The sequence below is a fragment of the Aquarana catesbeiana genome, linkage group LG06 (genome assembly GCF_042186555.1).
Source record: "Aquarana catesbeiana isolate 2022-GZ linkage group LG06, ASM4218655v1, whole genome shotgun sequence".
Classification (NCBI taxonomy): Eukaryota; Metazoa; Chordata; class Amphibia; order Anura; family Ranidae; genus Aquarana; species Aquarana catesbeiana.
Window position 1 is genome coordinate 70,271,165 of NC_133329.1, and position 234,059 is coordinate 70,505,223.

Genomic DNA, 234,059 nt, shown 5'->3' on the forward strand with positions numbered 1-234,059 from the left:
TATTTGTGGTGAAGGTTTGAACACGCACTACAGACACAGATTTAGCCGTTGTGATATAAAACGTCTTTATAAATAAAACCAAGTTTCATAAACAAACAAAAATATTGATTTTTGACAAACAGAAGTGCAACTTTAAAATACAAAAAACAAAAAAAACTGTGAACTCTATTGGCTGTAATGTCATTGCACATATTACCTGTATATATTACCAACATTAAATATTAACAAAAATATAAGAAAAGCCTTTTTCTTAATTATTTCTCTTTCATCAGCTTAGTAGATGCTCCTCAGTTATCCTTATGTGGTAGTGGAATACATGTTTAAAAATGTGGTATTATTATAGGCTCTGGATGGAATTGTGTTGCCAATTTAGAAATGGCCAGCAGGGTAATGTTCATTTTTATGTCAATTTTTGATTACGTTTTAGTCATGGTCTTATGACAAAAATGCCATTTTAGTTTTAGTCTTATTTTAGTCATCTAATTTGTTTGAGTTTTAGTCATATTTTAGTCGACAAAATTAACATTGCCTAGCGCGCTATTGGATGATTTAACAAAGCTTTACTTGCATTTTTCCAAGTTAAAATTATTTAAAAAAAAACTATTATTTAGTTAATGAACACCAATATCTGTGTTAATAAAGAGTTGGTCCACTCATACAGTAGCTGATATTTGAGTGTTTGGCATTTACTGGAGAGTTAAAGTGGTTCTAAAGCATCAAGGTTTTTTACCTTAAAGTGTTACTAAACTCAGTATTATTGAAAATAGTTCACCCCCCCCCCCACACACACACACACACACAGTGCCCACAGCCTAAAAAAGATTCACTTTCCCAATGGACACACACACAGGGAATTCTTCAGAATTCCAAAGGATAGGAATCTTCAACAAAATGTGTTAACATCCTTGCAATGCACATAGATCACTCGGGGGGGGGGGGGGGGGATGTTTTTCTCTCAACAAAAGTGGAGTTACCATTTAAGAGAATCTCCTTCTCCATTATCCCCAATAGTAATGTAAATTGTGTTGAATTTTCTTGTCTGCTCTCAGAAAAAGACCATCTGTCCAACAAACCTCAAAATTGCAATAAAAATCCTAAGAGTGCTACAGAAAGAAGTAACAAGCAAGATAAATCTCATTATGAATCCTCATTATCCACACAAGGTAAGATTATATTTAGTCAAAGCATTAAACATTTATAAAGGGTAAAGAGAACTTTTCACAGCTGTCTCCACCCAGAAAAATGTACAGTCTAATGTCACCATTTAACAGAGTCCTATCATTACTGTGTATGTCCAACAAAATAAAAAAACACCTTTACAGTACATCTCAGAAATGAATGCACATTTCCCCATGTTTATCTGTTTATAAATGCTGCAAGTACAAAAAATATCCGGTGATCGGCTAGAAATGAACTCATTTCCTATGTCCTGTTGTGAACGGACACTGCTTTTTTGGTGGACTGAATGGTGTCAGCCCTGCCCAGTTGTCTTTTACTACACAACTCAATTACTTCCACTCTCCCCATCTATACAGCATACAGACTAATTATTCTAATTATTCTTATAGTCCAAGAAAAGGTCTAGGAGGGCTAATTGTTCTTGAGATAACACAGGAAATATGCACAAGACACAGAACATCTCTGAATTTCTTTTTTTTAAATAAGAAAAAAGTTTTTATTTTGTCTTTCACAAGAGAGGGTATATGTCATTCAGTATACAGTAGGAAAAAGGAGTAAAACATTTGTCATTCCATAAATAAGAAAATTCGGAGTAAGAGGAAAATTCAGAAGCACCACATCCCAAATAATAACTTTAAATATTGGAGAAGGGCATTGAGGCCATTATGTAGGCCTCAGGGACTTTTAACGGTGCTTAAGTCAATGATATACCGAACGGATCATAAAATAATATTTTATTAGACACTCTCATTAAAAGGAAACAGACATTTAATAAAAGACAATATACAAAACAGAAAAAAGGGGAGGATAACCCTTTGATACAGAAGTTAATACCACTTTCTCAACATGTTTCGCTTTCATAAGCTTCTTCAGGAGATATATTTGTGATATTAGAGTCAACTATGGAAGAATAGAGAAAATATATCTGTAAACAATACGTGTACATGTCTGCTTATACATCATACAATCATGATATTTAAATATGAGCAATGTGCAAAAATGAAAAAAAATGAAAAAAATATATATATATATAATAGATAGATCTACATATGTGTAAACATCATATATTCAAATGGAAATATGCAATAGGAAGAAAAAACAAAAAAAACAAAAAACACACAACCACATTTCATGTGTATGATCATCATTAAGCTTGAAAGAGCTTACCTGTAGAGAGAAATATATAATTAAAAGGGAGACTTGTGTAATGGCAAATGCTTCCTCCTCAGTTCCCACCTCACTATAAAGGCATGCAGAGAGGGATAAAATCCCTAAAGCATGAGAATTCTTTAAAGAGAGAAAAATTGAGAACAGTAAGTCTGAATGAATAAGGTAAATTTAATTGAAGTGCACTTATCAGTAGCATTGTGTATGAAGATAAAAAAATCAAAAAATCAATCGAAAAGTACCTCTAATAGAATCAATCAAAAATAACAAGAGGCTACATCCAAAAGATGGTAGATTGCAAAATTGCTGAAAAAATGTAAAAGACGGTTCTTGTATTGCAGTGGAGTAGCAGTCAAAGAAGGGGGCAATATACGTCCATACACAGCTGATGGATAAGCTGGACCTGGAGGTATTGCTGCAAACTCTCACAGAGAACCTGAAGGATATAAACATAATAAGAGGATGTCTCTGAGTATCATCTATACTGGAATGCATAATTGTCACAAAAAGCAAACAAACGTAGATGCAAGGACTTACTGTGATGATCAAGATTTCTATTAAGCAAAATTGCCCGTCAGGAGGATCCCTCTGCCCCACGTATCAAGCAGGAAATGACAGAAGTTGGCGGGGAAACAAAAGCCCCGCTTTTAAACCTCTCCAGCGTGACGACGTCTGACTCATCGTCACGCTGCGGACCGAAGAAGACACCTGCGCATGCGCACGTATCCGATTTTCATTCAGAGAGCCGCGTAAGTGACGTTGGGTACTGCAGGCGGACCTGTGGCCATCTTGGAAAATCCTATGCCCTGAGTTTGATAATAAGAAGACTCACAGGGCTCAAAAAGGAAAAAATTGAGTTGTGCTTGGTATATACAATGACGCAATCAAAGTCAATGGTCTCTGATATGGCGTGGCTGTCACACGGCCCTGTTTGGGGATTTTATTGCCCTGATAATTTACATTAAAGGAGCCCAAAAATACTAACAGAGATTATATAATATAATGAATGCCATGTGTATGAATAAATCGAAAACAAAAAGAGCAGCACTAGGTGTCCAAAAACGGGCAGCGAAGCAATCAAAACATTGATTAGGAAATGATTAGCTAAGTGCCCGGGGTGTCCGTACATGCCAAAGAATATAGAGGAAAGGAGACCAAGGACGAAGCATAAGCTCATACCACATTCAATAACAGAAATTATGATAATCAAACAAATTAATCCATCAATCAATACATAAATAATTTATAATTTATATGAGTGAAAAAAAAAAAAAAGAGAGATATTATAAAAAAGGTTTGTAACTCAAGGTATCATTTAAGCCTGGATGTTTCAAAGCATTGAGGGTGACAATCCACTTGGTTTCGCGTTGTAACAAGATTTTATCGTAATTACCCCCTCTTTCATTTGGGGGCAGGGGCGGACTGACCATTCGGTCGATCGGACGCCGACCGAGGGCCCGCAGCCAGTAGGGGGCCCGGGAGACATGCTCGGGGTATGCTGCTGGGCGTGCTGCGGTGGAGCCGTTCTGCCGACTGCCGCGGGGGGGGGGGGGTGCGGGGTGATGAGGCGGGCATCTCCTCTTTCAGTTTGGGATGCAGTGAGGGGAGTGGGAGGCGGCGATCAGCAGCTTTATGGTGCTTGCAGCATCTCCCGGGGACTTGTATTTCTCCTCCAGATTGTAGAGTGGAAAGGGGAGGGGCCTCTGACCCGGGCAGCTACAAGTTTCACTCTCTGCTTGTACGCTGTTGCCGACTGCTGCCCGGGTCAGAGGCCCCTCCCCTATCTACTGTTCAGAATCAGAAGGAGGACTACAAGCCCCAGTGAGATCCACAGGCACCATAGAACTGCCGATCGCCACCTCCCACCTCCCCCTTGGGTTGGAGGTGCACAGCCAGGTACAGGGGAACCTCTGGGGGGGTTAAGTCTGGGGACCCTGATGTATGGGGGGTTCTCTGGGGACCCTGATGTATGGGGGGGGCTCTCTGGGGACCCTGATGTATGGGGGGGGGCTCTCTGGGGACCCTGATCTATGGGGAGGGCTCTATGGGGACCCTGATGTATGGGGGGGCTCTCTGGGGACCCTGATGTATGGGGGGGGCTCTCTGGGGACCCTGATGTATGGGGGGGGGGCTCTCTGGGGACCCTGATGTATGGGGGGGCTCTCTGGGGACCCTGATGTATGGGGGGGCTCTCTGGGGACCCTGATGTATGGGGGGGCTCTCTGGAGACCCTGATGTATGGGGGGGGCTCTCTGGGGACCCTGATGTATGGGGGGGCTCTCTGGGGACCCTGATGTATGGGGGGGCTCTCTGGGGACCCTGATGTATGGGGGGGGCTCTCTGGGGACCCTGATGTATGGGGGGGGGGCTCTCTGGGGACCCTGATGTATGGGGGGGGCTCTCTGGGGACCCTGATTTATGGGGGGGCTCTCTGGGGACCCTGATTTATGGGGGGGCTCTCTGGGGACCCTGATGTATGGGGGGGCTCTCTGGGGACCCTGATGTATGGGGGGGCTCTCTGGGGACCCTGATGTATGGGGGGAGGCTCTCTGGGGACCCTGATGTAAGGAGGAGGCTCTCTGGGGACCCTAATGTAAGGACGAGGCTCTCTGGGGACCCTGATGTATGGGGGAAGGCTCTCTGGGGACCCTGATGTATGGGGGGAGGCTCTCTGGGGACCCTGATGTATGGGGGGAGGCTCTCTGGGGACCCTGATGTATGGGGGGGCTCTCTGGGGACCCTGATGTATGGGGGGGCTCTCTGGGGACCCTGATGTATGGGGGGCTCTCTGGGGACCCTGATGTATGGGGGGGCTCTCTGGGGACCCAGATCTTTGGGGGGCTTTCTGGGGACCCAGATCTATGGGGGGCTCTCTGGGACCCTGATGTATAGGGGGGCTCTCTGGGGAGTTGACCCTGATGTATGTGGGGCTCTCTGGTGACCTTGATGTATGGGGGGGCTCTCTGGGGACCTTGATGTATGGGGGGGCTCTCTGGGGACCTTGATGTATGGGGGGGCTCTCTGGGGACCCTGATGTAAGGAGGGGGCTCTCTGGGGACCTTGATGTAAGGAGGGGGCTCTCTGGGGACCCTGATGTAAGGAGGGGGCTCTCTGGGGACCCTGATGTAAGGAGGAGGCTCTCTGGGGACCCTGATGTAAGGAGGAGGCTCTCTGGGGACCCTGATGTTTGGGGGGGCTCTCTGGAGACCCAGATGTATGGGGGGCTCTCTGGGGACCCTGATGTAAGGAGGGGGCTCTCTGGGGACCCTGATGTAAGGAGGGGGCTCTCTGGGGACCCTGATGTAAGGAGGGGGCTCTCTGGGGACCCTGATGTAAGGAGGGGGCTCTCTGGGGACCCTGATGTAAGGAGGAGGCTCTCTGGGGACCCTGATGTTTGGGGGGGCTCTCTGGAGACCCAGATGTATGGGGGGCTCTCTGGGGACCCTGATGTATGGGGGGGGCTCTCTGGGGACCCAGATCTATGGGGGGCGCTCTGGGGACCCAGATCTATGGGGGGCTCTCTGGGGACCCAGATCTATGGGGGGCTCTCTGGGGACCCAGATCTATGGGGGGCTCTCTGGGGACCCAGATCTATGGGGGGCTCTCTGGGACCCTGATGCATGGGGGGGCTCTCTGGGGAGTGGACCCTGATGTATGTGGGGCTCTCTGGAGACCTTGATGTATGGGGGGGCTCTCTGGGGACCTTGATGTAAGGGGGGCTCTCTGAAGACCTTGATGTAAGGGGGGGCTCTCTGAAGACCTTGATGTAAGGGGGGCTCTCTGGGGACCCTGATGTATGGGGGGTTTCTCTGGGGACCCTGATGTAAGGAGGGGGCTCTCTGGGGACCTTGATGTAAGGAGGGGGCTCTCTGGGGACCCTGATGTAAGGAGGGGGCTCTCTGGGGACCTGATGTAAGGAGGAGGCTCTCTGGGGACCCTGATGTAAGGAGGAGGCTCTCTGGGGACCCTGATGTAAGGAGGAGGCTCTCTGGGGACCCTGATGTAAGGGGAGGTTCTCTGGGGACCCTGATGTAAGGGGAGGCTCTCTGGGGACCCTGATGTAAGGAGGAGGCTCTCTGGGGACCCTGATGTAAGGAGGAGGCTCTCTGGGGACCCTGATGTTTGGGGGGGCTTTCTGGAGACCCTGATGTATGGGGGGCTCTCTGAGGACCCTGATGTATGGGGGGCTCTCTGGGGACCCTGATGTATGGGGGGGCTCTCTGGGGACCCAGATCTATGGGGGGGCTCTCTGGGGACCCAGATCTATGGGGGGCTCTCTGGGGACCCAGATCTATGGGGGGCTCTCTGGGGACCCAGATCTATGGGGGGCTCTCTGGGACCCTGATGCATGGGGGGGCTCTCTGGGGAGTGGACCCTGATGTATGTGGGGCTCTCTGGAGACCTTGATGTATGGGGGGGCTCTCTGGGGACCTTGATGTAAGGGGGGCTCTCTGAAGACCTTGATGTAAGGGGGGCTCTCTGGGGACCCTGATGTATGGGGGGTTTCTCTGGGTTCCCTGATGTAAGGAGGGGGCTCTCTGGGGACCTTGATGTAAGGAGGGGGCTCTCTGGGGACCCTGATGTAAGGAGGGGGCTCTCTGGGGACCCTGATGTAAGGAGGAGGCTCTCTGGGGACCCTGATGTAAGGAGGAGGCTCTCTGGGGACCCTGATGTAAGGAGGAGGCTCTCTGGGGACCCTGATGTAAGGAGGAGGCTCTCTGGGGACCCTGATGTAAGGGGAGGCTCTCTGGGGACCCTGATGTAAGGGGAGGCTCTCTGGGGACCCTGATGTAAGGGGAGGCTCTCTGGGGACCCTGATGTAAGGGGAGGCTCTCTGGGGACTTGTTTACATAGGCAGACCACAGTTCTGCCTCTGTTGGAAACGATCGTCGGGGCCTGGCGGACATGGGGTCCTCCGGACCCGCTGGTTAGCTCTCGGTGTGTCCAATCACAGCGGCAGCAGGTCAAACAGCATGCAGACCCGCAAGTGCAGAATCAAGTACCTGTACATGATTCTGCTCACAGGAGACGCAGCCCTGCAGTAAATGTATGTGGTTAAAGTGAGTTTATTTTTCTTTAATCTTTAAACATTTATTTTGAACATGAAGTAGAGAAATTCTGTGACCAATGCATGTAATGTAGCAGTGCAATATATACGTGGGGCTTTGTGAGGGTGTGGCTTGTGTGTGGGTGGGTGGGGACTAAGGGGGCCCCATGAGCCCCTATTGCCCGGGGGCCCCATGAGTTGTCAGTCCGCCCCTGTTTGGGGGGACATGTTCCAAGACATAAAAGTGCATCATCCGATCATCAAATTGGTGATGGAGGCCCATATGTTGACTTATAGGGGTCTCCATCTTTTTTTTACAAACTAAAGAGACATGGTCTCTAATCCGATGGAAAAAGGGGCGTTTGGTTTTACCCACATAATATGCATTGCATATAAACATTGTTTATATAATGATATGCGAGTGCAATGCATATTATGTGGGTAAAACCAAACGCCCCTTTTTCCATCGGATTAGAGACCATGTCTCTTTAGTTTGTAAAAAAAAGATGGAGACCCCTATAAGTCGACATATGGGCCTCCATCACCAATTTGATGATCGGATGATGCACTTTTATGTCTTGGAACATGTCCCCCCAAATGAAAGAGGGGGTAATTACGATAAAATCTTGTTACAACGCGAAACCAAGTGGATTGTCACCCTCAATGCTTTGAAACATCCAGGCTTAAATGATACCTTTAGTTACAAACCTTTTTTATAATATCTCTCTTTTTTTTTTTTTTTCCACTCATATAAATTATAAATTATTTATGTATTGATTGATGGATTAATTTGTTTGATTATCATAATTTCTGTTATTGAATGTGGTATGAGCTTATGCTTCGTCCTTGGTCTCCTTTCCTCTATATTCTTTGGCATGTACGGACACCCCGGGCACTTAGCTAATCATTTCCTAATCAATGTTTTGATTGCTTCGCTGCCCGTTTTTGGACACCTAGTGCTGCTCTTTTTGTTTTCGATTTATTCATACACACGGCATTCATTATATTATATAATCTCTGTTAGTATTTTTGGGCTCCTTTAATGTAAATTATCAGGGCAATAAAATCCCCAAACAGGGCCGTGTGACAGCCACGCCATATCAGAGACCATTGACTTTGATTGCGTCATTGTATATACCAAGCACAACTCAATTTTTTCCTTTTTGAGCCCTGTGAGTCTTCTTATTATCAAACTCAGGGCATAGGATTTTCCAAGATGGCCGCGGGTCCGCCTGCAGTACCCGACGTCACTTACGCGGCTCTCTGAATGAAAATCGGATACGTGCGCATGCGCAGGTGTCTTCTTCGGTCCGCAGCGTGACGATGAGTCAGACGTCGTCACGCTGGAGAGGTTTAAAAGCGGGGCTTTTGTTTCCCCGCCAACTTCTGTCATTTCCTGCTTGATACGTGGGGCAGAGGGATCCTCCTGACGGGCAATTTTGCTTAATAGAAATCTTGATCATCACAGTAAGTCCTTGCATCTACGTTCGTTTGCTTTTTGTGACAATTATGCATTCCAGTATAGATGATACTCAGAGACATCCTCTTATTATGTTTATATCCTTCAGGTTCTCTGTGAGAGTTTGCAGCAATACCTCCAGGTCCAGCTTATCCATCAGCTGTGTATGGACGTATATTGCCCCCTTCTTTGACTGCTACTCCACTGCAATACAAGAACCGTCTTTTACATTTTTTCAGCAATTTTGCAATCTACCATCTTTTGGATGTAGCCTCTTGTTATTTTTGATTGATTCTATTAGAGGTACTTTTCGATTGATTTTTTGATTTTTTATCTTCATACACAAATGCTACTGATAAGTGCACTTCAATTAAATTTACCTTATTCATTCAGACTTACTGTTCTCAATTTTTCTCTCTTTAAAGAATTCTCATGCTTTAGGGATTTTATCCCTCTCTGCATGCCTTTATAGTGAGGTGGGAACTGAGGAGGAAGCATTTGCCATTACACAAGTCTCCCTTTTAATTATATATTTCTCTCTACAGGTAAGCTCTTTCAAGCTTAATGATGATCATACACATGAAATGTGGTTGTGTGTTTTTTTTTTTTTTTTTCTTCCTATTGCATATTTCCATTTGAATATATGATGTTTACACATATGTAAATCTATCTATTATATATATATATTTTTTTCATTTTTTTTCATTTTTGCACATTGCTCATATTTAAATATCATGATTGTATGATGCATAAGCAGACATGTACACGTATTGTTTACAGATATATTTTCTCTATTCTTCCATAGTTGACTCTAATATCACAAATATATCTCCTGAAGAAGCTTATGAAAGCGAAACATGTTGAGAAAGTGGTATTAACTTCTGTATCAAAGGGTTATCCTCCCCTTTTTTCTGTTTTGTATATTGTCTTTTATTAAATGTCTGTTTCCTTTTAATGAGAGTGTCTAATAAAATATTATTTTATGATACGTTCGGTATATCATTGACTTAAGCACCGTTAAAAGTCCCTGAGGCCTACATAATGGCCTCAATGCCCTTCTCCAATATTTAAATTTGTCATTCCATAATATGCTGTCAGTCAGTACAATGTATACAGAGCCATGCAAATTTCAGTTACTAAGATTGATGCATATATAAAGATATAGAAAAGGGAGAGAAAAGAACAAACCGTTTCACCTTTGTAAACCCTCTGGGCCCTGAGGTTCTATCAAACAGGAACAAGCAAACTACCTCGACCCACCAAGGTCACCAACACCACATGGGATTGTATGTGACACAAGGCCCAGTCAGCCACTAGTCTGGGGTTCCCGTGTCATCTACCCTTGTAGGAGCCTGTCTTTAATCAGCTGATGTGATGCCAATCCCGGGACATCTAACCAAGCCTGTCACATTGAGTAAAATTTCCGTGGGACATTTCTGTGTTGTATGTTCATTTGGATCGTCCCAAGGACACCCTTGGGACGATCCAAAATTGCACAGCAGTCGCAGAACCACTGTATGAGGCGATGGAATTAGGGCCTCCTCGTCCAGGGCGCCCAGCAGACGCACAACTGGGTTCCGTGGAATAGTAACCATATAAACCTGAGATATCACGTCAAGAACCTCCTTCCAGGAGGAGAAGAGTTTGGGAAATTTCCAATGCATGTAAATGAGGTCGCCGTGATCCCTCTCACACTTCGGACAGAGGGGGGTATTACAATTCCCCCATTTATAAAGTTGTACAGGGGTTCTGTATGCTCTATACAACAGATACAGATGGGACAGTTTTTGAGAGGCAGATACCGACACCAAAGAAGCGGAAGTGAGGCAAAGATCCCTCGTCTCCCCGTCTATGGCCCCTATATCCCCCTCCCAGCCACATCTACAAGGCAGACTGGAGGGATCTTGTATAGCATTGAAGATAATATTCTAACATCTAGAGATCATTCCCTTATTATCGCCTTCCATAAGGATCCCCTGTATCAGTGTATGGTCAGTTAACTGACGTGGAGCATATTTTGGAGCAGTGGAGCATATTTTGATTGTGTTTGTAATGTCACAGCTGCAAGTATTTAAAGAAGTTGGTACGTGGTAAAAAACTCTGTTTGTACTTCCATAAAGGATTTGAGATTTGGCCCGTCATATAGTTGTGAGATATAGCGCATTCCCGCTAGTTCCCAGTTCCCAAACTACTTGAGTTTAGGTATTTCTCTTTAGTTCAGATTCCGCCATAATGGAGTGTGGGTTAGATAGCCCTGTATCCCCAGCATCCTTTTAATATATGACCATAAAGTCTTCAACAGCATCACAGTGGGGGCCCTAGGGTCTAGGTGCATGTATCCCGCATCTAAACACACAAGTGCAGAGATATTCTCGTCTGGCGTGATCAGGAGTCTGCAGATAGGATCCATTAAGTCTACCATTCCCCAGCCCCCCAGCTGTTTTAGCTGGGAAGCGAGGTAATAGGCTCTAGAATGAGGGACCGCCAGCCCCCCCCTCATCTTTACTATATTGTAGTGTCGATAGACTAATCCTAGCTATCTTTTCGCACCATATCAGTTCCCTAAATTGGGAATCTATCCTGTCAAACCACCGTCATGGAATCCAGACTGGAGAATTGTTAAATACATACAGTAATTGTGGTGCCCATACCATTTTAATGAGGTTAATTCTCCCTACTACTGACAATGGTCGTTTGCACCAGGTAGTACATTCTTCGCGGAATTTGAGTAGGGGAGTTAGATTAAGAGCGATATATTGGGACGGGTCTGGGGTAACCTGAATGCCCAGATAGCGAAAAGAGGATACCACTTGTACCATTTCTGCACAATCAGGTAGGGGGGCTGTTATGGGATCTACAGGCAGCAGCAATGACTTATTGCAGTTAATGGAAAAGCCTGATAGCTCGCCAAAGGCCTTGATAAGGGTCATGACAGTTTGCAAGGTACCCTGAGAATCGCCCAGGTAGAGTAGGGTGTCATCGGCATACATTCATCTCTGAATTTCTGACATGATCAACAGGAATTTTTTTCTTTTTTTGCACGTATCAATCAGGTATTATAAAATGTTTCCAATAATTTATTCAACATGGAGAAAGAGAGCAAATAAGAGAAGTTCAATGTTAAGGTTGACATACACTTTAACCCTGCCAGGTCCATGCATTGTATACTGTATATGTGACAGCAGGTGGGTTTACACATGTGGTGGCTATACCCCCATTGTGTGAGCCCGCCATGTATCCCTGGCTCTGTGTGCCCATCGGCACACCTGGGAACGGCGTTGCCGGTTTCCACTGGGAAGAGGGGAAGGAGCTAAGCAGATGTAAAATCTGTCTACTCCCTTACTTTTTGTTGCCCAGGAAGCAACATATAAAATATCACTTGCAGGCCCCCTTTCTCTTCCCCCAGCCTGTATAGCTAGGGCAAAAGCTGATGGAAGGTGATCTGCATTTCATCAGCTTCAATGGAGGGCAGGTGCACACAATTTTAACCACTTTCCTCGGGTTGACGTCATATGACATCGGGGACTTGACTTGAATATAAAGTGGAAGTGCAGTGCTGAAGAATACAAAGGAGTGGATAATATATACAACAGACAATATATATCATATAACAACAGTGCCAAATGTGAAGATAAACAAAGATGGTTGCAAAGTCCATAAAACAACTAAAAAAGACCAAAGGTGAAGAAATAGGGATTCCGGTGTAATCACAGTGTTCTGAAGTAGCAGTACTATCATCCGTGCATTAATCACCAATACGTGACAATCCACCACCAAAGGGGATAATGTGCTTACTGGAGCACGTGGACTTGGATACCAGAGCACTGAGTCAGCGGCGCTTAAAGCGGAGTTCCGCTTAAAAAAAAAAATTAAAAGTCAGCAGCTACAAATACTGTAGCTGCTGACTTTTAATAATCGGACACTTACCTGTCCCAGGGTCCAGCGATGCGGGGGATCGAAGCCCCGCTCATTTCCCCCTCAGCTCTGCGGTGCCGGCATTGCAACTGTGGGCGCCTGGCTGTGACTTCACAGCCGGGCACCCACTGAGCATGCGCGAGCCGTGCGCCGTGACTGGCCGCGCAATCATCTGGGACCTGTGACATGTCCCAGATGATTGCCAAGAGGGAGGGGGAAGAGGTGATCTTCCTTCCGGCGCCGAGGGTGCGCCAAAAGAAAGGACCCTCTGAAAAAAGGTATCTGCTCCCCCCCCCAAAAATGACATGCCAAATGTAGCATGTCAGGGGGTCACCTTCTCTTAGCGGAAGTTCCATCTTTGAGTGGAACTCCGCTTTAAGTGAAACCAGAGTATGAAGTTCAGAAGGCAGCTTTAAGGTTCACCAATCGGAGCCTCACGACCGGACCATCGTTCACAATGTTGAATCATGCATTGCGCTGGACCATAAAAACAAAAAAGCCTCCACATAGTTTAAAACTGTATTTGTAGGTTTTATTTAAAAGGTAGAACTCTTACATCATATCCAAGATAAAAACACCTATAACCAAAATCCAGCAAGAAACAGTGTATGGAATGCAATGGCCTATATAGCGTGCAAACCCAACGCGGTTCGTCCTCAAAGACATCATCTGTAAAGAGGGCCTGTCATGTCTTATTCCTATTACCAGGGATGTTTACATTCCTGGTAATAGGAATAAAAATTATTAAAAAATAGGGGGAAAGTGAAAAAAATAAAATGAATACACAATTTTTTTAAATGCACCCCTGTCTCCCCGTGCTCGCACGCAGAAGCCAGCGCATACGTAGGTTGCGCTCTCATATGTAAATGGCATTCAAACCACAAATGTGAAATATTGCTGCGATCGTTAGAGTGAGAGCAAAAATTCTAGCACTAGCCCTCCTCTGTAACTCTAAACTGGTGACCTGTAAAAATGTTTAAAGCATAACCTATGGAGATTTTTAAGTACCAAAGTTTGGCACCATTCCACGTGTGTGCGCAATTTTAAAGTGTGACATGTTGGGTATCTATTTACTCGGAATAACATCATCTTTCACATTATACAAAAGAATTGGGGTAAATATTGTGTTTTTTTCTTTTTAATTCATGATTTTTTTTTTCAAATTGCACAAATACCGCGTGACATAAAAAATTGCAACAACCGCCATTTTATTCCCTAGGGTCTCTGCTATATATATATATATATATATATATATATATATATATATATATATATATATATACACACACACAGTATCTCACAAAAGTGAGTACACCCCTCACATTTTTGTGAATATTTTATTATATCTTTTCATGTGAAAACACTGAAGAAATGACACTTTGCTACAATGTAAAGTAGTGAGTGTACAGCTTGTATAACAGTGTAAGTTTGCTGTTGCCTCAAAATAACTCAACACACAGACATTAATGTCTAAACTGCTGGCAACAAAAGTGAGTACACCCCTAAGTGAAAATGTCCAAATTGGGCCCAATTAGCCATTTTCCCCTTCCCAGTGTTTATGTGACTCATTAGTGTTACAAGGTCTCAGTTGTGAATGGGGAGTAGGTGTGTTAAATTTGGTGTTATCGCTCTCACTCTCTCATACTGGTCACTGGAAGTTCAACATGGCACCTCATGCAAAAGAACTCTCTGGGGATCTGAAAAAAAAAGAATTGTTGCTCTACATAAAGATGGCCTAGGCTATAAGAAGATTGCCAATACCCTGAAACTGAGCTGCAGCACAGTGGCCAACCAAGACCATACAGCGGTTTAACAGGACAGGTTCTACACAGAACAGGCCTCACCATGGTCGACCAAAGAAGTTGAGTGCACGTGCTCAGCATCATATCCAGAGGTTGTCTTTGGGAAATGAGTGCTGCCAGCATTGCTGCAGAGGTTGAAGGGGTGGGGGGTCAGCCTGTCAGTGCTCAGACCATACGCTGCACACTGCATCAAATTGGTCTGCATGGCTGTCATCCCAGAAGGAAGCCTCTTCTAAAGATGATGCACAAGAAAGCCTGCAAACATTTTGCTGAAGACAAGCAGACTAAGGACATGGATTACTGGAACCATGTCCTGTGGTCTGATGAGACCAAGATAAACTTATTTGGTTCAGATTGTGTCAAGCGGGTGTGGCGGCAACCAGGTGAGGAGTACAAAGACAAGTGTGTCTTGTCTACAGTCAAGCATGGTGGTGGGAGTGTCATGGTCCGGGGCTGTATGAGTGCTGCCGGGGTGCATAGAATGCATTAAGATAAAAAACCTTCTGCCTTTACAATTCCTTTAACACCTACACCAGGAAAAAAAAAGATTGATTTCTTTGTACCCTCCAGTGTTCAACACAATCAATAAATATAATAGATGAGACAGCGCTAATAAATCCATATAGAATTACCTTTTTCGTGCAAATTCAAAAATAAAGTGCTATAGTGCCAAACACCTATTCATTCCCATCAATAAAGTGCTCAAAGTCCATAAGGTGCGTTAATAATAAAGTGTAACCACAACTATGTGCAAAAGTGTCCATTAGGAAAAATCCAAGCACAAGTTTCCGATGTGAGTATGAAGAGCCGGCAACTCATCCTCCTAAAAAAAGTACTTTATTGATAAAGGGTACATTGTGCAAGTTACAGCAGCTTACGCGTTTCGGTAAAAAACCTTATTTATTTGTGTAACTTTCAGATGTGCTCCACCGAGTCCACTCAGTGAGTCCACAAAGTTTTCAATGAATGCTCCATCCACTGTTGCAAATAGATTTGTATAATTACACTGACTTTGGTGATGTGAAAAATCAATTGTGCTCCACCTGAAACTGAACATTCAGTTGTGTTCCATCCACACTCCACATACACTTATACTAATCTGTTTGCAACAGTGGATGGAACATTAATTGAAAACCTTTGTTTTGAGTGGAGCACATCTGAAACTTACGCTTTGAATTTTCCCAATGGACACTTTGGCACAGGAAGTTGTGACTGCACTTTATTATTAATGCACCTTATGGACTTGGAGCGCTCTATTGATGGGAATAGAAATATTATTGATTTTTGTGTAATGTATTAAAGAAACATTAAAGTTTCAGTTTTTTAAAAAAACAAACAAAAAAAAAATGTTATACTTACCTCCTCTGTGCAGGTGGTTTTGCAGAGTGGCCCCGATCCTCCTCTTCTCAGATCCCTCTGAGGCACTCCTGGCTCCTCCTCTTCTCGAGTGCCCGGTCAGGGAAGCGCTCTCCCTCGGGGGAACTCGTGCAGGCGCACTCCTGTGTCCTGTTTCTGCCTCTATTGACACAGACAGCAGGACTGGGCCCCGCCCCTGGCTGCCGTGTCATTGGATTTGATTGACAGCAACAGGAGCCAATGGTTGTGCTGCTATCAATCTATCCAATCAGGACCCGAGACACTGGCCGGAGCTGGTGTGCTCCTTCCCATCGAGGGAATTATGGGGCTCAGGTAAGTAAAAGGGGGGCTGCTACATGACAGGAGGTTTTACAACCCCTTTAATACATAGACACCTTGATTAGGTGTTTGGCACTATAGCCCTTTATTTTTGAGTTTGCACAAAAAGGAATGTTTTATATACTCTATCATTCCAAAAGTATTGGGACGCCTGCCTTTACACACACATGAACTTGAATGACATCCCAGTCTTAGTCCGTAGGGTTCAATATTGAGTTGGCCCACCCTTTGCAGCTATAACAGCTTCAACTCTTCTGGGAAGGCTGTCCACAAGGTTTAGGAGTGTGTCTATGGGAATGTTTGACCATTCTTCTAGAAGCGCATTTGTGAGGTCAGACACTGATGTTGAACGAGAAGGCCTGGCTCACAGTCTCCACTCTAATTCATCCCAAAGGTGTTCTATCGGGTTTAGGTCAGGACTCTGTGCAGGCCAGTTAAGTTCCTCCACCCCAAACTCGCTCGCTCGCACGTACGACGAGACTAGAAAAGGCCGGTTCAGAACCAAGCGCAGCACCCTTTGGGCTCCTTTTGCTAATCTCGTGTTAGTAAAAGTTTGGTGAGAGACGATTCGCGCTTTTTCAGACTCGTGGCTTTCAGATCGTTTTCTGCCATTCAGTTTGTGCTTGTGGGTTTGTATCTGCTCTTCAGTGCGTGCAAGCAAGTTCCGCGTGACTTTAGTCACTGTATTATTGTTCGTTCGTTACTGGTTTTCAGGTCGCTCTTCACAGGCCTTGCTGTTCTTCAGTGCGTTCTGTTACTTCGTTCTGAGCAGCCGACCGTTTTCTAGCCATGTTTCGTATGCGTACTCCTCGTAGAGTTCGTGCTGTGCGGGGGCTTGGTGTTGGGGTCCTGACCTTGACACAAGTCCAGTCCATGAACAGGGTGGGGAGGAGTTCATGGACCAAGAATTGGTTGCTTCAGCGTGACCAGTTCTGTCATATGCCTTTGCTCCGAGAAGCCTGCAGGACCTCAAGTTCTCGACAGGCATCTCCCCCCAGGCTCTGGGGATCATTATCCCAGAGACCTGTTCTGCCATCATCCAGGTCCTACAGAAGGAGTATATGAAGGTAAGATTTTTATCCTTTTATATCACATTTTATTGTATTGAATGTTTGATAATATATTGTATTTCTTTCCTCATTCCCTAATTACCATGATTGTATTATGCTGTGAATGTCCCCTTTGTCCTCATGCATGCTGGATTTTTATGTAATTATTATTTTATGTCCTTCATACATATTTGCCCTTCAATAACCTCCCCAGCATGGTGTCTCCTGCCCTATATTCACCTCATGTAGTCACTTAATGTATTTTATCAGCTCCATAGTAGTGCTTTACCCCAAACACCCCCTAAAATGTTTTGAAATGTTATTTTTGATTTAAATTCAGGCAGAGGGCCAGAGGCTTTTTTTTGTGGTGTCCCCAAATTTTTGGTAACCCTCCCTCCCCCAACTGCTAAGTCAGCTGATCCCAATTCTCTATCCTCAATCATCTATCTGCTGACTTTGCCAAACCCATACACACTATACCCACCTCTTTACTGGTCAGATTTATGGATGAATTCCCCAAAGCATGTAGTGCAAGGGCCTGCCTGTATACTTTCCAATGGTACTGTTTAAATTTTTGGGATCCTATTATTATCTTGATAGGTAATAGCAGAATGTCCAAATGTGCTCAAATGTGTACAATGTGTATTTATATCTTTGTATTATGACACTTCTTACCTGTCCAGTGGGCTGCCAATAGTGTAACTAAGGAGGGGCTGTTCCAAGTAATACCCTGTATTTTGGCATTCATCTCTCAATGAAGTGAAGAGGGTTACCTGTCCAAGAGTTCCCCCCCCTATAATGTTAGAAATGGCCCATGAGAGGGGGGGGGGGATATGATAGATGTACCTTATACTTTGTTGTTGTTAAATTCCCCTTAATAAATGCTATCTGGAGGTTGACCCATAATGTTTGTGTCTAATCTGCTTGCCAGGTTTCTGTGAAAAAATAGTAATGTTTATTGTTTTTTCCTCAACAGTTTCCTTCCACGCCACAGGAATGGCAGACTGTGGCCTCCCACTTTGCCCAGCGGTGGGACTTTCCTAACTGCGGAGGGGCAATTGATGGGAAACACGTCCACATCGTCCCACCACCCAACTCGGGGTCGTACTATTATAATTACAAGGGGTTTAATAGTATAGTGATGTTGGCGGTGGTGTCGGCTAATTACGACTTCTTGTATGTGGACGTGGGGAAGAATGGCCGGATGTCCGATGGTGGAGTGATCGCCCAGACGGAGTTCTACAGGCGTCTCCAGAATGGCAGCTTGGACTTGCCACCTCCAGAGGACAATGTTGAAGGTCTCCCATTTGTGTTCGTTGCTGATGAAGCATTTGCGCTGGGGGACCACCTGATGCGGCCATTCCCGATGAGGACCCTCACCCCAGAACAGAGGGTTTTTAATTACCGGCTGGCCAGAGCCCGAAGAGTGGTGGAGAACACATTTGGAATCCTGGCCTTCCGATTATTTATGACACCCATCCATATGGCGGAGTATAAACTGAACCATATAATACTTGCCTGCTGTGTTCTCCATATATTTCTACGAAAACATTCAGCCAACTATGCTGGCTCAGTTGGGCCTGAGGCCGGAATCCCAAATACTTCAACAATGACGGCACTTGAAAGCGGCCGTCCTGGCTTGCCCTCCCTGAATGCCCGTGATGTCCGGTTACGATACCTGGAGTTCTTTGCGGGTAGGGGGGCTATCAATATGCCAGACAATCTGTGACACCTTTTTCAAATAAAAAACAACCAAAAGAAATTCTTGGTGGACATTTACTGCTTGTGTTTATTTTAGCTGACCCTGACAGAAATGTGTGGAGTGCAGAAAATGTCGTGATTGGGTAACCTTATAAAAAACAGTGTTGGCTGGTACTTCCTAAATGCAAAAACACATTTCACTACAAGTGCACTTGCAACTGCACTGAACCTGCACTTGTAGTGCAAAGAGGATTTGCCCTTAGGAAATAACCCCCATTTGTGCATAAAACAACAATTACATCACCCCAAAAGTGTTGTAGTGTTGAGACAATAATCCACACATTCTTGAGTAAGGCACTTTTTTATACCTGCACAATCACATGCGCATTTACCAAAGGTTTTTAAAACAAACCAACATGTTTGTTGTATAAAATGTTTGCAGTAGCATTATGAAAAATCTAAATATCCATTTCAGATAAAACAGGCCTGTGTAAAACCAACAAGAAAGCCAAAAAACTAGAACTTACAAAGTTCACATATGGTAAAACCTGAAGGCTATATCAGACATCAGTATTTAGGAACTGGGTTTGATATAGCGTTCAGATGGGGGGAAATCACCCCTGGAAAAGCCAAATTTGGAAGATGCACACCAATTTACGAATGTCAACATGTGCTATCTGCCATCATGGGGGATCAAGGGACGTGTTTTGGGGGAGCAAGCCCTTCCTCAACGCTACTTTATAATTGAAGAAGGGGTTGCACCCCCAAAACGCGTCCATTGATCTCCCGTGATGGCAGATAGCACATGTTGGCACACTGTGTGCATCCTCCAAATTTGGCTTTTATAAACATTGGAAAAATTGGAGTAACCTAAAACAGGTGATTTTGTGGGGTTTAAATTCGCCCCAAAACATCAATGATGTTATTATTTTTTTTAATAACATCAGTGATTTGTTGCTGGATATTTTGCAATTGGAGATTACATCCCATGATCTCCCCTATCAGTATCTGGGCACTTTTAGATGTGAAACGTTCTGGATCCCGATCACCTAAAAAGAGATAAAGAACAAAAAAAAAAAAGGTCTCAAAAATCTGCCAACATCCATCTTTTACCTGAGCCTGTGGTTGCAGACACTCACCTGTTGTGGTGCCAATCTCCACCACATCTTCTTCTTCCTCTTGCTCGGCTTCTTGGGTTGGTGGTATTTCCCCTTCTTCCAGAGGGGGGGGGGGGGGCTCTGGTCTCCTGGGATGAGGAGTGACCTCCGAGTCTTTTCTCCCCTATGTAAAACAAAAATGGTATACTTAGCACACAGATATTTGATGGCAGAACTATAGAAATAGGAATCATTGCTTGGAAGTGGGGTACAATTTTCTATGTTAGCCGAGTTCAAAGATGTATATTTTTTATTGCCCTTTGTCAAGCTGCAATACTTTACCTGTTTGGTACAAGCTTCACAGATGGAGATCCCCCTATAGTATACACTGGAGCACCTGTGTGGCCCCCTAATAAAAATGGTGTTCTTGTGTCCCACACTAGTGCTCCAGTGTCCAGATGTGAAAACAGCTGCTCAGTGTCCTCTCCTTACACACAATCTAGTTGGCATTTCATTCTAGTAACAAACCCATCTACACAAACCAATATTTTGCATCCAAGTAGGCCCAAAAAAAATGTGGGAAAATGCATATGGCCTAAACAATGGTGTTCTAGAGGCCGAAAGAAAAAATGTTTGATACGAACGAATAATGGGCCCATGAACATTAAAGTTGCCCTTTTAAACGTTACAATTACTAAAAGCATATGGAGCAGAACGAACGGAATAAAGACAGAAAGAATATGAACACAGCACAACTACTTACTTTTTTGCAGCACTCTCCGGATCTTTCGGTACTGCTCCGGCTCTCTCAACTTCAGGTCCGACCACCGCTTCCTGAGCTGATCTTTAGATCTTCGTACCCCGAAATTCTGCTCAAGACTCCTGACCACTTTACCAATGATTTTGGCCTTTCTGATGTTGGGGTTGGGGTAAGGCCCATATTTTCCGTCATAGTCGGACTTCTTCATGATGTCGACCATCTCCAACATCTCCCCAAACGACATATTTGTGGCCTTAAAACGTCTCCTTCTGGATCGGGACGTGCCTGGATCCGGGCTTTCCTCCTCCTCCTCCTCGTTGTTCGAATTATCACGCACCTGTTGTAACTCCGCCATCATGCTCTTCCCCCACTGCGCCGAACGAAAAGGGGCGGGGAATAGAATAGAAAGAACGTCAGGGGCGGGCGGAGTTACACACATGCGCAGTGTGTATAAAGCGTAACACGCGTGCGTATTACGTACGATCTGTGAGCGGAGGAAGGAGCATTGGACGCGCCGATCGTAAGAACGAAGGTAAGAGACAAACTTGGGCCTATACTGCTTCTAGATTGAGGCCTATATTGTAACAAGATTAGGAGAGTTTGGTGTGACATTAGGCTTTGTCTTGTGTTGTGTTTTGCAGTGAACATGGATATCTTAATGAGAGATACTGACTTCATGTCACTATTCATTGATATGCTAAGGGAGCTGCCCTGTCTGTGGGAGATTACCCACCCCCATTTCAAGAACCAAGCAAAGAGGAAGGCAGCACTGGAGCAATTGTGTGAAATTGTGAAGCAGGTGATCCCCACGGCAGACATCACTTATTTAAAGATATTAATTGGTTGCCTGAGGAGCACATATCTGAGGGAGCGCAATAAAGTCCTGGATTCACAGAGATCCGGAGCAGCAGGTGACATCTATGTCCCCAGGATGTTGTACTACGACAGGCTGCACTTTCTGGCAGGCCAGACTGAACCCAGGCCATCCCTCTCAAGTCTTCCTTCCACGCTTCCTTCCCCCCCGGCTGAGGCTTCTGACGCCCAACCTGGGCCTTCCAGGCCATATGTGGAGGAGCCCAGATTGAGCCAGGTATAGCATTCCTCTAAATATTTCTGCTTGTCCAATCAATGATGGGAGTACTAATTTATGATTGTGATTGATGATGCAAAAACTAAAACCATGTCCCTTTTTCATGCACAGGGAAGTCTCAGCCAGGAGGTGGCCGGGCCAAACCGGCTGGCTGATCTGCAGGTCCCTCCACCACACCTGAAAACAGAAAGTGGCAGCAGGAGGAGTGCCCTAGAGGAGGCGGCTATCAGATTTTTTTGGAGGGCTACAGAGGTCCTGGGAGCACCACACACCAGGCAGGAGAACCTTGCGGCATTCATTGCCTATAAAATGCAGAGGATGGAGGAGGGCCAACAAGCCATGTGTCAGGCCCTCATATCAGAGGCTCTGGCGAAAGGTGTGAGGGGCCAACTTACACCTCACACACAGCTTTGGGATGGTCCTCCTCCTCCTCCTGCAGGTCCTCCTCCTCCTCCTCCCTCTCCTCCAGGGCCTCCCAGTCCTCCTCCAGGTCCTCCCAGTCCTCCTCCTCCTCCAGGTCCTACTCCTCCTCCTGCCACATCTCCTACTGCACAGCCACAGCCCGGAAGGAAGTGTGAAAGGAAGACCAGAGAGTGAGGACCCTGGATCCAGTCTGGTCGGCCAAAAGATGCAGCCTCTTGTGGTACCACAGCCTGGGGACACAGATGTCATCTGCTGCTATCCAAGTCTCTGTGAATCCCGGACCAGACTGCCCTCCCTTACATATGGACTCCTCAGGCCACCAATTGTGAGGTTTAAGAATTGATGTCTGCCGTGGGGGTCCCAGGCTTCACTAATTTCTCCTGTTGATCCAGTGTTGCCTTCCTCTTTGTTTGGTTCTGATACCTTAATAAAGGATTTTTGTTTTGAATTATACTCTCCTATGTGTTTTACTTCTTCAAAAATGATGGTTGGTTTGTGAGGATTCAGGTACATTTCTAATATACAATGTGAAATGAACAAGGGACACCAACAACAAACAATCTCCTGGAGATTAAATAATAAAAGATATCAATGGTGTTGGGGTAACTTGCCACACAAAACACACACAAAAATATTCTGGAGTAAAAATAAAAATAACATTGAACAAAGATCAGCCTTGGAAAAAATCCAAACATTAAAGAAAAAAAAAGGCTTACAAACCAAAAAAAAAAAACAAAAAAAATATAAAACTGTCATATGTGACAACTAATAACAATATATTGAGGGAATCCCACTAAAAAAACACAAATAAAACTTTGTGAGAAGTGTGTGTGAATATGAGCAGCAAAACGACTTAATTCTTGTCACATTATAAAGAAGAAGAGAGTGCGCTGTATTAAACCATTTTGAACATTGCAGCGTGACGAAAGTGCTGTATCCATTGCGAACGCTAAGTTTACCAGAACGAGCTGTCCCGTGTCGGAATTTCTTCTGAGCATGCGTGGCACTTTGTGCGTCGGAACAGGCCACACACGGTCGGAATTGACGCGATCGGATTTTGTTGTCGGAAAATTTTATCTCCTGCTGTCCAACTTTGTGTGTCGGAAAATCCGATGGAAAATGTCCGATGGAGCCCACACACGGTCGGAATTTCCGACAACACGCTCCGATCGGACATTTTCCATCGGAAAATCCGACCGTGTGTACGGGGCATAAGACTGGGATGTCATTAAAGTTCATGAGTGTGTAAAGGCAGGCGTCCCAATACTTTTGACAATATAGTGTATATATTTTAGCTCTGCATATCTACTATATTTATTATCTGGAAAAGGGTGAACTTAACCTACAAAGCTTTCATAAGTAAATGTACAGCGTGTAACAATTGAATAATGAACATCTAGATCTTGCTAAGCATTGTCATGACTATTTTTATCAGATTAAATCATCATAGCTAAAAACTCATATTAAAAATAAACTGAATGAGCTGCCTGGCAGTATTAGTGATGCCTGGAAAACATTAGCAGTTCACTGAGTTGCTCATTAATATATTTATTTGCATGCTTTTAATTGTGCTATTTTTGATCTCTACTATCTTATCGTTGTTTCCATTATCTGCAGGAAATGAAGGCGGTGTGAAGTCAGCTAAAAGTCCAGCTGAAGATCGGACCAGAGAATCTATAAGGAGTCCTGATGATCAAAAGACCACATCGTCTGGAGGTTTCATTTCCCCGACCTTGGCCGTCTCCCCGAAACCCGAAGAAACGAAACCAATCATAAATAAAGAGAAAGGACCTTCTAATCAAGAAAACTCTGATGATAAATCGGTTTGGGTACGCGAACGAGTAAAACAAATAGAAGAAAACCAAAAAAAAAATGAAACCTTAAATTTTGCTTTCATGTCACCCAAAAAGAAATGAGAAAATCTGCCCGGGTTTGATCCACTGGAAAATGTGAAATTCTGTGAACCCGATCCTAGCAGGAAATCCCACTGATGTCTATGGGGGGGACAAAACCTGTTTGAAAATTCTGACTGGTTTTAGGCCTAATAGTCAAGCTGTTGTCAAACACAGACTCGGAAGCCATGCGCTACTATGGGGCACAGGTACCAATGCAAAACTCTTAACTCTTTACTGCCACCCAGTGGTGTATTTAGGTTTTGTGCTGCCCTAGGCCTGACTAAACTTGTGTACCCCCTAATTTAAATATGACCCACCCCTTCCTGTCAAGGCCACACCCCTTGCTGTTTAAGACCCGCCCTGACATTTTCGAGTGGGGACACTAATTCTGAGGGCCTGGGGGGGGGCAATGGATTCCTTTAATTTGCATAGATTTCTTCTCACTTCCTGTTTGGCTATGGGGCAGGAAGTGTAGGGAAATCTCTGCAATGGGACAGGGATGGTAAAAAATAAACTGACAGGGGCCCTAACCCTCCCTTATTCTATCCAAAATGAAAAAAAAAAGTGTTGCCTATAGTTCTACTTTAAGCACAAATTTCTGATCATTTTATGGAGAGGACTAAGAAGATATAACCATGCCCATGGTGCAGCAGAAAACATATAGCACAGTGATGAAGGTTTATGGTCCAGGATGATAGGACAGTCAAAATTAGAAGCGGCGCCCCCCCACAGTTGCGGAATGCCAGCTGTATACCGGAAGCAGTGCGGCCGCTTTATGGGGGCGCTAGACTAATTTGCCTCTCAGCCCAGTCCATCCCATAAGACTGACGCTACACTAACAGTGTAGCACAGGCCGGCGGGGACTCTTTCCGTGCTGCCCCCCTGCAAAGTCCTGCCCTAGGCCTGGGCCTTGTCAGCCTAGTCCAGGATACAGCCTTGCTGCCACCGCTATACATATTAGGGCAGTGGTAGGATGTATCAGGAGGTAATCAGGCTCGATAACCAGCAGCTGCAGCTTGATTACATGTTGTAGAGTCAGTTTCTGGCTCTACATTAGAAATAAAGTCATTCCAGGAAAATTTGGAGATGTTATTATGTTTTTTTTGCACTAAATTAGTTTGAGAGTATGTTTGATGAACATAGAGATTTGATAAGCAGTTAATGCTTTCATATGAGACGTAATCATTTTATTCAATGGGTGCTCTGCTTTCAGAAAATACATCATGTTTAGAATTTTTAAGTGCGTTTTTAAGTAAAAAAAAAAAAAAAAGTGCATTTTAGCATGTGTGCAAATAGTGTAAAAAAAGTCACCGGCAGCAAAAGGGTTCAATGACATGCTTGCACACGGTCTTAAAGCCTCAGGAACAGTATACACGGGTAGAACATATTTGATTCATTGGATTACAAAATAAAAGAGTTTTTTGTAGGTAGTTTTAGCAACAACACATCTTTTTTATCAAACAACAAAAGGCCTGCTTTGTCTGGCAGATCGAAAATCATCCAGTAATTCACCAAGGCTGTCCATGTTAATGAGAGAGTATTAACCGTAATGTACTAGAGATAGAGTACAGGCAGGTGTTTTACTACATGTATTAAACTGTACTTTAACCTTAACAATGATCTTCTCTTATTTGCTTCCTCTTAATCTGCTAAGTATACAATTAAAATCATTTTTAATTATATCTGTATATCAGAGCTGTACTGTGCACAAGTCCTGTGTTAAATCAAGCAGTACCCCCAGTCCTTATTCTATTGGTATTTATATAGCACTGACAATTTACATACAGTCCCTGCCCTCAAGCCTCGTACACACGATCGGATTTTCGTCAGACAAAGGGTCAGACTTTTGTTTGAAGGGCGTGTGCCAGGAACTTGTCATGCATACTAACGGCACACAATTGTCGGCCAACAAACACGAACGTAGTGATGTACTACGAGGAATTTCAGCTCTTGAGCGCCACCCTTTGGGCACCTTCTGCTGATTCCGAGCATGCGTGTTTGTACTTTCAACTTTTGTGTGACGGACTTGTGTACAGACAATAGGAAAATCTGACAACAGACCGTTGTCCGCTGAAAATTTACTAGCCTGCCATCCAACACAAGTTGCACAACAATTGTCTGATGGAGCGTACTAACGGTCGGATTTTAGGCCAACAGTCATCACACAATTCCCTGCTGAAAATCCGATCGAGTGTATGAGGCTTAAAGTGGAGTTCCACCCACTTTTACAACTCTTCAGCATCCCTCACTAAACTGTGCACTGTAAACGAATTGGATATTTTTAAAAAAAAATTCTTAGCACCTACTGTATATCTGCTGTATTCATTTTTCACTTCCTCCTCCCTGGCCACGGCCCATCGCATCATTTCCTGTTTGCAATGCCTTCTGGGAAGGGGCAGCAACTTCCTCTGACACTGCCGTTGCTATGGAAACCTGACCTGAAACCTATTACACTGCTTGTGCTGCACTGAGCATGTGCGAGATCTGCAAGGAGGAGATCCAGGAAGAAACACAGTCTGGCTTCAGATGCCCACACTTAAGATGGCCACGGCCTGCTGTAAGTTTATAAAATAACAAACTACTGCTATAAACTAACAAAACAGACCTTAGTTTACAGACTAACTTTACTAGAATACATTAAGCATGTGTATTATAGGGGTATTTTATTTAAAAAGTATCATTTCGGCCGGAACACCACTTTAAGGGCTCTAAAGTCTAGTACACAGGGGCCGTATGTTGGGCAACAACAGCCGGTTCAATAAAAAACGGCGGGCATTCGGCCCGTGTGTATGGCAGCCATTTGGCCGGCTTCTGCCAGTTGAGTATACTGGAAAAAACAAGCAGCCGACTTGCTCCTGATCAGCGCTCCCAATCAATGACCCGAGTGTTCTGGCGTGGGAGCCGTCCCCCTGTCAGGACACAAAAGAACAGCAGGGGAGATCATTAGTACAGCAGATCCAAACGGAGCTGCAACCTGCTGGGTTGAACAAAAAAAAAAACGAATGGTCTGTACCAGGCTTGAAGCAGGGTTCTGCTTTAAAAAAAAAAAAAGAAAAGTCAGCAGCTACAAATACTGTAGCTGCTGACTTTTAATAATCGGACACTTACCTGTCCCAGCGTCCAGCAATGTGGGGGAACGAAGCCCCGCTTGTCTCCCCCTTCTCTCTGCCGCGTCGGCAATGTCACTGCGGGTGCCTGGCTGTGGCTTCACAGCCGGGCACGCACTGCGCATGTGCAAGCCGCGTGGCGCACTGTGACTGGCCAGGCAGGCAATCATCTGGGACCTGTGACGTGTCCCAGATGATTGCCAAGAGTGAGGGGCGAGAGGTTAATTTGCTTCCGGCGCCGGGAGGTAGGGGGAGCTGGAACCCTCTTCGCCAACCCCCCCCCCCAAAAAAAAAATGACATGCCAAATGTGGCATGTCAGGGGGTATCCTTCCCTTAAAACAGAAGTTCCATTTTTGGGTGGAACTCTACTTTAACTCACATTTATGCATATACTAGTCTATTAACTTACCAGCATGTCTTTGGCATGTGAGAGGAACATAACACAAGTAAAGGAGAGCATGCAAACTCCAGGGAGGTAGTGTCATGGTTGGGATTTAAACCAACCTTAGTGCTGCTAGAAGTGCTAGTGTACTCATCTTGGAACTTCAGAATTATTAACCTTTTTGTCATGGAAATGGGAGAGTTGGTGGGTCTAAGTAGTTTGGCAAAAGAAAACTGGGCAAGGCTAATGGCACTCAGTCCACAAAGATGCTGTGTATCATCAGCCCACAACAGACCTTAGGAGCTGAGTGCATTTGGGGCACAAGAACAGGTTTGTTTCTGTACTTGCAGTCTTTAAATAGATAAAGGATGGAAAAATGTGCATGCATTGCAGAGATGAACCACATATGTTTTATTTATTTTACCTTACAAACACTTTAAGATACCTCAGTTAATAAAGCACTGTAAGTTTGGCCAGCGGCAGGACCATTTTAATCATAGACAATAATCCTAATCGGTGTATGCCTAGATTTATTTTTCCTATAGGCATAGGGGGCTATGGTGAATTCTTCCTTTTGGTCAGCAGCAACTTGTGGGCAGGTTGTATTTAGGTAGGTATTGCGCCATGCTGGACAGGAGGGTAGGGGTTAATGTTCTCATGGCTCTTTGGTGGGATTTGTGGGTCCGATCCACTGCACCTGTGGGTGTAAATTGGGTCAGTGGGCTGGGTCCGAGAGGGCCATAGCATGGTAATAAATTGGTTAAAGACTTGGGGTTTGCCCTGAAGAGACCAGCTTCTGGAACTTGCCTCTGTCAGATGTCGCAACTACAGGTATGCTGGGATAGCACATAGCCTGGTTAGGATTAGGGATTTGGGACTTGGGAGAATAGACTGTTTTGTCGAAGTTCTGTTGGACTGTTTTGTCTGCTTTTGTAATTTTGCACTGTATTCAATAAAGTGTTGAAACATTGCCTTTTGCCTGGTCTGAAGTTACTCAAAGGCGTGTAATGCAAGTAACCGCCACCATTACACACTAAGTCTACAGCCCTGGGTCACTAGCACATGGGATATGAAGAATTAACATACTAAAGTCAATTTTTTTATTCATTTTCACACAGGGGTTGCCTGTCCATTAGGGGGCGCGAGCACCGACCTCCCTATCAATCGCCGCCTCCCCTTATTCATGCATCCAGCCCCTGGCAGGAGCCCGGATGCATGAATTACAATGGCGGGGGTGTTTTTTTGAAGCACCTGATTAGAGCCAGAGGTTCTAATAAGCTGCAAAATAGGGTGAGCTTGGGGCGCAGAGAATGCGAACAGAGCCCACCCAGGTGTGTTACAACAGCAAATGAACTATGCTATTGTAACACTGATCCTCCTCCCAGCCAATCAGGAAGCGGGTCCCGTCACTGGATTGGCTGAAAGGACAGACGATCCTATTGCATACCTAGGAGGAGCCGCACGCTGGAAGCGGCTGATGGAGGAGAGGACACGGAGCTGTTGCCTGCTACCTGCCTAGATGGGGTAAGTGCCTGACTGGCCGGCAGACAGAGAGGGGGAAGGAGGTGCCACCGGCCGCTCGAGTGGGGGGGGGGGGTGATTGTTTGCCTGCCCCCCCACAAAAAAAAGCACCAGCCACTAGTTACACATGTGGTTGCCACAAGCAAAAAAGGTACAGTCACCGAGCAGCTGTTATAGGTGAAACTGCTTCTAGCCACGAGGGAGATGATGTTGACACTCCCTACTCCGCATTCCATCTCCTTTAGCAACCTGAACGGAACTGCATTACAGAGGTCTCCATCCTGTTTAGAGGTACGGAAGTTCATGAGTTAAACTCAAGTGCATGTTGGAGCCTGCGCTATGTGCACTGCAGGGTTCCATGCGGCTACTTTGACTGGTAGTGAGGAACACTGGACAGGTGTATGTGGTGTTCGGCACGGCCCACCTAATTGCAAGCTACAATGGGAAGATGTACATTTACACCTGGACCCGAGAGTAACTGGGGAACAGTTGCTGTGCAAGTGTACATGGTGTACGCTCATCTCTAATACCGTGTACACACGAGCGGACTTCTCGTCGGACTGAACTCCGAAGGACTTTTCAACAGGGTTCCGACGAAGTTCCAATGAAACGGACTTGCCTACACACGAACACACCAAAGTCCGATCGTTTCCAGTGTGATGACGTACGACCGGACTAGAATAAGGAAGTTCAATAGCCAGTAGCCAATAGCTGCCCTATCGTCGTTTTTGGTCCGTCGGACTAGCATACAGACGAACGGTTTGTTAGATAGGAATTGAGTCAGTCGGAAAGATTTGAAACTTGTTTTATTTCTAAGGTTCGTCAGATATTTGGACAGAAAAGGTCAGATGAAGCCCACACACGATCTAATTGTACGACGGATTGGTTCCGTCGGACCTTTGATGCCGAAAAGTCCGGTCGTGTGTACGCGGCATAAGAGTAGAGGCTCGCCTTAAGGTCAAGTATTTCCCGACAGCAACCTCAGCCTTGTCCCAGGGCATTGATTGTATTTGTTTGGATTGTATTTGTTTTCGAGTGGCCCCGATCCTCCTCTTCTCGGGCCCCTCCGAGGCACTCCTGGCTCCTCCTCTTCTCGAGTGCCCTGTCAGAGAAGCGCTCTCCCTCAGGGGAACTCGTGCAGGCGCGCTCTTGTGTCTTGTTGCTGCCTCTATTGACACAGACAGCAGGACTGGGCCCCGCCCCTGGCTGCCGTGTCATTGGATTTGATTGACAGCAGCAGGATCCAATGGCTGTGCTGCTATCAATCTATCCAATCAGGACCCAAGACACTGGCCAGAGCTGGTGTGCTCATTCCCATCGAGGGAATTACGGGGCTCAGGAAAGTAAAAGGGGGGCTGCTGCATGACAGGAGGTTTTACAACCCCTTTAATACATAGACACCTTGATTAGGTGTTTGGCACTATAACCCTTTATTTTTGAGTTTGCACAAAAAAGAATGTTTTATATACTCTATCATTCCAAAAGTATTGGGACGCCTGCCTTTACACACACATGAACTTGAATGGCATCCCAGTCTTAGTCTGTAGGGTTCAGTATTGAGTTGGCCCACCCTTTTCAGCTATAACACCTTCAACTCTTCTGGGAAGGCTGTCCACAAGGTTTAGGAGTGTGTCTATGGGAATGTTTGACCATTCTTCCAGAAGAGCATTTGTGAGGTCAGGCACTGATGTTGGACGAGAAGGTCTGGCTCCCAGTCTCCTCTTTAATTCATCCCAAAGGTGTTCTATCGGGTTTAGGTCAGGACTCTGTGCAGGCCAGTTAAGTTCCTCCACCCCAAACTCGCTCCTCCATGTGTTTATGGACCTTGTTTTGTGCACTGGTTGAAATCATTTGGTGAAGGAGGGATTATCATATGGGTTTTTATTTAAGGGGTTGGGCTTGGCCCCTTAGTTCCAGTGAAGGGAACTCTTAAGGCGTCAGCATACAAAGACATTTTGGACAATTTCATGCTCCCAACTTTGTGGGAACAGTTTGAGGATGGCCCCTTCCTGTTCCAACATGACTGCACCAGTGCACAAAGCAAGGTCCATAAAGACATGGAGGAGCGAGTTTGGGGTGCAGGAACTTGACTAGCCTGCACAGAGTCCTGATCTTAACCCGATAGAACACCTTTGGGATTAGAGCGGAAACTGCGAACCAGGCCTTCTTGTGCCTGGTATCACAAATGCGCTTCTGGAAGAATGGTCAAACATTCCCATAGACACACTCCTAAACCTTGTGGACAGCCTTCCCAGAAGAGTTGAAGCTGTTATAGCTGCAAAGGGTGGGCCAACTCAATATTGAACCCTACGGACTAAGACTGGGATGCCATTAAAGTTCATGAGCGTGTAAAGGCAGGTGTCCCAATACTTTTGACAATATAGTGTATATATTTTAGCTCTGCTTATCTACTATATTTATTATTTGGAAAAGGGTGAACTTAGCCTACAAAGCTTTCATAAGTAAATGTACAACGTGTAACAATTGAATAATGAACATCTAGATCTTGCTAAGCATTGTCATGACCATTTTTTATCAGGTTAAATCATCACAGCTAAAAACTCATATTAAAAATAAACTGAATGACCTGCCTGGGAGTATTACTGATGCTTGGAAAACATTAGCAGTTCACTGAGTTGCTCATTAATATATTTATTTGCATGATTTTAATTGTGCTATTTTTGATCTCTACTATCTTATCGTTGTTTCCATTATCTTCAGGAAATCAAGGCCGTATGAATTCAGCTAAAAGTCCAGCTGAAGATCGGACCAGAGATTCTATAAGGAGTCCTGGTGATCAAAAGACCACATCGTCTGGAGGTTTCATTTCCCCGACCTTGGCCGTCTCCCCGGAACCCCGAGCACCAAAACAATTCATAAATAAAAAGAAAGGACCTTCTAATCAAGAAAACTCTGATAAAAGGTTTAGGGTCGCCGACCGAGTAAAACAAATAGAAGAAAACCAAAAAAAAAAATGAAACCTTAAATTTTGCTTTCATGTCACCCAAATAGAAATGAGAAAATCTGCCCGGGTTTGATCCACTGGAAAATGTGAAATTCTGTGAACCCGATCCTAGCAGCAAATCCCACTGAAGTCTATGGGGGGGACAAAACCTGTTTGAAAATTCTGACTGGTTTTAGGCCTAATAGGCAAGCTGTTGTCAAAAACAGACTCGGAAACCATGCCCTAGTATGGGGCACAGGTACCAATGCAAAACTCTTAACTCTTTACTGACACCCAGTGGTGTATTTAGGTTTTGTGCTGCCCTAGGCCTGACTAAACTCGTGCACCCCCTAATTTAAATATGACCCACCCCTTCCTGTCAAGGCCACACCCCTTGCTGTTTAAGACCTGCCCTGAAATTTTCGAGTGGGGACACTAATTCTGAGGGCCTGGGGGGGGGGGGGGGGCAATGGATTCCCTTAATTTACATAGATTTCTTCTCACTTCCTGTTTGGCTATGGGGCAGGAAGTGAAGGGAAATCTCTAGAATGGGACAGGGATGGTAAAAAATAAACTGACAGGGGTTATAACCCTCCCTTATTCTATCCAAAATGAAAAAAAAAAAAGTGTTGCCTTTAGTTCTACTTTAAGCACAAATTTCTGATCATTTTATGGAGAGGACTAAGAAGATATAACCATGCCAATGGTGCAGCAGAAAACATATAGCACAGTGAGGAAGGTTTATGGTCCAGGATGATAGGACAGTCAAAATTAGAAGCGGCGCCCCCCACAGTTGCGGGATGCCAGCCGTATACCGGAAGCAGTGAGGCCGCTTTATGGGGGCGCTAGACTAATTTGCTTCTCAGCCCAGTCCACCCCATAAGAATGGCTCTACACTAACAGTGTAGCACAAGCCGGTGGGGACTCTTTCCGTGCTGCCCCCCTGCAAAGTGCTGCCCTAGGCCTGGGCCTTGTTGGCTTCGGCCAGGATACAGCCTTGCTGCCACCACTATACATATTAGGGCAGTGGAAGGATGTATCAGGAGGTAATCAGGCTCGATAACCAGCAGCTGCAGCTTGATTACATGTTGTAGAGTCAGTTTCTGGCTCTACATTAGAAATAAAGTCATTCCAGGAAAATTTGGAGATGTTATTATGTTTTTTTGCACTAAATTAGTTTGAGAGTATGTTTGATGAACATAGAGATTTGATAAGCAGTTAATGCTTTCATATGAGACATAATCATTTTATTCAATGGGTGCTCTGCTTTCAGAAAATACATCATGTTTAGAATATTTAAGTGCGTTTTTAAGTAAAAAAAAATAAAGTGCACTTTAGCATGTGTGCAAATAGTGTAAAAAAAGTCACCGGCAGCAAAAGGGTTCAATGACATGCTTGCACACGGTTTTAAAGCCTCAGGAACAGTATACACTGGTAGATAGAACATATTTGATTCATTGGATTACAAAATAAAAGAGTTTTTTGTAGGTAGTTTTAGCAACAACACATCTTTTTTATCAAACAACAAAAGGCCTGCTTTGTCTGGCAGATCGAAAATCATCCAGTAATTCACCAAGGTTGTCCATGTTAATGAGAGAGTATTAACCGTAATGTACTAGAGATAAAGTACAGGCAGGTGTTTTACTACATGTATTAAACTGTACTTTAACCTTAACAATGATCTTCTCTTATTTGCTTCCTCTTAATCTGCTAAGTATACAATTAAAATCATTTTTAATTATATCTGTATATCAGAGCTGTACTGTGCACAAGTCCTGTGTTAAATCAAGCAGTGCCCCCAGTCCTTATTCTATTGGTATTTATATAGCACTGACAATTTACATACAGTCCCTGCCCTCAAGCCTCGTACACACGATTGGATTTTCGTCAGACAAAGGGTCAGACAGGAACTTGTCATGCATACAACGGCACACAATTGTCGGCCAATTGTACTACGAGGAATTTCAGCTCTTGAGCGCCACCCTTTGGGCACCTTCTGCTGATTCCGAGCATGCGTGTTTGTACTTTCAACTTTTGTGTGATGGACTTGTGTACAGACAATAGGAAAATCTGACAACAGACCGTTGTCCGCTGAAAATTTACTAGCCTGCCATCCAACACAAGTTGCACAACAAGTGTCTGATGGAGCGTACTAAACGGTCAGTTTTTAGGCCAACAGTCATCACACAATTCCCTGCTGAAAATCCAATCTTGTGTACGAGGCTTAAAGTGGAGTTCCACCCACTTTTACAACTCTTCAGCATCCCTCACTAAACTGTGCACTGTAAACAAATTGGATATTTTTAAATGTTTTTTCTCAGCACCTACTGTATATCTGCTGTATTCATTTTTTACTTCCTGCTCCCTGGCCACGGCCCATGGCATCATTTCCTGTTTGCAATGCCTTTTGGGAAGGGGCGGCAACTTCCTCTGACACTGCCGTTGCTATGGAAACCTGACCTGAAACCTATTACACTGCTTGTGCTGCACTGAGCATGTGCGAGATCTGCAAGGAGGAGATCCAGGAATAAACAAACACAGTCTGGCTTCAGATGCCCACACTTAAGATGGCCACGGCCTGCTGCAAGTTTATAAAATAACAAACTACTGCTATAAACTAACAAAACAGACCTTAGTTTACAGACTAACTTTACTAGAATACATTAAGCGTGTGTATTATAGGGGTATTTTATTTAAAAAGTATCATTTCGGCCGGAACACCACTTTAAGGGCTCTAAAGTCTAGTACACAGGGGCCGTATGTTGGGCAACAACAGCCGGTTCAATAAAAAACGGCGGGCATTCGGCCCGTGTGTATGGCAGCCGTTTGGCCGGCTTCTGCCAGTTGAGTATACTGGAAAAAACAAGCAGCCGACTTGCTCCTGATCAACGCTCCCAGCCAATGACCCGAGTGTTCTGGCGTGGGAGCCGTCCCCCTGTCAGGACACAAAAGAACAGCAGGGGAGATCATTAGTACAGCAGATCCAAACGGAGCTGCAACCTGCTGGGTTGAACAAAAAAAAAAAAAACGAATGGTCTGTACCAGGCTTGAAGCAGGGTTCTGCTTTAAAAAAAAAAAGAAAAGTCAGCAGCTACAAATACTGTAGCTGCTGACTTTTAATAATCGGACACTTACCTGTCCCAGCGTCCAGCAATGCGGGGGAACAAAGTCCCGCTTGTCTCCCCCTTCTCTCTGCCGCGTCGGCAATGTCACTGCGGGCGCCTAGCTGTGGCTTCACAGCCGGGCACGCACTGCGCATGTGCAAGCCGCGTGGCGCACTGTGACTGGCCAGGCAATCATCTGGGACCTGTGACGTGTCCCAGATGATTGCCAAGAGTGAGGGGCGAGAGGGTAATTTGCTTACGGCGCCGGGAGGTAGGGGGAGCTGGAACCCTCTTCGCCAACCCCCCCTCCCCCAAAAAAAATGACATGCCAAATGTGGCATGTCAGGGGGTATCCTTCCCTTAAAACAGAAGTTCCATTTTTGGGTGGAACTCTACTTTAACTCACATTTATGCATATACTAGTCTATTAACCTACCAGCATGTCTTTGGCATGGGAGAGGAACCTCACACAAGTAAAGGAGAGCATGCAAACTCCAGGGAGGTAGTATCATGGTTGGGATTTAAACCAACCTTAGTGCTGCTAGAAGTGCTAACCACTACACCAGTGTACTCATCTTGGGACTTCTGAATTATTAACCTTTTTGTCATGGAAATGGGAGAGTTGGTGGGTCTAAGTAGTTTGGCAAAAGAAAACTGGGCAAGGCTAATGGCACTCAGTCCACAAAGATGCTGTGTATCATCAGCCCACAACAGACCTTAGGAGCTGAGTGCATTTGGTGCACGAGAACAGGTTTGTTTCTGTACTTGCAGTCTTTAAATGGATAAAAGATGGAAAAATGTGCATGCAATGCAGAGATGTAAAACATATGCTTTATTTATTTTACCTGACAAACACTTTAAGATACCTCAGTTAATAAAGCACTGTAAGTTTGGCCAGCGGCAGGACCATTTTAATCATAGACAATAATCCTAATCGGTGTATGCCTAGATTTATTTTTCCTATAGCTATAGGGGGCTATGGTGAATTCTTCCTTTTGGTCAGCAGCAACTTGTGGGCTGGTTGTATTTAGGTAGGTATTGCGCCATGCTGGACAGGAGGGTAGGGGTTAATGTTCTCATGGCTCTTTGGTGGGATTCGTGGGTCAGATTCACTGCACCTGTGGGTGTAAATTGGGTTAGTGGGCTGGGTCCAAGAGGGCTATAGCATGGTAATACATTGGTTAAAGATTTGGGGTTTGCCCTGAAGAGACCAGCTTTTGGAACTTGCCTCTGTTAGATGTCGCAACTACAGGTATGCTGGGATAGCACATAGCCTGGTTAGGATTAGGGATTTGGGACTTGGGAGAATAGACTGTTTTGTCGAAGTTCTGTTGGACTGTTTTGTCTGCTTTTGTCATTTTGCACTGTATTCAATAAAGCGTTGGAACATTGCCTTTTGCCTGGTCTGAAGTTACTCAAAGGCGTGTAATGCAAGTAACCGCCACCATTACACACTAAGTCTACAGCCCTGGGTCACTAGCACATGGGATATGAAGAATTAACATACTAAAGTAAATTTTTTTATTCATTTACACACAGGGGTTGCCTGTCCATTAGAGGGTGCGAGCACCGACCTCCCTATCAATCGCCGCCTCCCCTTATTCATGCGTCCAGCCCCTGGCAGGAGGCCGAAAGCATGAATTACAATGGCGGGGGTGTTTTTTTGAAGCACCTGATTAGAGCCAGAGGTTCTAATAAGCTTCAAAATAGGGTGAGCTTGGGGCGCAGAGAATGCGAACAGAGCCCACCCAGGTGTGTTACAACAGCAAATGAACTATGCTATTGTAACACTGATCCTCCTCCCAGCCAATCAGGAAGCGGGTTCCGTCACTGGATTGGCTGAAAGGACAGACGATCCTATTGCACACCTAGGAGGAGCCGCACGCTGGAAGCGGCTGATGGAGGAGAGGACACGGAGCTGCTGCCTGCTACCTGCCTTGATGGGGTAAGTGCCTGACTGGCCGGCAGACAGAGAGGGGGAAGGAGGTGCCACCGGCCGCTCGGGTGGGGGGGGGGGGTGATTGTTTGCCTGCCCCCCCCACAAAAAAAGCACCAGCCACTAGTTACACATGTGGTTGCCACAAGCAAAAAAGGTACAGTCATCGAGCAGCTGTTATAAGTGAAACTGCTTCTAGCCACGAGGGAGATGATGTTGACACTCCCTACTCCGCATTCCATCTCCTTTAGCAACCTGAACAGAACTGCATTACAGAGGTCTCCATCCTGTTTAGAGGTACGGAAGTCCAAGAGTTAAAGTCAAATGCATGTTGGAGCTTGCGCTATGTGCACTGCAGGGTTCCATGCGGCTACTTTGACTGGTAGTGAGGAACACTGGACAGGTGTATGTGGTGTTCGGCACGGCCCACCTAATTGCAAGCTACAATGGGAAGATGTACATTTACACCTGGACCCGAGATTAACTGGGGAACAGTTGCTGTGCAAGTGTACATGGTGTACGCTTATCTCTAATACCGTGTACACACGAGCGGACTTCTCGTCAGACTGAACTCCGAAGGACTTTTCAATGGGGTTCCGACGAAGTTCCAAAGAAACGGACTTACCTACACACGATCACACCAAAGTCAGATTGTTTCCAGTGTGATGACGTACGACCGGACTAGAAAAAGGAAGTTCAATAGCCAGTAGCCAATAGCTGCCCTTGCGTCGTTTTTGGTCCGTCGGACTAGCATACAGACGAACGGTTTGTTAGATAGGAATTGAGTCAGTCGGAAAGATTTGAAACTTGTTTTATTTCTAAGGTTCGTCAGATATTTGGATAGAAAAGGTCAGATGAAGCCCACACACGATCTAATTGTACGACGGATTGGTTCCGTCGGACCTTTGATGCCGAAAAGTCCGGTCGTGTGTACGCGGCATAAGAGTAGAGTCTCGCCTTAAGGTCAAGTATTTCCCGACAGCAACCTCAGCCTTGTCCCAGGGCATTGATGAAAACAGCACAGAGTAAAAGCACCCCATGTGTGAAGTAGAGAGACCCTGTACAAGGTGCCTAGTGTAGCCCCAAAGAACCCAATCCGGGGATAGACCTCTCATGTTTCCCAGACTTTGCATCCAAGGAGTTAATTGGAAAACATGGAGGATGTGACAAACAACCACCCCACTGCCCTCCCCCCTTACAAACTTACAGTAGAATTGATCATTGAGCAAGCACCTCAGACCTACACAAAGGCCCTATCAACATTAAATAAAAAACAGTATAGCCCTAAAGTAATGGAAACCCCAAAATACAACCCCCTGAAACAAATACAATTTTTTTTAAAGAAAACCGTGCAGCAAAAAAAAAAAAATGCTATGGCTAAGACAGTAGCCAAAAGTGACTGTAGTCCTTAAAGAGGAGTTCCAGTCAAAAAAAAGTAAAAGTCAGCAGCTACAAATACTGCAGCTGCTGACTTTTAATTGGACACTTACCTGTCCCAGGGTCCAGCGATGCGGGGGATCGAAGCCCCGCTTGTCTCCCCCTCCGTGCGGCGGCACCGGCATTGCAACTGTGGGCGCCGGGCTGTGGCTTCACAGCCTGGCACCCACTGCGCATGTGCGAGCTGCGCCGAGCGATGTGATTGGCCGCTCAGTCACCTGGGACCTGTAATGGGTCCCAGATGATTGACAGGAGAGAGGGAGCAGAGCTGAGCCCTTCCTGTGCCGAGACGGAAGTGATGTCACCAGCCCAGGCACTGGAAGAGGCAGACTACGAGGGACCCCCTAGCAACAGGCATTTAGAGGTAAGTTAAAAAAAAAAAAAACATCCAAATGTTTTTTGGGGGTTTTTTTAGGATTTTTTATGTAGTTTTTTTTTTCTGGGTGGAACCCCACTTTAACCACAAACTAAAATGAAAACCAAAAACACATAGTAAAACTAAAACAGAGCTAGCAATCAGAATCAAAGCAGTTTGCTATCTGACCCTATTCTCTCCAATGCAGTTTGTCAGCTTTTCCTATCTGTTTCCTACACAGGCTTTGACACAGTGTCACTGTGGCTGCTTTGAGCCCCTCCATCATTTTATAGTGTGGGGGCTGTCTTATCTAAAAGCCTACCTATTGGCCACGCTAAGGGTGCTGGCCATGGTTTAAAGACTATATCTTTTATGATGTAAAAAAAAAAAATGCACCTAATGCATTTGCACATAAATTTACCAGAATCGTGAGTCTCAAACCCACAAGATTGGCTGAGATGAATGATGAACTACTAAACTTTGCCAAACACTCTTTGTGTAAATTGTTAAAGGAGTTACCTAACTGTGAATGAAATCCTAAAGGATCCCAAAATGTTATCAACATTAACTAAGTCCTATCGGTTGATTCAGTGGATCCATATGGAGTTATCCCCAGGGTTCATTTCCTTTAGTAGTGCCCTAGTGAAACCTCTAGGGCAGTGATGGTGAACCTTGGCACCCTAGATGTTTTGGAACTACATTTCCCATGATGCTCATGCACTCTACTGTTCTAAGGGCTCTGAGGAATACCTGTACCTGTTCAGTTTGGGTTATATTGGGATGCATTTTTAGTTATTCAATTTTCTACATTAATTTTGTAGGATGCTATCAGTAAACATAATTGACTGCAAAGTTTTGGGCAAAAGGATTGAGAAGGGTGCTCAATCATTGGACCTCCCCATTTGTCCCCTTGCCAGCCCTAATGTTATATACATACTATATGTAGTAAACCGGTCACTTTTTATATGAATCACACATAATCATGTTGTTTAATGGCCTTACTTCATCAGGACTGGAGTGTAATTGGAGGTCAAATCAGGTGCAGATACTGTAAATATCTCCCCATACATGGCTGACAAAAGGGCGCTCACAGACTTAGAGGGGACATCCCCCAGGCAATAAAGATGAGGAGACCTACTACCATGTTTTGAAGCACGCTAGTATGTCTGCTCACAGCTCTGCCAAGGAGACCACTGGAACCTTCATACCTCAGAATCACTACTAGGGTAGGCTTGGTGCAAGTCCACATTTACTCCTGGTCAGCAGATTATATCATCCTAAAATCGTATGACAGTTCACTATGAAAAGAATCCTGATTCTTGTCCAGATCCTTCCCTGTGCCTTCCTGTAATTATTTGGTTCCCAAATAATTTATGTATTTTACAAAATGATGTTTAGAAGAGCATAACACCACTATTAGGCTTATATGTAATGGCAAGTCTCAAAACATGCCAAGAAAGCTAAAAGAAAAGCAGTGGTTTTAACTTACCGGCACGCACAAAAAATTAAAATAGGAGCTTTGAGATGGCTCGAGTAGAGTGCATACCATAGATTGAACAGGGTAATCTAATTTTACGGGTTGTTTTCTTCATAAATCTGCAGTGCCTATTAAAATATGACCAGCAGATCTTGCCATGAATTTCCCAGTTCCTGTTATGGGGGTACAACTGTCAACTGCATTGTCATTCTGTCACAAGTGCCACTCCGAGACTACAAGTGGCTGTGCTTATACATATTGCACAGAAATGGTCCACCGTTGTCACTATCAATAGGAAGGCCTAAAGCAGCAATTCTCAGCCAAGGTTCTGTGGAACCCAAAGTCTCTCCAGAGGTTGCTATTGGTTCCTTATGATATGACTGGTTGACCTCCCATTTGAGGTGCCTGCATAGTTCTGGGGCCAATGACACTTGAAATAGCCAGCAGCATGTCACCAATGATCTGATTATCTGTCTGTAAGGGTGGCATTCAGACCACCACTGTAAGAGGGTGTTCATCCCACTGACCACCAATGTAAGGGGATTTTCATCCCACTGACCACTGATGTAAGGTGTATTTTCCCCACTGATCCTTGATAAATTGATTTTAGCAGGGGTTCCCCTAGACTTGAAAATTATTTCAAGGTTTACTTGGGGGTAACAAGGTTGAAAAGGTGTTCCACTTAGGTTTAGATCTTCTCTAATGTAGCAGTCTTCCTGACTTCCAGGGCCTGATGGTGACCCCCAGAGCCAGGGAGAACAGACATTTACTAGGCATAGTGGGTATGGTGCATGGTGAAAAGATTGGGTGCCAGTCATTTTTTGTAAAAATGAACAAAGAGAGTTTTATTTCTCTTAACAGGAACATTAGGGAGTGAGGGTTTAGGGCACAGGACACCCTTAGGCAAATGCAATAGCAATTAAGGCAAACACCACAGACAAAAATAGAGCTAGGCAGACAGCAATACAAAACGAGGACCTTTAAACTGAATGCAACAATCTGTATCTTGTAGCAACCGCTGTCTCCCATGGCAACACATTCTCTCACAGTATCCTACTGTAGATCTTCCACCTTAACTCACAGTATCCCACTGTAGATCCTTAAGGTCAGCTCGCCATCTTTCACTAGACTTCTTTCAAATCTATCCGCCGGACTCGAGTCCGGTCGAAAAGTCCGCTCGTCTGTATGCTAGTTCGATGGACAAAAAGCCACGCTAGGGCAGCTATTGGCTACTGGCTATGAACTTCCTTGTTTTAGTCCGGTCGTACGTCATCACGTACGAATTTGATGGACTTTGGTTGATTGTGTGTAGGCAAGTCCGTTCATTCAGAAAGTCCGTTGTAAAGTCTGTCGAAAAGTCCGCCGGGCAAAGTCTGCCGTAAAGTCCGCTCGTGTGTACGCGGCATTAGACTCTCAGCCACCCGCTGGTTTCCTGAGCTTTACCCATAGCTAACTGCTGTACTTTATCTTCAAGCTTTACTTACAGCTACCTTCCTGGATGAATCTCTACTGAAGCTTTCCCACTACTTCACTGTTCCTGGCCAGTGCTCTGAACTCAGAACTTCATCCCTTCCAATTTTTAAACCACCAACACCCTGAGTGCAAAAGCCTGTCCCTGCCAGTATGGCATGCTATGCCTGAAAGAAAACACAAACAGCAGTCTACATGGTATGTAGACCCCCTTCTCCACCCTCTAAACACCAATACCCTCCACTGGGCTTTACCCACCAGTCTCCCCTCTCCTTTCACAGAGCACAACTGCCCTTCTCCCTCCACAAGTGCCCCCTGCCCATAGAATACTGGGTCTCCCCTTTCCCCAAGAGCACCAATGACCCCCTTTTCCCTCCAATAAACTTAAATAACACCCCTCATCAGTGCCCCCTACCCCTCCACAGAGTATCAGTGCCCCCTATCCCTCAACAAAGTATCAGTGCCCCCTACCCCTCCACAGAGTATCAGTGCCCCCTACCCCTCCACAGATAATCAGTGCCCCCTATCCCTCCACAGAGTATCAGTGCTCCCTATCCCTCTACAGATCATCAGTGCCCCCTACCCCTCCACAGATCATCAGTGCCCCCTATCTCTCCACAGAGTATCAGTGCCCCCTACCCCTCCACAGATCATCAGTGCCCCCTATCTCTCCACAGAGTATCAGTGCCCCCTATCCATCCACAGATCATCAATGCCCCCTACCCCTCCACAGAGTATCAGTACACCCCTGCTCCTGCTCACAGAGTACTGGGCCCCCACCTTCCCCTCAAAGAGCACCAATGTCACCCTACTCCCCCATTGAACACCAATCACTCCTCTCTCCTCCCACTGGGCATTAGCGCACCCACAATGGATCTTTTTTTCCACCCTCTGACCACTGACAGAGCATTTTACTCCTCCCACTGTCCACCAATGCTGGCTATATTTTTCCTCCAGCTGACCATTAATGCCAGGTATTTTTCCTCTCCTTGTTCACCACCATTGACCAATTTATCCTTCCTCTGACACCAGAGATTTTTCTCCCCCTGATTATCACTTCTAGGGATTTCTTTCTACTGCTGACCAGTGACCACCTATACTAGCCTTTTTTTCCTCCTATTGACCACAGACACTGGCCATCTATCCCTTCTGATGACCGGCAGCAATGAACAATTTTTTTTGCTATTTTCATATTTTTCTTTCTTTAATTTACTACTTTATTGCACTTCTTTGTTAAAGCGGAGTTCCACCCAAAAGTGGAACTTCCGCTCATCGGATACCTCCCCCCTCCCATGTCACAGTTGGCACCTTTCAGGGGGGAGGGGGATGCAGATACCTGTCTAAGACAGGTATCTGCACCCACTTCCGGGAATAGACTCCCATGGGAGTCTACGCCCCCTCCCGCACTCCCCCGCTGTCTCCTGGGAAAGACACAGGTCCCAGGAGATAGCGGGGACCATTGAGAAAGCGCATCGCGACTCGCGCATGCGCAGTAGGGAATCGGGAAGTGAAGCCGCAACGCTTCACTTCCTAATTCCCTCACTCAGAATGGCGGCGGCAGCACCCGAGGATTGAGGGACGGTTCGGTCTCGGGTGCCGACATCGCTGGACCCCGGGACAGGTGAATGACCTTATTTTAAAAGTCAGCAGCTGCAGTATTTGCAGCTGCTGACATCTAAAAAAAAAATTTTTGCGGGACTCCCGCTTTAAGAGGAAGGGGGTGGCTGCCAAATTTAAACAGTAGTACTGTTTACCTTACTGTGTTTTTTGTGATTGGCCATCACAGTGATCACAAGGCACAGAGCCACTTCAATCCACTGTGCCTTTAGCCTATGATCTCCTCTGTCTAATAACAGAGCAGAGGCATTGTGCATGCCATTTATAAATGTCTGTTCAGAATAACAGCTTCCCATAGCTGTCATTTTACTACAATGGCTGGTAGGGGGTGATTAAGGTAGGCTCAGAAAAATGGTTAAAGCGGGGTTCCACCCAAATTTTGAACAATATCTCTATGTATTCTCTTCCTTGCCTAGATGCTGACATGCTGTTTAAAAAAATTTAAATCGCCGTAATTACCTTTTATTTTTCTATTCTTCTTTGCACTTCCTGGTTCTCCTCCCGTGGGAATAGGCGTGTTTCTAGCCTCTCCCAGACTCCTGGGATCTAGTCTCAGGCTTCCCAGGATGCCACTGAGCATGTGCGGGAACGAGCGGTGAATGCTGGGAGCACAGCATTCACCACATCCAGGAAATAAATGCTTGTGGGCTTCAAATGCCAACAATGAAGATGGAAACCGCCTGCAGTGAATAATATAAGTTATTCTTTCCGACGAAATCTGACACAGGCGGACATATTACACACAATATGTGAGTATGTAATGCTGAGAAGAAAAGTTTGTGAATGAACTCAAAAAAAAAAAAACGATAGATAGGTGGACCCCCGCTTTAAATATTTATTTATTTTTTGGATAGAGTGGAGAGGGATAAGAACACCTGTCGGGTTTTTTAATGTCTGTGTCTCAGTTAGGAAGATTCACCATCTCTATTTGTCCTGTTGACCACCATCACCGAGAGTGAAAGTTTAAGCAAATCTCAAATTATAGGTTGTCCCCAGAACAGTAATAGAGGTGAAATCTTCCAATGGGGACACTAGTTCTAGTGACAATTAGGGATTCCTTCACTTTGGAGGCATTTACTCTACTTCCTTTTAGCTATGAGACAATGGGACCCAGATGGAAAAAAAACTGACAGGGGTTATAACCCTCCCTTACTCTATCCAAAGAGGAACAAAATAAGTTTTGCCTATAGTTCTACTTTAAAGATGAAGCTTTAGGATTGTTATTTTTTTTAACTCTCAATTGTGGTAAAAGTAAAAGGTCTGCTCATCCTCCTTTTTCCCCACTCCTCAGCCATCATTGGAACCTCTTTTTCTAACAGGTACCTGATACCGCTTCTGCCTTTCTTGCCAATATGAGAATTGCAGAAATTCAGCCCCCCCCCCCCCCACCTACAAATTCCCCGGACACGTCACAGGTCCCAGGAGGCTGCAGGGACCAGTCTGCAAGTTCAGCGTATCTCATGCATGCACATCGGGAAGTCGGCAACCCACAGCCAAGATGTTTGCAACTGTGAGACCCAAAGCCCAACGAAGAATCGGCCCAGGTGCAGACAGCGCTGGACTCCTGGACTAGTAGTGTCTGTTTCTTAACACCCTGGTCACATCGATCGCAACTGTGTGAATTCATGCACAGATGTCTATGCAAGTCGCACTTGAAAGTAGCGCAGGACCTACTTTCAAAATCGGTGCGACTCCAACTCCAACTTGATCGCTTCCAATGTGGACAATAGAGTGTGAGTTGCCATGCGATTTGAAACTGTCAAATCGCATGACAAGTATTGTAGCTGCTGACTTTTAATATTTTTTTTCCTCTTTAATGTTCACCTTTACAGAAAATCTGTAAGGTAAACTTATGCCGCGTACACACGACCGGACTTTACGGCATACTTGGTCCGGCGAACCAGAGTGCATCGGACAATTAGATCGTGTGTGGGCTCCAGCTGACTTTTTATCCCCAAAAGTTTGACGGACCTAGAAATGAAACATGTTTCAAATCTTTTTGACGGACTCGAGTCCGGTAGAAAAGTCTGCTCGTCTGTATGCTAGTCCGACTGACAAACACAGACACTAGGGCAGCTATTGGCTACTGGCTATGAACTTCCTTGTTTTAGTCCCTTCGTACGTCATCACATACGAATCCGTCGGACGTTGGTTGATCGTGTGTAGGCAAGTCCGTTCATTCGAAAAGTCCGTCGTAAAGTCCGTCGAAAAGTCCGGTCGTGTGTACGCGGCATAACATTGGACCCTCTTAAACATCTTCCCCCAGTCTCACTGTACCTGAGTGCAGCGATCACCCGCTGTGAGACATCAGGTCACCGCTTTACCGGTCTGGGGATTTGAAATCCAGCGGCGTTCTATCCTCTTCTCCAGCTCTGACAGGATGGGCTAGGTGGGTTCTGATTGGTCGGCGCCATCCATGTGACCAATTAGAATGTCTTCTATACGTACCTTTACGAGGTACGTTTAGGAGATTAAGCCGCAGGGATTTCGAATCCCTGGACTAGTGACGCTGCGACCGAATGTGTCACAGCGGGTGATAGCGGGACTTCTGTATATGCGATGGGGAAGGGGTCCAGTGTAAGTTCACCTTACAGATTTTCTGTAAAGGTGAACTTACCCTTTAAGGAGTATTTTGTGGGTACAAGGACTACATCATGTATGCTTACATGCCTTAGGCCCAGGGCCGGTGCTACCAGTAGGCAAACTAGGCAACCGCCTAGGGCGCCCGGCCACTGGTTGTCCTACTCTCTTCCCTCTGAAGCAAGCAACTAATGCCGCGTACACACGGTCGAACTATTCGACCGGACTGGTCCGACGGACAATCCGATCGTGTGTGGGCTCCACCGGACCTTTAGCTGACTTTTCCAGTCGCAAATCTGACGGACTTTAGATTTGGAACTTGCTTCAAATCTTTACGTCGTAACTCCGCCGGACCCAGAAATCTGCTCGTCTGTATGCTAGTCCGACGGACAAAAACCGACGCTAGGGCAGCTATTGGCTACTGGCTATCAACTTCCTTATTTTAGTCCGGTGTACGTCATCACATACGAATCCGTCGGACTTTGGTGTGATCATAAGTAGTTAAGTCCGTTCGTTAGAAAGTCTGCCGCAAGTCTGCCAAAAGTCAGTCGAAAGTCTGTCAGATGGGCTGTCGGACTTTTGTAGCCGAAAAGTCCGACCGTGTGTACGCGGCATAAGTCTCAGCATCAGCAGGCAGCCGCCACTCCGTTCGCACATAGTTCCAGAGGCACAGCATTGGCAGAGGACTGTGTCTGTGTCCTCGACTCCCAAATGAATGGAAGCAAGCAAACATTCATTGATGGGGGTGGGTAGGCTGCATTGATGGGTGAGGCTGGGCGATTCATTAAAAAGGTGGGTTATACATGGGCAGGCAAAGGGGGTGGAGACAGGGGTGGAGCCGGGGGGCGGCAAAATGAGGTTTCGCCTAGGGCAGTGATGGTGAACCTTGGCACCCCAGATGTTTTGGAACTACATTTCCCATGATGCTCATGCGCTCTGCAGTGTAGTTGAGCATCATGGGAAATGTAATTCCAAAACACCTGGGGTGCCAAGGTTCGCCATCACTGGCCTAGGATGTCAAAAATCCTTGCACCAGCCCTGCTTAGGCCCCTTTCACATGGGCGCCTCCGCTAAGCTGAATCCACTTGCTCAGTGGGGATCTCTCCACTGATCTTTACTGAGCAGGCAGTTGACAGGTCTGTGTCTGCTCCGCTATGCAGAGCAGACACGGACACAGTCCCGCTCTCCTTTTTGGGGCAATTCGATGGAAACGGACCGACTGTCCATTTCTATCCGATGCCATCCGATCTGCTGGACAGATAGAAAATAGAACCACCATCCATCTGCTTTTGGTGGACAGGATCGGATCGGATGGTGGCGGGTGTCAGTAGACATGTGTCCGCTGCTCCTTAGAGGACAATGCAGGGTCAGATCTGAACTGGCAGGCGGATCTGATCGGACAGCCCATGTGAAAGGGGCCTTACACTACATTTAACCGTTTCTTTAGGCCACTCCCAACATCAGTGCAATTTAACCACACCCAACTTTTGCTGCAGCTTCTCCTTTCTGGGTTGACCTTCTTTCTCATCTTCTAATGTCAGAATATAGGATCACAGATGACAATGCTGGGTGCCACCGAGATTTTGTTAAAAACAGATAGAACATTTAGATTTCAACTCTTGATAAATACGCCCTAAAACTTTCCTTCCAACTTTCTGAAATGATAAAGAAGGACACCTTTCTTTTAGCACATAGTATGTAGGCAAAGGACAGGTTCCTGCCACAGGCTCAGTTACACGGATCACAAAGGTATAGTACATAGGCACACCTCCCACCATTTTGAGATGGGAATGAGGGACTCCTACTAGCAAATGTAGGTATAGGACACGCCCCCTGCCACACCCTCTTAAAGGAGAATTAACCAAAAAAAAGGGTAATTAAATCCACAAGAGCTTTTTTTTTTACCACTACTATTCCTTTATGATGGCTTTTAAAAGTTACAAATGCAGCAATTTAGAATTTGGATGAAAGGTTTAGCACTGGAAAACACTTTTTGAAAGATAAAAAGTGCATTTTATATACAATTAAATGGATCAGACCAAAAAGAGGGACAAATGAGGAGGAATGAGGAACAGAGGGACATTGTTCCAAATCAAGGACAGTCCCTCGAAATCGGGGAACGTAGGGAGGTATGCATAGGTATGTGCACCCCAAAGCTCAAACACACATGGCTTTCTCTGCAGCCTCAGCTGCACTGGACAAGTAATGAATTGGAAGTGCTCTGTGCTGAGCGGTTTTCTGTTCATTCACAAACAGAAGCATTACAGACACAGTTTACTATGCTTCAGTTATGAATGAACAAAGTGAGTGAGTGTGTTCATTTAGAAAAGAAAGGGGCCAGTAAATTATATATTAACTAGCCCTTTCCTCCACTCTCCATCCTGAAGTTTGCAGCACTGCGGGGGGGGGGGCAACATTTTGGGAAGCCTGAGCAATAGGGGCAGTCGGCACCACCCACAGTGATTAGGGTGTGCCCAGGCATACCTGGCACACCCCCTGCACACGCCTATGGTCTAGTATGCATAAAATTATTGGTGAAGCCACACAAGTTGTTTGTTTTTTTATCTCAGTTGCTCCTTTATTTTGGGCTTTCAAAGTAACAAATGGCATTAATATAGAGGTCGGACAAAAAGTTTAGTGCAGTGTAACACATATGGTAGTAAAATGCATTTTGTCTAGAGATGTACCCATCAGACTGAAAAGAGGGACAACTGAGGCTGTACGAGGGACAGAGGGATCTGGTATCAAAAGAAGGACAATTCCCCCCCACAAGAGGGACAGTTGGGAGCCACGTCTAAGGGTGATTTCACACTGTCCCTCTGTGGATTGGCCACAGGACGGGTGTAGCATAGTGTTCGTGCGATTTTCATGCGGGTTACCTGCACCTTTTTCACTTTCCAGTAGACTTCTATTAGATCGGGTATTTTTGGTGAGTTTTCTGAAAGTGTACCAAAGATACAGCATGCAGGACTTTCGGTGCGCTTTTAGAGAATGCACCAAAAATGCCTGATCTAATAGAAGTCTATTGGTTTTCCTAGCGACCCGCACGAAAACTGCAGGTACACTGCTCTGCGGCCAAACCGCAGCAGGGTAGTGTGAAACCTCCATAAAATTCTCTTTTCTTTGAGTGGGGAGGTGGGGGTGGGGTGTTTTCTGTATGGTGGTTTTTGCTTTAAGCTTCCTTACGGGAAAAGAAGAGGACAAAAAAAAGGAAAAATGAAAGTGAAAGTTTGTGTTTCCAGGGATTGCAGGAAGAGACAATGTTTGTATCATTTCTGCTCCTTCTTTTCCTACAACAAAAAGGTAATTATCTTAAAAATATTGAGATTATTTGACGATATAAAGACAAACAGGAGATGACGGAATGAGTAGACGCAATGGAAAATCTGAGAATATCGTTTTCTTTGCTGCTAAAGCGTTTCTTTCAGTGCTAGAGCTGGGAAGAGAAAAGATAAGGGAGGAGGTTACTTCCGTTAACTCCCTTTCTATAATACACTCAGCAAGAGGCAACACATCACAACATAGAAGGCTGACAAAGGATTTTTATTAACTCTAATTTAAATGTATTTCATGTCATAAAAATCATCATCAGGATAAGACTATGGTTGTACAAATGATTGTAATATAAGAGAATGATATTTATATTTTATGCAATAACATAATAGTCAGTGAGGTGATGCTGCGAGGGATGAGTGTATTTGAATTTGCTGGACAATTACCTATTTTACAAAAGCAAAATGTCACCAAAGTAGAAAATGTCAATTTCGCATCTTGACCAATTTATTCAAAATGTACTTGATTTTATTTCAAAGGGTGTGATTTATTTAAAAGGGTGTTTTTGTATGTACTGAGGGTAGATTTCGCTATGTTAGTGTTGTTTGTATTTGTGTTTGTATTTGTGTTTATTTTGTGTTTATTTTTTTCTTTTGCGTGTTTGCATGTTTTGGCATGCTTTTTTTATTTTACTTTTTTAACCACTTCAGCCCTGGAAGAATTTACCCCCTTCCTGACCAGAGCACTTTTTGCGATTGGGCACTGCGTCGCTTTAACTGACAATTGCGCGGCCGTGCGACGTTGTACCCAAACAAAATTGACGTCCTTTTTTCCCCACAAATAGAGCTTTCTTTTGGTGGTATTTGATCACCTCTGCAGTTTTTATTTTTTGCGCTATAAACAAAAGAATAGCAACAATTTTGAAAAAAAACGCATTATTTTTTACTTTTTGCTATAATAAATATCCCTCAAAAATATATAAAAAAAACATTTTTTTCTCCTCAGTTTGGGCCGATATGTATTCTTCTACATATTTTTGGTAAAAATAAAATCGCAATAAACGTATATTGATTGGTTTGCGCAAAATTTATAGTGTCTACAAAATAGGGGGTAGATTTATAGCATTTTTATTATATTTTTTTTTATTAGTAATGGCGGCGATCTGTGTTTTTTTATCATGACTGCAACATTATGGCGGACACATCGGACAATTTTGGAACCATTGGCATTATAACAGCGATCAGTGCAATTAAAAATGCATTGATTACTGTAAAAATGTCACTGGCAGTGAAGGGGTTAACACTAGGGGGCGGTGAAGGGGTTAACTGTGTTCCCTGGGAGGTGATTCTAACTGAAGGGGGGGAGGGGACTGACTGGAGGAAGTGACGGATCGTGGTTCCTAGCTAATAGGAACACACGATCTGTCACTCCTGTCAGAACAGAACAGGGAAGTGTGTGTTTACACACACTCATCCCTGTTCTGTCTCTCTTGCTCATGATCGCTAGTGGCCGGCGGTCATCGCGACCGTCGGCCATGAGCATCAGTACTCCCGCTGTGCAGCGGGCGCGCGCCTGCTATCCGGACCCCGCGAGCCAACCTATAGTTACATGGAGGAGCCAACGTGCCGCAGTTTAACTGCGGTGGCTGGTCCGGAAGCGGTTAATTGTCTTTTTTTCTTTCAGTTAAAAAAGTTATATAATGAGTGTAATAAAAGTGGTAGTAAACTTAGTTTTTGACTTGTAAGTACAGGAAAGCCTATAATAGGGCTTACCTGTAGGTCCAGTGTACAGTGAATATCTCCTAAACTTACACTGTTTAGGAGATATTCACACTGCATGCAGCCGGTGATGTCACCCGCATATGTGCTCTGAAATCCCGGCATATCGTGCTGGACCTTCAGAGCTCATGCCATAAATGAGGGCTCCCGGAGTCCACGAGCCTGGAAGGAAGACGGGTGAAGATGGAAGACCTGTCAGCGGTGAAAGCGCACCACTGGAGGGCTTTGTTCTAATGTAAGTATTTCATAATGTGATAGTATGCGATGCTTACCTTCATGCTGGACCTTCAGAGCTGATGCCGCAAATTAGGGCTCCCGGGTGCATGCGTAGGAGTGACTTCATTATGGCCCCGGTCACTCATGTAGCTGGAGGCCATGAACCCTGAAGGAAGACTGGGTGAAGATGGAAGCCCTGTCAGCGGTACTGGAGGGCTTCGTTTTAAGGTAAGTCTCAAATATTGTGCTAGTATGTGGTACATACTAGCACATTATATATTTGTCTTACAGGGGGACAGCAGCAGTAGTAGCACTTTACTACCGCTTTAAGGAAGCATTTTGTGGAGCAAGAACAGGTTCTCACAACATTCAGAAAACCAACATTACATTTTTAGACATGCAGTGGTGCAATTAATTTCTAATGGCACCCCAACATACTGTGCCGAAACACAGGTAACAAAAATTAAACACGGTAACAAAAGTTTATAGAATGGACATCTGTACTTCTTTTTTTGTGAAATTCCCACATAGCGAAGCCCACTGAAATGAACAGACTGTCCTAAACGCTACACACAAAAATGTGCGTGCACCATTGCACCTGCATTGTTAAGCACAGAGCCTTGAAATGGACCTGAACTCAAAAAGTGAAGATGTGCTTTGTTATACAAAACATTTAGAAATGTTAATTGTGCCTAAGCAGTACCTGAAAAAACTGCCTTTTGTCTGGAATTCCTCCTGAAAATAGCAATGTACTTCCTGGAGTGTGAGAGTGCCTACTCACTCTTGTGCCTACAACCCCATATCTGTATATATACAGTTTGAGATCCAAGCCACTGCTGTCTCTGACTGCTAGTCTCAGGAGATTTGCAATGAGAGAAACCAGAGACTGTGCTACGTACTGTAAGACATGAGGAAGCAAAGCCATGCCTCTTTCAAGATGACCACCTTAACATAGAGGCACAGTGCAGAACAAGTCATGGTAGGTCGATAATGGGGAAAGGTCAACTGCAGGGACAGCACAGACAATACTGGTGATTAGACGTTTGGCAGGACGGAGAAGGGCCAGGACGGAGCACGGAGCCTTTCACTCCACTGAGATGCGATGCACAGCTTATCCTTCCTGACAGGCAAACTTTGAGGCAAACTTTGGAGGCTGTTATCAGATTGGTGCACTCACGCACCTTGCAAATGTGAGTACCCTAATGTAGGGAGCTTTTATCCCAATAAATATTTATAAACGATATCACACTATCCAGTTTTTATTTTCCTTTATTCCTAACTGTGGAGTTGCTGCTGAAAACTGTGTATCTGGATTCAATCACTGAGCCGTGGAATGGTTCATAAGCGTGTTTAGACTCAGTCTCACAGCTGAGTCGCACGCTCTGAGGTGAGTGGCTGTCCCCGGGGGGTCACTGGATGGCACTTGAGCATGGAATTCTGAGCACTAAGCACTAAGATTATTGCACGCACGTTGGATTTTTTATGAACTTTATGTGCATTTCTTTCATATATTGGACTTTAATAATCACGTACCACATCTTGGATTTGATATTCACACTCATTGTGTGGCACTTTGTTGTATTTTGCACTTATCACTGTGATATATTTATTTATATATATATATATATATATATATTTTTTTTTTTTTTTACACGGTAAATTTCAGACTATATAAATGATTTTTTCATCCATTTATATATATATATATATATATACACACACACACCCACGTAGTAGTTCAGTAATCGCTACTCTCATTCTAATGGTATACATCTAGTATATTATTTACACATTGCACTTTAAAATCACTTGTTAGAGATCTATCTATCTATCTATCTATCTATCTATCTATCTATCTATCTATCTATCTATCTATCTATCTATCTATCTATCTATCTATCTATCTACAGTATATATCCTTTGTGCCTTGCTGTGGCTGGATAAGCCGCTTATGCAGTATTTTCAGTATACCTCATATGCAATAATAATCTCCAGATTGATATTTTCACCTTAGCGCAGCGTATCTTTTGTATACATAGTTTAGTTCCAATTGTACTCTTTATAACCAACGTAAAGCACCTTCTTTTCAACATCTTTTGGAAATTAATGTATAGACACCACTAGTCCAAAAATCTACACTAGACTCTGGGTCCCATGCTAAACAGCTGGCCTTGCTGCATTGTGAACACAGAACAGGTGCCATTCAGAAATTAATTTGTATTTTCTCAATGAAAGCAAAGCTATTTCTGACTGATGAAGTGGAGGGCAGGGTTGTGACATCACATTCTCCACCTCATTCATTCAATCAGAGGATGCTTTGCATTCATTTAGAAAATGCAAAGCATTCTCTAACCACTTCAGCCCCGGAAGGATTTACCCCCTTCCTGACCAGAGCACTTTTTGCGATTCGGCACTGCGTCGCTTTAACTGACAATTGCGCGGTCGTGCGACGTGGCTCCCAAACAAAATTGACGTCCTTTTTTTCCCACAAATAGAGCTTTCTTTTGGTGGTATTTGATCACCTCTGCGATTTTTATTTTTTGCGCTATAAACAAAATAAGAGCGACAATTTTGAAAAAAACGCATTATTTTTCACATTTTGCTATAATAAATATCCCCCAAAAATATATAAAAAAACATTTTTTTTCCTCAGTTTAGGCCGATATGTATTCTTCTACATATTTTTGGTAAAAAAAAATCGCAATAAGCGTTTAATAATTGGTTTGCGCAAACGTTATAGCGTTTACTAAATAGGGGATAGTTTTATGGCATTTTTATTAATAATTTTTTTTTTACTAGTAATGGCGGCGATCAGCGATTTTTATTGTGACTGCGACGTTATGGCGGACATGTCAGACATTTTTGACACATTTTTGGGACCATTGTCATTTATACAGCGATCAGTGCAATTAAAAATGCACTGATTACTGTGTAAATGGCACTGGCAGTGAAGGGGTTAACCACTAGGGGGCGGGGAGGGGTTAAGTGTGTCCTAGGGAGTGATTACTAACTGTAGGGGGATGGGCTGTGTGGGTGACGTCACTGATCTCTGCTCCGATGACAGGGAGCAGAGATCGAGTGACACTTGTCACTAGGCAGAACGGGGAGATGCTGTTTACAATGGCATCTCCCCGTTCATCCGCTCCGTGAGGCGATCGCGGGTATCCCCGCGGCGATCGAGTCCGCGGGACCCGCGACCCGACTCACGGAGCTCCCGGCCGGCGCACACGCGCGCCGCCGGCGGCGCGCACGCAATGGCACGGCAGGGAATTCAAATGGACGTACAGGTACGCCCATTTGCCCAGCCGTGCCATTCTGCCGACGTACATCGGTGTGCGACGGTCGGGAATCGGCTAAATGGTGCCCTTGCTGAGCATCCAACCTCCTGTATTCAATCAAAATTCAGCAGGTTAGCACCTCGGCATGAGACCCAGAAGCTAAGAGAGAAAACTGGAGTAGTGGTGTATACAGAGATTTGCAGCTTCCAGGGGCATCAGCTAGGTATGGTATAGACATAGTTACATTGTCAAAGCTGGTCCAATGTAACAATGTAAAAATACACATACCCCGGGAATTGCTCTTTGAAGGAAATCTAAATCCAAAAACAAAAATTTAACATATAGCAGCTTACCAATTTTTAGGTGTGGTGGAGGCATTTGTATTTTGATTTCAAGCCAAGGACATTTTTTGCAATTACAGAAAATCAGTTCTTGCCAGAAATACCATGTCCTTGTAACTTCCGGTGCACTGGACCGACATATCAAAATATGATATCCAACTACCAAAAAAAGAGAGAGGAGGAGAAGGGGTTAAGTAGTCCAAAATCAGGAGGACAGTCTAGACTGACAACCATGGCTCCCTTCATAGATACAATATGAAGAGTATCCCATGACTGTTGGATAACAGATGTTGTCCACCCTTATCAACACCCCTCTTACTTCTCTACTCCCAATAAAACAGACCACACCGAACCTTGGGGTAAAAGGCCGTAGCAGCCTACTTTATTTAAACAATATATATTATAAATCTCTTATAAAACTCTGTTATCAAACAATAAACAAGAAAACATCTGTTATTCCATGAAATAACTTTGAACTAAAGAGCGTTGGTCTGCGCTATCACTTAAACTCATTTGATGGTCATCACCCATGTAGCACTGCGGTACTTCTCAAAATATCTCAACTAGGCCTCAAGCCGACAAGCTGGCTCAGAGACTAACAATTCCCGCAGTGCCCCATTAACACTTCCCGGCTAACCTCCGTTAACCGGGAACCAAAAAACCTCCGGATCCATACCAACGTTAGATCCCCCACTTACTTATCCATCTTCCTTCTCTTGCACAGACCAACGCCCGCCACTGCCACGACGATTCATCCTTCAGCACCTGTGAAAAAACACACCAAAAAAAAAAAAAAAAACAAAAAAAAAAACAAAACAAAACAAACGAACTTCCCCAAACCTACCATTAACCTAGCCAAACAAAAAAGGGGGGGGGTGGGCGGGAACTTTCCACCAGTTTTCTGTTAACCCCTCCCCACAGGTTAACCTTTTTATATAACCCCTCCCTTCCTGTCCCTCCCCCTCGGCTCCATTTTAGACCATCCCTTCCCCACACTGCTACCACTGTCATGCACGCCCTGCACTTAACGCATTGCATGCTGCATTTCCGGGCTTTACTTGACTGTTGGATAACAGATGTTGTCCACCCTTATCAACACCCCTCTTACTTCTCTACTCCCAATAAAACAGACCACACCGAACCTTGGGGTAAAAGGCCGTAGCAGCCTACTTTATTTAAACAATATATATTATAAATCTCTTATAAAACTCTGTTATCAAACAATAAACAAGAAAACATCTGTTATTCCATGAAATAACTTTGAACTAAAGAGCGTTGGTCTGCGCTATCACTTAAACTCATTTGATGGTCATCACCCATGTAGCACTGCGGTACTTCTCAAAATATCTCAACTAGGCCTCAAGCCGACAAGCTGGCTCAGAGACTAACAATTCCCGCAGTGCCCCATTAACACTTCCCGGCTAACCTCCGTTAACCGGGAACCAAAAAACCTCCGGATCCATACCAACGTTAGATCCCCCACTTACTTATCCATCTTCCTTCTCTTGCACAGACCAACGCCCGCCACCGCATCCCACGAGTAACACCTTACTCTTGGATGCCCCTCCACACCCGAATAGCTCGCTGTATTCCCTCCTGTAATCCTAAATTCCACAAGTCTATCCCCACATCATTAAGGTGGACCCCATCAGGTCTCAGATACCTCCACGTTTCGAATTCTAATTCAGGATGTCTAATAGCTAAGGCTCCATTGCGTACCATGAATTTGCTCACCTCCCTATTAATCTTTTTTCTGGCCCGATTTACACCTTCCACCGACCTGGCCATTCTCCAAGATGTCCTAGCCACCATATCTGACCATATAAAAATAGTCTTGGGGAATAATTCTATCAAGTGCCACAAATCACCCTTAATATCCCGCGTGATGTCTACCATGGATCTGATACCTAGGTCATTACCGCCAACGTGTAAAACTAGCACGTCAGGTGGTCCTTCCCTCAGGGCATACTTCTGTACTTCAGGAAGCAATCTACCCCACAACATTCCCGGTATCCCCAACCACTTAATATAAACCTCCCTTTTGTCAAAACCTAACTGTCTGCCCTCCCAACGAGCATCCCCCCTTCTAGCCCCCCAACACACATATGAATGGCCCATAATCCAGACCATGCCAGGCGATGATCCTGTAATTAGAAGAAAACTTCCCTCAAAACTCTCCTCAAAGACGAACCGGTGTTAACTAAACAATCACTGTACTACTCCCCTAGCATACCCCCGACCCCACCACTAGATGTGGTCTTACGTAGGACTGGAACCTCTTCGATTCCCACCTTCCAATTCGTTTCACCTCCTCTACACCTAGCCCATTCCTGACTGCTTCAGTAGCCGCTCCTATCCGAAAGGAGTGAGACGCGAAATCCTTGTCCCGTAAACCCACACTCCGCAGGCATCTCCTAAAAACTGTTATGAACTGAAACCTAGATAAAAAACTCCCATCCAAGTGCATTAAAAAGGGGCCTTGTAACGCTGGGCGAACTTGCAAGAATTTCTCGACCACGCCCACCGTGCACAGGCAGGATCCCTGAATGGGGTAAACTCTCACTACCCTGCCTCTCCCTGCTTGATCCGTTTTTGACCTGTTTATAACCAACGTTAAACCTGCCCGCTCCAGCTGAACTTCCTGCCATCCCAATCCTCCTGGAACTGTTTTTGCCGGGCTAACCAGCTCGCTTATCCTGAATGCTCCAAAAAATGCCAGTACAAACGCCACCTTGAACAATGTGATTTCATACTCGGAAGAGCATACCTCCCCCAACTTTTCTATAATACTACCTAAGACCTCAAAAGTCACCGGCCTTCTGGAATCACGCTTGATTCCCCGCTTCCTATACCCCTTTAGCGCTTGGCGCACCCAAAAATCTTTCGTGACATCCTGCTGACCCTGTAACTTAAAAAGAAAAGCCAACCCCGCTAATTGCGTATTCAAAACAGCTACCGACGCACCCTCCTCCATTTTCCTTGCCACGTAGTATAGCAACAACAAGTGCAAAGACCTCCCGGACGGCTCCTCGCCAATTCCTTGTACAAAACCCATCCACTCCATCCATACCTTGGAGTACGCCGCCCACGTGGCCCCACTTACCGACTGCTGAATCCATCCCGCGATGACACCAAAGGTATTTCCCACATCCACTCGGGACAAGGCACCCCCTGTTGCTCCGCTTCCGGCGCCAACTGTCGGAACCTGTCCCACTGGAAGCGAGATAACGCATCAGCTACCATATTCTCCACCCCTGGTAAGTGAACTGCATGAATATAGACGTTCAATTGCAAACATCTTAATACTAAATGCTGCAACAACTTGATCACTGGCGGGGACGATGCTGTCACCCTGTTTATCACTTGCACCACCCCTAAATTGTCCCCGTGAAAACGCACCTTCAGATCCCTGAAAGATGCGCCCCACAGTTCCACCGCCAACACTACTGGAAACAGTTCCAGTAAAACCAAGTTTTGTACGAAACCCTCATCTATCCACGACTGAGGCCAAGGACCTGCACTCCACCGACCTTGAAAAAACGCCCCAAAACCTGTAGACCCTGCCGCATCCGTGAAGAGTTCCAGGTCGAAATTACTGACCGGTCCTGACATCCACATCGCCCTTCCATTGAAGGATTCCAAAAAGGTATGCCATACCTGTAAATCCTCCCTGTGCGATTTGACTAAACGCACAAAATGCCTTGGTGATTGTATACCACTCGTGCTAGCCGCCAGCCGGCGGCTGAACACTCTACCCATCGGCAGTATGCGGCAAGCAAAATTCAGCTTGCCCAAAACCGATTGAAGCGTTCTCAGTTGTACCTTCCTCAAACCTATTAGCCCTGCAATCTCTTTTTTCAAATCTCCCAATTTGTCTTCCGGCAACCTGCATTCCATGGCCTCTGAATCCAGTACAATGCCTAGGAACGTGATGACCGTGCAAGGTCCCTCCGTCTTTCCAGCAGCCAACGGAATGCCGAATCTGTCAGCGACATGCTGTAATGTCGCCAATAACACCGCGCAGATTCTAGAAGAAGCCGGACCTATGCATAAGAAATCATCCAGGTAGTGAATTATAGAATTCACTCCGGACCCGTCCCTCACTACCCATTCCAAAAAAGAGCTGAATTGCTCAAACATCGCACACGATATCGAGCAGCCCATCGGTAGGCATTTGTCCACATAAAACTCCCCTTTCCAGTGGCACCCCAGGAACCTAAAACTCTCCGGGTGTACTGGCAGCAGCCGAAAAGCTGATTCGACATCCGCCTTGGCCATCAAAGCTCCTTTACCGTAACGGCGCACCCACCCCACGGCGGCATCAAATGACGTATAAGTCACTGAGCACGCCTCCTGGTCAATGGCATCATTCACCGATCCCCCTTTCGGGAAGGATAAGTGGTGAATGAGCCTGAATTTGTTGTGCTCCTTTTTGGGCACAACGCCTAGCGGTGACACCACCAAATCTGCCAATGGTGCCGCCTGAAAAGGACCACCCATTCTCCCCATTGCAACTTCCTTTGCCAGCTTCGCGGAAACCACTTCCGGATGTTGCAATGCGGATCGTAAATTTTTGGGCACCTGGGGAACAACCTTCAACTCGCAGGGTATCCTAAAACCCACCGAGAAACCCTCCTCCAGTAACCTTGCAGCTTGTCTGTCAGGATACTTACCGAGAAACGACCGCATCCTTTCCACTTTCACCGGAGTCCTCCCTCTTGTTCCCAACGTCACCGGTTCTGCCTTTTCCCTGCTTGTAGCATCTAGATCCAGGATGCGTCCCTCCACAGCCGGAGCACTCGTGCTTGTACTTACATGACGCACCAAACTTACAGGCTCCGGTGTTGTACTGCCAACAAAACCCTTTTTTGTTTCCGGCCGAATGTCCCGGGGCTGAAGGTCCACCGGCTCCCCCCTGAAAAAACTGGTTCGGGGCCCTCGTCGTCGTCATCAAACGCATCCACAGGCTAATGTCCTTGTGGTCCCAACGCAGCTCTGGACGTACCGCTCTCCGCTGTCTGAACTGCTCGTCGTATCTCAGCCAACCCGTGCCGCCATACACTCTATAAGCTTCTCCTATCGCATCCTGATAGCAGAACAATGCCGAACATTGCTCCGGGTGCCTTTCCCCTATCACACTAGCCAGAATTGCAAACGCTTGCAACCAATTGGTAAATGTCCTAGGGATCAGCCGATATCTCCTCTTCTCTTCATCCTCCTTCTTGGAGCTGTCTGGTTTAACTCTGTCCAAATTAAACTTCTCCAATGGTAGTAGTGAAAATATTTCCACATACTCACCTTTCCACAACTTCTCCCGTACCTCCTGTTTCAAGTGCGCTCCCAAAGGTCCTTCGTAGCACACATAAACCTCGCACCGTGCCGCATCCGCCAGCCTGGTTATATCCTGCCTCTCTACTGTCTCTGCAGCTTTTTCCTTCCCCTGCGGAACATCACTAACCGAGGTCTCCAGGACGGGTACCGCCACCGCAGCCGCTACTGTAGGCGCCCCCACCCCTGCAACATGTCCGCCGCCCCCCGCTGGTGGGACCCATGCAGCTGCCGGGCCCCCCGCAGCACGCTCTCCTGCTTCAAATCTCTGCACCAATTCCTTAATGCCTTCCAAAAAACCCAGTAAACCAGAGCCCCCCACCGCTGAGACAACCCCCCTTACACTGTCCTCAGGCCTACTTAATTCCTGTCTTACCCTGTTCCCCCCTTCCAACCCCAATTGCTGGGACTTACCGGGCTGCACAGGTGGTACCCCGTCAGCCGACCTTCCGACCTCATTCTCGTCCGTGCTCCTGGAAAAGGGGGGCGCCTCCTCATCCGATCCGGACGTCTCCTCCAGCTCCCTTGGGACTGTCTCTCCGTCTTCCATCTCCGAAAGCCCGCCTGGCCTGGTGGCCTTGGCTGCCGCCGCCATCTCCATCCTTTCCTTTCTCCTGGCTGCGTAACCTCCCGCCGACTCTAGGACAGCCTTTGCAGGGCCGGTGTTGGATACCGCAGCCCTGAAGGCCTCCGCTCCTCCTGCTTGCTGCCCGCTTCTTCCTCTCACCCCTGCCGCAGAATTAGAAAGCCTGGGGACAGCTGCAGCCTTCCTGGCCGCAATAGTGTTGAGAACCTCCGCCGTCATCCTGGGGGCGGGGCTCGCGCTCCCCGCTCGTCTTCCTCCGCTAGGCCTGACCTGCGTACCCGCTCTCTCCCCGCTTGGTGCCGCCGAGGCCGTGAAGTCACCTCCGCTCGCTGTCTTCCTCTTGGCCGGTGGACATCCCCGCACCTCTTCCCTGTTCCTCCCCGCCATCCTTTGTGCCGCCCTAGAGCGTTCTGGAGAGAAACGCTCAGGCGGCCTCGATCTCCGCGCCCTGCCGCTGCTCCTCTCACCCATACTCGGCTGCTGTCCTGCCTGCTCCATGGCCGCACCGATCCCGTCTTGTAGCCAAGCCGTTCCTCTCACCGCCGCCTCCGCACGCAGTTGGGCCATGAGACGCTCCACTTCAGCCATGCTTCCCAGAACTTTCCACCAGTTTTCTGTTAACCCCTCCCCACAGGTTAACCTTTTTATATAACCCCTCCCTTCCTGTCCCTCCCCCTCGGCTCCATTTTAGACCATCCCTTCCCCACACTGCTACCACTGTCATGCACGCCCTGCACTTAACGCATTGCATGCTGCATTTCCGGGCTTTACTTGAAGCCACACTATATTACTTTTTGGTTTTTGGTTTAGCTGTAGGTTTTTTGGTTCAGTTTTTGGTCTTCTGGACCAAAAATATAATAATATTTGTGTTATTTTTACAAAATGAATGTATGGCATTGTATGAACATTCTTTTGGAAAGAACGCTGCTTTATTTTATGGGGTATATGGGAATTTGTATGGGGATGGGGGCAAGCACTCACATTTTCTTGTCCTATGAATGATGGTTGGTGGAGCAAGGAGGGAGGGTACCCTCTTCAGTGGGGCACAGACAAAATCAAAGGCCTAACCCTTCTCTACGTCATCCAAAACTAAAAAAAGAAAAGTTTGGGCTGGTCTTCCACTCTCAGACAATTTCTGTCCACTGAATGTGTATAATTATAAAAAATCTTTTTCTGTCTACAGGTCACGCTCTGCAGCTGACTGCTCCTTCATCTCATCGAGCTATGATGGGGGAAGATGTGAACATTTCCTGCTCATTCACAGTCAGTAACCGTCCTATCAATTGGAAATTTCTTGCCATAACCTGGTACTTTCAGGGAAAAGAAATATTAAGTGTTCAGAATGCGAAAGTGATAACAAGAGATCCTCGTGTGTCATATACAGGCCGGGCAGAGGATGGAATCGCTGATCTGTCTATATCAAACATCACTATAATGGATGGAGGGATCTATAAGTGCTCCATACTGTACACCCCAAAGAGGGAGGAGAAGGAGATCAGATTGGACATACAAGGTACACAGGTCAAAGTATTAATCACCTGTTATATAGGTTTATTCGATTAATATATTATCATAACTGGATCACTCACAATGTGACTTAAGTGGGTGGTTGGGGCCTAATGGGTGTCCAGGGATTTACTGTGCTAGAACAATATGGAGAGCAGGTGGAGCTTAAAGTAGTATTAAATTAGAACAATTTTTTTAGCTTAAAAGGGAAGTATGGCTTTTCTTTTTATTTCAGAATTATACTTACCTAGGTGGATGCTGCATTTGTTCCCCGGAACCTTTAAGACTGAGAACCGAGCGATCTAACACCGCAGATCACTCAGTTCTCACAGCTCCCAGAGCAGAGAGTTGGTGACTGTCAGTCACACGCTTTCTGCTCTGCCCCCTCCTCACTCACTGGAGCACCGGGCTGTGGTGGGGGCAGGAGCGGCCGGCTCAGGCTCTCAGAGGCTCGCTGAAAGGCTGAACTGGGTGCCAATCCAGGCATGTGGGCGGATCCCAACTCCATTGTCGCAATCTTGCCCAAGCCTGGACCGGCTCTGTGACATCAGCAGACAGCGGATTGCAGCCCGCTGTCTGCTGAAAACGGGTCACAGGAGTGCAGAAGGAGCTTTGGCTGTACTTCTCATTTAACACATTGAGCAAAATAAAATAAACATTTACCAGTAAACTATTTGTCAAAGTTCTTAGCTCAGCACTTGCAGTGTACACCTTTCCATGTTGCTGGCTCCTGCTTTCTCAGAAAGGAAGAAATGGCTGCACTCCAAGATGATGAATATGAGTCCTTTATTGATCCATCCAAGTGACACACCACAGGAAAAACGACAATCAAGGCAGACATGTTTTACACAGTATCATCTGTTTAATCATGATTAAGCACATGATACTGTGTGAAACATGTCTGCCTTGATGCCCGATTGTCATTCTTCCTGTGGTGTGTCACTTGGATGGATCAATAAAGGACTCATATTCATCATCTTGGAGTGCAGCCGTTTCTTCTTTTTTGCAGTTTGTATGGCGGGGGCGAGCAGTGGCTAGCACCCTTGAGAGGAGTACTTCAATTCACTTCACTCATTCATTTATCTGGATTCACCCACCTGAGTGGTGTTCTTTGTTTCTTCCTGCTTTCTCAGTGCTGCTTCTTTGAACTTCACAGGGAAGAGTAATGCCCCGTACACACGGTCTGATTTTTCGACGTAAAATGTGTGATAGGACCTTTTTGTCGGAAATTCCGACCGTGTGTAGGCTCCATCACACATTTTCCATCGGATTTTCCGACACACAAAGTTTGAGAGCAGGATATAAAATTTTCTGACAACAAAATCCGTTGTCGGAAATTCCGATCGTGTGTACACAAATCCGACGGACAAAGTGCCACGCATGCTCAGAATAAATAAAGAGATGAAAGCTATTGGCCACTGCCCCGTTTATAGTCCCGACGTACGTGTTTTACGTCACCGCGTTCAGAACGATTGGATTTTCCGACAACTTTGTGTGACCGTGTGTATGCAAGACAAGTTTGAGCCAACATCCGTCGGAAAAAATCCTAGGATTTTGTTGTCGGAATGTCCGAACAAAGTCTGACCATGTGTACGGGGAATAAGAGTGAACAGTGCAGTCTCCAGCCAGTCTGTTAGCTTGGATAAGGGAAGAGGAGGAGGGGGGAGCAGGGGAGCACCTTGCCATCCTAGGCTTTGGGGCTATGTGCAACTTTAGTACCTGCATGCAAGGTTGACCTCATACGACTCTGCAATAGAAAGGAGCCGCCCTGGAACAGGAAACCTTAGCCAGCAGTCAGGGCATCAGCTAAAACTGAAACAAAGGCAATGTTTTACAAATAAAGAGGTTGCATACTCAACAAGTGATTACATCAGCTGCTGAAAGTGCTTTAAAAAATGTAAGGGTTAAATATAATTTTAACCACTTTAGCCCCGGAAGGATTTACCCCCTTCCTGACCAGAGCATTTTTTGCGATTCGGCACTGCGTCGCTTTAACTGACAATTGCGCGGTCGTGCGACGTGGCTCCCAAACAAAATTGACGTACTTTTTTTCCCACAAATAGAGCTTTCTTTTGGTGGTATTTGATCGCCTCTGCGATTTTTATTTTTTGCGCTATAAACAAAATAAGAGTGACAATTTTGAAAAAAACGCATTATTTTTTACATTTTGCTATAATAAATATCCCCCAAAAATATATAAAAAAAAAATTTTTTTTCTTCAGTTTAGGCCGATCGTATTCTTCTACATATTTTTGGTAAAAAAAATCGCAATAAGCGTTTATTAATTGGTTTGCGCAAACGTTATAGTGTTTACTAAATAGGGGATAGTTTTATGGTATTTTTATTAATAATTTTTTTTTTACTAGTAATGGCGACGATCAGCGATTTTTATTGTGACTGCGACGTTATGGCGGACATGTCGGACATTTTTGACACATTTTTGGGACCATTGTCATTTATACAGCGATCAGTGCGATTAAAAATGCACGGATTACTGTGTAAATGACACTGGCAGTGAAGGGGTTAACCACTAGGGGGCGGGGAGGGGTTAAGTGTGTCTTAGGGAGTGATTACTAACTGTAGGGGGATGGGCTGTGTGGGTGACATCACTGATCTCTGCTCCGATGACAGGGAGCAGAGATCGAGCGACACTTGTCACTAGGCAGAACAGGGAGATGCTGTTTACAACGGCATCTCCCTGTTCATCCACTCGGTGAGGCGATCGCGGGTATCCCCGCGGCGATCGAGTCCGCGGGACCCGCGACCCGACTCACGGAGCTCCCGGCCGGCGCACGCGCGCGCCGCCGCCGGCGCGCACGCAATGGCACGGCGGGAAATTCAAATGGACGTACAGGTACGCCCATTTGCCCAGCCGTGCCGCTCTGCCGACGTACATCGGTGTGTGCCGGTCGGGAAGCGGTTAAGAAACTAAGGTCACCGATCTGCTCTGCATAGTGTAGACTAGGAAGTGTTCAACTGAGCACTTCCAAGTTCAGAGCCGAAGAATCCTAGCACTACTAGTCATGCATGCTTCAAGTCGAGGTCTCTGTATCCTGGATCAGCATAAAGTACAGGCAGAGGAAACATCAGGGACCTAAGAAACTCCGGATATCTCAATGATGTCTCACCTTTATACTGTAATCTCCTTCCTCCACACCAGTTGTTAGAAGGGACATATACTGCTAACTGCACCAAGTGTAGGTGGGTTCAGCATGGTGCGGCAACAGAGAACACTAATGCCCCGTACACACGGTCAGATTTTCCGATGGAAAATGTCTGATCGGAGCGTGTTGTCGGACATTCCGACCGTGTGTGGGCTCCATTGGACATTTTCCATCGGATTTTCCGACACACACAGTTTGAGAGCAGGAGATAAAATTTTCCGACAACAAAATCCGATCGCGTCAATTCCGACCGTGTGTGGCCAGTTCCGACGCACAAAGTGCCACGCATGCTCAGAAGAAATTCCGACACGGGACAGCTCGGTCTGGTAAAATTAGCGTTCGCAATTGATACAGCACTTTCGTCACGGTGCAATGTAAAAAATTATTTAATACAGCGCACTCTCTTCTTCTTTATAATGTGCGAAGAATGAAGTAGTTTTGCTGCTGATATTCACACAGACTTCTCACAAACTTCTTTCTTTATTATTTATCGGGATTCCCTCAATATATTTTGATTTGTCACATCTGACAAAATTATTTTTGGGTTGTTTTCTTTTTTTTTTTTTTTAAAGGCTGTTTTTTTTTTTTTTTTTTTTAGGTTTGTATTTTTTTCAAGGCTGATCTTTGTTTTATTTTATTTTTAGTTTTACTCCATAATATTTTTGTGTGTGTTTTGTATGTCAAGTTACCACAACACCATTGATATCTTATATTATTTAATCTCAAGAAGGTTGCTTGGTGTTGGTGTCCCTTGTTAATTTCACATTGTATTTTTGAAATGTACCTGAATCCTCACAAACAAACTGTCCTTTTTGAAGGAAAACACACATAGGCAAGTATAATTGAAACAAAAAATACTTTATTAAGGGCTCAGAACCAAACAAAGAGGGAGGCAACACTGGATAAACAGCAGAAATTGGCGAAGCCTTGGACCCCCAGGGCACACATCAATTATTTAACATCAAAATTGGTGGCCTAAGGAATCCATATCTAAGGGAGTGCAGTCTGGTCCAGAAGTCCCAGAGATCATTAAAGCAGCAGATGACATCTGTGTCCCCAGGCTGTGGTCATACAAGAGACTGCATCTTTTGTCAGACCAGACTGAACCCAGGGTCATCACTTTCTGGTCTTCTTTCCACGCTTCCTTCCCGGCTGTGGCTCTGGTGTTGGAGATGTGGCAGGAGGAGGAGTAGGACCTGGAACAGGAGGAGGAGGATTAGTATTAGGACCTGGAGGAGGAGGAGGAGTAGTAGGACCTGGAGGAGGAGGAGGAACATGTGTGAGGTCACAAATGTGGGTAGCAGATGTTATTTAGCCCCTCAACCCCTTATTGAGAGCTTCCAAAATAAAGGACTCACACAGGAGTCGTTGGCCCTCCTCCATCTGCAACATTTTGTAGGCAGTTATGCAAGCAAAGTCCTCCTCCAAAGTGTGGGGGGTTCTCAGGGCCTCTGTAGCCTTCCAAAAGAGGCCTATGGCAGCCTCCTCCAGGGTACTCCTCTTCCTGCCACTTTGTCTTTGCGGGTGTGGGGGAGGGACCTGGGGGAGGGACCTGGATATCAGGCAGCTAGCTTGGCCCCTTTTTTGTGTATGAAAAAGGGACATGGTTTTAGTTTTTGCTTCATCAATCACAATCATAAATTAGTACTCCAAACTAACATCTAGTTAACATCATAGATTGGACAAGCAGAAATAGTTAGAGAAATGCTATACCTGGCTCAAGCTGGGCTCCTCCACATGCGGCCTGGAAGGCCCAGGTTGGACATCAGAAGCCTCTGCTGGGGGGGAAGGAAGCATGGAAGGAAGAGTGGAGAGTGCTGGCCTGGGTTCAGTCTGACCTGCCGGAAAATGCAGCCTGTCATAATACCACAGCCTGGGGACATAAATGTCATCTGCAGCTCCAGATCTCTGGGAATCCTGGACCTTCTTGTGCTCCCTTAGATAAGTGCTCCTCAGGCCACCAATTAGGATCTTCAAATAGGTGATGTCTGCCGTGGGGATCACCGTCTTCACAAATTCCAGCAATTGATCCAGTGCTGCCTTCCTCTTTGTTTGGTTCTTATATTCCGGGTGGTTTATCTCCCATAGACAGGGCAGCTCCCTGAACATATCAATGAAGATTGCCATAAAGTCGTTATCTTTCAAGATATCCATTTTCACTGCAAGACACAACACAAGACAAACCCTAATGTCAGGCAAAACTCTCCTAATCTTGTTACAATATAGGCCTCAATCTAGAAGCAGTATAGGCCCAAGTTTGGCTCTTACCTTCGTTATCATGATCGGCGCCTCCGATACTCCTTCCTCCGCTCACAGATCGTACGTACTACACGTACTACGTGTTACGCTTTATACACACTGCGCATGCGTGTAACTCTTCTTTCTAGTCTATTCCCCGCCCCTTTTCGTTCGGCGCAGTGGGGGAAGAGCACATGGCGGAGACATAGCAGGTGCGTGCTAATTATAGCAACAAGGAGGAAGGGGAGGAAAGCCCGGAGCCGGAAACGTCCCGATCCAGAAGGAGAAGATTTAAGGCATCAAATATGTCCTTTGGGGAGATGTTGGAGATGGTGGACATCCTGAAGAGGGACGACTATGATGGAAAGTATGGACCTTACCCCAACCCCAATGTCAGAAAGGCCAAGATCATGGCGAAAGTAGTCAAAAGTCTGCACCAGAATTTCGGGGTACGACGATCGAAAGATCAGCTCAGCAAGCGGTGGTCGGACCTCAAATTAAGAGAGCATGAGCAGTACCGAAAGATCCGGAGAGTGCTGCAAAAAAGTAAGTAGTTGTGCTGTGTTCCTATTCTTTTTGTGTTTATTACATTCGTGCTGATCCATGTGCTTTTCTGAACTGTTGTACAGTTTAAAATGGCAACTTTCATGTTCATGGGCACATTATTAGTTCGTATCAAACATTTTTATTTCGGCCTATGAAACACCATTGTTTTGGCCATATGCATTTGACCACATTTTTTATGGCCTACTTGTATGAAAATAATTTGGTTGTGTAGATGGGTTTGTTACTAGAATGAAATGCAAACTAGATTCTGTGTAAGGAGAGGACACTCAGCAGCTGTTTACACATCTGGATGCTGGAGCACTAGTGTGGGACACAAGAACACCCTTTTTATTAGGGGGCCCACACAGGTGCTCCAGTGTATACTATAGGGGGGTCTCCATCTGTGAAGCTTGTACAAAACAGGTAAAGTATTGAAGTTTGACAAAGGACCCAAACAATTCTACATCTTGGAACTCAGCCAAAATTGACAATTGTACCCCACTTCCAAGCAATGTTTCATATTTAAAGTTCTGCCATCAAATATCTGCGTGCTAAGTATACCATTTTTTTTTACATAGGGGATAAAAGACTCGGAGGGCACCCCTCATCCGAGGAGACCAGAGACCCCCCACTTCTGGAAGAAGGGGAAATCCCACAAAGACAAGCAGAGCAGGAGGAGGAAGGAGATGTGGTGGAAATAGTCACCACAACAGGTGAGTGTCTGCGACCACAGGCTCAGGTAAGAGATGGATGCCGGCATATTTATAATACATGTTTTTTTTTGGTTTCTATCTTTTTAGGTGATCGTGATGTTGTGGATCCAGGGCATTTCACCTCGGAAAGTGCACAGATCCTAATTGGGGAGATCATGGGGTGCAGGGGTGTTGCTAGGTGGCAAAAATACCAGGGGCTTCAGCCAAAAGTCCAAGGCCGGCACGGGGGCTCTAGTGGCGCTGAGTTTTTTGGTTGGGTGGAGGGGTTGTGTGGCAGGGGGTAAGCTCACTTGCTGGTTGCTGCCTGGTTTACCAGTGCCCATCAATGCTGACCACTAAACTGACCTACCTACCTGACACACACTGACCTACATACACTGACCTACCTGACACACACTGACCTACACTGACCTACATACACTGACCTACCTGACACACACTGACCTACATACACTGACCAACCTGACACACACTGACCTACCTGACCTACATACACTGACCTACACTGACCTACATACACTGACCTACCTGACACACACTGACCTACATACACTGACCTACCTGACACACACAGACCTACATACACTGACCTACCAACACACACTGACCTACCTGACACACTGACCTAAACTGACCTACCTGACCAGGCACACACTGACCTACCTGACCTGCACTGCCTACATACACTGACCTACCTGACACACACTGACCTACATACACTGACCTACCTGACACACACTGACCTACATACACTGACCTACCTGACACACATTGACCTACACTGACCTACCTGACACACTGACCTACCTGACCAGGCACACACTGACCTACCTGACATACACTGACCTGACACACACTGACCTACATACACTGACCTACACTGACCTACCTGACACACTGACCTACCTGACCAGGCACACACTGACCTACCTGACATACACTGACCTGACACACACTGACCTACCTGACCTACATACACTGACCTACCTGACATACACTGACCTGACGCACAATGACCTACCTGACCTACATTGACCTGACACACACTGACCTACCTGACCTACATACACTGACCTACACGACACACACTGACCTACATACACTGACACACCTGACCTACATACACTGACCTACCTGACACACACTGACCTACATACACTGACCTACCTGACACACACTAACCTACCTGACCCACACTGACCTACCTGACTCATACTGACCTACCTGACTCACATTGACCTTCCTGACTCACACTGACCTACACTGACCTGACACACACTGACCTACATACACTGACCTACACTGACCTGACACACACTGACCTACACTGACCTACATACACTGACCTACCTGACACACACTGACCTATCTGACACACACTGACCTACACACACTGACCTACCTGACACACACTGAGCTACCTGACACACACTGACCTACCTGACACACACTGACCTACCCTGACCGACACACACTGACCTACCTGACACACTGACCTACACTGACCTGACACACTGACCTACCTGACCTACACTGACCTACCTGACCTACACTGACCTACCTGACACACACTGACCTACCTGACACACACTGACCTACATGCACTGACCTACCTGACACACACTGACCTACATGCACTGACCTACCTGACACACACTGACCTACATGCACTGACCTACCTGACACACTGACCTACACGACACACTGACCTACACTGACCTACCTGACCTGACACACACTGACCTTCCTGACCTACACTGACACACACTGACCTACCTGACACACACTGACCTACACACACTGACCTACCTGACCCACACTGACCTGACACACACTGACCTACATTGACAATACACACATTGACCTACCTGACCCACACTGACCTACCTGACCCACACTGACCTGACATACACTTACCTACATTGACCTGACCTACATTGACCTACCTGACCCACACTGACCTGACATACACTTACCTACATTGACCTGACCTACATTGACCTACCTGACCCACACTGACCTACATACACTGAAGTGCAATCCTCCTCCGCTTTGAATGCTGGGCAGTGACGTCACTGGTTGCTAGCCGCTAGGCGGCTGTAGCAACCAGTGACCAAGAATAGAGTCAGGTGGAGGCGGGGGTGGAGCTGGAGCTGGGGCCAGCGCTACCATGGCTCAGTCCGCCCCTGTCCCCTGCATTCTGGACCGGGAAAAGAGACTCGGGGCTATTGGCTACAGACTCGGGCTGTAGCCTCAATAGCCACCCCCTGATGACGCCTCTGATGGGGTGTAATGTTGCATTGGAAAACATCACGAAAAACATTAATGATGTTATTAAAAAAAATAAGAACATCATTGATGTTTTGGGAAGAGTTTAAAACCCCTCCAAAGCCCTTTCTTTTATGGTGTGCTACAATTTTTAAATTTTTTGTCGAATTGTAGAAAAGCCAAATTTTGAAGAGGCACACAGTGTGTCAACATGTGCTATCTGCCATCACGGGAGATCAATGGACGTGTTTTGGGGGTGCAACCCCTTCCTTAATAATAAAGTAGCTGAGAGGAAGGGGTTGCTCCCCCAAAACACGTCCCTTGATCCCCCGTGATGGCAGCTAGCACATGTTGACATTCGTAAATTGGTGTGCATCTTCAAAATTTGGCTTTTCCTGGGGTGACTTCACCCCATCTGAACGCAATATCAAACACAGTTCCTAAATACTCATGTCTGATATTGCCTTCAAGTTCTACCTAATGTGAACTTTGTAAGTTCAAGATTTGTGTCTTTCTTGTTGGTTTGAAACATGCCTGTTTTATCTTAAATGGACATTTCTACTTTTTCTAATGCCACCCCAAAAATTGTTATACAACAAACATGTTGGTCTTGTTTTAAAAACCTTGTCAAAATGCACATGTGATTGTGCAGGTATTAAAAAGATTGTTAATCAAGAATGTGTGGATAATTGTCTCAACGCTACAACACCTTTGTGGTGCTCTAATTGCTGCTTTCTGTGACAATGGGTGTTATTTCATAAGGGCAAATCCACTTTGCACAACAAGTGCAGTTTCAAGTGCACTTGTAGTGCAAATTGTCTTTGCCTTTAGTAAATAACACCCAACAGTGCTTTGTATAAGGTTACACAATCACGCCATTTTCAGGACTCACCACATTTCTGTCAGGGTCAGCTAAAACAAACACAAGCAGTAAATGTCACCAAAGATTTGCTTAATTTTTTTTTTTTTATTTGATAAGGGTTTCACACATTGTCTGGCATATTGATAGCCCCCCTACCCGCAAAGAACTCAAGGTATCTTAGCCGGACATGACGGGCACTCAGGGGGGGCAAGCCAGGACGGCCACTTTCAAGTGCCGTCAGGGTTGGTTCATATTGAATTCCGGCTTCAGGCCCGACTGAGCCAGCATAGTTGGCAGAATGTTTCCGTAAAAAGTTGTGTAGAACACAGCACGCCAGGAAAATGTGATTCAGTTTGTACTCTGCCATATGTATGGGTGTAAGAAATAGGCGGAACCGGCTGGCCATGATTCCAAACGTGTTCTCCACCACTCTTCTGGCTCTGGCTAGCCGGTAATTAAAAACCCTCTGGTCCGGGGTGAGGGTCCTCATAGGGAATGGCCGCATAAGATGGTCTCTCAGCGCAAAAGCTTCATCCGCAATGAAGACGAATGGGAGTCCTTCCACATTGTCTTCTTGAGGTGGCAAGTCCAAGCTGCCATTCTGGAGACGCCTGTAGAACTCCGTCTGGGCGATGACTCCACCATCGGACATCCGGCCATTCTTCCCCACGTCCACATACAGGAACTCATAATTAGCCGACACCACCGCCAACATCACAATACTATTGAACCCCTTATAATTATAACAGTACGACCCCGAGTTGGGTGGTGGGACGATGTGGACACGTTTCCCATCAATTGCCCCTCCGCAGTTAGGAAAGTCCCACTGCTGGGCAAAGTGGGAGGCCACAATCTGCCATCCCTGTGGCGTGGAAGGACTGTTGAGGAAAACAAAAAAAAATTAGTCTTTTTGCACATTAAAACATGGAAAGCAGATTAGACACAAACATTCTTGGCCAACATCAAGATAACATTTATTAATGGGAATTTTTAAACACCAAAGTATAAGGTACACCTATCATATTCCTCCCCCCTCTCCTGGGCCCTTTCTAACATTATGGGGGGGGGAGTTCTTGGACAGGTAACCCTCTCCACTTCATTGAGAGATGAATGCCTAAATAATGTGTATTACTTGGAACAGCCCCTCCTTAGTTACACTATTGGCAGCCCACTGGACAGGTAAGAAGTGTCATAATTCAAAGATATAAATACACACTGTGCACATTTGAGCGCATTTGGACATTCTGCTATTACCTATCAAGATAATAGTAGGATACACAAACTTTAAACAGTGCCATTTGAAAGTATACAGGCAGGCCCTTGCACTACATGCTTTGGGGAATTCATCCATAAATCTGAGCACAAAAGAGATGGGTATAGTGTGTATGGGTTTGGCAAAGTCAGCAGATAGATGATTGAGGATAGATAGAGAATCGGTATCAGCTGACTTAGCAGTTGGGGGTAGGGAGGGTTCCAAATGATTTGGGGACCCCCCAAAAAAGTCTCTGGCACTCTGCCTGAATTTAAATTACAAATCACATTTAAAAACATTTTAGGGGTGTTTGGGGTAAAGCACTACTATGGAGCTGATAATATACATTGTAAACTGACTACATGAGGTGAATATAGGGCCAGGAGAGCATGCTGGGGAGGTAAGTGAAGGCAAATATGTATGAAGGACAACAAAAATAATTACATAAAAATCCAGCATGCATGAGGACAAAGGGGACATTCACAGCATATTCCAATCATGGTAATTAGGGAATGAGGAAAGAAATACAATATATTATCAAACATTAAATACAATAAAATGTGATATAAAAGGATAAAAATCTTACCTTAATATACTCCTTCTGCAGGACCTGGATGATGGCAGAACAGGTCTCCGGGATAATGATCCCCAGAGCCTGGGGGGAGATGCCTGTCGAGAACTTCAAGTCCTGCAGGCTTCTCCCCGTCGCCAAGTACCGCAGGATAGCGTCGAGCCTCTGCTCCGGAGTAATGGCTTGCCTCATGCAGGTATCCTGCCTGCTAATATAGGGGGTCAGCGAAGCCAACAAACGGTGAAATACGGAGTCCGTCATCCGTAGAAAGTTCCTGAAATCATCAGGATTATTCTCACGGATCTCACGGAGCAAAGGCATATGACAGAACTGGTCACGCTGAAGCAACCAATTCTTGGTCCATGAACTCCTCCCCACCCTGTTCATGGACTGGACTTGTGTCAAGGTCAGGACCCCAACACCAAGCCCCCGCACAGCACGAACTCTACGAGGAGTACGTATACGCAACATGCCTAGAAAACGGTCGGCTGCTCAGAACGAAGTAACAGAACGCACTGAAGAACAGCAAGGCCTGTAAAGAGCGACCTGAAAAACAGTAACGAACGAACAAGAACACAATGACTAAAATAAGTCACGCGGAGCTTGCTTGCACGCACTGAAGACCAAATACAAACCCACAAGCACAAACTGAACAGCAGAAAACGATCTGAAAACCACGAGTCTGAAAAAGCGTGAATCGTCTCTCACCAAACTTTTACTAACACGAGATTAGCAAAAGGAGCCCAAAGGGTGCCGCGCTTGGTTCTGAACTGGCCATTTCTAGTCTCGTCGTACGTGGTTTACGTCACCGCGTTCTTGGCGATTGGAAATTCTGACAACTTTGTGCGACCGTGTGTACGCAAAACAAGTTTGAGCCAACATCCGTCGGAAAAAATCCTAGGATTTTGTTGTCGGAATGTCTGATCAATGTCCGACCGTGTGTACGGGGCATAAGAGTCCAGATGCAGAAAACAGAACTGTATTGAAGTTGAAGTTTAGCAATACACAAGAAGCTCTGCGGGTAGGCAACCCGACCAAAAACACTCGCAGGATGTATCAGCGAAGAAGCGAAGAGTAGTAGCAGTAGGTCTCAGGTGTGCCAACTGCACCTGTCTCAAGAGATGGAATGCAGCCTTGACGGTCTGTACCCAAGTGGGGAGGCTTCCAGGAAGGAGGGCATGTCCCTGCACTTTCCTTACTTATCTGGAACCTCTCCTTGATGCCAAGCACTGTCCCTGACAGACATGTGACCTGTCTCTACTCTAGCCACGCGCGAAATGTGAAATGGCCTCCAGAGTCACATGGGGCACCAGCATCCAATAGGATAGCTGCCCACTGTGACCCAAGAGGAACGAAGTCCCTCTTGACTTCCTCTGAAATGCTACTGCAGTTGAGAGCCACCTGTAGTGGAGAAAGCAGACTGCACCTGCCTACAAGTTTTAGGTTAACATGTATTTTTGTTTTAGCTACTCCACAGATCAATATCACAGACAGAGTTGTTGTTCCAAATAAAGAGAGTTTCCTACACAGTCTCATCTCTGGATTCTACCCGGTGGACATCGATATTAAATGGCTCTGTGATGGAGAGATATTGGAGAATGTAGATATGGAGAAACCTCAGAGAGACCTGGATGGGACGTACAGTGTGAGGAGCTCAGTAACAATAACACCCACTAAGGAGGACAGAGAGCGGATCTTCTCCTGTAGAGTCCAACATGAGTCTCTTACTGCACCTCTCCAGGAAGACTTCCAGCTGGTGTATGGAGGTAATATTATCATTATTCAGTACAATGCTCTAAAATTACATTAAACAGAACAAAACTATCTACTCTAACCTATCCTTCCTTTCTATGCTATACCCTCTCGTATATACAGCAATAGTAAAACGAATTAAGGTTTACACATAGGGGTTCTGCCTCCAATCAATTGAGATTCCACCTGCAGCACTCCTATTCTCTCCTATACTCTTTCCCCTTTGTTCTGCCCGAGCGTATACAACTCACTTCCCAGTGTCCATGGCAGCAGTGAGATGGCCCCTCCAATATACAGAGCTTTCATTGCTATACCCCTCTTATATTTCTTACTGTATAAAAACAGGAGAGCACTAGAGGTATCTTGCGCCAGTTCAGCTTTACACTCTCAGTGAGTATACTCCCATCTCCCTGTCATGCTCGTGTTCACGCCCATGTCTAAGCTCTTATTTTTTACAAGAACACCTCCTGTTTCTGTCAGCAGTACTATAGGTTTCTTGCAGACAGAATGCTTTATAATCTCATTCCTCATGCAGCATCTGTCTGCTTGTCTCCAGTGGGGGCTGATGCTCAATTTTCTTGGGGGATGGGGTGGCCCGCCAGCCAACCCACCACCCCCCTCTCTCTGATCGATCGCAGCTCCCCCTGTCGCTCGATCGCCCCGTCGCTCACCCATACTGCTTGTTGACATTCTCTTTCCACTGAACTTCCTGTTGTCACATCATCCACACTTCTAAACTGCACATATTGCCCACTGCCATACCGTCCAAACTCTGCTTTTGCACATACAGCTAGCTGTCATAGGTGTGGGCATAGGGTGTGCCAGATGTGCCTGGGCACACCCTAATCACCACATGTGGTGCAGATTCCCTATGCTGTCCATACCCCTTACCAACGAAGCACTTCCTGTTCATTCACTGTTCCAGGACAGATGAAGCTACAATGGACTAGGGAATGTCTGTCCTCAGTCCCTTTTTCTGTTTCAAAAGTGAGACATCAAGGATCTGTTCAGACCCATGATATTTCACCAAAGCCCCCAATGGGACTCCTAACACAATAAAAAAAATAGTAAAAGAAAAAAAAAATATACTGGCACCATTCACATCCTTACTGACACCGTCCACTGCTTTACTGACACTGTCGTGTGCCCTACTTACAAAGTCCACTGCCCTACTGACTGATGCCATCCTGTGCCCTACTGACACATCCACTGCTCTACTGACACTGTCTACTGCCCATGTGTGTTTGAGCTTTGGGGTGCACACCCTAATGCAGTAAGCTGTGCACATCTATGCCAGCGGTCACCCCCTTCACATTGCTCTCCTGCACATATTGCTTGCTGTTATCCCCTCCGCACTCCTCCTTTGCATATACTTCTTGCTGCCGCACCTTCCATACTCCTCTCCTGCACATAATGCCCACTGTCATACCCTCCACATTCTCCTGCTGCACACAGTGCCTGGTGTCACCCCCTCCACAATCATCTCCTGAACATACTGCCCAGTGCCCAATGTCATACACTCTACACTCATCTGCTTCACATACTGCCTGCTAAGACACTACTTTAGCATCATTATTGTTATCAATATTGCCGTTTCTGAAATGGTCACACATTTACTAGTATGAATAAAAATGTAAAGATAATAATCAAAAAGTAGGTTTGCAGTAGTGTACACAAACATACATTTAGTCATACCGTATGTAAAACTGTTTTAAAAAAATACACTTATCACTTGTATTGCAGATATTCCGTCTGTTCACATCACTTCCCAAGCATTTAAGTTGAATGTGGTGCAGGAATTGGTGTGCAGTGTTTCTAGGTTTTACCCAGAATCCATCACTGTGTACTGGTTCTTGAATGATACCCTGTTGGAGAATGCAAAGACAAGGAGGATCAATAGCTCAGCTATGGAATCTGTCTACCTCTTCACCCCAACAGAACAAAACTGGGGCATGGAGCTGAGATGTTTGGTTGATCATGCAACCCTCACCATTCCACATGTAGAGAGACTACTGGTACAAGTCACAGGTGAGTGACTTTCCTATTTAGTGGCATAACTATAGCTGCGGCCATGATCCTGGTATAACCATTTGTTGAGAGAACGTTTTAATATTTACGCTGGTCTGCAAGTGGTAAAGGGGGCATTCTTTCCTCAACTAGTGCAAAGGTGTCCTTTTTCCCACTTATCACCAATGTAAAGGAGTCCTTCTCCCACGGACCACCAATTTAAGGGGGTCCTTCCTCCACTGACCAATGTAAGAGGTTCCTTTTACTGCGAACCAATATAAAAATGTTCTTCTCCCACTGACCACCAATGTAAGAGGTTCCTTTTACCACTGCTCACCAATTTAAGGGGGCACTTCTCCATGACCACCAATGTAAGAGATGGACTTCCACAGAAAATACCAGGCACAAGTATAGAATAAAATAATGTGATTTATTAAAGAAATGATAAATAGGCACCAGTATAAACGCACCTGCAATATACCGAAACCTCATAAACCAAAACCAGTAAATCTAATGAGGGTAAGTGCTAACAATGAACAACTACCTAAACCAACTAAATGACTATATACAAACAGTTGGATATGGCTGGAAAGCGTAGTCAATATCAGACCTGGAGTCATGCATAGGAGATCATACAGAGGGAGCAGGGAGCAAGCCAGGACAGGCAAAGGGTACACGGGAGCAGGATCAAGCCAGCAGACGAGGATTAGGAACAGAGTATGGGTGCCAGGTTCACAGATCAGGGCACATGAGCAGAACACCAAGGCAAGGGGGTGTAGCAAAGGAAGAGCTAAATATCCTCCCAGCAATCAGCATCAGGTGATGACTAATTAGTAAGAGCTTCTTGTGGACACCAGAACTACAACCTACAGGTCTGGGAGCAACAGTGCCACCAGCAGGTAAACACATTCCTGACAAGTTCCTTCTCCCACTGCCCACCAATGTAAGGGGGTCCTTGTCCCACTGACCACCAATGTAAGGGGGTCCTTCTTCCACTGACCACCAATATCAGAGGTTCCTACTCCCACTGCTCACCAATTTATGGGGTCCTTCTCCCACTAACCATCAATGTAAGAGATTCCTTCTTTCATTGACCACCAATGTAAGGGGTTCATTTTACCACTGCTCATTAATGTAAAGCGGGCACTTCTCCACTGACCATCAATATGAGGGAACAATACAGATTTTACTGTCTGGCCATTATTATCATTTAATTTCCATATTATTATTGAAACTATTACTGACACACATTTCTAGGTCAATAGTATGGCTTTGTAGTATAACAAATTTGAAGTCTCATTAGGTTCTTAGAATGTAAGGTAATTTGGAGGTCTTCTACCAAACATAAAAAGCACACCTTAGGAAATTGTAAATTCGGCAACTCATGCTAATTTAATAAACCCATTGACCTGTGACCAGAATAAACGCACACGTGGCCAGAGCAATAGTGCATTGCAGAAGTTAGCGTCCTTAACTCAGGCACAAAAATAAAGTGGGGAGTGCTTGCGTTTCAACTTATATAATCGTAAAGGATTATAATATATCTGATGATAATGTTTAAGTTTGATAAGCCTATCTTTTGAAGATATAACCTAAGACATATAGGACTCCTCAAAATTCTCTCAATCCTCTGTTGACAGTTGTGGCCGTATATTGCTATTTAGGATGCAGGTCTGTTTCAGTTGATAGCGATGCAGAATAATACTTAGATATCAATTTAGTATCATGCCGCGTACACACGGTCGGACTTTACGGCAGACTTTGCCCGGCGGACTTTTCAACGTACTTTACGACGGACTTTCTGAATGAACGGACTTGCCTACACACAATTCACCAAAGTCTGTCGAATTCATACGTGATGACGTACGACCGGACTAAAATAAGGAAGTTCATAACCAGTAGCCAATAGCTGCCCTAGCGTGGCTTTTTGTCCGTCGAACTAGCATACAGACGAGCGGACTTTTCGACCGGACTCGAGTTTGACGGATAGATTTAAAACATGTTTCAAATCTAAGTCCGTCCAACTTTGAGCAAACAAAGTCCGCTGGAGCCCACACACGATCGAATTGTCCGACAAAATCCCATCCTCCGGGCAAAGTCTGCCATAAAGTCCACTCGTGTGTACGCGGCATCAGAGTTTTCTTAAGAGGTGTTTGTATAAATGGTACCATATTGTGTCGAAGCTGGTAATAGCATAGGAGTTTAGTATGAGGGATCACATATTCTAACTGTAGTCTGAGTCTTAAAATCTTTCAGTGTTCTCTTAAGAAAAAGCTAACGTACAAATTTGAGACCCAATAAGGACCAGAACCCTGCACAGGGAACTGACGGAAACTCAAGCAAACATGGGTAACCACAACTTGGAGTCAACAAAATCTAGAGCAGCCATTCAAATCCTCTAGGTTCCTCCAGAGGTTTGTAGGGGTTCCTTGGGTAGTGGCAGATTGACTTTCCAGCTGATATTTCTGGAGCCTTTCTATAGCAGCCATTCCCAACCAGGGTTCTGTAGAACCCTAATGTCGCGTACACACGATCGGACTTTCTGGCATACTTGGTCTGGCACACTTTCTGACGGACTTTGTCCGCCAGGTGCGCCGGACTTTAAAATGAACGGACTCGCCCACACACGACCGGACTTTCTGGCGGGCTAAGTCCGCCCGTCTTTCCGATGGACTTTCGCCAGAGTTACGGCGGACTTTCAGAATGAACGGACTTGCCCACACACGGACAAGTCCGTTCATTTTGAAAGTGACTCAGGTGCGACGGGACTAGAAAAGGAAGTCAATCTTGCCGCTTTTATCGGCGAGATTGACACCTTGCGAGCCCCGTCGCGGTGCATACCAGGCCCTTAGGTCTGGTATGGATTATAAAGGGGAGCCCCTACGCCGAAAAACCGGCGTGGGGTCCCCCCTAAAATCCATACCAGACCCCGATCCGAGCATGCAGCCTAGCCGGTCAGGAAAGGGGGTGGGGACGAGCGAGCGCCCCCCCCCTCCTGAACCGTACCAGGCCGCATGCCCTCAACATGGGGGGTGGGTGCTTTGGGGGAGGGGGGGCGCCCTGCGGGCCCCCCCCACCCCAAAGCACCTTGTCCCCATGTTTATGAGGACAAGGGCCTCTTCCCAACAACCCTGGCCGTTGGTTGTCGGGGTCTGCGGGCGGGGGGCTTATCGGAATCCGGGAGCCCCCTATAAGAGGGCCCCCAGATCCCAGCCCCCCACCCTATGTGAATGAGTATGGGGTACATGGTACCCCTACCCATTCACCTAGGGAAAAAGTGTCAATAATAAAACACACTACACAGGTTTTTAAAATAATTTATTAAACAGCTCCGGGGGGGATCTTCCTCCGGCTTCGGGGGTCTTCTTCCGGCTTCGGGGGTCCCTCCGGTTCATCTGCTCCCGGCTTCCGTTGGTTCTTCCCCGCTCTCTCCGGCCTCTTCTCCCGGTGTTCCAGTTCTTCGGCCGGCCCCTCCGCTGTCTTCAGTTAGCTCTCTTGCCAGTGGAGGTCCGGACTTCTGGGCTTCTTGTCTTCTCTTCTCTTCTCCAGATGTTGACACGACGCTCTCTCTGGCTGGACTGCTCCCTGAGGGCTCCGTTGTGACTTATATAGGTGGAGACCCCGCCCCCATATGATGTCACAGTCCCTGGGCATGCTGGGACTGTGACGTTTTAGGGGGCATGGTCGCCCCCGCCCGCAGACCCCGACAACCAACGGCCAGGGTTGTCGGGAAGAGGCCATCAACATGGGGACAAGGTGCTTTGGGGTGGGGGGGGCCCGCAGGGCGCCCCCCTCCCCCAAAGCACCCACCCCCCATGTTGAGGGCATGCGGCCTGGTACGGTTCAGGAGGGGAGGGGCGCTCGCTCGTCCCCACCCCCTTTCCTGACCGGCCAGGCTGCGTGCTCGGATCGGGGTCTGGTATGGATTTTAGGGGGGACCCCACGCCGGTTTTTCGGCGTAGGGGCTTCCCTTTATAATCCATACCAGACCTAAGTTCCTGGTATGCCCAGCGCTCGCCGCAATAGGAAAATTTGTTTTTCCCATTGCAGCGAGCGTGAGATGCAATACCCTGCCCTCGCGTCGTATCTGGTCCGTTGGACCAGCATACACACGAGCGGGCTTTCCGTCGGACCAGCGCACAGAGGAGCGGACTTTCCGCCCGAAACTGAGTCCGACGGAAAGATTTAAAACATGTTTCAAATCTAGGTCCGGCGGGCTTTTGGGAAAAAGACCGCCGGCGCCTACACACGGGCGGATTGTCCGGCACACTCTGGTCCGCCGGACCAAGTATGCCGGAAAGTCCGACCGTGTGTACGCAGCATAAGGTTCCTCCAGAGGTTTGCATGGGTTTCTTGGGCAGTGCCAAATTGACTTTCCAATTGATAGTTCCAGAGCCATCCCCTGGCAAAGCCAATGGCCTGGCACTAACAATCTGTTAGCATTCATCCCGCTAACCACATATGTAAGGATGCTCTTCTCCCAATCACCCCTAATGAAATGGTGTATTCTTTCCACAGTCCATCAATGTGATGGACATTCCTGCTCTCAATGAGCACATACAACTTCTTGATTCTACTATTGTAAACTGTGGGCTGTACTTAAAATTTGTGGAATATGTTCCTTGAGGCCTTAAATCATTTCAAGGGTTCTTCAGGGCTAAAAGGTTGAGGAAAGCTGATCTGGAGACTGTCCCTGATATGTGCAGAAACCCAAAAGCCAATCTTGGGGAAAGAATCAATCATTTGAAGGATAAAGCCAGTATAAGTGTGTCTGTATAAGGGACAGAAATGCATGCTCAGCCAGTGTCTCTGTGCATATTTGACTAAATTGTGTACTACAACCAAATGGCAGTCAGATATCTAACAATCTCTTCTCACTGAAATGTATGGCTACTCATGGCATGCAGTAATACATATAGTATATCTGATATGTTAAACGTGGAGTAAATGTTACATTATTAGGTTTAAAAAGTCAATCTAGTTCAACCAATAGAAAATAAATAATCTGAATACATGAATAGAAAAAAATAAATAGACAGTCTCAGTATATATAATCCTTTACCCATATTTGATCCAGAGGAAGGCAAAAAAACCCCACATAATGTATGATCAAATATGCTTGAGCAGGGAAAAAATAAAGTCCTTCCTGATCTCCCAGGAAGTAATCGCATACTCCCTAGATTAACAACCTCTGGTGTTTTTACCTAGAAATGTTAATATCCAGTTATATGTTGTGTATTTAGGAATGCATCCAGCTATTTTTTAGAACAATTTACAAAGCAGGTCATAACTAGTTCTTGAGGAAGCCTATTCCACATTTTCACTGCTCTTACAGTAAAGAAGCCTTTCTGTATATGGAGGTTAAATATCTTTACCTTCCAATGTAAAGAGCGCACCCTTGTCCTATTCAATGACCTGAAGGTGATTAACTCTATACCAAATTCTCTGTATGGGCCACAGATGACAGTGACCATATCCCAAAATAAAAGTGGAAGTGTCCTTCGCGCTACTATGATTAAATGTCTAAAAAGTGAAAATGTGTGAAAATATCTATAAAGACAGCAGCAAAACCTAAAAGTGTTCACACTACACAAATAAACAATAAAAAAATAATAAAAGTGATCTTGCGCAGTCATATAGAATCACACACAACGATATGAATAACAAACAGTTCTTAAAACATGTATAAAGTGCATATAAGTAAAGTGTGCTGGGAAAAACAGTATCAAAAAATGATGTGTGAAATAAGTACTCTGCAAAGTTCTCTCTATCTGTGAAGTGAAAATAAGAATCCTAGATCGTGATTCCAGGAGAGCAAAGATCAAAAGGTGGATAAATATATATAAGGTGGCTAAGTGTAACTGAAAAAGCTGAAGAAAGTTCATGGACAACTCAACAGATGGTCTCCTGGTGATAATAGGCTCTCAGAACTCTCACCTCATATGTATGTAGAAACAAGCATCGCTAAGTGACACCAGGTATGTTGATCTTTATACAGCATCGAAATGGGGCCCAAATTAGTTCTCATCCAATAACCATGGCTCTAGCGGTTTCTTCTCAGTTCCTATTACCATTCATATGGCTATCCCAATGTACTCAAATGAAGTGTGAATGATATATTGATAAAGAGAAGAAAAAACAAGCCTCCAATGGTGTAGTATATTAGGGTGAACTAAAATGTATTTATTAAAGTGCTACAGATTGGACTCTTACATAAAAAACGTTAAAAACAGGCAAAAAACTGATGGAACAGCGTTCAGAGAGCCTTCTCACGTGACTTCCGGTTTGCGTCTGCTCACGGCCACTCCCTACGCATTACGTCACGCCTCGTGACTTCAGATGAAGTACATTGGGATAGCCATATGAATGGTAATAGGAACTGAGAAGAAACCACATTTCATTCATCAACACTTCTTTTTTGATACTGTTTTTCCCAGCACACAGTGCACTTTACTTATATGCACTTTATACATGTTTTAAGAACTGTTTGTTATTTATATTGTTGTGTGTGATTATATATGACTGTGCGAGATCACTTTTATTATTTTTTAGTGACCATATTCCCCCTTATGTATTATACATGGTGATCATATCCCCCTTATGTATTATACATGGTGATCATATCCCCCCTTATGTATTTATATATGGTGATCATATCCCCATTATGTATTTATATATGGTGATCATATCCCCCTTATGACAATCTTATCCCTCTTCTATATTTGTTCATGTTGATCATATCCCCCCTTAAACTCCTCCTCTCAAGAGGTTATAGATTCAGTCCCTCTAATCTTTCCTCATAGCTGAGCTCCCCCATGCCTCATCAGTTTGGTTGCCCTTCTCTTCACTTTCTCCAGTTCCCCCATATCCTTTTTGAGAACTGGTGCCCAAAACTGAACTGCATATTCCAGATTCCAAATGTAAAACAGGAATTCCCCCAACAGAAACCAGCCTGTACAGTATTTTATAACACATGCAAAAAATAAGGAGAGCTAGAAACCTGTCGTTTGGCAAATCAAAGAGTTTCATTTAATCTCAATATTTGATATATCAGCCCCAGTAACTCCTAAACATGACATATACAATGTTTTATATCCCTGGTAATGTACTGTGTACTGAGTATACTACATATCATCATTATACATATGTTTTCCTGTATTTTCAGATCTGAAGGCACAATATAAACACACCATTGTAATTTCCAGTGTTATGTTGGTCGGTTTATCTGGAGCTCTACCTATCGTTCTGTTTCTCATTAAACAAAGAAAAAAACGTAAGTAAGATTGGGAAATGTCACACTGTGTCATAAAGAGGATTTATGTTCTGTTTATAAAGTTATGCCAAGATGAAGAGGATATTTTTTATTGAAATAAATTCTAAAATAAATCTTATCCGAGGATGGTTACGGATTCCATCTATTTATTCCATATATGTATTACTTTGTCTATTCCTATAGATAGCTAGTCTATTAAAACTCTGATAATGTTACTGTTGATAAGCACAATAGTATAAGGTTAGCTATAAAAACAAACACACTGCTTAGTAAAACAACGTCTTATTTATTTCCCAAGAGAATAAGAAAATGCATATATACATATATGTGTATATATATATATATATATATATATATATATATATATACTTTTTTTATTTTTTAAACTATTATATATTATAATGCTATCTTCCTTCTGTAAACTATTAATCACCACACCCCACCTTCCATGTTAAACTCCTCATACACGTTACAATCTGATTATACAATAAACATTAGACCCACCAAAATTATGTAATATGAGGACCTACTTAAACTATCCAATCAATTTCTATCCAATCAGACAGGCCCTAGCACTGTATAGTTGTTGGAAGTTCTAAAGAAAATTGTACAATCTAATTGTAATGTGTAGTGAGCAATGCATTATGAGGATGAGCAAAGACATAAATGTTTGAAGTCCAGCCTGTGCAACAACCATGATTGCCTCCATAGATTCAGTGGAAAAATAAGGGTAGCCATCCAGGGACAGGAAAGCAAACTTAGCCACCACATCTGAGGACCAATAAGCTATGATTATTTAACATTTTTGTTTTTGGGTTTAGATGTACTTTATTTGTTTATGAATTTACATAAACAAATTAGGCCCCTTTAACACTACCGTGACTTCAAAGTCGCACAATTTTACAGTGATTTTGCCGTGATTTGCGGACTTGATTTCAGGGAATGCCTGTGTAACTAACATCAAAGTCGGACGAAAGTAGTGCAGGGACTACTTTGAAGTCGGAACGACTTGAAGTCGTACTAATATGAATGGTTATCATTGGAAATCATGGGGAACGACTTGTCATGCTACTTTGCAGTCCCAAATCGTGGGACAAGTTGTACAAAAGTGAAAGGGGCCTAAAGCCGCGTACACACGAGCGGAATGTCTGACAGAAAAGGTCCGACGGAAGCTTTTCATCATCTATTCCGATCGTGTGTATGCCTCATCGGACTTTTTTTTCCCGAAAATTCTGACGGACCTAGAAATGGAACATGTTCTAAATATTTCCGACGGAACCAATTCCTATCGGGAAAACCAATCGTCTGTATGCTGTTCTGACGGACCAAAAACAATGCATGCTCTGAAGCAAGTACGAGACGGAAGCTATTGGCTACTGGCTATTGAACTTCCTTTTTCTAGTCCCGTCGTACGTGTTGTACGTCACCTCGTTCTGGACGGTCGGACTTTGGTGTGACCGTGTGTATGCAAGACTGCCTGAGCGGAATTCCGTCGGAAAAACCTTCGGAGTTTATTCCGACAGCAAAACCGGTCGTGTGTACGCGACATTAAAGAGGACTGCACTTGTGTATCACATATAAATACTCATAACATGGATACATTCACACCTTTTGCTCTGTACTTTTTTGAGCAACAGGCGTTTTGCTTTAGGTGACAGAAGGCTCAGATGTGAACAAGGGCAATTGAAATGAATGGGATTTGTCTTGTTGGGCGATTTTAGAGCTGAGGCTTAGAACAGAAAAATGCCCAAAAATGCCTAGATGTGAACGGAGCCTAAAACATCCCCCTGTGTGCCAGCAACAGCTCCCGGGGGGGGGGGGGGCACATAGTGGGGGCCCAGACAGCAGGGGGCAGGCATGCTAGAACCTAAGAACCTATCTGATCCCTCTGCAGTGCAGCCAGAGGGAGCGGAGGAGAAGCTGGCAGCACTTAAGGGGGAAGCACAAGATGTTCAATGTCTGTAGTAAGGCAGTACAGCCATCCTTCCTGCTGGGCAAGTGCCCATTCACCCCCCTCCTTTTGAACTAATAAGGCACGGGCCCGGTACAGGAGGGCCGGCTGTACTGCCTTATCAGTGGCACTGCAGACACTGCAGCTTTTCTCATCAGAATTAAGAGAGTGCACCAGGTGATTGTAATGAACCAAACCCTCCCATTCAGAAGTCAGCAAAGAATATGGTGAAACAAACAGCTGTTTCTTCGGAGCAGAAAAAGGTAGGAATCTGCTACAAAGTTTGTTAAAATCCCTGCAATGTACACTGATAACCAAGAGGGAATTGTTTTTTCTTTCTCAACAAAAGTGGAAATTTCATTTTTAGGCCTCATTCACATATACCATGAATAGTATGTTATGTTCAGTGCCTCTAAACTCCAGGTGCTGCATGCAGGCAGCCGATTCAAGTATATTATAACACAGTGGCTGCACAGATACAGCAGCTTGACCTAATGTGACAGGCATGCAGGTGTAGGTGAGAAGCCCCAGATGCAGGCAGTGTGTGTCTTGTTGGATAATGGAAGTAGGAAGCAGTGCTGGATCAGTATGCTTTATATAAGATGATAACATGTGTTAAATAGTGGAAGAGATAAGTGGACTAAAGTTTTCATGTGCTGATGAATACTGAGCAGTATGAGGAAATTAATTCATGAAAAAGGGGGACAGATCACATAAAGTCCTGAATACAGGAATATGAAGAGGTGACGAGAGTGGAGGATTAAAGCTTAGTTCCTAACCAACTGTTTAGATATACCATCAAGTAGTAGAAAAGTTTGGAATAATTCTTCTTTTATTACAGGTCTCCCAAAGGTGAGAGCGATCACCCGCTCCTCAGGTGGCATTTTTAGTTTAGATGTAGATCATTTCTTCCCAGAAGATATTACAGTATCCTGGAAGGTGATCCAGCCACCAACAAGCACACAGCCCCATCCCATAGACTCTACCATTCTAAGGCAACAGAACCAAGATGGAACCTTCAATGCCACCAGCACTTGTGAAAGTCTCAGAGGGGAGGTCCGGGAGGATGAGCCTTATATTGTGCGAGCCGTGGTGGAACACAACAAACTGAAACACCCGAAACAGAGAGAATGGAGAAGCGATGAGAAAGATAATAAAGGTTTGGGAAATATTCTGGTAATGTTTCTAGATGCACAAAGCTTGTAAATATGTTCACTTCTGTACACTATTCCACATATGTGGTGGTTGATTATGATGATCCATATAATAAACAGCCCATTGTTGTTATCTTTTTTCAGATTTTCTTGCACGGCCAGAAGTAGAGATGATACAAATACCAAAATTGTTTGCCAACCAACAGACACAACTACAATGTAGAATATCACACTTTTACCCTGATGAGCTGACTGTGAATTGGATTATGAAAGATCATGGAAGTGGGCAATTAAATCAAATAAATGATGGTGGGAGATATGGGATTCCAAACAACACATCTCAGCTCCAACCAGATAAAACATTTACCCATACAGCACTTCTGGATTTTACCCCATCGATAGCGGATCATGGGTCAGAGGTCATCTGCAGAGTGAACCATCCCAGTCTGAAGAAACCATTAGAGAGGACAACTGGGGCCTTACAGGTGTTGGGTAAGTACCATTAGATATACAGTGGATTTGCTTGCATTGCAATTTAACCTGCAGCAAATCAAGGGAAAAAAATTACAGGCCAATTTTCCGACCAATTTGGTCATAAGTTTGACAGTTTGTAATAATAATATTGCAACACTTTAAATTAATGCTAATAGATTCACAGGGAGGGCTACAAACCACAAATAATTAAAAGAGACTTGTGATTGCCTTGCATAGGTACACTTTTTGCAAGTGAGGATCACTAGTTGTTAGAAAGAAAGATAACAAAGAATGCAAAGTCAGTTTGTGAAGACTCAAAGGATGATTCAATATTAGGCTGTTCTGTAGTGGTGTCTAAGGAGTCATATCTTGACAAGTTATAACCAGGGAAAAATTGGGAAGGTTTGCACATTCGTTGCTATACCACCTCATTTTGCTGATGATTTAGCCTGTTCTTTAGCCCTGGAACACACTGTTCTCTACCAGAATTGTTGTTACTGTGCATGCCCTAGGTGGACAATCATGTATTGCAAAGTGAAGCAGGCACCGTCATCCATCCAAATCCATTCCTTCACTGTAGACAATGGCAGAGAAGAACCTTTTTTGAAGCAGGCTTATTCCTCCAATTTGGAAATAGGCAGAGCAGAACCATAAATACATTAATGTACATGCACCAGACTAGGTTGCATAGTCCTTCATCATAAGTGGGGCATTTGAAATACAGTACCAATACCATTGCACTGGTATTGGTTGCTTGGCCACAGTATTGGCATACAGGGAAGAAATGTATTCTAATGCTATGTCAATGTGCATGTGTCCGAGACTTGGTTCTATAATTGATGGACAGTGTACAGGTCTAGTAAAAAAGAAGATATTTAACTAATTGTTTGATTTTTTTTTATAACCCGTATCCAACTATTTTATATAGTACATTCTTGTGTCTTGCAGCTAAGCCCAAAGTCCAGCAGCCCATACAACTCCCTATTCAAGATGCAGGAGATATGGTGGCAACCTTCAGCCTTCTCGGCTTTTACCCAGAAGATATAACAGTCAATTGGTCCTATGGGCCATCCCTGGAGAAGAAGTCATCGGAGAAGGCAATCATTGAGAATCCTGATGGCACATTTACTGTTACCAGTCAGTGTAAAGTTCCTGGAGATCTCTTTGAAAACACACAGTTCAGAGTCAGAGTGACATGGGAGCATCCATCGATGGAGAATGAGGAATATAAAGAGATATCTGTACGAGATCCAGGTTAGAGAAAATATAAATATTACTCAAGACACTGTGAAGTTGATTTACCTCTGAGGCATCTGAAACACGGACTGTCAGTGTTGGGCAATCAGATACTTAGTTTTAGGGATGGGCTGTTCGAACATCGGCTGTTCGATCGTTCGGCGAAGATCGAACATTATGGGCTGTTTGCGCCAAATTCGAGCTGCGCGTCACGGCCCATAATGCACTGCGTCATCGCAGTGCATTGCTGGCTGATGATTGGCCAAGCATGCACTATGACCCGCATGCTTTGGCCAATCACAGCGCCATCAGCGAAGAAAGCCATAATTGGCCAAAGGCAGAGTGCCTTTGGCTAATTATGGCTCATGGGGTTAAGTCCACGCTCCACACTATATAGGGCTGCCTGCACGTCGGCCGTGTGTAGTGTGTTGGTGGCATTGTTAAGAGAGAGACAGAGAGAGTGTCATTTCATTTAGTTTGAGCAGGCAGGCGATTCAGTTAGCAGCAGTGTATTTCATATATATTTATATATATACAGTCAGTCTAGTATATATATATATATATATATATATATATATATATATATATTATATATATATATATCCACTGCATACAGTTTAGCTAGATCTCACTGCAGACCGTTCCTGCTGTGCTGTTTCTAATATACTTTAGGCAGGCAGTTGATTCAGTTAGCTGCAGTGTATTTCATATATATATATACAGTCTAGTATAAATATACACTGTATACAGTTTAGCTAGATCTCACTGCAGGCCATTCCTGGTGTACTGTTGCTAAAATATTTCAGGCAGGCAGGTGATTCAGTTAGCTACAGTGTATTTCATATATATATACAGTCAGTCTAGTATAAATATACACTGTATACAGTTTAGCTAGATCTCACTGCAGACCGTTCCTGGTGTACTGTTGCTAATATACTTCAGGCAGGCAGGCGATACAGTTAGCTGCAGTGTATTTAGTATATATATATATATATATATATATATATATACATCCCGGCTTTTTATATATATATATATATATATATATATACACTAAAAACAGTTTAGCTTCATCTCACTGCGGACTGTTCCTGTGTACTGTTTCTAATATACTTCAGGCAGGCAGTTCAGCTAGCTGCAGTGCATTTAATATATATATACAGGCTTGTATATATAGTCTAGCCAAGCCTATACCTGACTGTGGGCCATTCCTGGAGTACGTGTTCAAAGACACTTTCAGGCAGGTGACTCAGTGAGCTGCAGTTCATTTATTAAATATATATACAGGCTTGTATATATATAGTCTAGCCAAGCCTATACCTGACTGTAGGCCATTCCTGGAGTGCGTGTTCAAAGACACTTTCAGGCAGGCAGGCAGGTGACTCAGTGAGCGTGAGCTGCAGTTCATAAAATATATATCCACTGCATTGAAGTTCAGCCAAGCCCATACCTGACTGTAGGCCATTCCTGGAGTACGTGTTCAAAGACACTTTCAGGCAGGTGACTCAGTGAGCTGCAGTTCTTTAATATGTATATATACAGGCTTGTATATATATATATATATATATATATATATATATATATATATATATATATATATATATATATATATATATATATATAGTCTAGCCAAGCCAAGCCTATACCTGACTGTAGGCCATTCCTGGAGTGCGTGTTCAAAGACACTTTCAGGCAGGCAGGCAGGTGACACAGTGAGCTGCAGTTCATAAAATATATATCCACTGCATTGTAGTCCAGCCAAGCCTGTACAAAGACACTTTCAGGCAGGCAGGCAGGTGACTCAGTGAGCTGCAGTTAATAAAATATATATCCACTGCATTGTAGTCCAGCCAAGCCTATACCTGACTGTAGGCCATTCCTGGAGTGTACTGTTTTTAGTAAACTTCAGGCGTTGTTTTGCTAATCCAATTGTACAATATGTCTGGAAGGCCACCAAGGAGAGGCAGATGCTCACAGGCCACTAAAAGAGGGCAGGCAGGCTCTGTGTCTACAGCCAACAGTGCTGGTCATGGACACGGTGCATCCTCAGCACGTGGCCGTGGGGCACGCTTGTCCTTTTTTTCGGCAGCTGGCCATGTTGAGCCACAACATGCAGAAGAGTTGGTAGAGTGGATGACCAAGCTGTCCTCATCCTCCTCATCCTCTGTCAGGCTCAGGGTACTTTGTCTGCCAATGCAGCTGCCAAAGCGGCCTCTTCCATCGGCTCAAGGTCATCAGTCACTCCTTCCCTAGCCCCACCATCATGCCCTGAGAAGTCTCCCGAACTGTTCGATCACAGTGTAGGGTACATGCTGCAGGAGTATGCGCAGCGTTTTGAAGGCTCTGATGATGATACTCATTTATTCAAGGAAGCCTATCCCACACCCACATAACTGTCCCTGAGCCACCCCCATCAAATCATTCTTTGCAGCTATTACCTTTTGTACCACCACCCCCTCCCTTTAGAATGTAAGCTCTACGAGCAGGGCCCTCCTGTACCTTTTGTATTGAACTGTACTGTAATTGTGTTGTCCCCCTTATACATTGTAAAGCGCTACGTAAACTGTTGGCGCTATATAAATCTCGTATAATAATAATAATAATAATGATATCCAGGTTGAGGATGAAGGCACTAAAGTGAGCCCAAAGAGAGGGGGTGCTCGATAAGGACAAGAAACTGGCAGTCACATTCCCCCAGCTGCAGTATACTGCCAGGTTTGCTCCAGTGGTGAGGAGGAAGTGGATGATGAGGTCACTGACTCTACGTGGGTGCAAGATAGAAGAGGGGAGGAGGAGGCACAGCTCCAATGAGGCAGGATGCCCTCCAGGGGCCAGCTTAAGGGTAGGCAACTGGCTAGGGCGCTGCTGACGTTTTTCCAAAAGTTCTTTGGTATGGGCCTTTTTTGAGACAGGTGCAGCAGATCGCACCGTTGCTGTTTGCAACATATGTCTGAAGTGTATCAAGCATGGCCAAAACAGCAGCCGCTTGGACACCACATGCTTGACCAGACATATGTCCAGCTCCCATGCAGTTCATTGGCAACAGTACTTAAAAGACCCACACCAAAGAACAAGACGGACTTCTCCTTGCTCCTCATCAGCTGGGATTTCCAACCCCACTGTAACTTCAGTCCTCTCAGAGACCTGCACTGAGAGGAATGAAGGGGTAGAATTAGGTGTCCCAAGCACTTCCGGGCAATCTGCTAGCGGTACACCAACATCCGATTGTAGCAGGCATATTTCCCTACGCCAGTTGCTAAACCAGCGAAAGAAATTCAGTACCAGCCATCCACATGCTCAGCAGCTGAATGCTAGTTTGGCTAAATTGCTAGCACTCCAACTGCTGCCTTTTCAGCTGGTAGACTCTGCCCCCTTTCGAGAATTTGTGGAATGTGCGGTACCTCAGTGGCAGGTTCCCAAATGCCAATTTTTTTCTCGGAAAGCCATTCCGGCTCTCTACCGACATGTGGAAGGCAATGTCTTGGCCTCGTTGGACAGGGCGGTCAGCGGTAAGATGCATTTTACCGCTGACTCATGGTCCAGCAGGCATGGACAGGGACGTTACCTTTCTTTCACGGCGCACTGGGTAACCCTGCTGGCAGCTGGGAAGGATGCAGGACAGGGTGCAGTGTTGTTGCTGCTCCGCCACTACGCCTCCAAAATGCTGGTAGTGGTGATTCTGCCACACTTCTCTCCTCCACCCTCTCCTCTTCTTCTTCCTCTATGGCCTCTTCCTGTGCAGATTTGTCCTCGGAACCAGCGGTGCTCCGTAGGCATTCTAGGGGCTACGCAAGCACTCAGGCAAAAAGATGCCATGCTGTGCTTGAGTTGGTCTGCTTAGGGGACAGGAGCCACACTGGGGCAGAGATTCTGTCAGCTCTGCAGGGGTGGCTCAGAGGTGGTTGACGCCACGCCAGCTTCGGCCAGGAATGGTGGTTTGCGACAATGGCACCAACCTCCTCTGCGCCCTCCGACAGGGACACTTCACCCATGTTCCCTGTTTGGCTCACGTCCTTAATTTGGTGGTGCAGCGGTTCTTGTGCAGGTACCCGGGCTTACAGGATCTCCTGAGGAAGGCCAGGAAAGTCTGTGGGCATTTCTGCCAGTCATATAATGCCAGTGCTCGGCTGGCTGACCTCCAAAAGGAATGCAACCTGCCCAAGAACCGCCTAATCTGTGACATGCCCACCAGGTGGAACTCAACGTTGGCAATGCTGCAAAGGCTGCACATGCAGCAGAGGGCCATCAATGACTACCTGTACAAGTATGGCACCAGGATAGGGTCAGGGGAGCTTGGCTTTTTTTCGCCACGCCAGTGGCTCATAATCAAGGATGCATGCACTGTCCTGTCACCATTTGTGGAGGCCACGAGGATGGTGAACAGTGACTGTGCATGCATCAGTGATACTGTCCCTCTTGTCCACCTGTTGAAGCACACGCTGCGTGGAATAATGGACAGGGCACTTGAGGCAGAACAGAGGGAGGAAGAAGAGGACTTCCTTACCTGTTAAGGCCCCCTTTATCCAGACAGTATTTCTGCGGGCCCACCTATCACACAGGTAGAGGAGGAGGAGGATTGTGTCAGCATGGAGGTGGAGCCTGGCACTCAGCATCAGCAGCAATTTTCAAGTGATTGTTTCCAATCCCCAGAAACCCATGGACTTGTACGTGGCTGGTAGGAGGTGGCTGCGGATCAGGTCGTCCTTAGTGACCGAGAGGACACCGGACCGAATGCCTCAGCAAACCTACGCTGCATGGCCTCCCTGGTCCTGCAAAGCCTGCAAAAGGACCCTCGGATTCGTGTAAAGGAGAGGGATCAGTACTGGCTGGCAACCCTTCTTGATCCACGTTACAAGGGTAAGGTGGCGGAACTTATCCAGCCATCGCAGAGGGAGCAGAGGATGAAGCATCTTCAGGAGGCCTTACAGAAAGGTTTGTGCAATGCGTTTCCAGAGCCTGGCAGGTTACAATTTCCTGTTCCTCCTGGACAACGTGTTGCTGAGGCTTCAGTCAGTCGCAGAAGGAGCGGTGGAGAAGGTGGCTGTCTGACCGATGCGTTCAGACAATTTTTTAGTCCACAGCCCCAAGGTCTGATCGGTTCCAGCAACCATTGCCAGCGTCTGTTGTACATGGTGCAGGAATACCTAGGGGCAAGATCAGACTTGGAGACCTTTCCGACCGAAAATCCACTGGGTTACTGGGTCTTGAAGATGGATCACTGGCCAGAGCTTGCACAGTATGCAATTGAGCTACTAGCCTGTCCTACATCCATCGCTCTTTCAGAACGCACATTCAGTGCTGCTGGAATCTTTGTAACCGATCACAGAGTGAGCCTGTCCACCGACTCGGTTGATCGGCTCACCTTTATAAAAATGAATCAGTCTTGGATCACCAGCTACCAAGCACCTAATGCTGATGTAACCGATTAATTATTTTATGAATGTGAGATCCCTTCAAGCCTATGCTGATGCTGAGTGACTATCCTGTTATGCCTAGTGACTATCCTATTCCTCCTCAATGTTCATGTTGATAGCTTCTAAGAACATTTTTGGTTCTGGGCACCACCACCAGTGGCTAAGGCCCAATTTTTCTGCCCCTGTTTAACAGGGGCGTGTACTTAGAATTTTTGATTAAATATTTAACAGCAGGGCTCATTCCTGTGCTTAACAAGAGTATCTGTGAGGGGTTGCAGTGTTGTGGCACCACCACCACTGCCTAAGGCCCAATTTTTATGCCCCTGTTTAAGAGGGGCGTGTAATTAATTACAATTTTTGATCTAATATTTCACAGCAGGGCCTGTTCCTGCGCTCAACAAAAGTATCTGTGAGGCTTTACAGTGTTGTGCCACCACCACCACCACAACCACCGCCTAAGGCCCAATTTTTCTGCCCCTGTTTAACAGGGGTATCTAATTACAATTATTGATATAATATTTCACAGCAGGGCCCATTCCAGCACCCACCAAGAGTAACTGTGAGGGCTTACAGTGTTCTGGTACCACCAACACCTAAGGCCCAATTTTCCACAGAGTGTAAAGGGCAGGCCGTATAGTATATACAGGCGGTCCCCTATTTTCAAAAATCCAACTTACAAACAACTCCTACTTACAAACGGTGGGAGACAACAGGAAGTGAGAGGAAATCTACCCCTAGGAAGGGAAATTCTCTCCTGTAAGAATTAATATAGGAAAAAGGTGTCTCCACTGATTTATCACAATCCTTGTTTCCCTTAAAAACCCCAAATTTTCAAAATCCAATTGTCATTGGGACAGAAAGTGAGGTGAAATCTTCTGAAAAGGGGCACAGACAGCAAAACAAATGTTACAGGGATGATAACCCTTCCCTATGTTTTCCAAAAAGCTTTAAAATAGATTTTTTGGCTGGAGCTACACTTACAAAATGTTCCTGTTCCAAATTACAAACAGATTCTACATAAGAACAAACCTACAGTCCCTGTCTTGTTTGCACCGCCTATACACTGCTGTTTAGAGTATATAGGGCCTGGGTGCGAAACGCCTTTTCTTTTTTTAATTTGGGTGCGGGGTTCCCCTTAATATCCATACAAGACCCAAAGGGCCTGGTAATAGACTGAGGGGGGGGTACCCATGCCGTTTGTCTCACTGATTTTCATCCATATTGCCGGGACCCGACATTACATTAAAGCTTCAAGCTGTTTTAAATGGCTTTTATTCCTTTAGAAATGTCATTTTGTGCAGGGACTGTTCTAAGCATGGGAAACACGCGCCACTTTACAGGCATACTATTGACACCCCCCCAGGTACGATATTTAAAGGAATATTTCACTTTTATTTTTCACTTTCAGCATCATTAAAATCACTGCTCCCGAAAACCGTCCGTTTTTAAAACTTTTTTTTCCATTGATACATGTCCCCTGGGGCAGGACCCAGGTCCTCAAACCCTTTTTAGGACAATAACTTGCATATTAGCCTTTAAAATTCGAACTTTTGATTTCTCACGTTCGAGTCCCATAGACTTTAACGGTGTTTGAATGTTCGCGCAAACTTTCAGTCCGTTCGCATGTTCTGGATGCGAACCAAACTGGGGGGTGTTCGGCCAATTCCTACTTGGTTTTATATTCCACCTACCATGACATTGTGTAAGATAGATGGTGAGCAATTACTATAGACAACACAGACATTTTCATATCAGACACTTTTATATGGTACGTGAGACCCAGAAGCTGAATATGTACAAGTACTTCACCAGTAGGGATGAGCCGAACACACCCCGGTTCGGTTAGCACCAGAACCTGCGAACGGACCAAAAGTTTGCGCGAACTTTAGAACCCCGTTAAAGTCTATGGGACTCGAACGTTTAAAATCAAAAATGCTAATTTTAAAGGCTAATATGCAAGTTATTGTCCTAAAAAGGGTTTGGGGACCCGGGTCCTGCCCCAGGGGACATGTATCAATGCAAAAAAAGTTTTAAAAACGTCCGTTTTTTTCAGGAGCAGTGATTTTAATGATGCTTAAAGTGAAAAAAAAATCAAAATATTCCTTTTAAATGTCGTACCTGGGGGGTGTCTATAGTATGCCTGTAAAGTGGCGCGTGTTTCCCGTGCTTAGAACAGCCCCTGCACAAAATGACGTTTGTAAAGGAATAAAAGTCATTTAAGACTGCTTGCGGCTTTAATGTAATGTTGGGTCCCGGCAATATGGATGAAAATCAGTGAGACAAATGGCATGGGTACCCCCCCGAGTCCATTACCAGGCCCTTTGGGTCTTGTATAGATATTAAGTCGAACCCCGCACCCAAATTAATAAAAGGAAAGGCGTGGGGCCCCCAGGCCCTGTATACTCTGAACAGCAGTATACAGGTGGCGCAAACAAGGCAGGGACTGTAGGTTTGTTGTTAAGTAGAATCTGTTTGTAATTTTGAACTGGTACATTTTTAAAATGTAGCTCCAGCCAAAAAATCTATTTTTTAAGCTTTTTGGAAAACATAGGGAAGGGTTATCACCCCTGTAACATTTGTTTTGCTGTCTGTGCCCTCTTCAGAAGATTTCACCTCACTTTCTGTCCCAATGACAAATGTTTTTTGAAAATTTGGGTTTTTTAGTGAAACAAGGATTGGTGATAATGCATCAGTGGAGAGGAGACACGTTTTTCCCATATTAACTCTTACAGGAGAGAATTTCCCTTCCTAGGGGTAGATTTCATCTCACTTCCTGTTGTCTCCTTCTGTTTGCAAGTAGGAGTCATTTGTAAATTGGATGTTTAAAAGTAAGGGCCTGCCCTATATACTCTGCAGAAATTGAGGCCTTAGGTGTTGGTGTTGCCACAACACTGTAAGCCCTTACAGTTACTCTTGGTGGGCGCAGGAACGGGTCCTGCTGTAAATTATTAGATCTAGAATTATAATTACATGCAACTGTTGAACAGTGGTAGAAAAATTGGGTCTTCGGTAGTGGTGGTGGTGCTGGTGCCACAACAATGTAAGTCCTCACAGTTACTCTTGGTGGGCGCTGTAACGGGCCCTGCTGTGAATTATTATATCAAGAATTGTAATTACATGCACCTGTTGAACAGGGGCAGAAAAATTGGGCCTTTGGTGGTGGTGGTGTTGCCACAACACTGTAAGCACTCACAGTTACTCTTGGTGGGCGCAGGAATGGGCCCTGCTGTGAAATATTAGATCAAGAATTGTAAATACATGTCCCTGTTGAACATGGGCAGAAAAATTGGGCCTTAGGCACTGGTGTCACAACACTGCAACCCCTCACAGATGCTATAGTTGGAGCTCAGGAATGAGCCCTGCTGCAAAGTATTGCATCAAAAATTGTAATTATACGCCCCTGTTAAACAGGGGCTGAAAAATTGGGCCTTGGGCACTGGTGCTGGTGCCACAACACTGCAACCCCTCACAAATACTCTAGTTGGAGCGCAGGAATGAGCCCTGCTGCAAAGTATTGCATCAAAAATTTTAATTACACGCCCCTGTTAAACAGGGGCAGAAAAATTGGGCCTTAGCCACTGCTGTCACAACACTGCAACCCCTCACAGATACTATAGTTGGAGCACAGGAATGAGCCCTGCTGCAAAGTATTGAATCAAAATTGTAATTACACGCCCCTGGTAAACAGGGGCAGAAAAATTGGGCATTAGCCACTGGTGATGCCCAGAACCAAAAATGTACTTACAAGCTATCAGCATGAAAATTGAGGAGGAAGAGGATTGTCACTCAGCATAACAGGATAGTCACTCAGCATCATCATAGGCAGTGTTGAAGGGATCTCACATAAAAAAAAAAAAAATTATTCAGTTACATCAGCATCAGGTGCTTGGTAGCTGGTGATCCAAGACTGATTCATTTTTATAAAGGTCAGCCGATCGACCGATTCGGTGGACAGGAGCACCCTGTGATCGGTTACAAAGCCTCAGCAGCACTGAATGTGCGTTTCTTAACCACTTCCCGCCCGGTCAATTGCATATTGACGTCCGGGAAGTGGTTGAGTTATCCTGACTGGACGTCATATGACGTCCAGCAGGATAACATGCCGGCGCGTGCCCGCGGGAGCGCGCAGCGCGGCGATCGGCGGCACGTGTCCCTCGGACACAGCGCTTCCTCGATCTAGGTAATTCTATTGGCTGTTTACCCCGTGATCGGCTGTGTCAAAGTCACAGCCGATCACCTGTCACAATAAACTCGGCGGCGCGCGAAGGCATCCAGAGTAGTGATCGAGGAAGGCGAGTGTCCCTTGGACACAGCGCTTCCCCGATCGGTAAACAGCCAATGAAATTGGCTGTTTACCAGGTGACCGGCTGTGTCCAATCACAGCCTGTCACAAATGTAAACAAAAAAGTTGCTGTTACTATCTGATCCCTGCTCTCTCCTCACACACCGATCGAGCAGGGATCAGTGAGTTATTCAGTGTCTGTCTGACAATACTGTTTGTACAGTACTGTGCAAAACACGCCCCCCCAATAAAGAGGACCTGTCACACAGCCCAGCCAATCAGCCCAACTGTCAATCAGCCAATCTGTCAATTAGCCCATCTGTCAATCAGCCCATCTGTCAATCAGCCCATCTGTCAATCAGCCCATCTGTGATTCAGCCCATCTGTCAACCAGCCCATCTGTCACAGGCTCACCGCCATCGGTACCGCCACACAGGCTACCAGTACCGCCATCAGTACCGCCACACAGGCTACCAGTACCGCCATCGGTACCACCACCAGTAACGCCACTAGTACCTCCATCAGGCCCACCATCTATACTCCCACACAGGCCGCTACCAGTATCGCCACTAGTGCCGCCATCGGTACCACCACCACCCGTACCACCGTTAGTACCGCCATCGGTACCACCACCACCCATACCGCCACCTGTACCGCCATCACCACCTGTACCGCCACCACCACCTGTACCGCCACCGGTACCGCCACCACCACCTGTACCGCCACCACCACCTGTACCGCCACCACCACCTGTACCGCCATCGGTACCACCACCACCCGTACCGCCACCGGTACTGCCACCACCACCTGTACCGCCACCGGTACCACAATCACCACCTGTACCGCCACCACCACCTGTACCGCCATCGGTACCACCACCACCCGTACCACCACCGGTACCGCCACCACCACCACCCGTACCTCCATCAGTACCACCACCCATACCGCCATCTGTACCACGACACAGGCCCGCCAATAAGAATTGCCATAATGTCCCAAAGGGTTTACACACCTGAGGAGGCATATGCGATTCTTACCATGTTGGATGATGGGAGCAGCGGGGAGCTCACATCATCTGGTTTGGAATACGAGCCAGTGGAGGATAGTGGATCAGAGTCCGAGTCCGCGGAGGAAACCGTCCCTCCCAAAAGATTGAGATCAGGACCAAGATCAGGACCAAGATCAGGAGATCTGCCCACCACCAGCAGCGCTAGACCCCAGGAAGAGGAAGAGGAGCCCAGTACAAGCACTGGAATTACCACCAGCAGCGCCAGACCCCAGGAAGAGGAAGAGGAGCCCAGTACAAGCACTGGAATTACCCGCCCAACCCGAAGAACCCCACCCCAGTCCTACATTCCGATGCCCTGGCAAACCCCTTATGGTTGCCTGCCAACTCAGGACTTGCTATCATCCCCCCTTTCACCGCACAGCCAGGTGTGCAGCCCGACACTACGAATTTTTCTGAATTTGATTATTTTTCTTTATTTTTCCCCCAAGATTTTCTGCAGAATATGGTGGATCAAACTAATTTATATGCATCCCAATTTATTGCTGCCAACCCCAATTCTTCCTACGCCCGCATGTTCCAGTGGCGATGTGTCACACTGGATGAATTTAAAATGTTTTTGGGCCTAACTTTTAATATGGGGCTTACAAAAAAGAATGAAGCCCATGCATATTGGTCCACCCACCCCATCCAACACATGCCCATATATTCCGCTGTCATGTCCAGTACAAGATACGACATGATTATGCGTTTTCTCCACTTCAGTGACAATTCCCAGTGCCCGCCCCGAGATCATCCCAACCATGACAAATTGTTCAAGATACGCCCCCTAATCAATTCCTTTTCCCAGCGATTCAAAGAAGTTTTCATCCCAGACCAAAAAATTTGTGTGGACGAGTCCCTCATACATTTCACTGGCCGACTGCACTTCAAGCAGTATATACCAAGCAAGAGATCCAGGTATGGGGTGAAGTTAAATAAATTATGCGATCGAGCCACTGGATATGTCTTCACATTCCGGAACTACGAAGGCAAAGATTCCCAGCTCCAGCCCCATGATTGCCCCACATATATTGGAACCAGTGGGAAAATTGTCTGGGAGCTGGCATACCCCCTATTCGACAAAGGATACCATTTATATGTCGACAACTACTATACCAGCCTGCCCCTTTTTCGTCACCTTTATAATAAAAAACCCCGGCCTGTGGTACCTTAAAAAAAAAAACGTAAGGGATTCCCACGAAATCTGTTGGCAAAAAAATTAAGAAAGAGAGAATCGGCATTCATGAGGAACGAGGAGGTGTTGGCCATGAAGTGGAGGGACAAGAAAGATGTCCACATGCTCTCTACCATCCACAATGACACCGCGGTGGAGATCCAAAGAAGACGCGGCCCCATTGTAAAGCCCGAATGTGTCCACGACTACAATATGTATATGGGGGGGGTGGATTTAAACGATCAGATGCTACAGCCCTACTTATCAAACAGAAAGTCCCGTTACTGGTACAAGAAAGTTGCCTTTCACCTTTTTCACATGGCCCTTTTTAATTCGTTTTTCTGCTACCAAAAAGCAACTCAAAACCAACAAGTCACCTACCTCAAGTATTTTGAATCGATCGTCACTGCCCTCATTTACCAACAAGGTCCCCCCCCAGGAAGCATTCGCTCGGATGCTGTGAGTAGACTTCACGAGCAACACCTTCCCTATAGCATTCCCCCCACAGAATCTGGAAGAAGACGCCAAAAGAAATGCCGTGTATGCAGCAGAGGAGGAGTAAGAAGAGATTCCAGCTATTATTGTCCTCAATGTCCCTCCCAACCTGGCCTGTGCATCTGAGATTGCTTCAGAAATTATCATGCATTCATCCAATATTAGTTCCCTGTATTATTACCAGACTGACATTTCCCCATTTGCCTGCTACCATGTTAATTAACTGACCCTGGCCTGTTTACCGACGATGTCTTTGCTTGCCGTTTCTGCACGTTTCTGACTTGCATGTGTACCAACCTCAGCCTGTTTACCGACGATGCCTCTGCCTGCCGATTTAAACCACGTTTCTGACTTGCACGTGTACCAACCTCAGCCTGTTTACCGACGATGCCTCTGCCTGCCGATTTAAACCACGTTTCTGACTTCCACGTGTACCGACCTTGGCCTGTTAATCGACCATGTTTTTGCCTGCCACTTGGACTGATCTTTTGGCCATCTACTTTAGTACACAGGGGTCTCACATATGTGAGGGGCTTCAGAATAGCGTTCTGAGTAGAGAAAACCAGTTTTTCGTTTTCTGTGCTCCCAGAACAGGGTCTGGTTGCCTGGAGGCTTCAAAGCGATTTGGGTGGGAGAAGCCTCTACCCCTGTCCCCCTGGCCCTAAGCTTGATGGTCCTTTCTGCTGCCTGGACCAATACTTTGGCTGTGCTGACCATATTGCTGCCTGTAAAGACCCATGACATTATGGACCATGTTTCTTCCTGCTGTTTGGACCAATACTTTGGCTGTGTTGACCATATATCTGCCTGCTGCCTCTACTGACTTTGGACAGTATTTCTGCCGGGACACCTCTGCCTGCTACCTTGACCTGTGCTTTGGCTGTGCTCTGGCTGTGCTTTGGCTGTGCTCTGGCTGTGCTCTGGCTGTGCTCTGGCTGTGCTGACAGTATCTCTGCCTGTATGAACTATGGACAGTATTCCTGCCTGCTGCCTGGATGATTGCTTTTGCTGTCGCTGACCTCATTCCTGCCTGCTGCCTGGACCGATGCTCTCCTCTGTGGGCCACTGCACTTCTAAAACCACAGGTAATCTTTTGTTATTTGGTATGTACCTGCTATGTGTTAGAAATATGAAGGGCCTGCAAAAATGTGATCGGTAGTCAGAAAATGATATGTGTAATTAATGCTGCTAGAATGCCTGGAGGTGCTACTTGGATTTTGGGCCTCTGTATGTGGCCAGGCTGTGTAAAAGTCTCAAACATGTGGTATTGCCATACTCAGGAGGAGTAGCAGAATGTATTTTGGGGTGTCATTTTTGCTATGTACATGCTATGCATTATAAATATCTTATAAATGGACAACTTTGTGTAAAAAAAATGCATTTTCATTTTTTTTCCACATTTTCCAAAAACTTCTGGAAAAAAATGAACCGTTCAAAAGACTCATTATGCCTCATAGATTATACGTTGGGGTGTGTGCTTTCCAAAATGGGGTCATTTTGTGGACAATTCAATTGTCCTGGTGCTCCAGCACCTTCAAAAGTGTAATAGGTGGTTGAGAAAGGATATGTGCAATTTATGCTTGTAGAACGCCTGAAAGTGCTACTTCAGTGTTGGCCCTTTGTATGTGGCCAGGCTGTGTAAAAGTCTCACACATGTGGTATCGCTATACTCAGGAGGAGTAGAGGAATTCATTTTGGGGTGTCATTTTTGCTATGTACATGCTATGTGTTAGAAATATCTTATAAATGGACAAGTTTGTGTAAAAAAAATGCATTTTCATTTTTTTTCCACATTTTCCAAAAACTTCTGGAAAAAAATGAACCGTTCAAAAGACTCATTATGCCTCATAAATTATACGTTGGGGTGTGTGCTTTCCAAAATGGGGTAATTTTGTGGACAATTCAATTGTCCTGGTGCTCCAGCGCCTTCAAAAGTGTAATAGGTGGTTGAGAAAGGATATGTGCAATTTATGCTTGTAGAACGCCTGAAAGTGCTACTTCAGTGTTGGCCCTTTGTATGTGGCCAGGCTGTGTAAAAGTCTCACACATGTGGTATCGCTATACTCAGGAGGAGTAGAGAAATGCATTTTGGGGTGTCATTTTTGCTATGTACATGCTATGTGTTAGAAATATCTTATAAATGGACAACTTTGTGTAAAAAAAATGCATTTTCATTTTTTTTTCACTTTTTCAAAACCTTCTGGAAAAAATGAACCGTTCAAAAGACTCATTATGCCTCACAAATTATACATTGGGTGTGTGCTTTCCAAAATAGGGTCATTTTGTGGACAATTCAATTGTCCTGGTGCTCCAGCGCCTTCAAAAGTGTAATAGGTGGTTGAGAAAGGATATGTGCAATTTATGCTTGTAGAATGCCTGAAAGTGCTACTTCAGTGTTGGCCCTTTGTATGTGGCCAGGCTGTGTAAAAGTCTCACACATGTGGTATCGCTATACTCAGGAGGAGTAGCAGAATGTATTTTGGGGTGTAGTTGCAATTATGCATATGCTGTGTGAGAGAAATAACCTGTTAATATGACCAGTTTGTGTAAAAAAAAAAAAAAAAAAAAATCTTAATTTTCCCAAGAATTGTGGGAAAAAATTACAGCTTCAAAAAACTCACCATGCCTCTTAGTAAATACATTGGACTGTCTACTTTCCAAAAGGGGTCATTTGGGGGGTATTTGTACTTTCCTGGCTTGTTAGTGTCTCAAGAAATGAGATAGGCCTTCAGGTGAGATAGTACATCAGTTGTGATCAATTTTCAGTGATTGGCACCATAGTTTGTAGACTCTATAACTTTCACAAAGACCAAATAATATACATTAATTTGGGTTATTTTTACCAAAGATATGTAGCAGTATACATTTTGGCACAAATTTATGAAGAAAAATGACTTCTTTGCAAAATTTTACAATAGAAACTAAAAAAAAGTAAGTTTTTTTCAAAATTTTCGCAGTTTTTTTGCTTATATCGCAAAAAATGAAAAACCCAGTGGTGATTAAATACCACCAAAAGAAAGCTCTATTTGTGAGAAGAAAATGATAAACATTTTGTTTGGATACAGTGTAGCATGACTGAGTAATTGTCATTCAAAGTGTGAAAGCTGAAAATTGGTCTGGGCGGGAAGGTGCATAAGTGCCTGGTATTGAAGTGGTTAAAGAACGCTGGATGCAGGACAGGCCAGTAGCTCAATTGCATACTGTGCAAGCTCTGGCCAATGATCCATCCTCAAGACCCAGTAACCCAGAGGATTTTCGGTGGCAAAGGTGTCCAAGTCTGATCTTGCCCCTAGGTATTCCTGCACCATGTGAATCAGACGCTGGCGATGGTTGCTGGAACCGATCATACCTTGGGGCTGCGGACTAAAAACATTGTCTGAACGCATCGGTCAGACGGCCACCTTCTCCACCGCTCCTTCTGTGACTGACCGAAGCCTCAGCAACACGTTGTCCAGGAGGACCAGGAAATTGTAACCTCCCAGGCTCTGGAAACGCATTACACAAACCTTTCTGCAAGGCCGCCCGAAGATGTTTCATCCTCTGCTCCCTCTGCGATGGCAAGATAAGGTCCGCAACCTTACCCTTGTAACGTGGATCAAGGAGGGTTGCCAGCCAGTAATGATCCCTCCCCTTGATACCACAAATACGAGGATCCTTCCGCAGGCTTTGCGGGATCAGGGAGGCCATGCAGCGTAGGTTTGCTGAGGCATTCGGTCCAGGGTCCCCTGGGTCACTAAGGACGACATGATCCGCAGCCACCTCCTCCCAGCCACGTACAAGTCCATGGGTTTCTTCGGACTGTAAATGTTCCCTTGAACACTGCTGCTGATGCTGAGTGCCAGGCTCCACCTCCATGCTGACACAATCCTCCTCCTCCTCGTCCTCTTCCTGTGTGATCTGCGGGCACGCAGGAACACTGTCTGGATAAAGGGGGCCATGAGAGGTAAGGAAGTCCTCCTCTTCCTCCCCCTTTTCTGCCTCAAGTGCCCTGTCCATTATTCCACGCAGCGTGTGCTCCAACAGGTCGACAAGAGGGACAGTGTCACTGATGCATGCACTGTCACTGCTCACCATTCTCGTGGCCTCCTCAAATGGTGACAGAACAGTGCATGCATCCTTGATCATAGCCCACTGGCGTGGGGAAAAAAGCCAAGCTCCCCTGACCCTGTCCTGGTGCCATAGTTGCATAGGTACTCATTGATGGCCCTCTGTTGTGTGTGCAGCCGCTGCAACATGGCTAACGTTGAGTTCCACCTGGTGTCACAGATTAGGCGGTTCTTGAGCTAGTTAAATTTGTTTTGGAGGTCACCCAGCCGAGCACTGGCGTTATATGACTTCTTCATTATATGACGTCTTGATTAGATGAGCTGAGTGTCCATCATTGCGGTATCAGGTGACCTTTTTCTGACCGTTTGGATTGGCGGAAGGGTCACCTAGGAGTATTACGCGTTATTTTTTCTGCCAATGGGCAAGTCGGAATACTCGGTTGACACTCTATAGGAGGGCCAGATTGAGGCGTGGTTTCCTACCCTTTCCCTATTGGCCTGAGATCTTTTGTAGACAACACCCTAGACACCATTTTCCATGAACCCGGAAGTGATGCTTCACATGGCGAAAACAGGTGATTTGGATGTTTGTCTTCATATTTCATATATAAGGATGTCAGTGGCTAGCAGGCATACACCCCAGTTGAAGTCCACGAGGACGAAACGCGTCGGATCCGATATGCCTGCTGAGCCACATATTTTCTAAGCGCTTTTTATACTGTCAATTTTTATCTGGGCTCTGTTTGTGTTAGTACCAGAATACCATTTGATTTCATTAAACTTTTTATGCAGCGGATTTACACTATGTGGAGGATTTTTTTTATTTTTTTCATTTTTTCCCCTTGAGGGACATACACCCTATGGATCAACCTGTATTTGGAGTGTATGTATCAGCGTTTGCCTGCTTGCACTGGAGAGATTCCAAGAGTGTATGATTACGATCGGGACGATTGGTGAGTAATTGTTACCACACTTCACCGTGTCGGGATCTGGTTCTGCACCTATCTCCTCTGGGATAACTACTCCTCGGATGGTTTTGATACAAGCCTGTCTGACTCGCAGCCCTTGGCTAGTAAGTCCACCTATTCTGGTAAGGGTATTTTATCCGTTATATACATCCACCAGATGTTCCAGTGCCAGGCCACCCTAAGGTCCATTCCAGCTATTATAGATCAAGGAAATCCAATCCATTTGGAAGCATTGGAGCTGGTTCCTTTTCAACACTTTCAACACTTGATTTATGCACTATATAATATTTTGGTGAACACTGACTAATTAACTTTGATGTGTTGAGCACACGCAATATTCACCTCTTTTGATTTTACACTTGTTTAATTTTACCATTATTAGTGGTTATATATAAGTGTATCACCTTTTTGCTGTTACACTTGTTTTACGTTTTCAGATGTGTGCACATTTATGTTTATTGTTATTTTCCGTGTATACTTCCTTTGGGGAGTACACATGTCTTACTAGTTCATGATTTTAGAAAGTTATCACTCCCATATGTATGATTTAAATAAGGAAGAGCACTAGTCACATGCGTCAAGCACCAACGTTTGAATTACTGTGTACACACCTTTAGGCTCCTTCAATTGAGTCTTGTTCTAGTAACACTTTATTGTGCAAGTCAATCTCCAGACGAACATTCTGGGGGATTTTTGCCCGATAACGGACAATATATTTTTTTAGCGCCACATTGTTATATACATTATATGACTGGCGGAAATGCACACAGACTTTCCTGGCCTGCCTCAGGACATCCTGTAAGCCCGGGTACCTGCCCAAGAACCGCTGCACCACCAAGTTAAGGACGTGAGACAAACAGGGCACATGAGTCAGTTGTCTCTGTCGGAGGGCGGAGAGACGGTTGGTGCCATTGTCGCAAATCACCATTCCTGGCTTAAGTTAGCGTGGCGCTAACCACCTCTGAACCTGCCACTGCAGAGCTGACAGAATCTCTGCCCCAGTGTGGCTCCTGTCCCCCAAGCACAGCGGCTCAAGCACCGCATGGCATCTTTTTGCCGGCGTGCTTGCGTAGCCCCTTGGATGCCTACGGAGCACCGCTAGTTCCGAGGACGTATTAGCACAGGAAGAGGCCATGGAGGAAGAAGAAGAGGAGGGGGTGGAGGAGGGAGGTGTGGCAGAATCACCACTAGTAGAATTTTGGAGGTGTGGTGGCAGAACAACCTCCAACACTACTGCACCCTGTCCTGCATCCTTCCCAGCTGCCAGAAGAGTCACCCAGTGCGTGGTAAAAGATAGGTAATGTCCCTGTCCATGCCTGCTGGACCATAAGTCAGCGGTAATATGCACCTTACCACTGACCGCCCTGTCCAGCGAGCCCAAGACATTGCCTTTCACATGCCGGTTGAGAGCCGGAATCACCTTCCGTGAGAAAAAATGGCGTTTGGGAACCTGCCACTGAGGAACCGCACATTCCACAAACTCACGGAAGGGGACAGAGTCTACCAACTGAAAAGGCAGCAGTTGAAGTGCTAGCAATTTAGCCAAGCTAGCATTCAACCGCTGGGCATGTGGATGGCTGGGAGCGAACTTCTTTTGGCGGTGCAGCAGCTGGGGCAGGGAAATTTGTCTGGTACAATCTGACGTCGGTGTACCGATAGCAGATTGCCCGAAAGTACTTGGCTCTGACACACCTAATTCTACACCTTAAATAAATAAAATAAAAAAGATTGAAGCGCTTCACTGCGTGGTCAGTGGAAAATAAATAAGTAATATAACCCACATACAAAATCACATAAAAAATCCAACTAGTGTGCACTGAGAATGCAGCTAAAATAAGTGACCACATGTGTTAAAACTAATAAATACCTAGTGTCACAGTGTAAATTGTTAAAAATAAATATATAGTGAAGTGATAAACCAGATGATTGGCCATAAATAAATAATGATTATTTATCCAATGATAAAAAATAGCCACACTGATGATATAATATGTGAAAGGACAAGATAGCCAATTTAAATGGAAAATAAAATGTAGTCCCAGTTTTAAAAGTTCTGAAATTGCTTAATTGGAGTACTTGCTTGTTAATCCTGAACGATGGTGTCATTCAGCTCCAACCTCATAAGATGTGGTTTTCAGCTTTTCATATGTAAAGCAAATAAAAAGAGAAATGTCATTGCGCAATGCTCTGTAGATATAGTACACCAGCAAACATGCTATGAGATCCACTCATGTGCGCCCCATATTAGGAAAGGCATATGCAGGTGTGAATAGCAGTCAGCCGCCAAGGACGAGAGCAGGATCGCTGCAGTACACAGCCAACACAGACAGACTGCACAGTGCGTCCTAGGCTCCTCCCACGCGTTGCGCCACCGTCACGTGACTTTCTCAAGCTGCAGCTAGGACTAGGGAAGGAGTGACTGATGCCATTGAGCCAAGGTAAGAGGCCGCTTTGGCAGCTGCTTTGCCAGACAAAGTACCCTGAGCCTGGGTGAGAGAGAATGAGGAGGATGAGGACAGCTTGGTCATCCACTCTACCATGTCTTCAGCATGTTGCGGCTCAACACGGCCAGCTGCCAAAAAAAAGGACAAGCGCATCCCACAGCCACGTGCTGATGAGGATGCACCGTGTCCATGACCAGCACTGTTGTCTCTAGACACAGAGCCTGCTTGCCCTCTTTTATTGGCTTGTGACTGTCTGCCTCTCCTTGTTGGCCTTCCAGACATACTAATGGCCTGCAGTGAGATGTAGCTGCACAAAGCTGGGATGTATATATATATATATATACTGATTATACTGCAACTAGCAGAATCAACCGCCTGCCTGTAGTATTATTAGTATGAGAATACCAGCAATTGTCTTCAGGTAGCTTTAGGTGCACACTGTGCAGAGGACACAGTACACCAACTGTAAATACTGCAGCTGCCTGCCTGTGGTATTAATAGAATCAGAAAAACACCAGCAATTGTCTTCAGGCAGCTTTAGGTGCACACTGTGCGGAGGACACACTACACTAACTGTAAATACTGCAGCTGCCTGCTTGTGGTACTAATAGGAGCAGAACAACACCAGCAATTGTCTTCAGGTAGCTTTAGGTGCACACTGTGCAGAGGACACAGTACACTAACTGTGAATACTGTAGCTGCCTGCCTGTGGTATTAATAGAAGCAAAACAACAGCAATTTTCTTCAGGTAGCTTTAGGTGCACACTGTACAGAGGACACAGTACACTAACTGTAAATACTGTAGCTGCCTGCTTGTGGTATTAATAGGAGCAGAACAACAGCAATTGTCTTCAGGTAGCTTTAGGTTCACACTGTGCAGAGGACACAGTACACTAACTATAAAAAACTGCAGCTACCTGCCTGTGGTATTAATAGGATCAGAAGAACACCAGCAATTGTCTTCAGGTAGCTTTAGGTGCACACTGTGCAGAGGACACAGTACACTAACTGTAAATACTGCAGCTGCCTGCCTGTGGTATTAATAGGATCAGAAGAACATCAGCAATTGTCTTCAGGTAGCTTTAGGTGCACACTGTGCAAAGGGCACAGTACACTAACTGTAAATACTGTAAAAACACCTGCCTGCCTGTCAGTATATTAGGAAGAGAATAACAGGAACGGATCTAGCTAAACTGAATACAGTGTATGTATATATATATATATACAACACCTAGGATGCAAAAAAAATATATATACACAATACACTGTTAGTGCAGCTAACTGACTCGCCTGCCTACCTAACTTAAATCAAGTGACACTGTCTCATTGTCTATCTCTCTCCGCCACTGCAACACACTACACAAGGCCACCACGCAGGCAGCCTTATATAGTGTGGGGCGTGTACTAAACCCCCTGAGCCATAATTGGCCAAAGCCACCCTGGCGTTGGCCAATTACGGCTCTCTGTACAGACGGCGCTGTGATTGGCCAAGCATGCGGGTCATAGTGCATGCTTGGCCAAACATCAGCCAGCAATGCACTGCGATGCCGCAGTGAATTATGGGCCGTGACGCGCCACTTGAATTTGGCGTGAACCGCCCATAGCGTTCGCAATTCGACGAACAATTGAACAGGCGCTATTCGAGTCAAACATGGGTTCGACTGGAACTCGAAGCTCATCCCTAGTCACCAGATACTCCCAGTATGCACATAATCATGGTGCACTCCTCCTAGTATGGTACTGTATAATATATGCTGTAAGAAGCAATGTAACAGACATATGTAACCAATTTACATTTTCTTTCGGATGTCAGCAAGAAAAATGCCCCTTACATTAGTGGTCAGTGAGAAGAATGCTCCTTACATTAGTAGTCAGTGGGAAGAATGCTCCTTATATTGTTGGTCAGTGGGAAGAATGCTCCTTACAGTGGTCTTCAGTGAGAAGAATGCTCTGTAAATTGGTGGTAAATGGGAAGAATGCTCCTTACATTGGTGGTTCGTGGGAAGAATGCCTCTGCTGCTAGCTCTGACAAGTAGCGTTGGCTCCAGAACTATGCAAGTACCACTAAATGGAAGGTCAATCAGCCACAGCTCAAGTAACCTCTAGCAACCTCCGGGGGGAGTCCAAGCATTCCATGGAACACTGGTTGAGAATTGTTGTTTGATGGAAAAAATTAAAGAGAAAAACTACTAACACTCAGCGATACACTTGTTTCAATCAAGGGCTGATCTTAAGCAATCAGATTGAATGGTGTATGAGGGACAATATGGACATCAGATGAGAGTGGATACACCTCAAATAATGCTGATAAGTTATGATATAAAATTACAACGATATATGCATGTATATATAGACATATATAATCCCAAAGGTCCTAGCTATAATCAATTGGGGTATAATCGAAGGGTAGAAAGAGGCTCCCTGCCACCAATGGTGTAGCAGGATTTATTCAACAGTGTATCTAATCTAAATTGCACTCACAAATTCTGTAGCCAATCAGGAACGCGTTTCAGAGGCCAAACTACGCCTTCTTCATTAGTCACTGAATCTGCACCATCGGCTCCACATGGAACTTGTTATATGCCTGCTACACCATTGGCGGCTTGGCACCTCTTTCTCCCCTTCCCATTCTTTTGATGCAAAAAATTGCCCAATTCGACTGTGCTTTCAAAAATACCTCTAGTAAACCTCTTCAGCCTGTAGATGCTATTGCAGTCTGAAGATGGCCATGTTAATGTGTTTAATACTGTTAGATACATTTAGAGCATTAAAAAGTAGCAGGCTATTTTTATCTGATCATGGTATTTATTAAAACAGTCTAACAGGAAAAAGATGTATAGAGTTACTTTGGTGTTAGCGAACAAATAATAACGTTGATCAATTTGGCTACTAGTTTTCAGTGACCTTTGATTCAAGATGTGGTTAAGGTGCAACTGTATGAACCAACTTAATTAAATATTCCGCATTTTTACTTTTAGATTTTCCTTGGCATCCAAGAATTGAAGAAATCACCCCAATCCTTTTGCAAGTACAGAAACAATCTACGGTGAAGTGTAAAGTGTCTGGCTATTTCTCCAGAGACACGAGAGTGACTTGGTTAGAGAAGAAGGGAGGATCTATAATGGACTGTACTCAGAATACAGACTACACCATCTCTGAAATAAAACATGAGAGAATGGCTAATAATTCCTATCATTGCTCCCCTTCTCTATACTTCATACCAAAATCAGTCACTGAAGATCTGGAGATTATCTGCAGAGTGGAACATCCCAGCCTGGAACACCCAATAGAACGAAGCACAGGACTGGCTAGGACAAATGGTGAGTCTGTTACAGAAATTTTATAGGAACACACTAAAAATACCCAAGACCAAACAGCCATTGCAGCAACAAAACTAATGCTGGGAAATAATGTGAATCAGTGACAGTGAAAATATATCACCTCATTGATGCCAATATAAAGTGAAGTTAAAGGGGTGCTCTTAGTGCCATTACTACTAATATTATTGAAGACTTAGTAGTGTGTAACTAGTATTTCCCTTGACTCGACTGTTATATTTTTGGAGTCTTTTACATTTATTAGGAAACAGATGAATCTTTGAAAAATTGTGCAACGTGAGAGGCATCACATGATTTAGAAGATTATCATTTAATGCTTATGGGTACTTTAGGATGTTATTAGAAGGGTCTTTATCATAGAACTGTGTCCCGGATATGAACAATTAAATATTTACATATTCTTAACAAGCAGAAAATGAGCTTAAAACACGTCCCCACTAACCTCTGAGGGTGCAGGCACTGTTCAGCAATCTATCCTCAAAGTTTACAGCAGAGACACATGCACAGCTACCCTGCTCAAACACCCAGAATCTCATCTTTTCCAAATACCCCTTCTTAGCTCAGCTTGCCATGTTTTCCCCTCCGGCAGTGTCTTAGTAGCTCAGCTCTTCCTGCCTCCCTTCTCAGCAAAGATCTTCAGCTCAGCTCATTTTTAGCTCCCCCTCCCTTTTTCCAGCAGTTACTCATGAACTTAGCTCACCCATCTCTACCTCCCAGCAGTGACTCGGTAGCTCAGCTCCCACTGTTGCTCTTACCAGCAGTAACTTGGCAACACAGCTAACCATGATCCTACTCCTAGCAATGACTCAGCTGCTCAATTCTCCCCTACTACCTTTGCCAGCATTAAGCCCCTTGCAAACGGGATGGACTACGCCAAGCGCAACTGCCTGCTCAGCGAAGGATTGTGCACTGATCCCCACTGAGCAGGAGGATGACAGGTTTGTGCTGCTCTGCTATGCAGAGTGGATACGATCACAGACCGATATTCTCTATGGGGCGGTCGGATGGAAACGGACTGCCTGTCTGTTTTCATCCAGCTGTCATCTGATCTGATCTGCCAGGCAGATGGGGAACAGATCTCCATCCTTCTGTTTTTAGCGGACGGGATCGGATGCAGGTGCATGTCAGCGGATACATGTCTGCTGACATCTGTCACTCCATAGAGAGCAGTGAATGGTCCGATTCGGTCTGCCAGAAAAACTGACAATCAGAGCCGATCGGTCCGTCAGTGTGAAAGGGGCCTTCAGTTGATAGCCTTCCCACCATCTGATGTTTAAGGTAAACAAAGATCAGGTGCACAGGAAGAGGGGGAAGAGAAATGTGCCAATGCCCAACTTGAACGACTTCACTGATTCTCTTTGAAATTTGAGAACAAATTTCTCCATAACGGCACCTTCAGAGGTCAGTGAGAATTTGTTTTAAAGCTTATTTAGGTGTCATTAAGACATGCTGATGTCCATAACCTGTCCACAGTTCTACCTAAAGAAAAATTATCATCAACATACTTGTGTGATATCATGTTGGTAGACTGTACTATGTAACAGTTAGGAAAAGATGGCAGTGACACTAAACGTACCCATCTGACATCATTCTAATTGAGTCTGTTTTTAGCCTGGTTTTGTCTGGGACTTACTGTTTGTAGCAATAACCCCCCCAAGGAGCTGCTGAGTTAAATCGGGCTGTTACCGTCACCTTTTTACCTTTAGTTTCACCAATACCAGAACTTAGAGTCCATGTTGAGCTTTGTCTCCGACAATGTAGGCACCAGTCACTTTAGTACTTTTTCAATGCTTTAATAGGAAGTAACTTGAAGAAGTAGCAGGAAAGAGGTAGAAGAAGAGTTGCAGGGAGGTTCAAATACCTTTTCTTTAGCACACTAAGGAATTTGAGATCTTGGGGAATGATTATACCTTCACTCCAGGATTAAATCTTTGCCCACCTGGATAGGTCTCTCTCACTGACCTAGCAGCTGGAGCGTAGCACGAACAAAAAGTCTTTCCCACAGACTTTAGAAGAGCGATCTAACTGTACGATCCTCTGCCACAGGACGTAGTAGTTTTAGATGAACAGTAACACAGTACCAGAACCTTTAAGCCGACCCGGCAGTTGTGTGATAGATTAGATTAAGATGCGTCCTCCAATCGAGTCACCAGGCCCCTCTTGAGACACCAGCATTCCGCTCGGTCCTCTCCGAAGACGGGTCCTCCCCTGGGTCTTCTCAATTGTCTGGCTTCTTCCCCCAGGACAGACAGCAGCAGTAGGCCCCAGACAGGCTTCTGGGCCTACCTGCACGGCTGCAGCATCGCAGCCCTCCGGCGTGGAGGGCCACGAAGTAAAACTCCCCGTCACATACCTTTAGGCCAGGAGGGCCAGCAGGTGAAAGAGAAAGAAAAATGGCGTCTGCCCCTTAAGTAACTTCTCCCAGAATGCACAGCAGCGGACCACCTCTGCTGAGTTGCCTCCGAGAAAGAAGAGCACTCAATATACTTCAGCTTGTTGCTTTCCATTCCAACACTGACATATGGTGACAACGACACCTACAGGCAACAGTGCGGAACTGCACGCAATACAGCCAATGCTGGAACAGAGGCTAATTTAGCCCTAGATTAAATTTGAACTATGTACAGCACAGATAACCCACTAAATTTACATATAAGCGGTAGATTAGAAATCTACCAGAGCTACATGTATATACAGTATATACTGGTGATTTTATATTCAAACCAACTTGTCAAAGAATTGGTGAATGTTACCATTTGGGCACAGGTGAAGAGCTGTTTTTGGACAATTAAACTACATACTATACAGTTGTGCCCAAAAGTTTGCATTACCTGTCAGAAATCGTGAACTTTTGGCATTGATATTGAAAATATGTAACATAAATCGGTGCTGCGCAAATAAACCAACTGCTGAATAACAATGAAACAAGTCCATGAAACAATGAATCTTAAAAAACTCAAGATATCAGCAACTGTGTGAAGTGTCAAGTAATAGGCATGCAAGTGTTCAGAGTGAGTCCAGCCCATTCACCACAGACAATACCAGCCTCTCACCTCCCTAATGCGACCAGAACAACCTAGTGCTCTCCGTATGCAGATCACTTTATTAAAAAGATTAAAACATTACTTACAAACAGAGCACTTGAACCAAGTGCATTTATACAGACATATCCGTGTACCACCAACCAAGAAGATGGCCGCGGGTGACGTCATACGTAGCTCCCCCCCTTCCGGTGCCACATTTAGCACCTTTGGGGGGGGAGCGGGTATCTGTTTTTTACAGGTACCCTGTCCCCACTCCCAGGAGACCAGGCCGCTGCGAAGTACATCAGCAGCTCAGCTCCTCTCCTCCTCCCTTCTGATGGGCCAGTGAGAGAGCGCAGCGCTCTTTGCGCATGTGCAGTAGGGACCCGGCCGTAAAGCTGAAAGGCTAAACTGCCGGGCTCCGGTGCAGACATCGCTGGACTCCAGGACAGGTAAGTGTTCCAATGTTAAAAGTTAGCAGCTACAGTATGTGTAGCTGCTGACTTTTAATATTTAAAGGGGGGCGGGCGGAACTCCTCTTTAAAGATAGTGATCATACGAAGACATTTATGATCAAATAATTGTTTGGCTCCTTTTTAAATCATAATAAAAACAGAAATCACCCAAATGGCCCTGATGAAAATTTGCCATCCCCTGGAACCTTTGGCTTTGGTAAAGACACACAAGTTGACACACACAAGTTAAAATGACAATTAAAGGTTAATTTTCCACATCGGTGGCTTTTTAAATTGCAATTAGTGTCTGTGTATAAATAGTCAATGAGTTTGTTAGTTCTCACATGGATGCACTGAGCAGGCTAGATACTGAACCATGGGGAACAGAATGGAACCTTTAAAAGACCTGCGTAAAAAGGTATGAAACTTTATAAAGATAGAAAATAAAATAAAAAGATATCCAAAGCCTTGAATATGCCAATCAGTACTGTTCAATCACTTATTACGAAGTGGAAAATTCAGGGATCTCTTGATAGAAAGATTGTAACCACAACTGCCAAAAGAACTGTTCTGGATACAAAGAAAAACTGGTGGACAGAACATGGAAGTGTGTGTGTAAATACAAGTCCCTGTTCTGTTCTGAGAGGAGTGACAGATTGTGTGTTCCTATTAGCTAGGAACCAAGATCCGTCACTTCCTCTAGTCAGTCCCCTCCCCCTTCAGTTAGAATCACCTCCCAGGGAACACAGTTAACCCCTTGATCGCCCCCTAGTGTTAACCCCTTCACTGCCAGTGACATTTTTACAGTAATCAATGCATTTTAAAAGCACTGATTGCTGTATAAATGCCAATGGTCCCAAAAATGTGTCAGAATTGTCCGATGTGTCCGCCATAATTTCGCAGTCATGATAAAAATCGCAGATCGCCGCCATTACTAGTAAAAAAAAACAATAATAATAAAAATGCCATAAATCTATCCCCTATTTTGTAAGCGCTATAAATTTTGCGCAAACCAATCAATATACGCTTATTGTGATATTTTTTACCAAAAATATGTAGAAGAATACACATTGGCTTAAACTGAGAAAAAATGTGCTTTTTTTAAAAAAAATGGGGATATTTATTATAGCAAAAAGTACAAAATATTGTTTTTTTTTCAAAATTGTCGCTATTTTTTGTTTAGAGCACAAAAAACAAAAACCGCAGAGGCGATCAAATATCACCAAAAGAAAGCTCTATTTCTGGGAACAAAAGGACATCAATTTTGGTAAAGCGTCGTACGACCGCGCAATTGTCAGTTAAATCGACGCAGTGCCGAATCGCAAAAAAGCTCTGGTCATTCAGCAGCCTGAAGTGGTTAAATAAAATATTTTTTTTTGTCATGATCAGTCATATTTTTAATGTCAATTCCAAAATTTCATAATTTCTGCCAGGGTGTGTAAAATTTGAGCACTTTATACATAGACAGATATTATTATTATTATTGTTGGCATTTTTATAAAGTATCATCATATTAAACAGCCGTTGGATATAAAGATGTATTATTTGCTATCTTTAAACTCTCTCATCTTCTTCTAGTTGCCCCCCAGGAGAATAATGTGAAGTTTACCATCTCTGGATCAGACCATGTGGTGTGTTCTCTGAGTTTAATGAGGTTTTACCCCCAAACTATTTCCATTACATGGACCCAAGGAGAAGGAAAAAAAGAAACTATGAGCTCAACCAAGAAAATAATTCAGACCAATGATGAGAAAACCTTTGATGCTATAAGTGAGTGTGTCGTTCCCCTGCAATATTTCAAGTCCTCGGTGCGTGTGACCTGGACACATGAGTCCCTGAAGGAGCCTGGAACTCGAGACCTCCATATGACAGGTAATACAACCTAAAGAGCGGTCATAATAGAATTGTTCTACAAAATATCACAAAATTTACACCTTTAATCACCTCCCGCTCATATATATTGTCAAATGACAGATGGGCAGCGGCTCTTTCGTTCTGGGACGATGTCATATGATGACGTCCCACTCGCACCGCAGTGCGGAAATCAGTTTTGCACTCTGTCCCTGGGACACGGTGCATCACTGATCTCGGTAAAGAGCCGAGGACGAGGCTCTTTACCCATGTGATCAGCTGTGTCCAATCACAGCTGATCCCATATAAACAAGAAAATGGTTGTTATCGGCATTCCTCTCCTTACACTGACAACGCGTCAGGAGAGGAGAACCAATTAGCGACATTTTCTCACAGGGGAGACAGTACAGATAATCAGGGCAGCCCCAACAGTGCCCAGCAGTGATGCCAATCAGTGCTGCCAGTCAGTGCCCATCAGTGAACAAGAAAAAACTGAAAAAGAAGGCGCTTGGTATATTGTATATACGATACCCAATATAGAAGCACTCCACCCCCCAGGGGGGGGATTGCAATAAAACCTCCTGAAAATCGTACTTGATAGACTTAGCAATACTTTCACATGAGTAGTTCCATCAGTGCTGCTCATAAGTGCCACCTATCAGTGCCCATCAGTTCACATCAGTGCTGCATATTAGTGCCTCCTCATCAGTGCCAACTCATCGGTGCCCTACAGCGCCATCTCATCAGTGCCCATCAGAGCAGCCTCATCAGTGCAGATCAGTGAAGGAGAAAAATTACTTATTTACAAAAGTTTATAACAGAAACTAAGAAAAACTTATTTTTCAAAATTTTCGGTCTTTTTTATTATTTTTGTTAGCAAAAAAACCAAAACCCAGTATTGATTAAATACCACCAAAAGAAAGCTTTATCTGTCTCCAAATAATTGTAAAAATGTAGTTTGGGTACAGTGTTGCTGAAAGCTGAAAATTGGCCTGGGCAAGAAGGGGGGTAAAAGTGCCCAGTATGCAAGTAGTTAAAATGGGGTTTTCTCCCTCAAGAACCCAAATTGTAGAACATTTGTTCACTAAGCAATGTGTATCAGAAAAGAAATGCATTTTTTTCATAAAATACACATGTTCCTCATTGTTTATCCATTTCCCCACCCCAGGGCTGCTAATGCACTTACTCCAGCATTGGTTTGCGCAAAAGTTATATCGTCTACAAACGTGCTATATTTATGGAATTTTTTATTTATTTATTTATTATATTTTATTATAAGTCAGCGACTTATAGCAGGACTGCAATATAGCAGCAAGTAAATCGGACTTGCTGACACTTTTGAAACTTTTTTTGGAAACAGTGACACTAATACAGGGATCAGTGCTAAAAAAAGATGCACTGTCACTGTACTAATGACACTGGCAGAGAAGGGGTTAAAATCTAGGGCAATTAAAGTGTTAAATATGTTCCTAGGAAATGCTTTCTAACTGTGTGGGGGGAGGTGCTTGTACTGTGGGAAGGCAGAGATCTGTGTTTCTGCTTAGCAGAAACACAAGATCACTGTCTTCCCTTGTCGCAGAACAGCGATCTGCCTTGTTTACATAGGCAGACCGTCGTTCTGCCTGTGCCTCCAAAGATTGCCGGGTCCTGGGGGACATCGAGTCAATCACAGCGAGAGGCAATCAGCGGGTCCGGCGGCGCTACCTAGACACGGAAGTGTAGAATCACATACCTGTGCGTGATTCTGCGCACAGGAGCCACCGCTGCCTTGCAATAAATGTACGTGGGGCGGTTGGCAAGAGGTTAAAGAAGAATTTCACCTTTTGCAAAAAAAGGAATAAATGCACCCATATTGCAAGAATCAAATATGTGCATTTATTTTTTTTTTGCATTTGAAGGTGCGATGCTCTGGCTTCTGCAGACTGTTGCTCCAGCTCAGGTCCCTACTGAGGTATGGACCTTCAGTTACATAGTTGGGAGAAGTATCAATGTACTACAAGTGCAGAAACGTAACCTCACTTCTGGTCCAGAACTACAGTCTTTCTGCCGCAGTGGCGAATGGGACCCATAGTTTTTTAATTCAATACTCTCTGTGAATTAATGATCCACCAAATTTGACAGGAACCAGCAGAGGGGGCTATGCATGCTGACCATTTTTTTTTTTTTAAAGGTTAACTTTTTATTATTTTTATAAAAAGATCAATATTGGTTACACAGATGTACAATCATAGCAAGCATTGCTTTAGTCATATTGCAATACGTTGAAAAGGTATATAGGTTTACATTACACATTAGTATAAAACGTCTTACAGCACATTTTATTGTAGTCAAGGGTAATTTCAAACATTTGCTACACCATAGTATTTCTACACATCGCTATAGCCTACTAAGCAGGTGGTATAGTGATCTCTGAGCTTACCCATGAGTTCCACATTTTAAAGAACTTTCTGGGGCATCCTCTAGCTTCATATGTTAGCTTATATAGTGGTATCAGGAGCGTAACTACCACCATAGCAACCCATGCCGGCGCTATGGGGCCCACAGCCGAGTGGGGCCCAGTGAGGATAAGAGCACCGCCGGCACAGTCTCCCAGAGAGAGGAAGAGAGAGGAAAGGAAGAGGCGAGCTGTCCGTATCAGTAGAGAGCTGAATTGCCCGATGTAAGAGCTTTCATTAGAACTTCCAGTGTTCCCGGGGCTCATGTCACATAGCTCCACCTTTTGGCCCAGTTCCTTTGATAGACAGAACGCCGATCCAATGCGGGACATGTGACGTCATCAAAGGCGTCGGGCCAAGAGGTGGGGCTATGTGACAATGAGCCCCGGGAAGACAGGAAATTCAAATGAAAGCTATTACGGCGGGCAATCCCGCTCTCTGCTGATCCGGGTGGCTTGCCTCTTCCTCTGCATAGGTGGGGCTGTATGGGGCACAGGCAGACCAGGCTGTATTGGGCACAGGTCATGCTGTATTGGGCACAGGTCACGCTGCATTGGGCACAGGTCACGCTGTATGTGGCACAGGTCACGCTGCATTGACACTAGGGCAGCTGTGGGGGGGGGGGGGGCTGTTTGCAGGGGGGCCCCATACAACATTTTGCTATGGGGCCCTGCTATTTCTAGTTACGCCCCTGAGTGGTATGGCTTGATTGATAATGGTGAGCCAGAACTTTATAGTCGGAGTGGAGTGGGATTTCCAGTGCATAGTTATTGTTTTTTTAGCATAAAACAATACTATCCGTATAAAAGACTGTGCATTTTTGGATAAGCCCTCATCATCAATGTAGCCTAGTAGGCATCTAAGAGGATTACAAATGTTCGGTATTTTAGCTACAGAGCTGATGAAGACCGTAACTTCTGACCAGAACCGCCGTATCGGGGCACATTCCCACATTACATGGAAGAACGTGCCATCAGCCTCACCGCATCTTAGGCATAGAGGATTAGACAATTTCTTTAGTTTAAATAATAATTTTGGTGTGAAGTATGCTCTATATAGTAGCTTGGTCTGGACCACTTTGTCCCTCGAAGAGATGACAGAGGGGACCTGCAAGGGAAGAATCTCCCCCCATATCTCCTCCGTCAGCTCAGGTATATCTGAACGCCATTTGTGTTCAATAGTAACAAGCCTAGTAGTTGTGGAGTGGAGCAGAGTTTTATAGTAAGAGGAAATTAATTTAGCGTGAGAGGGATCAGTCAGCAAGAGTTCAAACTGGGAAGATTTCATCTCTATATTTCGCAGCCCAAATTGTGCAGTTGCTGTGTGTCTTATCTGCAGGTATTGAAAGTAGGCCGTACGTGGGAGCCCAAAGTCTCTCTGGAATTCTACAAAGGATCTAAACATATTACCTGTAAATAAGTGCAAAATTGTTTTCACCCCTTTCCTGGACCAGTATCCTCCGTCAGTTCTCTGGTTAAATTCTGGTAGAGAAGGGTTTCCCCATAGTGGGGCATTGGGAGAATAAACAGCTTGGGTACTGGGTGGTATTAGTTTGGAAATTTTAAAGATCTGCAGGGTCATGGCATTTACGCCTTCCCTCCCTCTAAGTGACATGCGATGTATTAGATTTTGGAGGGATTCGTATGAGGTGAGGATAGCCGCCTCTACTGCAGTAGCTGCATTGTTGGCCTCAGGAAAGAACCACCAATGGGCATGCGCCATTTGTGAGGCAATATAATATGTTTGGAGACATGGAAGTGCCAGACTCCCCTCCAAGATAGGTAATTGTAGAGTATGTTTCGCAATCTTCACCACACCTCCTCTCTATAGAAAATTGATGATTATGGAGTCTATTTCTTTAAATTTTAAATTTGGCTTTGGTGTTATAAATTGGTGAGTTACTTAGAACATAAAGGAATCTCGGAAGGTAGATCATCTTGAAAACATTTATTCTCCGTAATAACGAGATTATTCCATGTTTTCAGGGTGGTTTTTAATCTATTAATAAGAGGGTCTAGATTAATCCTAGCATATGAGGAGATAGGGTGTTCTATCAGAACCCCTAAGTATCGACAGGTATTCACTATTTGTAATGGGCATTTCGGGGGTAGTATTATTTGTGTCTCTCGGTCAATCTGAAACAGAAGGGATTTGTCCCAATTGACCTGAAACCCTGAAAAGTGGCCAAATCGTTGGATAATCTCCAGCAGGGCTGGGAGGGACGACTGAGGGTCCTCCAAATATATCAACATATTGTCTGCATATGCATGCTGACCATGGTATACCCTAAATATAGGTGTAACATGAAACATAGTCTGAAAGGTAGAGTTTGCTTTAAGTTTTTTCAATTACATGACCACAATACATTTTGTATGAGATTTTAATGATTGGGGTTAGATTTCATTTAACCACTTGCCACCAAAAGATATACTGGTACATCGCGGCAGTTTGAGTGGTTATACCGGGGCCATGGCTGCAGCTACAGTCATGACCCCAGTATTTTTTTTAGAGCCGAAGATGCTCTACAATGTAAAAGTGATCCTAGTGGCTAATTAGCTGCTAAATCGCTTTTACAGGTGGTGGAAGGGGTCCTCTGGTGCCTCTCCGGGCTATCCTGTCCCACTGGGGACCCGAGACAGAATCCAGTGGTTCTGCTGGCTATTTATAGAGCTGACCGGGGACCAGAACGTCCCCAATCATCTCTATGGTGTAAGAGACCAGAAGCGATGAATATTTTGTCACTTCTAGTTTGGGAAGAATGTAAATAATCCATTTGTAGCACGACCCCCTTGGGGACTGCTTGGATTTACCTGCTCATCTGCACCACCATGACCTTGTGAACATTCCAACCCACCTGACACTCTGGGTTCAGACATCTTTGCACACCTTAAAGTAAAAACTCAAACAACTCAGTGTGTTTACTGGAACAATTCAAAGAGGATATTGTTACACAGAGGAGGCAATAGATCTACTGAGCTTTGGGTAACAGTCTTAACTCAGCAGAGGAATTACTCTACAATAACACAAGTCAAGATAGTTTGCAGATAACAGTATATAATATACACACATGTACAGTAGAATACTACTTGAACCTGACCTCAAAGGATAAGCAAAGGTTAAGTATTTATACTGGCAAACGTCTAAAGGAGGAACCCAGGCTGGCCTAATAACCTTTAATCCTAATGAAAAATCTGGCTTAATAGAAATGGTATGAGTGCCCTTTAAGGAGAAATGAGAGCAATGTCCCCGTTGCAGGCCTGATGGTCTTCACCAGCAGTCAGAGCTCATTAACTATATCCAATAAGATGCAGCAACATGCAATGGGATTTCTTGAAATGGAAGAAGCTAAAATATGTCTATGTACAGTGTTCAAAGATAGGTGCAGTAAAGTATTCCCAAGGTAAAGCTGTCTGTACACAGTGTCCCAGTGAAGTAATAAGGAAAAGTTTGCAAAGGTGGGCAATTACCCTTTCACCAACGACCAGGCTGATTTAATGCCTTCTGAATGGCAGCTCCCAGAGCGATGCTCATGCAGCGGATCCGCTGTGATGATCTCCCGATGCGAAGCTCGAAGCACAGGTTGTCGGATGACCGAGGTGGTGCTGGATGGATGTCTGATGAGCAGCAAGCAGTGCTAGGCCCTTTTTATCCGGTTTGGAATGTTGTACCCCACATGGTAGGCTGTGACCTCACTCTTCATGCACGGAGAGGTCCATCATGCATCAGGCCCAGGAGGAAGAGAGCATGGGACGAGTCTCTGGCTTCTTTTATAGCTCCTCCGAGCAATCTCCCTGATGGTAGCAAAGATCCCTGGGATATGTAGTCCAGGTGTATAGTCATGCGGAGCAATTGCCATTTTGAGGAACTACTAACCCCACAATCTCTTTAGTTTGGCTCACAAATATGATATCAGTTAGTAACGCTGGGCACTAGAGGGACATGTGATATATAGAAATACTGGAGGATCACTGTACTTTGCAATTGTAGTCCACATCGCTACATCTTTTTGGATTGGGAAAGCATCTGTTCAAACCAACCTTGGTTTGATCAGAATTTTTAATGACAGATGAGAGATCTGGGGTCTAATAGACCTGTCTCAGTAAAGAGGACCTGTCATGCTTTATTACAATCACAAGGCACGTTTACATTCCTTGCGATAGCAATAAAAGTGATAAAAAAAATTAAATCTAAACTGGTAACCTGTAAAGGCTTTCAAAGCATCACCTATAAATAATATAATGTACAGTGCCTTGAAAAAATATTCATACCCCTTGAAATTTTACACATTTTGTCATGTTACAACCAAAACGCAAATGTATTGTATTGGGATTTTATGTGATAGCCCAACACAAAGTGGCACATAATTGTGAAGTGGAAGGAAAATGATAAATGGTTTTCAACATTTTTTACAAATAAATATGTGAAAAGTATAGCGTGCATTTGTATTCAACCCCCCTGAGTTAATACTTTGTAGAACTACCTTTTGCTGCAATTACAGCTGCAAGTCTTTTTGGGGATGTCTCTACCAGTTTTGCACATCTAGAGATTGACATTTTTGCCCATTCTTCTTTGCAAAATAGCTCAAGCTTTGTCGGATTGGATGGAGAGCATCTGTGAATAGCAATTTTCAAGTGTTGCCACAGGTTCTCAATTGGATTTTGGTCTGGACTTTGACTGGGTCATTCTAACACATGAATATGTTTTGATCTAAACCATTCCATTGTAGCTCTGGCTGTATGCTTAGGGTTGTTGTCCTGCTGGAAGGTAAACCTCCGCCCCAGTCTCAAGTCTTTTGCAGACTCTAACAGGGTTTCTTCTAAGATTGCCCTGTATTTGGCTCCATCCATCTTCCCATCAACTCTGACCAGCTTCCCTGTCCCTGCTGAAGAAAAGCATCCCCACAACATGATGCTGCCACTACCATGTTTCACGGGGGGAATGGTGTGTTCAGGGTGATGTGCAGTGTTAGTTTTCCGCCACACATAGCGTTTTGCTTTTAGGCCAGAAACTTCAGGTTTGGTCTCATCTGACCAGAGCACCTTCTTGTAAGGGGTTAAATCTGCTTAGACCTGGACAATCAGTGAGAATTCTTTCAGAGCTCTGGAAGCACCCAATGCACACAAGAGAGTCGTTCAATGAATGCTTGCTTTTAATGGTAAGGGTCGTACCTTTATACAAATTATGGACAAAGAATATTGCACAAAGAAAAGGAGGGAGGGAGGGAGGACAGAGTTCATCACATGAGGCATAATTCCTATATAAACATATAGCATCTCAGACATAGTCTAAACTAGTATTTTAGCTGATAGTTGATATTTTCTAAAAACATAATTTAATCTATTTAATGCTGACGTTTTGACTTTGTCTGAGGACATCATTTCAAAACCAGTTCTTACCAGACCTTATCTATCCTGTGGTCATTGTGACAAACAAGACCCTAAAATAAAGATATTCCTCTGTCAGCTATTTTAACGTTTTAGTCATGTTAACTCTGTCTCATCCTTCACTTCTTCCACATGCTTGCTGTGTCCCCCACATGGCTTCTCGCAAACCGCAAATGGGACTTTTTATGGCTTCTCGCAAACTGCAAACGGGACTTCTTATGGCTTTCTTTCAACAATGGCTTTCTTCTTGCCACTCTTCCATAACGGCCAGATTTTGTGGGCCTCTTGGCTGCTTCTCTGAATAATGCTCTCCTTGTTCTGCCTGCCAGTTTAGGTGGACGGCCATGTCTTGGTAGGTTTGCAGTTGTGCTATACTCTTTCCATTTTTTCGGATGATGAATTGAACAGTGCTCTGTGAGATGTTCAAAGCTTGGAATATTTTTTTTATAACCTAACTGTGCTTTATTCTTCACAACTTTATCCCTGACCTGTCTGGTGTGTTCCTTTGCCTTCATGATGCTGTTTGCTCACTAAGGTTCTCTAACAAACCTCTGAGGGCTTCTGAAGTAGAATAATGATGAATTGAACCAGGCAGGACTTCAGTGATGCAGGTTTATTAAAAACATCTGGGAACATACAGGTTTATGTTCAAAGTATTACAAGACGCAGGTCTAATTTATACAGTTTCTTACAATGCAAGCATATTAGGTACAACATGATTGTTGCTAAGATCTATGTCAATGTACCTAACCATCTGACACTTGTCATACAACCAGACAAACGTATTCATTACCAGAATTCCGACATGTTTATTAACCCCTTCCCACCGAGGGTACACAGATGTGCGTACTCGGCTTTCCAGGGTTATACGTACCCTCCCGCTCCTCCCGTATAACAGCCGAGGCAGCTGGGGACGGACTGGAACGAAGCCGTGAATGGCTTTGTCCCAGCCTCCTAATAGTAAACACGGAATCGACGTCATGACGTCACTTCCCGTTTACCCGGCTGCCAATGGCGCCGGTTTAAAAAAAATACACAGTATTCAGAATCGCCGTTTTCGGCGATCTGAATACTTTGAAGTGAAAAGGAGGGTTTGGGGGGTCTTTTAGACCCCCGATCCCTCCATAAAGAGTACCTGTCACCACCTATTACTGTCACAAGGGATATTTACATTCCTTGTGACAGCAATAAAAGTGATCAAATTTTTTTTTTTTAAACACAATTAATAAATATAAAATTAAATAAAATAAATAAGAAATACATTTTTTTTTTTAAAGCACCCCCGTCCCATTGAGCTCGCGCAGCAAAGAAAACGCATACGGAAGTCGCGCCCGCATATGTAAACGGTGTTCAAATCACACATGTGAGGTATCGCCGCGATCGTCAGAGCAAGAGCAATAATTCTAGCACTAGACCTCCTCTGTAACTCTAACCTGGTAACCGTAAAAAAAATTTAAAGCGTCGCCTATGGAGATTTTTAGGTACTGTAGTTTGTCGCCATTCCACGAGTGCCTGCAATTATAAAGCGTGACATGTTTGGTATCTATTTACTCGGCGTAACATCATCTTTCACATTATACAAAAAAATTGGGGTAACTTTACTGTTTGTTTTTTTTTTAATTCATGAAAGTGTCCCTTTTCCCAAAAAGTTGCGTTTAAAACACCGCTGCACAAATACCGTGTGACATAAAATATTGCAACGATCGTCATTTTATTCTCTAGATTCTCTGCTAAAAAAATATATATAATGTTTGGGGCTCTAAGTAATTTTCTATAAAAAAATACAGTTTTTAACTTGTAAACACCAAATTTCAAAAATAGGCTTAGTCATGAAAGGGTTAAAATGATTTATAACTGTTTTTGTCTGTGGCTTTACTCATTAAAATACGTATATAGAGAAAATATGGCACCCAGTCATATTAAATCAAACCCTCCTTGTCCTGATAATACTTCACCAACTCAAGGATAACAGATTTACGACTTTGGGAAAATTAACTTGCAATAACCCCACCTTATGTGTTATATGTCCTACAGTTTTTAACTATACAATCATATATGTATGTATTCATATATTGGTTTCACAAAAAGGTACTATATTATTTACAAATTATATTACATATATATATTTATATACATACTACACATACAAAGCTAACTGCTTTATTCAATATTGTCTAATTATTAATATATACATACATACACATCAGTGTTCTCTTATTCAATGTATTTTACCAGTTTTAATGAGGACACAAGCAGACCTTTTTGACCCTGTCAAACTAAATTAATATACATAACTTTCCCATATTCCACATAATTCCTTTTTAAACCACCAGTATAAGAAGTTTTATCACTTATTCTTGGCAATGTTTATTTATTACCTTTAAGGAATGTTATCTTATCAGACTATAGTTCAACTGCTGTCAAAGTGTTTCTCTTCTAAGCAGTTGACTTAAAAACTTACAATTAACTATTCTGTATTATAAATATTATTGTATTAACTCCTATAAATTAATAACTTTTCTTAATATTGAACTAATATTAATATTGATGATATTTCCACTACTACTACACTAATAATAATATGAATAATAATTATATGAATAATAATAATATGAATAATAATTATATTATCAATAAAACATATGTACATTAATATTATTAATATGAAATACATTGGCTAATATGAAATTCTGCTGCATATTTCCCCCCATTGAGGCTTTACACAAGCCTCACAGCAATTACAATACAGATAACCCACCATGCCCTTGAGAGACCCCCATGTACCCGACACTTATCATATAAATTGTCCAAAAAAATCAGTCCAATAAAAAACATATTGCATCTTCTTCTGTAGCTGCAAAGTCTTCTCCATGTGTGGCACCGGCACGGAAGACATAGTTGTCAGTCTCAGTGGCATCGTGATCATCCTTGCCACAAATTTCTTGCAACAGACAACAGTTACTAAGCAATAGGAATGAGCCGAACACCCCCCAGTTCGGTTTCCACCAGAACATTCGAACATGCCAAAAAGTTTGTTAGAATATGCGAACACCTTTAAAGTCTATGGGACACGAATGTGAAAAATCAAAAGTGCTAATTTTAACCGACCGCCTCATGACGATATACGTCCGCAGAATGGCGGTAAACAGCGGCAGAGGAAGTGATGTCATCTCTCCTCGGCTCGGTATTTTCCGTTCCGGCGCCGAGGAGAGAAGACATCGATGTGAGTGCACAACACACACACAGTAGAACACGCCAGGCATACTGTACACCCCCCATCACCCCGATCACCTCCCCCCGTCACAATGACACCAAGCAGTTTTTTTTCCTGATTATTGCATTGGTGTCAGTTTGTGACAGTTAGTGTGGTAGGGCAGTTAGGGTTAGCCCCCTTTAGGTCTAGGGTACCCCCCTAACCCCCCTAATAAAGTTTTAACCCCTTGATCACCACCCCGTCGCCAGTGTCACTAAGCAATCGTTTTCTGATATCTGTATTAGTGTTACTGGTGACGCTAGTTAGGGAGGTAAATATATAGGTTCGCCGTCAGCGTTTTATAGCATCAGGGACCCCAATATACTACCTAATAAAGGTTTTAACCCCTTGATTGCCCCTAGTTAACCCTTTCACCAGTGATCACCCTTTAAGTGTTACGGGTGACGCTGGTTAGTTAGTTTATTTTTTATAGTGTCAAGGCACCTGCCGTTTATTACCTAATAAAGGTTTAGCCCCCTGATTGCCCGGCGGTGATATAAGTTAGGTTTTAGGGTCAGATAGGGTCTGCGTCGCCCCAGGCAGCGTCAGGTTAGCGACAGTACCGCTAACACCCACGCACGCACCATACACCTCCCTTAGTGGTATAGTATCTGAACGGATCAATATCTGATCTGATCAGATCTATACTAGCGTCCCCAGCAGTTTAGGGTTCCCAAAAACGCAGTGTTTGCGGGATCAGCCCAGATACCTGCTAGCACCTGCGTTTTGCCCCTCCGCCTGGCCCAGCCCAGCCCACCCAAGTGCAGTATCGATCGATTGATCACTGTCACTTACAAAACACTAAACGCATAACTGCAGCGTTCGCAGAGTCAGGCGTGATCCCTGCGATCGCTAATAGTTTTTTTGGTAGCCTTTTGGTGAACTGGCAAGCACCAGCGGCCTAGTACACCCCGGTCATAGTCAAACAAGCACTGCAGTAACACTTAGTGACGTGGCGAGTCCCATAAGTGCAGTCCAAGCTGGTGAGGTGGCAAGCACAAGTAGTGTCCCGCTGCCACCAAGAAGACAAACACAGGCCCGTCGTGCCCATAATGCCCTTCCTGCTGCATTCGCCAATCCTAATTGGGAACCCACCACTTCTGCAGCACCCGTACGTCCCCCATTCACACCCCCAACCAAATGCAGTCGGCTGCATGAGAGGCATTTTCTTTATGTCCTCCCGAGTACCCCTATCCAACGAACCCCCCCAAAAAAGATGTTGTGTCTGCAGCAAGCGCGGATATAGGCGTGACACCCGCTATTATTGTCCCTCCTGTCCTGACAATCCTGGTCTTTGCATTGGTGAATGTTTTGAACGCTACCATACACTAGTTGAGTATTAGCGTAGGGTACAGCATTGCACAGACTAGGCACACTTTCACAGGGTCTCCCAAGATGCCATCGCATTTTCAAAGACCCGAACCTGGAACCGGTTACAGTTACAAAAGTTACAGTTACAAAAAAAAGTGTAAAAAAAAAAAAAAATATATATATAAAATAAAAAAAAATAGTTGTCGTTTTATTGATCTCTCTCTCTATTCTCTCTCTATTGTTCTGCTCTTTTTTACTGTATTCTATTCTATTCAATGTTTAATTGTTATTATGTTTTATCATGTTTGCTTTTCAGGTATGCAATTTTTTATACTTTACTGTTTACTGTTGTAGCACTAACTCACGGTGGAGCTGCTAGTTTAAGGTTTAAGTGGGTCTGTTACCTTCACTCTGCTTCCCTCTGTTTCACCGGCACCGAGTCAAGGGTTCCGTTGAGTTTACTCCTGAACGACACACGCACCAACACTGGAGTACGTTTTCAATGCTTTATTAAAACAAACGACTTAGGAAGTAGCAGGGAAGAGGTAGAAAGGAAACTTGCAGAAGAAACTCAAATATTCTCTGGTAGGGTTCTCTTGACAAAATGTCCTGATAGAATTCAAGTACTATTTGAAATGCTCTCCCCTCTTGGGACACACTCCTTGCTCGTCTGGATAGGCCTCTCTCACCGGTCTAGCAGCCAGCACGCAGCACAAATCAAAGTCTCTGCCACAGACTTGTTTGGGAACAAAATCCGTACGATCCTCTGCCACAGAATGTATTGATTTTCTGCAGTGAAAGTCAGTCACAGTGCTTGAACCCTTTAAGCCGAGCTGGCAACACTATGCTGTAAGTTACTTTTGGATACGTCCTCCAACCGTGTCAGCAGGTCCCTCTATAGACCAGCACGCTGCGTGATCCCTTCAAGACGGGTCCTCCCCTGGGATCTCCTCGGTTGTCCAGCTTCGTCACACAGGACCGACAGCTCAGGACCATTCCTCGGCCGCGGTGGCAGGCCCCAGACAAGCCTCTGGACCCACCCCTGTGCCGCTGTATCGTGGGCCTCCCGAACGGAGGACCACAAGGTAGCTCCTTAACACATACCTGTAGGCAAGGAGGGCCAGCAGGTGGCTGTAAAAACGAACCCCAAAATATGGTGTCTGTCCCATAAATACCCTCGCCCAGAATGCAACTTGGAGGACCACCTCCACCGAGCGTGCCTCCGGGACAGAAGAGCATCCATACGCTTCAACACATTGCCTTTCCAACCCTGACCAGTGGCAACAGCGACACCCACCGGTCAGCACGGAAACACACACAACGTCAGCCAAGCTAGAACAAAGGCAAACTTTAATCTTCCTAACGCACAATTTACTAAATTTACCTAACATGCGGTAGATTGTAAATCTACCAGCGCTACACTGTGTTTTATTGTTAACCATTTTTTTGTCTTCAGGTACGCCATTCAGCTGCAGCGCGGATTTATTTATCTTGACAGCAACAGCGTTTGCTCCCACGATATATAAAGCCGTGACTCCAGCGGAGGTGATATATGCCGAAGCATGGGGGCAGCAGGGGCGGAGGAGCGATTTGCTCCTACCTTTTGCGGGAGGATGCCCCCATGCTTCGGCATATATAAATGGTGCATGTATGCCCATCATTAGAAGTGGGTGGATGAAGGGAGGTATTCTAATGGTGGGCATACCCACCGATCAATCTCTTTTTTTGTTCAGCCCACAGGCTGCATGAAAAAAAAAGATTACAATATATGCCCAACAAGGACCAGCAACGTACTGGTATGTTGCTGGACTTTGAGTGGTTATACCAGAATAATGCCTGCAGGTTTAGGTATCATCTTGGTATCATTCTTTTCAGCCAGCGGTCGGCTTTCATGTAAAAGCAATCCTAGCGGCTAATTAGCCTCTAGACTGCTTTTACAAGCAGTGGGAGGGAATGCCCCCCCCCCACCGTCTTCCATGTTTTTCCCTGGCTCTCCTGTCCCAACAGGGAACCTGAGAATGCAGCCGGTGATTCAGCCAGCTGACCATAGAGCTGATCAGAGACCAGAGTGGCTCCAAACATCTCTATGGCCTAAGAAACCGGAAGCTACAAGCATTTCATGACTTAGATTTCGCCGGATGTAAACAGGGCCATTGGGAAATTGGGAAAGCATTTTATCACACCGATCTTGGTGTGGTCAGATGCTTTGAGGGCAGAGGAGAGATCTAGACCCCAATTTTTTCAAAAAAGAGTACCTGTCACTACCTATTGCTATTCCCTGAGATAACAATAAAAATGATTAAAAAAAATGAGAGGAACTGTTTAAAAATAAGATAAAAAAGCAAAAAAATAATAAAGAAAAAAAAAAAGCACCCCTGTCCCCGCCTGCTCTCGCGCAAAGGCGAACGCAAGCGTCGTTCTGGCGTCAAATGTAAACAGCAATTGCACCATGCATGTGAGGTATCACTGCGAAGGTCAGATCGAGGGCAGTAATTTTAGCAGTAGACCTCCTCTGTAAATCTAAAGTGGTAACCTGTAAAGGCTTTTAAATGCTTTTAAAAATGTATTTAGTTTGTCGCCACTGCACGTTTGTGCGCAATTTTAAAGCATGTCATGTTTGGTATCCATGTACTCAGCCTAAGATCATCTTTTTTATTTCATCAAACATTTGGGCAATATAGTGTGTTTTAGTGCATTAATATTTAAAAAATGTGTATTTTCCCAAAAAAAATGCGTTTGAAAAATCGCTGCGCAAATACTGTGTGAAAAAAAAGAATGAAACACCCACCATGTTAATCTGTAGGGCATTTGCTTTAAAAAATATATAATGTTTGGGGGTTCAAAGTAATTTTCTTGCAAAAAAAAATAATTTTTTCATGTAAACAAAAAGTGTCAGAAAGGGCTTTGTCTTCAAGTGGTTAGAAGAGTGGGTGATGTGTGACATAAGCTTCTAAATGTTGTGCATAAAATGCCAGGACAGTTCAAAACCCCCCCGAAATGACCCCATTTTGGAAAGTAGACACCCCAAGCTATTTGCTGAGAGGCACGTCGAGTCCATGGAATATTTTATATTGTGACACAAGTTGCGGGAAAAAGACAAATTTTTTTTTATTGCACAAAGTTGTCACTAAATGATATGTTGCTCAAACATGCCATGGGAATATGTGAAATTACACCCCAAAATACATTCTGTTGCTTCTCCTGAGTATGGGGATACCACATGTGTGAGACTTTTTGGGAGCCTAGCCACGTACGGGACCCCGAAAACCAAGCATGCTTTCTAAGGGCGTAATTTTTGATTTCACTCTTCACTGCCTATCACAGTTTTGGAGGACATGGAATGCCCAGGTGGCACAACCCCCCCCCCAAATGACCCTATTTTGGAAAGTAGACAACCCAAGCTATTTTCTGAGAGGTATAGTGAGTATTTTGCAGACCTAACTTTTTGTCACAAAGTTTTGAAAATTGAAAAAAGAAAAAAAAAATGTTTTCTTGTCTTTCTTCATTTTCAAAAAAAATGAGAGCTGCAAAATACTCACCATGCCTCTCAGCAAATAGCTTGGGGTGTCTACTTTCCAAAATGGGGTCATTTGGGGGGGGTTTGTGTCACCTGGGCATTCAATGGCCTCCGAAACTGTGATAGGCAGTGAAGAGTGAAATCAAAATTTATGCCCTTAGAAATCCTGAAGGCGCTGATTGGTTTTCGGAGCCCCGTACGCGGCTAGGCTCCCAAAAAGTCCCACACATGTGGTATCCCCGTACTCAAGAGAAGCAGCTAAATGTATTTTGGGGTGCAATTCCACATATGCCCATGGCCTGTGTGAGCAATATATCATTTAGTGACAACTTTGTGCAAAAAAAAAAAAAAAAATTGTCACTTTCCCGCAACTTGTGTCAAAATATAAAATATTCCATGGACTCAACATGCCTCTCAGCAAATAGCTTGGGGTGTCTACTTTCCAAAATGGGGTCATTTGGGGGGGTTTTGTGCCATCTGGGCATTTTATGGCCTTCAAAACTGTGATAGGTAGTGAGGAGTGAACTCAAAAATTTACGCCCTTAGAAATCCTGAAGGCGGTAATTGGTTTTCGGGGCCCCGTACGCGGCTAGGCTCCCAAAAAGTACCACACATGTGGTATCCCCGTACTCAGGAGAAACAGCTGAATGTATTTTGGGGTGCAATTCCACATATGCCCATGGCCTGTGTGAGCAATATATCATTTAGTGACAACTTTTTGTAAATTTTTCTTTGTCATTATTCAATCACTTGGGACAAAAAAAATTAATATTCAATGGGCTCAACATGCCTCTCAGCAATTTCCTTGGGGTGTCTACTTTCCAAAATGGGGTAATTTGGGGGTTTTGTACTGCCCTGCCATTTTAGCACCTCAAGAAATGACATAGGCAGTCATAAACTAAAAGCTGTTCCATTCCAGAAAATGTACCCTAGTTTGTAGACGCTATAACTTTTGCGCAAACCAATAAATATACGCTTATTGGCATTTTTTTTACCAAAGACATGTGGCCGAATACATTTTGGCCTAAATGTATGACTAAAATTGAGTTTATTGGATTTTTTTTATAACAAAAAGTAGAAAATATCATTTTTTTTCAAAATTTTCGGTCTTTTTCTGTTTATAGCGCAAAAAATAAAAATGGCAGAGGTGATCAAATACCATTAAAGAAAAGCTCTATTTGTGGGAAGAAAAGGACGCAAATTTCGTTTGGGTACAGAATTGCATGACCGCGCAACTAACAGTTAAAGTGATGCAGTGCCAAATTGTAAAAAGTGCTCTGGTCAGGAAGGGGGTAAATCCTTCCGGGGCTGAAGTGGTTAAAGGCTTATATGCAAGTTTTTTCCCTAAAAAGTGTTTGGGGACCCGGGTCCTGCCCCAGGGGACATGTATCAATGCAAAAAAAGTTTTTAAAATGGCCGTTTTTTCGGGAGCAGTGTTTTTAAGAATGCTTAAAGTGAAACAATAAAAATGAAATAATCCTTTAAATTTCGTGCCTAGGGGTGTCTATAGCATGCCTCTAAAGTGGAGCAGTTTTCCCGTGTTTAGAACAATACCACAGCAAAATGACATTTCTAAAGGAAAAAAAGTCATTTAAAACTGCTTGCGGCTGTAATGTATTGTCAGGTATAATATACATGAAAATCATTGAGAAAAACGGCATGGGTCCCCCCCAGCCCATTACAAGGATCTTTGGGTCTGGTATAGATATTAAGGGTAACTCCGCACCCAAATTTAAAAAAAAATGGCGTGGGGGGGCCCCCAGGCACTATATACTCTGAACAGAAGTATATATACTATACAGCTTGCCCTAAATACTCTGCAGAAAATTGGGCCTTAGGTGTTGGTGGTGCCAGAACACTGTAACCCTTCACAGTTACGCTTGTTGGGTGCAGGAACGGGCCCTACTATGAAATATTATATCAAGAATTGTAATTACATCCCCCTGTCAAACAGGGGCAGAAAAATTGGGCCTTAGGCAGTGGTGGTGGTGTCACAACACAGTAACCCCTGACAGTTACGCTTGTTGGGTGCAGGAACGGGCCCTGCTGTGAAATATTTGATCAAAAATTGTGATTACATGCCCCTGTTAAACAGGGGCAGAAAAATTGGGCCTTAGGCAATAGTGGTGGTGCCCTAAACCAAAAATGTTGTTGGTCAGCTAGATTGAGGAGGAATAGGATAGTCACTCAGCATAGGCAGTCTTCAAGGGATCCCACATCCATAGAAAAGTCAATCAGTTACATGAGCATCAGGTGCTTGATAGCTGCTGCTGATCCAAGTTTGATGCATTTTAATGAATGTGAGCCTATCAACAGAGTCTGTGAACAGGCGCACGCTATGATTGGTTACGAACCCTCCAGCAGCACTGAATGTGCATTCAGAAAGAACGCTGGATGCAGGACAGGCCAGTAGCTCAAGTTCTGGCCAGTGGTCCATCCTCAAGACCCAGTAACCCAGATGGTCTGTTGGAAAAGTCTCCAAGTCTGCTCTTGCCCCAAGATATTCCTGCACCATGTAATGCAGATGTTGGCAATGGTTGCTTGAACCTATCAGACCTTGAGGACTAAAAAATTATCTAAAGGCATCAGTCAGCCAGCCACCTTTTTCACCGCTCTTCCTCTGACTGACCGAAGCCTCAGCAACATGTTGTCCAGTACCAGGAAATTGTAAACTCCTAGGGTCTGCAAATGCATTGCACAAACCTTTCTTCATGGCCTCCTGAAGATGTTTCATCCCCTGCTCCCTCTGCGAAGGCAGGATGAATTCTGCAACCTTACCCTTGTAACATGGATCAGGAAGGGTTGCCAGCCAGTAATGATCCCTCTCCTTGATACCATGAATCCTAGGGTCCTTTTGCAGGCTTTGCAGAATCAGGGAGGCCATGCAGCATGAGTTTGCAGATACATTCGATTGTGAGTTCTCTGGGTCACTGAGGATGACGTTGTCATAAACTACTTCCTCCCAACCACGTACAACTCCTTGGGTTTCTGGGGACTGAAAACCATCCCTTGAAGACTGCTGCTGAGTGTTATCCTCTACATCCATGCTGACACAATCCTCCTCCTCCTCCTCCTCTTCCTGTGTGTTTGGCGAGCCCACAGGAATGCTATCTGGATAAAGGTAAGGAAGTCCTCCTCTTCCTCCTGCTGTTCTGCCTCAAGTGCCCTGTCCATTATTCCACGAAGCGTGTGCTCCAACAGGAAGACAAGAGGGACAGTATCACTGATGCATGCATTGTTGCTGCTCACCATCCTCATGGCCTCCTCAAATAGTGACATGATAGTGCATGCATCCTTGATCAGTAGGCACTGGCGTGGCGAAAAAAAGCCAAGCTCCCCTGACCCTGTCCTGGTGCCAAACTCACGCAGGTACTCATTGATGACCCTCTGCTGCGAGTGCAGCTGCTGCAGCATTGCCAACGTTGAGTTCCACCTCGTGGGCATGTCACAAATGAGGCGGTTGGTGGGCAGGTTGCATTTCCTTTGAATGTCAGCCAGCCGAGCAGTGGCATTGTATGACCGACTGAAATGACCACAGACTTTTCTGGCCTGCCTCAAGAGATCCTGTAAGTCTCGGTACCCGATCAAGAACCGCTGCCCCACCAAATTCAGGACGTGTGCCAAACATGGGACATGGGTCAAGTGTCCCTGTCGGAGGGAGGAGAGAAGGTTGGTGCCATTGTCGCATACAACCATTCCTGGCTGAAGCTGGTGTGGCGTCAACCACCTCTGAGCCTGCCCCTGCAGACCTGACAGAATCTCTGCTCCAGTGTGGCTCCTGTCCTCTAAGCAGACCAACTCAAGCACCGCATGGCATCTTTTTGCCTGAGTGCTTGCGTAGGCCCTTGACCACTTACAGAGCACTGCTGGTTCAGAGGAGAAATGAGAAGAAGAGGCCATAGAGGAAGAAGAAGAGGAGAGAGTGGAGGAGAGAGCTGTGGCATTTTGGAGGCGTGGTGGCGGAACAAGCTCCAGCAATACTGAACCCTGTCCTGCATCCTTCCCAGCTACCAGCATAGTTTCCCAGTGTGCCGTGAAGGAATGCCTGCTGGACCATGAGTCAGCGGTAATATGCACCTTACTGCTGACCGCCCTGTCCAACGAGGCCAAAACACTGTCTTCCACATGCCGGTAGAGAGCCGGAATGGCCTTCCGTGAAAAGAAATGGCGTTTTGGAACCTGCCACTGAGGTACAGCACATTCCACAAATTCACGGAAGGGGGCAGAGTCTACCAGCTGAAAAGGCAGCAATTGCAGTGCTAGCAATTTGGCCAAGCTAGCATTCAGACGCTGAGCATGTGGATGGCTGGGACCCAATTTCTTTTTCCGGTTTAGCAACTAGGGTAGGGAAATTTGCCTGCTAAAATCAGATGGAGGTGTACTGATAGCAGATTGTCTGCAAGTACTTGGGACACCTATTGCTATACCTTCATTCCTCTCAGTGCAGGTTTTTGAGAGGACTGGAGGTATAGTGGGGTTGGAGATCCCAGATGTGGAGCAAGGAGAAGTCCACCTTTTTCTTTGATATGGGTCTTTCAAGTGCTGTTGCCAATGGACTGCATGGGAGGTCATCATATGTCTGGTCAAGCATGTGGTGCCCAACCGGCTGCTGTTCTGGCCACTCTTTATCCGCTTCAGACATAGGTTGCAAACAGCGATCTGCTGCACATGTGTCAAAAAAGACCCACACCAAGGAACTTTTTAAAATCAGCAGAGAGTCAGCAGCTCCCTGCACCTGCGGAGCTCTGCGGTGTGATGCAGTAGGGTGACTGCCCTTAAGCTGCCCGGAAGAGGACATCCTACCTCGTTGGAGTTGTGCTTCCTCCTCCTCTCTTTTATCCCAAGTTGTCAGGGAAATGGCCGTAGGAGAACTGGCACCAACAGCAGGAGAAGGGCTCTAGGACCCAGCATCTTTACCAGCACTTATAGCAAGAGAAGGACTTTAGGACCCAGCATCTCTGGCAGGAGAAGGGCTCTAGGACCCAGTATCTCCACCAGCAGGTCACATGGGCCTATATAAGGAAGTCTGATAGTGTCTGCAGTTGCTGGTTTGTCAGTCTTCCTGTGTTCCTGAGCCTTTGTGCAAATTACTGTTTGGATTCCTGTTGTGACCCGGCTTGTTCCTGACCTGTCCGATCTGCTCTCCTGGTTTGACCCCCTGGCTTGCTTTACCGACTTGTCATCTTCTGTACCTGATCCCGGCTTGTATAACGGACTTTGGTACAGTTACCTGTTCCTGCCTGCTTCCTGATACCAGACCTTTGGCTTGTCCCTGTTTCTGCAACCCGCCTCCTCCTCTTGCCGGATCTACTGTGTTTGACCCCTGGCCTGGCTTTCACTACTCTTCCATGTGCACACCTTGCCAAGTATTACCGAGGATTCTGATAGACTTTAGCCCATCTGTTTCCTGTACTACCCAGTGTCCTTCAGGTGCCCATCAGCTCTAATCTCCGGAATCCATCTGGCAACCTGTGCTTCTCTGGGCACTACACCCTCTGTACCCAACTTCAGGGGTGTACTGCACTCAGCCGCAAGGGGACCCCTCTCGGCATTTCGGCCTCCAACCAGGTACGTGACACAAGTAGAGTCAGTGACCTCATCATCCCCTCCTCCTCATCACTGGAGCAAACTTGACAGTATGCTGCGGCTGGGGGAACATGACTGCCAGTTTCTAGTCCTTCTTGGGCACCCCCTCTCTCTAGGCTCACGTTACTCCCTTCGTCAACCTGGGAACCAACATCTGAGCCTTCTAATTGCTGGGCATCCTCCATCAGCATGTACCCAACACTGTGGTCAAATAGTTCGGGGGACTCCTCCATGCATGATGGTGGGGCTATGGAATGAGTGACTGTGGATAAGGAGCCAGTGGAATAGGCGGCTTTGGCAGGTGCATTGGAAGGCAAGCTACTCTGAGCCTGGGTGACAGAGGATGAGGAGGATGAGGACAGCTTTGTTTATCCACTCCACCAACTCTTCTGCATGTTCTGGTTCAATAACACGGCCAGCAGCAGGAAAAAAGGACAAGGGTCCCCCACGGCAACCTGCAGAAGATGCACCATGTCCCCGACCAGCACTGTTGACTGTAGACACAGAGCCTGCTTGCCCTTTTTTGGTGACCTGTGAGCATCTGCTTCTCCTTAGTGGCCTTCTGGACATGATGTATATTTTGTTTGGCAACACCACACTGCACTGTATTGTGTGCTGTGTACACCACCAGAAAAGTTAGAGCAAATGCACTCCGGTTGCACTGTTTTGTGTGCTGTGTACACCACCAGAAAAGTAGGAGCAACTGCACTACAGTTGCACTGTTTTGCGTGCTGTGTACACCACCAGAAAAGTAGGAGCAACTGCACTATGTCTCCGTCCACGCCAACAACACTACACAGGGCCGCCGTGCAGGCAGCCTTATATAGTGTGGGGCATGGACTTAGTCCCCCTGAGCCATGATTGGTCAAAGGCACCCTGCCTTTGGCCAATTATGGCTCTCTTAGCAGAGGGCGCTGGGATTGGCCAAAGCATGCAGGTCAGGTGTTTGCTTTGGCCAATCATCATACAGCAATGCACTGCGATCTCCAATTTCCAGTGAACGCCCCATATTGTTCGATATTAGGCGAACGGGCGAACACCCGATGTTAGAGTCGAACTCATGTTTGACCTGAACATCAAGCTCATCCCTACTCAGCAACATCACATCAAGGATAACAGGGAAGAGGAACAATCCATTTTGCTAGTGAATGAAAGCCAAATATGTGGTTCCAGCGACCATTTGGCAGATTCAGTCCCATAAGGCTCTGCCTTTCCTGCATAGGTCTTTTCAACTTAGCCAAGTGCTTGATGTTTTTGGAGAGATCTCCTTCTTCATCATTATTTGCTGGTCCAGTATCATAGCACAAGCTGCTGTGGATGCTGTAAGACACAAGTTCAGTGCATACCTGTTCTGCAAAGATACAAGTCTCTATTTTTCCAGTTTCTCCTTTATTGCAAGAAATCCTTCCTTTGTAGCAATTAACATTTGTAACAAGTTGCATCATGTCTTCTGCAATCACCCGATATTTGTCTGGATATAAAATACACTTCAAAATTATAGTTGTAAAAAATAAAAAATAGTCAGTGTCAGGATATAATAGGCCTCTAGCAAGCATTTCAGAGCAACCTACAGAGCAATGGCTCCTACACTATCATTTTATCTAAACACTTAACTTAGTGCATTCCTTTTACTTCTACAACATCTGCTAAAATAATATACATGTATCTATATAGTTTTATCATAATACAATACTCTGAAATGAAACAAACAAGATGTGCTTTAACTGCACACTTTCAGCTTTAATTTGAGGGTATTTACACCCAAATCAGTTGAACGGTGTAGGAATTACAACAATTTGTATATGTGCCTCCCACTTTTTAAGGGACCAAAAGTAATGGGACAGATTAACAATCATCCATCAAACTTTCACTTTTTAATACTTGGTTGCAAATCCTTTGCAGTCAATTACAGCCCGAAGTCTGGAACGCATAGACATCACCAGACACTGGGTTTCATCCCTGGTGCTTGTTCTTGGGGCATTTTCCCTTCAGTTTTGTCTTCAGCAAGTGAAATGAATGCTCAATCGGATTCAGGTCAGGTGATTGACTTGGCCATTGCATAACATTCCACTTCTTTCCCTTAAAAAACTCTTTGGTTGCTTTCGCAGTATGCTTCGGGTCATTGTCCATCTGCACTGTGAAGCGCCGTCCAATGAGTTCTGAAGCATTTTGCTGAATATAAGCAGATAATATTGCCCAAAACACTTCAGAATTCATCCTGCTGCTTTTGTCAGCAGTCACATCATCAATAAATACAAGAGAACCAGTTCCATTGGCAGCCATACATGCCCACGCCATGACACTATCACCACCATGCTTCACTGATGAGGTGGTATGCTTTGGATCATGAGCAATTCCTTTCCTTCTCCATACTCTTCTCTTCCTATCACTCTTGTAAAAGTTGATCTTGGTCTCATCTGTCCATAGGATGTTGTTCCAGAACTGTGAAGGCTTTTTTAGATGTTGTTTGGCAAACTCTAATCTGGCCTTCCTGTTTTGAGGCTCACCAATGGTTTACATCTTGTGGTGAACCCTCTGTATTCACTCTGGTGAAGTCTTCTCTTGATTGTTGACTTTGACACACATACACCTACTTCCTGGAGAGTGTTCTTGATCTGGCCAACTGTTGTGAATGGTGTTTTCTTCACCAGGGAAAGAATTCTTCGGTCATCCACCACAGTTGTTTTCCGTGGTCTTCCAGGTCTTTTGGTGTTGCTGAGCTCACCGATGCATTCTTTCTTTTTAAGGATGTTCCAAACAGTTGATTTGGCCACACCTAATGTTTTTGCTATCTCTCTGATGGGTTTGTTTTGTTTTTTCAGCCTAATGATGGCTTGCTTCACTGATAGTGACAGCTCTTTGTATCTCATATTGAGAGTTGACAGCAACAGATTCCAAATGCAAATAGCACACTTGAAATGAACTCTGGACCTTTTATCTGCTCCTTGTAAATGGGATAATGAGGGAATAACACACACCTAGCCATGGAACAGCTGAGCAACCAATTGTCCCATTACTTTTGGTCCTTTAACTTTTGGTCCCATTACTTTTGGTCCTTTAAAAAGTGGGAGACACATATATAAACTGTTGTAATTCTTACACCGTTAACCTGATTTGGATGTAAATACCCTCAAATTAAAGCTGAAAGTCTGCAGTTAAAGCACATCTTGTTCGTTTCATTTCAAATCCATTGTGGTGGTGTACAGAGCCAAAAAGATTAGAATTGTGTTGATGTCCCAATATTTATGGACCTGACTGTATATAACAATCAAAACAACCGTAATTCTCTACATACAGAGTATCACATATAATTAGTGGGAATGCTTTAGCAGTCCCACTATTGTTATTCGATTTTATTAGTGGGAATTAGGGATGAGCTTCGTGTTCGAGTCGAACCCATGTTCGACTCGAACATCGGCTGTTCGGTCGTTCGCCGAATTGCGAACGATATGGGCCGTTCGCGCCAAATTCGTGTGGCGCGTCACGGCCCATAATTCACTGCGGCATCGGAGTGCATTGCTGGCTGATGATTGGCCAAGCATGCACTATGACCCGCATGCTTGGCCAATCACAGCGCCGCCTGAACAGAGAGCCATAATTGGCCAAAGCCAAGGAGGCTTTGGCCAATTATGGCTCAGGTGATTTAGTACACGCCCCACACTATATAAGGCCGCCTGCACGGCGGCCCTGTGTAGTGTGTGTTCCGGCGTTCATTGAGAGAGAGAGACAGACAGACAGTGACATTGAGTTAGATAGATTAGGCAGAACAGTCAGTCAGTTAGCTGCACTTACAGTGTATTGTGTATATATATATGCATCCCAGGTGTTGCATATATATATATATATATATATATATATATATATACACTGTATTCAGTTCAGCTAGATCCGTTCCTGTTATCTTCCTACTGACAGGCAGGCTTGTCTTGTTACAGTATTTACAGCTACCTGAAGAAAATTACTGGTGTTCTTTTGATCCTATTAGTACCACAGTCAGGCAGCTAGACTATTTACAGTTAGTGCAGTGCGTCCTGCTCACAGTGTTCAGCTAGATCCGTTCCTGTTATCTTCTTACTGACAGGCAGGCTTGTCTTGTTACAGTATATACAGCTACCTGAAGAAAATTGCTGGTGTTCTTTTGATCCTATTAGTACCACAGTCAGGCAGCTAGACTATTTACAGTTAGTGCAGTGCGTCCTGCTCAGTGTTCAGCTAGATCCGTTCCTGTTATCTTCCTACTGACAGGCAGGCTTGTCTTGTTACAGTATGTACAGCTACCTGAAGAAAATTGCTGGTGTTCTTTTGATCCTATTAGTACTACAGTCAGGCAGCTAGACTATTTACAGTTAGTGCAGTGCGTCCTGCTCACAGTGTTCAGCTAGATCCGTTCCTGTTATCTTCTTACTGACAGGCAGACTTGTCTTGTTACAGTATATACAGCTACCTGAAGAAAATTACTGGTGTTCTTTTGATCCTATTAGTACCACAGTCAGGCAGATAGACTATTTACAGTTAGTGCAGTGCGTCCTGCTCACAGTGTTCAGCTAGATCCGTTCCTGTGATCTTCTTACTGACAGGCAGGCTTGTCTTGTTACAGTATATACAGCTACCTGAAGACAATTACTGGTGTTCTTTTGATCCTATTAGTACCACAGTCAGGCAGCTAGACTATTTACAGTTAGTGCAGTGCGTCCTGCTCACAGTGTTCAGCTAGATCTGTTCCTGTGATCTTCTTACTGACAGGCAGGCTTGTCTTGTTACAGTATATACAGCTACCTGAAGACAATTACTGGTGTTCTTTTGATCCTATTAGTACCACAGTCAGGCAGCTAGACTATTTACAGTTAGTGCAGTGCGTCCTGCTCACAGTGTTCAGCTAAACCTACAAGTTAGTGGGGTGCGTCCTGCTCACAGTGTTCAGCTAAACCTACAAGTTAGTGGGGTGCGTCCTGCTCACAGTGTTCAGCTAAACCTACAAGTTAGTGTGGTGCGTCCACCTCACAGTGTTCAGCTAAACCTACAAGTTAGTGGGGTGCGTCCTGCTCACAGTGTTCAGCTAGATCCATTCCTGTTATCTTCTTACTGACAGGCAGGCTTGTCTTGTTACAGTATATACAGCTACCTGAAGAAAATTGCTGGTGTTCTTTTGATCCTATTAGTACCACAGTCAGGCAGCTAGACTATTTACAGTTAGTGCAGTGCGTCCTGCTCACAGTGTTCAGCTAGATCCGTTCCTGTTATCTTCTTACTGACAGGCAGGCTTGTCTTGTTACAGTATATACAGCTACCTGAAGAAAATTGCTGGTGTTCTTTTGATCCTATTAGTACCACAGTCAGGCAGCTAGACTATTTACAGTTAGTGCAGTGCGTCCTGCTCACAGTGTTCAGCTAAACCTACAAGTTAGTGGGGTGCGTCCACCTCACAGTGTTCAGCTAAAGCTACCTGTAGAAGGTTGGTGGTGTTCTCATACTACAGGCAGGCAGTTGATTTTGCTAGCTGCAGTATCAGTACATATATATATATCTATATATCTATAGATATATAGATATATAGATAGATATCTATATATCTATCTATATATCTATATATCTATATATCCCAGCTTAGTGCAGCTACAGGACATTAGTATGTCTGGAAGGCCAAGAAGGAGAGGCAGACAGTCACAAGCCAATAAGAGAGGGCAAGCAGGCTCTGTGTCTAGTGCTGGTCGTGGAGACGGTGCATCCTCATCAGCACGTGGCCGTGGGACACGCTTGGCCTTTTTTTCGGCAGCTGGCCGTGTTGAGCCCCAACATGCGGAAGACTTGGTCGAGTGGATGACCAAGCCGTCCTCATCCTCCTCATCCTCTCTCACCCATGCCCAGGGTACTTTGTCTGGCAAAGCAGCGGCCTCTTCCCTCGGCTCAATGTCATCAGTAACTCCTTCCCTAGCCCCACCATGTCCTCCTGAGGAGTCCCTCGAACTGTTTGACCACAGTGTTGGGTACATGCTCCAGGAGGATGCCCAGCGTTTGGAAGGCTCTGATGATGATACTGAGCTCGATGAAGGCAGTAACATGAGCACGGACAGAGGGGGTGCCCAAGAAGGACAGCAATCTGGCAGTCATGCTCCCCCTGCTGCAGCATACTGCCAGGTTTGCTCCAGTGATGAGGAGGGAGGGGATGATGAGGTCACTGACTCAACATGGGTGCCTGATAGGAGAGAGGAGGAGGAGGCAACGAGGCAGGATGCCCTCCAGGGGCCAGCCTAAGGGCAGCACATTGACTGCATCACACCCCAAAGCTCCACATGTACAGGGCGCTGCAGTCTCTGCGCGTTATTCAAAAAGTTCTTTGGTGTGGGCCTTTTTTGAGACGAGTGCATCAGATTGCACCGCTGCTATTTGCAACATATGTCTCAAGCGTATCTCGCGTGGCCAAAACATCTCCCGCTTGGGTACCACATGCTTGACCAGACATATGTTGACCTGCCATGCAGTTCGTTGGCAAGCGTATCTAAAAGACCCACACCAAAGAACAAAGAGGACCTCTCCTTGCTCCTCATCAGCTGAGATTTCCAACCCCACTATACCTTCAGTCCTCTCTGAGACCTGCACTGAGAGGAATGAAGGTGTAGAATTAGGTGTGTCACAGCCAAGTACTTGTGGGCAATCTGCTTTTGGTACACCGACGTCAGATTGTACCAGGCACATTTCCCTGCCCCAGCTGCTGCACCGCCGAAAGAAGTTTGCTCCCAGGCATCCACATGCCCAGCGGTTGAATGCTAGCTTGGCAAAATTGCTAGCACTTCAACTACTGCCTTTTCAGTTGGTAGACTCTGCCCCCTTCCGTGAGTTTGTGGAATGTGCGGTTCCTCAGTGGCAGGTACCCAAACGCCACTTTTTCTCACGGAAGGCGATTCCGGCTCTCTACCGGCATGTGGAAGGCAATGTCCATGCCTCGCTGGACAGGGCGGTCAGCGGTAAGGTGCATATTACCGCTGACTCATGGTCCAGCAGGCATGGACAGGGACGTTACCTAAGTTTCACGGCGCATTGGGTGACTCTGCTGGCAGCTGGGAAGGATGCAGGACAAGGTGCAGTAGTGTTGGAGGTTGTTCCGCCACCACGCCTCCAAAATGCTAATGATTGTGACACACCTCTCTCCTCCACCCCCTCTTCTTCTTCCTCCATGGCCTCTTCCTGTGATTTGTCCTCGGAACCAGCGGTGCTCCGTAGCCGTTCAAGGGGCTACGCAAGTACACAGGCCAAAAGATGCCATGCGGTGCTTCAGCTGGTGTGCTTGGGGGACAGGAGCCACACTGGGGCAGAGGTTCTGTCAGCTCTGCAGGGGCAGGTTCAGAGGTGGTTGACACCACGCCAACTTAAGGCAAGAATGGTGGTTTGCGACAATGGCACCAACCTCCTCTCTGCCCTCCGACAGGGACAAATGACCCATGTGCCCTGTTTGGCTCACGTCCTTAACTTGGTGGTGCAGCGGTTCTTGGGCAGGTACCCGGGCTTACAGGATGTCCTGAGGCAGGCCAGGAAAGTCTTGTGCATTTCCGCCGGTCATATAATGCCAGTGCTCGGCTGACGGACCTCCAAAAGGAGTTTAACCTGCCCAAGAACAGCCTAATCTGTGACATGCCCACCAGGTGGAACTCAATGTTGGCCATGCTCCAGCGGCTGCACACGCAGCAGAGGGCCATCAATGAGTACCTGTGCGACTATGGCACCAGGACAGGGTCAGGGGAGCTTGTTTTTTTTTCCCCACGCCAGTGGGCCATGATCAGGGATGCATGCACTGTCCTGTCACCATTTGAGGAGGCCACGAGGATGGTGAGCAGTGACAGTGCATGCATCAGTGACACTGTCTCCCTTGTCCACCTGTTGGAGCAGACGTTGCATGGAATAATGGACAGGGCACTTGAGGCAGAACAGAGGCAGGAAGAGGAGGACTTCCTTAGCTCTCAAGGCCCCCTTTATCCAGACAGTGTTCCTGCGTGCCCGCCGATCACACAGGAAGAGGACGAGGAGGAGGAGGAGGAAGATTGTGTCAGTATGGAGGTGGAGCCTGGCACTCAGCATCAGCAGCAGTCTTTAAGGGATCAGTCCCAAGAAACACATGGACTTGTATGTGGCTGGCAGGAGGTGGCTGCGGACCATGTCGTCCTTAGTGACCCAGAGGACTCTGGACCGAATGCCTCAGCAAACCTATGCTGCATGGCCTCCCTGATCCTGCAAAGCCTGCGTAAGAATCCTCGTATTCGTGGTATCAAGGAGAAGGACCAATACTGGCTGGCAACCCTCCTTGATCCACGTTACAAGGGTAAGGTTGCGGACCTTATCTTGCCATCGCAGAGGGAGCAGAGGATGAAACATCTTCAGGAGACCTTGCAGAAAGGTCTGTGCAATGCGTTCCCAGAGACTGGGAGGATACAAACTCCTGTTTCTGGACAACGTGTTGCTGAGGCTTCGGTCGGTCATAGAAGGAGCGGTGGAGAAGGTGGCCGTCTGACCGATGCGTTCAGACAATTTTTTGGTCCGCAGCCCCAAGGTATGATCGGTTCCAGCAACCATCGCCAGCGTCTGTTTTACATGGTGCAGGAATACCTAGGGGCAGGATCAGATTTGGACACCTTTCCCACCGAAAATCCTCTGGGTTACTGGGTCTTGAGGATGGATCACTGGCCAGAGCTTGCACAGTATGCAATTGAGCTAGTGGCCTGTCCTGCATCCAGCGTTCTTTCGGAACGCACATTCAGTGCTGCTGGAGGCGTGGTAACCGATCACAGGGTGCGTCTGTCCACCGACTTGGTCGATCGACTGACCTTCATAAAAATTAATCAGTCTTGGATCACCACCAGCTACCAAGCACCTGATGCTGATGTAACCGAATAATTTTTTTTGAAATCTCAGATCCCTTCAAAGACTGCCTATGCTGATGCTGAGTGACTATCCCTGAGTAATTATCCTCTTCCTCCTCAATGATCACGCTGATAGCTTGTAAGAACATTTTTGGTTCTGGGCGTAACCACCAGTGGCTAAGGCACAATTTTTCAGCCCCTGTTTAACAGGGGCGTGTAATTACAATTTTTCATGCAATACTTTGCAGCAGGGCTCGTTCCTGCGTTCCAACTAGAGTGTCTGTGAGGGGTTGCAGTGTTGTGGCACCAGCACCAGTGCCTAAGGCCCAATTTTTCTGCCCCTGTTTAACAGGGGCGTGTAATTACAATTTTTGATGCAATACTTTGCAGCAGGGCTCGTTCCTGCGTTCCAACTAGAGTGTCTGTGAGGGGTTGCAGTGTTGTGGCACCAGCACCAGTGCCTAAGGCCCAATTTTTCTGCCCCTGTTTAACAGGGGCGTGTAATTACAATTTTTGATGCAATACTTTGCAGCAGGGCTCGTTCCTGCGTTCCAACTAGAGTGTCTGTGAGGGGTTGCAGTGTTGTGGCACCAGCACCAGTGCCTAAGGCCCAATTTTTCTGCCCCTGTTTAACAGGGGCGTATAATTACAATTTTTGATGCAATACTTTGCAGCAGGGCTCGTTCCTGCGTTCCAACTAGAGTGTCTGTGAGGGGTTGCAGTGTTGTGGCACCAGCACCAGTGCCCAAGGCCCAATTTTTCAGCCCTTGTTTAACAGGGGCATGTAATTACAATTTTTGATGCAATACTTTGCAGCAGGGCTCGTTCCTGCGTTCCAACTAGAGTGTCTGTGAGGGGTTACAGTGTTGTGGCACCCGCACCAGTGCCTAAGGCCTAATTTTCAGCTCCTGTTCAACAGGGGCATGTAATTACAATTCTTGATCTAATATTTCACAGCAGGGCCCTGTGAGGGCTTACAGTGTTGTGGCCACAACAACACCTAAGGCCCAAATTTCTGCTGAGTATATAGGGCAGGCCCCTACTTTCAGACATCTAACTTACAAATGACTCCTACTTTCAAACGGAAGGAGACAACAGGAAGTGAGATGAAATCTACCCCTAGGAAGGGAAATTCTCTCCTGTAAGTGTTAATATGGGAAAAACATTTCTCCTTTCCACTGATGCTTTCCAATCCTTGTTCCACAAAAAAACCCAAATTTTCAAAAAACATTTGTCATTGGGACAAAAAGTGAGGTGAAATCTTCTGAAGAGGAGGAAAGACAGCAAAACAAATGTCACAGGGGTGATAACCCTTCCCTATGTTTTCCAAAAAGCTTAAAAAAGATTTTTTGGCTGGAGCTAAACACGTTAAAAATGTACCCGTTCAAAATTACAAACAGATTCTACTTAACAACAAACCTACAGTCCCTGTCTTGTTTGCACCGCCTGTATACTGCTGTTCAAAGTATATAGGGCCTGGTGACCCCACACCTTTCCTTATTTTAATTTGGGTGCGGGGTTCCCCTTAATATCCATACAAGACCCAAAGGGCCTGGTAATGGACTGGGGGGTACCCAAGCCGTTTGTCTCACTGATTTTCATCCATATTGCCAGGACCCGACATTACATTAAACCCGCAAGCAGTTTTAAATGAGATTTTTTCCTTTAAAAATCACATTTGGTGCAGGGACTGTTCTAAACACGGGAAACACGCGTCACTTTACAGGCATACTTTAGACACACTCCAGGTACGATATTTAAAGGAATATTTCACTTTTTTTTTTTTTTTTTTTACTTTAAGCATCATTAAAATCACTGCTCCCGAAAAAACGGCCGTTTTTAAAAGTTTTTTTTGCATTGATACATGTCCCCTGGGGTAGGACCCGGGTCCCCAAACCCTTTTTAGGACAATACCATGCAAATTAGCCTTTAAAATGAGCACTTTTGATTTTGAACGTTCGAGTCCCATAGACATCAATGGGGTTCTAATGTTCGTGCGAATTTTCGGTCCGTTCGCAGGTTCTGGTGCGAACCGAACCGGGGGGTGTTCGGCTCATCCCTAGTGGGAATGCTTTAGCAGTCCCACTATTGTTATTAGTGGGAATGCTTTAGCAGTCCCACTATTGTTATTCGATTTTATTTAGTGGGAATGCTTTAGCAGTCCCACTATTGTTATTCGATTTTATTTATTTTTATTCCGTACGTTTTTTGGCTCTGCGTAACTTCTGCATACTTTCAGCTATTAAAACCATTCAACTATTAAAATGTTCGTCTCTTTTAGCTGATGTGTGCTCTTTTTCAACTTTTTTTCTACCATTTATACTTTTTAAAATATTAAGCTTTTTATCACTTTTTTTTAACATTGAAGTCAATGGGAGCATGCTTGAAATCCTTAAATTCTTCTTCCGCTCCCAAAAGTTTCAGCTCCTTCATACTTTCACCTAGAGACACCAAACTTTAAAATGTTCACAAAATATTCAGCTATCTGGCTATATCTTTTCAGTTTGATATCTTTTACAGTTTTTGAGAAAAAGCTTTTTGTTTAGAGGTCATTTCAGGAAATTTTAGCCATTAATCAGAGTGTACTGTGTTTGTTTTGTTGCCATGGTTACCAAAGCGTCTGTTATACACAGGGGGGGAGGTGGCTGGGCAATCTCAGCTCTGATTACAGAGCCCGGGGCAGGGGACAGACACACCATGTACTGATTTATAATAGAGGAATATGATGGGGCAGTTTTGATGGGGTAATTCTGATGGGGCAGTTTTGATGGTGGCAATATGATGGGGCAGTTTTGATGGTGGCAATATGATGGGGCAGTTTTGATAGGGCAATTCTGATGGGGCAGTTTTGATGGTGGCAATACGATGGGGCAGTTTTGATGGGGCAATTATGATGGGGCAGTTTTGATGGTGGCAATATGATGGGGCTGTTTGATAGGGCAATTCTGATGGGGCAGTTTTGATGGTGGCAATATGATGGGGCAATTCTGATGGGGCAGTTTTGATGGGGCAATTCTGATGGGACAGTTTTGATGGTGGCAATATGATGGGGCAGTTTTGATGGTGGCAATATGATGGGGCAGTTTTGATGGGACAATTCTGATGGGGCAGTTTTGATGGGGCAATTCTGATGGGGCAATTCTGATGGGGCAGTTTTGATGGTGGCAATATGATGGGGCAGTTTTGATGGGGCAATTCTGATGGGGCAGTTTTGATGGTGGCAATATGATGGGGCAGTTTTGATGGGGACAATTTTGATGGGGCAATTCTAATGGGGCAGTTTTGATGGCAATATGATGGGGGCAGTTTTGATGGTGGCAATATGATGGGGCAGTTTTCATGGTGACAATATGATGGGGCAGTTTTGATGGGGCAATTCTGATGGGGCAGTTTTGATGGTGGCAATATGATGGGGCAGTTTTCATGGGGACAATTTTAATGGAGCAGTTTTAAAGGTGGCAATATTATGGGGCAGTTTTGATGGGGGCAGTTTTGATGGTGGCAATATGATGGGGCAGTTTTATTGGTGGCAATTATGATGCGTCAGTTTTGATGGGGCAATTCTGATGGGGCAGTTTTGATGGGACAATTCTGATGGGGCAGTTTTGATGGTGGCAATATGATGGGGCAGTTTTGATAGGGCAATTCTGATGGGGCAGTTTTGATGGGGCAATTATGATGGGGCAGTTTTGATGGGGGCAGTTTTGATGGTGGCAATATGATGGGGCAGTTTTGATGGGGCAATTCTGATGGGGCAGTTTTGATGGTGGCAATATGATGGGGCAGTTTTGATGGGGACAATTTTGATGGGGCAATTCTAATGGGGCAGTTTTGATGGCAATATGATGGGGCAGTTTTGATGGCAATATGATGGGGGCAGTTTTGATGGTGTCAATATGATGGGGCAGTTTTGATGGTGGTAATATGATGGGGCAGTTTTGATGGGGACAATTCTGATGGGGCAGTTTTGATGGCAATATGATGGTGGCAGTTTTGATGGTGGCAATATGATGGGGCAGTTTTGATGGTGGTAATATGATGGGGCAATTCTGATGGGGCAGTTTTGATGGTGGCAATATGATGGGGCAATTCTGATGGTGGCAATATGATGGGACAATTTTGATGGAGCAATTCTGATGGGGCAGTTTTGATGGTGGCAATATGATGGGGCAGTTTTAATGGTGACAATTTTGATGGGGCAATTCTGATGGGGCAGTTTTGATGGCAGTATGATGGGGCAGTTTTGATGGCGGCCGTTTTAGCAATTTAGCTATTTTCTAGTTTTAATTTTAATTTTATTCCGTACGTTATTTGGCTCTGCGTAACTTCTGCATACTTTCAGCTATTAAAACCATTCAACTATTAAAATGTTCATCTCTTTTAGCTGATGTGTGCTCTTTTTCAACTTTTTTTCTACCATTTATACTTTTTAAAATATTAAGCTTTTTATCACTTTTTTTAACATTGAAGTCAATGGGAGCATGCTTGAAATCCTTAAATTCTTCCTCCGCTCCCAAAAGTTTCAGCTCCTTCATACTTTCACCTAGAGACACCAAACAAACTTTAAAATGTTCTCAAAATATTCAGCTATCTGGCTATATCTTTTCAGTTTGATATCTTTTACAGTTTTTGAGAAAAAGCTTTTTGTTTAGAGGTCATTTCAGGAAATTTTAGCCATTAATCAGAGTGTACTGTGTTTGTTTTGTTGCCATGGTTACCAAAACTTCTGTTATACACAGGGGGGAGGTGGCTGGAGCATCTCAGCTCTGAATACAGAGCCCGGGGGAGGGGACAGACACACGATGTACTGATTTATAATAGAGGAATATGATGGGGCAGTTTTGATAGGGCAATTCTGATGGGGCAGTTTTGATGGGGCAATTATGATGGGGCAGTTTTATTGGTGGCAATTATGATGCGTCAGTTTTGATGGTGGCAATATGATGGGGCAGTTTTGATGGGACAATTCTGATGGGGCAGTTTTGATGGTGGCAATATGATGGGCAGTTTTGATAGGGCAATTCTGATGGGGCAGTTTTCATGGTGGCAATATGATGGGGCAGTTTTGATGGGGCAATTCTGATGGGGCAGTTTTGATGGTGGCAATATGATGGGGCAGTTTTCATGGGGACAATTTTAATGGAGCAGTTTTAAAGGTGGCAATATTATGGGGCAGTTTTGATGGGGGCAGTTTTGATGGTGGCAATATGATGGGGCAGTTTTGATGGGGCAGTTTTGATGGGGGCAGTTTTGATGGTGGCAATATGATGGGGCTGTTTTGATGGGGCAATTCTGATGGGGCAGTTTTGATGGTGGCAATATGATGGGGCAGTTTTGATGGCAGTATGATGGGGCAGTTTTGATGGCGGCCATTTTAGCAATTTAGCTATTCCGCATTCCCACGCATTTTCCCCAGGAAATGCATTTTCTAGTTAGTGGGACTGCTTTAGCAGTCCCACTATTGTTATTCGTTTTTTTTATTTATTCTTATTAGTGGGACTGCTTTAGCAGTCCCACTATTGTTATTAGTGGGACTGCTTTAGCAGTCCCACTATTGTTATTCGATTTTATTTATTTTTCTTTTTCTTCTTATTATTCTGTGCGTTTTTTGGTTCTGCGTAACTTCTGCATACTTTCAGCTATTAAAACCATTCAGCTATTAAAATGTTCGCCTCTTTTAGCTGATGTGTGCTCTTTTTCAACTTTTTTTCTACCATTTATACTTTTTAAAATATTAAGCTTTTTAACACTTTTTTTAACATTGAAGTCAATGGGAGCATGCTTGAAATCCTTAAATTCTTCTTCCGTTCCCAAAAGTTTCAGCTCCTTCATACTTTCACCTAGAAACACCAAACAAACTTTAAAATGTTCACAAAATATTCAGCTATCTGGCTATATCTTTTCAGTTTGATATCTTTTACAGTTTTTGAGAAAAAGCTTTTTGTTTAGAGGTCATTTCAGGAAATTTTAGCCATTAATCAGAGTGTACTGTGTTTGTTTTGTTGCCATGGTTACCAAAGTTTCTGTTATACACAGGGGGGGAGGTGGCTGGAGCATCTCAGCTCTGATTACAGAGCCCAGGGGAGGGGACAGACACACCATGTACTGATTTATAATAGAGGAATATGATGGGGCAATTCTGATGGGGCAGTTTTGATGGTGGCAATATGATGGGGCAGTTTTGATGGGGACAATTTTTATGGAGCAGTTTTAAAGGTGGCAATATGATGGGGCAGTTTTGATGGGGGCAGTTTTGATGGTGGCAATATGATGGGGGCAGTTGTGATGGGGCAGTTTTGATGGTGGCAATATGACGGGGCAGTTTTGATGGGGCAATTCTGATGGGGCAGTTCTGATGGGGCAGTTTTGATGGTGGCAATATGATGGGGCAGTTTTGATAGGGCAATTCTGATGGGGCAGTTTTGATGGGGCAGTTTTGATGGGGCAATTATGATGGGGCAGTTTTGATGGGGCAGTTTTGATGGTGGCAATTCTGATGGGGCAGTTTTGATGGTGGCAATATGATGGGGCAGTTTTGATGGGGACAATTTTGATGGGGCAATTCTAATGGGGCAGTTTTGATGGCAATATGATGGGGGCAGTTTTGATGGTGGCAATATGATGGGGCAGTTTTGATGGTGGTAATATGATGGGGCAGTTTTGATGGGGACAATTCTGATGGGGCAGTTTTGATGGCAATATGATGGTGGCAGTTTTGATGGTGGTAATATGATGGGGCAATTCTGATGGGGCAGTTTTGATGGTGGCAATATGATGGGGCAATTCTGATGGTGGCAATATGCTGGGACAATTTTGATGGAGCAATTCTGATGGGGCAGTTTTGATGGTGGCAATATGATGGGGCAGTTTTAATGGTGACAATTTTGATGGGGCAATTCTGATGGGGCAGTTTTGATGGCAGTATGATGGGGCAGTTTTGATGGCGGCCGTTTTAGCAATTTAGCTATTTTCTAGTTTTAATTTTAATTTTATTCCGTACGTTATTTGGCTCTGCGTAACTTCTGCATACTTTCAGCTATTAAAACCATTCAACTATTAAAATGTTCGTCTCTTTTAGCTGATGTGTGCTCTTTTTCAACTTTTTTTCTACCATTTATACTTTTTAAAATATTAAGCTTTTTATCACTTTTTTTAACATTGAAGTCAATGGGAGCATGCTTGAAATCCTTAAATTCTTCTTCCGCTCCCAAAAGTTTCAGCTCCTTCATAATTTCACCTAGAGACACCAAACAAACTTTAAAATGTTCACAAAATATTCAGCTATCTGGCTATATCTTTTCAGTTTGATAACTTTTACAGTTTTTGAGAAAAAGCTTTTTGTTTAGAGGTCATTTCAGGAAATTTTAGCCATTAATCAGAGTGTACTGTGTTTGTTTTGTTGCCATGGTTACCAAAGCTTCTGTTATACACAGGGGGGAGGTGGCTGGAGCATCTCAGCTCTGAATACAGAGCCCGGGGGAGGGGACAGACACACGATGTACTGATTTATAATAGAGGAATATGATGGGGCAGTTTTGATAGGGCAATTCTGATGGGGCAGTTTTGATGGGGCAATTATGATGGGGCAGTTTTATTGGTGGCAATTATGATGGGTCAGTTTTGATGGTGGCAATATGATGGGGCAGTTTTGATGGGACAATTCTGATGGGGCAGTTTTCATAGTGGCAATATGATGGGGCAGTTTTGATGGGGCAATTCTGATGGGGCAGTTTTGATGGCAGTATGATGGGGCAGTTTTGATGGCGGCCGTTTTAGCAATTCAGCATTCCCACGCATTTTCCCCAGGAAATGCATTTCCTAGTTAGTGGGAATGCTTTAGCAGTCCCACTATTGTTATTCGTTTTTTTAATAGTGGGATTGCTTTAGCAGTCCCACTATTGTTATTCGATTTTATTTATTTTTATTTTTCTTATTATTATTCCGTACGTTTTTGGTTCTGCGTAACTTCTGCATACTTTCAGCTATTAAAACCATTCAACTATTAAAATGTTCGTCTCTTTTAGCTGAGGTGTGCTCTTTTTCAACTTTTTTTCTACCATTTATACTTTTTAAAATATTAAGCTTTTTATCACTTTTTTTTAACATTGAAGTCAATGGGAGCATGCTTGAAATCCTTAAATTCTTCTTCCGCTCCCAAAAGTTTCAGCTCCTTCATACTTTCACCTAGAGACACCAAACAAACTTTAAAATGTTCACAAAATATTCGGCTATCTGGCTATATCTTTTCAGTTTGATATCTTTTACAGTTTTTGAGAAAAAGCTTTTTGTTTAGAGGTCATTTCAGGAAATTTTAGCCATTAATCAGAGTGTACTGTGTTTGTTTTGTTGCCATGGTTACCAAAGCTTCTGTTATACACAGGGGGGAGGTGGCTGGAGCATCTCAGCTCTGATTACAGAGCCCGGGGGAGGGGACAGACACACCATGTACTGATTTATAATAGAGGAATATGATGGGGCAGTTTTGATGGGGTAATTATGAAGGGGCAGTTTTGATGGTGGCAATATGATGGGGCAGTTTTGATGGGGCAATTCTGATGGGGCAGTTTTGATGGTGGCAATATGATGGGGCAGTTTTGATGGTGGCAATATGATGGGGGCAGTTGTGATGGGGCAATTCTGATGGGGCAGTTTTGATGGTGGCAATATGACGGGGCAGTTTTGATGGGGCAATTCTGATGGGGCAGTTTTGATGGGGCAATTCTGATGGGGCAGGTTTGATGGTGGCAATATGATGGGGCAGTTTTGATAGGGCAATTCTGATGGGGCAGTTTTGATGGGGCAATTCTGATGGGGCAGTTTTGATGGGGGCAGTTTTGATGGTGGCAATATGATGGGGCAGTTTTGATGGGGCAATTCTGATGGGGCAGTTTTGATGGTGGCAATATGATGGGGCAGTTTTGATGGGGACAATTTTGATGGGGCAATTCTAATGGGGCAGTTTTGATGGCAATATGATGGGGCAGTTTTGATGGTGGCAATATGATGGGGCAGTTTTGATGGTGGTAATATGATGGGGCAATTCTGATGGGGCAGTTTTGATGGTGGAAATATGATGGGGCAATTCTGATGGTGGCAATATGATGGGACAATTTTGATGGAGCAATTCTGATGGGGCAGTTTTGATGGTGGCAATATGATGGGGCAGTTTTAATGGGGACAATTTTGATGGGGCAATTCTGATGGGGCAGTTTTGATGGCGGCCGTTTTAGCAATTTAGCTATTCAGCATTCCCACGCATTTTCCCCAGGAAATGCATTTTCTAGTTTATTTTTCTTCTTATTCCGTACGTTTTTTGGTTCTGCGTAACTTCTGCATACTTTCAGCTATTAAAACCATTCAACTATTAAAATGTTCGTCTCTTTTAGCTGAGGTGTGCTCTTTTTCAACTTTTTTTCTACCATTTATACTTTTTAAAATATTAAGCTTTTTAACACTTTTTTTAACATTGAAGTCAATGGGAGCATGCTTGGAATCCTTAAATTCTTCTTCCGCTCCCAAAAGTTTCAGCTCCTTCATACTTTCACCTAGAGACACCAAACAAACTTTAAAATGTTCACAAAATATTCAGCTATCTGGCTATATCTTTTCAGTTTGATATCTTTTACAGTTTTTGAGAAAAAGCTTTTTGTTTAGAGGTCATTTCAGGAAATTTTAGCCATTAATCAGAGTGTACTGTGTTTGTTTTGTTGCCATGGTTACCAAAGCTTCTGTTATACACAGGGGGGGAGGTGGCTGGAGCATCTCAGCTGTGATTACAGAGCCCGGGGGGAGGGGACAGACACACCATGTACTGATTTATAATAGAGGAATATGATGGGGCAGTTTTGATGGGGTAATTCTGATGGGGCAGTTTTGATGGTGGCAATATGATGGGGCAGTTTTGATGGGGCAATTCTAATGGGGCAGTTTTGATGGTGGCAATATGATGGGGCAGTTTTGATGGGGACAATTTTTATGGAGCAGTTTTAAAGGTGGCAATATGATGGGGCAGTTTTGATGGGGGCAGTTTTGATGGTGGCAATATGATGGGGCAGTTTTAATGGGGACAATTTTGATGGGGCAGTTTTGATGGCAGTATGATGGGGCAGTGTTGATGGCAGTCGTTTTAGCAATTTAGATATTCAGCAATTATTTTTGAAAAAAAAAATATATTTTTGAAAAAAAAAAATATTTTTGAAAAAAAAAAAATATTTTTGAAAAAAAAAAATTATTTTTGAAAAAAAAAAATTATTTTTGAAAAATTAAAATCATTTTTGAAAAAAAAATATCATTTTTGAAAAAAAAAAATATTTTTGAAAAAAAAAAATATTTTTGAAAAAAAAAAATTATTTTTGAAAAAAAAAAAAAATTTTTGAAAAAAAAATATTTTTGAAAAAAAAAATTATTTTTGAAAAAAAAAAAAAATTTTGAAAAAAAAATTCATTTTTGAAAAAAAAAAATTACTTTTGAAAAAAAAAATTACTTTTAGTTTTGATGGGGCAATTCTGATGGGGCAGTTTTGATGGGGCAATTCTAATGGGGCAGTTTTGATGGCAATATGATGGGGGCAGTTTTGATGGTGGCAATATGATGGGGCAGTTTTGATGGTGGTAATATGATGGGGCAATTCTGATGGGGCAGTTTTGATGGTGGCAATATGATGGGGCAGTTTTGATGGGGCAATTCTGATGGTGGCAATATGATGGCACAATTCTGATGGAGCAATTCTGATGGGGCAGTTTTGATGGTGGCAAGATGATGGGGCAGTTTTAATGGGGACAATTTTGATGGGGCAATTCTGATGGGGCAGTTTTGATGGCGGCCATTTTAGCAATTTAGCTATTCAGCATTCCCACGCATTTTCCCCAGGAAATGCATTTTCTAGTTAGATTTGATCTATTTTTAATTTTATTCCGTACGTTTTTTGGTTCTGCGTAACTTCTGCATACTTTCAGCTATTAAAATCATTCAACTATTAAAATGTTCGTCTCTTTTAGCTGATGTGTGGTTTTTTTGGGACGTACTAAACTGCATATTGGGATGATGGGATGATTGGATTATTGGCTGCAATACTGAGAACTCTCACTAGATGTCAGTGTACCATATACACATATATATGGTAATGACTCTGTTGTTTCTCAAAATATGTTATTCTTTACTGCAGTGCTTGATACAATGTTGCAAGAAGCAGTTGCTAATGTTTAACTCTTCACTTGCTGATATATATGCAGCTGTACAACAGTTGCTGATATATATGCAGCTGTACAACAGGATACAGAAGTAATATAAAAATTACATTTGACCTGTTTTTGATGGGAATATGGGTATTATTATTATTGCTCATGGGGATTATTGGAGGAATATCATGTTAACACCCGACAATGAACATATTTAATTAACAATAATAATATGCATATACTTTTTCTACATAGGGATTATGGGTGGAATATTGTAGTTAGACATACAAAGGAATATATTAAACCTATTTCTGATATAAATATGTATATAATTATTTTTCTACATGGGGATTATTGGTGGAATATTGTTTATAAATATACATAGCAGCATATTAAACCCATTTCTGATGAGACTATGCATATAATTATTTTTCTACATGGGGATTATTGGTGGAATATTGTTTATAAATATACATAGCAACATATTAAACCCATTTCTGATGAGAAAATGCATATAATTATTTTTCTACATGGGGATTATTGGTGGAATATTGTTTAAAAATATACATAGCAACATATTAAACCCATTTCCAATGAGAATATGCATATAATTATATGTCTACATGTGGATTATTGGTGGAATATTGTTTATAAATATACATAGCAACATATTCAACCCATTTCTAAAGAGAATATGCATATAATGATTTTTCTACATGGGGATTATTGGTGGAATATTGTTTATAAATATACATAGCAACATATTAAACCCATTTCTGATGATAATATGCATATAATTATAATTCTACATGGGGATTATTGGTGGAATATTGTTTAAAAATATACATAGCAACATATTAAACCCATTTCTAATGAGAATATGCATATAATTATAATTCTACATGTGGATTATTGGTGGAATATTGCTTATAAATATACATAGCAACATATTTAACCCATTTATGATATGAAGATGCATGTAATTATTTTTCTACATGGGGATTATTGGTGGAATATTGTTTATAAATATACATAGCAACATATTAAACCCATTTCTAATGAGAATATGCATATAATTATATTTCTACATGGGGATTATTGGTGGAATATTGTTTATAAATATACATAGAAACATATTAAACCCATTTATGATATGAATATGCATGTAATTATTTTTCTACATTGGGATTATTGGTGGAATATTGTTTATAAATATACATAGCAACATATTTAACCTATTTATGATATGAATATGCATGTAATTATTTTTCTACATGGGGATTTTTGGTGGAATATTGTTTATAAATATACATAGCAACATATTAAACCCATTTCTAAAGAGAATATGCATATAATTATTTTTCTACATGGGGATTATTGGTGGAATATTGTTTAAAAATATACATAGCAACATATTAAACCTATTTCTAATGAGAATATGCATATAATTATAATTCTACATGGGGATTATTGGGGGAATATTGCTTATAAATATACATAGCAACATATTTAACCCATTTATGATATGAAGATGCATGTAATTATTTTTCTACATGGGGATTATTGGTGGAATATTGTTTATAAATATACATAGCAACATATTAAACCCATTTATGATATGAAGATGCATGTAATTATTTTTCTACATGGGGATTATTGGTGGAATATTGTTTATAAATATACATAGCAACATATTAAACCCATTTCTAATGAGAATATGCATATAATTATATTTCTACATGGGTATTATTGGTGGAATATTGTTTAAAAATATACATAGCAACATATTAAACCCATTTCTGATGAGATAATGCATAGAATTATTTTTCTACATGGGGATTATTGGTGGAATATTGTTTAAAAATATACATAGCAACATATTAAACCCATTTCCAATGAGAATATGCATATAATTATATTTCTACATGGGGATTATTGGTGGAATATTGTTTATAAATATACATAGCAACATATTAAACCCATTTCTAAAGAGAATATGCATATAATTATTTTTCTACATGGGGATTATTGGTGGAATATTGTTCATAAATTTACATAGCAACATATTAAACCCATTTCTGATGAGAAAATGCATATAATTTTTTTTCAACATGGAGATTATTGGTGGAATATTGTTTATAAATATACATAGCAACATATTTAACCCATTTATGATATGAATATGCATGTAATTATTTTTCTACATGGGGATTATTGGTGGAATATTGTTTATAAATATACATAGCAACATATTAAACTCATTTCTGATGACATGCATTTTCATATCAGAAATAGGTTTAATATGTTGCTATGTATATTTATAAACAATATTCTACCAATAATCCCCATGTAGAAAAATAATTATATGCATATTCATATCAGAAATAGGTTTAATATGTTGCTATGTATATTTATAAACAATATTCCACCAATAATCCCCATGTAGAAATATAATTATATGCATATTCTCATCAGAAATGGGTTTAATATGTTGCTATGTATATATTTTTTTTTTTTTTTATAAATCTTTATTTATAAAAGACAGGATATCACATTGCAAGATTATAAAACTGTGAGTATAGGTTCACATCCATCTGGATGAACGGTTTTTAGGTGATAAACCAGTCCTTTTTTCTTGTTATTTAACAAAAAGAATGAGTAACATAGGGAAAAAAACAAGAGCATCGATGCTATCAGTCATGTATATTAAATACTAGACAGTCACTTTTTAACTGGTGTAGCTAGCATTGATAAAAAGAAAAAGAAAAAAAATACACCAACAGTGTGCCAGGTAACAAAAAAATAAAAGCATGCTTGTCTTAGTCCCGGGACTATAAAAGCTGGACAGGTCTTTCCCAGGGTTTAGGCTAAGTTCAGTTGTGCAAACAATTTATAAGGTGGGCCGAGCGGGGTCACGCGAAGAGAGGGGGGCAACATACGCCTCCAACTAACCTCTCTCCGCGCTCCCCACCCCCCAGCCCCCCCAAAATCACCCGACAAAGCCATATCAGCATAATGACGCTAGAACACCCCCTGTCCAGGGTGTCTCGTGGCCATAAATCTCCAAGGACCATCCGGCTCCTTTGCTTAGTCATTTCTTATTCGTCACCTGGCAACAAACATATTATTTTGTTTTTAAACGGGTAACCATAACTAGTTAAAGCTCAATAGAGTATTTAGGAAAGAGGAGAGAAGAAAAGAGAAGAAAAAATAGTCTGGAACGTACCTGGGAACCTGCGTCCAGCTCCGCCCCCTGTCGAGGCCCTCCCGACAGTACCATACTTACTAAAAATTAGTACAGTAGAAGGGAACACATGTCCCCTAAGTGTTTGTCACCTTCGTTTATCTCGGGTCTTGGTTCTCTGCTCCCCTCTGTGGGTCAATAAGGCGTCCTTTCAAGGATGGGTCAGCTAGCTCAAGAAGGGCTATGTCTAGGCTAGAAGGAATGTGACTTAAGTCTGAGGTATATATTGTCCAGGGTTGCCACATCGCTGTGAAGCGGTCTCTAACTCCTTTACATGTGGCAATCCAGTCCTCTGCCTCACGGATATCTCCCACTTTGCGATACCATTCCTCTCTGGATGGGACTTGTGACCTCTTCCAGTATATAGGGAGAAGCCGCTTTGCCGCATTAAGCAAGTGGGGCAGTATACTTTTTTTATACTGGCGTATTGGCATGGGAGGGATGTGTAGCAGAAAATGTTCCGGAGAGAGAGGAATTTCAATGCCCATGATATCTTTAATTTGTGATTTAATATCCTCCCAGTAGCATTTAATTGCAGGACAATCCCACCAAATATGGAGGAGAGTGCCTTTGTGACCACAACCTCTCCAACATAGTTCCGACTAGGGATGAGCCGAACACCCCCCTGTTCGGTTCGCACCAGAACATGCGAACAGGAAAAAAGTTTGTTCGAACATGCGAACACCGTTAAAGTCTATGGGACACGAACATGAATAATCAAAAGTGCTAATTTTAAAGGCTTATATGCAAGTTATTGTCATAAAAAGTGTTTGGGGACCTGGGTCCTGCCCCAGGGGACATGGATCAATGCAAAAAAAAGTTTTAAAAACGGCCGTTTTTTCAGGAGCAGTGATTTTAATAATGCTTAAAGTCAAACAATAAAAGTGTAATATCCCTTTAAATTTCGTACCTGGGGGGTGTCTATAGTATGCCTGTAAAGGGGCGCATGTTTCCTGTGTTTAGAACAGTCTGACAGCAAAATGACATTTTGAAGGAAAAAACTCATTTAAAACTACCCGCGGCTATTGCATTGCCGACAATACACATAGAAGTTCATTGATAAAAACGGCATGGGAATTCCCCAAAGGGGAACCCCGAACCAAAATTTAAAAAAAAAAATGACGTGGGAGTCCTCCTAAATTCCATACCAGGCCCTTCAGGTCTGGTATGGATATTAAGGGGAACCCCGGCCAAAATTAAAAAAAAAAAATGACGTGGGGTTCCCCCTAAATTCCATACCAGACCCTTCAGGTCTGGTATGGATTTTAAGGGGAACCCCGCGCCAAAAAAAAAAAAAAAACGGCGTGGGGTCCCCCCAAAAATCCATACCAGACCCTTATCCGAGCACGCAACCTGGCAGGCCGCAGGAAAAGAGGGGGGGACGAGAGTGCGGCCCCCCTCCCTCCTGAACCGTACCAGGCCACATGCCCTCAACATTGGGAGGGTGCTTTGGGGTAGCCCCCCAAAACACCTTGTCCCCATGTTGATGAGGACAAGGGCCTCATCCCCACAACCCTGGCCGGTGGTTGTGGGGGTCTGCGGGCGGGGGCTTATCGGAATCTGGAAGCCCCCTTTAACAAGGTGACCCCCAGATCCCGGCCCCCCCCTGTGTGAAATGGTAAGGGGGTACATAAGTACCCCTACCATTTCACGAAAAAAGTGTCAAAAATGTTAAAAATGACAAGAGACAGTTTTTGACAATTCCTTTATTTAAATGCTTCTTCTTTCTTCTATCTTCCTTCATCTTCTGGTTCTTCTGGCTCTTCTGGCTCTTCTGGTTCTTCCTCCGGCGTTCTCGTCCAGCATCTCCTCCGCGGCGTCTTCTGTCTTCTTCTCCTCGGGCCGCTCCGCACCCATGGCATGGGGGGGAGGCTCCCGCTCTTCTCTTCTTCTCTTCTTCTCTTCTTCTCTTCTTCTTTTCTTCTCTTCTTCTCTTCTTCATTTTCTTCTCCGGGCCGCTCCGCAATCCATGCTGGCATGGAGGGAGGCTCCCGCTGTGTGACGGCGCTCCTCGTCTGACAGTTCTTAAATAACGGGGGGGGGCCACCCGGTGACCCCGCCCCCTCTGACGCACGGTGACTTGACGGGACTTCCCTGTGGCATTCCCCGTGACGTCACAGGGAAGTCCCATCAAGTCACCGTGCGTCAGAGGGGGCGGGGTCACCGGGTGGCCCCGCCCCCCCCCCCCCGTTATTTAAGAACTGTCAGACGAGGAGCGCCGTCACACAGCGGGAGCCTCCCTCCATGCCAGCATGGATTGCGGAGCGGCCCGGAGAAGAAAATGAAGAAGAGAAGAAAAGAAGAAAAGAAGAAGAGAAGAGCGGGAGCCTCCCCCCCATGCCATGGGTGCGGAGCGGCCCGAGGAGAAGAAGATAGAAGACGCCGCGGAGGAGATGCTGGACGAGAACGCCGGAGGAAGAACCAGAAGAGCCAGAAGAGCCAGAAGAACCAGAAGAACCAGAAGATGAAGGAAGATAGAAGAAGCATTTAAATAAAGGAATTGTCAAAAACTGTCTCTTGTCATTTTTAACATTTTTGACACTTTTTTCGTGAAATGGTAGGGGTACTTATGTACCCCCTTACCATTTCACACAGGGGGGGGCCGGGATCTGGGGGTCACCTTGTTAAAGGGGGCTTCCAGATTCCGATAAGCCCCCCGCCCGCAGACCCCCACAACCACCGGCCAGGAATGTGGGGATGAGGCCCTTGTCCTCATCAACATGGGGACAAGGTGTTTTGGGGGGCTACCCCAAAGCACCCTCCCAATGTTGAGGGCATGTGGCCTGGTACGGTTCAGGAGGGAGGGGGGCCGCACTCTCGTCCCCCCCTCTTTTCCTGCGGCCTGCCAGGTTGCGTGCTCGGATAAGGGTCTGGTATGGATTTTTGGGGGGACCCCACGCCGTTTTTTTTTTTTTTTTTGGCGCGGGGTTCCCCTTAAAATCCATACCAGACCTGAAGGGTCTGGTATGGAATTTAGGGGGAACCCCACGTCATTTTTTTTTTTAAATTTTGGCTGGGGTTCCCCTTAATATCCATACCAGACCTGAAGGGCCTGGTATGGAATTTAGGGGGACCCCCACGTCATTTTTTTTTTTTAATTTTGGTTCGGGGTTCCCCTTTGGGGAATTCCCATGCCGTTTTTATCAATGAACTTCTATATGTATTGTCGGCAATGCAATAGCCGCGGGTAGTTTTAAATGAGTTTTTTCCTTCAAAATGTCATTTTGCTGTCAGACTGTTCTAAACACAGGAAACATGCGCCCCTTTACAGGCACACTATAGACACCCCCCAGGTACGAAATTTAAAGGGATATTACACTTTTATTGATTGACTTTAAGCATTATTAAAATCACTGCTCCTGAAAAAACGGCCGTTTTTAAAACTTTTTTTTGCATTGATCCATGTCCCCTGGGGCAGGACCCAGGTCCCCAAACACTTTTTATGACAATAAATTGCATATTAGCCTTTAAAATTAGCACTTTTGATTTCTCCCATAGACTTTTAAAGGGTGTTCCGCGGCATTCGAATTTGCCGCGAACACCCCAAATTGTTCGCTGTTCGGTGAACTTGCGAACAGCCAATGTTCGAGTCGAACATGAGTTCGACTCGAACTCGAAGCTCATCCCTAGTTCCGACGTTGCTGGATATATTTTCGCTAACTCTGCCGGTACCCGGTACCAGCGCATCATTAATTTGTAATTCATTTCTTGCGTCTTAGAATCAATGGAACTAGACCGAGTGAGTTGATAAAGGGCAGATAGCTGGGCAGAAGTAAAGACTACCCCCAGGTCTCGTTCCCACATCCTGATGTATGGTGGTTTCACTGTTGGGGTAGCAAAGCTGAGCAACTGATACAGTCCCGAGATCACATGTGGAATCGGCTCTTCGTCTATGAGTAGGCGTTCAAACGGTGTAAGGGAGGAAGTATCTCTTATAGAGCTTCCGTGTTGTTTAAAAAAGTGATGAAGTTGCCTATATCGCCAAAAGTCCATAGGGAAACTCCCTGACCGGGCTCTGAGGGCTTCTAGTGAGACTAATTTACCACTTTCCATCAATTTACCACAGCAGGCATTACTGTCATCCACCCAGGAGCCAAAAAATCCTATCTGTTCCCCAGGCAGGAACCATTGGTATCCTCCCAGCGGGGCCAGAGGTGACACGGGGGGCGCCAAGTCCAAATTAGTATTGAGTCGGTCCCAGGCTTTCAAAAGCTGGGTCGTCAATGGAGACGCATAGATTGATAATCCCCTGTGCTCCCGGGCCAACCACGGGGCATATGCCAGATTTCTTCCCGCTATATATTTTTCCAATGAGACCCATATTTTGGAGTGTGTGTGGAAGCGCCAATTTAGTATCCTTTGTAAGACCATAGCTCAATAATATTTTTGTGCGTCTGGAAGGCTCAGGCCCCCCATATCCCTGTGGCGCTTCAGTAATCTAATGGCGATTCTCGGTCTCTTATTGTTCCACACAAAGGTGGATATTGTACTGGTTAATTGAGTAAAAAAACTCTTAGGTAAGGCCACAGGTATCATCTGCATGTAAAACAGTACCCGGGGTAAGACATTCATTTTAATAATATTAAGCCTTCCAGTCCAAGTGAAGGCTGTCTTATGCCGCGTACACACGGTCGGACTTTTCGTCTACAAAAGTCCGACAGCCTGTCTGACAGACTTCCGGCGGACTTCCGGCGGACTTTCGGCGGACTTGCAGCAGACTTTCTAACGAACGGACTTGCCTACACACGACCACACAAAAGTCCGACGGATTCGTACTTGATGACGTACACCGGACTAAAATAAGGAAGTTCATAGCCAGTGGCCAATAGCTGCCCTAGCATGGGTTTTTGTCCGTCGGACTAGCACACAGACGAGCGGATTTCGGGGTCCGTCGTAGTTACGACGTAAAGATTTGAAGCATGTTTCAAATCTAAAGTCCGTCGGATTTGAGGCTGAAAAAGTCTGCTGAAAGTCCGGAGAAGCCCACACACGATCGGATTACCAGCCAGCTTTAGTCCGTCGGCGTCCGTTGGACTTTTGTAGACGAAAAGTCCGACCGTGTGTATGCGGCATTAGCCCACTGAGTCAGGTCTTTCCTCACATTTGTTATTAAGGAAGGGAAGTTAGTGGTGAATAAGGTTTCAAATCTATCTGTCAGTCTTATACCTAAATATTTTAGGGATGATTTAGTCCAAGTAAACGGGAAAGCAGTTTTTAGTCGGTCTGTCAGGGAGGATGTCATTTGAATGGGTAATATCTCTGACTTCGTGTAGTTAATTTTGAAATTAGACAACTCTCCAAAATTTTGAAGTTCCCGCATCAGATTAGGCAACGAGACTAGAGGCTCTGTGATGTGGAATAGCACATCATCAGCGTAGGCCGAAAGTTTATGTTCTGTGGGACCTACAGTAAGCCCCTTAATGTTTGGATTTGCCCTAACAGTGCGCAGGAATGGTTCCAGCACAAGGGTGAACAAGAGTGGGGATAGGGGACACCCCTGCCTCGTGCCATTTCTGATCGGGAACCTCATAGAGAGGGAACCATTCACTTTTACTTGAGCATGCGGGTCTGAGTATAGGGCCATTATCCAAGTAAGCATATGGGAGCGAAGGCCCAAAGCTTCCAACGTAGCCCGTAAAAAAGTCCAGTCCACCCGATCGAAGGCTTTCTCCGCATCGGTGGATAAGATCAAGTAAGGGGGGGGGCGCGGGAGATGTTCGGGCCCAATGGATTAGGTGGATTGCTCTAATTGAGTTGTCCCTAGCTTCCCTGCCGGTAATGAACCCTGTTTGATCGGGGTGGACTATTAGTGGGATTAGTTGTTTTAGTCTGGTCGCTAGGATCTTGGCTAGTATTTTAATATCTACGTTGAGAAGAGATATGGGTCTGTAGCTCTGGGGCATAGTGGGGTCTTTCCCTTCTTTAGGTATTACTGAAATGTGAGGTAGTAAGGCTTCATTAGGGATAGCTGCGCCGTCTGCTATGGAATTAAAGTAGCTACACATTGATTCAGATAGCAGAGGTAAAAACATCTTGTAATAGGCCTTGGAGAACCCCTCAGGGCCTGTGCTCCTCCCGTTGGGTAGAGAGTTCACCGTGGCTTCTATCTCAGTGACAGTGATGGGTGCTTCTAATGCAGAACATTGTTCGTCTGTCAGTGCTGGCAGTCTAGAAGTGGTCAAATATGTTTGGATGGCTGTTTTCCGTATGGCCTGGGTCTCTGGGGTCTGTGTCGAATTTAGGTTATATAATGTGTTGTAATAGTCCCGGAATCCAGAGGCTATCTGGGAGGGTCTAACTGTGTACTCACTTGTGGGGAGGCGTAACTTATGCACATGCATAAGCGCTCGTTTTTTTCTGAGGGCTCTAGCCAGCATACGGCCGCATTTGTTGGCATGTTTATAGTATTTATGCGATAGGTATCGCGTTCGCCTGCCTGCCTGTCTGTCCAGTAGTCGAGAGAACAATTCTCTCAAGTCTATCAAAGCCCTCAGAGCCTCCGGGTCGCTGTTCTGTTTGTGTCTAAGTTCCGCTTGCTGAAGCACTTGGAGTACGCTGTCAAAATCTGCTTGCCTAGCTTTCTTCAATCTAGATCCCTGGGAGATCAGTTCGCCTCTCACCACTGCTTTGTGGCCCTCCCACACAGTCCCCTTACTCAGCCCCTCTGTAGTGTTTTTTTTAAAGTAATGGGACAGGACCTTTTTGACCTCAGAAACCGCTACAGCATCGTCCAACAGAGATTCGTTCAAGCGCCACGACCAAGTCCTACGGCTACTCTGTGGCAAAACCAGGGAGGCCATTACTGGGGCATGGTCAGAGATCGTTATATTTCCGATGGACGAGGACTGCAGCAGCTCTAGGGCCACATGATCTACACAGATCAGGTCTATACGGGTATAGACGTCATGTGTTTTTGAATAGTAGCTGTAGTCTCTGTCAACTGGGTGAAGAATTCACCAACTATCTAAGAGTCGGTGTGTTTGCAGGGTTTTACGAAAATGTTTTAAAAAAGCGTGTGAGTGAGAAGGGCCCTTGTGCGAGGTGTCTAGTTGTGGGTCCGGGCTGATATTAAAATCGCCTCCCAAGATCAGAGGGCCCTCTCTAAATTCTGCCAGTCTATCAAGTGTATTGTCTATGAAGGTGAGTTGGTTTGAATTAGGGGCATAGATCGTAGCAACTGTGATCTTCTGCCCAGCTATGATCCCCCTAAGAAAGACATATCTCCCCAAGGAGTCTCAATCTACTTGGATGGGGAGCAGAGACCTCGCACGTTGTATGAAATTACCTTAAGTGATGCCATAGGAAGAGCTCGGGATGAGTAGTTTTCGCAGTGATCTAGTGGGCACAGAACGGGAGGCGGAGCCGGAGGCAGTCCCTACAAAAGAGTATACAGTAGAAGAGAGTAAACAGAAGGGAAGGAAGAAGACAAAGTTAAAGTAAGTAAGACAAATTGCAAGGTACATTAATATGAACATTACCACAACGTGGTATACCTGTGAGCCAGATATCAGGCCTCCCCCCGTTAGGGAAAGATGCCAGAGACCCGTCTCTATTTCCAAATATAGGAAATATATACCTAAAAAGGTATGGCCTACGTGGGGGACGTGGACCGTCACGAGAGGGAGGGGAGCAAGGACCAGCCCCAATCCACCGCCCTCTCCTGATCAATAGGCAGTACACATTATACAGTGTATGGGAGGGGGGAGTTTCTATAATAACAAAAACAAAAGTTCGCAGCTCTATCTTGAGGTGAGGAGAAAAATTCAAAAAGATAAATCTGAAAAATAGGGGGAGGGGGGGACCTCAAAAAAAGAGAAAAAAATGCTAAACAGAGAACTGGGTAAGCAGGGCGTCCAGAATCAGAGTCTGACTTGGCAGGTTCAGAGCTATGGCTTCTGTATCTTCTCCTGGGATATTCTCACAAGTTCAAAGCCAAGTTCCTGATCAGGGGCATTCATCCCAGGATAGGTGGTCGCGCGCAGCTTCGTGTGCATATGTGGCTCTGTCCCAATTGCAGGCGGCATGTCTGTGTTAGTGGTCAGGGGCCCTTCACAAAAAGTGGACAATCAGATGAGGTACTGTAACATACAAGGAGAACGTTTCTCTCGGAATGCAGATCAAAGGTAGGACAGCTTCCTTTAGTGCCTTGGTGACACAGGTCCCATGGGAGAGGTGGATGCAGGACGTCTGCGGTCTCGCCTGCGGCTCCTACGGTTGGCCGTGAGCCAAGGCTGGGGTAGCTGTATGTGAGAATGATCACTCAGACCTCTCCAGTCTGGGAAGTCCACCGGCTCCAGACCCAGGGTCTCTAGAAAAAATGGAAGGTCGTCCTTAGTGCGTAACGTGACATTCTTCCCCTCTTTGGTTGCTTGTAGATAGAAAGGGAAGCCCCAGCGGTAGGGTAGACCTGCCTTCTGAAGGGCCTCAAGCAAGGGCCACAGGGCTCTGCGTTGCATGAGCGTGCGTCTTGATATGTCCTGGTAAAAGTACAGGTGCGCTCCATCAAAATCAAAGTATTGCTTCCCACGCATTTTCTGCATAATTCTGTCTTTTAGTGTATATTTGTGAAGCTTGCAGATGATATCCCTTGGGTTATCTGCATCTTGGGAGGGTGGTCTGAGGGCCCTATGGGCTCTGTCTATCTCCACAGGAGCCGTGGCCGGTAATCCCAGTATTTCTCGGAATACGTCTTCTAGCGTGGGAATAATATCCTTTGGTGCCGTGGCCGCTGGTAAACCGCGTATGCGTATATTTGCTCTCCTGCTGCGGTTTTCAAAGTCATCTAACTGACACAATAGGGCTTCTATTTTCTGATCCTGAGAGTTGCATCTGTCTTGTAGTTTAACAATAGTCGGCAGCACCTCATCCAGCCTCTGCTCCACAGTTTCCACCCTGTTTCCCAAGTGAGTAGTGTCTGTCTTGAGCTGGGCTATATCTTCCCTGAAGGCCTTCTCAACCCTGGCAGTGAATCTCTCTAGGTCTTCCTTGGTGGGGAGGGACCAAATATGGCGCTTTATGTCTGCTTCCCCTAAAAAATCCGCCATGTCAGGGCCCTGATCATGGGAGGCAGAGGATCCCGGGGAGAGTGGAGGGGCTGTATCACTCACCAACCGCGGGGAAGAAATCTGGGAGTGCTGGTGCTGCTGCTGCTGTTGCTGCTGCTGCTGAGCCAGGGCCTTCTGTGTGGATTTTGTGGTCTTGCTAGCCTTCGGCGTCGGCGCCATCTTGGAGGCCTCGTGTCCGGGCCCGGCGTTCGGGCCGAAATATGTCTCCAGCTGCTCCTGCCGTGAGCTCTCCGCTCTCGAGTGCTGTGAGAGAGCCCTCCGTCCTTGCGACATGTTCTCCGGTGTTCCAGAGGCGATAACTCCCCTCTGTGCGGCTTGTAATGCGGCGGTGTATCGGGAGCTGAGGGAACACGCGTCCTCACTCCTCCATAGCCAGGCCACGCCCCCCGCTATGTATATTTTTAAACAATATTCCACCAATAATCCCCATGTAGAAAAATAATTATATGCATTTTCTCATCAGAAATGGGTTTAATATGTTGCTATGTATATTTATAAACAATATTCCACCAATAATCCCCATGTAGAAATATAATTATATGCATATTCTCTTTAGAAATGGGTTTAATATGTTGCTATGTATATTTATAAACAATATTTCACCAATAATCCACATGTAGAAATATAATTATATGCATATTCTCATTGGAAATGGGTTTAATATGTTGCTATGTATATTTTTAAACAATATTCCACCAATAATCCCCATGTAGAAAAATAATTACATGCATATTCATATCATAAATGGGTTTAATATGTTGCTATGTATATTTATAAACAATATTCCACCAATAATCCCCATGTAGAAATATAATTATATGCATATTCTCATTAGAAATGGGTTTAATATGTTGCTATGTATATTTTTAAACAATATTCCACCAATAATCCCCATGTAGAAAAATAATTATATGCATTTTCTCATAAGAAATGGGTTTAATATGTTGCTATGTATATTTTTAAACAATATTCCACCAATAATCCCCATGTAGAAAAATAATTACATGCATATTCTCATCAGAAATGGGTTTAATATGTTGCTATGTATATTTATAAACAATATTCCACCAATAATCCACATGTAAAAATATAATTATATGCATATTCTTATTAGAAATGGGTTTAATATGTTGCTATGTATATTTTTAAACAATATTCCACCAATAATCCCCATGTAGAAAAATAATTATATGCATTTTCTCATAAGAAATGGGTTTAATATGTTGCTATGTATATTTTTAAACAATATTCCACCAATAATCCCCATGTAGAAAAATAATTACATGCATATTCTCATCAGAAATGGGTTTAATATGTTGCTATGTATATTTATAAACAATATTCCACCAATAATCCACATGTAGAAATATAATTATATGCATATTCTCATTAGAAATGGGTTTAATATGTTGCTATGTATATTTTTAAACAATATTCCACCAATAATCCCCGTGTAGAAAAATCATTCTATGCATATTCTCTTTAGAAATGGGTTTTAATATGTTGCTATGTATATTTATAAACAATATTCCACCAATAATCCACATGTAGAAATATAATTATATGCATATTCTCATTAGAAATGGGTTTAATATGTTGCTATGTATATTTTTAAACAATATTCCACCAATAATCCCCATGTAGAAAAATAATTATATGCATTTTCTCATCAGAAATGCGTTTAATATGTTGCTATGTATATTTTTAAACAATATTCCACCAATAATCCACATGTAGAAATATAATTATATGCATATTCTCATTAGAAATGGGTTTAATATGTTGCTATGTATATTTTTAAACAATATTCCACCAATAATCCCCATGTAGAAAAATCATTATATGCATATTCTCTTTAGAAATGGGTTTAATATGTTGCTATGTATATTTATAAACAATATCCCACCAACAATCACCATGTAGAAAAATAATTATATGCATATTCTCATCAGAAATGGGTTTAATATGCTGCTATGTATATTTATAAACAATATTCCACCAATAATCCCCATGTAGAAAAATAATTATATACATATTTATATCAGAAATAGGTTTAATATATTCCTTTGTATGTCTAACTACAATATTCCACCCATAATCCCTATGTAGAAAAAGTATATGCATATTATTATTGTTAATTAAATATGTTCATTGTTGGGTGTTAACATGATATTCCTCCAATAATCCCCATGAGCAATAATAATTCTACCCATATTCCCATCAAAAACAGGTCAAATGTAATTTTTATATTACTTCTGTATCCTGTTTTACAGCTGCATATATATCAGCAACTGTTGTACAGCTGCATATATATCAGCAAGTGAAGAGTTAAACATTAGCAACTGCTTCTTGCAACATTGTATCAAGCACTGCAGTAAAGAATAACATATTTTGAGAAACAACCATATATTACCATATATATGGTGTATATGGTACACTGACATCTAGTGAGAGTTCTCAGTATTGCAGCCAATAATCCAATCATCCCATCATCCCAATATGCAGTTTAGTACGTCCCCTTTTTTTTAACTTTTTTTCTACCATTTATACTTTTTAAAATATTAAGCTTTTTAACACTTTTTTTAACATTGAAGTCAATGGGAGCATGCTTCAGATCCTTAAAATCTTCTTCCGCTCCCAAAAGTTTCAGCTCCTTCATACTTTCACCTACAGATGCCAAACAAACTTTAAAATGTTCACAAAATATTCAGCTATCTGGCTATATCTTTTAAGTTTGATATCTTTTACAGTTTTTGTGAAAAAGCTTTTTGTTTAGAGGCCATTTCAGGAAATTTAAGCCATTAATCAGAGTGTACTGTGTTTGTTTTGTTGCCATGGTTACCAAAGCTTCTGTTATACACAGGGGGGGAGGTGGCTGGAGCAACTCAGCTTTGATTACAGAGCCCGGGGGAGGGGACAGACACACCATGTACTGATTTATAATAGAGGAATATGATGGGGCAGTTTTGATGGGGTAATTCTGATGGGGCAGTTTTGATGGTGGCAATATGATGGGGCAGTTTTGATGGGGCAATTCTGATGGGGCAGTTTTGATGGTGGCAATATGATGGGGCAGTTTTGATGGGGACAATTTTTATGGAGCAGTTTTAAAGGTGGCAATATGATGGGGCAGTTTTGATGGTGGCAATATGATGGGGGCAGTTTTGATGGGGCAATTCTGATGGGGCAGATTTTATGGTGGCAATATGACAGGGCAGTTTTGATGGGGCAATTCTGATGGGGCAGTTTTGATGGGGCAATTCTGATGGGGCAGTTTTCATGGTGTCAATATGATGGGGCAGTTTTGATGGGGCAATTCTGATGGGGCAGTTTTGATGGGGCAATTCTGATGAGGCAGTTTTGATGGCAAAATGATGGGGGCAGTTTTGATGGCAATATGATGGGGCAGTTTTGATGGGGGCCGTTTTAGCAATTCAGCTATTCAGCATTCCCACGCATTTTCCCCAGGAAATGCATTTTCTAGTTTTTAATTTTAATTTTATTCCGTACGTTTTTTGGCTCTGCGTAACTTCTGCATACTTTCAGCTATTAAAACCATTCAACTATTAAAACGTTCGTCTCTTTTAGCTGATGTGTGCTCTTTTTCAACTTTTTTCTACCATATATACTCTTTAAAATATTAAGCTTTTTATCACTTTTTTTAACATTGAAGTCAATGGGAGCATGCTTCAGATCCTTAAAATCTTCTTCCGCTCCCAAAAGTTTCAGCTCCTTCATACTTTCACCTACAGAGGCCAAACAAACTTTAAAATGTTCACAAAATATTCAGCTATCTGGCTATATCTTTTCAGTTTGATATCTTTTACAGTTTTTGAGAAAAAGCTTTTTGTTTAGAGGTCATTTCAGGAAATTTTAGCCATTAATCAGAGTGTACTGTGTTTGTTTTGTTGCCATGGTTACCAAAGCTTCTGTTATACACAGGGGGGGAGGTGGCTGGAGCATCTCAGCTCTGATTACAGCGCTCGGGGGAGGGGACAGACACACCATGTACTGATTTATAATAGAGGAATATGATGGGGCAGTTTTGATAGGGCAATTCTGATGGGGCAGTTTTGATGGAGCAATTATGATGGGGCAGTTTTGATGGTGGCAATATGATGGGGCAGTTTTGATGGGACAATTCTGATGGGGCAGTTTTGATGGGACAATTCTGATGGGGCACTTTTGATGGTGGCAATATGATGCGGCATTTTTGATGGGGCAATTCTGATGGTGCAGTTTTGATGGTGGCAATATGATGGGGCAGTTTTGATGGGGACAATTTTAATGGAGCAGTTTTAAAGGTGGCAATATGATGGGGCAGTTTTGATGGGGGCAGTTTTGATGGTGGTAATATGATGGGGCAGTTTTGATGGGGCAATTCTGATGGGGCAGTTTTGATGGTGGCAATATGATGGGGCAGTTTTAATGGGGACAATTTTGATGGGGCAATTCTGATGGGGCAGTTTTGATGGCAGTATGATGGGGCAGTTTTGATGGCGGCCATTTTAGCAATTTAGCTATTCAGCATTCCCACGCATTTTCCCCAGGAAATGCATTTTCTAGTTTTAATTTTATTAATTTTATTCCGTATGTTTTTTGGCTCTGCGTAACTTCTGCATACTTTCAGCTATTAAAACCATTCAACTCTTAAAATGTTCGTCTATTTTAGCTGATGTGTGCACTTTTTCAACTTTTTTTCTACCATTTATACTTTTTAAAATATTAAGCTTTTTATCACTTTTTTTAACATTGAAGTCAATGGGAGCATGCTTCAGATCCTTAAAATCTTCTTCCGTCCCAAAAGTTTCAGCTCCTTCATGCTTTCACCTACAGACGCCAAACAAACTTTAAAATGTTCACAAAATATTCAGCTATATGGCTATATCTTTTCAGTTTGACATCTTTTACAGTTTTTGAGAAAAAGCTTTTTGTTTAGAGGTCATTTCAGGAAATTTTAGCCATTGATCAGAGTGTACTGTGTTTGTTTTGTTGCCATGGTTACCAAAGCTTATGTTATACACGGGGGAGGTGGCTGGAGCATCTCAGCTCTGATTACAGAGCCCGGGGGAGGGGACAGACACACCATGTACTGATTTATAATAGAGGAAAATGATGGGGCAGTTTTGATGGGGCAGTTTTGATGGTGGCAATATGATAGGGCAGTTTTGATGGGGCAGTTTTGATGGTGGCAATATGATGGGGCAGTTTTTAAGAGACAATTCTGATGGGGCAGTTTTGATGGTGGCAATATGATGGGGCAGTTTTGATTCGGCAATTCTGATGGGGCAGTTTTGATGGGGCAGTTTTGATGGGGCAGTTTTGATGGTGTCAATATGAAGGGGCAGTTTTCATGGGGAAATTCTGATGGCGCAGTTTTGATGGGGACAATTTTGATGGGGCAATTCTGATGGGGCAGTTTTGATGGTGGCAATATGATGGGGCAGTTTTTAAGAGACAATTCTGATGGGGCAGTTTTGATGGTGGCAATATGATGGGGCAGTTTTGATTCGGCAATTCTGATGGGGCAGTTTTGATGGGGCAGTTTTGATGGTGTCAATATGAAGGGGCAGTTTTCATGGGGAAATTCTGATGGCGCAGTTTTGATGGGGACAATTTTGATGGGGCAATTCTGATGGGGCAGTTTTGATGGCAATATGATGGAGGCAGTTTTGATTGTGGCAACATGATGGGGCAGTTTTGATGGGGACAATTTTGATGGGGCAATTCTGATGGGGCAGTTTTGATGGTGGCAATATGATGGGGCAGTTTTTAAGAGACAATTCTGATGGGGCAGTTTTGATGGTGGCAATATGATGGGGCAGTTTTGATTCGGCAATTCTGATGGGGCAGTTTTGATGGGGCAGTTTTGATGGTGTCAATATGAAGGGGCAGTTTTCATGGGGAAATTCTGATGGCGCAGTTTTGATGGGGACAATTTTGATGGGGCAATTCTGATGGGGCAGTTTTGATGGCAATATGATGGAGGCAGTTTTGATTGTGGCAACATGATGGGGCAGTTTTGATGGTGTCAATATGAAGGGGCAGTTTTGATGGGGCAATTCTGATGGAGCAGTTTTGATGGTGGCAATATGATGGGGCAGTTTTGATGGGGCAATTCTGATGGGGCAGTTTTGATGGTGGTAATATGATGGGGCAGTTTTGATGGGGACAATTTTGATGGGGCAATTCTGATGGGGCAGTTTTGATGGCTGCCGTTTTAGCAATTCAGCTATTCAGCATTCCCACGCATTTTCCCCAGGAAATGCATTTTCTAGTTAGTGGGACTGCTTTAGCAGTCCCACTATTGTTATTCGATTTTATTTATTTTTAATTTTAATTAGTGGGATTGCTTTAGCAGTCCCGCTATTGTTATTCGTTTTTTTATTATTTTTCTTCTTATTCCGTACGTTTTTTGGTTCTGCGTAACTTCTGCATACTTTCAGCTATTAAAACCATTCAACTATTAAAATGTTCGTCTCTTTTAGCTAAGGTGTGCTCTTTTTACACTTTTTTTCTACCATTTATTCTTTTTAAAATATTAAGCTTTTTAACACTTTTTTTTAACATTGAAGTCAATGGGAGCATGCTTGAAATCCTTAAATTCTTCTTCCGCTCCCAAAAGTTTCAGCTCCTTCATACTTTCACCTAGACACACCAAACAAACTTTAAAATGTTCACAAAATATTCAGCTATCTGGCTATATCTTTTCAGTTTGATATCTTTTACAGTTTTTGAGAAAAAGCTTTTTGTTTAGAGGTCATTTCAGGAAATTTTAGCCATTAATCAGAGTGTACTGTGTTTTGTTTTGTTGCCATGGTTACCAAAGCTTCTGTTATACACAGGGGGGGAGGTGGCTGGAGCATCTCAGCTCTAAATACAGAGCCGGGGGAGGGGACAGACACACCATGTACTGATTTATAATAGAGGAATATGATGGGGCAGTTTTGATAGGGCAATTCTGATGGGGCAGTTTTGATGGGGCAATTATGATGGGGCAGTATTATTGGTGGCAATTATGATGGGTCAGTTTTGATGGTGGCAATATGATGGGGCAGTTTTGATGGGACAATTCTGATGGGGCAGTTTTGATGGTGGCAATATGATGGGGCAGTTTTAATGGGGACAATCTTGATGGGGCAATTCTGATGGGGCAGTTTTGATAGCAGTATGATGGGGCAGTTTTGATGGCGGCCATTTTAGCAATTTAGCTATTCAGCATTCCCACGCATTTTCCCCAGGAAATGCATTTTCTAGTTAGTGGGAATGCTTTAGCAGTCCCACTATTGTTATTAGTGGGAATGCTTTAGCAGTCCCACTATTGTTATTCGTTTTTTTATTAGTGGGACTGCTTTAGCAGTCCCACTATTGTTATTCGTTTTTTTATTATTTTTCTTCTTATTCCGTACGTTTTTTGGTTCTGCGTAACTTCTGCATACTTTCAGCTATTAAAACCATTCAACTATCAAAATGTTCGTCTCTTTTAGCTGAGGTGTGCTCTTTTTCAACTTTTTTTCTACAATTTATACTTTTTAAAATATTAAGCTTTTTATCACTTTTTTTTAACATTGAAGTCTATGGGAGCATGCTTGAAATCCTTAAATTCTTCTTCCGCTCCCAAAAGTTTCAGCTCCTTCATACTTTCACCTAGAGACACCAAACAAACTTTAAAATGTTCACAAAATATTCAGCTATCTGGCTATATCTTTTCAGTTTGATATCTTTTTCAGTTTTTGAGAAAAAGCTTTTTGTTTAGAGGTCATTTCAGAAAATTTTAGCCATTAATCAGAGTGTACTGTGTTGTGTTTGTTTTGTTGCCATGGTTACCAAAGCTTCTGTTATACACAGGGGGGGGAGGTGGCTGGAGCATCTCAGCTCTGATTACAGAGCCCGGGGGAGGGGACAGACACACCATGTACTGATTTATAATAGAGGAATATGATGGGGCAGTTTTGATAGGGCAATTCTGATGGGGCAGTTTTGATGGGACAATTATGATGGGGCAGTTTTGATGGTGGCAATATGATGGGGTCATTTTGATAGGGCAATTCTGATGGGGCAGTTTCATGGTGGCAATATGATGGGGCAGTTTTGATGGGGCAATTCTGATGGGGCAGTTTTGATGGTGGCAATATGATGGGGCAGTTTTGATAGGGCAATTCTGATGGGGCAGTTTTGATGGGGACAATTTTTATGGAGCAGTTTTAAAGGTAGCAATATGATGAGGGCAATTCTGATGGGGCAGTTTTGATGGGGGCAGTTTTGATGGTGGCAATATGATGGGGCAGTTTTGATGGGGCAATTCTGATGGGGCAGTTTTGATGGGGACAATTTTGATGGGGCAATTCTAATGGGGCAGTTTTGATGGCAATATGATGGGGCAGTTTTGATGGTGGTAATATGATGGGGCAATTCTGATGGGGCAGTTTTGATGGTGGCAATATGATGTGGCAGTTTTGATGGGGCAATTCTGATGGTGGCAATATGATGGGACAATTTTGATGGGGACAAATTTGATGGGGCAGTTTTGATGGCAGTATGATGGGGCAAGTTTGATGGCGGCCGTTTTAGCAATTTAGCTATTCAGCAATTATTTTTGAAAAAAAATTATTTTTGAAAAAAAAAAAAAATCATTTTTGAAAAAAAAAAATCATTTTTGAAAAAAAAAAATATTTTTGAAAAAAAAAATTACTTTTAGTTTTGATGGGGCAATTCTGATGGGGCAGTTTTGATGGGGACAATTTTGATGGGGCAATTCTAATGGGGCAGTTTTGATGGCAATATGATGGGGGCAGTTTTGATGGTGGCAATATGATGGGGCAGTTTTGATGGTGGTAATATGATGGGGCAATTCTGATGGGGCAGTTTTGATGGTGGCAATATGATGGGGCAGTTTTGATGGGGCAATTCTGATGGTGGCAATATGATGGGACAATTTTGATGGAGCAATTCTGATGGGGCAGTTTTGATGGTGGCAATATGATGGGGCAGTTTTAATGTGGACAATTTTGATGGGGCAATTCTGATGGGGCAGTTTTGATGGCAGTATGATGGGGCAGTTTTGATGGCGGCCGTTTTAGCAATTTAGCTATTCAGCAATTTTAGCCATTAATCAGAGTGTACTGTGTTGTGTTGCATTTGTTGCCATGGTTACCAAAGCTTCTGTTATACACAGGGGGGGAGGTGGCTTGAGCATCTCAGCTCTGATTACAGAGCCCGGGGGGAGGGGACAGACATACCATGTACTGATTTATAATAGAGGAATATGATGGGGCAGTTTTGATAGGGCAATTCTGATGGGGCAGTTTTGATGGTGGCAATATGATGGGGCGGTTTTGATGGGGCAATTCTGATGGGGCAGTTTTGATGGTGGCAATATGATGGGGCAGTTTTGATGGGGACAATTTTTATGGAGCAGTTTTAAAGGTGGCAATATGATGGGGCAGTTTTGATGGGGGCAGTTTTGATGGTGGCAATATGATGGGGCAGTTTTAATGGGGACATTTTTGATGGGGCAGTTTTGATGGCGGTCGTTTTAGCAATTTAGCTATTCAGCAATTATTTTTGAAAAAAAAAAAATATTTTTGAAAAAAAAATATATTTTCGAAAAAAAAAAAATATTTTTGAAAAAAAAAATATTTTTGAAAAAAAAATATTTGTGAAAAAAAAAAAATTATTTTTGAAAAAAAAATATATATTTTTGAAAAAAAAATTCATTTTTGAAAAAAAAAAATTACTTTTGAAAAAAAAAATTACTTTTAGTTTTGATGGGGCAATTCTGATGGGGCAGTTTTGATGGGGACAATTTTGATGGGGCAATTCTAATGGGGCAGTTTTGATGGCAATATGAGGGGGCAGTTTTGATGGTGGTAATATGATGGGGCAATTCTGATGGGGCAGTTTTGATGGTGGCAATATGATGGGGCAGTTTTGATGGGGCAATTCTGATGGTGGCAATATGATGGGACAATTTTGATGGAGCAATTCTGATGGGGCAGTCTTGATGGTGGCAATATGATGGGGCAGTTTTAATGGGGACAATTTTGATGGGGCAATTCTGATGGGGCAGTTTTGATGGCGGCCGTTTTAGCAATTTAGCTATTCAGCATTCCCACGCATTTTCCCCAGGAAATGCATTTTCTAGTTTTAATTTTATTCCGTACGTTTTTTGGCTCTGCGTAACTTTTGCATACTTTCAGCTATTAAAACTATTCAACTATTAAAATGTTCGTCTTTTTCAGCTGATGATGGGACTTTTTCAACTTTTTTTCTAACATTTACACTTTTTAAAATATTAAGCTTTTTATCACTTTTTTAACATTGAAGTCAATGGGAGCATGCTTCAGATCCTTAAAATCTTCTTCCGCTCCCAAAAGTTTCAGCTCCCTCATACTTTCACCTACAGACGCCAAACAAACTTTAAAATGTTCACAAAATATTCAGCTATATGGCTATATCTTTCTTTTTCAGTTTGATATCTTTTACAGTTTTTGAGAAAAAGCTTTTTGTTTAGAGGTCATTTCAGGAAATTTTAGCCATTGATCAGAGTGTACTGTGTTTGTTTTGTTGCCATGGTTACCAAAGCTTCTGTTATACACAGGGGGGGAGGTGGCTGGAGCATCTCAGCTCTGATTACAGAGCCCGGGGGAGGGGACAGACACACCATGTACTGATTTATAATAGAGGAAAATGATGGGGCAGTTTTGATGGTGGCAATATGATGGGGCAGTTTTGATGGGGCAATTCTGATGGGGCAGTTTTGATGGTGGCAATATGATGGGGCAGTTTTGATGGGGCAATTCTGATGGGGCAGTTTTGATGGTGGCAATATGATGGGGCAGTTTTTAAGGGACAATTCTGATGGGGCAGTTTTGATGGTGGCAATATGATGGGGCAGTTTTGATTCGGCAATTCTGACGGGGCAGTTTTGATGGTGGCAATATGATGGGGCAGTTTTGATGGGGACAATTTTGATGGGGCAATTCTGATGGGGGCAGTTTTGATGGGGACAATTTTGATGGGGCAATTCTGATGGGGCAGATTTGATGGCAATATGATGGAGGCAGTATTGATGATGGCAACATGATGGAGCAGTTTTGATGGTGGCAATATGATGGGGCAATTCTAATGGGGCAGTTTTGATGGGGCAATTCTGATGGGGCAGTTTTGATGGTGTCAATATGAAGGGGCAGTTTTGATGGGGCAATTCTGATGGAGCAGTTTTGATGGTGGCAATATGATGGGGCAGTTTTGATGGGGCAATTCTGATGGGGCAGTTTTGATGGTGGCAATATGATGGGGCAGTTTTGATGGGGACAATTTTGATGGGGCAATTCTGATGGGGGCAGTTTTGATGGCTGCTGTTTTAGCAATTCAGCTATTCAGCATTCTCACGCATTTTCCCCAGGAAATGCATTTTCTATACTTCTATACTTTTTAAAATATTAAGCTTTTATCACTTTTTTTAACATTGAAGTCAATGGGAGCATGCTTCAGATCCTTAAAATCTTCTTCCGCTCCAAAAAGTTTCAACTCCTTCATACTTTCACCTACAGACGCTAAACAAACTTTAAAATGTTCACAAAATATTCAGCTGGCTATATCTTTTCAGTTTGATATCTTTTACAGTTTTTGAGAAAAAGCTTTTTGTTTAGAGGTCATTTCAGGAAATTTTAGCCATTAATCAGAGTGTACTGTGTTTGTTTTGTTGCCATGGTTACCAAAGCTTCGGTTATACACGGGGGGGAGGTGGCTGGAGAATCTCAGCTCTGATTACAGAGCTCGGGGGAGGGGACAGACACACCATGTACTGATTTATAATAGAGGAATATGATGGGGCAGTTTTGATGGGGCAATTGTGATGGGGCAGTTTTGATGGGGCAATTCTGATGGGGCAGTTTTGATGGTGGCAATATGATGGGGCAGTTTTGATGGGACAATTCTGATGGGGCAGTTTTAATGGTGGCAATATGATGGGGCTTTTTTGATGGGGCAATTCTGATGGGGCAGTTTTGATGGTGGCAATATGATGGGGCAGTTTTGATGGGGCAATTCTGATGGGGCAGTTTTGATGGGGCAATTCTGATGGGGCAGTTTTGATGGGGACAATTTTAATGGAGCAGTTTTAAAGGTGGCAATATGATGGGGCAGTTTTGATGGGGGCAATATGATGGGGCAGTTTTGATGGGGCAATTCTGATGGGGCAGTTTTGATGGTGGCAATATGATGGGGCAGTTTTGATGGGGACAATTTTGATGGGGCAATTCTAATGGGGCAGTTTTGATGGCAGCCATTTTAGCAATTTAGCTATTCAGCATTCCCACGCATTTTCCCCAGGAAATGCATTTTCTAGTTTATTTTTATTATTCCGTACGTTTTTTGGCTCTGCGTAACTTCTGCATACTTTTAGCTGTTAAAACCATTCAACTATTAAAATGTTCGTCTCTTTCAGCTGATGATGGGACTTTTTCAACTTTTTTTCTACCATTTATACTTTTTAAAATATTAAGCTTTTTATCACTTTTTTTAACATTGAAGTCAATGGGAGCATGCTTCAGATCCTTAAAATCTTCTTCCGCTCCCAAAAGTTTTAGCTCCTTCATACTTTCACCTACAGATGCCAAACAAACTTTAAAATGTTCACAAAATATTCAGCTATCTGGCTATATCTTTTCAGTTTGATATCTTTTACAGTTTTGTGAAAAAACTTTTTGTTTAGAGGTAATTTCATTAAATTTTAGCCATTAATCAGAGTGTACTGTGTTGCATTTGTTGCCATGGTTACCAAAGCTTCTGTTATACACAGGGGGGAAGGTGGCTGGAGCATCTCAGCTCTGATTACAGAGCCCGGGGGAGGGGACAGACACACCATGTACTGATTTATAATAGAGGAAAATGATGGGGCAGTTTTGATGGGGCAGTTTTGATGGTGACAATATGATGGGGCAGTTTTGATGGGACAATTCTGATGGGGCAGTTTTGATGGTGGCAATATGATGGGGCAGTTTTGATGGGGCAATTCTGATGGGTCAGTTTTGATGGTGGCAATATGATGGGGCAGTTTTGATGGGGCAATTCTGATGGGACAGTTTTGATGGGGACAATTTTGATGGGGCAATTCTGATGGGGCAGTTTTGATGGCAACATGATGGGGCAGTTTTTTTAATATTAATTTTTATTAAGGTTTTTCAAACATACATGTTATGACTGTATATCGTTTGTCCAACATAGGAAATACCTCAGTACATTTATCAGATACACAAGCTGTTAAGATATTACAGATTATTCAGTTTAATAATTGTAGATAATCAACATCCTGGGACAAATAGTTCTTATTGTTTATGCTTATGTTACAACTTTGAACTTCAAAATGGATTAGTTCCATTAATAATACCTTAATTGTGGTGAATAAAACATTTCACCATTAAAACTGGTAAGGGAGAGGGGGGGGGTGGAAGGGGGAAGGAAAGTAATGTTAAGAAAGAAAGGGTAGAAAGGTAGTGTTATGACCTTCAGCTGGTTTACAGGAGACAGAATGGTTTTTATGTCTGAAATAGTGAGTTCCACATTTTCCAATTGGAGAGATATTTTGCGCCATAGCCATCTCTATAAGCTAAAATTTTTTCATAAACAGATATCGTGTTGATCTTTGTGATAGTTTCTCTGATACTGGGAATTTCATCGGATCTCCACACCAACAAGGATCTGGCGGCAAAGAGTATATGCATCGCTATGGATCTTACTGAGATTGGGTATTCTGACATATTAATACTTAGAATGGCCTTCTCGGCAGTTGGATTGGTAAAGACTTCTGTCGCTTTCGCTATTAGTTTAAATATTTCTGACCAGAAGCTGCGAATATGCTTGCAGGACCATAGCATGTGGGTCAATGTTCCAACATGGTCGCAGCCTCTCCAACATAAATTAGAATTTTCTCTGGAGAATTTAGCCATCATGTACGGTGTATAATGCCATCTTGCTATGAGCTTTGCCGCCAGTTCCTCATAGTTGGAGCACCTCGAAAATCTATGGTTACATTTAAATGCGGATATCCATTGATTATCTGTAAACGTCTGACCTAATTCTTTTTCCCATTTTTGCAGGGGAGTGAGTTTAGTAAATGATCGTTTATTATTGAGTGGTGTGTACATCAAGGATATGCCTTTTGTTTTAGGGTTGGTGGAATTCAAATACCTCCATACTTGAGTTGGTATGGGAGAATTTGAAATTCTCCATTTGTTGTACCATGAAGCAATCTAAGTCAGAAATTCTGATGACGGTAGATGAAGCTTATTTTGTATTTCTTTGAATGCCAGCAGTTTATATTCTTGTATTATGTCCCTCAATAGTACTGTTTGATTACTTTGCCATTGGTCAAGAGAAATGTTTGGGATCAACCATTTCAAGGTTTCTAGTGGGATAGGTACCTCTGTGATTTCCGTTTTTGGGTTGGAAGTCTTTTTAAGATGGGACCATGCTTGCAATGTAGCTTGTATGGTGGGGTGATCATTTTTAATTGTAACTTGTTGTATGTTGTGAGCAAATATCAATGACTGTAGGGATCTAGGATGCAACCATGACTGTTCTAGTTGGGACCAGTGCTTAATGTCTTTGTTTGCGAACCATTGTTTCAGTTGGTCTAAGATTGCTGCTGTATAGTAGTCTTTTAAATTTGGTACCCCTAAACCACCTATTTCTTTATTGTTTTCTTGCATTTGCGACGGGAACCTAGCTCTCTTACCTGCCCATATAAATTTTGACATTTGGTTTTGCATGGCTTTAAGGAAAGTGTTTGGGATTGGTATTGGAAGGGTTCTGAATATATACATTAGTTTTGGGAGTAATAGCATCTTGTATGCCGCTAAGCGGCCGTTCCAAGATAGGTAGATTTTTTGGAGTCTTGAGATTTCTTCTTGAAATGCTCTTAATAGGGGTTGGTAATTAAGTTGGAAAAGTTTTGAAGTGGGGGATGCTAGTTGTATACCTAAGTAGGTGACAGATTCTGATGACCACGGATAGGGGAAATCTTTTTGCATGATGAGTTTAGTTTTGTTGTCAATCGCTATTCCTAGAATATTAGATTTAGATGCGTTTACCTTGTAGTAGGCTACTTTACTAAATTCCAATAGTGTCTCATGTGCAGCTTTTAAAGAGTTATATGGGTCAGATAAAGTCAAAATGACGTCGTCTGCAAAGAGTGAAATTTTATGTTCTCGGTCAGAAGAGGGAATTCCTTGGATTGCTATATTATTCCTAATTGTTTCTGCAAGTGGTTCCATAATTAACGCAAAAATTAATGGTGACAGGGGGCATCCCTGCCTTGTTCCATTTGTTATTTGGAAGTTTCTAGAGAACATTCCTTCAGTAAAAACATAGGCTGACGGGGAGGAGTACAATGCTAAAATTGCTTGTTGTATGGGGCCTGTCAATCCAAACTTCTCCAACACCCTGATCAAATATCCCCAATGGACCCTATCAAAGGCCTTCTCTGCGTCCAAAGTCAGGAGCAGAGAAGGCCTTTGGGACTCCTCTGTTGAATGGATTATATTTAACATTCTTCTGGTTGCGTCTGTAGTCTGCCTACCAGATACGAAGCCTACTTGATCCTGATTGATGAGAACTGGTAATAATGATGTCAATCTATTGGCTAAGATCTTGGCGTACTACTTGACGTCCACATTCAGTAACAAAATAGGCCTAAAATTTTGTGGAGCTGAGTAATCTTTACCTGGTTTTGGCAGGGTTATGATGGTTGCTGTTAACATTTCTTTTGGAAATGAGGCTTTGGACATTGCGGCATCGAAGACCTGCTTTAGATACGGGGATAATTCAGTTTGGAATAGTTGGTAGTATTCAGATGAGTATCCATCCGGACCTGGAGATTTGTTGTGGGGCATATTTCTAATTGTTTTTTCAATTTCTTGGATGGTGAACGGTAGGTTAAGTTTAGTAAGTTCTGATTGCGGAACCCTCGGGAGATTAACTGCCTCCAAGAAATGCGAAATTATATCTTCAGATGGCTGTGGTGTATTTGGGTCTTCTTTAAGGTTATATAAAGCTTCATAGTAGTCGCTAAAAGCGTCTGCTATATCTTTGGGGTTTGACACTGTAATTTTGGTTTTAGGATTTACTATGTGTGGGATTCTTTTTTTTATCATTTTTTCTTTCAACTGGTTTGCCAGCAGTTTGCCCGCTTTGTTGTTACAATGGTAGTTGTTCGCTTTTAAAATGCAAAGGCGGCCATCCTGCTGGGACACCAGAAGTGATCTCAAATCCTGTCTGGCATCAAATAATAGAGTTCTTGTTTTTTGGGTGGAATTTTGTTTGTTGGATATTTCTAAGTTTTTAATTTTATTCAGCAGGTCGTTGAGCCTCTCTGTCCTCTGCCTTTTTGCCCTGGCACTCAATTGTATTAGAAGACCTCTCATAACTACTTTGTGAGTATTCCACAGCGTGAAAGGGTCAGATACCGAGGGAGCATTGATTTAAAAAAATTCAGTCATAGACTTCCTGATTAATTTAAAATTTTCAGGCTGGGAAATAGTTAGCACATCATTCCTCCATCTATTTGCTGCTGTCTCGGCATTCCGCCCCCCCACGCTGATGGATATGGGAGCATGATCAGACCATGATATAATACCAATGTCTGACCTGACAATCTTTTGCAACAGAAATTTATCCACTAGAAATAAATCTATTCTTGAGTAAGTGCTGTGTACATTAGAAAAGAAAGTAAAGTCCTTCTCTGATGAGTGTTGACACCTCCATACATCAAAAAGGTTTGATGCATTAATAAATCTTGCCAACATCGTCCTTCTTTGTTTTAGATGTTTGGGGTTAGTGCAGTCCATCTGTTTGTCTGGGATCGCGTTAAAATCCCCGCATAGGATAACATGTCCCTGTTTCATAACTTCTACCTTTTTCCATATTTTGTTTAAGAATCGGAGTTGGTTGTTGTTTGGCAGGTACATATTGACCAGGGTGTATTTGACTGCAAAGATTTCACATACTAGTATGATGTATCTGCCGGATTTATCCAGGTGGGTTGTGATTTCTACGAACGGGATAGAGTCTCTGATAGCAATTGCTACCCCTCCTTTTTTCTTTGGGCCATTTGCTGTATATAGGATAGGGAATTTGCGATTACTAAAGACTGGAGGATTGACCGCTGAAAAGTGAGTCTCTTGGAAACACATGATGTCGCTTTTCAGTCTGGATGCTTCCTTCCAGGCCATTTGACGTTTGTAGGGGCTATTCAGACCTTTCACATTTAGTGATGATAGTTTGAAAGACATGTTTTTTGTTGCGTGGCTCATACCTTTGCTCGTGGATAGTGTGTAGGGAAAGCTGACCGCCTGATGGGATTGTCTTTCGATGTGCTGGAAGCTGTGGATCCGAAAGTCTCCAAAGGTTGAAGGTAATGGATCAGTGTGATCGTATTTCTGTCCCTGTAAACGAAAAGAAAGGTAGGGAGGGAAAAAGAGAGGAAGGGTGCAAACAAAAAGTCGTAAAAAATTTTTCAATCCTGATAGGGATCTGTGCGGATGCAATTCCGCTATAACTCGGGGGGTAAAGCAAAGATTTAGCTAAGTGGCATTCTCCTGGGCTAAACGGGTTTTCTGTCGTTTTCCATCTGAGTGAATCAGCCTGTTTCTGCGTCTGAGCTGGCTCTGGTGGATGATAGAGAGTGTGACCCCTCCTGATCGTTGTCATCTGTATCAAAAAGTCGCCAATCTCTCAGGAGACGGATTCCCTCTTTAACATTTGTTATGACATGTGATTTGCCCTCTTTCGTAATCAGAAGCTTGGCCGGATACAGCCATCTGTACTGGATGCGGTGGTTGTTCAGTGGTTTCGTTATGGTTGCTAACTGTCTGCGTTGCTGCATAGTGAAGGCTGATAAGTCAGCAAAGAAAGAAAGATTTTGTAGCTCTTGAGGGAGGTTTTCTCGTCTTCTCACTGTCATCATAAATAGGTCTTTGATGTGAAAAAAGTGGATGCGGACTATTGTATCTCTGGGGAGGTGTTCTTGTATGTTTCTGGGTTTTGGAAGGCGGTGTATTTGATCTATGATTAAATCTTCCAGGGGTGTTTCCGGAAGTGTAACTTTCATAAGGTTTGTAAAGTATTCCTTTAAATCTGGGGGTTTGACCGATTCAGGGATCCCCCTGATTTTGAAGTTATTTCGTCTTGACCTGTCCTCTAAGTCGGCCATTTTTGTTTTGATAGCTGTAATTTCCTCATCCCTGTCATTATGAGCGTCCACCATATCGTTAAAAGTTGACGCGAATTCGCCCATCTTAGATTCTATGTGGGACACCCTTGAGTCTACCGCTGCCACCTCTGATTTAAATTGCTGTGTTATTGCCAATATGTCAGCATGTAGGGTTGATCGCAGGGAGACTAACATATCTTTAAGTGAGGTATCTAGTACCGGCTGGTTTTGTGTGGGGAAGTCTATAATGGATTCCTGTAATTCCCTGGTATCCTCCAGGGAGGATTCAAATGCACTAATTTCTACTGTTTCTGCACAGGGTGAAGACATTTTCAGCTTGCTTTTAGCAGGGCTGGAAGATGCAAATGGAGGTGGTGGGTACTGACCTTGTCCTTGTGGTCTTTTGCCATGTGAGCGGCCGGATTCATGTTTCCCGTCCGTGCTGTGCGCCGAGGCCGCGCGGCTCTCCTGCATGTCTGCCGGCGCCATCTTGGACAGTGAGATGGCGCGGCTGTATAAGAAAGTCTGTCATCTTTCTTGGCTTTGTCGTCTCCTTTCGTTTGCGGGAAGGCATCCGGGAGTGTGTCCACTGTGGGTCCGGTGTAGGGGTTCGTGAAACGAGGCTCTGTGTCGATATTATTACCCGTTTAGGCTCAGGATGCTGCGGAGCTCTGTTAGCATGCGTCCATCGTCTCTGCCGGCTAGCCACGCCTCATGATGGGGCAGTTTTGATGGTGGCAATATGATGGGGCAGGTTTGATGGGGCAGGTTTGATGGGGCAATTCTAATGGGGCAGTTTTGATGGGGCAGTTTTGATGGTGTCAATATGAAGGGGCAGTTTTGATGGGGCAATTCTGATGAAGCAGTTTTGATGGGGACAATTTTGATGGGGCAATTCTGATGGGGCAGTTTTGATGGCAATATGATGGAGGCAGTTTTGATGTGGCAACATGATGGGGCAGTTTTGATGGTGGCAATATGATGGGGCAGTTTTGATGGGGAAATTCTAATGGGGCAGTTTTGATGGGGCAATTCTGATGGGGCAGTTTTGATGGCGTCAATATGAAGGGGCAGTTTTGATGGGGCAATTCTGATGGAGCAGTTTTGATGGTGGCAATATGATGGGGCAGTTTTGATGGGGCAATTCTGATGGGGCAGTTTTGATGGTGGCAATATGATGGGGCAGTTTTGATGGGGACAATTTTGATGGGGCAATTCTGATGGGGGCAGTTTTGATGGCTGCCGTTTTAGCAATTCAGCTATTCAGCATTCCCACGCATTTTCCCCAGGAAATGCATTTTCTAGTTAGTGGGACTGCTTTAGCAGTCCCACTATTGTTATTCGATTTTATTTATTTTTAATTTTAATTTTATTCCGTACGTTTGGCTCTGCGTAACTTCTGCATACTTTCAGCTATTAAAACTATTCAACTATTAAAATGTTCGTCTCTTTCAGCTGATGATGGGACTTTTTCAACTTTTTTTCTACCATTTATACTTTTTAAAAAATTAAGCTTTTTATCACTTTTTTTAACATTGAAGTCAATAGGAGCATGCTTCAGATCCTTAAAATCTTCTTCCGCTCCCAAAAGTTTCAGCTCCTTCATACTTTCACCTACAGACGCCAAACAAACTTTAAAATGTTCACAAAATATTCAGCTATCTGGCTATATCTTTTCAGTTTGATATATTTTACAGTTTTTGAGAAAAAGCTTTTTGTTTAGAGGTCATTTCAGGAAATTTTAGCCATTAATCAGAGTGTACTGTGTTTGTTTTGTTGCCATGGTTACCAAAGCTTCTGTTACACACAGGGGGGGAGGTGGCTGGAGAATCTCAGCTCTGATTACAGAGCCCGGAGGAGGGGACAGACACACCATGTACTGTATAATAGAGGAATATGATGGGGCAGTTTTGATAGGGCAATTGTGATGGGGCAGTTTTGATGGGGCAATTATGATGGGGCAGTTTTGATGGTGGCAATATGATGGGGCAGTTTTGATGGGACAATTCTGATGGGGCAGTTTTGATGGTGGCAATATGATGGGGCAGTTTTGATGGGGCAATTCTGATGGGACAGTTTTGATGGGGACAATTTTGATGGGGCAATTCTGATGGGGCAGTTTTGATGGTGGCAACATGATGGGGCGGTTTTGATGGTGGCAACATGATGGGGCAGTTTTGATGGTGGCAATATGATGGGGCAGTTTTGATGGGGCAATTCTAATGGGGCAGTTTTGATGGGGCAGTTTTGATGGGGACAATTTTGATGGGGCAATTCTGATGGGGGCAGTTTTGATGGCTGCCGTTTTAGCAATTCAGCTATTCAGCATTCCCACGCATTTTCCCCAGGAAATGCATTTTCTAGTTATTTAGAATTGTCTATTACTGAAATACTTCTAATGTCTTTTTCTGCAACAGTCTCTTGTATGCATTCCACTTGCACTTATGTAAATAGCACTCCTACTAATCTCACTCAGACTTTGACTACTATAGAAACTGAAAATGTCACTGTCACAAATGTGGATTTAAATGGTCACTTGAATTGTGAATTCTTCCACTTCCTTTTATGATCTTTAATGTATTTGCAGTCATCAAGAGTACTGACATACATTCCTTTAGTGGCTTTGATTGGAACAAGAGATCACATTTAAAACAAGGATCTGTTTAGAAACAAAACTTCACCAACTTAGTTAATTCAAATGCCCTGTACACACGGTCGGACTTTCCGGCGGAATATGTGCGATCAGAGCTTGTTGTCGGAAATTCCGACCGTGTGTGGGCTCCATCAGAATTTCAGACACACAAAGTTTGAGAGTAGGCTATAGAATTTTCCGACAAAAAAATCAGTTTGCGTAAATTCCAACTGTGTGTGGCCAATTCCGATGCACAAAGTGCCATGCATGCTCAAAATAAATTCCGAGACAGAACTGCTCGGTCTGATGAAATTAGTATTCGTAATGGATCTAGCACTTTCGTCACGCTGCAATGTTTTAAATTGTTTAATGCAGCGCACTCTCTTCTTCTTTATAATGCTAAAAGAATGAAGTTGTTTTGCTGCTCATATTCACACACACTTCTCACAAACTTCTTTCTTTATTATTTCTCGTGATTTCATGAATATAATGTTTTGATTTGTCACATCTACCGAAAATTTATTTATTTTTATAAATGTATTTTTTGGTATTATTTGTTGTATTTTTTTTTACAATTTTTGATCTCCAGTTTTTTTTTTCAATTTTTGTTTTTTGGTGATCTCCAGAATAGTTTTGGGTGTGTTTTGTGTGTCAAGTTACCACAACACCATTATTATCTTGTCTTTTTTAATCTCAAGGAGATTGGTTGGTGTTGATGTCCCTTGTTAATTTCACATTGTATTTTGGAAATGTACCTGCCTACTCTCAAACAAACTGTCCTTTTTGAAGGAAAACACACATAGGCAAGTATTAGTTCCAAAAAATACCTTTATTAAGGGGTCCTAACCAAATAAAGAGGGAGGCAACGCTGGAGAAACAGCAGAAATTGGCGAAGCCTTTGGCCCCCAGGGCACACATCAACTATTTTCAGGCAAAATTGGTGGCCTGAGGAGTCCTTATCTAAGGGAGTACAATCTGGTCCAGAAGTCAAAGAGATCATGAACTGCAGCAGATGACATGTATGTCCCCAGGCTGTGGTCATACAAGAGCCTGCATCTTTTGTCAGACCAGACTGAACCCAGGTCATCACTTTCTTGTCTTCCTTCCACTCTTCCTTCCAGGCTGTGTCTGTGGTGTTGGAGTTGTGGCAGGAGGAGGAGCATGATGCAACTCACACAGGTGGGTATTGGGTGTGATTTCGCCCCTCAACCCCTTATTTAATGTTTTATAAATGATTTCCTCACACATGAGGCGTTGCCCCTCCTGCATGTCCTGCAGTTTTGTGGCAGTGATGGAGGCAAAGGCCTCTTCACGATTGGGGGTGGCTCTGAGGGACGCAGAAGCCTCCTAAATCAGCCTGGTTGAGGTCTTCCTGTGTATGAAAAAGGGACATAGTTTTAGTTTTTTCTTCATCAATCACACACAATTTTCATCTCATGACTGTTGCAAATTGAATGTTAATAAATAGAAAAGACTATCATTCTGAGCCCAGCATTTTTCATTCTTGCCACAAATATTTTTGCCTACTACTGTCTATTGATATGTAAACGCCTTTATTAAATCAGCAATTAGTGATCAATAATAACATCTAGTAAACATCATTTATGTTTTGCCAAGAAATCTGTAGAACAATGTTATACCTGACTCAAGCTGGGCTCCTTCACTTCTTCCTGGCTGGAAGTCCCGGGTTGGACATCGGAAGCCTCAGCTGGGGTGGAAGATAGGGTGGAAGGAAGGTTTGAGAGGGATTCCCTGACTTCAGTCTGGTCTGACAGAAATCGCAGTCTCTCATAGTACCACAGCCTGGGGACATAAACGTCATCTGCTGCAGCTCCGGATCTCTGGGAATCCTGGACCTTCTTGCGCTCCCTAAGATATGTGCACCTCAGGCCACAAATTTTGGCTTTTACATAGGAGATGGTTGCCGTGGGGACCATCGGCTTCACCAACTCCAGCAGTTTTTCCAGCGCTGCCTGCCTCTTTTGTTATGATTATAATGCCGGTGTTTGACCTACCACAGACAGGGCAGCTCCCTGTACTTGTTTATGAACAGGGGGAGGAAGTTGTGATCATTTTCTCTGCAAGACACAACACAAGACAAACCCTAATGTCAGGCTAAACTCTCCTAATCTTGTCCCAACATAGGCCTCAATCTATAAGCAGTATAGGCCCATGTTAAACTTGTACCTTCATTATCACGATCGGCGCTTCCGATACTCCTTCCTCCGCTCACAGATCGTACATACGCAATGCAATATCAAACACAGTTTGTACATACTCATGTCTGATATTGCCTTCACTTTAGTTGAACTTTGTAAGTTCCAGAGTTGTGTATTGTTTTATGGGTTTAAACATGCTTGTTTTACCTTAATAAAAGGCAATTTCTACTTAATGTAACCTTTAAAAATGTTATACAACAAACATGTTGGTTTGTTCAAAAACCCTTTTAGAAACGCACATGTGATTGTGCTTTGATTAAAAAGATTGATAATCAACAATGTGTGGCTTCTTCTTTCAATGCTCAAAAGCATTGTTTGTGGTAAAGTTGTTGTTTTCAGTGACAACGTGGGTTATTTACTAAAGGCAAATCCACTTTGCACTACAAGTGCAGTTTCAGTGCAGTCTCAAGTGCACTTGTAGTGCAAAGTGTATTTTCCTTTAGTAAATAACACCCAACAGTGCTTTCTAATTTTACACAATCACACCATTTTTATGACTCCTCAAATTTCGGATATGGTGTTGAAAAGTATTAATATTTTTGTCAGTTATGCATTACATACATTAACAAAAAAAACAAGGTGTGTGTGTAGCAGACCCACAACATAATAATAATAGTTAGCCGAAGAAGAGATTGTTACCTCATGTGTCAACAAAATTTCATTTGCACTGTTGAAGAAAAAGGCCAACAAATTAGAACATTAATAAAAGGAGGAGACAGCTAAAAGAAAGCCAAGCAGTAAATCAAAGCAAATATTTGTTCCGTTTCAAATATATTTTTATTTAAAAAATGTCTCAGACATTGTCGATGGCCCCCCTACCCACAAAGTATTACATGTATCTTATACGGACCTCACGGGCACTCAGGGGGGGCAAGCCAGGACGGCCAGTTTCAAGCACCGTCAGGGTTGGTTCCCTAATATGAATTCCGGCCTCAGGCCCAACTGAGACAGCATAGTTGAAAGAATTTCTGCGTAAAAAGTTGTGGAGAACACAGCAACACAGGGTGGTGTGATTGAGTTTATTTTCCGCCATGTGTATCGGTGTAAGAAATAGGCGGAACCGGCTGGCCATTATTTCAAACGTATTCTCCACCACTCTTCTGGCTCTGGCCAGCTGATAATTAAAAACCCTCTGGTCCAGGGTGAGGGTCCTCATAGGGAATGGCCGCATAAGATGGTCCCCCAGCCCGAATGCTTCATCCGCAACGAAGACGAAAGGGAGTCCTTCAGCATTGTCTTCTGGAGGTGGTAAGCCCCAGCTGTCATTCTGGAGACGCTGTAGAACTCGGTCTGGATGATGACTCCACCATCCAACATCTGGCCATTCTTCCCCATACAGGAACTCGTAAGTAGCCGACACCACCGCCAACATCACAATACTATTGAACCCCTTGTAATTATAATAGTATGACCCCGAGTTGGGGGGTGGGACTATGTGGACGTGTTTCCCATCAATTGCCCCTCCACTGTTAGTAAAGTCCACAGTCTGCCATTCCTGTGGGTTGGAAGGAAACTGTGGAGTCAAACAAGAATAAAAAAGTTAGTCATTTTGCACATAAACATTGAAAGCCGATTAGACACAAACATTCTTGGCCAACATCAGTATAACATTTATTTTAGGTATTATTTAAAGACAAGTATAAGGTCCACCTATCAGATTCCTCACCCGCTCTGATGGCCCATTTTTAGGGGGGGGAGATGTTTTGGACAGGTAACCCTCTCCACTTCATTGAGCGATGAACGCCTAAATAATGTGTATTACTTTGGCCAGCCCCTCCTTACTTACACTATTGGCAGCCCACTGGACAGGTAAGAAGTGTCATAATACAAACATATAAATACACACTGTCCAAATTGGAGCACAATTTTACCATTCTGCAATTGCCTATCAAGATAATAATAGGATACAAAAACTTTAAACAGTACCATTTGAAAGTATTCAGGCAGGCCCTTGCACTACATGCTTTGGGGAATTCATTCAGAAATCTGACCACAAAAGAGACAGGTATAGTGTGTATGGGTTTGGCAAAGTCAGCAGATAGAGGATTGTTATGGGTTGACTTAGCGGTTGGGAGGAGGGAGGGTTCCAAATGAGTTTGGGACCCAAAAAAAAGTCTCTGGCACTCTGCCAGAATTTAAGGACACAAATAACATTTGTATACATTTTAGGGGGTGTTTAGGGTAAAGCACTACTATGGAGCTGACAAAATACATTGTTAAGTGACTAGGCGAGGTAGATAAAGGCCCAGGAGAGCATGCTGGGGAGGTAAGTAAAGGCAAATATGTATGAAGGACAAAAAAAAACATTAAAACATTCCAGCATGCATGAGGACAAAGGGGACATGCACAGCATATTACAATCATGGTAATTAGGGAATGAGGAAAGAAATACAATATATTATCAAACATTAAATACAGTAAAATGTGATGTTAAGGATAAAAATCTTACCTTAATATAGTCCTTTTGCTGGACCTGGATGATGGCAGAACAGGTTTCCGGGATAATGATCCCCAGAGCCTGGGGAGAGATGCCTGTCGAGAACTTGAGGTCCTGCAGGCTTCTCCCCGTCGCCAAGTACCGCAATGTGGCGACTAACCTCTGCTCCGGAGTGATGGCTTGCCTCATGCAGGTATCCTGCCTGCTGATATAAGCGGTCAGCAAAGCCAACAAACAGTGAAAAACGGGGTCCATAATCCTGAGAAAGTTCCTGAAAGCATCAGGATTATTCTCACGGATCTCTTGGAGCAAAGGCATGTGACAGAATTGGTCATGCTGGAGCAACCAATTCTTGGTCCATGAACTCCTCCCCACCCTGTTCATGGTCTGGGCTTGTGTCAAAGTAAGAACCCCAACACCAAGCCCCTGCACAGCATAAACTCTACGATGAGTATGTACAAGCAACATGGCTTCAAAACGGTCGGCTGGTCAGAATGAAGTAACAGAACACACTGAAGAACAGCAAGGCCTGTGAAGAGCGACCTGAAAATCAGCAACAAGCGGACAAGAACACAATGATAAATCAATGCGAACTCACTACACGCACTGAAGACCAGATAAAAACCCACAAGCACAAACTGAACAGCAGAAAAACGAACCTGAAAACCACGAGTCTGAAAAAGCGCAAATCGTCTCTCACCCAACTTTTACTAACAGGAGATTAGCAAAAGGAGCCCAGAGGGTGGTGCGCTTGTTATTAAATGGATAAACGTCCTCCTCCTCCCACAGACCCACAGGTGGAGGCAAGCATAGGCCGGAGCCAACGCTGCCCCCAAAGAAGTACTACGTATCTGTTGGTAGTAGGTGGTCGAAAACTGAAAAAATGTGTTGAGCAGTGCAAACTCCAGTAGTTCAATTAAAAGTTCATTCTGTGGCCCTGATTCAGGGTATGAATGGTCCAAGAATGTCTCCACGGCTTCAATACCGCATTTGTGAGGTATTGAAGTGTACAATGACTCAACGTCAATTCCTACTAACCACACATCCACCAATCGGTTTAGGATCGGCCAGTTCGGAGATTTTTACCAGGACATGTACATGTACCCTGTACATAAGACCTTAAGTTTTTGACTTTTGTCTTTTAAAAAGGAGTCCAAGTATCTACCCACTTTCTTAAGGGGGCCCTGGCAGGCTGATACTATTGGCCTGCCGGGCAGGTCCTGTGAATTCTTGTGTATTTTTGGAATAATGTAGAAGGTAGGTACATTGAATTCCCAGATGCACAGATGTTGGAACTCACGGACTGTTAGGAGCCCCTCATCCCTAGCTCCCACCAGTTTTCTATTTAGTTCCTGAACCAATAAAGGAAAGGGGTTATGGTCTAGTCTGGCATAAGTAGATTTGTCATTTAGTAGGCGTTTTGCCTCTTTTGTTGCTGGTTCAACAACACTATGTTGCCACCCTTTTCGCTCTTTTTGATGATGATGTCTTTTCTTTTTTGGAGATCATTGAGTGCCTGCCTTTTGTCAGCTGTTAAGTTGTCACTGATTTTTTGTGTCCAGTCGACTTTTTCAAGGTCAGTTTGGACTAGATCTAAGAAAATTTGTAGCCATTTATTCTTTGATAAGGGGGGCATTTTTTGAGATCTAATTCGTAAGTCGGCCTTCCTTCTTATCGGGGAATTTAATTGTCTGGGCCTCTCATTTTCCTCCAGGAGAGAGTTCAGGGTGTCAAGAGCATGTTGGTCATCTGCATCCAGAGGTAATATGGCTACTGCCAAATTATCTTTACCCTCATATAGGGACCTCAGGAAAACTTTTCTCAAAAATAATGCAACATCCTTGTACACTGTGAACTCGTCCATATTTGCAACCGGGGAGAAGGACATGCCCTTTTCCAGTAAGCTTATATGATCCGGGGTTAGCTCAAGATCAGACAAGTTCACTACCTTCATATCCTTAACGGTTTGGCTAGTGTGTTGGGAGGATGGGGTGATCAGTGTCTTTTTTGGCTCCTGGTATAAGTTCGTTCGTTGGTCGTCTTTTGGCTGCTTGTTGGTCTTTAATGCTGATTTTGTTTTGGGGGGCGGTGCCTGATCGACAGTCGGCTCCGACCCCTCTTGGTCTAAAGAAGTCACGGTCTTAGTCGTGTCATCGTCTGAGTCACTTTGGGATTTTGCTGATTTGGTTTTGGGGGCAGTGCCTGGTCGACAGGTGAAATGCATATATGCTTTGAAGCTATCCACCAGACGCGGTGACTTCGATCATGTGCTCCTGCAAAAAGAAAAGTGGTGGGTGTACCGTTTGAAGTCCCTTGTCCCAGTTGGCTTAAACACTGAACTAAACTTACAGGTGTTCTTGGAAACCTAATGGGACTTCTCCTGTTTTCCTAAGTGATGCTACGTAATAGCACCAACTTACCATCACTAAGAATTAAACCCATTCAGTTTACCTCTGTGTCTACCAATGTTACTTGTTTAGCTGTTGAATGTTACACTGCTTGATTTTATATATATATATATATATATATATATACAAAATGTTTTTGTTTGTTCACTCTTGGTGGTCTGGCTTTCTAAAATGTCATCACCCCTCCCCCCCTCTACCTCTACAAAATAAATGTGTGACCCTGCCTTATCCCCTAACTTCTATCTGATAATGCAGTGCTTCATATCACTTGTCATAATTTATATGTACTATGTTCTTTAAACACAAGACTTTCTTTTGAAGCGAAATGGAATTAACTCATCAGCAATAATTGTCTAAAGTTTGTCATTTAATTTGTGATTGTTTGCTCTTAAAAAACCTTAAATGTGCAAAGTAACCACTACATAGAACAAGATACTGTTCCCTGTAAATTCCAATACCTGATTGGCCGTGACCACGCAAGAACACCGCAATAAAAAGGGTGTGTGGTCTCCACACCAATCAACGTCCGAGATGAAGCTACGCTATTAGCCCAACGAAACGCGTTGACGTCATCAATGGCGCCGTCACGTCGCTATGGGAGCCAAATGCTCGGGAAAGACTGAATGCCTGCCTGTGTAGGCACGAACAAGCGGTACTTACACATATGTACTGGACACCCTGGTGGAACTAAGAGACTGTGAGTAGTATACACTGCTAGTGAAGGTGCAGCGCGCTTACTGGAGGTGAAAGTGAATTCCCACAGCTACAGAGCCATCCTAACCATGCTGCTGACTGCACTGAAATGGACCTTTGGAGCTGACTTCTCCCTAATAGGGTGGTAATGTACAGACGTACCGTGTATTACACCCATATAAAGGACTGCATTGCTAGCCTGCACCCTGAGCTATAGGACCTGTAGTTACCAATTGAAGTACTGCAGCGACATAACTACTTACTTACCACATAAGGGCCAGGATATCTATAACCAGCAATAACTAGTGACCCAATTTATGCAATCAATGCTGCTATGGACTATCTCCCCCATGAGTTACTAGCTGCCCATGATATCTAAGGAAGACTTAACCACCAGATTGATAGCCAATCTGCCATCTGTAAAGCCCACCACAATTTACACTCACCTGACCCATGTGGGACTAATCTTGCAGTTCCTAGTCCATTATAAGGTTACCAAGTGTACCTGCATGACAATACCCCTTTGGAACATCCCCCGGTACCCCAACTGCAGTCTCTCTTCCCCCCTTAAGAGCCTTTCTACCCATTCTGTCTCCCCTCTATTTGTGCTGATCAGTGCCAGCTATCGAAAATAAATTCTTGAGATTTAGGTGATCTATTATGATCCTCTCAGGTGAGAATCTTCACCTTCATTGATGCAGATACTGGATCACTGACCACCACAAAGCATCTGGACTGTGTTCAGCGTTGTCTTGTATTTTGTGTGTGTTGTCTTGTTTGTCATTACTTGCCCAATACCATACTGTTATTGTTTTTATGGAATACATCAATGCACCTGCAATGATTTGTTCAACTATATAACCTAATGATCTGATTAATTTTAATCAATAAATTTGATACTTTTTGATATTTTAGTTTTGATCAATTTCTGTTGCTAATAGTAACCCCCTTTTTGTTACCCGGCTCTTCCCAACCGGGTAATTCTTAGATTTAATCATTTTTATTGGTTTAATTATAGATAGCAATATTTCAGGTTACATAAAACGTTTCATCCGGGTAATTCTCTTCCCTCTGCTTTATCATATGTCCTATGGTTACAGCAACAACACCAACATAGGTGAATGATCAGTGGCTGGTCATCTAATACATTTGACCACCTACCAGTGAAAAGCTTGCACATTCCCATCTCCCCTTCCCCACATTTTTTTCTCATTAATGAGGACACAAGCAGACCCTTTTGACCCTGTCAAACTAAATTAATATACATAACTTTCCCATATTCCACATAATTACATTTTAAACCATCAATATAAGAAGTTTTATCACTTATTCTTGACAATGGTTATTTATTACCTTTAAGGAATGTTATCTTATCAGACTATAGTTCAACTGCTGTCAAAAGTGTTTCTCTTCTAAACAGTTGACTTAAAAACTTACAATGAACTATTCTATATTATAAATATTATTGTATTAACTTTTATAAATTAACTAGAAATGCATTTCCTGGAGAACATGTGTGGGAATGCTGAATATCTGAATTGCTAAAGCTAACTCGATGAAAAGCTTAAATCCGTAAGAAAAAGTTCAAGAAGTGAGAATAGCTGGAAAAGTAGGAATGGTTTTAAAATAAACATGAATTTCATTAAAGTTTAACAACACCACTAATGTATGAAAGATGTGGAATATTTAAAGTTTTTTTGAAAAGCTTTTTGATCATTAATCTCCACACCTAATGAGTGAGAGACAGTGTGAGAGAACCCTTCGAACAAGCCTTAATAAATCCACAACAGTACATGCTATGGAAACAGCGACTTCACCATTAGAGACACACAGCCTTTGTGAACGTATTGGTATAAAATTTATGTTGATAAACTTAAAAATGTGGGCATGTCAGCTATTTAAAAAGAAGTTGGCTGTGTGTTTCGCTGGGAAATGTGCAGAATTTTATACAGGACAGTCAATAGAAGAAAGTGTAGAACTCTTGTCATTTGGAAGATCAATCAGCCATGTGTATGACAAGTAGATCTTGTGGGCGTGAGAGCAATTTATAGAGAAGGAACTAAGATAATTTTTTTTAAGGCTCTGTGCTCTAGCTATGACATCATCCACTCTAAGCAGCCCAATACACACTCTGTTTAATCGATAACATTTCCTGAATTGATCACTAAAGTTAAACAGCTTTTTCACAAAAAATATATCAAACTGAAAAGATATAGCCAGATAGCTGAATATTTTGTGAACATTTTAAAGTTTGTTTGGCGTCTGTAGGTAAAAGTATGAAGGAGCTGAAACTTTTGGGAGCGGGAAAAGATTTTAAGGATTTGAAGCATGCTCTCATTCACTTCAATGTTAAAAAAAGTTAAAAAATGTAATATTTTAAAAAGGATAAATAGTAGAAAAAAAGTTGAAGAAGTCCCATCATTAGCTGAAAGAGCTGAACACTTTAAAATTTGAATGGTTTTAATAGCTGAAAGTAGGGGTGCGCATCTTCACTGGTCTCACGATTCGATTTGATTACGATTATCTGGTCAAGATTGCTCGGCTGTGCAGGACAGCGCAGTGAGACATGCGCACCCGGCTGTGAAGCTGCAAGCTGTCACAGCCGGATGCCCACAGTAGTATTGCCAGCGCCGTGGACAGGCGGGGGAGAGAATGGAGGGTTTGGGTGGCCATGTCGCTGGATTGTGGGACAGGTGAGTGTCTTTTTATTAAAAGTCAGAAGATACACTTTTTTGTAGCTGCTGACTTTTAATAAACAAAAAATTTACTGGAACTCTTTCTTTGAATTAAAAATAACCTCACTCCTTTAAAGCGGAGTTTCATCCAAAATTGGAACTTCCGCTTGAAGCACTCCTCGCCCTCTGACATGCCACATTTGGCATGTAATTTTTTTTTGGGGGGGAGTGTGTGTCCTCTTTTAGTGGGACTCCAGCGCAGTGGACAGGCAGGGGAGAGAATGGAGGGTTTGGGTGGCCACGTCGCTGGACCGTGGGACAGGTGAGTGTCTTTTTATTAAAAGTCAGCAGCTAAACTTTTTTGTAGCTGATGACTTTTAATAAACAGGTGGAACTCCGCTTTACTAAGTGCACTAATCCGGTGCACTACAGGGTACAGGAATTCACACACACGGCTGCTGGGAGGACAGGAGAGATTAGAATCCACAACTGACAAACAGCCCTGTGAAGTTCCTGTACTGTCTCTGTGATGACATTTCTCTGGGCTCCCTCGTTTGCACCTTCCAGCACACTAGGAGTTAACACAGTGGAATGTGCAAACGGGGGGAGCCGGCAAATGTGTCAGCACAGAGCACATGTAGTAGCCAGTGTAAGTAGAGCACAGACACATTTGTACTGTACACATGCTGCTGTTAAAATACCTGTGTGGTAATAAATGCAGTTGTAATCCATTAAGTGTCCACCACTGTATGTACATTTTAAAATATATGCAGCTTCATACCTCCTTTCTTAGTCTGTGTAGAACTGTATATGCTGCTCATGTGACTGCTCATGTGACTGCTCTGCTCGGTCCGGCCCGCCTCTCTCCTCTCAGTCTCACGTCTCTCCTGATGTCAGTGGGATTTCTCAGCTCCGCCCACCGACTGTAGCTATCAGATCAGAAGAGAGGCGAGCGGGGCTGACATTACGAGAGACATGAGAGGAGAGAGGGGGCCGGACCTGGCAGTCACATGAGCGGGATATACAGTTATATACACAGACTAAGAAATAAGGTATGAAGCTGCATATATTTAAAAGAAAAAAACATACAGCGGTGGCCACTTAATAGATTACAACTTTAATTTATTACAAAACTTTATTTTGACAGACACGCTCGGAGCGCTCTTCCGGGAGGGGCGGGGCAAGTCGGGATGACGTCACCTGACATCGATTTTTCGGGTTGCATGCATCGATGCTGCATCGGGGACCCCCGAATCGCGATGCATCGATGCAGCGATTAATTTCAGCACCCCTAGCTGAAAGTATGCAGAAGTTACGCAGAGACAAAAAACGTACGGAATAATAATAACATTAAAATTAAAAATGAATAAAAAAAACGCATAACAATAGTGGGACTGCTGAAGCAGTCCCACTAATAATATGGAATACATTGGCTAATATACATGGGCTAATATATACATGGGCTAATATGAAATTCTACTACACTTCACAGAACAGCTATATTTATACTGAGATTAAATTACACACACACAGATGCACTCTATTTACTAATTAAGTGACTTCTGAAGGCAATTGGTTCCACTAAAATTTAGTTAGGGGTATCAGAGTAAAGGGGGCTGAATACAAATGCACGCCACACTTTTCAGATTTTTTTTGTAAAAAATGTTGAAAACCATTTATCATTTTCCTTCCACCTCACAATTATGTGCCACTTTGTGTCGGTCTATAACATAAAATCCCGATAAAACACATTTACATTTTGGTGGTAACATGATAAAATGTGGAAAATTTCAAGGGGTATTAATACTTTTTCAAGGCACTGTACATAGTTTGTCGCCATTCCATGGGCAATTTTGAAGCATGACATGTTTGATATCTATTTAATCAGTGTAGCATCATCTTTTATATTTTACCAAAACAATTTGGTATTATATTGTTTTTGTGCATTACAATTTATTAAAGTGTATGTTTACCCACACTGGGCAAATACCGTGTGACATAATAAATAGAAACACCCTCCATTTTTTTTATAGGGTCTCCGCTTAAAATGTTTATAATGTTTGGGGGTTCTAAATTATTTTCTAGTAAAAAATGAAATACAGTTTTTTTTTACAGGTAAACAAAAGTGTCAGAATCGACCTGGTCTTCACATAGTTAAAGCAGAATCCAAGCCAAATATAATTTTATTTAGGATAGAGTGGGGAAGGGTTGGAAGAGTCAGCTTGATTAGCTATAAATTCAATTAAAGTGAGACTGAACTAACAGAGAGTGTCCCATTCACAAGAAGCCACACCCCCTCAAAAAATGTATCGGCTTTAGGAAAAAGCCTCTTGAAGAGCATAAGGAGCTTTTAAAGACATTTAGGGTATGTTTCAGGTGCTGTGCTTCCACCGAACATTTTGCAAGGGACTGTAATGTATCCATCAAGTGCATAGAGTGTGGCTCCGAAGAGCATGTGCAAGCCCTACATCCGCTTGAGCCCAGCTCTGCACAACCTGCTAACTCTCCTCCCAGGTTAACGCATGGCGGGGAGAATACAGACCAAGTGCCTAATTCTACCATCATTTCTTCATCCTGCACTGAGGTTTGTGGAGAAGACCGCTGCGATAAGTCCTGTGCTAAAATATGCTTGGTGAACATATACCACAAGGACCAACCAGAAAAGACTCTAAAGGCCTATGCTATCTTAGACGATCAGAGCAATAGATCACTTGCAAAATCAGAACTGTTTAATCTATTTGAAATAAAAGGCGAAGCTCATCCTTACACCTTGGGTACCTGTAGTGGAACTACAGAGGTTTCTGGAAGAAGGGCTCATGGACTCATGGTATCTTCTCTCAAAGGTAACTTGCAATTACCTCTACCTACACTTGTCGAGTGCAATCAGATACCCGCTAACAGGGAAGAAATCCCTACTCCAGCTGCTGCTTTCCATCACCCTCACCTGAAGGTAATAGCAAATGAGATACCGCCGCTTGACAAAGATGCTCAGATTCTTCTTCTGTTAGGAAGAGACATTCTAAGAGTTCACAAGGTACACAGACAAGTCAGTGGACCCCCAGATGCCCCATTTGCTCAGCGCATGGATCTAGGATGGGTCATCATAGGCAACGTCTGTATAGGCAAAATGAAGAGACCTACCAACATTTCGTCATTCAAGACAAATGTTCTGCCAAATGGCCGAAACACTTACTTTGAGCCATGCCCACATCACTACTGGGTGAAAGAGAAGATAGCCAGCCATAGATGGCAACATGGTATCTCAGGTAACACAAGCCCTTTCTCCTGCCACGATGACGACTTCGGCTCTACAGTGTTTAATACAACCAGTGAAGATGACATACTGGCTCCTTCAATGGAAGACAAAGAATTCATCAAGGTAATGGACAATGAGTTCTTTTCAAGACGACTCCAATAACTGGGTAGCACCCCTACCTTTTCGTCTCCCAAGAGAGAGACTGCCCAACAACTTGCAACAGGCCATCAGTAGATTCTCCTCCTTAAAACGCAACTTAAGCAGGAAACCAGAGATGCAAAGACACTTTGTCGACTTTATGCAAAATATATTTGACAGAGATCATGCAGAGCCTGCACCCCCACTAAAGGAGGGAGAAGAATGCTGGTACCTACCATCCTTTGGCGTGTATCACCCACGTAAACCAGACCAAATCAGAGTTGTCTTTGATTCCAGTGCTCAGCATGAAGGTGTTTCTCTCAACAACATGCTCCTTACAGGGCCTAACTTGAACAACAGTCTAATAGGAGTCTTGATTCGCTTCAGACAAGAACCTGTAGCAGTTATGGCAGACATTCAACAGATGTTTCACTGCTTCATTGTCAGAGAAGACAACAGAAACTACCTCAGGTTTCTATGGCACAAAGACAATGACATCCACAAGGAAGTTATAGACTTTCGAATGAAGGTACATGTCTTTGGTAACAGCCCTTCTCCTGCAGTGGCAACTTATGGGCTAAGGAGAACAGCTCAGACTGGAGAAGAAGAATATGGATCTGATGCTCGTCAGTTTGTTGAAAGAAATTTCTACGTTGATGACGCACTCAAGTCTTTTCCAACCGCTAAAGAAGCGATTGATCTCCTCACCAGAACAAAGGAGATGCTGGCTACAGCAAACCTTAGACTGCACAAGATTATATCCAATAGCCAGGAACTTATGAATGCCTTTCACTCTGAGGACTATGCCACCAGTCTAAAAAACCTTGATTTGGGTACAGATGTGCCTCCTGTACAGCGAAGTCTGGGTTTGTTGTGGAACATCGAACAAGACACATTCACCTTCCAAGTATCAACTTGTGACAAACCCTTCACTAAGAGAGGAGTCCTGTCGGTGGTGAATAGCATCTATGACCCACTCGGTTTCCTTGCTCCAGTTACCATTCAAGGTAAAATTCTGCTAAGACAGTTATCTATTGAGAACATAGACTGGGATACTCCCTTACCTAGTGAGAATCAACACAAGTGGGAAAGGTGGAGACATTCTTTGAAGTCACTAGAAAAACTTCAGATTTCCCGTTGCTATGTTCCAGGTTCTATTTCAACTGTTTACCGGAGGGAAATTCATATTTTCTCTGATGCATCAGTTGAAGCTATTGCTACTGTAGCCTATTTGAAGATCTCTGAAATGAATGGGGAATCACACTGTAGTTTTGTCCTAGGCAAGGCAAAACTCACTCCCAAACCTGCACATACCATACCAAGACTCGAACTTTGTGCAGCCGTGTTAGCAGTAGAAATTGCCGAAGTCATACGAAGTGAAATGGACACTAGAATTGATTCTTTCACCTTCTATACAGACAGTAAGGTAGTACTTGGTTACATATACAACCAAACAAAACAGTTTCATGTGTATGTCAGCAACAGGGTTGAACGTATTAAAAGATTCTCCCTACCAAGTCAATGGCATTACGTTCCCACTGAACTCAATCCAGCTGACTGTGGGACCAGAGCCGTGTCATCTGATGTTCTTCTGGACAACTTATGGCTGTCACCTCCAAGCTTTTTGTGTGAGGAGTCATACTCACCCCCTATCGACTCCATGTTGCAGACTCACAAGTCTTTACCACTCACCCATGATACTTTGTCTACCTTTCTCGCTGAAGTGTGTGCTATAGTGAACGCAAGACCTTTAGTGCCGGTATCTTCAGATCCTGATGCTCCAGTGATCCTTACTCCAGCTTCACTCCTTACTCAAAAGATTGGGACCGCTGTAATATCTTCAAGTGAGATTGAACCCAAGGATATCTACAGGCGTCAATGGAAGCAGGTACAGCATCTCGCCAATGTGTTTTGGCATCGCTGGAGGAAGGAGTATCTTCATCACCTTCAAGGTCGTAACAAATGGCAAACATCTAAGCCTAATCTTAAGGTTGGAGATCTCATCCTTCTAAAAGACAAGGAAGTTTGTCGGAATGAGTGGCCTATGGGTCTTATTACCAAGGTTATGCCCAGTGACGATAACAAGGTCCGGAAGGTAGAAGTCAAGGTAACCAAGGGAGGATCCACAAGAACCTTCACTCGACCAATTACTGAGTTAGTACTCCTTTTGCCAGGTGAGTGACTTATGCAAGGACTAGCCATGCTGTTGGCACGGCGGGGAGTACATTGCTGCTATCTACAGGGTCTACCTTGAACTTTGGAACTCTTTGAAGACGTCATACTTCGGACTACATGTTCTTCAATCCTGTTGGACTTATGTTTATACTTGCTTGTTGCATGTTTTTCATTACAGGTTCCAGGACATTTAACAGTATTGGACTTATTGAATATATATATAATTGTTTATGGTTATGAAATCTAAAGATTTCAGACGGGGAGTGTTGTGTTACACTATGTGATTTATTATGCTCTGTGTCTTTAAGATTTGTTCCCTCTGCCTATCTGAACTCTTTCTCTCACCGTAGTTCTGTATATTCTCCTCCCCTTCCTCTCTCTGATTCATTGTGCACAGTATACCTCATTGCTGTAACATCTTACATGTGGCTTACAACTGCAACGTTTTTCTACCTATGAATATCCATCATTAAACGGAACATTCGAGAGGATTCATCGTCTGTCTTTCCATACAGTGAGTTATTCATTGAGTTAAGCTGCCTGAATTGATGCAAGGGATAAATAGATCACCAGGTCATGTAAGCTCTATGTGAAGCTGAAGATAATATTTATAGCCTTGTAGTTGAGTCAGAACACTTTCCATCAAGAGCTCCGATACAATTTGAAAGGTTTACTCGATTCCAAAATTGTTCGGCTATTCTTCACCACATGTTTCCATCTGGTAATGGCATCACTGCTGGACACAGCTCTTCCCATATGGCTAGGCAAGTATAATGCACTAATTCCGAAATAGTTTAAATGCCCAGTAAAAAATAAATGGTTTAAAGAGGTATAGGACTGGCCAGTTACAAGAAACCTAGAAAACCAAAAAATAAAACATCTTTTTAGCTTTAGCTTTTTAAGTAAAACAACATTCTACTGGCACATAAATGGATACAATATTTATTATCTATACATATTGTATATACACACACACAGTAGACCAGGGGTAGGCAACCTGACACTTGATAAATGAATGACTTCTTACCTCAAGGTCACTAGGAGACGTTCATCTGCAGGTACACATCTTCTCATGTTGGTATGTCTCCGGTGCAGCCGTAGGTGCAGCCGGTCCAGTAAGTAGTCGAATGTGGCTACGGTCAACCTGGTGAAGTTGAAAAACTTTGTGGGATACTGTCGGAGATGAGCATAGTGCAAAGCCACAAAACCTTCAGAAGGCCGCTTCATTAGCATGGGGTGGGTCCAAAATCGACGTCTCCTAGCCACAATTTGCTTTTTCTTGCTCTCCATTCTCCTCATATAGGCAAATACGACAAACAATGTCACGATGTCCCAAAAATTGTTGGAATCCATTGCAGATAGCACACACAAGGACAAAGGAAGGACACAGCAAGGACAAGTCACTCATTGAAAACTGCAATGCAATATGGGAGGAGCAATGCTTTCTGGGTAATTTCCTTAAAGGCACAGAAACTGCTGTAAACTGAACAAAACGTATACAAAAACGGATGAAAAAATGGATGTAAACGTATACATTAATGGATGAAAACGGATATTAACGGAACAGAAGACGGATGAAAATGGAGATTAACGAAACGGATGACAGATGAAGATAGATGAAGTAACGGATAAGAACTGATACGTTTTTAACGTGGCTAAACTGACGGTGCCCGTGTGAAAGGGGCCTACACACGGTCGGACATTGATCGGCAGAGCTTCCGACAACAAAATCCATGGATTTTTTTCGACGGATGTTGGCTCAAAATTGTCTTGCATACACACGGTCGCACAAAGTTAACGGAATATCCGATCGTTCTGAACGCGGTGACGTAAAACACGTATGTCGGGACTATAAACGGGCAGTAGCCAATAGCTTTCGTCTCTTAATTTATTCTGAGCATGCGTGGCACTTTGTGCGTCTGATTTATGTACACACGATTGGAATTTCTGACAACGGATTTTGTTGTCGGAAAATTTTATAGCAAGCTCTCAAACTTTGTGTGTCGGAAATTCCTATGGAAAATGTGTGATGGAGCCCACACACGGTCGGAATTTCCAACAACAAGGTCCTATCACACATTTTCCGTCGGAAAATCCGACCGTGTGTACGGGGCATAATGCCTTGTACACGCGGTCGGACATTGATCGGACATTCCGACAACAAAATCCATGGATTTTTTCCGACGGATGTTGGCTCAAACTTGTCTTGCATACACACGGTCACACAAAGTTGTCAGAAAATCTGATCGTTCTGAACGCGGTGACATAAATACGTACGTCGGGACTATAAATGGGGCAGTAGCCAATAGCTTTCGTCTCTTAATTTATTCTGAACATGCGTGGCATCTGTGCGTCAGATTTGTTTACACACGATCGGAATTTCCGACAACGGATTTTGTTGTCGGAAAATTTTATAGCAAGCTCTCAAACTTTGTGTGTCGGAAATTCCTATGGAAAATGTGTGATGGAACCTACACAAGGTCGGAATTTCCGACAACAAGGTCCTATCACACATTTTCCATTGGAAATCCTATCGTGTGTACATCGCATAACAGTGTAAATTTGCTGTCCCCTCAATATAACTCAACACACAGCCATTAAAGTGGTTGTAAAATGGCATGTACGTGGTACTGCTTCAGTTGTACTGTACTGTTACCGGCAGCTCCGGCACGCATGCTCGGGAGTGACATCAACGCGGTTTTCAGCCAATCACAGCGCTGGAGCCGCGATACCTGGAAGTAACCTCCCGGGGAGATGTCGGCCGCCAGAGTGGTGAACGAGGACCTCTGCGGGGGCTTCGATCTCAGGTAAAAAATTCATAATGAGCTAGTATGCTATGCATACTAGCTCATTATGCCTTTGTCTTGCAGGTTTTTGTTTTTTAATTTTTTTAACGGGTTTACAACCACTTTAATGTCTAAACCGCTGGCAATAAAAGTGAGTACACCCCTAAGTGAATTAGTCTTTTTCCCTCCCTGGTGTCATGTGACTCGTTAGTGCTACAAGGTCTCAGGTGTGAATGGGGAGCAGATGTGTTAAATTTGGTTATTGCTCTCACTCTCTCATACTGGTCAATGGAAGTTCAACATGGCACCTCATGGCAAAGAACTCTCTGAAGATCTGAAAAAAAGAATTGTTGCTCTACATAAAGATGGCCTAGGCTATAAGAAGATTAGCAAAACCCTGAAACTGAGCTGTAGCACAGTGGCCAAGACAATACAGCGGTTTAACAGGACAGATTCCACTCATTGCAGGCCTCGCCATGGTCGACCAGAGAGGTTGAGTGCACGTGCTCAGCGTCATATCCAGAGGTTGTCTTAGGGAAATAGATGTTTGAGTGCTGCCAGCACTGCTACAGAGGTTGAAGGGGTGGGGGTCAGCCTGTCAGTGCTCAGACCATACGCCGCACACTGCATCAAATTGTTCTACATGGCTGTCGTCCCAGAAGAAAGCCTCTTCTAAAGATGATGCACAAGAAAGCCTGCAAACAGCTTTGCTGAAGACAAGCAAACTAAGGACATGGATTACTGGAACCATGTCCTGTGGTCTGATGAGACCAAGATAAACGTATTTGGTTCAAATGGTGTTAAGCGTGTGTGGTGGCAACCAGGTGAGGCATACAAAGACAAGTGTGTCTTGCCTACAGTCAAGCATGGTGGTGGAAGTGTCATGGTCTGGGTCTGCATGAGTGCTGCCGGCACTGGGAAACTACAATTCATTGAGGGAACCATGAATGCCAACATGTACTGTGACATACTGAAGCAGAGCATGATCCCCTCCCTTCAGAGACTGGGCAACAGGGCAGTATTCCAACATGATAACGACCCCAAACACACCTGCAAGACAACCACTGCCTTGCTAAAGAAGCTGAGGGTAAAGGTGATGGACTGGCCAAGCATGTCTCCAGACCTAAACCGTATTGAGCATCTGTGGGGCATGCTCAAATGGAAGGTGGAGAGCACAAGGTCTCTAACAACCACCAACTCCGTGATGTCGTCATGGAGGAGTGGAAGAGGACTCCGGTGGCAACCTGTGAAGCTCTGGTGAACTCCATGCCCAAGAGGGTTAAGGCAGTGCTGGAAAATAATGGTGGCCACACAAAATTTTGACACTTTGGGCCCAATTTGGGTTTTGTTGCCAGCAGTTTAAACATTAATGGCTGTGTTGAGTTATCTTGAGGGGACAGCAAATTTACACTGTTATACAAGCTGTACACTCACTACTTTACATTGTAGCAAAGTGTCATTTCTTCAGTTGTTATATGAAAAGATATAATAAAATATTTACAAAAATGTGAGGGGTGTACTCACTTTTGTGAGATACTGTATGTGTAATAACATGGAATGACACAGAGAAAAAGTACTGAACCTGCTAACTAAAATGTATTTAACACATCCTTTGTTGGTAATGACAGCTTCAAGACACTTCCTGTATGGAGAAACTAGTTGCATACATTGCTCAGGTGTGATTTTGGCCCATTCTTCCTCATAAACAGTCTTCAAATTTTGAAGGTTCCGTGAGCCTCTTCTATGAACTCTGATCTTTAGTTCTTTACATAGATTTTCTATTGGATTCAAGTCAGGTGATTGGCTGGGCCATTTTAGCAGCTTTTTTTTTCTTTCTTTGTAACCATTTGAGAGTTTCCTTGGCTTTGTGTTTGGGATCATTGTCTTACTGAAATGTCCACCCTTGTTTCATCTTCATCCCCCTGGTAGGTGGCAGCAGATTTTTATGAAGAACGTCGTGGTACATTTTTCCATTCATCCTTCCTTCAATGACATGAAGTTTTCCAGTACCGTGTGCTGAAAAACAGCCCCACACCATGATGTTCCCACCTCCAAACTTCACTGTTGGTATGGGGGTGTTTTTGTGCTGATGTGCAGTGCCATTTGACATGGTGTGTATTATGGCATCCAAAGAGTTCAATTTTGGTCTCATCTGACCACCCCAGAAGGGGTTAAAAAGGGGTTAAAAGCACCAGCTTATCGCTGCTTTCAAATCGCTTTTAAGGTGCTTTGAAAGCGGCACCCATTAATTTCAATGGGTAGGGGCAGTGGAGGAGCGGTGTATACAGCGCTCCCGCAATGCCCCAAAGATGCTGCTTGCAGCAAGCGCACCGCCCCAGTGTGAAAGCACTCAGGCTTTCACACTGGGGCTGCGGAAGATGCAGTTTACAGCGCTATTTTTAGCGCAAAAATGCCTATAAAGTGCCTCAGTGTGAAAGTTACCTAAGAATAATTATTCTGTACTGAATACTCTCTACCAGGTGCGAGCGAGTGCCCTGTACAGAATGACAAACCACCAAACTGAAGGGCATGCAGGAGGGCCAACGCCTCATGTGTGAGAACCTTCTTTATAAAGTCTTAACTGGGGGGAGAGGGACGAAATCACACCCAATACCCACCTGAGTGAGTTGGACCATCCTCCTACTCCTCCTGCCACAACTACACCACCAGAGCCACAGCGTGGAAGGAAGCGTGGAAGGAAGACCAGAGAGTGATGACCTGGGTTCAGTCTGGTCTGGCAAAAGATGCAGGCTCTTGTATGACCACAGCCTGGGGACATAGATGTCACCTGCTGCTTTCCAGATCTCTGGCACTTCTGGACCAGACTGCACTCCCTTAGATATGGACTCCTCAGGCCACCAATTTTGCAGTAAAATAGTTGATGTGTGCCCTGGGAGCCAAAGGCTTCACCAATTTCTGCTGTTTCTCCAGCGTTGCCTCCCTCTTTGTTTGGTTCTGAGCCCTTAATAAAAGAATTTTTGTTTCAATTATACTCGCCTATGTGTGTTTTCCTTCAAAAAGGACAGTTTGTTTGTGAGGAGGCAGGTACATTTCAAAAATGCAATGTTAAATTAACAAGGGACACCAACACCAAGCAATCTCCTTGAGATTAAAGATTAAATAATACAAGATAATAATGGTGTTGTGGTAACTTGACACACAAAACACACACAAAAATATTCAGGATGTAAAATAAATAAAGATAAAAAATTAACAAGATCAGCCTTGAAAAAAATACAAACCAAAAAAAAAAAATTATATATATTTTTTGTCAGATGTGACAAATCAAAATATATTGAGGGAATAACGATAAATAATAAAGAAAGAAGTTTGTGTGAATATGAGCAGCAAAACTACTTCATTCTTCTCACATTATAAAGAAGAAGAGAGTGCGCTGCATTAAACAATTTTAAACATTGCAGCCTGACGAAAGTGCTCTATGCATTCCGAACGCTAATTTTACCAGACCGAGCTGTTCCGTCTCAGAATTTCTTCTGAGCATGCGTGGCACTTTGTGCGTCGGAATTGTCGAAACACGGTCGGAATTGACGCAATCGGATTTTGTTGTCGGAAAATTTTATAGCCTGCTCTCAAACTTTGTGTGTCCGAAAATCCGATGGAAAAAGTCCGATGGAGCCCACACACGGTTGGAATTTCCGACAACACGCTCCAATCGCACATTTTCCTTCGGAAAATCTGACCATGTGTATGGGGCATGAGTCTGCTTGTCTTTAGCAAACTGTTTGCAGGCTTTCTTGTGCATCATCTTTAGAAGAGGCTTCCTTCTGGGACGACAGCCATGCAGACCAATTTGATGCAGTGTGTGGTGTATGGTCTTAGCACTGACAGACTGACCCCCCATCCCTTCAACCACTGCAGCAATGCTGGCAGGACTCATATGTCTATTTACCTAAGACAACCTCTGGATATGACGCTGAGCACGTGCACTCAACCTAGCAGGACTGTTCTGAGTGGAACTTGTCCTGTTAAACCGCTGTATAGTCTTGTCCACCGTGCTGCAGCTCAGTTTCAGGGTCTTGGCAATCTTCTTATAGCCTAAGCCATCTTTATGTAGAGCAGAAATTCTTTTTTTAGGATCCTCAGAAAGTTCTTTGCCATGAGGTGCCATGTTGAATTTCCAGTGACCAGTATGAGAGAATGAGAGCGATAACACCAAATGTAACACACCTGCTCCCCATTCACACCTGAGAACTTGTAGCACTAATGAGTCACATGACACCAGGGAGGGAAAAGGGCTAATTGGCCCAATATGGACATTTTTACTTAGGGGTGTACTCAATTTTGTTGCCAGCGGTTTCGACATTAATGGTTGTGTGTTGAGTTATTTTGAGGGGACAGAAAGTTTACACTGTTATACAAGCTGTACACTCACTACTTTACATTGTAGGAAAGTGTCATTTCTTCAGTGTTGTCACATGAAAAGATATAATAAAATATTTACGAAAATGTGAGGGGTGTACTCACTTTTGTGAGATACCGTAACTTCATTTCTGAACTTATTTGTTTTGGTTTCTCTGTATGTATGGATTGCATGGGTTGTTACCAACATTTATAGCCCTGTTGCTTGTTAACATTCAGAAGGATGGATGGACAGACAGATGGATGGATTGATAGATAAGTAGATACTTAGATGGATTGGATGGATGGATAGATAGGTTTGATAGGATGGATGGATAGACAGATGAATAGATATTATAGATCGTTTTTAATACTTGTGGTTTGATTTTGCAGATTTTCCCTGGTGCCCTGTGATAAAAGAAATTAAGGAACTCACATTATTTGAGAACACAAATGCCAGATTGCAGTATAAAATCTCTAACTATTTCCCAAATGATCTCACCATTAATTGGTATAAGAATGGAACTCTGCTATCTCTTGATACATTGGGATATAAGCAAGATATTACCGAGGCTCTGATACAGCCGGATAACACATTCAGCTGCACAGCAAGTCTACAGTTCAGGCCATCACTCCAAGAAGACCAGGGGTCAGAATTCATCTGCAAAGTGGGGCATCCAAGTATGGAGAAGCTCATTGAGAGGAGCACAGGACCAATACATGTCAATGGTGAGTTTCTCATAAAGTGTCACATCAAAATAGCAGGCATTGGCACCAGTGCCTGGTCATGGTCATCCAGTGTCCAGGATGAAGATGGGTCCCCCCCAGCACCCCTTGTATCAATGGTGTCACTGAAATGAAAAAATGTCCTACCCCCACATACACACATGCTTTAAAGGTCTTCCCCCCCACCCCCCTATTACAGAACTCCTACCTTAACCACTTCCATACAGTGCATTTTCACCTCCTTCCTGCCCAAGCCAATTTTCAGCTTTCAGCACTGTCACACTTTGAATAACAATTGCGCAGTCATGCAACACTGTACCCAAATGAAATTTTTATCATTTTTTCCCCACTAATAGAGCTTTCTTTTGGTGGTATTTGATCACCCCTGCGATTTTTATTTCTTGTGCTATAAACAAAACAAGAGTGACAAGTTTGAAAAAAACACAATATTTTTACTTTTTGCTATAATAAATATCAATTTTTTTTTTTTTTTTAAACAAATTTTTTCCTCAGTTTAGGCCGATACGTATTCTTCTACATATTTTTGGTAAAAAATAATGCAATAAGCATATATTTATTGGTTTGCGCAAAAGTTATAGCGTCTACAAAATAAGGGGATAGATTTATAGCATTTTTATTATAATTTTTTTTTTACTAGTAATGGTGGTGATCTGCAATTTTTATCGTGACTGCGATATTGCGGCGGACACATTGGACAATTTTGACACATTTTTGGGACCATTCACATTCATACAGGGGGCGCTGTAGGGTTAAATATGTTGCTAGGGAGTGATTCTAACTGTGGGGGGAGGGGACTCACAAGGGGAGGAGACTGATCGGTGTTCCTCTGTACAAGGAACACACCATCGGTCTCCTCCCATCTGACAGGACGTGGATCTGTGTGTTTGCACACACAGATCCACGGTCCTGCTCGGTTACAGGGCAATCGCGGGTGCCCGCCGGACATCGCGGCCGCCGGGCATGCGCACCGGGACCCGAGCGATGCGGCGGGCGAGCGCCCCCTGTGCTACCTGGAAGGCTGCTCCGTCATAAATGACATTGACTAACTAGCCCTTTCCCCTCTCTCCGTCCTGAAAATGGGGGGGTAACATGGTGGGAAGCCCAGGCAATAAGAGGGAGTCGGCACTGCACAGAGTGATTAGGGTGGCACACCTGGCACACCCCCTGCGCACGCCTTTGCCCCAGTACAGAACTCCTCCACCAACTTCCCTAGCTACTTCCCCAGCCCTCAGTCTAGGAGGATGGCTGGACTGTCATTCTGCAGGGCAGGGAGTGATCTGTGTGAGGTGGAGACATGTTGTAAACACAGAGACCAGCAGAGGAAGCCAGCTTCTGTGTTTACCTCACGTGGCACATTTTAGCACAGGAGGCGGAGGTGGCAGTGCTGAGTACTGCCGCGTTCCAGATGGAAAAAAGGCCCTGCTGACAGAAGTGACACTGCAGTCACTCCTGTCAGTAAGAGGCAGTGAGAAGGGAGAGGCTAAAGCTTTCAGTAGGCCTCGCTCTATGCAGCAATGCTGTGCCCAGGGCGGAAAAAGCACACACACAGGTGCTTTTTATGTAATACTGCAAATACTATTTTTAAAAAAATGGGAATCTGTGAAAGCTGTGGAAGCCGCAACCAAATAGGTAAGCAAAGGGCAAAGCACTAGTCTTCATTATGTCATGTAGACTCCCTTCTAGACATGTGCTGTTTGTTTCGCTCCAAATTAAAATTTGGATGAATTTTCGAATGTATCCGAATTTCCAAATTAGAATAGTACTGAATTTAAATGAATCCGAAATAACGAAATTTGAATTTGAATAGTTTTCAAATTCGAAAACTGAAATAAATAGAATAGAAAATAAAGGAATAGAATAGAAAAACAAATATTTCTATTCCTTTATTTTCTATTCTGTTTTCTGCTTCTTTATGGAAATTGGAAAACAATTTGAATTCGAATTCGAAAACTATTTGAAATTGATTTCGAAAACTTTTCGAATTGATTTGAAAACATATAAACAAAATGAAATGAACGAATTAAACGAATGAAACAAATTAAACTAAACTAATTTATGTAAATAACGAATCTAAACGAAACAAAACCATTTTTTTTTATTCTGCAAATGTCTACTTCCTTTATCTGATCTTTCCCCTCTTGCTGACTTACCATGCCTTGTTCTGCACTGTGTCTCTGTGGGATGGTGGCCACCTTGGTAGAGTAATTGATTTGCAACCTCAAGATCCTGTGGAGCAAGAAGAGCAAAGAACTTTACAGTGTTGATATCACCAGTTATCACCCAAAATAATCCCAGTTGCTGGTTTTCCTTAAAGTTTTTCCTGATTTAGCCATTAATTCTAAAAAATCAATTTTAGCATATTATTAGACGCATCTAAATGGGATTTTTTTTTGTTGATTTCCAGTGACCCCCACTGAAACAGAGCCAGTGAGCTTAACCCTTTGTGCATCTGGGGTGGTGCTCTGCTCTTTTCGCCTTAAGAAAGCCTCTCCAAAAAACATTGATTTTACGTGGAGCTTTGGTGGAGACAGCTACATAGACTATCCACCACAGAGAACCCTTCTAGTGGATGATAACGGGGAGATGTTTGGTGTTACCAGTGAGATTAGAATTCCCTCCAGTTGTTTAAAGTTTCCGGTACGAGTCACCTGGACGCAAGAGTCTATGGCAGGACCTCAGTACTCAGAGCTGCAGACATCAGGTAAGAACATATCTATGCAATGAACAACACAGAACACAAACCTAACATATTTACATCAGGAAAGCAAGAAAAGAAGGTATTATTATAATAGAGTTTGAAACATAATTGCAAGCAAGCAAGATAAAAACTTTGTTAGGTATCCTGCTTCATTGATTAAGCTGTTTCAAGTATAATATTTTTAGATGACACATATTCGATTTCAACATTTAATTGACTGTGGATAACAATGATAATTCAGGCATGGTAGACAAATAATGGAGCAACGAAATTCACTCTGTCTACACGTGTTTAAAACAATTGTATGTATCTACCCTGCCCTAAGCAGGTCCAATTATCTAAATGTAGTTTGCTAGGTGGTAAAAAGCCCAAGCTGATTTATAATGCTACACTCATTTGATCTTCCCATAAGCTCAGTGTTGCTGTTGCTTCTGCCGGATGTCAGTAGGCATCCCTGATACCTCTGGTAATAGAAGGAGAGGCCACACTAATACTGGGTTTGAATATTTATGTTCCCTTTGGCAGAACAACTAGGTTTTAGGGATGAGCCGAACACCCCCCGGTTCAGTTCGCAGCAGAACATGCGAACAGGAAAAAAATTTGTTCGAACACGCAAACACTGTTAAAGTCTATGGGACACGAACATGAAAAATCAAAAGTGCTAATTTTAAAGGCATGTATGCAAGTTATTGTCATAAAAAGTGTTTGAGGACCTGGGTCCTGCCCCAGGGGACATGTATCAATGCAAATTTTTTTTTTTAAAACGGCCATTTTTTTGGGAGCAGTCATTTTAATAATGCCTTTAATAATAAAGAATGGCGTGGGGGTCCCCCTCAAAATCCATACCAGACCCTTCAGGTCTGGTATGGATTTTAAGGGGAACCCTGCACCAAAATGTTAAAAAAAAATTGCGTGGGGGTCTTCATACCAGACCCTTATCCGAGCACGCAACCTGGCAGGCCGCAGGAAAAGAGGGGGAACGATAGAGCACCCCCCTCCTGAACCGTACCAGGCCACATGCCCTCAACATGGGGAGGGTGCTTTGGGGTAGCCCCCCAAAACACCTTGTCCCCATGTTGATGGGGACAAGGGCCTCATTCCCACAACCCTTGCCCGGTGGTTGTGGGGGTCTGCGGGCAGGGGGCTTATCGGAATCTGGAAGCCCCCTTTAACAAGGGGACCCCCAGATCCCGGCCTCCCCCCTGTGTGAAATGGTAACGGGGTACAAATGTACCCCTACCATTTCACAAAAAAAGTGTGAAAATGGTAAAAATGACATGACACGGCTTGGGGACAAGTCCTTTATTAAAAAATAAAAAATAAAACTGTCCCACGAAGTCTTCTTCTTCTTCTCTTGCTCCGCCGACCGACTGAAAAAAAAAAAAAACGCGACCGACCTGCCTCCATGGGAGGCACCCGCCGTAATGACCGTCCTCTCAGGTGATAGCTCTTTTATGTGTATTGCCGGGACGGACAATTCATTATAGCCGCGAGTACTTTTGACCTCCCTGGCGGTATGATTATTTCAGATTTTAGGTGCTGAAAGCGGTACAATTATTTTGCATAGAAATTTGGGGTTTTATATTGTAGGCCTGTAACTCTTAGCAATAACACACTTAAATCTGTCCAAACAAGAGTCTAGTAGACATCCCGGGTATGATAAAGTTTGAAACACGAAATCATAAATTATAATATAATAAATAACTATAAATAATTATAACAAATAATAATATAATAATAATAAAAATGATTCAATAATGTAATCAAATCAAAAACACTGAAATTTGCTCAGTTGCAGAATTGTCACTGTCATTACTTATAGTGTTTGATGACGAATTTCCCCACGAATCACTATCACTCAATTCGGCAAGTAATTCTAATTTATTATCGCTGTTTTCTAGCTGGTCTAAAAGCACTTTTGACGTAAACTGACATTTTTTGGTTTCTATGGACAATCTCCAGTTTCCTGGCAGAAAGAACAGTATTTATAATATAAAACTACATGCAGGACACTAGACAAACCACTAGGGACAAAGGGGATGTGTAATTATTTGATACAGTACTGTGATCTGTAAGATTACAGTATACTCTATCTATACTGTGTTTTTTACTTTTTGAATTTGGCGCCAAACTTCGTCCCCATGCGTCGCAACGTTCGCAGGGAACGGAGCTCGGCACTGTGAATCGAGCAAGACACGGTGGCTCGCAGATCACAGCGGGTAGACATCGCAGGATCCAGGGGACAAGGTAAGTAACCTCTACATGGATCCTGCGATGCAATCCCAAGTCTGGCTCGGGGTTACCGCTCTTGGTACTGAAATTCCACCCCGAGCCAGACTCGGGAATACCACCAGGGAGGTTAAATTACTTTTTTCCTTTAGAAATGTAATTTTGCTCTCGGACTGTTCTAAACACGGGAAACATGGCCCGCTTTACAGGTATACTATAGACACCCCCCAGGTACGAAATTTAAAGGAAATCTTTTTATTGTTTCACTTTAAGCATTATTAAAATCACTGCTCCCGAAAAAACATCAGTTTTTAAGAATTTTTTTTGCATTGATCCATGTCCCCCGGGGCAGGACCCAGGTCCCCAAACACTTTCTATGACAAAACCATGCATATAAGCCTTTAAAATTGGTACTTTTGATTTCTCCCATAGACTTTTAAAGGGTGTTCCGCGGCTTTCGAATTTGCAGCGAACACCCTAAATTGTTAGCTATTCGGCGAACAGGCGAACACCTGATGTTCGAGTCGAACTTACGTAGGCTCATCCCTACTAGGTTTATTACCAGTGGGGCATTCTGGGGAAGGATATAAATATCTGGGGGGGACCTTGTAAGGCTCTCTTTCCCCCAAGCTTTGGCCTGGGGAGGTGTGCTCTCTGTAGTCTAACTTGTCAGGCCTGTAGCCTATATGAAAGTTAACATGTACTTTGTGGTGGAGCCTGGGTTAAGGCCAGAAGTGGTCCTCATAAGCTGTCCTGCCTGGGAGAGGGGGAAGCTAAACCAAGAGACTTTTTCACTGTACACGCTGGAACTAGATCTGAAATTTAAGTATTGCTATGGGTAGCTACAGCCTTTAACTCTCTCTTGCCCCAGTGGAGTAATAAAATCTCTAAAATACACCGACTGGCTCTCAATCACTAGCCACAGACTTACCCTTAGGGTAAAGGTTAGCCCACTTACTGGGGGTCCCTCACATGTTCCCAAGTTTTAGAGCGTGCTACATTTTTTGGCGCCCAACATGGAGCCTGGTGGCATATGTGTTGTCGTTGCCCCTAACAGACAGCTACAAAGTTTTGCCATGGCACTAGCAATACCTTCACAGATTACCTTCGGCAGTCTGTATTATAAAATGGAAAGTAAGTGCTCTGCACAGTCGACTAGGATGTAAATCCTAGTAATAAGTGTGTTTGTCTTGGAGCTCTAAATATATTCAAGAATTAACCTCATCACTAAACTTTATCTCTAGGTATTCACTGATATCCATAACCAAAGGAGACTTTCACAGATTTGACTGTAGGAAGGGTTATGGTTTCCAAAAGAAATAGTAGTAGATAATCAATAAATTCCAGTTTCTTATCTCCAGGAATAAAAAAAAAAAACCTTCCCACCCCCTTGTGCTTAGCTAAAAAAATAAAGACAAGCTTGGTTGAATTCTTCTCCTTTTTAGTGTGGGAAGTTCCGTCTTGCAGTGCCCATGTCTCTTCCTGGTGACATGGAACACTGACCATTGTCTGCTGAAGTTGTCCATCATCTGGGTCCACAGATGGTCCCTTTATTTTCAACATTCGCTGTGGTGAGGTCACAAGGGGTGGTAACAAGACCAGTTGGGAAAACAACAAAGATCAGCAGGGGGCAGCGAGAAATCACTATAATCAAAAAAGTGCCATGAAGGTTCACATGAACGTGGATTCAGGAAAGTAACTATGGAGTTTAAAAGCTTTTTTTTTTAAATTATTTTAAAGGTCTGATTAGCTAAGTGAGTGGAAAGAGGGTTGGAAATGAATTAAGGGAGAGAGGAGAAGTATTTATTCCCTTCACCCAATTGTGTACAACCTTGTAGCAACTAGTTAAAGTGGAGCTCCACCCAAAAGGGGAAGTTCTATTTTAAGGCGTCCTCCCAGGTCCTCTGTCCATAATGGCACCTTTGTGGGGGGGGAGCAGGTACCTGATCCCACTTTCTCCCCCCCCCGCAGTCTTCTGGGACACGTGACAGGTCCCAGAAGACTGCAGAACCATTCACAATGTGCAGCACGGCTCGCACATGCGCAGTGGGCACCCAGCTGTGAAGCCACAAGCTGTTACAGCTGGGTGCCCACAGTTAAGATGTCTCGCTGAAGACAGAAGATGAGAGGTGAAAACGGCTGGGGTGAGCACATTGCTGGATCATGGGACAGGTGAGTGGCTGTTTATTTAAAGTCAGCAGCTACATTTTTTGTAGCTGTCGCTGTTCAGGAAAGAAAAAAATTATGAGCTCAGCAGAAAAATCAACACCACATGCCTAATTGTTAGAAGTACAAAGGGAGATTATAGAGAGGTGGGACTTTAAAGGTGTTGAAACCTCCTCACAGAGTGATTACCAATTTCCATAAAAAAGTTATTTATTACAATATTAGTTAAAAATTACTATTTTGGATAACCCTTTATAATCATGAAAATCTTCCTTAACTCATATTCTAACCCAAACACACCCCTAAAAATAGAGGTCCTTCTCTATGCATATGAAGTGTGATCTATGTTCTTGTTACATTGTTGTTTCACATATATTTTAATCAAAATATCACGATAGGGAAGGGTGGCTCATCCGGATGCGTTTCATCTTGTCAGCTTCTTCAGGGACTCAAAGGGTGCTATTAGAAAGGGTTGCTAGGAAGAAAAAAGAGAGGTATACATAATATACATCTAATACATGTTATTCATTATATATTATTTAGTAATAATGACTTATGCCGCGTACACATGAGCGCACTTTTCGACCGGACTGGGCCGACGGTCTATCCGACGGACTTTCGGTGGACTTCCGACGGACTTTCCTAACGAACGGACTTGCCTACACACGATCACACCAAAGTCCGACTGATTCGTATGTGATGACGTACGACCGGACTAAAACAAGGAAGTTCATAGCCAGTAGCCAATAGCTACCCTAGCGTCGGTTTTAGTCCGTCGGACTAGCATACAGACGAGCGGATTTTTCGACCGGACTCGAGTCCGTCGGAAAGATTTGAAACATGTTTTTTTTTTTTTTTTTTTGCCACATCAGTTAACTTTATCCAGAGACTACTATCAGATTAATGCTCATATGCGTCTCTAATCTAGTCACATCATTGTGGCATTCTATTGTTATTCCCCCCTTTTTTTTTTCCTTTCCTTCCTCCCCCCTCTCCTCGTAAAGTGAGGAATTACAATTTGCAATACAGTGTGTAAGTGCAACTCAGAGTTAAGAGAGAATATTTCACAGCCTTGTCGTTGCCCATCAGCAGCGCCCGGATACTATGGGGGGTATTAAGAGAGGGCTACTGGGGGGTGGGGGGAGGGTCCAATCACGTGAAAAGGCAATAAAATATACTAATATGACACGGCCATGGCAGGAAGGTGGTCACCAGGACCAGGGGCACTAGTTGCATGATACGGGCCCCGCAGCTTGGGACTTCTGAAACATGTTTTATTTCTAGGTCTGTTGGACTTTTGGGAAAAAAAAGTCAGCTGGAGCTCACACATGATCGAATTGTCCGACGGAGTCCAGTCCGCCGGACCAAGTCTACCGGAAAGTCCATTCGTGTGCACGCGGCATTACAATGAGTGTACAATAGAAATTGTCTCTGGAGGATCCATTTCCACCCCTGAAGAAGCCGATAAGGGGAAACGTGTCAGAAAGACATGTTACGTATCGCCATGCACGCTGGAGGGACAGCAATAATTCCAGGCCCATTATTCATGGTTATCTCTAAATTTATGACCTGTAGCGGCTTTTAAAGTGTCATCTGTGTAAAATGTAGGGTATCGAGGTTCAATGTCATTCAACAGGTGCATGCAATTTGAAAGTTTGACATATTGAGGGAGATTTACTAAAACTGGAGTGTGCAAAGTCTGGATGTATATGTTCTGATTATTTCCAGATATTCCTTGGCGACCTTACGTTGAAGCACTAAACACACCTTATCTCATTCAAAAAACGAAATGCAAAATACAGTACAAAATCTATGGATATTTCCCTGATGATCTGACTGTAAGCTGGTATAAGAAGACGGCGGGGACAGGTGTCTTTCATATTGCTAATAAAAAAGAGTACAAACCGCACATTACCGAATCTCACGAGCAGTCAGATCACACGTACGCCTGTACAGCCAGTCTGGTGTTCACCCCAAAGAAAGACGACCACGGAGTGGACTTTATATGTGAAGTGGGTCATCCCAGTCTGGAGCAACCCATAAAGAAGACAACGGGAAAATTACCCCTAATCGGTTAGTATCCTGCTTTGGGAGGAATATTAGGAATGTATAGTATATATGAAAACCAAAAAAGACAGCGACACTCACGGGTCTTGAAAGGTGAACGTGCGGTGGCGATTTAATTCAACGTTTCGGAGAGGCACAAACTCGTCTTCCGAATGTACAGTATAGTATATGTTCAGTGGCAGGGGAACTTTTTATTGATGCAGCTGTTATATTTGATATGTTATCATTGTTAATAGTGACACCAAGAGCCGGTTCACACAGGGGCAACACAACTTGCAGCATGACTCTGTCAATGCAAGTCGCCCTGAAGTCATCCCCAAGTTGTACAGGAACCTTTTTCTAATTCGGAGCAACTTGAGTCGTTCATATTAGAACGGTTCCATAGTACAGAACGGAACGCGACTTGTCAGGCGGCTAAGTCGCCTGACAAGTTGCCCCTGTGTGAACCGGGTCTTATGCCCCGTACACACGATCGGACTTTCCGACAACAAAACCATGGATTTTTGTTTGAAGGTTGTTGGCTCCAACTTGTCTTGCATACACACTGTCACACAAATGTTGGCCCACAATTATGAACGTGGTGACGTACAAGACGTACGATGAGCCGAGAAAAAGGAAGTTCAATAGTCATGTGATATCTCCATTAAAAACGCTAGTTTTACAAGACTGAGCACTACCGGCTCGTACTTGATTCTGAGCATGCGTGAACTTTTGTACACACGATCGGAAAGTCCAACAACAAAGTTTTGTTGGCGGAAAATTTGAGAACCTGCTAGCCAAAATTTGTTGGCGGAAAGGCCGACAACAAATGTTCGATGGAGCATACACAAGGTCGGACTTTCAGCCAACAAGCTCACATCCAACATTTTCCGTTGGAAAGTCCGATCGTGTGCACGCGGCATAAGGCCTCGTGCGCACAGGATGTTTAAAAAACACCAGCGCTGCTGCCAGGAAAAAGCAGCGTTAAAAACGCGCTGTTAGCTACGTTTTTGAATAGCATTTATGGGCGAGTTTTTTTCACATTTTTGGGCTTTAGCGTTTTTGGGGGTTTTTTTTCAGTAAAAGCACTCCCTGTAATGTAAAAACGCCTAAAACTGCCAAACACGGCTAAACACGGCTAAACGTGGCTAACAGCTTGTTACAGTGTTAAGACGCGTTTAGGGGCATTTTTGGGCATTTTTCGTTTTTTTACAGCTCAACAACCTCTGCTCCTGGACGCACAGGCTGTCGTTTTCTTCGACTGCCCCTAAACGCAAACGCCTCTGACTGTTTGTGTGCATGGACACATAGGCTAACATGGAGGGGCTTTTAGAGGCAGTTTAAAAAAAAACATCAGACGCCCCAACAGCAGCTGTAAAAACGTCCTGTGTGCATGAGCCCTGATAATTGTAAAAGTATAATCTTTTCACTATATCTAAAGAGCGTAGAGGTGACAGTGACAGACACAAGCCTAAACATATTGATGGATAGACCTTTTTGGGTAACTTCTAGGTACATTAAATTAGGCTCTGTAAGACCCCTTTCACACGAGCGGTCCGCACGGCGGACTCCGCTTTGCTCAGCGGGGATCGATCCGCTGATCCCCATTGAGCAGGTGGATGACAGGTCCATTTCTGCTCGCTTTGCAGAGCGGAGAAGGACAGAGTCCTGCTCTCCTCTATGGGAGGATCAGATGAAAATGGAGCACCTGTCCATTTTCATTCGATCCGCCAGACGGATGAAAAATAGGACCACCATCCATTTTGGCGGAAAGGATCGGATTGCAGCAGGTGTCAGTGAAGATGTCACCGCTGACATCCACCGCTCCATAGGGTTGAATGGAGCGTCCGATCAGCTCCGCCTGCAAAACTTTTTTTTGCTAGAAAATTACTTACTGTAGAACCCCCAAATATTTTTATTATTTTTTTCCAGATACCCTAGAGAATAAAATGGCATTGTTGCAATACTTTAAGTCACACCGTATTTGCGCAGCGGTCTTACAAGAGCAATTGTTTTGGAATTAATACAGTTATTTTGAATTAAAAAATAAGACAGCAGTAAAGTTAGCCCAATTCTTTTTTATATTGTGAAAGATCATTTTACGTCGAGTAAGTTGATACCCAACATGTCACGCTGCAAATTTGCGCCCGCTCATGGAATGGCGACAAACTTTGACCCTTAAAAATCTGCATAGGCGAAGTTTAAGAGTTTCTACAGGTTACCAGTTTTAGGTCTAGTGCTAGAATTATTGCTCTCACTCTAATGCCCCGTACACACGGTCGGATTTTCCGACGGAAAATGTGTGATAGGACCTTGTTGTCGGAAATTCCGACCGTGTGTAGGCTCCATCACACATTTTCCATCGGATTTTCCGACACACAAAGTTTGAGAGCAGGATATAAAATTTTCCAACAACAAAATTCCGATCGTAAGTACACAAATCCGACGCACAAAGTGCCACGCATGCTCAGAATAAATAAAGAGATGAAAGCTATTGGCCACTGCCCCGTTTATAGTCCCGACGTACGTGTTTTACGTCACCGCGTTCAGAACGATCGGATTTTCCGACAACTTTGTGTGACCGTGTGTAACAAGACAAGTTTGAGCCAACATCCGTCGGAAAAAATCCTAGGATTTTGTTGTCGGAATGTCCGAACAAAGTCCGACCGTGTGTACGATCGCAGCGATACCTCACATGTGTGGTTTAAACACCATTTTCATATGCGGGCGCGACTTGCGCATGCATTCGCTTCTGTGTGCAAGCTCGGCGGGACGGGGCACTTTAAATTTTTTATTTTTTTTTCTTATTTATTTTACTTTTTATTTTTTATTTTGACACTGTTCTTTTAAAAACAAATTTCGGGTCACTTTTATTCCTATTACAAGGAATGTAAACATCCTTTGTATTAGAAAAAAAGCATGTCAGGACCTCTTAAATATGAGATCTGGAGTCAAAAAGACCTCAGATCTAACATTTACACTAAAATGAAATAAAAAAATAAAAAATAAAATGAAATGTCTTTTTTTTTGCAAAAAAAATAAAAATTTCCCCTTTAAGACCATTGGGCAGAAGTGACGTTTAACGTTGCTTCAGCCATCCAATGGTGTGGAGCCAAGCGGGGGCCATCTTTCCCTCACTCAGCATTCAGCCTGTGAGGGGAGAGGACACAGTCGCCTCCACCGCTACCGATGGCTCGGTAAGCAGCGGAGACCACCTGGGTTGTGGAGGGAGGAGGGCCCTCTCCCGCCCCCGATAAAAGTGATCTTGCAGCGAATCCGCCGCTGAGACCACTTTTATCTGAAAGCAGACCGCCCGCTGTTGAAGAGGAAACCGGGGTTATGGCAGCTAGCTGCTACCATAACAATGGTATTCCACTTTAAACAGCTGCTATATAATGACGGCGGGCGGTCTGCAAGTTGTTTAACCACTTCAGCCCCAGAAGATTTTACCCCCTTCCTGACCAGAGCACTTTTTGGGATTCGGCACTACGTCGCTTTAACTGACAATTGCGCGGTTGTGCGACGTTGAACCCAAACAAAATTGACGTCCTTTTTTTCCCACAAATAGAGCTTTCTTTTGGTGGTATTTGATCACCTCTGCGGTTTGTATTTTTTGCTTTATAAACAAAAAAAAGAGCGTCAATTTTGAACAAAAACGCAATATTTCTTACTTTTTGCTATAATAAATATCCCCCGCAAATATATATAAAAAACTATTTTCCTCAGTTTATGTATTCTTCTACATATTTTTGGTAAAAAAAAAAATCGCAATAAGCGATTGATTGGTTTGCGCAAAAGTTACAGCACCAACAAAACAGGGGATAGTTTTATGGCATTTTATTATTTTTTTTTTTTTTACTAGTAATGGCGGCGATCTGCGATTTTTATGGTGACTGCGACATTATGGCGGACACGTCGGACATTTTTGACACATTTTTGGGACCACTGTCATTTATACAGCAATCAGTGCTCTACAAATGCACTGATTCCTGTGTAAATGACACTGTCAGTGAAGGGGGTTAACCACTAGGTGGCAGTGTAGGGGTTAAGTGTGTCCTAGGGGCGTGTTTCTAATTGTGAGGGGTTTGGGCTGTGTGTGGCACGTCACTGATCTTTGCTCCGATGACAGGGAGCAAAGATCAGTGACACTGTCACTAGGCAGAACGGGGAGATGCTTGTTTACATCGGCATCTCCCCGTTCTTCCTCCCCGTGAGGCGATCGTGGGTATCCCCACGGCGATCGAGTCCGCGGGACCCGCGACCCGACTCACAGAGCTTGCCGCGGGTGCGCGTGCCCGCAGGCCGCCTCTTGAAGGGGAACGTTCAGGTACGTGATTCTGCCTTACGTGCCCTTCTGCCGATGTATATCGTCGTGAGACGGTCGGCAAGCGGTTAAAGAAGAATTCCGGGTATGGATATGTTTACATAGTTACATTGTTCCAGGTTGGACCAGCATAACTACTGTGTTTCCAATAACATTTGAACATGTCCTTACATTTATAAGAATACCAGGATTGATCAGACTCGCAAATTCTTATTATTCTGCAGATCTTGCTTGGAGCCCCCATGTTGAAGAAATAGAGACATCTACTTTAGCTCTCAACACTAAATGTGAACTACGGTGTCAAATCTCTGGATATTTCCCAGAAAAACTGACCGTGACTTGGTATAAGGAAAAAAACAAGCTAACAAATACAGCACAGTACAATATCCTAGACATCATACACCAGCTACAACCAGATAACACATACAGCCGTACAGCCATGTTGGTGTTCACCCCAAAACTGCCAGAAGACCTGAAGTCCGAGTTCACCTGTACAGTGGAACATCCCACTCTGAAAAAGCCCATAGAGAAAAAAGTCAAATTACCAGTTAAAGGTGAGTACTTTACATAGACATAGTAATTCTATCGTTTTTTATTTGTTTTCATTTTGCAGAGTCATTTTCACTTAACCACTTGCCGGCCCACCTAACTGTAAATGTACGCCATGTTTTTTTACGTTAAATACCGGGGTTATGGCTGCAGCTAACCCCGGTATCTTTATTTTCTTTAGGCGGCCGGCTTTCTGATAGAAGTGATCCCAGCGGCGGATTTCACCGCAAGATCACTTTTGTAAACGCGGCGGGAGAGGTTCCCTGCCGCTTCCCAGTCGTTTTTGAGATTACCGAAGCCATCCATTAAGCCCAGAAACGATCGGACGCGGCCTGTTTGCTGGGTAGGAAGTCGAGTGAGGGCAAGATGGCTGCCACTCAGCTCCATGCCCTTGGAGTACTGGAGCGACCACTGACGTCACTCCTGGTTCTTGGGCATAAACAAAGGATTTTTTTCCCCTTAAAGTGGTTGTAAAGGTTTGGTTTTAAAAAAATAAAACAACATGTCATACTTACCTTCTCTGTGTAAGGGTTTTGCACAGAGTGGCCCCGATCCTCCTCTTCTGGGGTCCCTCCGCGGCGCTCCTGGCTCTTCCTCTTCTCGAGTTCCCCCGTCGGAGAAGCGCTCTCCTTCGTGGACACCTGTTCGGGCACGCTCCTGTTTCTTGCTGCTGCGTCCGTATACATAGACAGCAGGACTCGCCCCCCCCCCCCCCCCCCCCGGCGCCTGCGTCATTGGATTTGATTGACAGCAGCGGGAGCCAATGGCTGCACTGCTATCAATCTATCCAATCAGGACATGAGACACCGGCCAGAGCTGGTGTGCTCATTCCCGTCGTGGAAATTACGGGGCTCAGGTAAGTATAAGGGGGGCTCGGGGGAGCTGCTGCAGCACAGGAGGTTTTTTCACCTTAATGTATAGAATGTATTAAGGTGAAAATGGGCGAGGGTCTACAAACCCTTTAAAGTCAAAATATAAAAAGAAAAAATGTTTTCCTTTATTTTCAACCCTTTCGCTGCCAGGTCCATAAAGAGACATTGGTGGGGTATTTTAGACCCTGCATATCTCATGTAAGAGAACCTGTCACCTAAAAAACATCACATAGGGGACTTTTTGTTCCCTATGTAATGAAAAAAAAAAGTTAAGTAAAAAAAATAAAAAAATAAAAAAAATTTAGTTAAATAATTAGTTAAAAAAAATAAAGTTACATCCAAGCACATAAAATCTCCAGCCACCCCCCCCCCCACAATTTTTTTTTTGAGGCCCCTCACCCCCACATATACGCACATTGAACGTGAATGCATGCGTTGGGGGCGAATGCGCGTGAAAACGTTGATGGCAATGCACATGTTACATATTGCCACGCACGCAAGAGTGAGAGTAATAATTCTAGCACCAGATCTCGTCCGTAACACTAAACTGATGGCCTATAGGGGGCTTTCAAGTGTCACCTATAGAAAATATTTGGTACTGAAGTTTGTCGCCATTTCATGGGTGCACACAAATTTAAGGTTGGACATGTTAGGTATCTATTTACTCGGCGCAACCTCATTTGTTATATTTTACCAAAAATTTTGGTAGTTTATTGGGTTTGTTTGCCCTAAAATTTACTTTAGTGTGTTTTTTAATGAAATTTTGCATTCCCTAGACCTTTGCGGTATTAACATGGGACATAAAAAAATTGGAACTACCACTATTTTATTTTCTACGGTGTCTTCTTTCAGACAATATATAATGTTTGGGAGTTTTGTGTAATTTTCAAGTCGAAAATGATTTTTTAAACAAGTATGCAAAAAAACCCCGCAAAAACAGCTCTGGCAGTGAAAAGGTTAAAGTTAAAGGAGAGATCTGGGGTCTTTCAATAAAGAGGACCTGTAATGCTTATCTCTATTACAAGGGATGTTTACATTCCTTGTAATAGGAATAAAAAAATAAAAAAATAAAATAAAAGGGACAGTGTAAAAATAAAAAAATAAAAAGTAAAATAAATAAGAAAAAAAAAGTAAAGTGACCCATCCTTCTGTGCTTGCGTGCAGAATCGATCACATACGTAAGTCGCGCCCACATATGTAATCGGTGTTCAAACCACACATGCGAGCCCACCCTTTTTTTTTAAGCCAATTAGAGCCTCAGACTCTAATCATGTTCTTTGAAAAAAAAAAAAAAATGAAATCCATGCGTCCGGCACCTTGCATGTAGATTAGGGGCCGGGCACATGGATTGGGGGGGCGGCACCCCTGCGCCCCATATGGACGGGCTGATCCAGAATGAGCACTGTTTGACAGAACCAGTGGTATGACACTAATGATCTTTTTAGCTGCCAGTTACGGGGATATTCTTCTCACTGATCACCGACATAAAGAGGGATTTTTCCCAATGGGCCCCAGAGAGTTGGTTGTAGCAGGGATTCACTGAAACCTAAAAAGGATTTTAAGGGTTCCTCTGGAGTAAAAAGGTTGAGAATGTCTCTACAAGTTTGGTATAGTTGATCATTTATTTTCTCCCTCTCTCCCTCAGAGAAGGCCAAAGAAACGAAGACAACAAAATCATTTTTATCATCATGGACATGATCACCTATCAAGCTTTCCAGACTCAACACCACATCTGACAATGAGTGTTTGACAAACATGATGCCGCATTCCTCATGGAACCGTCCAATATAGTGCAAAACACCACTTGTGGCTTATCAACAGCATTTTGGGACCCAGCGGGCTGAACAAAAAAAAAAAAGAAGAGCTTGGGAGGAGCCGCTGTACTAATGTTTCGATGTTACTACAGCGATCTCCCCTGCTGAACTATTGTGTTCTGACAGGGGGACGGTATTGACTGAGACTGCTGATCAGATGCCGGTCAGCAGATCTTTTTTTCAGTCATGCCCCTTCGACAGAAGCCAGCCGAACATCCACCTTCTTTCGCACTGTTTGCCATACACATGGGTCAAATGTTGGCCGGTTTCTATTGAACCGGCCGAT

General features: G+C 43.9%; 1 protein-coding gene across 1 annotated transcript; it reads left to right on the forward strand.

Annotated features, from left to right (window-relative positions):
• Positions 1-49,448: 49,448 nt before the first annotated feature.
• LOC141147981 (uncharacterized) lies at positions 49,449-231,396 on the forward strand. Its single transcript, XM_073635137.1, has 15 exons — positions 49,449-49,513; positions 62,194-62,523; positions 75,597-75,896; positions 77,626-77,910; positions 85,055-85,162; positions 87,955-88,272; positions 88,412-88,759; positions 89,690-89,995; positions 112,827-113,168; positions 118,243-118,536; positions 216,722-217,057; positions 219,480-219,776; positions 225,897-226,241; positions 230,763-231,092; positions 231,269-231,396. Exons 1-15 carry the CDS (start codon positions 49,471-49,473, stop codon positions 231,394-231,396), a joined length of 4,110 nt encoding a protein of 1,369 aa, XP_073491238.1. The 5' UTR covers positions 49,449-49,470.
• The last annotated feature ends 2,663 nt before the right edge of the window (positions 231,397-234,059 follow it).

What these genes read in the sequence shown, in the direction of transcription:
- LOC141147981 (XM_073635137.1), top strand. Translation starts at nt 49,471, where the DNA reads ATGTTTGTATCATTTCTGCTCCTTCTTTTCCTACAACAAAAAG. An exon ending in CATTAAACAAAGAAAAAAAC is followed by an intron (nt 85,163 to 87,954) that starts GTAAGTAAGATT and finishes CTTTTATTACAG; the next exon opens with GTCTCCCAAAGGTGAGAGCG. An exon ending in CTCAGAGCTGCAGACATCAG is followed by an intron (nt 219,777 to 225,896) that starts GTAAGAACATAT and finishes GATTATTTCCAG; the next exon opens with ATATTCCTTGGCGACCTTAC.